At 48.7% G+C, this 242,471-nt stretch overlaps 1 protein-coding gene and 1 long non-coding RNA gene across 5 annotated transcripts; one reads left to right on the top strand and one right to left on the bottom strand.

Annotated features, from left to right (window-relative positions):
- Positions 1-16,632: 16,632 nt before the first annotated feature.
- On the bottom strand, positions 16,633-19,067 carry LOC135185799 (uncharacterized). The gene is made up of 3 exons (XR_010306623.1): positions 18,991-19,067; positions 17,578-17,773; positions 16,633-17,485 (listed from the first exon to the last, which is right to left on the bottom strand). It is a non-coding gene; the product is annotated as an uncharacterized LOC135185799 (long non-coding RNA).
- A 21,876-nt stretch (positions 19,068-40,943) lies between these two features.
- On the top strand, positions 40,944-161,322 carry WNT3A (Wnt family member 3A). 4 transcript variants are annotated; one of them, XM_064162929.1, is made up of 4 exons: positions 40,944-41,108; positions 112,011-112,252; positions 155,704-155,969; positions 160,724-161,322. In XM_064162929.1, the coding sequence occupies exons 1-4, from the start codon at positions 41,038-41,040 to the stop codon at positions 161,201-161,203; spliced, it is 1,059 nt and encodes a 352-aa protein (XP_064018999.1). In that variant the 5' UTR covers positions 40,944-41,037; the 3' UTR covers positions 161,204-161,322. The 4 variants fall into 4 exon arrangements, with proteins under 4 accessions (XP_064018999.1, XP_064019002.1, XP_064019001.1 ...); XM_064162932.1 differs by lacking the exon at positions 40,944-41,108 and adding an exon at positions 42,007-42,046; XM_064162931.1 differs by lacking the exon at positions 40,944-41,108 and adding an exon at positions 42,076-42,136.
- Positions 161,323-242,471: the final 81,149 nt, after the last annotated feature.

Here is a 242,471-nt window from a genome sequence, read left to right as displayed (position 1 = left end):
GCATGGAAAGGCACAGGGATCACACAACTCTGTGCACATGCTCCCAGCCCTGTGCAAGAGTGATGGACTCACTGGTGCAGTGACAGGGAGCACAGAGACTCTGGTGCATGGACAGGGAAAGCAGTTCATGCCCCAGTATCAGCTGTTGGGGCTGGTGCTTGGCAGTAGCATTGTTCCAGGTTGGTCAATGTCACTCTCATCGTCTTCAAGGTAATTTCTGCACCCACTGCCACCCAAGAAAGAAAGGTTTCCCTCCTGAGCATGTGTGTCTGTGCATGATGCTGCTGGATTTCACCATATCCCAGTGGGGATGGAGACAGGAGGACACACAGGTGTTTGGCACTGAACTCTCATCTCAAAAGCCATTTCCAGGGTTTAAGGTGTTTAATTCCGCAGAGCTATACCCAGCAGGTGACAGCTGGGTCCATGATAAGACAAAACCCTTGGGATAATCCTGGTGGGATTGTCTGTGCCCCTGAACTCCATAGCCTGTGGACAAGCAGATTCAGAGGCCACTCAGGAGATGGGTTAATGAGGATGACCTTTTTGTCCTGGAATAGCCTCTGGAGCAACACTGGGAGCTTGGTGAATTTATTCTCACTGCTGCAACCCATGGACTTGGGCTTCTCCACTCTTCCCAACCCTGTGCAAACGTTTTGGGTTCTGCTCATTTTTGGAATACAGGCATGGTGTGGAGAGAAGCTGCTTTAACTTCTAATGTGCAAAACAATGCAGCCCAGTCCCTGGCAGAACTTTCACAGTGTGGATTGTGGAGAAGCACCATGCAAAGCTTTGCACATCCACATGCACACACGTGGGGCTTGGTGACTTCCATTGCAGGTGCCCATGACAAGCCTCTGCATCTCTTGGGGTGCAAGATGAAACATGCTTGGGGAGGTCAGTCCAGCAAATGGCTTCCTCAAATCCACGTGCTTCACCAGGATCTAGGAACATCTCGGTTGCCTCATCCTGATGGTTGGGGTAGGCTCATGTGCCCCTGTGGGTACTGGAAGGTGAGAAGACCCAGAGCATTTCAGGCAATCACAAGCGGGTGGAGGCCAGCAGCAATATTGCATTAAAGCCCCATCTAGAGGCCTTTCATTGAGGAGAGTTTGAGAGACGAGGACCAGCTCTGGCATCGTGTGGGATGCCCTCGTCCTCCCACCCAAGCCATACCAGGTTCAGAAAGGACAAGAAAGCACTGCAGGTGGGAGAGAGGACAAACAAGTTTATGTATGTATCACTGGGAGGCTTTGCCTAAGCATTTCTCTGCTGGAAAGCAGACTGTAAGAGTCATTCTCCATGTGTGTCCCCAAGAAGGTGGTGTGCCCAGCACGTGGAAGCAAACTCCGCTTACGCCAGGCAGCCCCGAGGCAGAGGTCTGGGGCACACAGCCGGGGCTGGGTCATGGAAAGGCAGCAGGACCCTCACCATTACTCATTTCCTCTGTCCCAAGCAAGGTCCCATAGCTGGGGCTATGCTCTGGGGCATGTGTGACTCTTTCCAAAGTGAGACACCAAAAATAGTCACCACTTCTGCTTTCAGCCAGGGAAAAGGGGAAGCCCAGGCAGGCATTGACTCCTCCAGGGCTCTGCTGCCTGAGGAGTCATGTCCGGAGACCTTTGTTTGTCATGCCTTGCACTGGTCCTGGATGAAGCATCCTCCTGGGGCAATTTTGTGACTTTTCAAGTCCTTTGGTAGTCCCCAGAATAACACGAATGCTGAGTGTCTCTTCTACTCGACTGCGCTGGCTTTGGCTGGTGTCCCCATAGCCACCGACAGCAGAGGGCAGTGCCACATAGGCACAGTGTTATGTTGCCCAGTGCGCTGTGGTAACACAGGTGTGTGCTTGGTTTTTAAGTGGCTGTTCCTCAGCAGGGTGTTGTATATCCAAGATGGAGAGGACACACCATAGCCAGAGTGAAGCAGTCAAGTGGCCAAGGAGTTTGGTCTTACAAATGGCAATTCGAAAGGGACACAACCACATTACTGAATCATGGAAAGTGCTGGATTGGAAGGCACCCTCAGAACTCATCTTGTCCAGCATCCCTGCAGTGAGAAGGGACATCTTGAAACACATCAGGCTGCTCAGGGCCCCATCAAGCTTGATCTGGAATGTCTCCAGGGATGGGGCCTCCATCACCTCTCTGGACAACCTATTCCAGTGTTTCCAGCATCTATTGTAAAGAACTTCTGCCTAGTGTTCCCATCAGGGAATGATGCCACTGCCAGCACCATACCATCTTCTGCAGGATCAAAGAGAGATGCCAAGGTGCAATTCTAATGCTAGGCAAGGAGCCCAGAGAGGTTGTCACCAGGCATGCCTCTGCTTTGGCATCTTCCTCCTCACACCAACCCAGTCATTGTGTTTCTGTAGAATCACAGAACCATTTTGGTTGCAAGAGACCTTTAAGAGCACCAGGTCAAACTATTAACCCAGAACTTCCAGGTCACCACTAAACCAGGTGGTACTCAGCACCACATCTACATAGCTTCTAAACACCTCAGGGGATGAAGACTACCCCACTTACATGCAATGTGCTCCTGCCTGCAAAGCAATTGAGGGAGTGACCTGTGAGAATTACAGCAAAGGGTCTGGTAACCTGCAAAGGGTCTTGGCATCCTGCTCCCACTGCCAAGGTGAACTCTGCCTCTCAGTCCCGTGGGTGGCACTGACTCGTGACAGCCAACAATCATTGCTGATGGGACATCCTCAGACAGCACAGGCTGATGTGGCCACTCTGTCAGGTTCTTCCCAAGTACATTAGACCGTGGGGGTTCTAGACAGTGACTTCAGGTTTTCCTTTTCCATGACTCAGGTCTCAAGCAGAGTTCAGTTTACCTGCATTGCTCCAAAGGCTTCCCCCACCCGAGAGAAGCCCTCACCATCATCTTCATTATGGCTCTTTGCAGGAAACACAGCACCTATTTTGCTCTAGATTCACCTTTCCCTAGGATCCCTGTGGCTTGCTTCTCCTGATGCTCTTCTCTGCAGCTCAGAGCCAGGCTTCTGCCCTCCATGCAACTCCTATGAGAGAGGCAAGGACTTTGACCGGCTTACTAAGGTCTCATTGCATGAACCAAATCTCTCCAGGGCAACAAGTCTAGCTCAACGGGGTGACTGAGTCATAGGACTGAGAGAGGCAAGGAAAATACCCATGAGATCATCTCGTTCATCCCTCTTTGCCAGTCCTGCATGGATTCCCCACCAGATACCTGGCACTCTCTCCCAGATCCGAGGAAATCAAGCAAGGCAGCAAGAGGTGGGGACCTCACCAGGCTGGGGCCGGGCTGGGTATCCGAGGCTGTGCCTGGGATAGCTGAGAAGCCTTCAGCTGCTTTTCCTCCTGACAGATCGCCTCCGAGATGAGCCACTCACATTTCCCTTCCTCAGTTTCCTTAATTAGCAGAGGGTCTGGCATTTATCTGCCCTCCGGATACAGGCTGAAATAACAGACAAGGCCCGGGAACGCCGCCTGCCCACGGGACATGGGTTATTCCACCCTCCCAGGGATCACGCCGTGCTAGCCCCGCTTCTGCCACCGCCTTCATTTCCACTTACTCTTTTTCCACCATCACATGGACTTCCAGGGTGTTTCCTCCCTTCCAGTGATCACACGTGGGCTGGAAGCCAGATTCTTGCTTCTTTTCCATCTTGCTTGAACACAGCGAGAGTCACTGTGGGGACAGCTGTGAGCTTCAGGCAATGAGTTGCAGAACCACAGAATCACAGGCTGGTAGAAGTTCTTTACTATAGGAGGATGGTAGAACACTGGAACAGGTTGCTCAGGAAGGTGATGGAAGTCCTAGCCCTGGAGACATTCAAAGTCAGGCTTGATGGGGCTCTAAGAAATCTGATCTACTTACTGCGTGGGAGTTGGACTGATGACCCTTAAAGGTCACTTCCAACTCAGTGCATTCTATGATGCTATGATTCTATGGTGAGGGTTGGAAGGAACCTCTGCAGATCATTTAGGCCAAGGCTCCCTGTTAAAGCAGGGTGACCCAGAGCAGGGGTTGCACAGGAATGCATCCAGATGGGCTTTGAAAGTCTCCAGAGAAAGAGACTCTGCAATCTCTCTGGGCAGCCTTGTCTGGAGCTTCAGCATTCTCACACCTAAGAAGTTTTTACTTACATTCAAGTGGAACCTCCTGGGTTCCAGTTTGTGCCCTTTGACTCTTGTCCTGTCATTGGGCACCACTGGAAAGTGTACAGTGCCTCTTTGTATCAAGTGAGCTTGGGGTGGCTGCAGATGGGGTGCCATGAGGGAGCATTGCACACTGCTGGAGTTGCTTGCAGCTGCAGCCATTGCAAGGAATTCAAGAAGCACTGTAGTACAAACCTCAAACCATGGAAGCTGCTCATGCCCTGTTACATTTGCTCTTGATCTTTGGATTGATGTGCAGTGGCAGCTGCAACACAGCACCTGCCAAAAAAGTTGCAGGAATCCCAAATTAAGGCAGCCCAGTCAAAAGAAGCTCCATAGGTTCCATCATCCACCATAACTCCCATTTATGGGAAGCTTTCTGGACTCCTAGGCCAGGCTGCAAAGTCTCTGTGGTGGTAAAGAATGACACTTTGCAGAGTTCTGCATCCATTCATGAGGTAAAGCTGTGACCAAATTAAGCCCAGGGCCAGGTAGAGCTGCTGATGCACAGGTCCTTGCACCAGGGAGGAGACTAACAGGTAACTCAGTGGGACCCTCTCAAACAGCTTTGATGGGTCTGAAACACATGAAAGCATCATCAGTGGTCCCCCCAAGCCTCAAAGCTTGCTGATATTATTTATGTGTAAGTGTGAAGCATGAAGTTTGCAAACTCTGATTGCTCTCCAGCATTACAAAAATAGGGTTTGTAAAACATCACAGAGAGCCCAGGAAATGCTTCTCTTCAGATCCAAGCATTACTTTCTGACAGCAAAGAACATGTTTTTTCCACTGATGTTCCCAAAAAGCTGACAAAATTATTGTCAAATTACCTCAAACCAGAGATTATTTTTTGCCTCCTGCTTCCATGCTGAGTGGTGGTCTGCCTTTGCAAAGGTTTTGCTTCTTAAGTGCATGAGTACTATCACAATAGTGATAGTAAAGCCAGGACAATCCAGCTGTCCTTTACATGGAAATCACCTTTCCCCCTGGCAACCTCATGGATAATCAGGGGCTTGATAGTCTGTATCAGAATTATTTCTGGTGATTTTTGAAGTACTGGAAGGTGTCCAGAGAAGGGTGACAAAGCTGTGAGGGGCCTGGAGCACAGCCCTGTGAGGAGAGGCTGAGGGAGCTGGAGGTGTGCAGCCTGCAGAAGAGGAGGCTCAGGGCAGACCTCATTGCTGTCTGCAACTACCTGAAGGGAGGCTGTAGCCAGGTGGGGTTGAGCTCTTCTTCCAGGCAAGCAGCAACAGAAGAAGGGGACACAGTCTGAAGTTGTGGCAGGGGAGGTCTAGGCTGGATGTTAGGAGGAAGTTGTTGTCAGAGAGAGTGATTGGCACTGGAATTGGCTGCCCAGGGAGGTGGTGGAGTCGCCATCCCTGGAGGTGTTGAAGCAAAGCCTGGCTGAGGCACTTAGTGCCATGGTCTGGTTGATTGGATAGGGTTGGGTGACAGATTGGCCTGGACGAGCTTGGAGGTCTCTTCCAACCTGGTTGATTCTATGATCCCATGATTCTGGACCACTACAAAAAGGACACTGAGTTACTGGACTGTGTCCAGAGAAGGGCAGTGAATCTCTTGCAAGGTCTGGAGAACAGATCTTGTGAGGAGCAGCTGAGGAAACTGGGGTTGTTTAGCCTGGAGAAAAGGAGGTTGAGGGAAGTACTGCTCTTTACAACTCCCTTAAAGGAAGTTGGACTGAGGTGGGGATTTGTTTGTTCTTCTGAGGGTGAAGTGATTGAATGAGAAGAAATAGCCTCAAATTGCACCAGGGGAGGTTTAGACTGCATATTAGGAACATTTTTTTCTTGAAAGAGTGGTTAGGCATTGGAACAGGCTGCCCAGAGAGGTGGTGGAGTCACCATGCTGGAGGTGTGCAAGAAATGTGTGGATGTGGCACTCAGTAATTGAGGTTCTGCATATGTGGGGGGAGGTAGGCATTAGGGAAGCTGAAAGTCACGCAAGGGTTACTGTGAAGGTAGATACCAGGATGTTGTCTGCAGATCTATAAGGGACATCATTAGCTCTGCTCCTGTAGGACCTCTTGTTTACCTCACTCTTAGGGTGACAGGTGCCCTGGAGTGACTTATTCCTCTATCTTGTAGGTAGGTCACCCACCCTGCCTCTCTATCTTAGGGACTGATGGCAATGACCAGGGATATGCCCAAGTCAAGGGTCTTTGACCTTGAACATATATTAAACTGGTGAACTGAAGGTCAGACATGGTCCCTGAGAGCAGAAAGCAGAGACATGATAATGTGGGGGATAAAAAAAAGGAAGAAGGAGAAGAAAAAGAAAGAAAAAAGGAGAGTGAGGGCTAGATGCTGCATTTCCTACCCGTGTTTCTGTGTGCCTGGCTGCCATCACTGCTGTCCCCTCAGAGACAGGTCCACAGAAACCTCTTTAGATGCCCTACAAATTAATTGCTGGTTGAAGCTGCGTAACAGTTTCTCACCATCTCAGCTGTCTGTGAATGTTGCCCTCCACCATGGGGTTTTCTGAAGTTCTTTTTTTATTATCATTCTTATTAAAAACAAAATCATCTCAGTTACTTGCCACTGTTTCTCTCACTGCTGTTTGGATCTCTCACTGCTGGTAAGTGACAGGTCGTAGGCTTTGCTTTCGGTGGACTGTGTTTGTGCACAAGGATTGCAACAGCATGGAGCCAGGCATGACTGAGGTGGGCTGGTGTGGTCACAAGAAGTGAGGGAAAGTGTAGGGTATGGCTTGGTGGATAGGACTGGGAAGTTCATCCTGGGTCCAGTTTCCTGTCAGCTCCATCAAGAAGACATAAAAGATGTTAGATCAGCTTCTAACAAGGCAAAGAATAAGGACTGGTAATAAGAGTGGCTAAAGAGCAGGCCTTGGCAGTGCCTTCTCTCTGTTTGTTTGTTTGTCTTTTACCTGAATAGTGACTTTGTTTAGGAAATGGAGATTTTTAGAATCATAGAATCAGTCAGGGTTGGAAGAGACCACAGGGAAAAGCCAGTTCCAACCCCCTGCCATGGCCAGGGACACCCTATCCTAGAGCAGGCTGCACACAGCCTCAGCCAGCCTGGACTTAAACACCTCCAGCCATGGGGCCTCAACCACCTCCCTGGGCAACCCAGTCCAGCCTCTCACCACTCTCATGCTCAACAACTTCTGCCTCACATCCACTCTGAACCTCCCCACCTGCAGCTTTGCTCCATTCCCCCCATTCCTGGCATTCCCTGAGAGCCTAAAAAGTCCCTCCCCAGCTCTTTTGTAAGCCCCCTTCAGATCCTGCAAGGCCACAAGGTCACCTGGGAGCCTCCTCTTCTCCAGACTGAACAGCCCCAACTCCTTCAGTCTGTGCTCATAGCAGAGCTGCTGCAGCCCTCTGAGCATCCTCGTGGCCCTACTCTGGACACACTCCAGCATCTCCTCAGCCCTCTTGTAATAGAGAATCCAGAACTGGATGCAGTACTCCAGGTGGCCTCTCAGCAGAGCACAGTAGAGGGGCAGAATCACCTCCCTGCTGGCCATACTTCTGATTCAGCCCAGGCTCTGGTTGGCTTTCTGTGCTGCAAGTGCACACTGCTGGCTCACATTGAACTTCTCATCCAGCAGCACCCCCAAGTCCCTCTCCTCAGGGCTGCTCTCCAGCCACTCACTGCCCAGCCTGCATTTGTGCATGGCATTGCCTTGACCCAGCTGCAGGACTTTGCACTTGGTCTTGTTGAACCTCATGAGGCTGGCTTGTGCCCACCTCTCCAGGAGGGAGAGATTATCATTAATTCCTGCTGAAATTCTGTGAGCTGGAGAAAAGGTGAGAGAAAAATTTCTGAAGGAAAAAGTGAAGGCTCTCAAGGGAGGTCCAAAATGACAACAGATTTCCTTGGCTGTTTCAAAACATGACCTTTTTGTTTGAAACTTACATGCTCTCTTTGAAAACAAAACCCAAAAATCCCTGTGTGCAAAGGAAAAGCAGTAAAGGGAGGAGTGGAAATGCCCTCAGAAGGAAACAAAACCAGCAGCTGAGCTCAAATGGACTGTTACAAGCTGAGCCAACAGGACATTTGCTGTTCTCCAATTTCATTTTTTTTGCTGAAAAGCCTGGAAAATAATAATAATAATAATAAATTAAACCCAAAAAGTACCAAACCAAAGCAAAAATCTCTTTGGTCTTTCCAATCTACCTGAACTTACTTCTGTCACCACAAAAAAAAAAAAACCCCATGGGTTTTTTTTGCCTTCAGCTTGCCTTTGGCTGTCCCTCAAGAGATCCACCTCTCTCTTCCCCCCTCCCCACCGTGCCGGAGCCATGCGGGTTGGCGGAGAAGAGGCGAGAAGGTTGTCCAAAACCGCTCGCCGCCAGTGCTTGGATGGCAGGCTTCTCCTTGGGGACCTGTCCTCCTGTGCTCCTCCGTCCTAGGAGCAGCCACACTTACTTAACCCAGGCGAGCAAAACCGCTGCTCCTCAGGCCCACTACGCCCTGCTCGGAACGCCGCAGCGAGCAGATGACGTTCGGTTGTATTTTAAGCAGCCCTGGGCAGTTTCTCGGAAGCCGTTGACAGTTGCAATGGCTCAAAACGGTGGGGCTATTTCTCAGAGATTTACCAAGGGGGTGATTTCCCTGAGTCCAGCAGCACCACCATCTCCTGGAGCAGTAGGGGGAAGCTAGCAAAGCCATCCCGTTGAAGCCAAGAGATCTGGCAACTCGTCAGCTGCGAAACAGCCAGAAACAAACTGAGCGAAAATATTTTTGTAGTCACAATATCAAGCCCACCCATCAAACATGTGTCGAGTATTTTCCAGCCCTGCTGAAAACTCTCTCTTTGCCTTTATTTTTAGAGGAAGAGTGATTTTGGTCATGTTATTTCACTTTAGTTGGGGGGGGATGTTTCGTGTTAATAAAAGAGGTTTGTTTCGCAATGTTTAGGCTTCTCTTAAAGCTGGGCTGATGACTTAGCGCTCTAACATAAATGTCATTGTCTTGAAGGCTGTCATCTGTCTGGTCTTCAGCCAGGCTGTCTTGGAGCTGGGTGTTCTTACCTGTTAGTACATGAGCAATCTGCCAAGTTTGGGTTCATGAGCCTTCAGTTGGAAGAAGCTTCCCATGAGCAAGTCTCCATTACTACGAGCAAAACAAACCTTTCAAAACAGAACTCAAGCTCAGAAGTCAGGACTGTAGTCATTAGACTGGGCAGTTATGATGCTTCTAGGTGGGGATACAGCAAAACACTGAAACTTTGAGTGTGACCCAGCCCTATCTATTAGGAGATCTCCAGCAGAAGCATCTCTTTAGCTTCAAACTTATTAGAGATAGATAATGGCTGGATTCAAGAATCTTAAAGGTCTTTTCCAACCAAAACAATTCTATGATTCTATCATCCTGTGATTCTAGGTCTGCTGGGCTCCTGAGCCCCCATTACAGATGGAAGATAGATGTCTGTTGTCAGCAAGCTGCCTTTGCACTGGAAAAAGTCTGGCCCCATCCTCTTGCCTCTCACTCTCTAGATACTGATTACCAGTTCAGAAGATCTCCTTTCAGGCTGCTCTTCTCCAATCTAAATGGCTTCAAGTCTCTTAGCCTTTCCTCCTCACAGAGATACCCCAGTCCCTTCAGCACCTTTGTAGCCTCTGCTGGAGTCTCTCTTCTCTGTCTTAACCCAGGGAAGCCCAAAACTGGACCCAGCTATGACCTCACCACAACAGAAGGGAAGGAGAACCTTCCTCACCCTGCTGGCCACACTCTCCTTAACGCATCCCAGGAAACTATCAACCTTTTTGAGTTATTTCCAGTAGCTTCTACCAAGGAGGATGATAGGTAATGAGTATTGGAATCAAAACATAAAAAGGATGGTTGGATTGGGAACACATCTGACAGACAAGGCAAGGATGGTATGCCCAGCAGGAATTCATTAGTAATGATAAGCTAGAAAGGAATGATCAGTTCTGCCTCATGCAAAGTCTGATGGGTGTTCAGCCAGTGCCTTCAGATAAGTCACCTGTGTGCTTTTAGCAGCTCCAGAATTCAGACAGAGCACTTCTGCAACAGGTAGATTCATTGCAGACAAAAGTGAGGTGAAAGAATGAGGGGTTTGATACAAAAGATGGATTCAGGCAAGATTAGTTTCCAAGGTCAACACAACGTGAGTGAAAATATGAGGAGCAGCAGCCTCTGGTACGCGGTCGCTTGCGTGAGAGCCCAAAGGGAGTCATTACATCGCAATATCCGCACAGGTCTGGCAGCAGCAGCACTGGCAAGGTGGACAAGTCGGGGTGCTTTCTGTATGGGACCCATTGTTTAGCAAACCAAAAGGCCTTCCTCTTTGGTTAATGGGTCAGCAAACTCTGTTGCTTTAACAGTTAATCATCTACTTACATTGTTCAACGAGTAAACCCGCGCAGATAGTGCTCCTTACCTATGGTGCATGTGACAGGCTGACTTTCTAGCTGTGAGCAGGGAAAGGGTTTGACACTAGCAGAATGAGAGAGAGGAGAAATGCCAGGTTTGGAGGCTCTGACTTCAGACTGGTAGCAATAACTGGGGCGATGACATAGAAAAACAAGGAGATGTGTGCATGCACGCAGCTCTACGGACACGTGCATGCAACAATGTGTGTGAACAGATAGACACACACACAGAGTTAATTTAACTGCTGAAATCATGAAATCATAGAAGCATGGAAGCATAGCATGGTAGGAATTGAAAGGGACCTCCTGAGATCCTTGAATCCAAGCCTCCTGCCAAAGCAGGACCTCCCAGAGCAGAACATACAATAATACATCTAAATGGGGTTTGAAAGTCTCTAGAGAAGGAGACATCACAATCTCTCTGGGTTGACTGTACCAGGGCTCTGTCACCCTCATAGTAAATAAGTTTTTCCTCATGTTGAGGTGGAACTTCCTATGATCCAGTTTGTGTCTGTTGCCCTTTGTCCTATAACAAGAAAATATTTCAACCACAGACCACTTTTCAGCAGTTAAATTATCTGACATTAAACAAATGGCTGCGAGCTGACATGCAAAACATGATGGTGAAACACTGGCCCAGGTTACCCAGAAAGGTGGTAGGTGACCCATCCCTGGCACCATTCATGGTCAGATTGTTTGGGGCTCTGAGCAATCAACTCTAGTTGAAGATGTCCCTGCTGACTGCATGGGGCTGGACTAGATGACCTTTAAAGGACCCTCCCTGCCCAAAGCATTCTACAATTCTGTGATTCAAAGTTTCTCTTTCCAACAGATTCAAAGTGTTTTGCACAGTTAAATAAAAACCTGTAGAGTTCAAACTTCCATTCCTTGTACAATGTGATTGCTCCTTAACCTCCTGTGAGTCTGTGATTCTAGAAGTCACTTCAAATCCTTTTAAGCAACAAGACAGATCAAGGGCCATCACCAGTCAGGGTTCCAGAATCCCAGTACTGTCTCTTGAACATTAAACAACTGCAGTTTTCTGGACCCCGAACTTGCACATCACACCCCTACACCCTGTGCTGTCTGAATCAATGTAGTAAGGTGGTCAGATCATAGATTATAGAATCAAGCAGGTTGGAAGAGACCTTCAAGATCATCCAGCCCTGGCCAATCAACTAGACCATGGCACCAAGTGCCTCATCCAGTCTTGTCTTGAACACCTCCAGGGACAGCAACTCCACCACCTCCCTGGGCAGCCCACTCCAATGCCAATCACTCTCTCTGACAACAACTTCCTCCTAACATCCAGCCTAGACCTCCCCTGGCACAACTTGAGACTGTGTCCCCTTGTTCTGTTGCTGCTTGCCTGGCAGAAGAGCCCTGCTCACTGGTGTCATTTTGGATGCATCTCCTGCTTGGATGTCTAACATGCACCACTACTTTGAATCTTGGAAACACCTGGATTCATTCAGATGAGAAGTCAAAGCTTGTCAGGGTCAATGCAGGAGACACTGGGTCCAATTTTCTGACTTATTGCATTCAGACTAACAAGCTACATAACTGCTTCTTGACCTAAACATCCGTCTTTATAAGAACTTTATCTGTTTAGGGGTAATAATACTTTCACTCCCATCTCACCTAGTTTGCCAGGAGTTTAATTCCACATCTAGTCTAAACCAAGCATCCAACCCCACTCTCTTTAAGATGGTCACTTCCAGAGCATGACCTGTTCTTTCCCATTTATGAGCTGATGGAAGGAAATTTCTATCACCAATATAGAATCATAGAATTAGTCAGGGTTGGAAGAGACCACAAGGATCATCTAGTTCCATCCCCCCCTGCCATGACCAGGGACACCCTACCCTAGAGCAGGCTGCACAGAGCCTCATCCAGCCTGGCCTTAAACACCTCCAGCCATGCGGCCTCAACCACCTCCCTGGGCAACCCATTCCAGACTCTCACCACTCTCATGCTGAGAACTTCCTCCTCACATCCAGTCTGAATCTCCCCATCTCCATATTTGCTCCATTCCCCCTAGTCATGTCACTCCCTGATAGCCACAAAAGTCCCAGCCCAGCTTTTTTGTAGGGTCCCTTGTGTATCCTCCATATGCTTGAGCGTGTCCAGAGAAGGGCGACGAGGCTGGGGAGAGGCCTTGAGCACAGCCCTATGAGGAGAGGCTGAGGGAGCTGGGATTGGTTAGCCTGGAGAAGAGGAGGCTCAGGGGAGACCTTATTGCTGTCTACAACTACCTGAGGGGTGGTTGTGGCCAGGAGGAGGTTGCTCTCTTCTCTCAGGTGGCCAGCACCAGAACAAGAGGACACAGCCTCAGGCTGTGCCAGGGGAGATTTAGGCTGGAGGTGAGGAGAAAGTTCTTCCCTGAGAGAGTCATTGGACACTGGAATGGGCTGCCCGGGGAGGTGGTGGAGTCGCCGTCCCTGGGGCACTTCAAGGCAAGGTTGGACGTGGCACTTGGTGCCATGGTCTAGCCTTGAGCTCTGTGGTAAAGGGTTGGACTTGATGATCTGTGAGGTCTCTTCCAACCCTGATGATACTGTGTGATACTGTGATATGCTGGGGATATGTCCCTCATAACTACCCTTGATGCATTCCCATTGCTCTGAGTAGGACACAATGACTTGGCTGTTCTGGGTAATGGTTGGCCTTGACTTAGAGGTCTCTTCCAAACAAAGTGTGGCTATGATTTTATGACTTTCCTAACTGCTAAAGCACTCAGCCAGGCAACTCAACACCAGGAAAACCATTAGGTGTAAAAAAAAAAGACACATCTCAGACTATAAGGGCTAACAGACCAGACACAGGACTCCCCACAGAAATCCTGAAGTGCTTGTGACTCAATATGGTCAACATACTTCAAGGCCACTTAGGAACAATGACCTTGACTTCCTGTCATCACCTAGGCTTGTAAGAGGTAACAGGAGAATGGTCTACAAACATTTGGAGTGTTTGTTCCTTCCCGATGGATACTTGCCCCTAGGGAAGCACTTGCAGCCTTCCAGGGCACGGATGGGTAACCTTTGAAGTAAAGGTCCCATTTCCATCTGGAGAGGCAAAACAACACCACAGCCTCACCAGATTTTTTTGTTGTTAAGAAGTGAACACTGTGCCAGGTGATGGATAGAGGTCATGACCACCAGGTTAGACAAGGAGGTCAGAAGTAGACGTTAATTCCTGTCTCCAGGGGCAAAATGTGCTCAGTTGACAAGCAAGGGGAAATAGCACAGTTGAAGTTTTCTCTGCAAGTAGGCTGAGATGAACACACATAGCCTGAGCCACCACAGATCCTTTTGCCCTGGTTTCAGGAATGAGCTCCCCTTGTGCCAGAGGTTCCTGTACTCCTGGAGGGGCTTGTGAACAGTGCCCACAGCCCAGCTTTGGCTGAAATAGCTGACCGTGCTATAACAAAGAAGGGTGAAGGAATGGACCTTCATTTGCCCAGGAGCACAGCCTTCCCACCCTGTAGTCCTGAATTTGACCTGTTCCAGTGCCCTATACTTGTCCAGGTGCAGAAATCCACATGTCCCTGCTAGCAGAAGTCTTGGTCTTTCTGCTGCTTCAAGAAAGGATGCCTCCATCCTTGAAGGACAACTGCCAAGATAAAAAGAGTTCTCAAAAAAGGTCCTGTGAAGGGCAAAGGAAAGAAAAGAGTTGTTTTGTGTAAGGGATACTTGGAGGTGATGGGGTCAGCATATCTACTTGCACTCCTGGGAAAGGGAGGGAACAAATCTCTTGTCTAGAGGGAAGGCAACAAGGGGCTCTGAATGCAGTCACACAGGCTGGAGTTAAACATTAGTGTGACCTGTCTGCAGGCCTGGCTGGCTGCAGCATCAACCAGGCTCAAGTGTGAAGGGGTCACTCAGAAAGCACCAAGCTGGGCTTCCAGCCCCAGGAACCTGAGGACACACAACAAAATGAGCTTGAGCTAAAACTTCCCTGCTCACCAAGGCAAATAATTTAGGTCAACAGAGAGCATTTTGCTCAAGCAAAATAACACCCTCAAGTATCTCCCCAGCATGAAAATATCACCTAAGTAAAGAAAACACAATTCACACTTGCCTGTTTGTCCCCTCTGTTTTGGCTTTGCTCCTCTCCATCCTGTTCAGAATTTCTTAGATTGGCAAAGCCCTTCAGGCTCCTCCAGTCCAATCATTAGTTTCACACTGACAAGTCCTTGACTAACCCAAAGCCCTCAGCACAACATCTCATCACTATGGATCGCTATGGTTGGAAAGCACCACCAGGATCAGCCAGTCCAACCTTCATCCCAGCATCCTTCATCACCAGACCATAGCCTCAAGCACCACAGCCACTCTCCTTTTAAACACCTCCAGGGATGGTGACTCCACCACCTCCCTGGGCAGCCTGTGCCAGTGCCTGACCACCTGCTCAGGAAAGAACTTCCTCCCAACAGCCAACCTAAACCTCCCCTGATGCAACTTGAGGCCATTTCCTCTTGTCCTAGCATTAGTAATTGAGGAGAACAGACCAGCTCCAGCCTCACTGCAGCCTCCTTTTAGGTAGTTGTAGAGGGCAATAAGGTCCCCTCTCAGCCTCCTCTTCTCCAAGCACACCCTCCAGCCTTTGGGATCTTCTCTGCCTGGAGGACAACAGTGATGAGTGGATTGTTCTGTCTTTCAAGCCTTGAATACCAGGCTAGAGTTTTTAACTGGGAATCAACCTGCCTTTGGGCACATCCCTGCCTTTTGTGGTCTGGGTAGATGCAGTTCTGTCTTGGGGCAAGGTAGATGAAATACCCAGGACCTTTTTCCAGTGTGCTCAGTTACAGCTTTCTGAAAGCCACATCTGCCTTGTCCGAGGCACTTAACTCATGAACTGAAGTTCATGTTCATATCCTAACTTATTTTCTGCTGATGAAATCAGCAACATACAGAAGAAATATGCAGCTGAGCCATGCATAGGTCATTTCTGATAGCAATCCTGCCTGCAGATCACTCTGCTGCTTCTTGTAGCCAGTATCCAGTTCCTCCATCTTGCTTTTTCAGAGCTTGTCCCTTATGGATCAAGTGATTTGTGATACTGTGGGACATGGTTTAGCATCACACTTGGCAGAGTTAGATAGTGGTTGGACTCCACGGTCTTAAAGGTCTTTTCCAACCAAAATCAGTCTGTGATTCCACCCTTAGTAAGTTTGCAGATGATATGCAGTTGAGTGATGTGGTCAACAGGCCCAAGGGATGGAATGCATCTAGAGAGGCCTAGGCAAGCATGAGAAGTAGGCTTGCGTGAACACCATGAGGTTCAACAAGACCAAGTGCAAGGTCCTGCACCTGGGTTGGAGTAACCCTCTGATTCTGATCCTCTGCTCCACTCTGCTGTGACCCCACTTACAATGCTGGGGCCAGACATAGACTTGTTGGAGTGGGGTTACAGGATGCCATAGCAATGATGGGAGGGCTGGAACCCCTCTGTTATGAGGGCAGGCTGGGAGAGTTGGGGTAGTTCAGCCTGAAGAGAAGGATCCAGGGAGACCTTGTGGCCTTTCAGTACTCAAAAGGGGGCAATAAGAAAGATGAAGGCAGACATTTTAGCCTGCCCTGTTGTGACAGGACAAGGGCTGATGGGTTAGCAAAGCCTGGATGAGGCACTTAATGCCATGGTCTAGTTGATTGGCTAGGGCTGAGTGCTAGGTTGGACTGGATGATCTTGGAGGTCTCCTCCAACCTGGTTGATTCTATGAAACTAAGAGAGGGAAATTTAGACTAGAAAAAAGGAAGACACTAATTATGATGAGGAGGGTTGGGAGGCACTGTCCCAGATTACTCAGAGAGGTGGTAGATGCCTCATCACTGGAAGCACTCCAGGTCAGGTTGTCTGGAGCTCTGAGCAACCTGCTCTACTTGAAGATGCACCTGCTGAGTGCAGGGAGTTTGGACTAGATGACCCTTAAGGTAGCTTCCAATCCAAAGCATTCTATGCTTCTAAGTGGCTCTTTCCAACAGATCCAAGGTGCTTGCCACACTAATTGCCAGCTAAATAAAAACCTTCAGAGTTTCAGCTTCTCTGACGCTGATTGCTCCTCTCCTCACAGGGCTGCTGTAAAAATAGCCTGGGTGAAGCTATTGACATTGGTTTTCGGTGGTTCCCCTTCTGAATGTTCCTGTAGCAAATGGTTTTATGTTATCACGTCCTCAGTTCTCTACATGAGCTCTGGGGCTGTCAGGTCTGTGACCAAAGGCAAAGCTGGCAGCAACTCAAGGCAGCTCACTTGTACCTAGCTAGGAGATTGCTGGTAGCAGAGCTCACGGCCAAGAAAATGATGCAGAACAAAGTGAAGCATGATTCAACTTATCTCTGGTGGCACAGATATTGTCACAGTGTCCTCCTAGCTCAGATCTCAGGTCATTGGGCAAACATGGACAGCACTGTGGTCAGCATGGCAATCATGAATTTCACATTAGTTCCACACAGGTTCAGAAAGCAGTATGACATGAGAGCTGCTGGTGATGTTCAGAGTTCACCTCAGGCTCCTCCTGTAGCTGATTCCCCAGCACCCACCTCCCCAGCTCTCCTTTCCCCTGTTTCACCTGTTGCTAAACCTCAGTGTGGAAGAGGAAATCAATCTGCTCTTTCCTCTCACCTTGCACAGCTGATGGCGGTAGACCAGAGGGACAAAGCTTGTCCCATGAATGAGGGCACCCCAGGGGATGGAGGGGAATGCACAGGTGCCAGCACACAAGGGCATTTTGGCCCCTGTGAGCATGTTTGTGTGTGGGCATACAAACCACTTCAGGCCTGTAAATCATTGTCAGCATTCACACATATTAGGCCATAGTTCAGGGACTAACCAATGAAGCATCCACTCTCAAACATGCCACCAAAAGCAGTTGCAGCACAACACTCTCAGGAAGCCTCCTCCTACAAGTTCAGGAGAGTTTCAGCTTTGGGGAGCACAAGACACCTTCAGATGCTTCTATGGGTAAGAGGAGATGCAGCTTTGTCACATTCAGAGGACTCACACACAGAAAACGCTGATTTCACCAGCTAAGAAATTATAGAGCCCACCTGTGTCATCTGTCAAGAGGGAACCTACTTGACCCTGATCTTCTTCTTGCAATTTGTGTAGGTATAGCATGGGCAAAGTGCAGTACACCATGGTCCATCAGCTGTATGCCATGGGCCTCCTTCACGTTGTCTGCTACAAGACTTTGTGCTTCTTAAGTGCAGCGTTGATTGTTGATGTGATCTGGACCCAGACAAACTGAAATGTGGATGGAAAACATAAAGATCATCATGGTCAGGTTGAATAAGCCTCTCTTAATCCCCTTCTTAACCTTTTCATCAGCTCAGTTCTTCTTTTTCCTCCATTCCTACATTCTTTCTTCATGCCATCTCCAGTCCAAACAACTGCCTCCCATAGAATCAACCAGGTTGGAAGAGACCTCCAAGATCATCCAGTCCAACCTAGCACCCAGCCCTGTCCAATCAACTGGACCACAGCACTAAGTGACTCATCCAGTCCCATCTTGAACATATCCAGTGAGGGCAACTTCACCACCTCCCTGGGCAGCTCATTCCAATGCCAATCACTTTCTCTGTCAACAACTTCCTCCTAACATCCAGCCTAGACCTCCCCTGCCACAACTTGAGACTCTGTCCCCTTTTTCTGCTGCTACTTGCCTGGCAGAAGAGCCCAACCCCACCTGGCTACAGCCTCCCTTCAGGTAGTTGTAGAGAGCAATGAGGTCTGCCCTGAGCCTCCTCTGCTGCAGGCTGCACACCCCCAGCTCCCTTAGCCTCTCTTCACAGGGCTGTGCTCCAGGCCCCTCACCAGCTTCATCACCCTTTTCTGGACACCTTCTAGTACCTCAACATCTCTCTTGAATTGAGCCCAGAACTGGACACAGTACTCAAGGTGTGGCCTGATCACTGCTGAGTACAGGGGCAGAAGAACCTCCCTGTCTTGAAGCAAAACCACTCTCAATGTTGCAAGGGCTCCTGCAAGTTGTAGCAAAGCCTAGAGTAGGAAAAGACCCTCTGTAAACCTGCTAGCCACGCTTTTCTGGATGGAACCCCAGGATACTCTTGTCCCTCCTAGCCACAAAGGCGCATTGCTGTCCCATGGAGTACTTGCTGAAAGCCCTCACGCATTGTATTTATATATTCATAGTTTGTATTTGTTTTTCTTAGTTTTCCTCTTTCTTTTCTCTTTTTTTCCACCTTACACAGGTGTGGCTGCCCTTTCTCAGCCAGCATAGCAAGCCAGTGAAAGTGTCTAGTTACTACTACAAGCAGAAATAACAACAGTTTGGTCAAGAAAAGGCTGCTTTAATGCAAACACCACAGTCCAAGCTTTTGGGGGCCATCTTTTAATTTTGCTTTCCCCTCATCTCCTTACTTTTTTTCTCCATCCTCTATCTTCCCCCCTATTCCTCCTCGCTTTTCCATCTCTCTTTTCCTCTTCCCCTCCCAATCTACCTCTTTGCTTTCCATCTTCTTCCATTTCAATCTTCCTCCTTCCAGCAGCACCTCTCCTCTTCCATCATACCTGCCCCTTTCCCACCCTACCCCACATTTTCCCCTTTTATCCCCCAGGGCACCTGGGTTCTATTGGAGTCTCCTCCCACCCCAGGTGTGACCACTTTGCCCACTCCCCTATTTAATCGGCCTCAGGGGAGGCAAAGCCTCAAGCTTGCCCAACTGGGCAGAGGGATCCTCCTCTCATCACCACCGGTGAGTCCCCATGGGTGTGCACTGGGTGTTTGGGAGTGGATTCAAAAAGGCCGGGGGGGCCTCGCTGGCCCCCCCGGTGTTAGGGAACCCAAAAACTTCATGATTGCTTTAACATAGCTCACGGGTGTTGGTTTGATCTCCTTCCTTAGGCTGAGCTCCTTTCTGTTGAGCTGTGTCTTTTTGTTTGCTTACAAAAATGCCAGCAATGAATCTGTGAAAACTTTTGAGCAGTGTTGAATGAGCCTGGAGGAAACATCTGCGAATCCATAAGGAGGAAAAGGGAATAGAACTGAAGACTCAGCGAGTCCAACTGTTGGCTACTAAACCACGTGCTGGAATGCCCTGTCTGCGTAGTTTGAGTGGTGCTGTGAAGAGGACCCAAGGATGCAAGCAGAAATCCTTCCCCAAGTGTCTTTGGCCTCATGAAACTACAATGCTAGTACTTAGCTGTGCTATTGGATTGTGCTTGGGTGACTTAAAGAAGTTCTAGGCTAAAACTGAAGCCTGCTGGAATATCCTTTAGTTTTGGGGTTTTTCCTGTTTGTTTAGGGATTCTTTTTATTTGTTTTGTTTTTACCCCTTAGGACCTGAGTGATAATTTCAATGTCCAGACAATGAAACCTACACAAAGTGGTAACTCGCAGGCCAAAACAAGTCACTGCTCTACTCTGTTTAGCTTAGCTGTTTAATCATGTCTGAGAGTAATTAATCAGCAGGAAAAGTCTGCTGTGGGTGTCCTTATTTCTGCCTTTTTGCAGAGAATCACAAAATCAGTTTGGTTGGAAGAGGCATTTAAGGTTATTGATTTCAACCATTGTCTAACTCGACCAAGGCTGACGCTCAACCATGTGCCTCAGCATCACGCATCTGTGACTTTAAACATCTCTAGGCTGTGGGCATTCAAATACCTTCCCTGGGAACCCTGTCCCAGTATTTGGTCTTAACATTGAGGCCTTAATGCAAAAGGGTAGGAAAATGACTTCTGAAGGTGGGATAGAAGAGGAGCTCCTATCTTCTCTCCATTTTGCCTGCTTTCCCAGGTGAGGGAGAACTGGGATATTTTGTTGTTCTGATGGCTCCCCTGCTGGTCCCAGATTTCAGTCTGTTAATCCTGTGATTGGTTGGTAAGCATTTGACCTCTTCCAAGTGGCATGAATCACTAAAATATTAATAGCTGGATTTTCTCTAGACCTAGAAGTTCCAAATCACTGCAATGGAAAGTTCAGGAGGGGAGTGGATGCTTCACCTTTGGCTCTGTTAAGTGTGGAGTCACGGAATGATAGGTGTTGGAGGAGACCTTTGGGGTCATCTAGTTCACCACTCCTGCTAAAGCTGGATCACCCACAGCAGCTTGCCTAGGATAACAGTGTCTAGATGGGTTTGGAATCTGCCTACACAAAGGAGACTCCCCAGTCTTTCTAGGCAATCTGTTCCAGTTTCCCCCTAGAAAGTACTAGAAAAAGATCAGTGCTGTTCTCTGCAGGGTTCCTTGGCTTTAGCTGCCTAGGAAAGTCTCCTCTGATCAATCAGAGCTGTCTTCAGGTAGTTTCCCCACTCTTTGTTGGGAGAACTAGCAGGTTTCCATAGTGAAGCAGTAGAATATTTACTCCTGCCTGTCTGCTAGCTTTTTGCAAAGGGGAAGGAGACTCCAAGCACTGACAGCATTTCTGAAGCATGTGTGTAGGAGTTCTTCATCCCATGGACACCCAGAGACCCTGCTTTGGTGGACCTGAAGGTAGTAAGTGTGGAGATGGCCCCATCTGTTGGTCACAAAACTGAGCAGGAGTGCAGCAGAACAGTGACCATAGTGAAATCACACACTATTGCTCATCTGCCCCTGGATTGCAGCTCTGTTTACTGCTTCTCCCATGATCTCTGTGGGCTTCTGCTGATCTGTATCTGCAAGTGACTGCCACTTGGCTTCATCTGGCTTCAAATAGTCCTTGCCAAGCTTTCTTTTTTCAGGAAAGGGGAAAGAAAACAGTGGTGGTTTCATATATTTACAAGCAAGGAATTCTCTGCATGGTCTGTACTAGTTAGGTAGCTAGAATCATTGTGGTTAGAGACCTTTGAGATCCTAAAGTTTATTCTTTCAGGGAATTGAGCCAAAAGGTGTCCTCAGCGCCTCCTTTTCTCTAGGATGAACAATCCTAGATCACTCAGCACCTCCTCAGACTTGTTCTCTAGCTCCTGTAACAACTTTGCTACCTTTCTCTGCACCTGCTCTATCATCTCAGTGTCCTTCTCGTGGTGAAGGGCCTGCAGCTGAACCTGGCATTCAAGGTGTAGCCTCACCAGTGTTGAGAACAGGGAGATGATCACTTTACTCCTGCTGGCTGCACTATTGCTGATTGAGGAGATGCAAATCTCTGGGACTCAGCCTCTGCTCCACTGGGAGTAAATCTGCCCTCGTGTTCCGTATGAGATGAAAACCTTCAGGGTCCTCCTGAAGGAGTGCATCGCGGAACGACTTCAACAGAAGGTGAGGAGAGTAAGGAGCTGGTATGGGAAGGGATGCACCTGTTCCCACATGCAGCTGCATGGAGGACCAGTGCCATCTCCTGGCAAATTAGATCCCAACCCAACACCAGCAGTCAGGCAGTACACGACCTGTGGATCTCTGGCAGGTCAGTGGCACTTTGGACAGGGTGGTCTCCAGAGGATGCACCCACATCGTTTGTAGGACCACCACACTTAGCCCTGGATTGCAGCTGTGAGCACATGGGGAATAAAGGATTGTTCTTGCCTGGAAGAGCTGGAAACCCACCCCTTGTTCTAGCTCAGGTTTGGGGTTTCTCTCAGGTGATGTGAAGACCAGTAACAGACACTCACTTCAGCTTTCACCATAAAGGATTTAGGGATTAATGGCAGCTTCATACCTATTTTTCTAATCCACTGAGAGTTGAGGATGAAATTTAGGGACTAAGAAGTGGCTTGGGACCATCCTGAACTAATCTCTTGGAAAGGTCAGGATGACTGTCTGAGAAATAGACTCTTTAAAGCATAATACTTTCTAGCAACGGATTCCCCTTGCACTGTAGAAGGCAGCAGCATCAATTACTTTTAATCACTCATTTAATGCTCTGCTAACCAAAACTATTGGATGCTCCTTTGTGGCTCAGCTCTAACTTGAACTAAAGGGACCAGTAGAGGAGCTGAAAAATCAATAGATGCATTAAGCTCCCCAAATTTCCTTCTCCATGAGTTGGACAGATGCTGCTGAGGACATGAGCAGCTAGTTGAGGGTCCCAGAGATGGTAGCTACTAAGAACACTTTGAACTGTGTTCATTCCCAGCCTGCTCAAGAATCAGAATCATTAAATTGTTTGGGTTGGAAGAGACCTTAAATATTACCTAGGTCTTACTCCCCTTGGTCAGGGACAGCTTCCCCTAGACCAGGTTGGTCAAAACCTCATCAAGAAATGCCAAACTAACGGCCAATGAAGTGCCACTTCAAGGTGCAACCCCAAACGAACCTCATGTGTACTCAGACATATTCTAAGGCAGCTTGTGCTGGTTTGAGGATAATTAGAATATTTTACTTAATTTAATTAATGAAGTTAAATCCTTAGTTGTGAGAAGAAAGCAAAACCAGTACCCTATATCACTCATCCTTCTGCCAAGAAATGTAATGAATCAAAATATAGCTAAGACTCACTTCTCAGCTCTCAGTTCTGTTCCTTCTCTCTGACAGGTCTGTGTAGTTGTCTCTGCCTTAAGTCTAACCTGATCTAACCCTTTTCCTCTAGCTGCCTTGTGCTCTTTTTGACATCTCATAGAATCAGGGTTGGAAGGGACCACAAGGATCATCTACTTCCAGCCCCCCTGCCATTGGCAGGGACACCCTACCCTAGATCAGGCTGGCCACAGCCTCATCCAGCCTGGCCTTAAACACTTCCCAGCATGGGGCCTGTGCTACTTTGAAGGCACCTAGAATATTTTGGTGAGAAGAGTTAGATGTCAGGCTGTGAAAAGGAAACAATGGCAATGTCTACTGCACTCATAGGCTTCTTGGGATGTGTAAGAAAAAGAACATTAAATTTAGATAACAGAGATGCTCTCTGGGGCTGCATGAACTTTTCTCTCTAACCTGTCTGTGTGACTAATCATTCTGCTTCCTAACCCTCCAAACTCACCTTAATACACAAGGCAAAGTCTGGGGTAAGGTAGAGGGGTGGGCAGAAGGTGGAAGGGTGGTTGGGAGCCCCTCCTGGGGACTCTGGTTTCTTGGAGGGCTGTTGTGTTTCTGTATTACTTTATGACCTTGTCCATTTCTGTATATAGTTGTAGATTTTTTTGTGCATATCTGCTTCTATCTGGTGCTAAGCTGTAAATATAGCTTCGTTCTCCAATTTTCAGATTGACTGGGTCTAGTCTGGGTGATTTCCCAAAGTGGGGGGGTGGGTAACACCCGAACCATCACAGGGCCTCAACCACCTCTCCTGGGCAACCCATTCCAGTCTCTCGCTGCTCTCATGCTCAACAACTTCCTCCTCACATGCAGGCTGATTCTCCCCACCTCCAGCCTTGCTCCATCCCCTCAGTCCTGGCACTCCCTCAGAGCCTCAAAAGTCCCTCCCCAGCTGTTGTGTAAGCTCCCTTCAGCTACAGAAAGGCCACAAGAAGATCTCCTCGCAGCCTCCTCTTCTGCAGGCTGTTCAGCCTGCAGAAGAGGAGGCCCAGGGCAGAGCTCATTGCTGTCTGCAACTCCCTGAAGGGAGGCTGTAGCCAGGTGGGGTTGTGCTCTTCTGACAGGCAAGCAGCAACAGAACAAGGGGGCACAGTCTCAAGTTGTGCTGGGGGAAGTCTAGGCTGGATGTTAGGAGGAAGTTGTTGTCAGAGAGAGTGATTGGCATTGGAATGGGCTGCCCAGGGAGGTGGTGGAGTCACTGTTCCTGGAGGTGTTGAAGGAAAGCCTGGCTGAGGCACTTAGTGCCATGGTCTGGTTGACTGGCCAGGGATGGGTGCTAGGTTGGCCTGGATGATCTTGGAGGTCTCTTCCAACCTGGTTGATTCCATGATTCTACAAACAGCTGGTCTCAGCTCAGATCTCTCCAGATTTACCACCTGAGATACACGAGGACTGATCTGGCTATTTCTGAAGGGAGGGAAGGAGGGAGGAGGTTTGAGTCAGGAGCCCACTGGGGCCTCTGATTTTTCTCAGAGGGGTATCACAGTATCACCAAGGTTGGAAGAGACCTCATAGATCATCAAGTCCAACCCTTTACCACAGAGCTCAAGGCCAGACCATGGCACCAAGTGCCACGTCCAATCCTGCCTTGAACAGCTCCAGGGACGGCGACTCCACCACCTCCCCGGGCAGCCCATTCCAGTGTCCAATGACTCTCTCAGGGAAGAACTTTCTCCTCACCTCCAGCCTAAATCTCCCCTGGTGTAGCTTGAGGCTGTGTCCTCTTGTTCTGGTGCTGGCCACCTGAGAGAAGAGAGCAACCTCCCCCTGGCCACAACCTCCCCTCAGGCAGTTGCAGACAGCAATAAGGTCACCCCTGAGCCTCCTCTTCTCCAGGGCACTGTGTTCCTGTGCCGCTTTTCACTCGTGTTTAACTGTAAACATTGTGTGTCTAGATCTGCTCGCGAACTGTGCTAAGCTGTAAATAAAGCTTCATTCCTGAACTTCTAGCTGCCTGAGCCTAGCCTGGGTGATTTCGCTGCGGGAGGGGGGTGAGTCCCGCAGCGCCCCACTGCTGCTGCCGGCCCCGCTCAAGCTGCGCAGGCGCTGCCGCTGGGGCGGCGGGGAGCGGAGAGCCGCTGGGCGGTCGCTAGGTGGCAGTGACCCTTTACGGTCGGCGGCTCCGGACAGCTGCGGCACAGAGAAGGGCGGAAAGACATCGGGGCCGGATTCTGAGCGGGAGCTGATATGGGGATATGAAGAAACAGACGATAGCATAGAGTAGAACATTATGATTAAGGATCAGTGCTGGGCCCGGTCCTGTTCAATATCTTTATTGATGATCTGGAGCAGGGCACTGAGTCCAGCATCAGTGAGTTTGCAGGTGACAGCAAGCTAGGAGCAGGTGTGGAGCTGTTGGAAGGTAGGAGAGCCCTGCAGGGGGACCTGGCCAGGCTGGATAGGTGGGCAGAGGCCAATGGGATGAGACTGAACAAGGCCAAGTGCAGGGTTCTGCACTTTGGCCACAACAACCCCAAGCAGCACTACAGGCTGGGGACAGAGTGGCTGAGAGCAGCCAGGCAGAGAGGGATCTGGGGGTGCTGGCAGATAGTAGCTGAAGATGAGGCAGCAGTGTGCCCAGGTGGGCAGCAGAGCCAATGGCATCCTGGGCTGGCTCAGGAGCAGTGTGGCCAGCAGGACAAGGGAGGTTCTTCTGCCCCTGGACTCAGCACTGCTCAGGCCACACCTTGAGTGCTGTGTCCAGTTCTGGGCCCCTCAATTCAAGAGAGATGTTGAGGTGCTGGAAGGTGTCCACAGAAGGGCAACAAAGCTGGTGAGGGGCCTGGAACACAAACCCTGTGAGGAGAGGCTGAGGGAGCTGGGGGTGTGCAGCCTGCAGAAGAGGAGGCTCAGGGCAGAGCTCATTGCTGTCTACAACTACCTGCAGGGAGGCTGTAGCCAGGTGGAGTTGGTGTCTTCTGCCAGGCAAGCAGCAACAGAACAAGGGGACACAGTCTAAAGTTGTGACAGGGAAGGTCTAGGCTGGATGTTAGGAGGAAGTTGTTGTCAGAGAGAGTGATTGGCATTGGAATGGGCTGCCCAGGGAGGTGGTGGAGGCACCGTCCCTGGAGGTGTTCAAGAAAAGCCTGGCTGAGGCACTCGGTGCCATGGTCTGGTTGACTGGATAGGGCTGGGTGCCTAGGGTTGGACTGGATGATCTTGGAGGTCTCTTCCAACCTGGTTGGTTCTATGATTCTATGAAGAAATAGGGGATAGCATAGAATAGATCATTATGACCAAAAGTATATCTACACTGGGAACATAGAAACAAAATAGGTAATCATGAAATCACACAGCAGTGTATGACTAAGAAGGGGAGAAGCTGGTCTGAATCACTAACAAAGGATGCATTCGCAAGTAGCAGTATGCAAGCATTCCAAGGATATCTAAAGAGCAAGGCAAGAGCAAATCCATTGTAATATTAGCTGGGAAAAGAAGAACTGCCCAGAACTTGTCATAAACCTCTCACTAGGAATCCAGGGTAAGGGAAAGCAGAAGGCCATCAAGGACATAGGCTGATAAGGGTATTGCAGACCTGCACGAACACCAAGTTCCAGGCAAGGGGTGAAAAGTACATTGTGATGAGGACCCACAACCTGCCTCTAAGCAGCCACTGCCCACACTTGAAGGACCCCTGCCCACAGTTTCTGAAGGGAACTATGCAGGCACAGAGGACTGATAGGATAACTAACATATGAAGCATGAGCAGGCGGGTTTCAGTGATAAGAAAGTACAGGTGTTTTGTGAACATGGATGGTTTCAGTGTGTAAATGTGGGGTGGCTTACTCCTTTGGGGTATGCATGATTTTGGAAGAAATATCTCCTGTGTATCTTGTGCAATAAACATACCTGCTTTAACTTTAGAATTATTGAGTCCTTTCCATACATCAGAACATTCTGGTGGGTTGCAAGGATGGGGGCTGGCTGGTAGACCACTGAGATAAGCCACGTAGTAGAGCATGGGAGCTCAGTGGTTAAAAGCAGTTTTGGATCCATGTGTCATAGCAAGTCAGAAACAGAGACTTCTTGGTGTCTCTAGTCATGGATAAGACTAGCAGCAGCAACAGCTGCAGGCTGCTATCCACTTGATGCTATAGTGTTGGGTGATCTTCACTTTGCATCAGTTCAGGGTGCAAAGACCCTACCATGCATTTCCATGTGGAGCTCCAGGGGCTCTGACAACAATGGCAGAGGTTGGAAGTGACCTGGAATCATAAAATCATAGAATCAGCCAGGATTGGAAAGGGCCACAAGGATCATCTAGTTCAAACTCCCCTGCCATGGCCAGGGACACCCTACCCTAGAGCAGGCTGCCCACAGCCTCAGACGGCCTGGCCTTAAACACCTCCCTGGGCAAGCCAGTCCAGCCTCTCACCACTCTCATGCTCAACAACTTCCTCCTCACCTCCACTCTGAACCTCCCCATCTCCAGCTTTGCTCTGTTCCCCCCAGTCCTGTCACTCCCTGATATCTGGAAAAATCCTTCCCCAGATTTTGTAAGCCCCCTTCAGATCCTGGAAGGCCACAAGAAGGTCATCTTGCAGCCTTCTCTTCCCCAGACTGCACACTGGCAAAGTCTCTCTGAAGGGCTCTCCTACCCTCCAACAGATCAACACCTAGCTTGGTGTCATCTAGGGCTCTTAGGAGGCAAAGCTCTTCAAGCCCTGTGATTTCCTTGCCACACCATGGAATAAAAAGAAACCAATAAACAACCCCAAACTAACAAACAACAACAAAAAACCAAATCAAACTAAGAAAACAGGAGAACAAAACCAAAACCAAACCACGCACACAAAGAAGGGGGGAAAAAAAAGAGGGGAAAAAAGGGAGATAAAACCTTCAGCAGAGCCCCTGCAGGCTCCAGCCAACTCCAACCCACATTAAGGGAGTTGCTTTACATTCATATTGAAAAGTAGGTGCTTGCCAACTTTAAACTTCTCAAGGTGACTTAAACTTCTTCTAAACTTCTGAGCACTGGCCCAGGGAAAGGATCGTGTTGAGGAATATGTTCATACAGTGCCTGTCACTGGGGGGCTGTTCTGGCTCACCACTGGGATTTGTAAGCAGCTCCTGCAGGACCTGCACTACTTTTGAAGTTTGACTTCCTTGGGAAGCTTGGTTTAGCTGATTATATTTCTTCTCTCTCCTCTTGTTTCCTCTCCTCCAACTTCTGAACTCCTAGGCCCCACCCAGCCCAATTTGGCAGGAAGATAAAAGTTTCAGAGATGTGAGGTTGTATGAAAATAGGTAGAGATAAGGAAGAAAGACCCTGCTAGTGCATTTCCCTCCTTTCCACCTGGGTGGAAAGGGCTGCAATGTGAGCTCAACCTTTATTAAGCACTGGAGAGCCTACATGGGAAGGGAGAAGATACAGCAGACACCAAGCATCATTAGCACCATTTTCTAATGAACTTCTTGCTGGTTAAGTCACTTAATTTCATGATCATAGAATCAAGCAGATTGGAAGAGACCTCCAAGATCATCCAGTCCAACCTAGCACCCAGCCCTGGCCAATCAACTAGACATGGCACTAAGTGCCTCAGCCAGGCTTGGCTTCAACACTTCCAGGGACAGAGACTCCACCACCTCCCTGGGCAGCCCATTCCAATGCCAATCACTCTGTCTGCCAACGACTTCCTCCTGACATCTAGCCTAGACCTGCCCTGGCACAACTTCAGACTGTGTCCCCTTCTTCTGTTGCTGCTTGCCTGACAGCAGAGCCCAACGCCACCTGGCTACAGCCTCCCTTTAGGTAGCTTGGAAACAACCTTTTAAAGCAGTGTGAAGGCTGGAAGGATTTGGGCTTAATTTTGATTCTGCAAAAATGGGGTTGAGAGAGAACCAGAGTGATGCAGCCCTTACATCACTCTACTCTGAATCCTCTGCTAGCAATCCCTCTCTAAGGTGTCTTCTGGATCTGTACAGCCCCCAGCACACATCACTCACCCTGCCTGGGAGGCACAGCCCTTCCTCAAAGCACCCCCATGGACTTAGCAGACCCTTACTAAGACCCTAACAATCTTCACCGTTACTTAGACCAGGGCAAAAAAGGAGCAAAGAACCTGCCTGGTGACATTCTGCTTCAATTTTGACACAGAGAGACTTGGATGCTGGGCAACAAACCATCTGCAGGTGTCACTCCTGCACATGAAGTAAAAGCAGCAGCAGGAAGTCCCAGGCAGGTGGCCACCAGGCAACTACATTAAGACATCATAATTTTGACTAATTTGTAAACAGCCTGAAAGAACATCCTCCCTCCCCAGAAGGGGGAGAAGTGTCTCTTTAAACCCTGGGGATATGACCTCTTGTCCTCTCTGTTTATAAGAAGGAAAGGAAAGGAAAAGGCGGGGGGGGGGTGACGGAAGGAGAAAGGGAGAGAAAGTCAAACTTGCTGCCTTGTTTAAACCTCCCCCCCTCCTACTGTCATCTTTTGTGATGAAAATGGTGAGGGACACTCTCCAGTGCCGGTGGGTTTTCCTCTTTGTCATTCAGTCTTTGCAAGGGAGAGCTCCTTTCTGTTTATTTATCGACTGGAATCCCTTGTCAACACCTCACTTGACTGAGGTTTTAGCACCTTGGTGGGGTTTTGGGGGGGGGCGATCTTTTGTGGGTTTGGTTTTTCCATTGCTTTGGTTTGTTTTGGTGTTTAACTCTCTCAAGCCAAACCCACCTGGTCTTTTTTCCTCTTCTGTGTTCAGGCAGATCTTTTCTTCCCAAGACTTTTGCAGCAGTATATTGTCTGCCAGTGTGAGAACGTCCTACAGCAGAGCACCAGACACCCCTCCATCCAGCCCTTGACACTGCGAGTGGCTTTGGGAGTGCATCAGAGACACCAGAGAATCAACCATGTCGGAAGAGACCTGCAAGATCATCTAGTCCAACCTATCACCCAGCCCTGTCCAATCGACCAAGCCATGGCACTAAGTGCCTCACATCATTGCTTAATTCATTGCTTGACTCTGGCCCAGCTCATTAACCCCCACAAGGTTCTCTTCCTGCATACTGCAGAGGGCTGATACCCAAAACAATGCATCAACATCAGTGATCTCCTTGGGTCCCTTCCAAATCCTAACATCTTGTGATCCTGTGAACTATGAGGCTGGTGGAACACTGGAGTAAGTTGTCCAGGGATGTGGTGGGGGGCCTCATGCCTGGAAGCATTCAAGGTCAGGCTTGACAGCACTCTGGAAACCTGATCTAGTTGGGGGTGTCTCTGTTTACTGCAGGGGTGTTGGCCTAGGTGCCCTTCAAGGATCCCTTCCAACTTGATGCATTCTATGTCCTATCAAACAATCAAATAAGTAAGAAAGTCCTAATATTCTGGGTTCTTAAAGCACATTTACAAGGGCTTGGAGACCTTCACCAGGGCCCTATTGCAGTACTAGACAGTAAGATGAGTGCCAGTCTGGCAGGTCATGGGATGCTATCATGATGGGGTTTGAAAGGGACCTCTGGAGATCACCTAGTCAGAGAATCATAGTATCATAGTATCATCAGGGTTGGAAGAGACCTCACAGATCATCAAGTCCAACCCTTTACCACAGAGCTCAAGGCCAGACCATGGCACCAAGTGCCACATCCAACCTTGCCTTGAAGTGCCCCAGGGACGGCGACTCCACCAAGCGGGTCACCTGATCATAGAAGGAGATCAGGTTAGAAAGGCAGAATCTGCCCTTCCTAAACCCATGCTGGCTGGACCTGAGCCCTTTGCCATCCCTTAGGTGCGCTCTTATCACCCCCAAGATAACAATCAACCAGGTTGGAAAAGACCTCCAAGCTCAGCCAGGCCAACCTAGCACACAGCCCTATCCAGTCAACTAGACCATGGCACCAAGTGCCTCATCCAGTCCCATCTTGAACACCTCCAGGGACAGTGACTCCACCACCTCCCTGGGCAGCCCATTCCAATGCCAATCACTCTCTCTGACAACAACTTCTTCCTAACATCCAGCCTAGACCTCTCCAGCACAACTTGAGACTGTGTCCCCTTGTTCTGTTGCTGCTTGCCTGGCAGCAGAGCCCAACCCCACTTGGCTACAGCCTCCCTTCAGGTAGTTGCAGACAGCAATGAGCTCTGCCCTGAGCCTCCTCTTCTGCAGGCTGCACACCCCCAGCTCCCTCAGCCTCTCCTCATAGGGTTTGTGCTCCCAGGATCACAATGCCCAGGTGGGTTTGGAATCTCTTCGCAACCTCTCTGGGCAGCCTTGGCCAGCGCTTCTGTGCTTTCAAATTTTACCCTGTGTTCCTACTTACTGGTTTTAATGTATCTTAATTAGCTTGTTCTGTGGCTGAGGAGAAGACACTCCAGTCTGGGTAGTTTTTCAGCCCAGTGCTTGTCAGCAGCATTGAATAATCCTTGTTTAAAATGCACATTGATTTGCAAGCGCAAGGCTGAATCCCAACCTTCATCTCCAGCGATGGTATCACTTGGGTTTCAAAGCAGGGTGTTGTGAGTGAACTCACAAAGGGAGACAATTCTGGTTTCCATTTTAATGTTTGTCTTTTGTTTGCACCTGCAGCAGGAGCGTGGCCAGCCCTTTGAAAAGGGATTTAATTTTTGTTGAACTGTTTGTTAGAAGAGGATTAGAATATTTCAGCATCAATGCATTGGTGATTTAATAAATAATTGCTCCTCTTATTGATCTGTCTCACAAACACTTGGGTTTTCCCTTTTGCTTTTATTCTTTAATCCAACATATATTCCACACACACCCCTCCCCCCCCCCAAAAAAATCACTTCTATAAGGAGAAATTGGACAGAGCAGAGCAGATGCTTCAACTCCCTGGAAGGATGTTGTAGTGTGGTGTGGGTCAGTCTCTTCTTCCTAGTATCAGGTGATAGAATGAGAAGATATGGCCTGGAATTGTGCCAGGGGAGCTTTAGTTTGTGCATTGGCCTGGAATTGTGCCATGGGAGCTTTAGGTTGTGCATTAGAAACAATTTCTTCCCTGGAACAGGCTTCCCAGGGCAGTGGTGGAGTCCTCATCCCTGGAGGTGTTTAAAAGGTGTGCAGATGTGGCACAAAGGGAAATGGTTGAGTGTTAACTTGGCAGGGCTGGGTTTGTGTTTGGACTCGATGATCTTTTCCAAACAAAATGATTCTGTAGTTCTATGATTGCAATGGAAGTGAGGCAGAAAACAAGGACTCCCAAAGGACATTTCACTCCACCCACTGAAGGAGCTTTACTTCCAAGGACATGAACTCCTTTTGAATGTGAATTAAATTATCATCCCCATTTTAGATGTTGAGACTTGTCAAGATGGATATCTGCAGAAAAGGATGCAGGATCAACTCCCAGGGGCCAAAATACCAGACCCCAAAATGTTTCTCTCCAAGAAAGCAGGTAACTGTTATGACTCTCTTGAAAGATGTCATTGTCTATGGTTATTAACATCTAAGTCTGCATTGTCCTCTGAGTGGTTAGGTTTGGACCCCTGGAGACTCTCCTCTTCTACTGCTGATTAATAGTTTTTTAAACCTGAATCTGGCCCAGAGCAGTCCCAGATCAGCAAATAAACTCCACACATGTAAGGCTTAGGTTATGTTCACATTTACTGAATTAAATATGAGGAGACTTACACTAAGCAGGTTCTTCAGTTCCTGTTTTATCTTCTCCGTAAATCTGAAGTTCTCAAGGTAGCAGAAAATCAAGGCTGCTCCTTCTGTAGTCAGAGTTAAGCTTGCTTTTGATTGGTCAGTTATTCAAAAATGAATTGGCTTGCTCCAAATCTCCCCCTGTGAGGAAGATCTCAACTTAATCTTCACAGAGTTCATTTGTTAGAGGATGGTCTTCACAAAGTGAATTTGCAACAACTGCTGGTGGAGCCCACCTGGAAAAGGCTTTATTCTCCATCAGCAAATGTAGCCACTGAAAAGAGCACTGATTCCTCTTGCCACACACCCAGGGTGCTGCAAGGAGATCTAGAGTAGATGGTTGGAGGTGAGCAACTCAGTGGGTTTAGGTAGCAGGGACAATGAAAGGGAACATTTGCCTGAACACAGACGTGGCACTGACTTCTTGTCTGTTGCAATCTAATGAAACTGGACATGCAGGTCCAGTTCCTTTCTGTTGTCCTCTGCTGGGAGATTTGGCTGAAGCCCACATTATTGCCGATTGCCAGCTTCACTCTGTCTTTGTACCTGCTCTTCACCAGGGAAAAAGGACAGGGTCAGGGCTGCTGTTGTCCCTACCTATCCTGTGCTACTGAGTGGGTGGATTCCAGGGAGACAGCTTCATGGCAGCACCATCCTAGAGTACTGGTCTCTCCTGAACACACATAGCAGAGGCAAGGGAATAAGTAGCACCCCCAGTTCATCCTCCCACCAGTCCAAAGCAAGACCTTATCATTCTTCTGCCCACCAGGCCTCTCTGATGCTTCTGTGTCCCCACCAGTGGCCTAGAGACAAACTTCTTCCCCTACTTGGACTCTGCCAAGCCTTCTGTGTTGAGAAAAAGGAGGCAGTGTTGAAGCTGCAGCTGCCTCTGCACCAGCTGATTTTTGGTCTCCAGGTTTGTTCTCTTGCTGCACCACTAGGTGGGCCAAAGCTACACCGGTGAGAGTCCTACTGTTTGTGCAAAAGATGGCAAAGCGAGTGCCTGGCTGATCCCTGCTGGCCAGGGGACAGCCAGCTGAGGGACAGGAGATGGAAGGAAGCAACAGGGAGAGCAGCCAGAGAGCCCCAAGTTTCACCTTGAGTCTTACAAGCCCTAGAGTGAGAAGTGTCCTCTCCTAAAGAAATGACTGTCTCAGGGATAGCAACCCAGCTAGGACAAAACCTGTGCCAGGGAAGTGCAAAGTGGCCTGCACAAAATCACATCACAGACTGGCAAAAGCAGGTTCTCTGCCTCCTTTAAACCAAAAGCCATAGCATGAGGACAGGCTACAAGAGTTGGGGCTCTGCAGCCTGGACAAGAGAAAGCTTCCAGGAGACCTTATAGTGGTCTTCCAGTATCTGAAAGGGTCCTACAGAAAGACTGGGGAGGGACTATTGACAAGGGCTTGTAATGATAGGATGAGGAGGAATAGGTTTAAACTGGCAGAGAGGAGATTCAAACTAGATGTTAGGAAAGGGTTGTTTGCAGTGAGGGTGGTGAGACACTGGCACAGGTTGCCCAGGGAGATTTTCAATGCTATGATTCTGTGTGTCTAATCCTTGCTCTCCTCCTGGGGACACAGCAGTACTGAATCTTGGGCTTGCAGCCATCTCTCTTGTGAGCTCCATGATCAGAAGCTAACACCTTTAGATGGAAATATTTTGGTGCAAATCTAGAGGCAGCCAAAACCCCAGCCTGGAAATGGCACAGAGTAACCTGGGCAGGCAGATCACAACCATAGCCAAAGGTGGTTCAGACAGCATTAAATATATGTTGTTCACTTGCAGCTGAGGACAGGTCCTTTCAGCCTAAAGAGCTGAGAAACCCACCTGGAATGTGCTGCTGATTTGCTCAATGCTATCAGTGTCTCTTTAGAGCCCTAGGAGGCAATGACCTGGAGGCATCTCACCTAACTTAAAGTATGTGAAGATTAGGCACCAAGTCTAAACTAGATCAGATCAAAGAGAAAAGCTGCTCCAGAAGCAATTCACCCCACCTACCATAGACTAGTATCTATGATGGGCTGAGCTGCTTAGGTCTCCACAGCACCATTGACCACAGAAGCAGCCAACTGTTATCTAAGCAGGAGTGGTGAAACTCATCCTGTTTGTGTATTGGGCACTGTTTCAAAACACCCTTCTCCATCTCCAGCTCTGCACCACCCTTTCTACAGCAGTGACCTTTCTACAGCAAAACCAGCTGGTCACAGAGATCTGTTTTGTAGAGCTGACACAAATCCAGCAGTAGAATTGATCTTTTCACTTCTTCTGCCACTGAATCACGCCAAGAGCTAACCATTTCCCACCTTCTGTCTTGCTCTCCGCACCTGATGAGGTCCTTATTAACCTACTTTGTCACTATTTGTGCTGCTCATGACTCCCACTGGAGATGTACGGGAGATGTATGGAAGACATGGGTGACAAGGAGCTCAATCTTCAGAGACCTCAAAAGGCATAGGGGCAAAATGAAAGAGGGAAGCAGGATGAAAGAGGGAAGCAGAATGAAAGAGGGAATCAGGACAAAAGAGGGAAGCAGGATGAAAGAGGGAAGCAGAATGAAAGAGGGAAGCAGAATGAAAGAGGGAAGCAGGATGAAAGAGGGAAGCAGAATGACATGCCACATATCAACAGGTTCATGGCAAAACTGACTAGGGGGAGTTCAAATATTAAATGCTCTCTGTCCTCCACCAAAACCAACAAAACCTTCTGGCCCGTGAGAAGTCTTCCCTGGATCTGTGTTTGGTCTCGTTGAGAGTGATCTTCCCATCCTGCACCATGATGAGTCTTCTCCATGTATTGCAGAGGAGGAAAAGGAGAGCAAGAGACATAACACAGACTATTTGAGAAAGGTGACAGGCTGCATTGCACCAGTTTGCTCTTCCAGACTTCCTCCCATTGACCCTGATCTCTTTACATAGACTTCTGTGGGGTGGAAGCACCCTGGACATGCCTTTTTTTGAACCTAAGTGAGCACAGCTGTTCCTTCTTGTGACTGAAGCAGTCATGTTTCTAAATCCAGTTCTATTTACACACTCAAGTGAGCCCTGAAGATGCCAGCTGTGCCATCCACATGAGTAAGCAAGGGAGGACCAGACTGCCATGCCTTCATAAGGCATCCTAAAGCCATGCTCATGAGGCTTGCTTCATCTCCTCCCATCCCCTTTTCCCATGCCAGCTCGATGATGGAAGTAACCCACCTCCTTTCATATTAGGCTTGTGGGGGCTGAGGACCTGGCCCCACAGAAGTGTCAGGGCTGTATTCTACTTTTGGACAGTCCAAATGATGGACCTTCCTCTCCTGGGGAAGTAAGGAACCAAAACTGGTGTAAGGATGGGCACTGTGGAAAATAAGTACAAGGCAGGTTGGATCTTCATCAAGACTGAGGTTTGGTGCCTATCACTGAGGATTTCACTCAAAACTTCTCCCTAAACACTGACAAGCAGTGACAAGAGCAAAGAAGCCAAAGCCATGCTGCTGTCACCCCACTGAGGACCAGATCCTGCCCACTACAAAGCATATGTGCCCATGAAGAAGACAGAATTCAGGGTTTTCATGATGAAGGCTTAAACATATGCTCACAGCAATTGTCTCTGTCCATCTTAATTGGGGCTGGAGAGCACTAACTATGACATTGGGATGCTCCTGCTCTAGCAGGGCAGTTGGACTAGTTGATCTTCAGAGATCCCTTCCAACTCACACCATTCTGGGATCCTGTCTGTCTGAACACATCTCTGGATATCTGGGAGGAGGATGGGAACCAGCAGACCAGCATGGATGAGCCTAGCCAGGTTTTGACATTAAGCTCTGAAACCAACTGCTGGAGAGAAAACACCACAGATTTGGGCAGCCAGGGGCCAGCAGTGCCACATCTATAAAGCCCACAGTAGTCTTTTTACTGCTTTAATGGACTGCAGAATCAGGTCCTTGAAGGGCTTGGGTTGAAAGGTGAGCTTGACAGCAGGCAGCTAATCTCCTCTAGTGTTCCTAGTGATGGGCATGGCTGTTATACATTTTTTTATCACAGAACCATTAAGGCTGGGGAAAAAACCTCAAAGACCAAGTCCAGCCTTTTACTCAATACCTCCATGACCACTAGATCATGTCCCAGAATGCTATAACTACTCATTTGTTGAACACCTCCAGGGACGGTGACTCCACCACCTCTCTGGGCAGCAAGTGTCATTAAAAGCAGTTGGTGGCAGAGAAAGTAGCAAGGCTGCTTGCTGAAGAAATCCACCCGCCCCTGTTGGTGTGTGTGTGTGTGTGTGTGCGTGTGTGTCTCTGTGTGTGTCTATGACAAAGTGGATTAGCTCCATCCTCCCCAAAGAGCAGCTGCAGAGCAAAGAGGAAAAAGGGAGAGTGGCTGAATTTGTACCTCCAGGTAAAGTTGCATGGTGCTTCCTGGTGGGAGAGGCAGAAGCTTTGGGAGAATGTTTAAGTCTCTCCCCAGGGACAAAAGGAAGGGAGATTAGCTCGACCCCTGGAAGGGATGTGTGTCCTTGTCCTTTCCTCCCCCCTCCATCCCTGTCTTGCTGAGACCTTGCCCGGTGTCTGCAGGTCCCTCTGTGAGTGTGTGTGTGTGTGTGTGTGTGTGTGTTCCAGTCTGCAGTGTGAGCAATTTCACTTGAAAAGACAGAGAAATCCCCTCCTTTGAAAGTCTCAGTGTTTGGTTCTTCTCCCAGTAATGCTATAATTGGATGGGATTTTCTCTAATACAGAGGGAAAGTCCTTAAGATGATTTTCCACACACCACCAGCCTCCCCCTTTTCCTCATCCTCCCTTATGCAATAAAACTCCCTTCTCCAACCCCTTTTGCTGCCTTAGGGTGGGGGGGGGGGGGGGGAAAGCTGCTGAAGAAGATGTGTGCGGGGTGGGAGGGTAGGGAGGGGTGGATTTAACACACCAGCGTCGATTTGCTGGGAGAGCCAGAGAGATCATCCCATTCCTCCTCTGGAAGCAAGCAAAGAAGCTGCTCAGCTCAACTCCAGCTCGGCTACAGAGGGCGATTAGATCTCGGAGCACTTGCCAGAGCTCACATTTGCAATCACTTGTCATCCAACCCCTAAAGAAAATAAGCAGGGCCCGACCCCTGCCAAATTCCCAGTGATTTAAATATCCCCGAATGAACTGCATTTCTAGTATAATTTCACTAGAATGAATATATCTCTCCATCTCCCTAAACACAAACATCTCTTTATACCTATGCATATAAAGCTCTCTGTGTGTAAATAGAAATATTCCCTACTCAGGGAAAAAAAAAAAGATATACATATATATATATATATGCAAGGCTTAATGAGAAAGAAAACACATTTTGATTTGAGCTCATGCAAGGTTGCAAGCCTTCCTCCAGCAAAGTCATTAAAAACTCTGCCTCTTCTTTGTTCCCTGTGAGCCACAGAAATTTTCTGATTCACTGATAAAAGAAAGTCAAATAAACAAATCAGATCTCATCCAGCTCCTTCTCTCTCCTTTTTTTATATATATATAAAATAAAAGGCAACAACACCACCAAAAAAAAACAGCAACAGGCAGCAGACATAACCCCAACCCCCCCAGAAACCTAACTAAAGCAGGTAAAAATGACTCATCGTTGTTATTCCAAGGAGAAAACATCTCCCAGTGCCTCCAGCCCCTCGTTTTCACCTCTCCAACCCCCCATTCAAATGACCCAGGGTACAGGCAGAGCCTGTCAGCTGGGGTGACACTTGCTCGCAGACCCAGCAAAGCTCTGAACAATCTGGTCCAGAGGAACAACAAATCTCCCCCACGGACCCCAGCCTCCAGGAGCCACCTCTTGATAATAACCCCCTAACCGTGATGATTTGATTGCGTTTTTTTTCTCTCCTTTCCAACCCCACCAACACCAAAGAAAGCAACAACAAACCCGCAGAGTGCTGGGAACAGCGAGATCTGTCCCTGCTCAGCCACCCCTGAGAGAGGAGAGAAAGTGGTGCACTATAGGAAGAAACACATCAACTAAACAAAAATAATCAATTACTGGCTGCCCTGCGGGGTGGATCTGGTGGATGAAGTGGTTTCAGCAACGTCTTCCTAAAGTCTGGAGCTGGGACTTCTCCAAACGGTGCTGATCTGGATGAGCCTCCTTGAGATTTGCGTGGAAGAAGTTGATTTCTTAGCAAGATGTCTTCAGTGGAGCTCATGGCTGGTTGGACTGGTGGGGAAGGGCTGTGGGTTGGGGGCGAGAGGGGTGTGTGGTTGGGGGCTGTGTGCGTGGCTGGGTGGAAATCCTCTTTTTTTTTCCTCTTTTTTTCCTCTTTTTTTTTTTTTTTTTTTTTTTTTGGGTGGGGGTGGGGGGGAATAAGGTAGGAAAACCTCAAAAAAGAACCAGCTGAAAGTTTCTAGAAACTCAGTTCAAATGCATCCAGAGTGTGGACAGGGGTTTGAAAAGAGGAAGGAATGGAGAGAAGGAGCAAGGAGGGGGAAACATAATTTAAGGGGGAAAAAGCTTTGCTTTTTTTTTTCTTTTGGCTTTTATTTTTCTCCTTCTTTTTTCTCTTCTTTTTATTCACCATTCCCCCCCCTCACTTTTCTTTCTCCCTTTTCCCTCTATTTCCTCCTCCTTTTTCTCTCTTTTTTCTCTTTTTTAATTTTACCTCTCTTTTTTTTTCTTCTCCTTTTTTTCCTATTTTTTCTTTTTCCCTCCTTTTCTTTTCCTACTTTTTATTCTTTTCTTTTCCTATTTTTCCTTCTTTTCTTCTCCTGTTATTTCTCCTTTTCTTCTATTTTTCTTCCTTTTCTTTTCCTATTTTTCATCCTGTTCTATTTTTTTTCTCCTTTTCTTCTCCTATTTTTCATCATTTTTTCTCCTACTGTTTCTCCTTTTTGTATTTTTTCTCCTTTTCTTCTATTTTTCTCCTTTTCTACTTTTTCTCCTTTCCCTACTTTTTTCTCCTTTTCTTTTCCTACTTTTAGTCCTTTTTTTCTCCTACTTTTTCTCCTACTTTTCTTCTATTTTTTCTTCTTTTCTTTCTCTTTTTCTTTTTTCCTATTTTCCCTCCTTTTCTTCTCCTTTTTCTTCTTTTCTTCTCCTATTTTCCTCCTTTTGTTTTCCTATTTTTCCTTCTTTTCTTGTATTTTTTCTCTTTTTCCTATTTTGCTCCTTTTCTTTTCCTACTTTTTCTCCTTTTCTTCTACTTTTCCTCCTTCTCCTATTTCCCCCTTTCCTTCCCCTATTTTTCCTTCTTTTCCTGTATTTTTTCTCCTTTTCTTTTCCTATTTTTCTCCTTTTCTTTTCCTACTTTTCCTCCTTTTCTTCTCCTATTTTCCCCCTTTTCTCCTCCTATTTTTCTCCTTTTCCTATCTTTCCCCCTTTCCTTCTCCTATTTTTCCTTCTTTTCTTGTATTTTTTCTCCTTTTCTTTCCCTATTTTTCTCCTTTTCTTTCCCTATTTTTCTCCTTTTCTTCTCCTATTTTCCCCCTTTTCTTCTCCTATTTCCCCCTTTTCTTCTCCTATTTCCCCCCTTTTCTTCTCCTATTTTCCTCCTTTTCTTCTCCAATTTTTCCTCCCTTTTCCCCCTTTCCTTTTCCCTCTTTTTTTCCCCTCTCTTTTTTTCCTTTTCTCTTCTCTCCCTCCCCTTTTTTTTTTTTTTCTCCCCCCCCACCCCCTTGCATTTTAGCAGCTTCAACCCAGGGAGTGAAATCCGGGCAGGTTGTTATAGCTACCCAAATCCACAGGGGTCCCCCCTGTCTATTTAAACCCCCTAAATCTTCCTTCCCCGTCTTCTTTTTTTTTTTTTTTTTTCCTTTCTCTTTCTCTTTCTTTCTTTTTTTTAACTACATTTTATCCCTTTGGCTTGTGGGCCAACGTGCCCCCTAATGAGTATTAAAACACTATCTCCTTGCAATTAGCTCATTCCTGACTTCGCGCTCCTGATTGACAGAACAAGCCAAAGCATCAGAATTCTCCCTTTGGCAATAAGTGCTGATTGGGTCCTTTTTTAAGAGAGAGCTACTTCAAACTTTTTTTTTTTTTTTCCCTTCTTCTCCTTTTTTTTTTTTTCCTCTCTTTCTTTTTTTTTTTTTTTTTAATATTTGCCTTCAGAGTCTTGGCTGAGAGAAGAGTTTTTTACCTCTCTGTGTTTTTTTGTTGGGTTGTTTTTTTTTTTTTTCCTTGAGAGTAGCAGAGGAAGCAAGAGAGGATTTACCTGGTCCGGGCTTGACTTTTACTTCAGTTGATTTTTCTTCTTCTTCTTGTTATTATTATTATTATTATTATTATTATTATTATTATTATTATTATTATTATTATTTTCTTCTTCTTTCGGATTTAATTTTTATTATTATTATTATTATTGCTTTTTTTTTTTTTAAACCCTTCACCTTATTGCTCCGTTGTTGTTGTTGTTATTATTCCTATTAAACTAATCATCCTGCCTCAGAAGAAAGGAAAGGTTTTTTGGCAACTCTGGTGAGAGAGGAAAAAAAAAAAGGAAAGGAAAGAAAAAAAAAAAAAAAGAAGAAGGAAAGACAACTTTTCATCAATGGCCTCTTTTGGATATTTCCTGTTTCTTTGTGGGTTGAGTCAGGCTCTGTCAAGTTACCCAATCTGGTGGTAAGTTTTATTCTTCTTCTTTTTTTTTTTTTTTTTTCTTTCCTCTCATTTTCATTTATATTTTTTTTTTCCCCTCCTCTATTTTCCCCCGCAACCCCTGTGCTTAAGATGACTTGAAATTCTCCTTTCGTTGCCACTCAGCTAAAGAGGTGGGATTGTTCCAGCGCCAGCAAGTTCTTAGAACCTGCGTTTCACCTCTTTTATTTATGCATTCGCTTTGTTTATTTTGACTGGGTTAGACCTGATCTCTCCTTCTCCTACTGGAAAAGGGAGAGAGCGAAGGAGAGCGATCGGAAAGTTATTTTCTTTTCCTTTTTCTTTGCTTTTTTTTCTCTTTTCTTGTCTTTTTTTTTTTTTTAAGGGCTTTGATCCTCTCCTGTGAAGAACAAAAGGCGCTGCCTGAATTAAAGAGATAATGATACAAGTTGACATGAGCATTTCAAGGTGATTTCGAGCTAGTCAGGTGGAGGGGGGGGGGGGGGGGAAGGATGAAAACTTTTCTCTCCCCCCCCCCCCCTTTTTTTTTCCCCCTTCACTTCAAGGAATATTTCAGGGAAAAGCCTGAAAGGCTTTTCAGGGAAAAGGTTGGTGGTGGGAACTAAGGAAAGAAAGAGAAAGGAGGTGAGAGGAGGATGAACAACCTGGCTTAGTTCTGAGAAGGCACAACTGTGGCCGGGTATGGGTTAGGGGAAGACAGACCCGGCGCTTCGCCCGCGTAATACTCGCGAGAACCTCCGCTTCGCCCCCGGGATAAGGCGCTTGTAGGGGCCTGGGTTGTGTTTTGGGGGTGGCTTATTTTTCCGCACCTTGCACCCTACGCCTTTAAGAGGTTTTGTTGGTTAGGTGTTTTTTTTTTCCCCTTGTCTCTCCCCCACAAAAAGCAAATGGTGCTGGGCAAGGCATGTAACTGCAAGAGCTGCTCTAATTACCCCGCGGAGGTAATTGGGCTCCGGGAAGCGCAGGAGGGCTCCTGGCTCCGCGGGCGACTGGCGTAAGAAGCGCGGAAAGGAGCCGAGCAGCCTTGAGAGGTGCAGGCAGGAGGCAAACGGGGGGGAGCTCCGCGCTTTGCCGCCGGTTGCGCGGGTGCGGAGCTAGCCGGGTAGAGAGCTGTGTGAGTGCGGAGCTACGCGAGAAGTGAATTATACGGATAAGGAGCTGCGCGGATGCGGAGCTACTCGAGTAGGGAGTTGTATGGATGCGGAGCTACCCGAGAAGGGAGTTACGGGGATGCGTAGCTACCTGGGTAAGGAGTTATACGGATGAGGAGCTGCGCGGGTGCGGAGCTACCCGGGTAGGGAGTTGCGTGGATGCGGAGTTGTGCGGATGCGGAGCTACCCAGATAGGGAGTTGTGTGGGTGCGGAGCTGCGCGGGCGAGCTCAGCCCAAACGCCGAGTTCCGCACCCGCGGCAGTGTGAAATAATCCAGAAGCTCCCTTCCCTTCCCACCCCCCAACATTTAATGATAGTTAATTATTTGGAGTTCATTTAATCTCTGCCTTCGCCCCCGCCCGGGTGAGGAGGGGCCGTAGCGGGGTTCAGGTGAGACCTGTGGGCAAAGGCAATCGGGGCTCCGCGGGTGCGGTAGGGCTGAGCGGACGGTGTTGAAGGCAGCAGCCTCGCCAGCTATGTCAGGTATGTCTGAAAAAAAAAGGAGGGAATTCGGTGGGATGGGAGAAAACCCATAAAATGCAAATGTGTTCTCGGGAAGAGAGAGGCGGCGAGAGCACCTGGACGGGAGTCATTAAAAAACGATCTTTTATTCCCAGCCGCCATCTAACTTATAATTAGAAAACCCCGGCTGCATTCCTGATTGGAGAAGGAAACGCATTCCTTTAATGCCAGCAGAAATATTTCCTTGTCACCCACCCAGGGGAGCGGAGAGCAGAGCTGCTCCGCTCTCCGTCCCCATCACCGTCCTCTGCCCTATCCCGCTGCAGTCCTTCCGTTTTCCTGCTCCTGGAGCTGCGGGACCAGCAGCTCCCGCCGATGGGAAAAGGCAGGCAGGGAGGTGGCTGCGGGACCAGCAGCTCCCGCCGATGGGAAAAGGCAGGCAGAGAGGTGGCTGCGGGACAAGCATCTCCCGCCGTTGGGAAAAGGCAGGCAGGGAGGGGGTGAGAGGCAGGCAGAAGGGTTCCTAGTGAGCCAAAGCATCAAGTGTGTGTAGAGAGGCTGCAACAGCGACTTTTGGTGGATTTGGAGGGGTTCTTCCCCTCCTTCCTTTCTCGGCGCTGACCTGCGGTTTTAGACCTTTTTTTGTCGGGCAAACCTCCCCCTCAGGTCATGGAAGTGCAAAGGACGTTTGGATTGGGGTGGGGGTGTCGGAGGAGAGGCTGAATACTGTTACATTGGCTGTTTGAATTGCCCTTCTTCACACCCACCCCATCCCTCTTTCTTTACCCTGCATCAAGGTGGTGGAAGTTGGGGAACAGCCCTGAAGAAGGATGGGTTGGGGGCCTCCTGTGTGCATCCATGCACATCCCATCCTATCCAGCTCCTTTAGCAACTCCATCACACTTCTTCATTTTAGTTTTGTTTTGTTTCTTTTATTTTTTGGTTCCTTGGGTTTGGGGGGGGGGGGTTGTTTGATTGTTTTCTGGTTTGGGGTTGGTTTGGTTGCTTTTCTTGTTTGAAAAGACTCTGGAGAGGCCCAGGAGTTTGGGTGTTGGTTTTTATTAGTCTGATAATACAACCAACTCATTCCACCATCCACAACTCATTCCATCATCATATCTCATCCCACTTCTTTTTAAAGCCTCCCCTGCATCAGCTCAGAGAAACCTGACTGCTCACAGCAGAAAATCCTTCATTTACCATTCCCAGACTGTGTCCCCCTCCCCAAAATTGTTTCTGATTAAAGCTTAAACTCACCCTAAAGCACATAGAGCTGTGGATCCTGCCACTGCTTCCAGCTTCAAGAGGATTTGAGCAAAAGCAGGGAGTGGGAAGCAACATTTGCCTGTAGGTTTTGGTTAATTATTCTCCCAAAGGAAAGGAATTAAGGGGAACAGTGAGTGTGGATTTGTCCAGGGGAGCAACTGGGCATTGTCAGGGGGAGCAAGTGACTGTGTGCTTTTTACTGTTACTTTTACCTCTAAAAGAGTTCCTTATGTGGCCAAGATGTTTAAATTGCTGTTGCTGTCGTGGCATAAAGGCACCTGCTTAAAATCAGGTCATGCAATACTGGGTGGGATCTGCACAGCCCTGGAGAAGTGGCACCCTCTGAAAAAGTTTATCCAAGCAAAAGGAGGAAGATCTCAAGACTGAAGGACCTGGGGATGTTTAGCCTGGAAAAAAACAAAGAGGAGATCTTAGTCATGTTTATAAGTATCTGGAGGGTGGGTGTCAAGAAGAAGGAGCCAAACTCTTTCTTTAGTGTCCTGTGATAGGCAAGGGGCAAAGGGCACAAACCAGAGCACAGGAAGCTCCACCTAAACGTGAGGCAAAACTTCTTTACTGTAAGGGTGCTGGAGCAAGCTGCCCAGAGAGGTGGTGGAGTCTCCTCTGGAGACTTTCAAGACCTGTCTGGATGTGTTCCTGTGTGACCTGCCCCAGGGTGGCCCTGCTTCAACAGAGGGGCTGAACTCTGATTTCAGAGATCTCTTCCAACCCTTACCATTCTCTGATCCTCCCAGGCAGTGATGTTGTTCTGGTCTGCAGTGATCATGAGAGAAAAGCTATGGGAGCTTCTTAAACCCAGAAAATGCTTCAATTGTGCACTTAGAGAGGCATGAAACAGGCTTTAAAAGTAGTGATTGAAAAATAAATTATGGAAGAGGATGCCTGATCTCCCTGGGACCAATGTGACAAGTTTTTAGGGATGTGCTGGTGTGATTTATTGTGGCACAGTACCCCCATGGAACCTTCTCCAGAGGTCCTTCAATCTCTAGAAGCTCCTGGTAGCAGCAGCAGGTTCTTTCACATCCAGGGGCCAGATTGAGAACAAAAATGGGGGGGGGTTGGTTGGTTTGTTTAAAACATTAATGCTGTAAAAAGACTATACTGGATTGAAGGAAGTCTTGGGAAATTCAGAAGCTGTGTTCATGGGTGGGTGAGAATTCTGTGTTACCTGTCCTCTGGGGGGGAGGGAGAGGGGGGTGGCATCACAGCAGCAGCATCACAAATAAAATTCAACCCTTTTTTTTAAGTAAAGCTTGACTTGATCTGAGGACAGACAGAACACAGAAATAATTCAGAAGGGAGAAAGTTTTGCTTCAAGAGACAGGAAAAAAATAATCACATAAATCAACACAGCTTCAGCGTTAGAGTTCTTAACCTTGTGCAGCCTGGGAGCTGATGTGAGGAGAGGTGATCATAGGAGAGGATCTTTAGGCTGAATTAAATGTTTAGGGAGAGCTCTCCAGCATGGGAGAAACCTGCCAGCTGGCATCTTGGTTGTTATTCTTTCTGGGGTGTGAGGCAGCTTGGTGCGTGTTGAGGGATGCAGACACTTAAAGCATGTGCCTGGAGAGCAGCTGGAGTAGGGCATCTCATGGGAGGAGGTAGGTGCTTGGATCTCTTGTGGTAGTATTGCTTTGGGCAGCAGTGTGTGTCCCTTTCTCTGTCCCATTGGTCACAGTGGAGCTTCTGTCTCCTCTGCTGCTCTCTGTGGCACCTGTATACCACATCCTAAGAGGGCTGAGATGAGATCAACCCCATAATGAGCTGGTCAAGGAGACGAGCCATAACCGCTAGTGGCAGAGCGAATAAAGTGTTACTGGAGATGCCAGGAAAGTGGACATGAAGGATGTGTGTCAGGAATGTTTCTATGGCTGTGGCCTGTGTTTGCTCATGTCTTCTTACTGTTTATTCCCTGATAGTGGTCACAAAGGTTTACTCATCCATGTAGCATGAAGGTGGTCAAAGCCCAGGCAGTCCTCCAGTGGCTCCTTTACAACCCATGAGGGTTGGTGGAAGTGATCTGACAGATCTTCCCGTTTCTACTGTCTGCAATTCAGCAACTGTAAGTGCACAGGAGCAGGGTGGGAGGGAGCCTTGCCAACAGAAAGACAAGTAACCTGGTGGCATTAGTCCAGCAATACACAGGTGCAACAGCTGAATCTGTCCCTGTCGGAGTCTGATGGCACCACCTCGATAAAAGCCACACAGGGATGAAGTCTTGGCTTGTGCTCTGGTTTAGATCTCTTCTAGATCCGTTCTGCTCACGCTGGGTGGGACAGTCCCTGATTTACAGTGGGGTAGGCAAATGCCAGGCCAGGTTTTGGATCCCATGAGAAACCTGATTCTTGTTTTATTGGAAATCCTGGAGAACCAAGCTGAGCCTTGGCAGACTTCTCACTTGAGAAAGCAAAGCTCAGGCTTGGCAGAGAGCAACTGTGATAAGTGAGAGATGATCAAGCCTCGCTAGCCAGGAGGGAGGCAGAGCTCTGGAAGGTCACCCAAGGGACAGCATAAGCCATGTGCTGTTGGCACCAGAGCTCCTAGAACAGTCTCTAAAGCTCAGAAATATGACTTGCATCTATCCACTTCTCTCCTTTAGCCAGAGGTGAGGGTTTTGATATTTCCAAGGTGATGACATTCCTCCTCCTTGCTTCTGCTACTGCAGCAGGTTAAAGAGCTGTCATGTTCCTCTGCAGGAGTGGCTACATGTCAGCTCTACGTGGTGCAATCCAGACACATGCAGCCTTGCCCCAAGGCTTGGTGATTGTCTTTATATGCATACACCTAAGTTACAACCATATCTCACATGGTTTTGTTTTGCCAGGCAGTGGATAATCATGGAATGGTGGCTTAGACTTTTCTCAGATACCAATTGATCCACCAGCTGGATTTTTTTCTGGTCACAACATGAGTGATTTGCACCCAAACAACAGTGAGGAGAGAAAGTGACCAACTGGGTCAAGGGGATCTTGTTGTGTAGATGTTAAGTGGTAAGAAACAGCCCTTGCCTGGTCCATGGGTAGGGTGGAGTGTACAATGGCTAAGGCAAATATTTCTCCATCTCTGTTTTCTCATGGTGAAACTGGAGAATCAAACCCAAATGGCATTTATGGAGCTTCTTGCATAGTCCAGGTGTGGAGGAGCTGTTGGTGAGGTTAAATGAGTGGACCAAGATCACACAAAAAGACCAAGGTTGCACAAAAAGCCTCTCTTAGGGCAGGAACATTTTGTAAGGTCTTAGAATCAATCAGGTTGGAAGAGACCTCCAAGCTCATCCACTCCAACCTATCACCCAGCCCTAACCAATCAACTAGACCATGACACTAAGTGCCTCATCCAGGCTTTTGAATGCCTCCAAGGACGGTCTCTCTTGAATTGAGGAGCCCAGAACTGGGCGCAGCACTCAAGGTGTGGCCTGAGCAGTGCTGAGCACAGGGGCAGAAGAGCCTCCCTTGTCCTACTGGCCACACTGCTCCTGATGCAGCCCAGGATGCCATTGGCTTTCCTGGCCACACATCTGGCTCATGTTCAGCTACTATCTACCAGCTGCCCCAGGTCCCTCTCAGCCTGTAGTGCTGCTTGGGGTTGTTGTGGCCAAAGTGCAGAACCCTGCACTTGGCCTTGTTCAATCTCATCCCACTGGCCTCTGCCCATCCATCCAGCCTCTCAAGGTCCCTCTGCAGGGCTCTCCTACCCTCCAACAGATCCACACCTGCTCCTAGCTTGGTGTCATCTGCAAACTTACTGATGCTGGACTCAATCCTCTTGTCCAGATAGAGGTCACAGGAAGAATGCCTTGATTCAAACACGGAGAGGGCTGGGAGTCCTGCAGACAGCACAGTGTGTGCTAAAGAGTGCTCATCCACTCAGATTCTCAGATTTTAGATTCATCCTATTAAACTGTCTTGTTCTGCTGCATATTCACAGATTATTTCTTTTCCTTTCAGTTTTAAGAAGAGTTTATTTTTTACCTGAAAATCACAAACTTGATATTCAAAGCACTGACTGAAAGCTTCAAACAAGCAAACTTTGCCTCACCAGCAAAAAAGTGAATCATTTTCCTCCCCAGGCCTTTCTAGATAGCCCCTGAGGCAAAATATGTCCTCTACAGACATCTGAACACCTCTAAGACTTGTCACCTGAAAACCTTTGAGCACCTACTAACATGACATAACTTTTAACATGTGCCTAGGAAGGGAGAGGATATTTTGTGGTCCTGTCTTACAGGTGGCTAAACAGAGGCAGAAGAACATAAAAGCCCTGCCCTGGACCTTGCAACGAGCCTGCAGCATTGGAACACTTGGTTGTGTCTCTGAAAACCTTTCTGCACAGGCTCAATGTCTTTGGGGGTAACCAAGGGCAGGGTAACAAAGTGCTTTAGAAGCAGGAGATATTAATCAAGTAGGTGGGTCCTGTCTGAGACATTAACCAAATAGGTGGGTCCTGTCTTTCTCTCTGAGCTCCTGTATCACCTAGATGAGCCATTTCAGTTGTGTCCATGGCAGTTCTTCCCCCAGACTCAGTTGTACAGGTAGTCATGCTATAGAGTAGTTGGAACAGGAGGATGGCCAGAAACCTGCTGCTTTCTGCTGGTCAGAAAAGACTTTCTGAGCCTTCCTTCTAGAAAAATCAGGCTGGAGGAGTTCTGACTTCTGCTGAGAGTCTGTGACCTCTCCTAGGAAATGCAAGTCAGGACTTGCTGAAACAAGGGCAAGAGGAAATGGCCTCGAGTTATGTCAGGGGAGGTTTAGGTTAGACCATAGGAAAAACTTCCTATACTGAAAAGGTTCTTAAATGCTGTAACAGGCTGCCCAGGGAGGGGGTTGTGTAACCACCCCTGGATGTATTTAAAAGCCATTTAGGTATGGTGCTCAAGGAGATGGTGTAGTAGTGGCTTTAGCAGACTTAGATGGTGGTTGAAGATCATGATCTTAGAGTTCTTTTCCAACCGTGGTGATTCTGTGAGGAGGAAATGAGGCTGACCCACTGGTGTCTCCATCCCACATCTATGTGATTCCTTTCTTGCTTGCATCCTGCTTCCTGGGATGAGCCAGCTTGACTGCAGCCCTGCAGCCATGCCACTGCTTTTCCAGCCAGGGGCTGTCAGTCCCTGCACCTCTTCCTGTGTCATTAGTGCTAAGCATGGGTGAAAAACACCAGAAGAAGGCTGTTCTGTGCTATACCTCATGAGGAGCAGACAGATTTGCTCTGTATGCATGGGAAAGACCAAGAAAAATCCCATGGGAGAACCATGGGTTGATGGACCCATTTCCTCCTTGGTCGGCATCTGTGCTGTGCTCACGATTCGAATAGCCTCGGCTGCATTTCAAAGGGCTTTATTGGGCATAATGACAGCACTTAATGAGCATTGCACCACCGTGTCACTGAGGGAGTCCTCCAGGCTCTGAGGCACAGATGCTACTCTCCTTTTGGATAGCTGAGCTGTATGCAGTACCATGAACAGTCTCATCCCCAGGGCCTCCTGTGAACAGGGATGGACCTACTCCCACCAAAATCCGTGCTGGAATCTCCTCTTTGGATCAGAACTAGACTCATAGTATTACTCTGGATCTCAATGGAAACTTTGAGGGGTCAAAGAATGCAGCAGGGAAGAGGGGAGGTGGAGCTCAGAGGAAATCTAGAGAACATTGCTGGAAAGTAGAAGGGTTTTCTAACGCTTAAAATAGCCAACTGAGCTGTGCTATTTTGTCTTCTGGTTATGTGGAGCTTGGTTCTCTCTGCCCAGCCAGGTGGTGGCAGGTGCCAGGGTGATGGTTCCAGTTAAAGCCGTTGAAATGCAGTGGAAAGGACGTGGAAATGGCAAGGGGAGAAGTGTTGGCCATGTCTTGTTCCCCTAAGGCTGGATTGGGCACAGCCCCAAGGCTGCAACAAGAGCTGTTCCCACCCTGTCTCACCAAACCTATCTCTGCTTGGGTGACATCACCGAGAGCCAGCTGAAGGTCTGTAAAAGTCAAGACAGATCAGTGAGGCTTAACACTGGAAGGAGATGAACACTCAGGAAGTCTGCAAGGGCAGGAGTCCTTCCATGATGTATCTACCAGTGCTCTGCTGAATCAGGCCCAGGGCTGCTCTTGCAGAAAAGCCTCTCTATTGATGCCAACTGCCTCCATACAGCCTGGGCCACTTATAATGCATTTCCCCCCTTCTCCTTTAAAAGTGACATGGTTTGCTTGCAGTCCTGTTATCATCTTAGCACAACGTGTAAAAATCCATCAGTTCCCTCCAAATTCTGCTGGTGCTTGCAAAAAACAAGGCAAGGGAGGAAGAACCAATACATTAAGTCCCTTGTTCTGAACTCCTAACATAGGGCACTGCTTTCAAAAGCAGCCTGTAAAGCCGGGGGAGAGCCTTCTGCATCACAAAGATGCTGTTTGTCCCTTCTCCTTGTTTGTCACCTGCATATTCACAGTCCCCTTCCCACTTGGATGTTGCTGATCCCTAGAGAGCATTTTGCATTTGTAGAGCCCGGGCCATCAAAGGAGTTCAAGGTGCCTTTGGTGTCCTCCTCACCAGTTTCTCTTCTGGTGTAAATGACAGTCAGTTATGCCTTATTTTGGTGTAGTGATAATTCCTAGCAAGGATGTTGCTCTTTCCCCTCACGGATATTCCTCCACCTTGTTGGTGTGAAATGCTTTTCTCTTACTGCATCTTGCACATTCTCCAGCTTCATCAATAAGGTCACATCATAGCATGTGGTCTGGTTCCTTTCTCACTAGGTGTCCCAGGTGTTGGGGATGGTCATCTCTTCTGAAAGTTCAGAGTGTGTTGAAGGCTTTAGGAGGCTGAAAGTGTGTTTGGGCTCTCTGTAGGCTCAGAATGTGTTGGAGGCTGGAGACTTCACCAGGCGTGGCTGTTACTCAGCAGAGTTCAGATTGTGGGATGGAGCAGTGAGAAAAGGCAGAGCCCATCTCTGCTCTAGGCAAGGCTGTGAAATGAAGCTGAACAGCACTAAGCAGAAGGAACTCCTGTTCCTTCTGCCTCCAAAAGGGTCCACCTTGCCTAATAGAGATATTTCCTAAAGGCAGGAATGAAACTGCTTGAACAGTTGCCAAGCTTACCATTCAGTTTGTCCCTCTGCCCCCAGAAGAACAACAATAGAGCCTATTGCTAGACAGTGTTGTGTGGAATGACAGAGAGCAACTCTAAATCCTTTGCAGACTGAGACACACACTTAAGGGAGCCTTTCCATGATTTTCCTTTTTCGTGTGATCCTAGAGTGAGGAAGTGAACAATCTAAACCATTGCTGGGCAGGAAGGGCCCCGTGCAAAGCCCAGTGAAGACTGGTAGAACTTCCTGGGAGACCCACGCTTCCTTTAGAGTCATAAAACTCCTGTTAATGCTGCCTTTGGGGAGAGGCAGTTTTGAATCCTATCTCTTCTGAAGGGAAAATCTTCTTGCAGCTTTAGCAATCTCCAGTCAAGTTTCCTTTTGAGTTATTGGTGGGAAGTAAGATGCAACTCTTGTGACGTGTATTAGACATTTACTCGCAGGTGAGATGAATCACATCCCAGTTGTGCTGGTTTTCTCACCACTGCCTGCAAGAAGATTCTGGATGACTAGGTCAAAGATATCTTCTTCAGACAGATATGTCTTGCTTCCTTATTTATTTTTTCCCCTTCTTTTGCTTTTAATACCCTCATAAAGGCTGGGACCATCTCAGCATTTGATGATCTACCTAGATATGTAGACTGTTGAAAGAGGATGCTTCCATGTAGTGTGTTGAAAGAGGATGCTTCCATGTATCACAGTATCACCAAGGTTGGAAGAGACCTCACAGATCATCAAGTCCAACCCTTTACCACAGAGCTCAAGGCCAGACCATGGCACCAAGTGCCACGTCCAATCCTGCCTTGAATAGCTCCAGGGATGGCGACTCCACCACCTCCCCGGGCAGCCCATTCCAGTGTCCAATGACTCTCTCAGTGAAGAACTTTCTCCTCACCTCAAGCCTAAATTTCCCCTGGTGTAGCCTGAGGCTGTGTCCTCTTGTTCTGGTGCTGGCCACCTGAGAGAAGAGAGCAACCTCCTCCTGGCTACAGCTTCCCCTCAGGTAGTTGTAGACAGAATCTGACCGATTCTACTGAGCTGCCCCTTTTCAGTGGCTTGCAGGGACTGGTCCATGATACCCTTACCTCATTCTGAACTGAGAGAAAGTGAATTAGCTCTGTTGCTTTTGCTGAAGTGCTCATTTCTCCTCAGGAGCTGTAGAGACACCAGGAGTTAAGCAGCACAGTCTTGGCTGTCTAACTATTGGGCACCTGGAGTTGGCTGGGATGTACCTCACTCATGCAATAATAGGTATAACAGCTTCTATTATCATTCAATCCAGAAATCATCTCATCCATCCTCATGTCCTTCAGGCTGGATTAAGCATACTTAAATCTGAATTCTGAAGAAGGCATGGCTATAAGAGGTAGTCAACAGTGAGTCATTACTAACAAGACTATCAGCTGGATAAGGAAGGAGCTATTGGATCACAACCTTTTTTTTTCCCAACAAGACAGATCATGGATATTAGTGGATTGATTGCAACATCTCTAAGTCAGGACAGAAGACTAAAGGCACAGTGGGAACTAGTTTCTGCCTGAGTGTAAGGTCCAGACAGATGGGGCAAACAACTGAGTTGAAAGAGAACAGATAAGACACATTAGCAGAAGATTGGGAATCAGCCAGGGAAATGCTAATTCAGTGGCCACTGAAATCCTCGGTGCAACTTGCCCCACAGGCATATGGGAAGCCTGTGATAGAAACCAGCACTGGTTCTATCTGTCCTGCTGATGCAATGTGGAGTCTCAGCCTCCTGGTGAACCAAAATTCAAGCTCAGACGTAATCCAAGACGGTGTGTGGTCAGCCCAGCTTTTGAGCAACTCCACTAAAACCCCAAGGAAAGGGTTATGTTCACCAGAAAAGGCTCCAAATTACAGTGCCAAAATGAATTCAAGAGTTACATAGTCCAGCATCTATTTCCAGCCACAGATATGAGTTGTGGTGTCCCCCCCAGCAGTGACACTGCTGGTGGCTCCTGTTGTTTCTGACACAGGTACTTCACAATAGATTGAGAAGCTCCCTCCTGCACAGAAGCTCCAGAAATATGGCACTACAGGTTCATGTTTGGGTTCTTGCATGGAGGAGTACAGCTTTGTCCATCTCTAGTATAAGAAGGGTAGGACAAAAACGCAAGACCTTGACTATGTAATGAGTTGTGGGCTCTGTGGTAAACCAGGGGAACAAAGACAACTCTAGAGCTAGGGTAGATCTAAGGAAGATATGTTTTACAATGAGGGTGGTGAGACACTGGCCCTGGTGACCCAGAGAGGTGGTAGATGTCCCATCCTTGGAAACATTCCAGGTCAGGTTGTTTGGGGCTTTGAGCAACCTGCTCTAAGATGCAGATGTCCTTGCTGACTGCAGGGTGCTTGTACTAGATCATAGAATCAACCAGGTTGGTAGATGACCTTGGAAGTCCCTTTTATCCCAAATCATTCTATGGTTCTGTGATGTGGGACTGCTGTTCTTGTCCCTTCTCTGCCCTTCACGAGCCTAAACTATTAGCCTGGGGACCCAAACAGCTGAGAAGCAGAAAGTTGGAAAACAAAACAACTTCTTACAGTCTCTGGCAAGGACAGGCTGCAGCTGTGCCATTTTAATGGGTGGTATGGGTGGCACTGGGCAGATCCTGAGGTCCAGGAAGAGAAGTTGTGATGCAGTTACCTTTGACTCACCGTTTGAAAAAAAGGCATCAAACCCAACAGTGAGGTGAGGCCAACAGCCAGGGCAGCTGGACACACATGAGTCAGTATGACAGAAACTGTGAGGGAAGAGTTTGAGGTCTGTTGATTCTGTTCTAGAGGCATCCACAATGCTTACGCACCGTGGCCGTGCCGAGCAGGATTCATCATGCTCCACCTCGGAGCTGGACGTCTCATCCCAGGCTGTCATCTAAGCTCCCTTTCCAGGCAGTGAATGAAGGCTGACACTTCCCCTCTGTGATTCATCAGGCCTATCTTTGATGTCAATCTTTGGATGCAATGACTCTCTTTAGCAGCTGATCTCTCTATGCTGGTGCTCAGGAGAACCAAGATGGCTAGTGGAATGCCTGACTGGTGGATGAACAAGGTTGGGTCAAACGCTCTTAAGTCCACCATGCCCAAATGCATGTGTTCATCATAGAATCAGACAGGTTGGAAGACACCTCCAAGCTCATCCAGTCCAACCTAGCACCCAGCCCCATCCAATCAACCAGACCATGGCACTAAGTGCCCCATCCAGGCTTTTCTTGAACACCTCCAGGGATGGCAACTCCACCACCTCCCTGGACAGCCCATTCCAATGGAAAATCTCTCTCCTCCACTCTCTCTGTGAAGAACTTCTTCCTAACATCCAGCCTAGACCTACCCTGGCACAACTTAAGACTGTGTCCCCTTGTTCTATTGCTGGTTACCTGGGAGAAGAGGCCACCCCCCACCTGGCTACAATGCCCTTTCAGGTAGTTGTAGACAGTAATAAGATCACCCCTGAGCCTCCTCTTCTCCAGGCTAAACAGGCCCAGCTCCCTCAACCTCTCCTCATAGGATTTGTGCTCCAGGCCCCTCACCAGCTGTGGATCTTCAGGAATAAAAGGACTTTGCATTTCTGCAGAAGCCTCTTCTTTTTGTTTACCTGTGATGCTGGTACATGACACAAACCTGGTTGAAGGAAAAGTGCTCTTGCAAAAGCACCATTCACCAAAAACATAATCGCTTGGGCAGCTGGCCACAAAAAACAGCCAAGCGCAGGTACCCTGACACAGATCTGCCCTCGAGGCCAATCATGATCCTGAAATCACTGCAACAAGTCACCAACTCCCATTGTCTCCTCCTGAGCTTGAGGTTTTCATGGCTGTGCTGACCTTGCTGATAAAATCTGTGCAGGTTTATTCATACACTTGCATTGTCTGGTCCTCAAATTCCCAGACTGTTTCTCTCGCCATGAATGAGGAAGAGTTTGGCTTAGCTTAAATTTCCTTGATCTTGAAGATGTCAGGAAAGAGGCCTGGGATTCTCTTTGATGCCAGAAGAATATGGTGGCACCAATAAAATAGAAATGTCTCTGCATAGGTTTTGCTGTTAAAACTCTCTGGGTGATGAGTTAGACATGAACTTAGCCTTAGGTGTTACTGTGCTAAGACTTCATCTGTTTTCTCTTAACATTAATAATAGAGACAGCTTGATCAGCTTGGGTGTTTTGTGAGCACAGGAGAAGGCTAGCTGCAGAAATGCACCCACTGGCACCACTGGTGGAGTGGTGTTTGCAGCTCCCACTGACATCTCCCAGAAAAGTCACAGGATCCCAGCATGCTGAGGATTAGAAAGGACTTCTGGGGATCAACCTGTCCAACTCCCCTGCTAAAGCAGGATCACCCACAGCAGCTTGCCCAGGATCACAATGTCCATGCAGGTTTGGAATCTCACCAAAGAAAGACAGCACAACCTCTGTGGGCAGCCTGAGCTCCAGCATCCTTACAACAAAGAAGTTTTTCTTTATGTCCAAGTGGAATCTCATGTATTCCAGTTTGTACCTGTTGCTCGTGTCACTGGGTACCACTGACAAGAGTCTGGCCCCATCATCTTGGTCCCCACCTTTTAGCTCTTGCTGAGCATTGAGAATCTCCTCTCAGGCTGTTCTTCTCCAGTCTAAACAGCTTCAGGTGTCTCAGCCTTTTCTCTTCACAGAGATGCTCCAGCCCCCTCAGCATCTTCATAGCCTCTCCTGGACTCTCTTCAGTAGCTCCCTATCTCTCTTGAGTTGGGGAGCCCAGAACCAGACCCAATACTCCAGCTGTGGCCTCGCTAGGACAGAGTAGAGGGGGAGGAGAACCTTCTTCAACCTGTTGCTCACATTCTTAATGCACCTCAGGAGACCATTGTTCTCCTTGGCCACTGGAGCACAGTGCTGACTCATGGTGAACTTATTGTCCCCTGGCACTCCCAGGTCCTCTTCCACAGAGCTGCTTTCCAGCAGGTTGACCCCTCTGGTGCAGGACATTATCCTGTCCCAGGTGCAAGACTCTACATTTGCCCTTGGTGCACTTCACAAGCTTACCTTTCCCTCAACTCTCCAGCCCAGTTAATGACTACTTTGAGGACTCTTTGGACAAGAGAAGTACCTGTTATGAAATGAGATTATTATGTACATGTGGCTATGTGTATATATGCATATGCATGGACATGTACATGCATATATCCCTCTCCTTAGATGTAACTTCTACTCCAAATACAGGTTGAACTCAAGGACAATCTTCCCTTGACTTTAGTAGACTTTGGAGCAACCTCTTTGTTTCCTGTCTTGGACTCAGAGCTCCTTTAGGTTCTTGACCCTGCAAATTGCTTCATACTTTGGTTCTGAGCCAGGAAAATGCTGCTTAGCCTCATGTTTATCCTAAACATCTGGGCAGTTCTGTTCATTTTCTATGTGCAGGCACCAAGCTGGTGAGGGCTCACCAAGGTTGAGATCAAGCCTGAGAGCAGGGAGCAGCTTTCCTGTGTGTGGCTGATACACAGTGCAGTGCATACGTTATTTTACATGCTATCAGGGACAGGGAGTAATAATGTATGTAAATTATAGGCATATCTCTCAGTCCCATCTCCTATCCCATCACAGGAGAGAGAAATAACCCAGTTAAGGCTTGTATATATCTGACAAGATGCAGCAAAACTTGGCTAGGAGCTGGATGGGGTTTGGAGGCATGCAAAGACAGAAGTGCAGAAGATTTCTGTGTGTCCTAATGGGCTTCAGTGTTTGCAAACCCCATTCATGTACTACCTGTAGTTCAAAAGCTATGGGTGTTAAACTGAGAGCTTCTGCCCTGAGCTCCAGAGGTTTCTGGCTGAATCCCCAGTCTTGGCCAGGGCTCAATCAATGTGAATAATGGATTTGGTAGTTCTGTGGAACAGCATAATCTGTTGGCAAGGGTGTGCTGCTGAGATTTGGGAAACTTGGGGTTGGAAACTCTGCTCCAGATCAAGCAGAGGAAACTTCTGAAGCTCATTTTCTCATCCCCTGGCTTAAAGTGCCCTAACCACTAAGCTGCTGACTCTTGAGTATAGGAGGGACATTGCATCCTCTAACTCCACTTTGGGAATGGCACCTTAGGGGATGGGCACATGAACAAATTACCAGGAGGTAGGTTAGGGTGTGAACTAATAAGATGCCAGTTTTTCTGTGGTAACTGCCCGTGTGAATGCTCCTACCCTGCAATAAATACGAGATGGTTCACGTGTACCAGGGGGGAAGAACGTTCACATGGGTGTTCACACCCTGGTTTGACTCCCAGTAACTTGGGGCTGTGCCTCTAACCTCAATATCCATAAGAATCCATCCTGAAGTGAAGAAAAAAACAAGCCAAGCTCCTCTGTTTAACCCTCCCCTCACCTCCCCACCCCAAACCTGCTCTTTCTACATTTGCAGTTTTAACTGTTTCAGTCCTTTTATGGCTTGCTAGAAATTCATCCCCACACACACACCCCAGACTTGGCACTGGTGAGGCTGCATCTTGGGTACTGCACTCAGTGCTTGGCCCCTCACTCCAACAAGTACATTCAGCTGCTGGTGTGGGTCCAGAGAAGGGCAACCATGTTGATGGAGAGTCTACAGCTCAAGTGTTGTGTGCAGCAGCTAAGGCATGTGAGGTTGTTCAGCCTGAAGAAAAAGGAGGCTGAGAGGAGACCTTCTCACTCCCTGAGAGGAGACTGGAGTGAAGTAGGGGGGTTCTCTTCTCCCAAGAAACAAGGATGAGAGGGAACAGCCTTAAGTTGCACCAGAGGAGGTTTAGGTGGAACACAAGAAGAAACTTCTTCACTGAAAGGGTTCTCAGATGCTGGAACAGACTCCCCAGGGAGGTGGTTGAGTCCCAATCCTTGGAAGTGTTTAAAAGACACAGGGATGTGGTGCTGAGGGACATTGTTTAACGTGTTGGAGAATGGCCAAAGGCCATTTCCCACCAAAACAATTCTAGAAACTCTTTGCTGAGCCTGACCCTACAGTTTTGGCACAGAACAGCTGCAGCTGGAATTCTTGTGGCCAGCTTTAGACAACATAGATAGATGATGTCTACTGACACTTTCCATCTTTGCCTGCCTCATAGAGACCTTCTTGAGCCAGCAGTGTGCACTTGCAGCCCAGGCTCTAGTAATGTAAATTAGCAGACCTGAGCCCTCTAACTCTGTCCCAGAGTGGCCAGAAGCAGCTGCCCCAGATGAAAATGTAAGTAAAAACCCTATCAGGAGAGGCTGAGGGAGCTGGGGGTGTGCAGCCTGCAGAAGAGGAGGCTCAGGGCAGACCTCATTGCTGTCTGCAACTCCCTGAAGGGAGGCTGGAGCCAGGTGGGGTTGGGCTCTGCTGCCAGACAAGCAGCAACAGAAGAAGGGGACACAGTCTCAAATTGTGCCAGGGGAGGTTCAGGCTGGATGTTAGGAGGAAGTTGTTGTCAGAGAGAGTGATTGGCATTGGAATGTGCTGCCCAGGGAGGTGCTGGAGTTGCTTTTGCTGGAGGTGTTGAATCCAAGCCTGTCTGAGGCACTTAATGCCATGGTCTGGTTGATTGGGCAGGGCTGGGTGCTAGGTTGGCCTGGATGATCTTAGAGGTCTCTTCCAACCTGGTTGATTCTACGATACCCTTACAGAGGACGTTGGTGGAAGATGATTTCCTTGCATGCTTTTTATGAGTTTCATGCTGGTTTTCCACAGCCAGAAGTCAGCCCAGAAATAAAAGCTTCAAAATATTACTTTTTTTTTGTTGTTGTTGTCATTAACTGCCACAATCCTGAATATTTATCAGATCTCTGTGAAGCTGCCTTGGAAAATTCTACTGAAAACATCCTCTTGAACTTTCAGTTCTTGGCCTGATTGAGAATCTGTTGTTCACCTTAAAGACTGAGAGGTTCTGCTTCTAGCCCAGGACAAAATACATAACTCACTTTCCAGAGGATGGAAAATGCTCTTTCTGAGGACTTTTTGGCACTTGGAGTAGATCTGCCCTCCCATTCAGCTTTCATTCCTTGATGACAAGCTTTTTCTGTCTCCTCAAACAACTCTTCAAGCTAACATCTCCTTCAGCTTGTTTACGTGCTTCAGCTGGAGGAGTTGTGCTGCTTGCACCAGAGAGGATTTAGGTCTTTTGCCTCTTATCTCCAGGCAATCACCAAGAAAGGTCAAGGACCTGACAAAATACTTCAGGCTTCTCATCAGCCACTCTTAAAATAGGGATAAAAACCTTCCAGGCACCAACTGGCCTCCCCTCAATGACATTGGGTGGGTGTTCAGGCACTCAGCACTACCTTCCAGCTTTAGCTGCCTAAGAAGTAGATGTTTAGGTTGTTTCTAGAGTGGCTGCAGAAAGACAGGCAACTCCAGACAGTGACTCACCACATCCACTGGAAAGATACCCATCTCAGGAAGGATGAATCTCCTTCAGAAGATGCCCATCTTTCTAGAGGGAGGTGAGACATTGTGTGGCTAAAACTGTGGGAATTACACCTAGAGGTCTGTTATGGGAGTGGGGGCTCACCCAAGAAGGTACAGATGCAGCTCCCTGGATGCTTGCAAACTTTATGAGGAAGCTCTGCTTTCCAAACAAAGGTCCCCTCAGCTCAGCTGGTGGAACACTTCCCTCAGGGATGAACTGCATCTTCCCAGCCTAACTTGAAAGGACATGTCTCAAGAGAGCTTCAGCCACGCAGTCTTTGGGATCATCATGAGATCAGGTCTCACCCCACAAGCAAGTCCTGGAGTTTTTTGACTGGAACATTGAATCTGGTTACTGGAACATCTTAAAGCTCTTTCCTGAGGTTCAGATGCTTGGACTCATGCACAACAATGCATGGTCTGATTGCTCAGGACACACCTTGGGTGCTGTGTCCAGTTCTGGGCTACTCAATTCAAGAGAGATGTTGAGGTGCTGGAAGGTGTCCACAGAAGGGCAGCAAGGCTGGGGAGGGGCCTGGAGCACAGCCCTGTGAGGAGAGGCTGAGGGAGCTGGGGGTGTGCAGCCTGCACAAGAGGAGGCTCAGAGGTGACCTCATTGCTGTCCACAACTCCCTGAAGGGAGGATGTAGCCAGGTGGGGTTGGGCTCTTCTGCCAGGCAAGCAGCAACAGAATAAGGGGACACAGTCTCAAGTTGTGCTGCAGGAGGTCTAGGCTGGATGTTGTTAGGAAGTTGTTGTCAGAGAGAGTGATTGGCATTGGAATGGGCTGCCCAGGGAGGTGGTGGAGTTGCCATCCCTGGAGGTGTTGAAGCCAAGGCTGGCTGAGGCACTTAGTGCCATGGTCTGGTTGATTGGCCAGGGCTGGGTGCTAGGTTGGCCTGGCTGAGCTTGGAGGTTTCTTCCAACCTGGTTAATTCTATGGTTCCATGTAGGCTCCTTTTTAAGGGCTTAACTTCCCCAGGAGATTCAGCCCACCTGCCACAGAATCACAGAGTGGTGGGGTTTGGAAGTGACCTCTGGACAACATCTAGTCCATCCTCCCTGCTAAAGCAGGCTCACATAGACACCTATGTGAGGGCAGAGCGACTTGCTCTCCTGAGGCCCTGGCCTCTCTGTAATGAGGACAAAATGGATCTAAGTGCTATCACCAACTAGTTCCCTAACTTTTAAGTGGCTACAAAAGATGGGATGAACTCTGTTCCAGGTGACTACCTTTGATTTTTGCCATCAGCATATGTGAAGTTTCAGTCCTGGTGAACTGAGATGTTTCTGCACATCTGTTGAGGTCCTGCAGGCTTGAGAACATGTTTCAAGCTGGAAAGGGGTGAACTGGTACAGCTCTGTAGCCTGGAGCATGGGGACTGCAGCTGACAAATATCACACCAGGAGTATTACACTGCAGAGATGAAACATGAGGTCATTGTGGCTGAGGAACCTATGGAAGCTGCTTGAACAGTCTCATGGCTTGGGAAGTTTACTAGTACCTACACGTCTCCTCAGAGTTTAATTGTGCTAGTGCTAGAGCAACCCTGACTCCAGGGAAGTTTGTAACCAAGCTGTGAGTCTCTGGAAGGTTCTTTCTTGCTTTGCTTCAACCCTTTACAGTGAGAAAGTCTCTGTTTCCAATCTGATTTCATAAGCATAAACCTCAGTGTTTCATTAGGGTTTTGTGGATGTGTGGTCTCAGATGAGGCAACCTGGAAACAGGGAGTTGTCCTCAGAGCATCCTGAGATCACAGAATCACAGAGACATCCAGGTAGGAAAAGCTCCTCAGGATCACCAAGTCCAACCTAGAACCCTACTCTACAAGATTCACCCTAAACCATAGCCCTAAGCACCACATCCAAACCACCCTTAAACACAGCCAGGGTGGGGGACTCCACCACCTCCCTGGGCAGCTCATTCCAGTGCCTGACCACTCTCTCTGTGAAAAAATTCTTCCTAATGTCCAATCTAAACCTCCTCAGCCTCAGCTTGAGGCCATTCCCCCTTGTTCTGCCTCCAACTACCTGTGAGAAGAGCCCAGCAGCAGCCTCTCTGCAATGTCCCTTCAGGCAGTTGTAGACAGATGTCACTGCAGCTGGTGAGGCTTTGTAGTGCGTGGATCTGCTCACCACCCACCCTTAAAATCCCATTCCTGTTCTTACCATTATGGCCAAAGTGTCAAGGAATTGCTAAGGAAATGCAACGTTTCAGCCTTGCTAGATGTAACCAAAATGAACTACATTGCTCTCTAACTGAAACGTTCACCTACTTTCCTGTAGCTCCATGATATCTGAACACCTTTCCCTTTACCTTCCTCCTCTTTGTGGGAGTTTCACCTAGCTTTTAAGAAACTCATTTGTCAGTAGGGTGCAATCTGCTTGCACCACTTAGGAAATCTCAGAGGGAATGGTGGGAGCAGCAAATTCAGATCTTCAGCACAGCACTGGTCCACATTCCCTGCATTTCCTTGAGATCTCCGTCCCAGAGGTGGCTGAGAACTTCTGCAGTCTGGGATGAATAAGGTTTAGTTGCAAAATATTGTGTGTGGTGGGTTCAGTAAAGCCAGAATTAGCCCTGTTGGACATTTTTGTATGCAGACTTTTAGTTATCCACATCTCAGTGTACTGAGTCTCACCCTGAGAGAGCTCAGCGTTAGGTTTGATGGTTTGATCTGCCTGGAAGTAAAGATCTGCTGGTTCATTTCTGAAGAGGACAATGGCAATCCCACCACATTTCCCCCCCCCACTCATTCCAACAACTTGTACTGGGCTGAAATGGACTTGTGCAGAGCTTTCAGCTGGGATCCTGCAGTTGTGAAGAGGGAGAGACAATTCATGCTTTCTTTTGGTGAGCTTTGCCAGCTGAGGAGTCATCAACTTCACCTTGCTTCAGGTCTAACTCTGAGCTGAATTTGGCTGGTTTGGGTGAACCATCACTGGTCCCCATTTCACGGCTAGCTTGATAAAACCCCTCACATATAATCTAAGTGTCTAGTGGCCTATGTGCCACTGGAGGTGTGGCAAGCAAGTGTTTCTGTATTCTGCCCTGGCCCTGGGCAAGTGAGCAGGACATCAGCCAAGATTGCAGCTGATCATGTCTATCTTTTACTTGGACAGCAGACAACAGAGATGGAAGAGGAGGGAAAAACATGGTCAGTGCCTGTCTTGAAAGGCATCACTTTAGCAGCAAAGTTGTGTTTCTGACTTAGAGATGGATAGACTTTGTGGTACCAATTACTAAAGACCTTTGGTGACCTTTATTTGTTGTTTCCTGACTCAGAAGCAAGCACACTATGCATTTATTTATAGCTTAAGTTATTGGTAAGCTTAGCAGTACTGGTGGGATTGTGAGCTCCAGGAGAGCAATTGGACTTTGTGATCTCAAAGGTTTCTTCCAACCTTTAGAGTTCTGGGATTCTAAATAGATGCATTTTACTGTTCTGGGCCCCTCAGTTCAAGAGAGATGTTGAGGTGCTGGAAGGTGTCCACAGAAGGGCAGCAAGGCTGGGGAGGGGCCTGGAGCACAGCCCTGTGAGGAGAGGCTGAGGGAGCTGGGGGTGTGCAGCCTGCACAAGAGGAGGCTCAGGGCAGACCTCATTGCTGTCTGCAACTACCTGAAGGGAGGCTGTAGCCAGGTGGGGTTGGGCTCTGCTGCCAGGCAACCAGCAACAGAAGAAGGGAACACAGTCTGAAGTTGTGCCAGGGAAGGTCTAAGCTGGATGTGAGGAGGAAGTTGTTGTCAGAAAGAGTGATTGGCATTGGAATGGGCTGCCCAGGGAGGTGGTGGAGTCACCATGCCTGGAGGTGTTGAAGCCAAGCCTGGCTGAGGCACTTAGTGCCATGGTCTGGTTGATTTGCCAGGGCTGGATGCTAGGTTGTCCTGGATGAGCTTGGAGGTCTCTTCCAACCTAGTTGATTCTATGATTCTAAGTAGTTCTTACTGTTTTAAGGTGAAACAAACATCCAGGAATTCAATGGGTGTTTTTTTTGTCATTACCACTGTTAAGCACTTCACAAAGTGGAAGGTTTGGGTGGAACAGGGATTGATACCCACCACGTTGTAGCACCTCCCAGCAGTGAGGGGTATTGGTGTGACCTCTCCCTCTCCTTAAAACAACTTTTTTGTGTCCATTTTTGTACTGCCTGAGGCTTGAGGAGAAATTAGGATCCAGGTCTAAGGGGGTTGCCAGTGTGTGGAAGCTATAGCAAATTAAAATCATGATCAAGTTTCTGCGGTGGCAACAAGTTACCACACATCAGCTGACCCTTGGTACCTGTCTGTGTGCTCACTGCTAGCCTGCAGCAAGGCAGGTAATTAGACTTTGCTTACCCACAATAAAAAGGGGTTAATTTAAATCACATTTCACTTGCCTTTGCTGTAGGCTAGGAATCCACAGAGGCAGGATTGCTGTGGGTCAAGCAGCACGTAGTAATTTGAGCTCCACTGGCTTGACCATGAGATTGAGCCTTAAGTGGAGATTTGAATTTGCTGAGCAATGGTGTCTGTGTGCTGATGCCTTCAGGATGTGCTTTAGGACATCCGTGTCTAGACATCTGCCACAGATGTCTGCTTCGTTGTCAATAATAATTGCTCTCTACAACTGTTTGGAAGGAGGTTGTAGTGAAGATGGGGGTTGGTCTCTTCTCCCTAGTATCAGGTGATAGAACAAGAGGAAATGGCCTGAAGTTGCACCAGGGGAGGTTTAGGCTGGAGATCAGGGAATAATGTCAGGAGCAGTCAGGCTTTGGAACAGGCTCTGCTGGGGGGGTGGAGGATTCACCATCTCGAGGGGAGTTCAAAAAATCTGTGGACATGGCACTTTGGGGCATGGTTTCATGGCCATGGCAGTGCTAGGTTGACAGTTGGACTCCATCAGATGGCACTTTGGGGCATGGTTTCATGGCCATGGCAGTGCTAGGTTGACAGTTGGACTCCATCAGATGGCACTTTGGGGCATGGTTTCATGGCCATGGCAGTGCTAGGTTGACAGTTGGACTCCATCAGATGGCACTTTGGGGCATGGTTTCATGGCCATGGCAGTGTTAGGTTGACAGTTGGACTCCATCAGATGGCACTTTGGGGCATTGCTTAATGGCCATGGCAGTGCTAGGTGGACAGTTGGACTCCATCAGATGGCACTATGAGGCACGGTTTCATGGCCATGGCAGTGCTAGGTTGACAGTTGGACTCCATCAGATGGCACTTTGGGGCATGGTTTCATGGCCATGGCAGTGCTAGGTTGACAGTTGGACTCAATCAAATGGCACTTTGGGGCATGGTGTCATGGCCCTGGCAGTGCTAGGTTGACAGTTGGACTCAATCAGATGGCACTTTGGGGCATGGTGTCATGGCCATGGCAGTGCTGGGTTGACAATTGGACTCAATCAGATGGCACTTTGGGGCATGGTGTCATGGCCATGGCAGTGCTGGGTTGACAATTGGACTCAATCAGATGGCACTATGGGGCATGGTGTCATGGCCATGGCAGTGCCAGGTTGACAGTTGGACTCCATCAGATGGCAGTTTGGGGTATGGTTTAATGACCATGGCAGTGCCAGGTTGACAGTTGGACTCCATCAGATGGCACTTTGGGGCATGGTTTCATGGCCATGGCAGTGCTAGGTTGACAGTTGGACTCCATCAGATGGCAGTTTGGAGCATGGTGTCATGGCCATGGCAGTGCTAGGTTGACAGTTGGACTCCATCAGATGGCACTTTGGGGCATGGTGTCATGGCCATGGCAGTGCCAGGTTGACAGTTGGACTCCATCAGATGGCACTTTGGGGCATGGTTTAATGACCATGGCAGTGCCAGGTTGACAGTTGGACTCAATCAGCTTCCAACTAAAACAATTCTTGTGATGTCCCACGTAGGTAAATCATTAGTGACTGCTCTGCATGTGCTATAGGTGGATAGGATGAGTCAGAGAACTGGAGATTCTCTGCAGCACGTAATTCCTGCCTTCATGTCAGCCCAAACAGTAGAACTGGTCAAATTCCAAGAGAGTTGGGTAACTGAGCCCACAAGAAATGCATGGAGAGGCTGAAAGTTGTCCAAATAATGGCCCAACCAAGCAGGAGTTCCTTTTCAATCAGTGTCTTTCAGCAGCCTCTACAGTGTCTGGTACAGTCCTAAGCAAAGGAGGAGGACTTTGGTTCTATGGAGTGAAATTTCAAACTGAACAGCATTACTCCTCACTGAGAGTTTGGTACCTTTGGCTACACATAGGTGTTTAAAGCCATTTGAGACTTCCCTGGAGCCCCTGTGCAGCTCCAGAAGGATAGAGGTCTCCTGTGGGTCTTGTGTCTTATCTGCATGCCCTGTGTAGGTGTCTCTTAGAATCATAGAATCAGGCAGGGTTGGAAGGAATCACAAGGAGCAGCCAGTCCCAACCCCCCTGCCATGGCCAGGGACACCCTACCCTAGAGCAGGCTGCACACAGCCTCAGCCAGCCTGGCCTTAAACACCTCCAGCCATGGGGCCTCAACCACCTCCCTGGGCAACCCAGTCCAGCCTCTCACCACTCTCCTGCTCAACAACTTCCTCCTCACCTTCACTCTGACTCTCCCCACCTCCAGCTTTACTCCATTCCGCCCAGTCCTGACACTTCCTGACAGCCTCAAAAGTCCCTCCCCAGCTTTTTTGTAGTCCTCTTCAGACACTGGAAGGCCACAATAAAAAAGACAATAAAAAAGACCCTCTCATAGGGTCTTTCATGTGGAAATATTTAGGCAGTTGAATTGGTTCCTGAGCTTCAGACTGAGATCACAGTATCAGAGTATCACAGTATTATCAGGGTTGGAAGAGACCTCACAGATCATCAAGTCCAACCCTTTACCACAGAGCTCAAGGCCAGACCATGGCACCAAGTGCCACGTCCAGTCCTGCCTTGAAGAGCCCCAGGGATGCCCATCAATACCCAGCCACTTTCCAGAGTCCCACTATACTTAGCAGAGATTTAAGTCTCCATACAGTTATGAGCATAGAAGTGTTTAGTTCCATTTAGGATGGTTTATGTCACCTGAGGTACCCACATGCTTCAGAAAGGCAGCCTGGAGCCAGGTGGATATTGTAAAGCACCTAAGATGGTACTCAACCTCTGCTGAAGCAGTTGAATTCCACCCTGAGAATTTAATGTGATAAACTAAAGGGGGAATGATTTCAAGCAGGCACATAAAATTCCTCCCCAAAAGCAGCTGTTTGCAGGCTTGCTTCAGAACATGTTTCCCACCTAAAAGTGGTATTGTATCAAATATTGTTATTTAAATAAGATGCAACATAGAATCATAGAATCAACCAGGTTGGAGATCACCTCCAAGCTCATCCAGTCCAACCTAGCACCCAGCCCTGGCCAGTCAACCAGACCATGGCACTAAGTGCCTCAGCCAGGCTTTGCTTGAACACCTCCAGGGACAGCAACTCCACCACCTCCCTGGGCAGCCCATTCCAATGCCAATCACTCTTTCTGACAACAACTTCCCCCTCACATCCAGCCTAGACCTCCCCTGACACAACTTCACACTGTGTCCCCTTCTTCTGTTGCTGTTTGTCTGGCAGAAGAGCCCAACCCCACCTGGCTACAGCCTCCCTTCAGGGAGCTGCAGACAGCAATGAGCTCTGCCCTGAGCCTCCTCTTCTGCAGGCTGCACACCCCCAGCTCCCTCAGCCTCTCCTCACAGGGCTGTGCTCCAGACCTCTCTCCAGCCTTGCTGCCCTTCTCTGGACACCTTCCAGCACCTCAACATCTTTCTTGAATTGAGGAGCCCAGAACTGGACACAGCACTCAAGGTGTGGCCTGAGCAGTGCTGAGTCCAGAGGCAGAAGAACCTCCCTTGTCCTGCTGGCCACACTGTTCCTGAGCCAGCCCAGGATGCCATTGGCTCTCTTGGCTACCTGGGCACACTGCTGCCTCATCTTCAGCCACTTTCTAGCAGCACCCCCAGGTCCCTCTCTGCCTGGCTGCTCTCAGCCACTCTGTCCCCAGCCTGTAGTGCTGCTTGGGGTTGTTGTGGCCAAAGTGCAGAACCCTGCACTTGGCCTTGTTCAGTCTCATCCCATTGGCCTCTGCCCACCCATCCAGCCTGGCCAGGTCCCTCTGCAGGGCTCTCCTACCCTCCACTGCACATTTATCCTGGGAATGATGGTTGAAAGCTCTCTTAGCCTGACCATGGAACTTTTGACTATAACAGATGTTACTGGGAGCTATTGTTCATGGAGTCAGTGAATTGAAATAGGAGAGAAAAGAAGGAGCCATCTTCCCATGGTTTGGTTTGGTTAGTTTGGAGCTGCTTTAGCCTGTTGAGGGAAGTGGAAGTTTGCTTTGCCAGTGGATGTGTGAGAGGAAGGAACCTGAGTTTTCAGAAACTAGTAGTTGAGCACCAGTCACCAATTCCAAACTGGCCTGAACTACTCTTTATTGTCTGGAATAATGCAGCTTTGCTGATTCAGATCTTTGTCTGATGAGTGGTGGAGAAGAAAATTACAATCTTAGTCTTACCTGGAAGGGTAAGTTGCACTGTTTGGGTTGGACTAGATGAGGGCAAGGAAGCTGGTGAAGGGCCTAGAGAGTAAATACTCTAAGGAGTGACTGAGGGAGCTGGGGATGGTTAGTTTGGAGAAGAGGAGGCTTAGGGCAGAGCTCATTGCTGTCTACAACTACCTGAAGGGAGGCTGTAGCCAGGTGGGGTTGGTCTCTTCCGCCAGGCAAGCAGCAACAGAACAAGGGGACACAGTCTGAAGTTGTGGCAGGGCAGGTCTAGGCTGAAGGGACATTGTGGAGAGGCTGATGCTGGGCTCTTCTCATGAGTAGTTTGAGACACAAAAAGGGGGGATGGCTTCAAGCTGAGAATGAGGAGGTTTAGACTGGACATTAGGAAGAATTTTTTCACAGAGAGAGTGGTCAGGGACCAGAATGAGCTGCCCAGGGAGGTGGTGGAGTCTCCCACCCTGGCTGTGTTTAAGGGTGGTTTGGATGTGATGCTTGGGGATATGGTTTAAGATGAACCTTGTAGAGTAGGGTTGTAGGTTGGACTTGGTGATCCTGAGAGGCTTTGCCAACCTGGCTGTTTCTGTGATCCTGTGATCTTCAGAAGTTCCTTCTAGGGTCTGCCATTCAGTGAGTCTGTGTGTAGCACAGGCCGATCTTGAATGCCTTCCCACAGCAGCTGCACTGAAGTTGAAGACAGCTGTTTCTCTGAACACTCCCCTTCCTCTCTGATAAAAAATGCATCCTCTGCAGATAACTCAATGCAGTTCAGTTGCTGTGGCTCCACGTGCCACCAGCAGGACAACACCTGCACACCTTGAGTGCTGTGTCCAGTTCTGGGCCACTCAATTCAAGAGAGATGTTGAGATGCTGGAAGGTGGCCAGAGAAGGACAACAAAGCTGGTGAGGGGCCTGGAACACAGCCCTGTGAGGAGAGGCTGAGGGAGCTGGGGATGTGCAGCCTGCAGAAGAGGAGGCTCAGGGCAGAGCTCATTGCTGCCTGCAGCTGCCTGAAGGGAGGCTGTAGCCAGGTGGGGATGACCTCTTCTCCCAGGCAACCAACAATAGAACAAGGGGACACAGTCTCAAGCTGTGCTGGGGAAGGTCTAAGCTGGATGATAGGAGGAAGTTCTTCACAGAGAGAGTGATTGGCATTGGAATGGGCTGCCCAGGGAGGTGGTGGAGTCACTGTCCCTGGAGATGTTGAAGCCAAGCCTGTCTGAGGCACTTAGTGCCATGGTCTGGTAGACTGGGCAGGGCTGGGGGATAAGTTGGCCTGGATAATCTTGGAAGCCTCTTCCAACGTGGCTGATTCTGTGAGTCTATGACCTCAACTTAATCTAATGCCAAGAAAGAAGGAGGCTGAAGCCTGTACATCTCCCAGTTGGTGTAGGGTAGGAGCACTCAACATGAACCACAGCAGCAGCTCTGCTCTGCTGGCAGGCAGGAACTTGTCAATTACTTGATCTCATTCATTGTGTGCCAATACTTTGCTTCTCATCACCTTGGTGAGCAAACAGAGGGAGGTAGAGCCCCCAACCTGCCCATTTATGGCAGGTGTTGCCATGCCAACATGCACAACTTCACCTAGATAACATGTGCCCAGGAGAGCTAGGCACAGGCACGCAGCCTTCAGCCCCAGTGGGAGAACTCAAGGTGGTGGAAAAGAGGAACCTGCATGATCCAATGCACTGAGGCCTTGCATTGAGCTGATGTGATGCTATGGCTCCAGAGTGAGTGCACCTGGAGTCGTTTCATCCCGTGCTCACACCAGGAACATGTTGACAAACTGGAGGGTATTCAAAGAGCCAGAGGGCTGGAAGGGCTGATACTGATGAGCACAGATTAGCAAGGACTGATCTGGGCCAAATAATGATATGGTAGTAGCTCTCAAACGTTTGTCAGGTGTATATAGTAGAGGAAAGCAAGGAGGAATCTTTCCACAGGGTACTGATGGGTACAGCCAGGAGAAAGGAAGGAAGGGAGAAAGAGAGAGAGAGAGAGAGAGAGAAAGAGAGGAAGGAAGGAAGGAAGGAAGGAAGGAAGGAAGGAAGGAAGGAAGGAAGGAAGGAAGGAAGGAAGGAAGGAAGGAAGGAAGGAAGGAAGGAAGGAAGGAATGAAGGAAGGCAGGAAGGAAGGAAGGAAGGAAGGAAGGAAGGAAGGAAGGAAGGAAGGAAGGAAGGAAGGGGGATACAATATAGTTATCAGGGAAAGCAACATGTCTGACACTCTAAAATACCAGAGTGTAGAGGAAGGTTCATAAAACTAAGGAAGTTTCATCATGGAAAGCTACCTGATGGAAAAGGACCTAGGAGTGTTGGTTGATGGCAGCTGAATATGAAGCAGCATGTTCCCAGGTGTTCAAGAAGCCAACAACTGAATGGGTGGGCAGAGGCCAATGGGATGAGATTGAACAAGGCCAAGTGCAGGGTTCTACACACTGGCCACAACAACCCCAAGCAGCACTACAGGCTGGGGACTGAGTGGCTGAGAGCAGCCAGGAGGAAAGGGACCTGGGGGTGCTGGTAGAGAGTAGACTGAAGATGAGGCAGCAGTGTGCCCAGGTGGGCAGCAGAGACCAATGGCATCCTGGGCTGGCTCAGGAGCAGTGTGGCCAGCAGGACAAGGGAGGTTCTTCTACCCCTGTGCTCAACTCTGCTCAGGCCACACCTTGAGTATTGTGTCCAATTCTGGGCCCCTCCATTCAAGAGAGATGTTGAGGTGCTGGAAGGTGTCCAGAGAAGGGCAGCAAGGCTGGGGAGGGGCCTGGAGCACAGCCCTGTGAGGAGAGGCTGAGGGAGCTGGGGGTGTGCAGCCTGCAGAAGAGGAGGCTCAGAGGTGACCTCATTGCTGTCCACAACTCCCTGAAGGGAGGCTGTAGCCAGGTGGGGTTGGGCTCTGCTGCCAGGCAAGCAGCAACAGAAGAAGGGGACACAGTCTGAAGTTGTGCTGCAGGGGAGGTCTAGGCTGGATGTTAGTAGGATGTTGTTGTCAGAGAGAGTGATTGGCATTGGAATGGGCTGCCCAGGGAGGTGGTGGAGTTGCCATCCCAGGAGGTGTTGAAGCAAAGCCTGGCTGAGGCACTTAGTGCCATGGTCTGGTTGATTGGCCAGGGCAGGGTGCTAGGTTGGCCTGGATGATCTTGGAGGTCTCTTTCAATCTGCTTGATTCAATGATATGACTGCATGGATTCCTTAGACATTAATCCATCTACTCAGTCTGAGGACTTGGATGTACACTTCTTTATATGTAAAATGAGGACATCCCAAATTTCTGGCCTTGTGGACCAGCTGTAACAAAGTGTATTGACTGCAATAATAGCTCAGATGTGGCAGGCTGAACTGCCTCCTGAACTTTGCTTCCATCAGATTGTGTGAACTGCATAAGTAGGTAAGATTAGACAACTACATTTTTAGAGGGCTCACAGGTGAGAGGAGTCCTACTTGAACTGCAAAAGTGCATTTGCAGTACCTGAGCTGCAGCAGGAGAAGTGTGGTCAGCAGGGCCAGGGAGGTGATTCTTCCCTTCTGCTCTGCTCTGCTGAGACCACACCTGGAGTGCTGCATCCAGTTCTGGAGCCTTTATTACAAGAGGGATGTGGAGATGCTGGAGCATGTCCAGAGAAGGGCCAGGAGGATGCTCAGAGGGCTGCAGCAGCTCTGCTGTGAGCACAGACGGAAAGAGTTGGGGCTGTGCAGTCAGGAGAAGAGAAGGCTGTGAGGTGACCTTCTTGTAGCCTTCCAGGATCTGAAGGGGGGCTACAAAAAAGCTGGGGAGGGACTTTTGAGGCTCTGAGGGAGTGCCAGGACTGAGGCAAATGGAGCAAAGCTGGAGGTGGGAAGGAAGTTGTTGAGCATAAGAGTGTTGAGAGCCTGGAGTAGGTTGCCCAGGGAGGTGGTTGAGGTCCCATTGCTGGAGGTGTTTCAGGCCAGGCTGGCTGAGGCTGTGTGCAGCCTGCTCTAGGGTAGGGTGTCCCTGGCCATGGCAGGGTGCTTGGAACTAGATAATCCTTGCAACCTTGGCTGATTCTATGATTCTACTTGAGAAGGTGCAGGACACATGACAAAATGCAATGATTTGTCAGAGACCCTAAGCCCAGGTCAATGCTTTGCTTTGGCTTTCCATAGGATGAAAGGCAGGAGTGATCTCCTCTGCCAGAGCAGGACCTAGAGATTCCCCTCTTTTGTGCACACCCTTAGTGTGAAATGGGGGATTTCTCAACTTCCCAGTCTCACAGAGTGTGACAGAGCTGTAACTAGGGCAGATGTTACAAGACCCTGGATCCACACTCTTTAAGAGCTCTGCTACTTCTCTCTTTAGCACCCTGCTGACTAGTTGGGCAACCAGCATGCTCACGAAGGCAAAGAGTTGGTGTTGAGGAGGAGGCTCCTCACAGGACACATAAAATAGTGCAAGGAATGCATATACATGGGGTGAAGAGTCAGAGTTTACTGATTGACTTGACAAGCTACAGATAGAAGGGGATGTGTCACTTGCAGACTCATCTTGGTAGTCCTCAGGACTGTGCTGAAGTTCCAGATGCTGTTAGCTGTGGAGTTGCACCAATCATTCTTTGAATACAGAGGCATGAAGCTGATAGGAAGAAGAATCATTCTTTGAATAGAGGCATGAAGCTGATAGGAAGAAGAATCATTCTTTGAATAGAGGCATGAAGCTGATAGGAAGAAGAATCATTCTTTGAATACAGAGGCATGAAGCTGATAGGAAGGAGAATCATTCTTTGAATAGAGGCATGAAGCTGATAGGAAGGAGAATCATTCTTTGAATAGAGGCATGAAGCTGATAGGAAGGAGAATCATTCTTTGAATTCAGAGGCATGAAGCTGATAGGAAGAAGAATCATTCTTTGAATAGAGGCATGAAGCTGATAGGAAGAAGAATCATTCTTTGAATACAGAGGCATGAAGCTGATAGGAAGGAGAATCATTCTTTGAATACAGAGGCATGAAGCTGATAGGAAGGAGAAAGGGGTTTGTCCTCACAGTCGAAGCAGGGTAGGTGTCTTTAGAGACAAATGGGCTGCTAAATGCCTTTAAGGACCCTAGTACTGGTTTTCTGGGAGCCTGGGAGTGCTGCTCTTTGACAGCACCTGAGGATCTGCCTTCCTTCAGCCATGGTAGAGATGACTGCTTTCAACAGCGTTGTCATGTTGCATTATGCACTGCTCCAAAATGCCTTGGGATGAGATTTCCACAGAGAGCTCCAGAGGACAGAGTCTGGATGAATGATGTCTGCAGTGAGTTCCTTCCAGCTGAGACAAGCTTGGGAGCAGCATCTCAGGCTTCCCATCCAGCTGGCAGGCAAAGATACAAAGAGATGCTCCCCATCCCTTCTTCCAGCACTGGCTGGGCTTCGTGGCTCAGCTGCACGTCACACTGAGGACCCTCATGGTCCTTAGGCAGTGAGGTGAGTCAAGAGCAGAGCTGAACTTGTCTTGGCTGGAAGTCACTGTTTGCATATTTTACCATGGCTACTGCAGTGGGATTGATCCCAGGCTGAGCCGTGGCAGGCAGGTTCCTACCTCAGAGAGGCAAATTTGCCTGGTGAATTTGGATGGTCTCCCAGTTGAGGACTTACCCAAGAGAGAGGTTTGGTTTGTTGTTGTGGGTTGGGTTTTTTTTTGCCCTTCATGGTCATGGTGTTGTACTCCAGAATCTAGGGTGTAGCAGAAGCTGAGATGTCAGACAGCTTACTTTTCCCAGAATCAGACAGAATGCCAGCTTGGGAGGGACCCCAGAGGTCCTCTGGTCCAACCTTTCTTTGTGATCCTGTAGATGGAGGTTATTCTTCCCCTGTGCTCAGCACTGCTCAGCCCACACCTTGAGTGCTGTGTCCAGTTCTGGGCTCCTCAATTCAAGAGAGATGTTGAGGTGCTGGAAGGTGTCCAGAGAAGGGTGACAAAGCTGTGAGGGGCCTGGAGCACAGCCCTGTGAGGAGAGGCTGAGGGAGCTGGGGGTGTGCAGCCAGCAGAAGAGGAGGCTCAGAGCAGAGCTCATTGCTGTCTGCAACTCCCTGAAGGGAGGCTGTAGCCAGGTGGGGTTGGGCTCTTCTGCCTGGGAATCAGGCAGAAGAAGGGGACACAGTCTCAAGTTGTGTCAGGGGAGGTCTAGGCTGGATGTGAGGAGGAAGTTGTTGGCAGAGAGAGTGATTGGCACTGGAATGGACTGCCCAGGGAGGTGGTGGAGTTGCTTTTGCTGGAGGTGTTGAAGAAAAGACTGGATGAGGCACTTAGTGCCATGGTCTAGATGACTGGACAGGATGGGGTGCTAGGTTGGCCTGGATGATCTTGGAGGTCTCTTCCAACCTGCTTGATTCTATGATTCTATTAAATGATACATCTCAGCACCCTGCCAAGCTGAGTCTTAAAGCTGACCAGAGTAGAGAAATCCACTACTTTTCTTGTGAGATTATTCTGAGTCTTTGGGTCTGAAATAATCCTTTTGCTCAGGATTGGCCAGTGCATCCAACAGAAATGACCTAATGCCTCTTTCTCACAGCCCAAGGTAAGAGACTGTGTTAGGCACATGTCAGGAATTCTGCCATTCAAGAGCATTCTCCAGATTCCTGGGACATTAAGTAGCCCTGGGAAGTTCCAAGGTTATTCTCAATTCTGCTAGTATCTCAATGACTCCCTCCTCTCTCACCTTATCAGTAAGAGAGTCATAAAGGTAACCTTTGTGATTCTTATCTCCTCACTTTGATCAAATCCCTGGATCTTGATTGAGAGCTGAGTTGATCTTGTCTGCACTGTATGGGTACCCAAGAGCAGCTGGCTGGCAGAAGCTATACGTGGGACTCAGGCTGCAAGAAGATGACCAAGACCCTGCTTTATTTTATCCAAAGCCCTGGGGAAGCTCTGAAGCTCTCTTGCCAGGAAATACTGCCTTTGCTCAAAACAGGTAGAGGTGATCATAGAATCAGAGAATCAGCCAGGCTGGAAGAGACCTCCAAGATCATCCAGGCCAACCTAGCACCCAACCCTGGCCCATCAACGAGACCATGGCACTAAGTGCCTCATCCAGGCTTTGCTTCAACACCTGCAGCAAAAGCAGCTCCACCACCTCCCTGGGCAGCCCATTCCAATGCCAATCACTCTCTCTGACAACAACTTCCTCCTAACATCCAGTCTAGACCTCCCCTGCACATCTTGAGACTGTGTCCCCTTCTTCTGTTGCTGTTTGTCTGGCAGAAGAGCCCAACCCCACCTGGCTACAGCCTCCCTTCAGGTAGTTGTAGACAGCAATGAGCTCTGCCCTGAGCCTCCTCTTCTGCAGGCTGCACACCCCCAGCTCCCTCAGCCTCTCCTCACAGGGCTGTGCTCCAGGCCCCTCCACAGCCTTGCTGCCCTTCTCTGGACACCTTCCAGCACCTCAGCATTTCTCTTGAATGGAGGGGCCCAGAACTGGACACAGCACTCAAGGTGTGGCCTGAGCAGTGCTGAGTCCAGGGGTAGAATAACCTCCCTTGTCCTACTGGCCACACTGCTCCTGAGCCAGCCCAGGATGCCATTGGCTCTGCTGCCCACCTGGGCACACTACTGCCTCATGTTCAGCTCCTATGTACCAGCACCCCCAGGTCCCTTTCTGCATGGCTGCAGAAGTGATGAACATACCATGAAGGGAATACAAAATGCCTTTCATTCACCATTCTTCAGCATTTGAGCTCCTGGGTCAGGTGGGGGCAACCTATTCTGGCCTTGTTTCTCCTGGAACAGTGCATGTGATAGCCATGGCCACCTGAATCCAGGCTTTTTCTTTACTTATCTCTGTAGGAGAGGGGAAAAAAAGAGAGAGAGAGAAGAAGTAGTAGAAAAAGCAACCTGAAGATGGACATTTTCAAAAATGAGGGTTCTTGCAATGACTGCTTCAATGCTTCCTTCTCATGTAACCATTCAAATGAACAGAAACAGAAGCCCACAACTGGGTTTGAAGAGCAGCTAATACAAGAAGATATTAGGAGTATGCAGCTGTGGTTAAGGAATTTTCAAGTGAGTGAGGGCTCAGGACTCTTATTTGCACTGTATTTATGTGATTGGGTAGGTCAATGCCCAGTCAGGACTGCTGTCTTCATCCCTGAGGACCAGAGCTTAGCCAGCCCTGGGCTGCTGCTTCTCTGGGTTGATCTGAGCTTCTGTACTTGTCCTTTGCAGGCTGAATCTGGCCTGCTTCTCATCCTTCAGGGAGATGCTGTAATGGAAAGAACAGGTGAAAACACTGGGCACAGACACCAATGTGCCACCTTAGGACATTCATTTCCCAGCTCAGGCCACTGTAGCTTGCTTCTCTTTGGGCTCCTCCTCAAGCCAGCTTCAACAAGCTGCAGAGACACAGGTTTCTTAGAGGTCTCTTTTTGGATATCATAGAAACATTTAGGGTTGGAAGGGACCACAAGGAGCAGACAGTCCCAACCCCCCTGCCATGCCCAGGGACACCCTACCCTAGAGCAGGCTGCTCACAGCCTCAGCCAGCCTGGCCTCAAACCCCTCCAGCCATGGGGCCTCAACCACCTCCCTGGGCAACCCATTCCAGCCTCTCACCACTCTCCTGCTCAACAACTTCCTCCTCACCTCCACTCTGACTCTCCCCACATCCAGCTTTGCTCCATTCCCCCTAGTCCTGGCACTCCCTCAGAACCTCCAAAGTCCCTCCCCAGCTATTTTGTAGCCCCCTTGAGATCCTGGAAGGCCACAAGAAGGTCACCTGGGAGCCTCCTCTTCTGCAGACTGCACAGCCCCGACTCTTTCAGTCTGTGCTTACAGCAGAGCTGCTGCAGCCCTCTGAGCATCCTCCTGGCCCTGCTCTGGACACACTCCAGCATCTCCACATCCTTCTTGTCATAGGGAATCCAAAACTGGATGCAGTACTCCAGGTGGGGTCTCAACAGAGTGGAGTAGAGGGGCAGAGTCACCTCCCTGGCCCTGCTGGCCACACTTCTCCTTATGCAGCCCAGCCTCTGCTTGGTTTTCTGGGCTGCAAGTGCACACTGCTGGCTCCTGTTGAGCTTCTCATCCAGCATCACCCCCAAGTCCCTCTCCTCAGGGCTACTCTCCAGCCACTCCCTGCCCAGGCTGGATTTGTGTTTGACATTGCCTCAACCCAGCTGCAGGACCTTGCAGTTAGTCTTGTTGAACCTCCTGAGGTTGGCTTGTGCCCCCCTCTGCAGCCTGTCCAGGTCCCTCTGTATGACATCCCTGCCCTCCAGCCTGTCTGCTGCACCACACAGCTTGGTGCCATCAGCAAACTTGCTGAGATTTTTACTCAGCAGAAGACTCTGCACTATGTGGATCAGGCTATGGATTAAGATTTCCATCTGATCCATGTGCATGATGTACTCACTTTTTTTTCCATGGCTTCCAAAATATCCTCATGTAACTTTGCTGGCTTATGAAGAAAGAATCTCTTCAAGTCAACAAATGTTGGATTAAATCCATAAACAGATGATAGTTAGTGTCATGGTCTGGTTGATTGGATAGGGCTGGGTGCTAGGTTGGACTGGATGATGTTGGAGGTCTCTTCCAGCCTGGTTGATTCTATGATGCTATGATAGTGGTTGGTAGAGTGAAGCTGAACACACAATTATTGGAAGTTTTACCTGAAAGTGTTTAATGTGGTCTCTTGGGGGGGGGGGGGGCTTTTTTGGGTTGGTTTGTTTGTTTCTTAAGTTATTTTTTTCCCCATGCTTTTAAATGACTAAGGTCTTAATTTAGAACACATAGAACTTTCTCCAGGGTAGGCTCCAACTTTACAGCACCTAACACTGCAAAACCTGGCCCATGTGTGGGATTACTCACGTTTATGGCATTAAACCTAAGCCTTATGAAAACTGTGGTTCAGCCAAAGCCTTAACCACATGTTTAAGTACCTGGGACATCTTGTCCTCACATACTTGCTTCAGTGCCATTGATCCATAGCTTGGTTGGGACATGGGTTAAGCAGGGAACAAATGTAGCTGACCTAGGAGTGAGAGAAGGAAATTTCCAGCTTCTCACCAGCTGCTTTACTCAGTAAAGTATGATGAAAACGAAAATCCACCAATGGTCAGAAATGGCTTTATTAGAACTACAGAAAATGTGTTTGGTGCTGCTCCAAAGACAGAAAGGAGACAATTTCATGGGTGTAGTGGAGGGGTTCCTACACAGAAATAGAAGTGGAGCCTCCTCCACCAAAACCAGTGTTCATAGCACTGCAGTGACTTGAAGTCTACACACTCCATCATACTTGCTGTTAAACAGCTGATTACACAAGAGTCATGATGGGCACCTTCTACAAGATAATCCACCCAGAGAGCCATCAGTACCTCCTGCCCCTGTGTTCCTGTGGCTGGCATGAGCTTCAGTTTACCACTGCAATGTGGGTCATTGCTAATAATCCATTACCTAAGTGTTAATGGCCTTTAATAGAGTCATAGAACCATAGAGTCAAGCAGGTTGGAAGAGACCTCCAAGATCATCCAGTCCAACCTATCCCCCAGCCCTATCCAGTCAACCAGACCATGGCACTAAGTGCCTCATATGGGTATGGTAACAGTGTTCTCACCTCACAGAGGGGAACTTGAGACAAACCAGATTGCCTGATTTGCCTCAAGTCCACAGGGGATCTTTTGTGCAGTTAGGAATTGAAGCCATAGTCCTTTATGTCTCTGCAACTTTGTCATCTTCTCTTCTAACTAAAGTTAGTCACTGATATAATTGATCCATCTGCATGCTGGAAGGATTTTTATCTCTAATCTAATGTCAGCTCCATTAAGGACAGGTTCATAAATCATTTCATCTTCTTGTTGAAAGTTCTTCATCTCCAACAAGAGAGTTGTGAGGTTTTATTAGTTGGGGAAGTTCCTACCTGTGCTTAATCATAGAATCAGTCAGGGTTGGAAGGGACCACAAGGATCATCTAGTTCCAAGCCCCCTGCCATGGACAGGGACACCCTACCCTAGAGCAGGCTGCACACAGCCTCAGCCAGCCTGGCCTGAAACACCTCCAGCCATGGGGCCTCAACCACCTCCCTGGGCAACCCAGTCCAGCCTCTCACCACTCTCATGCTCAACAACTTCCTCCTCATGGCCAGGCTGAATCTCCTCACCTCCAGCTTTGCTCCATTGCCCCCAGTCCTGGCACCTCCTGAGAGCCTAAGAAGTCCCTCCCCAGCTTTTTTGTAGGCCCCCTTTAGGTACAGAAAGGGCACGAGAATGTATGTAACCTGGTAGCCTCCTCTTCTCCAGACTGAACAGCCCCAACTCTTTCCATCTGACCTCATAGGAGGACCAGGTTGGAAGAGACCTCAAGATCATCCAGACCAACCTAGAGTTCCCACTCTGAAATTATCATTCTTAAGATAAAACAAGGAGGGAAATAAAAAAAAAAAATAAAAAAGGGGGGGGAAAGAAAGGGAAAATCTGCCACAGTTCTGATTGGCAGTGTTTGATGATTAAAACCATGATTCATTCAAAACCAGCCCACGCCTTTCAGTCTGTTCCCAGAGCTCTGGCGCCAACCAAACTCTGGGTACCGAAAAGACATTTCTGTCCTGTCGCAGCAAGCAGCATCGAAATTGCAGCGAGGCAATTCCCTTCCCTCTGCTAGAACAGGCTGTCTTTCACAATGATGACCCAAGCTGGGTAGAGTATCACTTCCAGGAAGAATCTGGGGTGCAGATTCTGATTGGGATGCTGCAGGACAATGGACCGAAAGGGCCACAAGCAAGATGTTTCCAAACGATGTTGCTGATAAATGATTAGATGCTCTAAACAAGAAAAGGTGGTGCTAAAAGGATCAACAGGGAAAGCTTGTGATGAGTGGGAGCAATTTGCTGGTGAGAATCAACATCCTTATTCCTGTAAAGCTGAAGAAGGCTGGTAATTTCAAGGCATAAATCCCTTTGAGGCTTGCCACATCCTAGTTTCAGCCAACGCTGGGATGGGTTAAAAGCAGGAGAGGCAGCATTGTAAAGCCATGATCTTATCCAGCTCTCATCCAACTAGCTATTTATATGGTTGTAGATATTACATCCCATTGTCTAAGGCAGATCTTGGTACTCAGCCCTTTGAAGGCTTGTGGTGAACGTTCCTCTGATCAGAGAATTTTATAGCACTTGGTGATAGGGGACTTCATGGCCTGAAGCCACAGACCATCTTGGGCTTGATTGTGTCAGCTTCCTTACCCAAAACAATAAGGAGGTTGAGTCACTAGTTGGGTGGGAAGCCTCTAAGGAAATCTTAGTGTGATTCTGTATCTTCAGGACCATTATGACCATGGTATCTGAAAGCTGCACCTGGTTGCTCCTTTGTCAGGTCTTGGAACTTGTGTTTGTGCTAGAGCATTTAGAAAGCTACTCAAGGTGGCAGTCCCTAAAATTCCTGTTCTTAGACCTTGGAGGACCTCCTTGGTGCACACTATAGCATCAGAGAGCAAGAAAATCAAAAGTCTATCCCTCTCTGAGTCACCAGAAAGAAGCTTTGGTAATGTTCAAAGTGTGTGTGACTGGCCTCAATGCTGTGCCCCCTCTCTTCATTGACTGTAAAAGGAGGGATGATGTAGCAGCTGTGGGCTGCAGGTGGTGTGGATCAGTCATTCCTGTCACACAACACAAAATCATGGAGTTGTTTTGGTTGGAAAAGACCTTTAAGATCAAGTCTAACTTTGCCAAGTCTGGTGCTAAAACCATGTACCTCAGGATCACATCTCTGCCTCTCTGGAACACCTCCAGGGACAGGGATTCGCCTGACTCATGGAGACAGTTCCAGGATTTGAGAGTCTCTGCTTCATCCAGGCCTTCTCCAGCCTTTCAGTATGTCTGGATGTGCTGTTTCAGTGGTGTCCCCACCAGTGCTGTGTGTTGTCCTCTGCACTCACTCCCCTAGGCAGCCCTGCTGTGCTCAGCATTCACATCACACACATCAGCCCCCAGATCCTTGCATCCTCTTGAAGCCTTGGCACAGCCTATCTCACTTAAGCCAACCTGGCTTGACATCTGGGGCATGAAGGTGGCTTTAGGTGGACACACATTGATGCCTCACTGTGCAGCTGCCCTGTCTGTCTCTTCTCAATTCCTTGGTGCTTCAATGGCTCACAGACATTTTCAGTAGCAATATCATAGGATCAGAGAATGGTTTAGGTTGGAAGGGAGCTCAAAGCTTAGCCAGTTCTAACCTCCTGACACAGGCAGGGACACCTCCCACTAGAACAGGTCACTCAAAACCTCATCCAACCTGGCCTTGAATATCTCCAAGGAGGTTGTGGAGCACAGAATCACCCAACGTGACCAGTTGTAGACAGCAATGAGCTCTGCCCTGAGCCTCCTCTTCTGCAGGCTGCACACCCCCAGCTCCCTCAGCCTCTCCTCACAGGGCTGTGCTCCAGGCCCCTCACCAGCTTTGTTGCCCTTCTCTGGACACCTTCCAGTACCTCAACATCTCTCTTGAAATGAGGAGCCAGAACTGGACACAGCACTCAAGGTGTGCTGAGTACAAGGGAAGAATAATCTCCTTTGTCCTACTGGCCACACTCAAAGGAGAGAAGGAGACTCCAAAGGAGAGTCACTCCAAACCCATCTGGATGCATTCCTGTGCAAACTGCTCTGGGTGAACCTGCTCAGGCTGAGGGGCAAGGGTGGCCTTGCCAGCCTCCAGAGTTCCTCTCCAGCCCCAATCATTCTGTGTTGCTGTGATCTGATGCTGGCTGTCTTGCAGAAGGACACTGAAGAGATGTCAGCTGTGCATCTTTTGCCTCTACCAGTCCTCTGTATCTCCACTTTGAGTTCTTTCTTCCCTCTTTTTCTCTTCCTATTCCAACAAGAATGCTCTACCACCACTTTTATCAGCTGCCTTCAACAATCTCATGTTAAAAATTGCACCCAATTAATCTCCCATTTAACTGTGATTACTCCCACTAATTATATTACAAGCTTTTCACTCTCTGTGGGCTGAGTTTTGTATCATCCTATTCCCATTTGGGCCAGATAACAGATTTACAGTTATCCATTTGCTCTTTAACAGCAGAGTAGACTCCTAACCTATTTGGCATTCTCTCTTTTTCCATCATCACTTGGAGATTTATTGCAAATGTTAACAGCAGTTATCCAGAAATATCCTAGATTCCCTTCATTCTTTATCTCCTTGTTTATCTCCTTATGGCTACTGCATATTCTTAAGGACTCTAGAGGGATGTTTGTGTGTGAATGTGTGTGGATATCTCTAACAAGACAGCAAACAGCTATTTCATGGCCATTCTCATGCTCACAGCATTGCTAGTCGTGAGTATTCAGTGCTGGCTTCAGCTTCTCTTATCACTTATCCACCTTAGCTAGTCCTAATTTGTATTAATTACAAATTAATCCCAGCATGGTGGGCATAGGAAAGGACCTCTGGAGATCATCTGGTCCAACCACCTTGCTAAAGCAGGGTCACTCACAGCAGATTGCAGAGTGGTGGAGGTTGGAAAGGACCTCTGGAGATCATCTGGTCCAACCACCTTGCTAAAGCAAAGTCACTCACAGCAGATTGCACAGGATCACCATGTCCAGGCGGGTTTGGAATCCCTCCACCCCCTCTCTGGGCAGCCTGCTCTTGTGCTCCAATATCCTCAAAGTAAAGTTTTTTCTTGAGCTTAGGGGAAACTTTCTGTGTTGTAGCACTTTGGGAACTATATTCACTTTAAGCTTCTCATGCCACTCTGCCTGGACAGACATTTCTTTTACCCTCTCTGACCTAGATTGCAGGGCAATGCTCATGTGCCACAGTTAAGGACTGGATGAGACACTCAGTGCCATAGTCTGATTGACTGGATGGGGCTGGGTGATCATTGGACAGGATGAGCTTGGAGGTCTCTTCCAATCTGGTTGATTCTATGATAAGATAATGATATTAATCATGGAACCATAAATGTTTGGTTTGGTTTTGCTTGTTTGGTTGTTCTGTTGTTTTTTTTTTCCTAAACACAGGCAAATCTGTGACACTTTTTAACCATTTACCAAAACAAACAGGTCTCAAACTCAAAAAACTAGAAGTTAGAACCCTCCCAGCCCCCCTCACCCAGGCTGTTGTCATTTCTCATCTCACCTTCCAGCTCTTCCCAAGTGTTTATTCATTGCAGTACATTAGCAGTTGCCAGTTCCTAGGAGCACACAGCAAGAGACAGTCCCTGCCCTGGAGCTCTTTGAATCTAATCTAAAGAGACAGGGGTGGGGGGCGGGGGGGGGGGGGGGGGAAAGGTGGGTGAAATGAAGAATTATTAGTATGGCACAATGTTAGCAACTCCTTACCCCAGATCCCTGGCAGCTTTCCAGCTCCCAAAAGGGACAGAACTGCAGCTATGTCTTCTTGAGGTGAGAGCAATGCAGGGGTTTTATGGGGGAAAGCTCTTTATTTACCTCAGAAGAAGCTTTTCCCCCTGCGTTTTTGGGCCAGACTTGGAGCAGAGCAGCAGCAGCAACCGGAGCTGTGTGCAGCTGCTAAAGGCTTTCTCACTGCTCTGCCAGGGAAACAAATGACTACTAAATGCCACGTTTCTGCAGCTGAGAAATCCAAGGGAGCGTTCATTCCCCTTCTCCCTGCCGAGATTTGACATGTGTGGACACAGACAAGGAGTGGGGTTTGCTTAGGCAAGGCACCAGTGCTGACTCCTGCTATTCTGCTAACCGCTCTTCATTCCCTACCTGCTGCTGCCTCTCATCCTACCTCATTCCTGGCCCCTCTTCTCTGTGTTTCATTCCACCCCTTCGTGTCCTGCTTGAGTGCCAACAATGAGCTTTCTACAGCAGGAACAGGCTCCTTGACATCTCCCCATCAAGCTCTTAACACAATGGAAGCCTTAATCTTTGACTCAAGGCATAATAGTAATAATTATTGCTCTTATCATTAAAATAACAGTGATGGAAAGATTTGGAGAAAGCAGGGCAAAAAAACCTGTTGCTAACAGCAAGGGAAGGTTATCCTGATCCTGGAAAGAGCTGTGGATCACCAACTTTTATTCACCAGGTAGCCTTCCTCTTCCAGTGTGGGGTGATACAAGAGGCTGGGAGCTCCAGTTATGCTCCCTGGTGGAGCATGTGCTAGAAGCTGTGTGAATTAGAGTAGTTTGGGTTGGAAGGGACTTTTAAATGTCATCTAGTCCAATTCTTTTGCAGTGAGCAGGGACACAGAGTGATAAACCATTTTGGGTTGGAAAGAACCTTTGAAGGTCTTCTAGTTCAACCTCTCTTCAGTCACTAGGGGCTTCTTCAATTAGAGCAAGTTGCTCAGAGCCCCATCCATTGAATATTAATGGTCAGCAAATTCACCCCCACCCATGGAACATTAATGGTCAGCAAATTCACCCCCATCCATTGAACATTAATGGTCAGCAAATTCACCCCCATCCATTGAACATTAATGGTCAGCAAATTCACCCCCATCCCTGGAATATTAATGGTCAGCAAATTCACCCCCGTCCATGGAACATTAATGGTCAGCAAACTCACCCCCCATCCATGGAACATTAATGCTCAGCAAATTCACCCCCATCCATGGAATATTAATGGTCAGCAAATTCACCCCCGTCCATGGAACATTAATGGGCAACAAACTCACCCTCATCCATGAAACATTAATGGGCAGCAAATTCACCCCCATCCATGGAATATTAATGGTCAGCAAATTCACCCCCATCCATGGAATATTAATGGTCAGCAAATTCACCCCCATCCATGGAACATTAATGGTCAGCAAATTCACCCCCATCCATGGAACATTAATGCTCAGCAAATTCACCCCCATCCATGGAACATTAATGGTCAGCAAATTCACCCCCATCCATGGAACATTAATGCTCAGCAAATTCACCCCCATCCATGGAATATTAATGGTCAGCAAATTCACCCCCATCCCTGGAATATTAATGGTCAGCAAATTCACTCCCATCCATGGAACATTAATGGTCAGCAAATTCACCCCCATCCCTGGAACATTAATGGTCAGCAAATTCACCCCCATCCCTGGAACATTAATGGTCAGCAAATTCACCCCCATCCCTGGAACATTAATGGTCAGCAAATTCACCCCCATCCCTGGAACATTAATGGTCAGCAAATTCACCCCCATCCATGGAACATTAATGGTCAGCAAATTCACCCCCATCCATGGAACATTAATGGTCAGCAAATTCACTCCCATCCCTGGAACATTAATGGTCAGCAAATTCACTAAGAGATGCAAAGGGCTATTTGCCTAGATGCAGGTGCACAGAAAGATGGGGAATGAACTGGAGGCATCTCTCCAGCTTTAGCAGCAAAGAGCAGCCCAGACCTCATGCAGAGAGAGGTCAACGTTTGGCCATTTAGGGGCTATGTAGGACGGGGTTAACAGCCAAGATGGGCATGTAGGGTTTTTTCCCTCTCTCTCTTATTTCTTCTGAGCACAGCAGATAAATAGCTCGGGGTGAAGGGCTGCACATTCTTTATACAGCAAAACGTGCTGTCGGTGGAAGGAGGCGAATCTGTGGCCCCGGGCACCATGTGCAATGTAATGTGTCTCGAGTCCCTTGCACAGGCTTGTTTGAAATATGTGTCAATAACAGCAGCAGCAGCTTGCTGCTTTGAGAGTAAAAGAAGGTTAGCATGCTGGGGAGCCCAGGGGAAAGCAGCATGGGGTGCAGGGAAGGTAGATCCCTGCTCCTCCCGTATGAACCTCCTTAACCAGTGCAAGCCTTTCGCTCTGCCTCACCACCTCTTCAACTGCTGAGGTCACTCTCATTAAACTGAGTAACACCAGCAGGAGCCCTTCCAGGAGGAGTACAGTATAGCTGCTTCTAAACTTATTTTTCAGCAGAAGGAATAAATTCTATTCTGTGGGGAGTGGGTGAAGCTTTAATTGTTATTTTTAGGGAGTTAAGTTAAAGCCAGATTAAAAATTGGAAGGGACTGACTGTTTGCCTGCTTCCTGCAGCTGGGTCGAGGCAATGCCAAGCACAAATCCAGGCTGGGCAGTGAGTGGCTGGAGAGCAGCCCTGAGCAGAGGGACTTGGGGGAGCTGCTGGATGAGAAGCTCAGCATGAGCCATCAGTGTGGACTTGTGTGATAGTTTGGGGGTTACCCCACCTCCCACACTTTGTATTTGCCCCAGCTAACTCAGACGGACCCTGGGAATATAGATGAAGCAATTTATTTACAGCTAGCAGAATTTACAAGCAGCTATTTACAATATATACAGTTATATACAATTATATACAGAAATATACAAAGGATAAACAATACAGGAGCACAACTCCCCTCCCAGAAACCTGAGTCCCCAGGAGGGGCTCTCAAACCACCCCAACACCTCCCCCGGCCCCTCTCAACCTTACCCCAGTTCTCAGGAAGAAGAGAGGTGCAGCCAAGAGGTTAGGGAGCAGGGTTAGTAGGAGCAGGGTTAATGAGATGTGACCAGGTCTGAAGGCAAAGGCAAGAGGGAAGAGACAAAATGGAGAAAAAGTCTTTCTTCTTCCCAGAGTTCTCAGCGAGACTATGAGAGAAGTTGACATCAATTGTTTTTATTTCAGTGCCTGTTATCTAGTTCTGTTACCAAAACATTCTAGCTTGCTTCAAACTAGCACAACTTGCAGCCCAGAAAGCCAAGCAGAGCCTGAACTGCAGCAGCAGAAGTGTGGCCAGCAGGGCCAGGGAGGTGATTCTACCCCTCTGCTGTGCTCTGCTGAGACCCCACCTGGAGTACTGCATCCAGTTCTGGAGCCCTCATTATGAGAAGGATGTGGAGATGCTGGAGCGTGTCCAGAGAAGGGCCAGGAGGATGCTCAGAGGGCTGCAGCAGCTCTGCTGTGAGCACAGACTGAAAGAGTTGGGGCTGTGCAGTCAGGAGAAGAGAAGGCTGAGAGTTGACCTTCTTGTGGCCTTCCAGGATCTGAAGGGGGGCTACAAAAAAGCTGGGGAGGGACTTTTGAGGCTCTCAGGGAGTGCCAGGAGTGGGGCAAATGGAGCAAAGCTGGAGGTGGGGAGAGTCAGAGTGGAGGTGAGGAGGAAGTTGCTGAGCATGAGAGTGGTGAGAGGCTGGAATGGGTTGCCCAGGCAGGTGGTTGAGGCCCCATGGCTGGAGGGGTTTCAGGCCAGGCTGGCTGAGGCTGTGTGCAGCCTGCTCTAGGGCAGGATGTCCCTGGGCATGGCAGGGGGGTTGGCACTGGCTGCTCCTTGTGCTTCCTTCCAACCCTATCTGATTCTATGATTCTACAATACTCTAAACAGAATTCAGGTCTCACAGTTTTCAGTGGAATCAAGACTCACAGTCATAGAATGGCTTCACTTGGAAGTGACCTTAAATATCAACTAGTTCCAACCCTGCTGTCATGGCCAGGGACACCTCCCACTAGACCAGGTTGCTGAAAGCCTCATCCAGCCTGATCTTAAACATTTCCACAGATGAAGCATCCACTATTTCTTTGGGCAACACATTCCAGTGTCTCACTACTCTCATAGTGAAGAACTTCTTGCTAATATCCAACCTAAATCTACCTTACTCTAAGTTAAAACCATTGCCCCTTGTCCTATCACAACATGACCTTACAAGTAGTCTTTCTTCATCTTTTCTGTCAGCTCCTTTCAGGTACTGGAATGCTACTATAAGGTCTTCTTCAAGCTTCTCTTTTCCAGGCTGAACAGATACATGTTCAGCCTGTCCTTGTAGGAGAGATGCTCCATCTCTCTGATCATAGAATCATAGAATCATAGAATCATAGAATCATAGAATCAACCAGGTTGGAAGAGACCTCCAAGATCATCCAGTCCAACCTAGCACCCAGCCCTAACCAGTCAACTAGACCATGGCACTAAGTGCCTCATCCAGGCTTTTCTTGAAGACCCCCAGGGACTGTGCCTCCACCACCTCCCTGGGCATCCCATTCCAATGCCAATCACTCTCTCTGTGAAGAACTTCTTCCTAATATCCAGCCTATACCTACCCTGGCACAACTTGAGAATGTGTCCCCTTGTTCTATTGCTGATTGCCTGTATGGCCTTCTCTGGACAGATCCAAATTAGCACCTGCAAGGCCCACATCTGGAAAGCTATCTTATTTTTGGACAAGTCTCTGGACTGTGGTCTGTGGTTGCCACCACTGCCACAAGTGATTTGCTTTGTCAGCATTGCAGCTCTTACCAGCAAAGATGATTAGCACATCCAAGGGGAAATCTGGTAGATTCCCCATCTCTGGATATCTTTTGAGCAAGACTGTGTACCTTTCTGAAGCTGGTGGTTCTGCAGTGGCCAGTGGTATAGAGGAGACAAGCTAATGGGTGGCCCTGCTTGGAAAGTCCCCATGTTGATGAAGCAGTGAGATCCCAATGCTCTTTAAGATCACAGTATCACAGTATCACAGTATTATCAGGGTTGGAAGAGACCTCACAGATCATCAAGTCCAACCCTTTACCACAGAGCTCAAGGCTAGACCATGGCACCAAGTGCCACGTCCAATCCTGCCTTGAACAGCTCCAGAGATAAATCAAGCAGAATTTCTACACTTCTGTGATTGCCTCTCACCAGTTGAGGAAAGTTAGCTCACAAGGAGACAAGTAAAGAGAATAGTGCTGAGGAAACTGAAATTGTTTACTCTGGAGAAGAGGAGACTGAGGTTGAACATCCTCACTCTCTGCATCTACCTGAAAAGAGCAAGCAGGTGTTGCATCTATCTTAAAAGAAACAGGCAGGTGTTGGTCTCTTCTCCCAGCAATAGGATGAGAGAAAATGGCCTCAAAGCATGCAGGGAGGTTTAGGTTGGATATTAGGAAAGCTTTCTATGATACAGGAGAGTGCAGACATTGAACAGGCTGCCCAGGGAGGTGATGGAGTTGCCATCCAGTGAGGTGTCCAAAAATGTCTAGACATGGCACTTTAAGACATGGTTTAGTGAGCATGGTGGTGTTGGTTCAACAGCTGGACTTGTTGTTCTTAAAGGTCTTTTCCAACCTTAATGATTCCATGAATCTTCAATTCAGAATTTTGTGTCTCAGTGAGAGTCCCCTTGGTCTGACTTGGGCCACAGTAGAAACCAATGGATTTGGATCTCTGCTCCTGTATTTGTTATTCTGCCCATGGAAAGTGTTCCTACACTGCTGCAAATCCCATTCTCATCTCAACAAGACTGTCTGGAGCTCCTCCAGAGCAGGTCTAGAGGGTTTGCATACAGGTGAATACTGTGCTCAGCACTGCTCAGGCCACACCTTGAGTGTTGTGTCCAGTTCTGGGTTCCTCAATTCATGACAGATGCTGAGGTGCTGGAAGGTGTCCAGAGGAGGGTGAAAAAAGCTGGTGAGGGGCCTGGAGCAGAGTCCTGTGAGGAGAGGCTGAGGGAGCTGGAGGTGTGCAGCCTGCAGAAGAGGAGGCTCAGGGCAGACCTCATTGCTGTCTACAACTACCTGAAGGGAGGCTGTAGCCAGGTGGGGTTGGGCACTGCTGCCAGGCAAGCAGCAATAGAACAAGGGGACACAGTCTCAAGTTGTGCCAGGGGAGGTCTAGGCTGGATGTTAGGAGGAAGTTGTTGTCAGAGAGAGTGATTGACATTGGAATGGGCTGCCCAGGGAGGTGGTGGAGTTGCTGTCCCTGGAGGTGTTGAAACAAAGCCTGGATGAGGCACTTGGTGCCATGGTCTAGTTGACTGGATAGGGCTGGGTGCTAGGTTGGACTGGCTGAGCTTGGAGGTCTCTTCCAAGCTGTTGATTCTATGATGTAGAGAATAACCTATGTAGTTCTATCCTCCCTGCCATGGGCAGGGACACCTTTCACTAGACCAGGTTGCTCAAGATTTGTCTATTCTGGCCTTGAACACCTTCAGGGAGGGAGAATCCACAACCTCCTTGGGCAAACTCTTTCAGTGTCACACCAACCTCACTGTATAGAATTTCTTTCTAATATCCAGTCAAAATCTCCATTCTTCCAGCTTAAGCTCTTGCTCCTCATTCTATCATTAATAAATGTATGTAACTACCTGAGGGCTGGGGGTCAGGAGGAGATGGGGACAGGCTCTGCTCACTGCTCCCTGGGATAGGACAAGGAGCAATGGGTGTAAGTTGTAGCACAGGAGGTTCCAGCTCAACACAAGGGGGAACTTCTTTACTGTAAGGGTCCCAGAGCACTGGAACAGGCTGCCCAGAGAGGTTGTGGAGTCTTCTTCTTTGGAAACTTTCAGGGCCTGTCTAGATGTGTTCCTGTGTGCCCTCAGCTAGATTGTATGGTCCTGCTCTGGCAGGGGGATTTGGCTCAGTGATCTCTTTGGGTCCCTTCCAACCCCTGACATCCTGTGAGCCTGTGATCCTTGTAAAGAATCCCTCTCCAGCCTTCTTGTAGTGGCCCTCAGATACTGTAAGGCTGCTATAAGGTCTTCCCATAGCCTTCTCTTTTCCAGGAAGAGCAGCCTCAGCTCCCTCAGCCTTTCCTCACATGGGAGGTGCAGAAGCCCTCTAATCATACCTGTGGCCTTCCTCTGGACCCACCCCAGCAGTTCGATGTCCTTCTTGTGTTGGGGGCACCAGAATTGCATGAAGCATTCCAGGTGGGGACTGAAGAGAGCAGAGTAGAGAGGGACAATCATTTTACTCTTCCCTCTGGTGCCCAAGAAACCTAAATGGGGCTGGTGGCTGCTGCACAGATCCTACAGAAGCTCTTTTGATGTGGCAGCTGGAAGCCAGTTACGATCTTCAACCATAGCTGGGAGGGGGAGAGATGCTCATGCAGAGCCACCCAAACTGTCCCTCTCATGTCTTAAAATATCTCCTCAGGCTTTGGAAGTTTGACCAACCTTGTTCTGAACTTTTGATTTCAAAGTACTGTTGGTATTAGTAGGACAAAATGATGTAAGAAAGAGTTGCTGTTTCTGGTTGATGTTTGAGTGCAGCAGAGCAAAAAAACCTTTAAATCATGCCTCCAAAGATAGGGCCATGTCAACAGGTGTGTCTCTGGGGGGGTACACACTGGAAGAGAAGGGAACAGAAGGCAGAAAACAAGTGATGGTGGCATGGAGTGTAAACATATTCTTGTGTTCATGGTTCAGCTCCAAGGTTTCAGCCTTGCCGTTAAGGAATACTCTGTTCCTCCCCAAAAAAAAGCTTTCTCTCTCCCTCCTACTTGGTTATAAACCAGGTAATGTCCTGCAGATGAAGTGCTTAGAGACTCTGGCATCTTTGTGCTGTCAATCTCCAGGTGTCCCTGCTTTGTGTAAAGCAGCTGGTCCCTTCTCTTTCCTGCTGAATACTTTGGAGGTAACTTGCGAAGCTGTTCCGTTAGTGGAGCACTGTGCTAAATCCAAGCATCGTGCAGGTCCTTCAACAATTGCAGCTGGAACATCTCTCTGACACTTAAGGTGTTGGAAACTGAACTTTCTCTTTCCCAGACAATATGGACAGCTGAAAATGTCTTACTAAAGGAAGCCAGAACCGTGTGTGATTTGTTCAGTAAAATAGTTCTGATTAGCAAAAACATCTCCTTTAGAGTTCTCCTTTTCAGTGCTCTAACAGAATCCTTGGTAGAAGTTGAAAGCACCTCTGGAGATCATAGAGTCCAATCTCCCTGGCAAAGCAGGATTATCTTCTTCTCCCAGGCAACCACCAATACAACAAGGGGACACAGCCTCAAGTTGTGCTGGGTGAGGTCTAGGCTGGATGTTAGGAGGAAGTTGTTGGCAGAGAGAGTGATTGGCATTGGAATGGGCTGCCCAGGGAGGTGCTGGAGTCACCATCCCTGGAGGTGTTGAAGCAAAGCCTGGATGAGACACTTAGTGCCATAGTCTAGTTGATTGTCTAGGGCTGGGTGCTAGGTTGGCCTGGATGATCTTGGAGGTCTCTTCCAGCCTGGTTGATTCTATGATTCTATGATACCTAGGGCAGGTCACACAGCAACACATCCAGATGGGCCTGGAAAGTCTCTAGAGAAGGAGACTCCATAATCTCTCTGAGCAGCCTGCTCAAAGGCTCCATCGTCCTCACAGTGGTTTCTCCTCACTTTGAGGTGTAACCTCCTGTGTAAAAATGACAACCTCAGCAGATGAAGCCCAAATTTGGTGTCCTGTACACCAGAAAACTCTTGTGGGGCTGCTGAGAATTTCAGCACAGTCACATTCAGAATTTACTTTTGATTAGAATAAACTCAAGAGATTCTTCCTGCAGGTTTCTGTCTCTGCTGTGATAGGCATTGCTAGATAAAGCTACAGGCACGGGAAGGATCTAGTAGGATCTAGAAGCATGGGAAAGCCAAAAGCTGGAGAGGAGCAATTTGCCTGATTGCTCCTCCAGCTCTTTGGTGAGGCAAAGCTGCTTCTGTGGTGTGTGAACAGCAAGCTTCCTGCTGCAGGGGTCACAGTATCACAGTATCACCAAGGTTAGAAGAGACCTCATAGATCATCAAGTCCAACCCTTTACCACAGAGCTCAAGGTCAGACCATGGCACCAAGTGCCACGTCCAGTCCTGCCTTGAACAGCTCCAGGGACGGCGACTCCACCACCTCCCCGGGCAGCCCATTCCAGTGCCCAATGACTCTCTCAGGGAAGAACTTTCTCCTCACCTCCAGCCTAAATTTCCCCTGACACAGCCTGAGGCTGTGTCCTCTTGTTCTGGTGCTGGCCACCTGAGAGAAGAGAGCAACCTCCTCCTGGCCACAACCTGGTCACCCAGGCTTTTAAACCTAAACACAATCCACATGAGATCCATGGGTCAAGTTGGAGCCTCCTTCCCACAGCCACCCATTGTCACACTGAGCAGATCTGCTGTGAAACCTAATTATTAACGTTGCATAATCCCCCAGATACATCAGGTCTGCAGGTAAAGGAGGAGAAATCCAAGCTGGAAGGAATCCATCTGCTAAACTGAATGACCCTGCAGCTTCATTATTATGATGATGAAGAGGAGGGCTCGTCTCTGGTTTCTAAAGTAAACACAGGAGGTGTCTTGGCAGAGGAAGGTGCAGCAGAAAGCTGGGATTGCTTTCCCAGATTCTTGGCCGCTTCCCTAGCTGCATGTCAAAGCTGGTATCTTTGCCTAACAGTGATCACCCCTCCACAAGCTGATCACTATCTGGCAGCCTGTCTGCATTTCCCCAGCCACTCTCAGAAAGAAATCATTAAGGCTCAGATGCTGCACAGAGAGGTCTGCAGGTGCTGCCACCCTCTGAGAGTTCTTCTAGAGGTGGTTCCTTGCCCAGAGCACCGAGGGCTATTGATCTTCACCAACCAGAGAAAACAAGCCTGCTGCTAGAGATGCTCTTCACCCAGCATCTCATTCCATCCTCCAAGTCAGAGGTTATGGTTAGGTTCTCCTGCTCCAAGGACAACTCCCTACCAACTTTCTTTCCTCCAGATCCTACCCCTCCTACACACTTCCTCTCTCTCACCTGAACTTCTTCCCTCTTCTTCAGCCTGACCACCACCAACCTGGCGCTGAGTTACACTAAGAAGTTTCCAGGCTAGAAAACAGTTATGTTTTTCTTTCTGAGGAAGATCAAGGTACCACTTAGAAAGTCTTTGAGCCACAGTGCCTGGTGTGCAAACATCAAACTCCAGCCAGTTTAGGGAGGGGAGCCTGCAGAAGGATGTCTGGACCTTCTCTTCGCTGCCACCAATCTCCAGCCAGATTGCAGGAAGCCAGTTTGAGTCTGTTGCTTAGGTATTCCAATGACTGGAAGGTCTTTTCACACAAATCACCTCTTTTTTGGCCAATTCTGGAGACTCTGAGTCTCCAGCACCTGGGATAGGTGGCCTATTGCTTAAGATTCCACAGAAAACTGATAAGAGAAGCCAGCTGCTTGTGAATTGATCCACACTACCTATATGCAGGGCTTCTTGTCTCAAAAACAGGTCACAAACCATTTTGTTGATGTTAGGTCATGGTCATAGATGTAAGAAGTTGCTTAGCTGCATTATGGTTGGAACATCCCTGCCAGTACAGTTCACAGCAGACAGTTGGGGCTGAAAGATAAGCTGAGTTCATCAAACAGGAGGTATCCCTGAAAGCTCAGTGCTGCAAAGCAAGTTAAACCTTTATGTTCTTATGGAACCATAGAATTGTTTCAATTGGAAAAGACTTCTAAGGTCAACAAGCCAAACTGCCAGGCCAACATCACCATGGCCACTCAACCATGTCCCAAGTGCCACATGTACAGGTTTTTTGAGCACCTCTAAGGATGCTGCCTCCATCACCTCCCTGGTTAGCCTGTTCCAATATCTAACCACTCTTGCAGGAAATAATTGTTTCCTAATCTCATACATAAACCTCCCCTGGTGCAGTTTCAGGCCATTTCCTCTCATTCTACCACCTGATACTAAGGAAAACAGACTGACCCTCTGCCTCAATCCAACCTCCTTTTAGAGAGTTGTAGCAAGCAATGAGGGCTCCCTTCAACCTCATCTTCTCCAGGTTAAATAACCCCAGGTCCTTCAGCTGCACCTCACAAGACTTGCTCCCTAAACTCTTCACCAGCCTCGTTGCCCTTCTCTGGACAAACTCCAGCAATACCTTAGAATCATAGAATCAGCCAGGTTGGAAGAGACCTCCAAGATCATCCAGTCCAACCTAGCACCCAGTCCTGTCCAGTCAACCAGACCATGGCACTAAGTGCCTCAGCCAGGCTTTGCTTCAACACCTCCAGGGACAGTGACTCCACCTCCTCCCTGGGCAGCCCATTCCAATGCCAATCACTCTCTCTGGCAGCAGCTTCCTCCTAACATCCAGCCTAGACCTCCCCTGCCACAACTTCAGACTGTGTCCCCTTCTTCTGTTGCTGCTTGCCTGGCAGAAGAGCCCAACCCCAGCTGGCTACAGCCTCCCTTCAGGTAACTGCAGACAGCAATGAGGTCTGCCCTGAGCCTCCTCTTCTGCAGGCTGCACATCCCCAGTTCCCTCAGCCTCTCCTCACAGGGCTCTGCTCCAGGCCCCTCACCAGCCTTGCTGCCCTTCACTGGACACCTTCCAGCACCTCAATATCTCTCTTGACTTGAGGAGCCCAGAACTGGACACAATACTCAAGGTGTGTCCTGAGCAGTGCTGAGTCCAGGGGCAGAATGACCTCCCTTGTCCTGCTGGCCTTCTCTGTGTCAAGTTCATTGCTGCTATTTTTCTTTCTGTTGTGGGAGATGAGCTTTGAGAGACATATTTTCCTCTCCCTCTCAAGGTTTATACAAATGCCAGGACACACACTGGCATTTTTCCTGTACCTCTGAGCAACTCATCAGTCTGTGCCTCCTTAATTTTACTGAGATCTAGCTGAAACATGTCAAGGAGTCATGAGGATTTTTTTCCCATGCAAAGTAGCTTCTTTGAAAAAAAAAAAAAGGAGTGCAGTTGTTCTGTTGCAGCAGAAATTGCTGTTTCATTAAAAAAAAAAAAGTTTTATAAGCAGCAAAAGAGTTTTATATTCAGCTTCTGTCTCATGGCAGTCTTGCAAGAGTTCAGCTCTAAATAAGAGTTGGCTTCCTTTTAGGTTGTGCTGTTCCTCATGGCCTACTTCCATATCACAGAATCATAGAATCAAGCAGGTTGGAAGAGACCTCCAAGATCATCCAGGCCAACCTAGCACCCAGCCCTGCCCAATCAAACAGACCATGGCACTAAGTGCCTCAGCCAGGCTTTGCTTCAGCACCTCCAGGGACAGTGCCTCCACCACCTCCCTGGGCAGCCCATTCCAATGCCAATCACTCTCTCTGACAACAACTTCCTCCTAACATCCAGCCTAGACCTCCTCTACCACAACTTGGATTGGCTGTTAATAGAATCAAGCAGGTTAGAAGAGACCTCCAAGCTCATCCAGTCCAACCTAGCACCCAGCTCTAGACAGTCAACCAGACCAGGGCACTAAGTGCCTCATCCAGTCTTTGCTTCAACACCTCCAGGGACAGTGACTCCACCACCTCCCTGGGGAGGTGTCTCTGTAGATTGTCTATTATCTATATAAGTTGTCTGTTGTCTAGTAAGGGATCATCTTTTGCTGCAACAAAAGAAGGGGCAGGAAAAGTTAAGCAGGTTTCTGACCTGTGCTGCTTTATGATTTGGTGGGTTTGGGTTTTTTTTGGGGGGGTGGGGTTTTAGCTGTTGTTTGGTTTGGTGGTGCTTTTTTTAGGGGGATTGGGAGGTTTTGAGGGTTGTTGGGTTTTTTTTTACTGATTTTATTATTGGTTTAGATTTTGAGGGGGTTGGTATTGGTTGGTTGGTTTTGTTGTTGTGGGTTGATTTGGTTGGATGGGGTTTTTGTTTGGATTTTTGATGGTTTGGGATTTGGTTGGTTGGTTGGATTGGGTTGCTTGGGTTTTTATTTATGGACCTGAAAAGCTTCAATGTATTCTTGGAGTAAAGTTCTTCTCTAACCAACTGTCATGTTTTTTCCCATACTTGTGTGGACCAAGGTCCCTTCCAACCCAAGGCATTCTATGAGTCTTTGGTTCGATAATTCCATGATTCTGTTGCTCTATGAAGAGCCTGATAAATATTCCACTTAGTCCTAAGTCCAGCTTGTGCATCCATAAATGGTCCTCAAAGAGCATGTAAGATGCCTTCATATCTTTCTATGGCTTTGGAACATAGAATCATAGAATCAACCAGGTTGGAAGAGACCTCCAAGATCATCCAGGCCAACCCAGCCCTGGCCAATCAACCAGACCATGGCACTAAGTGCCTCATTCAGTCTCATCTTGAACATCTCCAGAGATGGTGACTCCACCACCTCCCTGGGCAGCCCATTCCAATGCCAATCACTCTCTCCGCCAACAACTTCCTCCTAACATCCAGCCTAGACCTCCCCTGCCACAATTTGAGACTGTGTCCCCTCATTCTATCAATCAATCCTGAAGCACTTCAGAAGGTTTGAAGGAGAGGAGCCTTGTGACATTTCAGACCAAAAGAAGGGGCAGGTTCTGTGATGAATGGGTGATATGAAAGGAAGCACAGCCATAATTTATGGCAAAGTAGTTAAATGGGATTTTGATGGATGGTGCAGTGAGATGAAAAGCTCTTTCAGGTCTGGGATCTTTTTTTTTTTTTGTTGTTGTTAGTTCAGTAGTTCAAATGGAAACAACTTTTTTCCCATGCAATCAAGCATTTGATCAGAAATCCCTTTCCCATAGAAATCAAAATATTCCACTTAGATCTTGAGGTTCTGCGAGTGTGTTAAGATAAACACAAATGATGTTTACAAGCAGTGCAATTGATCAACCCTTCTTGAAACTCTATTTTGACAGAGGTCAGAACAAACTCAACTCAGATCCTGAGCACTTGGCAAATGTGGCAATGTACAGAGACACATAAAAAACAGGATTTCAGGGTAGGATTTTATACATATATATATATCATATGCATACATATATAAGGAGAGAGAGAGAGCAACCTGATCTAGTGGATGGTGTCCCTCTTCAGAAGGGGTTGGGAATAGATGATCTTTAAGGTCCCTTCCAACCCAAACCATTTAATGGTTTTTATGGTGAATAGAATCATAGAATCAACCAGGTTGGAAGAGACCTCCAAGATCATCCAGGCCAACCTAGCACTCAGCCCTAGCCAGTCAACTACATCATGGCACTAAGTGCCTCATCCAGGCTTTGCTTCAACACCTCTATAGATTCATTTTAAAAAGGAAAAAAGGGGGGAAAAAAGTTACCCAAACCTAACTGATGCCTTCAGTGGAGTAGATAAACTGGAGCATCTTTTTTTTTTCTTCCTTAAATGTTCAGGGTTTGGACACAGGGACAAGGAGGAATGACGAATCGCTTCACGCCACTGCAGCTGTGCTCTGGGGTCTTAAAAAGAAAGAAGCAATGCCTGAGGTTGCTCAATGCAAACTGCTAATTTGGTATTGATAGTTAAAAAGCCAAACAGCCAGACAAAAAAAAGGGCACACAGCTGTAACACAAAGTTCCTTACTGGCTGGCAGAATAACAATCCCTAAATGCACGCTCAGGTGAATGTGCGCTCGAGACCCATTAATTACGGAGTTCAATTGAAGCAGAGCCTGATGTGCTTTTCTAAATCAAGCTTCCTGCATTTTCCTTAGCAGTATTTTATGACCAGCATGAAAAGTAACTGTAGGATTCATTAGAGGGAGAAGGGAAAGGGGGGGGAAAAAAATGAGAGAGAGAGCAAAAGGAAGGAAAAACAAAGAGGAGGAAACTTTATGGCTTCGTAAACAGCTGTAAGCAATGTCTCTGGTCGGGTCAGACCGGTCTGAGTTGACAAGGCAGTGTCTCCAATTATATAGCATGCTGTAGCCTGTAAAAATGAAATCAATTTGTTATTTTTCTGGGAGAACATTATAGCGTGAGTTCACACATTTGGTGAGCCTGATGACTCAGTGAAAGCCAAAGGAGGAACTCGCCGACGTGTGCGTATGCGTACAAGTGAGCAAGGGGATGCGTGCGTGAGCGGCGCGGCCGAACGCTCACTCTGGAGGAAAAGGTGAGGGAGAGAAGGAACTTGCTGCATTAGAACAGTGGAAAGTGAAAATCATTATGGGTTTGTTTTTTTTTTCCCAGGGTTACTCAAACACCACCACCACCACCACGGAGCTTTCCATCCGTGGTTCTCATTTCAAAATTGGCTTCGGCACTAAGGAGTTTCAGGATAAAATTCCCCCAAGCACTTAAGCACTTAAGCAATTTAGAAGCCCAAATCCAATCTCTGCAAGGATCTGAGGTCTCAGAGCCCAGTCCTCCAAGGTATTTAGCACTGACATAGCCCAGAACAGACCTCGGTTCAGGGGGATGAGCATTAATGAGATGTTTGGAAACCACAATGTGTACTTTATATTGCTGATCAGTTAAAAAAAGGTTCAGTTTGGAATGCTTTGGCTACTGGGAGGGGCAGGGGGAGAAACTAGGAGGGTTAAGACTAGCCACACTCCTAATTATTATTGAAATTCAGAGTAGGAGTCTAAATGTCTTTAAGTACTGGGGGCATTTTTCATTGCCTAATGTGTTGCCTTCTCCCTTCCCTCCATTCCCTTCATTTAGCATGCTTGACCTAGAAAATCTGCTGCGTTTTCATCTAAACCTTGATTCCAAGGTGCAAGCTATAGAAGCATTACAGTGGGTAGAAAGAGGCAGGTCCTTTTGCAGGCCAATCCTTCGTTGCATCACAAAGGCACATAGAGAAATACTTTCCATTTGTCATGAAAGCCTGGTAGGGGTTAGGCTGGGAGAAGTCAGAAGGAAGGCAGCAAAGGTGTTTACACGAAACTTTAAATTACTCTTCTTTCACTTGCAAGTAACTGTTGTTCCTGGTCCCAGGTAAATTTATCCATCAGCAATATCATTAGATGAGTTCATTATAACCACGAGATTTACAGCACTCATAAACTGCAGTGTAGGTGGCAGATTAAAATGTTAAGGCTTATGCATCTCTAATACCCTGTCCTGAGATCCTGGCAAATCTGATGAGATAAACGGAGCTGGGTGGAGATGTAGCTCAGCAAGGAGACCTCCAAGGAGAAGCCCCAGATGTAGGATGTGGCATGGAAACGATATCAGGGTCACTCTGTCCTGGAGCCAGGTTTGAAAGCGTGGTTTCAGGGGGCTTTCTTCTGCTGGATGGGTTGTTTTTCAGATGACATGTGTAACAGAGGTGTTAATTGCCTCTGGGTAATTAAAGAGTTCCTGAGACTTTTTGCAATGAACCAGGTTGTTAGCACTCATCCTCTCTCCACTTCTCTTCTGTTCTGTAGATCCTAAGGGAAGACAAAGTCAAAGCAACATCTCCTTGTGCTTAGAGTGGAAGGCGCTGAGTGTTGCGGTGTGTCTTAGTTCCTGTGGGAATCCACTGCCCTGGCCAAACCTCAACTCAGATAATTACAGTCTACCTTCTTAGCATCCACACTCCAGTTGCCACGGAGTGTGTTATTTACCAAATCCAGACCCAAACTACCGTTGGCTGTTGCAAACACTCTGCCTTAATCCCTGTCAGAGAAAGATGCCCTCTGTCTCTCAGCAAAGACTTTCCTTGGTATCCCCTTACCAGCCCTCCAGGGTTTTCTGAGATTAAACAAAACCTGGGGGGGAGGAAAGGGTGAAAATCCTGGTCCCTATCTTTAGCTTGTTAAAAACAAGGTGTCTAGTTTATGCTCATCTCTTTTCCACAACCAGTGCTGCCTCCTGGGCATCTCCAGTGATTCAACCCCCCTATCTGAGGCATCTGTCTTAGGATGGGCTGATCTGCCCTCTGGAGATGCTGATCTTGCTCTATGGATTCTAGTAGACAGCTAACTTCACTGAAATGTCTAATGTTCAAGTGGTCAAAGTCGGGTGAGATGAGTCCCACGCTGAGAGATCCTCTGATGAAAGGTGCTAAAGAAATACAATGCTGCATCATCACCACCATCATTATTATTAATGCAGGACAAGGGTGAGGGAATTAAATTATTCATGGGAGAAAAGTTAACCTCCCTGCCTGTGTGTTTGCAGGATTGGACCCAGCTGCACACTTTCTGGGCTGGAAGGGGAAAAAAGAATTTAAATAGGGCTCTTGTCACAGGCTCACAGGATCATAGGCTCACAGAATATGAGGGGTAGGAAGGGACCCAAGGAGATCATCGAGTTCAACTCCCTGCCAGAGCAGGACAATCCTATCTAACACAGATCACAGAGGAACACATCCAGACAGGCCTGGAAAAGCTCCAGAGAAGGAGACTCCACAACCTCTCTGGGCAGCCTGTGCCAGTGCTCTGGGACCCTTGAGTAAAGAAGTTTCCCCTTGTGTTGAGCTGGAACCTCTTTTGCTGCAACTTAACACCCATTGCTCCTTGTCCTATCCCAGGGAGCAGTGAGCAGAGCCTGTCCCATGCTCCTGACCCCCAGCCCTCAGATACTTATAAACATTTATCAAATCCCCTCTCAATCTTCTCTTTTCCAGACTTGTGCTCTACCTCAGGATGGGAAAGGAGATACCTAACAAGAGAAATGGTACAGTCAGGTTGTTCTGGCTTTCCAACAGAGCAAGGGGACACAGTCTTAAGTTGGGCCAAGGGAGGTCTAGGTTGGATGTTAGGAGGAAGCTGTTGGCAGAGAGAGTGATTGGCATTGGAATGGGCTGCCCAGGGAGGTGGTGGAGTCACTGGTCCTGGAGGAGTTTGAAAGAAGTGTGGCCATGGCACTTTGGAACATGATTTATTTGCCATGGTGATCTTAGGTTGATGGTTGGGCTTTATGATCTTAGAGGTCTTTCCTGGATGAGACAATTCTATGACTTTATGTTTTCTAGAGCCAAATACACTACTTCTATGATCCGTGCTAAGGTGGTTTTCAACTTCTCAGCTAACACCCAGATTAAAACACCATTGCTCTTCACATTTAGTAATCACTTGGGTTTAGGATAGTTTCATTGTCATAGGGTAGGATAAGATAGGATAGAGTAGGATAGATAGAATAGAATAGAATGGTTTATGTTGGAAAGGACCTCAACAATCATCCAGTTCCAACTCCTTGCCATAGGCAGGGACACCTCCCACTAGAATAGGTCACTCAAGGCCTCATTCAACCTGGCCTTGAACACCTCCAGGGAGGTTGTGGAGCACAGAAGCACTGAATGTGATTGATTTTTTGATCACATTTGGTGCTTCTGTGCTCCAAAACCTCCCTGGGCAACCTGTGCCAGTGTCTCACCACCCTCACTGCAAACAACCCTTTCCTAACATCTAGTTTGAATCTCCCCTCTGCCAGTTTAAACCTGTTCCCCATTGTCCTGTCATTACAAGACCTTGTCAGTAGTCACTCCCCAGCCTTCCTGTAGGCCCCTTCATAGAATAGAATGATGGAATCATAGAATCAACCAAGTTGGAAGAGAACTCCAAGATCATCCAGCCCAACCTAGCACCCAGCCCTAGCCAGTCAACTAGACCATGGCACTAAGTGCCTCATCCTGTCCGATCTTGAACACTTCCAGGGGTGGCAACTCCATCGTCTCCTTGGCAGCCCATTCCAATGCCAATCACTCTCTCTGCCAACAACTTTCTTCCTAACATCCACCCTAGACCTCCTCTGGCACAACTTCAGATGGTGTCCCCTTCTTCTGTTGCTGCTTGCCTGGGAAAAGAGACTCACACTCTACCTGGCTACAACCTCCCTTCAGGTAGTTGCAGACAGCAATGAGCTCTGCCCTGAGCCTCCTCTTCTGCAGGCTGCACACCCCCAGCTCCCTCAGCCTCTCCTCACAGGGCTGTGCTCCAGGCCCCTCACCAGCCTTGCTGCCCTTTTTTGGACACCTTCCAGCACCTCAACATCTCTCTTGAATTGAGGAACCCAGAACTGGACACAGCACTCAAGGTGAGTCCTGATCAGTGCTGAGTCCAGGGGCAGAAGAAGCTCCCTTGTCCTGCTGGCCACACTGTTCACAGACTGGAAGCCAACAATTTCTACTCAGGAGAGACATTAATTAGCAGAATGAGCTCCTTTCCCATTCACAACAACAGGATTTGGAAAGTTCTATTTCCTTTCTTTCCATTCTAAACTTTCTCCAAGTTCTGTTTTCATTTTCATAGGAAAACAGAAAGAGAAATGCTAGAAAACGTCCCCTTTTTTGTGAAAAAGAATGCATGTGGAGTTCTTGTTTTTCCTGCTTGTTCATCCACCTGACCTCTGGGTTGGAATTTCGAACCTATGGAAAAGATTCATCAAGACTGGAAATGGATGTAGGGTACAGGAGGGTAAAAGCCAACACAATTGGCTCAACTAAGTCTCCTGTGCTGAGTCCCTAGATCTGGGTGAGATGTTCTGGATCATCCTCAGATTCTAGTTGTCCATGTTAGAGGAGCACTACAGTTCTTCAGTCATATGGTTTGTAGGAAATAAATCAGGTCTAGCTTAAAGATCCCAGGCTCACAGGATGTCAGGGGTAGAAAGGGACCCAAAGAGATCATCGAGTCCAAACCCCCTGCCAGAGCAGGACAATGCTATTTGACACAGATCACAGAGGAACACATCCAGACAGGCCTTGAAAGGCTCCAGAGAAGGAAACTCCACAACCTCTCTGGGCAGCCTGTGCCAGTGCTCTGGGACCCTTACAGTAAAGAAATCCCCACTTGTGTTGAGCTGGAACCTCCTGTGCTGCAACTTACACCCATTGCTCCTTGTCCTATCCCAGGGAGCAGTGAGCAGAGCCTGTCCCATGCTCCTGACCCCCAGCCCTCAGATACTTATAAACATTTATCAAATCCCCTCTCAGTCTTCTCTTTTCCAGACTAACAAGTCCCAAGTCTCACAGGCTCTCCTCATCAGGCAATGCTCCTGTCCCCTCATCATCCTCCTAGCCTTCTGCTGGACTCTCTCCAGCAGATCCCTGTCCCTCTTCAACTGGGACTCCCAAAACTGAACACAGTATTCAGAATGGGGTCTCAGCAGGGCAGAGTAGAAGAGGAGAACCTCCCTTGCTCTGCTGGACACACTCCTCCTAATACACCCCAGGATCCCATTGGCCTTCTTGGCCACAAGGGCACATTGCTGTGCCATGGTTAACTTGTTAGCCCCCTGGATCCTCACATGGATCATATTGCATGAGCCTCTTGGATGTTCAGGTGCCATTGACCGTCCATGGTAGTTTCCATTCCCTGTAGCTTTGCAGCCAGCTGGTACCTCAGTTCTCCCCAAAAGTGCTGTCAGGCTTCCTCAGCTGCATGAAGTTCAAACCATTCAACATTAGCATCACATGGGTGATTATGAGAAGGGCACCACAGAGGGCCTGATTCTGATTCTGCATGGTGAAGTAAGGGTTGTCCACTCATTATTTGGAAGCAGCTTCCCTGTGAGTCCATCCAGCTAGCTGAGGAGATGTGAAACAACCCTTGCTGGGTTTCCCTTACAGCTTGATAGAACCTATGAAGACATTTCCAGCCACCTTCTTCATTTCTTTATTTTAGTGTCATAGCACTAAGGCTGTACTCTGAGTGTGCATCCTTTTTCTGTTAGGGAGCTCTGTGCAACTTATCCTTGTGGTTGGGATTCATCTTCCAAGAGCTGAGTATGGCACTGTCATGAGGCAGAGAAAATGAGTGAGAAAAGAAAATAGAGTGCAGGTCTGAACAGATTATGAGAAAGGTTTTGGAGGAGTCATGATATTATCTTGTTAGGGGAGCAGCAAGAAGACCCCTCCTTTGGAAGCAGGTGGACATCCTTTGGCTTCTGCAGGACTGGCTGCCACCTTGCATCCATGGAAGGCAAAGGGAGTAAATCAGTTCTCAATATTAAGTGAGGACTTAAATGATGTCTGGGGCTTATCCTGGGCCCCACTAGACAAGCTGCACTCTTGCTGCAGAACACCAACAAATGCTGGTAGTTCACTTGTGTTGAGGACTCCAGAAGGACATCCGCTGAGGAAGTCCTCAGCCGCACTCGGAGCCAGCAAAAGGCCTCTCCAAGATGAATAGCAAGAGAGCTCCTACAGAGTTCCTGATCAACTGAATTCAGGAGGAAGAAAGCAGGTGCATGTGCAAACATACAGTGAGGTGTCAAGGACATTTGGCAGCCATGCTGAGTAGGTAGGGACCTCGAGCGGGTCAGGAGAGTGATGCCATAGAGCGAGGCAGCGCAGAACTGAAGTCTCCTCTTTTCAGAGAAAGCCATGAGCACATATTTCCTGCATATTTCTTCCTCATCAACTGGCTCTGGTGTCCTTTCCAAGAGATGTAATTTATTAAGAAGGTGGCCAGGTACTTAGTTACAACGGCTCTGCTGAAGGAGCAGATAGATTGAGATAAGGGAAATGAAGAGCTCTCTAGGTGTGTTGGCAAAGAAAAATGCTCACTGAAGGCTGAATTAAACACTTCAGGGCATGCAAAGCTTCAAGATAAGCCAAGAACTTTGGCTGTGGACATACAGAACAGTGTTTTCATAGCTCCTCCTGAGCTAAGGGCAAGAAAAGGCTAATTGGTTTGAAAAGCAGCAGCTCTTTGACCCTTCTTGCTTCAAACCTGAGCAGAACCTGTTCTGGGGAATGAATGTGTTTGCAAAACCGAGTGCCTCATGAATTCTGCAGTGGAAAAGAGAGTGGTATGATGGCATGCAGGAAGTGTTGGTGCTCAAGAAATGGGAAGGTGATGCTTGGCTAGACCACAATAGATGAAACTTGGCTCATTTCTTGACACCGCCTTCTCAAAAATCACCCACGTGCAGAAGGTAGTTTAGAAGCAGATGGCAGGCAAGTGGAAAATGTAAAGGACAGGTTTAACCATTGGCAACAGGGAGGGGGAAATGAATGATGTGAGCTCCTAGAGAGCTGAGTAACATCTGAGAGGAGATTCTGATCTTTATAGGCTTTGACAGAGTTTTCTGAAGGTTTTGGTTGTTGGGTTGTTGCGGTTTCTTGGGGTTAGGAAAGAGTTGGAAGGCTCATAAAGTTCATGGGATCGATAAAAATGAGAGAAAGCTGAAAGGATTTGGTGCTCCTAAAGATAAATGGACTCTTCAGAGAGGCAGGAAGTGTTTGCAACTGGAAGCAAGGTAGAGAGCGGAAGAGAGTGAGCAGATAGATGTTATCGCACTCCAGAGTCTGGGAGTGGGCTAGGAAAAAGACTGTGCTCAGCAGAGGCACTGTTTCTGGAGAGGTGTTTTGAGCTTCCACCCTGGATGCTGAGCTGAAAGTCAAGTGACTGCAGACTCCTCCACGAAATGCCAGATTTGCATTACCCTGTCTCAGTGCCTGATGACGCCTTGAGAACAAGACTCCTGCTGGAGATTGTCTTTTGCAGATTAAACTTCCCAGACTGTAAGATAGATCAAAGCAAGGTGTGACTCTTTCCCTCCTCTATTGGGATGGGAGCAGTGTGAAAAGCAATTAAAAGTATTTCTGCAAGGTTGTATTATTATTATTTTTAAAATCTTAGGTGTTCCTCTCAGTGATGGAGATGAATGGTTGAGGGCACCCAACCTATAAACTCTGCTTCCTGAGACTGCTGTCTTCATTCCACCAACCGAAAACAAACCCAAAACAACCCAGGCATGAGTCTGGTTGTTCACATAAATTAAAGCTTTTGACATTGGAATCCTAAAATTTCATCCAGGTCCTATTGAAATAGCTCCCCCAAAGTCCTCCTGATTTCATGGTGTGATGGATGTAGCCTACGGAGACGACTACTGGGGACAGAGTGGCTAGAGGGCAGCCAGGAAGAAAGGGACCTGGGGGTGCTGGTGGATAGTAGGCTGAAGATGAGGCAGCAGTGTGACCAGGTGGCCAAGAGAGCCAATGGCATCCTGGCCTGGATCAGGAACAGTGTGGGCAGTAGGACAAGGGAGGTTCTTCTGCCCCTGTGCTCAGCACTGCTCAGGCCACACCTTGAGTGCTGTGTCCAGTTCTGGGCTCCTCCATTCAAGAGAGATGTTGAGGTACTGGAAGGTGCCCAGAGAAGGGCAACGAAGCTGGTGAGGGGCCTGGAGCACAGCCCTGTGAGGAGAGGCTGAGGGAGCTGGGGGTGTGCAGCCTGCAGAAGAGGAGGCTCAGGGCAGAGCTCATTGCTGTCTGCAACTCCCTAAAGGGAGGCTGTAGCCAGGTGGGGTTGGGCTCTTCTGCCAGGCAAGCAGTGACAGGAGAAGGGGACACAGTCTCAAGTTGTGCCAGGGGAGGTCTAGGCTGGATGTGAGGAGGAAGTTGTTGTCAGAGAGAGTGATTGGCATTGGAATGGGCTGCCCAGGGAGGTGGTGGAGTCGTCATCCCTGGAGGTATTGAAGCAAAACCTGGCTGAGGCACTTAGTGCCATGGTCTGGTTGATTGTCTAGGGCTGGGTGTTAGGTTGGACTGGATGCTCCTGCAGGTCTCTTCCAACCTGGTTGATTCTATGATACAGCAGGTTGGTTCTATCTCAATGGGCACTTTGTTTCTGGTGGCAACTGAACAGGTCACTTTTGAAAGCTTTGAGGAGGATGCTGGTGACTCTGTTGACATGGGAACAAGCTCTACAGATGTTTACACCCGAGTTAACCTTAGATACTGTGAGTAGCTATCCTGAACTCCTTGTGGAGTGACTGAACTACTCTCTGAAAGCTTACAGAATCACAAGATAGTGAGGAGTTTTAAGGAACTCCTGGAGTTCATCTAGTTCAACCACCTTTGCTAAAGCAGAGTCACCTAGACCAGATTGCACAGGATCATGTGCAGATGGTTTGGAATCTCTTCTAAGAAGGAGGCTCTGAGCAGCCTGTCCCAGTGCTCTGTTATCCCCAAAGGAAAGAAGCTTTTCCTTATGTTCCTATGAGTCAGAGAAACCAAGTTGATGCTCTTCTCTGGAAGCCTCTGTTTCTACCCCTTGTTTGCAAACATAAGGGACTACCTGGCTCCTGAGCATGAAGTCAAGCATCAGTGAGTACCTCCCAGTCCTCAAGGACTTGAATGAGTTGAGATTTGGTCGTGTGGCACCCTAAGACTCCACATTCTGAAGAAGACTACAGGGGCAATGCACTCAACAAGTACTCTGAAGCCTGAAAGTGTTTTAAAAGGTGTCTCCTGTCCAGAAACTGATGCAGTGTTTTGTATGCAAGTTAATAACAGCACAAAAACGTCCACAGTGCAGCCAAAGTGAAAACACCCTTTGGCTTGGCATGGGCCCCATTTCACAGGTGCTTTTCTGCCAGTAGTTATTCCCTGAATTAATCTAAAGCTCAAGAAAACCCACATCAAGCTGCTTAGATAGGGTAAACAAGTTAACTGTGTCCTCTTCTTGGTCTTCTCCTGTGGGTTTCTGCAGGCTCCTGCAGGAACTTGCCTCCTTCTTACAGCTGAGCTTTTTGCATGGGCTTCAACACAGTGCTTAGCTTTCCTGGGTGGGACTCAGCCATGCCAGTTGTTAGGTATCATGGCATGATTCATCTGGACACCTTTACACCACTCACCCAGGCTGCCTTGGTAGTCTAGCCAGTGCAGTGAAGAGAGGCAAGGCCATGAATGATTCACCTCATCCCAGAGCAGACATCTAAACCAGGGCAGATGAATCGTACCCTAGAAGGGCCTGTTTCTCTCCACTGACTGGCTACAAAAGCAGGCTGGGGTGAGGAGATCAGCTGCAGATGTCTCCATTGTAGACATCAGAGGGTGGGTGAGATGAACACAGTTCCTGGTCAGTCTCAGCTGCCTTCCTTCCTCCTGTAATTCAATGGAAAGAGAAGCATTTCTGCAGAGTGGTTCATGCTCTGTGTCTCTCCTTCCTTCCCTGGAGTGGAATGAATTGTCCTCTAAAGTTAAGTGAAATTAATCTTCTCCCAGAAGTCCAGCAGACACTGGAAGAAGCATCTAAGTTCATAGAATCACAGAACCAACCAGGTTGGAAGAGACCTCCAAGATCATCCAGTCCAACCTAGCACCCAGCCCTAGCCAATCAACCAGACCATGGCACTAAGTGCCTCAGCCAGGCTTTTCTTCAGCATCTCCAGGGACAGTGACTCCACCACCTCCCTGGGTAGCCCATTCCAATGCCAATCACTCTCTCTGACAATAACTTCAACTAACTTAACAGTTCATGGACACTGCTTTCAACAGGCTTCCAGAAGTTACACTCATGTTTTGTTGGCTTCTTTTTGGTTTGGGGTTTTTTTGGGGGTTTTTAATTAGGACAAGGGGAAATGGTCTCAGGTTGTACCAGGGAAGGTTTAGATTGGATATTAGGAAAAATAACTTTAATGTAAGAGTGGTCAGACATTGGAACAGGCTGCCCAGGGAAATGGTGGAGTCACCATCCCTGGAGGTGTTCAAAGAAACATAGTTTAATGGTGTTAGGTTGGCAGTTGACATTGATGATCTTAGAGGTCTTCTCCAACCCTCATGATTTTAAGATTCTCTGGTGATGGTCATAGTTGATGATCTTAGAGGTCTTCTCCAACCCTAATGACTGTAAGATTCTATGGTGATGGTTGAAGTTGATGATCTTAGAGGTCTTCTCCAACCCTAATGACTGTAAGATTCTATGGTGATGGTTGAAGTTGATGATCTTAGAGGTCTTCTCCAACCCTAATGACTGTAAGATTCTATGGTGATGGTCATAGTTGATGATCTTAGAGGTCTTCTCCAACTCTAATGACTGTAAGATTCTATGGTGATGGTCATAGTTGATGATCTTAGAGTTTTTCTCCAACCCTAATGATTTTAGGATTCTGTTATTTCCCTCTTCTCACTTAAGGCAAAGCAGTTCAGAGAGTGGTGGTCAGAGCAGGACCTCCATGTCCTTGTGGAAACACAACAGGGTGTAATTTGTCATAATACAACCACAACTTCCATGTTGAAGCTGACATGAAACTGAAGTGAAAACTTACTAACTGAATATCCAGAAGGACACTGGCAGTCATGTTAATAATTTCACAGTATCACAGTATCACAGTATCACCAAGGTTGGAAGAGACTCTTTAAAACATCTCAACCTGATCAGAAAGCCTCAGTATAAAGCTCTGCAAAGCACCTACTTGGATGAAGCAGCTGTGGAAATGCTTTGTTATAAGTGGAATATCTCTCCTACAGCATACTTTAAGGGATGTTAGCAACATGCCAGGCATGGCTTTCAACTTTGTGATCCCAGTAACATCAGTGCTGTTGTTCCCACAGGAGAACAGCCTTGATATTGCATCTCTATTAAGTTATGGACAATTCTTCCCCAGTTTGTATCTGTTCTAACAGGTCTACATTTCCACCCCATCCCTCTGTAACACAGGAAGCTTAATGACTCATAGTTAGTGAGTTTACATAGCACTTAGCTCCAAAGGCTGGGATTTTTATGTTCTCAAGGTCATAGAATCATTGAATAGTTTAGGTGGGAAGGGACCTCAACAATCATCCAGTTCCAACCCCCTGCCATAGGCAGGGACACCTCCCACTAGAAGAGGTAGCTCAAGGTCTCATCCAGCCTGGCCTTGAACACCTCCAGGGAGGTGGTGGAGCACAGAAGCACCCAATGTGATCTCTGATCAGAGATCACATTGGGTGCTTCTGTGCTCCACCACCTCCCTGGGCAACCTGTGCCAGTGTCTCACCACCCTCACTGCAAAGAACCCTTTCCTAACATCTAGTTTCAATCTCCCCTCTGCCAGTTTAAACCCATTCCTCCTCATCCTGTCATTACAAGGTCTTGTCAATAGTCCCTCCCCAGCCTTCCTGTAGCCCCCTTCAGGTACTGCAAGGCCTCTATAAGGTCTCCTCGAAGGTTTCTCTTCCCTGGGCTGAAGAGCCCCAACTCTTGTAGCCTGTCCTCATAGCAGAGCTGCTGCAGTCCTCTGAGCATCTTGGTGGCTTCCTCTGGATTTGCTCCAACAGTTCTATGTCCTTCTTGTGCTGGGGGCTGCAGAACTACACATAATACTCCAGGTGGGGTCTGAGGAGAGGAGAGCAGAGCCAAGGGGCAGAATCCCCTCCCTTGCCCTGCTGCCCACACTGCTCTTGCTGCAGCCCAGCACAGGGTTGCTGTCTGGGCTGCACTCACACTGCAGGCTCCTGTTGAGCTTTTCGTCAGCCCAGACCCCCAGGTCCTGTTCCTCAGGGCTGCTCTCAGCCATTCCCCACCCAGCCTGGAGTTGTGCTTGGGATTGCACTCAGCCAGGTGCAGGACCTCACACTTGGCCTTGTTAAATGTCATGAGGCTGGCCCGGGCACACCTCTGCAGGCCCCTCTGGTCAACATCCCTCATCCCTGCCCTTTAGCAAGTTGACTGTGCCATACAGCTTGGTACCATCTGCAAACTTGCTGAGGTCCAGATTGCTTGAGTCTTTAAGGTCATATTCAAGCCATAGAATTCACCTGGAAAGCTTCAAAGCTATAGAGCACATCACTGAATTCTATGATGCTTCTCAACTTTTGGTGTACTCCTTCCAAGTCTTGGACCATGCTGCCTTCTACTGTTGGTGTTATTACTCTGTGTCACTACAGAAGTGCTTTTCACTGCCTAAGTCCTGGGCTTCTGCAGCTGCTAATTTTCCTGTACAACAAGTAAAGGTGTGTGTAGCCTGAAGCAGCCTCAGAGGGGATCTGATCAATGCAAAGCAAGAGAACAGGGTCAGACTCCTTTCAGTGGTGCCCAGTGACAGGACGAGGGACAGCAGGCACAAACAAAAGATTCCACCTGAATGTGAGCAGAAAATTCTTTGGTATTAGGGTTCTGGAGCCCTGGAGCAGGCTGCCCAGAGAGGTTGAGGAGTCTCCTCTCTGGAGAGATTCCACACCCACTTGGATATTGTGATCCTGGGCAACTTGCTGTAGGTGACACTGATTTAGCAAAAGGATTGAACTGGAAGATCTCCAGAGGTCTTTGCCACCCTCCAACATGCTGGGATTGTGTGATTCTGTCTGATCCTCTGATTGCAGAGGAAGCTAGCTGCACAAGATGAGAATCTTTGGGAACAAAGTGATGGACTAAGGCATTGAGACATGAAGGAAATGGAAGGAGTATGTTAAAGGTACAACTTATTGCCTTGTTGGGCCTGTAGGAACTTCAGGAGAGAGATGCTATTGTTTTGGAGAGGGATGACAGTGGGAGAGGGAAATGCAGGGGAACCAAAGATGTTAATCCTCTGTCCCCATTCTCATGAACCAAGTACAAATCACAGAATCATAGAATCAACCAGGTTGGAAGAGACCTCCAACATCATCCACTGGTCAGGCCACACCTTGAGTGCTGTGTCCAGTTCTGGGCTCCTCAATTCAAGAGAGATGTTGAGGTGCTGGAAGGTGTCCAGAGAAGGGCAACAAAGCTGGTGAGGGGCCTGGAACACAAATCCTATGAGGAGAGGCTGAGGGAGCTCGGGGTGTTTAGCCTGGAGAAGAGAAGGCTCAGGGGTGACCTCATTGCTGTCTATAACTACCTGAAGGGAGGTTGTAAACAGGTGGGGGTTGGGCTCTTCTGCCAGGGAAGCAGCAACAGAAGAAGGGGACACAGTCTCAAGTTGTGCTGGGGGAGGTCTAGGCTGGATGTTAGGAGGAAGTTGTTGGCAGAGAGAGTGATTGGCATTGGAATGGGCTGCCCAGGGAGGTGGTGGAGGCACCATCCCTGGAGGTGTTCAAGATGGGACTGGATGAGGCACTTAGTGCCATGGTCTAGTTGACTGGATAGGGCTGGGTGATATGTAATAGCCATCCTGATAGCATCTCTTTTTTTTTCCCCAGGTCCTTGGCAATTGGTCATCAATATTCCTCCCTGGGAACTCAGCCCATCCTCTGCGGGAGCATCCCAGGACTGGTACCCAAGCAGCTACGCTTCTGTCGGAACTATGTGGAGATCATGCCCAGCGTAGCAGAAGGGGTAAAGATTGGGATCCAGGAATGCCAACACCAGTTTCGAGGGAGAAGGTGGAACTGCACAACTGTCAATGACAGCTTAGCCATCTTTGGGCCTGTGCTAGATAAAGGTGAGTGCAGTGCTACACAGTTTGGTAACAGCCAGCCCTGTGATGGAGCAGCATCAGAGATCTTGAGAAACCCATTGTGAACTCAATTGCTTCTGATAAGGTATCATATTAAATGGGCTGCTGGAGTCAGGAAATGAACTTGATAAGGTTGATATGTGGCACAGGCAGGGAAAATTTTGTTGACCAGGGCATGGTTCAAGCAGTTCAAACCTGTCTTAGGGACAGCAAGTACGTCTGTGCCTCATCAGTGTAAGGTGAGCAGTTACCCACCACCTCCATTATACAGCCAGCATCCAGCCACAGGTAACCACTATTTCTACCTCAACCCCCTGCTGGAATTGTACAGATGACCTAGAGAATTGGGATGCTCTCCATTTGACCGTGCACTGGGGTCATCTCTGACCCTGCTTGGAGCAGAAGCTTGGACTGCAGACCTCCCAGGGTAATTTCCAACACAAATTATCCTATGATCTTGAGTGCCTTAGGAAGAACACGAAGGATTACTGTGTTGTCAGTGGTCAAGCTGGATGTTTGGCTCTCTTTCTAACCCCATGGCATTTCAGGCTGCATTTCCATCTCTCTCAACGATTGTGGAGGGCAAATGATGGGCTGTTGGGATGATTCCTAGGGACTAGACTTAATAGATGACATTAGTTTTGATGCCCTAATGGGATATAATGAAGATGAAAGGTCTGAGGTGATGTTTTCATTGGTTGGAAACATGACAGATTAAGACAAGGTAATGCAGGCAACTAATTCAGGCATGGCACCCACTGATATGAGTGGGAGATCTTAGACATGGTTTGCTCTGAGTTGTTGAATGCAGTGAGATTTAAGCACTTGGATAACTCTAAGGGAGATCTTAGACATGGTTTGCCCTGAGTTGTTGAATGCAGTGAGATTTAAGCACTTGGATAACTCTAAGGGAGATCTTAGATGTGGTTTGCCCTGAGTTGTTGAATGCAGTGAGATTTAAGCACTTGGATAACTCTAAGGGAGATCTTAGACATGGTTTGCCCTGAGTTGTTGAATGCAGTGAGATTTAAGCACTTGGATAACTCTAAGGGAGATCTTAGATGTGGTTTGCCCTGAGTTGTTGAATGCAGTGAGATTTAAGCACTTGGATAACTCTAAGGGAGATCTTAGACATGGTTTGCCCTGAGTTGTTGAATGCAGTGAGATTTAAGCACTTGGATAACTCTAAGGGAGATCTTAGACATGGTTTGCCCTGAGTTGTTGAATGCAGTGAGATTTAAGCACTTGGATAACTCTGAGTACTTGGTGTATGTTATGGTTTCCCTTATAAGTTGGCAGGAGCCTATCTGAATAAAATCAGAGAGTGGTTTGAGTTGGAAGGGACCTTAAAGGGACCTGATAGGCCACTCTGCCATGGGCAGGTACACCTCCCACTAGACCAGATTGCTCAAGGCCCTGTCCAACCCAGCCTTGAACACTTCCAGGGATGAGTTGTCCACAGTTTCCCTGGGCAACCTCTTTCAGTGTCTCCCCACCCTCACTGTAAAGAATTTCTGCCTAATCTCCACTCTAAATCTCCTCTCTTCTAGCCTAAACCCATTACCCATCATCCTGTCACTACAAGCCCTTGCAAATAGTCCCTCCCCATATTATATCATTTTAGCCCCTAAGAACTGAGAGTTGACGTTTTGAAGTCTTTGCCTCATCAAGGACAAATGTAGCCCCTCCAGCTCCCAGATGGTCTTAAATTAGTTGCTCCAAAACTCCTGTAGCTATTATATCCACTGCATGAGGAAAGTGACCCTCACCTCCTTGCTGACCAAAGGAACCCTGATCCTACAAGCTGCCAAACACTCTTATCTCACAGTAACGTCGACACAAAGGGTCAGTCCCTGCTTCAGACTGCAGCTTCCAGTAGCCTGGCTCAGGGAGGGAAAGAAGGCTGGGACGATTTCATAACTGAAGAATGTTGTTCCTTGAGGGAGAATCAAACCACCCTTCAGTTTTGCTTCACCTACAGCAGGAGGGGGGAGAACAAAAAACCAAAACAGCTCAGTTGCATTCTTGTGCGGCAGATCCCCCAGGGTAGGAACATATTTGAGCTCATACCCAGAAAGAGAGAAGGAGAAAAGGAGAGAGAGAGAAAGCAAGCAAATGAAACTCTATTTTGCACCTTGGATTTCAAGTCACCTGAGATCTAAGTGGGGCTTCTCATTTGCATCAGTAAGGACCCCATCCTGCCTCAGCACAAAGTCCCTTTTGCCTGATGTGGCTCTCTGCAGCCCTTGTATTGGGGAAAAGAGTGATTTTAATGCCTTCAGGAGATACTTTCTAGGTCCAGATCTCACTGAGGCTGTCCTACTGTCTGGGTCTCCCCCTGTTTTGGTATCTATTGCTAACTTGAGGCTAGGCTTGAGCTGTGACTCAGTGGTGCCAAACTGTCACCAGACTGAATCATAGAAATGGTCTGGGTTGGAAGGGATCTCCAAAGATCATCTAGTCTGACTGATCCTGTTAGGAGCCATATTCTGAAGTCTCATCTAAAGCCAGACTCTTTTCCAAGTCAAAACATTCTATCATTCCATGTCTTAGCTGCAACTACATTTATGTTGTATTTATTCTAACATTTCCCTATCCAGGACTAACAAATCAGGTATCAAACAGCAATAGTATTCAGGAGCTTGGTGACAAGGGAATGGCCATGTTCAGGGGATCCAGGCCTGCTGGTTTTTGGAAGCATTACTTGACAGACTTGGTCCTATGTCCCTTTAGCTCATCATATGTCACTCTTGGGCAGACAAAGTCATAGAATCATAGAATCAGCCATACGGGAAGAGACCTCCAAGATCATCCAGGCCAACCTAGCACCCAGCCCTGGCCAATAAACCAGACCATGGCACTAAGTCTGGTTTTGAACACCTCCAGGGACAGTGACTGCACCACCTCCCTGGGCAGCCCATTCCAATGCCAATCACTCTCTCTGCCAAAAACTTCCTCCTAACATCCAGCCTAGACCTGCCCTGGCACAACTTAAGGCTGTGTCCCCTTGTTCTATTGCTGCTTGCCTGGCAGAAGAGACCAACCCCAGCTGGCTACAGCCTCCCTTCAGGTAGTTGTAGACAGCAATGAGGTCAGCCCTGAGCCTCCTCTTCTGCAGGCTGCACACCCCCAGCTCCCTCAGCCTCTCCTCATTTTGGTTGGAAGGGATCTCTAAGACTGCCAAGTTCAACCATTAGCCCAGCAATGTCAAGGCACTATTAAAGAGCTATGAAGAGCAGAAATCCCTCATTTCATCCACCTAATGCCTTATTTTGCAAGTTGTTATCTGTGGACTAAATGTTCCCTACTGAAAGGGAACAGAGTCACCTTCCTGGCTATGCTGTGCTACCTACATGGGGAATGATTCAGGCACAAACAGGAGGAGAAATTGTGACAGAGCAGTTGGAAGAGGGTTTTTCTCCTCCATTGTGGCCTTGGAGTCTGAGCAGCTCCACAAAGAACATTCAGATAGGTGAAACTGTTTGATTCATCTTCAAAACAGTAGGAGATAGGTGCCTTGGGTACCCCATTGGAAACTGAGAGAACAGGATGCTTACACAGGAAGAGAAGTGAATCTGACCTCTTTCCCTCCACCCAAACCTAATTATCCATCAGTCACATATAAAAGGCTACAGTTCATGTAATTTCTAGTCTTCTAGAAGTTCAGATCTCAACTCCTGAATAGCAAAAGGAAGCTCTTGCTTGAGCTTTTCTAACAGAGAGACAACTTGTTCTCCTGTGTTTCTTCACCTTTATTGTGGGAGGCAGTGGAGCAGAACAAGGCTCTAGCCACACAGCCTGGAGTGATCACCACAGCTAGTGGCCAAACACTTACCTGGGAGGTTTAGGTGCTTGTAAGGCAGTTGCTGTATCTTTCAGATTCCTAAGGGCAAGGGAAGCCTTTTTAATTGCCTTCAAAAATATGAAAGCTAAAATTTTGGAGGTGGTAGTAGAGGGACATGCCATCACTGACAACAGAAATGAATGCTGCAACCTAAGAGATGTTGTCCATCACAAATATTAGTGCTGTATGTTGGGGCTTGTGTCTTTCACCCTGGTTTTAGCTTTGTTGAGCTGAAGACCTTAGGGGGAAGTTCTTCCCAGAGAGAGTGATTTGCCAGGTTGTGCAGCCTGCAGAAGAGGAGGCTCAGGGCAGACCTCACTGCTCTCTACAACTACCTGAAGGGAGATTTTAGCCAGGTGGGGTTGGGCTCTTCTGCCAGGCAAGCAGCAACAGAACAAGGAGACAGAGTCTCAAGTTGTGGCAGGGGAGGTCTAGGCTGGATGTTAGGAGGAAGTTGTTGTCAGAGAGAGTGATTGGCATTGGAATGGGCTGCCCAGGGAGGTGGTGAAGACACCATTCCTGGAGGTGCTCAGTACAAGACTGGATGAGGCACTTAGTGCCCTGGTCTAGTTGATTGGCCAGGGCTGGGTGCTAGGTTGGACTGGATGATCTTGGAGGTCTCTTCCAATCTGGTTGATTCTATGATTCTAAGATGTCCTTCCCAACTGTAATGATTCCATGATTCTAAGCTGTTCATGATTACATTCTGGCACATTTTGTCATCTCTCAGTGCCACACAAGCTCTCTTTGAATCTCAGAATAGATTGAAAAAGACCTTAAAGATCATCAAGCCAAATCATGAAGCTAACACCTACAAGTCCTTGACTAAACCATGTCAGGCTGCCTAGAGAAGTGCTTGAATTGCCATCCCTGGGTGCATTTTAAAGTCATCTAGACATGGTGCTCCAGGATGTGGTGTAGTGTAGTGTCCCTGGTAGAGTTAGAATCATAGAATCATGGAATCAACCAGGTTGGAAGAGACCTCCAAGATCATCCAGTCCAACCTATTATCCAGCCCTATCCAGTCAACTAGACCATGGCACCGAGTGCCTTATCCAGTCTTTTCTTGAAGACCTCCAGATAATGGTTGGGCTTGATAGTCTTTCCTGCAAGAGTGGTCAGATGTTGGAACAGGCTGCCCAGGGAGGTGGTGGATTCGCCATCCCTGGAGATGCTCAAGAAACCTTCAGGCATGTCACTTTGGGACATAGTTTAATGGTCATGGTGTCCTTACCTTCAGGCATGTCACTTTGGGACATAGTTTAATGGTCATGGTGTCCTTACCTTCAGGCATGTCACTTTGGGACATAGTTTAATGGTCATGGTGTCCTTACCTTCAGGCATGTCACTTTGGGACATAGTTTAATGGTCATGGTGTCCTTAGGGGGAGAATTGGACTCAATCTTAGAGACCTTTTCCAACTGAAACTGCTTCTGTGATTCTATGATCTTAGAAGTCTTTTGAAACCATGGTGTTTCCATGAAAAAAAAAAACACAAACCCAAACTTATTTGGCACTGTCTCTTTAAAGGACTCTCAGCACATGATTAAGTCAAAATCCCTCCCCCCATTCAATAAAAGTAAATTACCTCCAACTATTTAAGCTCTCCCCCCCCAATTCGTTTGAATTTAAAAAGGGAGCCCTTGTCTGTCCTGTTTCTTTCACTCACTCCCACCTCCTTCTGCTAAAGACTGGCTGGGGCTTTAAACCTGCCAGCTGGGCTGAGAAATGGTTAATAGTTATTGTGGAGGAGCAGCTTTTAATGAACTATTGAAGAATGATACATTGATGGAGTAATGGGAGTTTAAGTCACTCTGTAATGAAACAGGTTCTCAGCGCGGCCCCATTGTGGTGTAAATACAGCACGGCGCTCCCACTGTTTGGTCAGGACTAAATAGCAGAGGCCAGAGGGGGGTCAGCTTATGGGGTCTCCTCTTTAGTTAATCAATCTGATTGGATTAGGGTCACTGGGATCCCTAATAATGTCAAAGGTTACGCCAAACTGGATTAAATGCTTTGTAAGGGAGGGCTCCGATTCTTTCAGCTTCGGCCGATGGGGCTTGTTGATTAGAGTTTAACACTCAAGCAACTCTTGGAAGCTCCACCATGCCTTTTTTTTTTATCTTTTTGGGGGGGTGTGGGGGGTGGTTTTTCTGGGGATGCTCAGCGGCATGCGAAGAGGAGCGAGGGATTTGAATGAGCCGGGGCGGGCGAGCGCGCGTCCCGTGGCTTTGTCGAGTGCCTGCTCCCGTCGGATGTGCCCTCTGAGCACATACATCAAATTCCCCACTGGACAAATGAGAGTCTGATGGCTGATGTGGAGGCTTGGAGGCATAGATTCATTCCGGAAGTAATCATTGGCCAGCGCCTCTGCTAAAGGGCAAAGGATGAGAGCCACAAGAAGCAGTGGAGTGATCCACTTTTTGTGCCCTCCCCTCGACCCCCAGCCCAGGTTAACCCTGCTCCCATCCAGCAAAGAGATGTCCTTTTTCACAGTATCACAGTATCATCAGGGTTGGAAGAGACCTCACAGATCATCAAGTCCAACCCTTTACCACAGAGCTCAAGGCTAGACCATGGCACCAAGTGCCACGTCCTACCTTGCCTTGAAGTGCCCCAGGGACGAGACAAGTCCTGTGGAGTGATCCACTTTTTGTGCCCTCCCCTCCACCCCCAGCCCAGGTTAACCCTGCTCCCATCCAGCAAAGAGATGTCCTTTTTGAGACAAGTCCTGTGGAGTGATCCACTTTTTGTGCCCTCCCCTTCACCCCCAGCCCAGGTTAACCCTGCTCCTGCTCAGCAAAGAGATGTCCTTTTCGAGACAGGTCCTGTGGAGTGATCCAATTTTGTGCCCTTCCCTCCACCCCCAGCCCAGGTTAACCCTGCTCCTGCTCAGCAAAGAGATGTCCTTTTTGAGACAAGTCCTGTGGAGTGATCCACTTTTTGTGCCCTCCCCTCCACCCCCAGCCCAGGTTAACCCTGCTCCCATCCAGCAAAGAGATGTCCTTTTCGAGACAGGTCCTGTGGGGTGATCCAATTTTGTGCCCTCCCCTCCACCCCCAGCCCAGGTTAACCCTGCTCCCATCCAGCAAAGAGATGTCCTTTTTGAGACAAGTCCTGTGGAGTGATCCACTTTTTGTGCCCTCCCCTCCACCCCCAGCCCAGGTTAACCCTGCTCCCATCCAGCAAAGAGATGTCCTTTTTGAGACAAGTCCTGTGGAGTGATCCACTTTTTGTGCCCTCCCCTCCACCCCCAGCCCAGGTTAACCCTGCTCCCATCCAGCAAAGAGATGTCCTTTTTGAGACAAGTCCTGTGGAGTGATCCACTTTTTGTGCCCTCCCCTTCACCCCCAGCCCAGGTTAACCCTGCTCCTGCTCAGCAAAGAGATGTCCTTTTCGAGACAGGTCCTGTGGAGTGATCCAATTTTGTGCCCTCCCCTCCACCCCCAGCCCAGGTTAACCCTGCTCCCATCCAGCAAAGAGATGTCCTTTTTGAGACAAGTCCTGTGGAGTGATCCACTTTTTGTGCCCTCCCCTCCACCCCCAGCCCAGGTTAACCCTGCTCCTGCCCAGCAAAGAGATGTCCTTTTTGAGACAAGTCCTGTGGAGTGATCCACTTTTTGTGCCCTCCCCTCCACCCCCAGCCCAGGTTAACCCTGCTCCTGCCCAGCAAAGAGATGTCCTTTTTTGTGCAGTTAGCAGAATGAGCATGGAATGTGGCTGACCTTTGAAGGTCCCTTCCAACTCAATGCATTCAATGATTCTTCTGAGGAGCAGCTAGGGAAACTGAATCATAGAAGCATAGAATCAGTCAGGGTTGGAAGGGACCACAAGGATCAACCACTTCCAACCCCCCTGCCATGCCCAGGGACACCCTACCCTACAGCAGGCTGCACACAGCCTCAGCCAGCCTGGCCTTAAACACCTCCAGCCATGGGGCTTCAACCACCTCCCTGGGCAACCCATTCCAGCCTCTCACCACTCTCATGCTCAACAACTTCCTCCTCACCTCCACTCTGACTCTTCCCACCTCCAGCTTTGCTCCATTCTCCCTAGTCCTGTCACTACCTGATAGCCTAAAAACTGAGGCTGTTTCATCTGGAGATGAGGAGGCTGAGCAGAGGTCTCAGGGCTCTTTACAACTACTTAAAAAGAGGTTGGAATGAGGTGGGGGTTGGTCTCTTCTCCCTAGCATCAGGTGATAGAATGAGAGGAAATTAGCTGGAATTGTGCCAGGGAAGGTTTAGGTGGGATATTAGGGAAAATTTCTTTATAGAAGGAGTGGTCAGACATTGGAACAGGCTGCCCAGGGAGGTGGTGGAGTCACAATCCCTGGAGGTGTTTCAGAAGTGGCACACATGGCACTTTTGGGCCAGGCTTAATGGCCATGGTGATGTTGGGTTGATGGCAGGACTCAAAGACCTTAGAGGTCTTTTTGACCTAATCTAATTCTGTGATTCTGTGAAATACAGAGTATCCAACACCACTTCATTTCTCCATTACTGAACTGGGTACTTGTCTTGCCTTCTAGCACTTTCAACTCAGATCAGGAGGGGATGGGGTGGAGTGGGGTTGAATAGGATGATAAGGTATCTCCTTGTCATCTTATCTAGACCTTGAAGCCTAACCTACTTCCTTCACTCATGATTCCTCTGCAGATGAGACTGTCTTGCAGATATGGCAGAGTGTCCTTCAGAAAATGATACCAAATAACCTCTTTGAAAGCTGCTTGGCAATGGAAAGGGGCAGCAATAGTAGTGTGTTACTGGCAGAGATATGATATCTCTGGGTGCTCAAATGCTTCTTTCCTTCTCACACACTGCATGTTTATAGCCTGTCATGACCATCACATTATTGAAGCAGACTTCATGCATGATGCAGACTGGAGAATTTCACCTCAAGACCTGGGTTTAAACCAAAAACCTGGATTTGACTATCACATCTCTTCCCAAAGGAGAACTTGCCTTGGCGTACCACCAAGAGACAATCCATCTACCTCCTCTTTTAAAAGTCTCCTCATTTCTAATGTGACATGGCTCTGGTGTTGGTAATCAGCCCCTACATGTTAATTTGTTAGATTCAGTATAACTCTTGCACAACAGAGCACTATCAGGAGCAGTGTGGCCAAGAAGGACAAGGGAGGTTATTCTGCCCCTGTACTCAACACTGCTCAGGCCACACCTTGAGTGCTGTCTCCAGTTCTGGGCTCCTCAATTCAAGAGAGATGTTGAGGTGCTGGAAGGTGTCCAGAGAAGGGGAACAAGGCTGGTGAGGGGCCTGGAGCAGAGCCCTGTGAGGAGAGGCTGAGGGAGCTGGGGGTGTGCAGCCTGCAGAAGAGGAGGCTCAGGGCAGGCCTCATTGCTGTCTGCAGCTACCTGAAGGGAGGCTGGAGCCAGGTGGGGTTGGTCTCTGCTGCCAGACAAACAGCAACAGAAGAAGGGGACACAGTCTGAAGTTGTGGCAGGGCAGGTCTAGGCTGGATGTTAGGAGGAAGTTGTTGTCAGAGAGAGTGATTGGCATTGGAATGGGCTGCCCAGGGAGGTGGTGGAGTCACTTTTGCTGGAGGTGTTGAAGCCAAGCCTGGCTGGGGCACTTAGTGCCATGGTCTGGTTGATTGGCCAGGGCTGGGTGCTAGGGTGGACTGGATGATCTTGGAGGTCTCTTCCAACCTGCTTGATTCTATTCCTTTCTACTCTCTGATAATTACATTTTATAGTACGTTAGATTTGAGGCCTGCAGAAGGGCAGTGGATCAGCAAAACTTTGGATCCCTTATGTCAGACAGTGAGACAGCTCAAGGGAGTTCCATTTGAAGCTGGGATCTTTCTTGAGCATGATTCATTGAATCTATTCTAGGCTGTTAGATTAAAAGGTTCACACCTGAAGTTCCTACATCTCTCCATCAACCACTGAGTGACTCCAAGGAGTATGGCTCTTGATGAGAAGCATCCTGCTCCCAAGGACCACATGAATCATAGAATTGTTTTGGTTAGAAAAGCCTCTTAGATCATCAAGTCCACCCATCAATCTAAGACCACCATGGCCATTAAACCAAGTCCCAAAGTGCCATGTCCACACATTTCTTGGACACCTCCTGGGACGGCGACTCCACCACCTTCCTGTGAACCCTATTCCAACGCCAGACCAATGAAGGGGAGAGCAGATATTTGTCTAGCTCGTGAGGGATGTGGAATTCAAGTCACATTCAGGTTTCTAGAGGATGCTGGGCATTGCTGCCAGTGCATCTAGGCTTAGTTTGAACTGGACTCATTGTGTGCCTAGGCTTGTCTTGGACTCTACAGCTTTTGGGTAGAAGTCCCACATCTTGTCTCTCTCAAGAAAGCCATAACATGACTCTGTTCATGGGTTGATCCTTTTGTCCTTGTTAGTACTGTGGATGAGGAGGTTCATCTTGTGTCCAGCAAAATCCATGTGACTTTGTCCCCAGATCTAGTGAGGACAGAAGAAGACTTTCCACTTCAGTTACGATAGCTCGGAGACACAAGTCTCCTCTGCATTATTTCCCTGCTGTGTTGTAACAATATCACTCCACAGGCTCTCTGATAGGCCTGATCTCATCTACCCAAGTTAGATGTCAAAGTCTGAGCTAGTCACCCCAGGCTCCCTTTGTAGTCAGTGGAGAGCAATCGGCATCTCCAGAGAGCAATTCATCTGACCTATCTTAGACACCTATCTCAGGATAACATGAATCATAGCAAGATGTTTATTTCTCTCCATTGACTATAGAGGGAGCCTAGGGCTACAGGATCAGCCTTCCATCTGTACCTCTTAGAGGCCCGGTCTGGGGGGCAAATAGTTCCCACCCACTCATCTTTCTCCTGTTAGAAAGCAGCCCTGACATCCAGCCTGTCTTGGAGAGGCCATTTTACTAATGCAAGGGCATAGCAACAAACAAGATCTTCTGGACCACTGAACACAGGCAATCCCTGCCTATTTCAGGTGTAATAGCCCCTTACAAGGTCTTGCATGATTTCAAATTCATGCTTTTAGCAGACCTCATCACACTTTCCTGATGGCATTCTGGCACCTCAGTTGTCCCTGTGCCAGATGCTTCCCCCCGCTTTCCCCACTCCAGATCAGCCTTCTCCACTCCTGCAATAAAGTAAGGCATGAGCAGAAAGCCACAAGATACTGATCCATCCAGGAGGTTAGTTACATGTAGGAGGTACTCTCTGCTCTCTCATGAAACTCTTCCCAAGAGGATCTGATTTCCAACCACACCCTGTCTACCTCTCTGCTAATGGCAATTTGGGCAGCTGCCCTGGTATCAACAAGGGAGATCTACAAACTCTACCCTGTAACTATGGGGAAGGAAACTGGAAGGATCAGGGTTTGAAGATGTGACTATGCAAGCTCCACTCAGCCATCAAGGTGCATAAATCCTGTAGGCCAGAGCTTTTGCCAGTGCTGCTGAGGAGAAGACTGGCAGGCTTCAGGACGAGGACATCAGTTGTGTTCAGTGTCAGTGTAAACTGAACTTAGAGCTAGGGATTACTGCAGGGGCTGAGACAGTTGGAAGTGCCACCATATGGCTGTCCTGCCTGAGTCCACTTTCCACCCTAGAGGTACAGGGCAGCCCATACTCGTGGCTTTTGGGTGGCTACCTCAAGGCAGGCAGCAGCAGCAGGGGGGAGATGCAGTCTGGGGAGATCTAGGTGAGCTGTAGCCACGTCTCTGGTTTGTAGCCGACAAGGGTACTGGGAGATTAGCAGCTTCCACTGAACCTTGGCAAGGGCTGCAAGCCATAAGATCAGCAAACTGAGAGGCTGAGGAGATGTGCCAACCTGTTAGTCCCTCAGCCTTTGGGAGCAGGAAACCAATAAGGTGGCAGAGAAGCATCTTCTCTTACTGCAGGAGCTGCTGGTAGGACAGGTCACCACCAGAAGGGGACACTTCAGCCTCTTGTGACTTCAGAGGTGTTTAGAGGCAAGCTGGTATTGTAAGATAGTACCCAGAACATTATGGCTGGCATCACATCTGGCTACATTTGCCCTTCCAGCCCCAATGGAGCTGGAGGCTGTGCATGGCCAGGGTTTGATGTGTTCAAGTGGTTTCTGGGTTTCTGAGCAAGAGACCTTGGATCTCATCAGCTCTTCACCTGCAAGCTGATCCTAGGATAAAGATCTGGCTCTTGTGTATATACACAGCTCTCAGGAGAGGAAACAACCTATGTAAACAGCTGTAATCAGCTGCAAACAGCTGTAAACAGCTAACCTCCAGATGCGGGCTGCAAACCCAGGGGAACAGTGAAGGTGATGAGGAAATGACAGCAATCACAGAATCATAAAAGACAGAACAGTTTTGGTTGGAAAGGACCTTTAAGATCCAAAGGGAGAGGGACTTTTTTATAGGAGCCTGTGGTGATAAGAAAGAGGCAATGGTTTGAAGCTAGAGCTGGGTAGATTTAGATTGGACAGCAGGAAGAAGTTCTTCACTCTGAGCGTGGTGAGACACTGGAACAGGCTGCCCACGGAAGCTGTGGATGCCTCATCCCTGGAAGTGTTTAAGACCAGGCTGGATGAGTCTTGGAGCAACCTGGTCTAGTGGGAGGTGTCCCTGCCTCTGTTTATGGCAAAGGAGGTTGGAACTGGATGATCTTTAAGGCCCCTTCCAACTGAAACCATTCTATGAGCCCATGAAATGCCAACCCACCACCACTAAACCCACCCTCTAAACCGTGTCCCATAGTGCCATGTCTACACGTTTTTTGAGTGCTTTCATGGACTGTGACTCCAACAGCTCCCTGCACAGCCTGCTCCAATGCCTGCCTACTCTTACAGTAAAGAAACTGCTCCCAACACCCAATGCCAGCAGCTGGTCCAGTTTGCTTTCCATGCTCCCCCTGCCTCCCCCCCCTGCACCGACCCTCATCTGTCAGCCCCCGACACGGAGATTTTTGTCTGGCAACTAAAACATTTCAGTGGGGTGGGAGGAACTGGGGAGGGGAGAAGGAACAAGGCAACCTGTGGCTACAAAACCAGTGGCGTCTCTCCTGGCGGCGGGAGGCACTGGGAGCTTCTGCCTGGGGCAGCACGCACAATGCGACAGGAGCTGTGGATTTATTTCCTTCCCCCTCCCCTTTCCCCATTCCTCCCCTTTCCCTGCTGGGTTACATTGCATTCCCCAACTGGCTTCGGACTGGTTGCAACAAGGAGCTCCCTCTGCCGCATCCCGAAGTGCCAAGTCCAAGCGTGGGAGCTAGTCCTAGACAAAAGGGAACAGCAGAGGGAGCTGATTAGCATCCCTTTGTCCTGGGAGAATCCCAACCCCAAATGGGCCCTCGGAGCACGACGGGAGGCACAAACACACACACACACATGGACGGCAGCCAGGGAAGGCAGAGCCTTGGTCGCCTTCCTCCAAGCACTGGGGGGGAAGGGGGTTACGGTGGGTTTCATCCCTAAAGCACTGCTATGGGATGCGTCCCGAGATGGGATGCAGCATCCACAGGTCCCACAAGGGTGTTTTACTCTGGTTAAGGATGTAAACATGTGTCTGCTATGTACCAAACAGCCAAAACAGGCAAAGTCTCCTGACAAAGAGTGATCCAAACCCATGAATGTGGCTTTTCTTCCCTGTGGGATGCGTTAGGAGCTGGCAGTGCTGAATAGATGCAGGGATTTTAAGGCCAGAAGGGGCTGTGGGATCATCTCGTTGGATTCCTGTGTAACGAGCAGAGAATTTCCTCCTGTTCCTCCCCAGGCAGATACAACAGGGCAGCAAGAGGGAAAACACGGTCTGTAAAGGCATCCTGCAAGCTTCCTTCTGTGCTGTGGGCTCGCATGGCAGGGAACAAGGCTGTCTCCTGCAGAGGAGAGAGCTGAGCTACTTTGTGGCAGAAGACAGGTCACCGTGTCCCCTGCTAAGGTCTGTTGCAGCACCATGTCTGTGCCCTGATGGCTCAGCTCTTCTATCCCTCACCCACTCGGCCCCATCTTTCAGGGAGCACTTCCTTCAAAGGAAGGACCTGTCATCCAGAAGGTCCATAGGATTAAGAGAGACAAATGTTAGCCACCAAAAGGGTTCAGAAGTCTGCTTAGGACTGTGGTTGGGTTTCTGTTGTGCACGTGAATGCACAGGAATGATTCAGGCACAGCTGACTTCAGCATGAGCAATGGGGACAAAGCAGCAGTAAGAGGAATGCAGGCTTTGGGTTGTTCCAAAGTCTTGGGAGATGCAAAGTCATGTCAGAGAGCCTTATGGGAGGCAGCACTGGGCTGAAGTAGGGACTTCCACCTCTACCGACAGAAAGGGACCTGGGGGTGCTGGGAGAGAGAAGCTGAAGATGAGGCAGCAGTGTGCCCAGGTGGGCAGCAGAGCCAATGGCATCCTGGGCTGGCTCAGGAGCAGTGTGGGCAGCAGGACAAGGGAGGTTCTTCTGCCCCTGTGCTCAGCACTGCTCAGGCCACACTTTGAGTGCTGTGTCCAGTTCTGGGCTCCTCAATTCAAGAGAGATGTTGAGGTGCTGGAAGGTGTCCAGAGAAGGGAGACAAAGCTGGTGAGGGGCCTGGAGCACAGCCCTGTGAGAAGAGGCTGAGGGAGCTGGGGGTGTGCAGCCAGCAGAAGAGGAGGCTCAGGGCAGACAGAACAAGGGGACATAGTCTGAAGTTGTGTCAGAGGAGGTCTAGGCTGGATGTTAGGAGGAAGTTGTTGTCAGAGAGAGTGATTGGCATTGGAATGGGCTGCCCAGGGAGGTGGTAGAGTCACTGTCCCTGGAGGTGTTGAAGCAGAATCAAGCAGATTGGAAGAGACCTCCAAGATCATCCAGGCCAACCTAGCTCCCAGCCCTGGCCAATCAAACAGACCATGGCACTAAGTGCCTCAGCCAGTCTTGCATTGAACACCTCCAGGAACAGTAACTCCACCACCCTCCTGGGCAGCCCATTCCAATGCCAATCACCCTCTGGCAGGAACTTCCTCCTAACATCCAGCCTAGACCTCCCCTGCCACAGTTTGAGGCTGTGTCCCCTTGTTCTATTGATGGTTGCCTGGCAGAAGAGCCCAACCCCACCTGGCTCCAGCCTCCCTTCAGGTAGTTGTAGCCAGCAATGAAGTCACCCCTGAGCCTCCTCTTCTGCAGGCTGCACACCCCCAGCTTCACATTTAACCTGACTTTTGATGTAGACACTTCATAAATGAACTCCACACTGCTCCCACAGCCATAGTCACCATTACAACTCTGGCACAAGCCTCCTACACTAGTGCTGGGCTACAGAACAATACTTATTCAAACTCTGCAGAGGCAGAAAGAAGCAATTTAAAACTATGTGTATCAGCAGTATAGCTTCACTGGAAAAGAGGCTGCAATCACCAGTGTTGCAACCCAGTGAGGTCACTGCACCACTCAGAGCTATTAACTACATGTATTTGCCTATTTTATAGGGTTGACCACTAATGGGGTTGACCAAAAGCTGGAAGTGCATGAGGCTTTTCCAGCCTCCTAGCTGGGTGTTATGGTATCCAGGAGGCATGGGGCTGGCTTTGTAGTCAGTTAAGTCAGGGCTGCACCTTCTTTTGTGAGGTTTGTGCCTTCTGATATTTTAGACTTTGTATTGGTTCCACTGACCCTGCTGAAGAAGGGTGTTCTTAATTCAGACTGGGAAGCCAGTTAGCCTGTCTTAGAATGACAAAAGAGCTAAGCTTGTTACTGATTGGGATCACACAGCTTAGGATAAACCTCAGTGTGGGGTGGGTGGATCTTCTTCACTCTATGAGCCTCAGGTGATGTACATAGAATCATAGAATCAACCAGGTTGGAAGAGACCTCCAAGATCATTCAGCCTAACCTAGCACCCAGCCCTGGCCAATGAACCAGACCATGGCACTAAGTGCCTCAGCCAGGCTTTGCTTCAACACCTCCAGGAACAGCAACTCCACCACCTCCCTGGGCAGCCCATTCCAATGCCAATCACTCTCTCTGCCAGGAACTTCCTCCTAACATCCAGCCTAGACCTCTCCCGGCACAGCTTGAGACTGTGTCCCCTTGTTCTGTTGCTGCTTGCCTGGGAAAAGAGATCAACCCCACCTGGCTACAGTCTCCTTTCAGGTAGTTGTAGACAGCAATGAGCTCTGCCCTGAGCCTCCTCTTGTGCAGGCTGCACCCCCCCCCAGATCCCTCAGCCTCTCCTCAGGGTAGAAGTGTACCAAAAGTACCTTATAGAGGATGATGCTGGATCCTCTGGAGTCGCATGGGAGTTTAGTCTCCACACAGCACAGTGCTGCTGCTAACCAACCACAGACCACAGCTGGAGAAAAGAACCATATACAAAACGTTGGAGAGCCACATGTGATTCAGGCTCTGCTGGGGAGCCACTCCTGCCTTAACAGTGTGAACTTCATCTACTCCCCTAAGCTAAGTACCCAAACATGCCTTGAACTTCAGCTGCTCACCTAAACCAATATACAAACTGCCTTGCCTTGAAAACCATTTTAACCCAACTTAGCCAAGTGAGGTTAACCATCCTGGATGAAGCATGTGTCTTCTTTGTCTGGGGCTTACCAGCTGGGAGCTCTTTATTGCTGGGCTTGATCTCTGAGCAGCTCTGTGGGGATCTGCAGACAGTGGGCATTTTGCTTCTGAAGTTAAACCAGCTTTGAGCTTCACGTGCCAGCATGTTGCACCTGGCATTAAAAGAAGGGCAAACACAGGTCTTTATGTTTTAGGAATCCCTGCAGTGCCTCATCAAAATCCCTCCTCTTTGAATGAGATGACTTCTCCGGGGTGAAGTAGTTGCAGCTCTCTTTTGCTCAGCTCTTCTCTCAACTCCTGAAATCTCTGCAGGCTTCCACCTGCAGAATTAGCAGGTCCCCTAAATTCACACCAGACTTGATGGTGATGCCCATAGCAGCTGTGCTTACCCAGAATAAGAGACCAAACATGCAGTTAAGAGAAAAAGCATGCCAAAATCTTCAGCACAGCCAAGAAACAGAGCAGATGCACATATTCAAGAAGACCAAGAGGACAGTGAGACCTGGAAGCTATTTATGGGTGGAAGATAAGATTTCTTACCAGCATTGGCATTGCTCCAGTGCAGGATCAGATTGGGCAGTGCATGGGTGACTCAGCTTCACCAGCTCAAATGGGCTGACTACCTTCCACACCAGGAGCTCCTGTGGGTGACTCAGCTTCACCAGCTCAAATGGGCTGACTACCTTCCACACCAGGAGCTCCTGTGGGTGACTCAGTTTCACCAGCTCAAATGGGCTGACTGCCTTCCACACCAGGAGCTCCAGCAGCACACACACCACCTGACCTATGGTCGGTCATAGGGGACAATCTCAGCCTGGGAGCCATGGCTGAACTTCTGAAGAGTAATGCTCTGCTCAGGAGGAACAGCGTGGTCTCCAGGAGTCAACCAAGATCCAAACCTCATTTGCTACAGCCCACTGACAGCTCTCCACCCTCCCCAGCTTATATCCATTGTCAGCACATGCAAAGGCTCCAATATCCCATTGCCAGTTGCTTAATCCATTCCTTCCCGCCCCACTGTCAATACAATAATACCCCACTGAGGAGACCCACCCACCAGGAAATCCTCCTTTAACACCCTGCAAAGGAGCAACCAGCTTTATCTCTGCTGCTCTTCTGGAAGACTAAATGAGGGCTCATCTGCTCTAATCCCCTCTTAAGATTTCCAGATGAGGACTGTGTTCTCCTATTAGCATATCGAACAGCTCCTACGTGTGCGCTGCAAGGCTGCTGCTCTGTGGAGGTAAATCACACACCCACTCACACTTCAGCTGCCCTGCTGGCTCACTCAGAAGGCTGAAATGACTGACCCCCAGAAAAATACCTGAATGAAGACTTGGGTTAAGTGGGCTTGGAGAGCTGATCAGTCAGACATTGGAACAGGCTGCCCAGGGACGTGGTGGTCACCATCCCTACAGGCTTTCAATAAATGTGTGGACATAGCACTTGAGGGCTTCTGTTAAGGGCCACAGTGGTCTTCATGGAATCAAGCAGGTTGGAAGAGACCTCCAAGATCAGCCAGGCCAACCTAGCACCCAGCCTTAGACAATCAACCAGACCATGGCACTAAGTGCTCTGTCCAGTCCCATCTTGAGCACCTCCAGAGATGGTGACTCCACCACCTCCCTGGGCAGCCCATTCCAGTGCCAATCACTCTCTCTGACAACAACTTCCTCCTAACATCCAGCCTAGACCTCCCCTGACACAACTTCAGACTCTGTCCCCTTCTTCTATTGCTGGTTGCCTGACAGAAGAGACCAACCCCACCTGGCTACAGCCTCCCTTCAGGGAGTTATAGACAGCAATGAGCTCTGCCCTGAGCCTCCTCTTCTGCAGGCTGCACACCCCCAGCTCCCTCAGCCTCTCCTCACAGGGCTGTGCTCCAGGACCCTCACCAGCTTCGTCGCCCTTCTCTCAACATCTTCCAGTATCTCAACATCTGTCTTGAATTTAGGAGCCCAGAACTGGAGACAGCACTCAAGGTGTGGCCTGAGCAGTGCTGAGTCAAGGGGCACAATAACCTCCCTTGTCCTGCTGCCCACACTGCTCCTGAGCCAGCCCAGGATGCCATTGGCTCTGCTGCCCACCTGGGCACACTGCTGCCTCATCTTCAGCTTCTCCAGTACCCCCAGGTCCCTCTCTGCCTGGCTGCTCTCAGCCACTCTGTCCCCAGCCTGTAGTGCTGCTTGGGGTTGTTGTGGCCAAAGTGTAGAAGCCAGCACTTGACCTTGTTCAATCTCATCCCATTGGCCTCTGCCCACCCATCCAGCCTGTTAAGGTCTCTCTGCAGGGCTCTCCTACCCTCCAACAGCTCCACACCTGCTCCTAGCTTGGTGTCATCTGCAAATTTACTGATGCTGGACTCAATGCCCCAGTCCAGATCATTAACAAAGATATTGAACAGGACATGGTCTTAGGCTGATGGTTGTACTCTATGAACTTAGTGGTCTTTCCAAGCTAAACAATTCTATGACTCCATGATCTTACTGAAGAATCAATCTCATGACTAACTCAACCTCCTGCTCGAGAGTTTGGGGAGTTTTCCTTGCATGTGTTGCACAGCATTTCCATTGGCATGGGTAGCTGTGACTTCTGTGGTTTAAGAAGGAAGCAGCTAATCTAGTGTGAGGCTGGAGAGGAGTCTTGAACACAAGTCCATGAGGAGTGGCTGAGACAGATGTGGTTGTTCCTTCTGGAGAAGAGAAGGCTTAGGGGAGACTTCAGCACTCTCTGCAACTCCCTGAAAACAGGTTACAGTGAGGTGGAGGCCAGCCTCTTCTCCCAGGTGACAAGTGATGAAAGGAACTGCACTCAAGTTGCACCAGAGGAGGTTTAGATTGGACATTATGACCAAAAATCTTCACTGAAAGGGTCATCAGGCACTGGAACAGGCTGTCCAGTGAAGTGGTGGAGTCACCATCCCTGGAGGTGCTCAAGAGATGATTGGATGAGGCACTTAGTGCCATGGTCTAGTTGACTGGATAGGGCTGGGTGCTAGGTTGGCCTGGATGAGCTTGGAGGTCTCTTCCAATCTGGTTGATTCTATGGTTCTAGGTAGATGTCAGGTTATGGCTGGACTCAGTAATCCTAAGGTGCTTTCCAACCAGGTGATTCTGTGTGATAGTCTGAAATTCCTGCAGCTCCTTTCCACACAAACTGTGGTGATGCCTTTCAAGTCTTTCACAAGCAGATGTTGGCCATGGAGCAGCTGAGTTTGGAGAAGAGGAGGCTGAGGGGAGACTTCAGAACTCTCTACAACTCCCTGAAGTCAGGTTACAGCAAGGTGGAGGCCAGCCTCTTCTCCCAGGTGACAAGTGATGAGAGGAACTGCACTCAGGTTGCATTAGGAATTTTGGTTATTGCTGCTCTTGAGGCTTTACTGGTTCATGTTAAAAGTCTGAAGTCTGCTAGGGAGTCTTAGGGAGCACAACTTTTGATGACTTGTGGTAGACAATGGGAGGTTGACAAGAATCCAAAGACCATCAGCAACCCTAACTGGTGTGGCATCCTGATCTGAGCCATGTGAGACTTCTGTGTCCTCACCATTACAGCACCCACCCAGCAGCCCTGTTGTGGAGAGTGATCCTGGGCAGGATTTGGAACAAAGCCACTCAGTTAACTGCAATTGCTGAAGACCAGACTTTCTGATCAGGGTTGTGAATTGAATCTGGATGATGTTAGCACCACTGGTGATTTGGGCTCAGCCTTTCCCCAGGACCCAAACCAAGTTGGTCTTCTTAGGATATACTAATTCAGATGTTTGCTGTGGGGTCTGGGGTCATGGTTTCCATCTAACTCTTTCATTCCTGTAGAACCACAGAATTCTAGAATGGCTGGGTTGAAAGGCACCCTTAAAGATTGCCTTTAAACCCCACTGCCACCAGCAGAGACATCCCCAACTAGATCAGGCTGACCTTAAAGCAGGAAATATCTGCTAATCTTCTACTTGATGTTGTCCACTTAAGAGTCTTCTTAGACCATGTCATATGCAAGCCTAAGAATTTTTACTCCTCCCAGCTAACTTGGAAGAAACATCTACTTGGAGGAATGGATGTTCAAGCCCATAACTGTCAGGAAGTTTGTTGTGCCAGCACAAATCCCAATTCCCTTTGCCACGCTCAGTCCTGCAAGCCTTTTGCTGGCAAGTCTGGAACTGCACTGAAGATGTGAGCCATTTGCATGATTAAAGGTTGCAGGACCAAAGTGATTAGACAGATTCAGCAAATTCTCCAATCAGAGCATTAGCACAGATCCACTAGGTAAGGGCATGGCTCTTGCTGTGTATCAGAGTCATGGAATCAACCAGGTTGGAAGAGGCCTGCAAGATCATCCAGTCCAACCTAGCACCCAGCCCTGTCCAATCAACCAGACCATGGCACTAAGTGCCTCATCCAGGCTTTTCTTGAACATCAGCAGATCAAGGGAGGTTCTCCTCCCATTCTACTCTACCCTGCTGAGATCTCATCTTGAATACTGTGTTCAGTTTTGGACTCCCCAGTTGAAGAGGAACAGGGATCTGCTGGAGAGAGTCCAGTGGAGAGCTATGAGGATGATGAAGGGACTGGAGGGCATGGCTGATGAGGAGAGGCTGAGGGACCTGGGGCTGCTTAGTCTGGAGAAGAGAAGATTGAAAGGGGATTTAGTAAGTGTTTACAAATATCTCAGGGCTGGCCAGGAAGGGGGGGGACAGGCTCTGCTCACTGCTGCCTGGGATAGGACAAGGAGCAATGGGTGTAAGCTGCACACAGGAGGTTCCAGCTCAACACAAGGGGGAACTTCTTTACTGGAAGGGTCCCAGAGCCCTGGCGTAGGCTGCCCAGAGAGGTTGTGGAGTCTCCTTCTCTGGAGCCTTTCCAAGGCCTGCCTGGATGTGTTCCTCTGTGATCTGTGTTAGATAGGATTGTCCTGCTCTGACAAGGATGATCTCCTTGGGTCCCTTCCCACCCCTAACATCCTGTGATCCTGTCATCCTGTGACATCCAGAGATGTGACTCCACCACCACCCTGGGCAGCCCATTCCAATACCAATCACTCTCTCTGCCAACAACTTCCTCCTAACATCCAGCCTAGACCTCCCCTAGCACAACTTGAGACCGTGTGCCCTTGTTCCAGCTTCTCCTCAGAGTAACTTCCACTGGTTTCCACCAAGAGCTGGAAGTTCTCAGCTTCTCTTAGGGTTGATCTCTGCACCTGCAGAGCGAATTCCTGCAAATAATGTTGTGGTTTTGGTGGCTTTTTCTTTCTAATATCCAAACCTGCTGCTTTGATTAGAGATGGAGTGTTGGGGGGTGGGGGGGGTAGGGGAGGAGGTGAATCCGACAGTGTTTTCTGGCATTTAATCCCTAATTGAAATATTCCCTCTGGGTATTTCAGAGGAGGAGGTGTAGGGGGGGGGGAATATTAAATTGGCCCAGATATTTTTTTTTTATGAATAAGACTTTAATTAAATTTTTACATATTAAAGGTACCTCAGTGGAAATAGTTAGACAAATAGCATGAGTGTTAGTCACGGGATGAATCAGTCGAAGGCTGCGGACGTAACAACCGCCTCTCCCTTCTAGGGGCTCATGTGAGATGCTGAAAGGCAAAAGAAATTAGCATGAGAGATGGAAGCGAGGGAGAAGGGGGGGGGGGGGGGGGGGACCAAGGAGAGGAAAAAAAAGCCAGGAGAGAAAAAAAAAAGCAAGGAGAGAGGAAAAAAAAGCAGGAGAAAGGCGAGGTGCCCAGAGGGATTAATAAGGAAAGGAGTCCCTCGCTTACGCAGGTATAAGTCATGGAGTCAAGGGACCTGAGCTCTGTTCCCAGCTCTGCCAGCCATCTGCTACACACACAGCTTCACAGTGTCATTTTGGTTTGCTCTCTTCCACCCCTTGCTTTGGTTTGGAGTGGTTAATTTGATGAGTTTTCCACTGTGTCCGCTTCAATCACAGCCAGGGGACTTGGGGCTTGGCTTTAGGAGGAGAGGGGTAACGGTAAGGGCAGTGAAGCACGAGGATAAGACTGCCTGGGGAAGGGGTGGGAGCTCCAACCTGGGAGGTTTGGAGAACAGGTTAGACAGACATCTGTCAGGGGTAGTTTAGGCAGAAGGGATGCTGCCTTTGGGCGGAAGGGAGCGAGGTCCAAGTCTGACATTAAGATTTGAAAGTCTTCTGAACCTGTCAGCACACCTAGATATCAATTGCATGCAAATTAACAGAGAGTGAGATGTCTTGTTAGAAAAATCAGCCTTTTCTGTTAAAAAGGTACTCCTATTCCCAGGGAAGAGGTCAAGTCACCATCCCTGGAGGCACTCAGGAAGTGTATGGACATGGCACTTTGAGTCATGGTTTAACAGCCGCAGTGGTCTTAGGTTGAAGGTTGGACTCGGTGACCTTGGCAGTCTCTTCCAACCCAAAATGTCCTGTGATTCTATGAGCCCACACAAGATACTGCCCTAATTACAGTGGCTTTGATTTTGTGGCATTTCCACTCACCTGGAAGATGGCTGTTCTGATTTACACCAGGACAAGGGGCCCCTTTCAACCTAAACCATTCTATGACAATCAGGTCCCATCTTGTCCTGCTGATGGCCAAAACATCTATTTTGTACTTTACCTGATTTATTCACTAACTGATTTTCAAAGACATTTCCTAAGGGTTCATGGTTGTTCTTTTTTTCCTTTCCCATTCCTGCATGTCACATAATCTTCTCTTCCCACTCATTACATAGGGCAGCAGCAGTGATGCCACCAAGGGAGCTTACATTTAAACAGCAAGAGAGGAATCTTTAGCAGCTCTGATCCCAAGAGAACACAAGATGCGTAGCTTTGATTTCTTTTGCTGTAAGATAGGCAGGGATGAAAGCAATGTGCACTGTCAGTAAGCCCTTAAGGTATCAGGTTCCTCCAGCAGTTTGGCAAATGCTTTCCACTCCCACTGAAGTCACCAGAGACAGTGTAGGCAGAACAGGTCATCACCCTTCCTACTCCAAAGTTAATGTGCTGGACACATTACAAGAGGGATGTGCAGATGCTGGAGCGTGTCCAGAGAAGGGCTACGAGGATGCTCAGAGGGCTGCAGCAGCTCTGCTGTGAGCACAGACTGAAAGAGTTGGGGCTGTGCAGGCTGGAGAAGAGGAGGCTGTGAGGTGACCTTCTTGTGGCCTTCCAGGATCTGAAGAGGGCTTACGAAAAGGCTGGGGAGGGACTATTTAGGGAGCAAAGCTGGAGGTGGGGAGGTTCAGAGTGGAGGTGAGGAGGAAGTTGTTGAGCATGAGAGTGGTGAGAGGCTGGAATGGGTTGCCCAGGGAGGTGGTTGAGGCCCCATGGCTGGAGGTGTTTGAGGCCAGGCTGGCTGAGGCTGTGGCCATCCTGCTCTAGGGTAGGGTGTCCCTGGGCATGGCAGGGGGATTGGCACTGGCTGATCCTTGTGGTCCCTTCCAACCCTAAGTGATTCCATGATTCTATGACACCCCATCCCTGGGAACATTCCAGTTCAGGTTGTCTGGGGCTGATGGAGTGCTGGACCAGGCTGTCCACAGAGGTGGTGGAGTCTCTGTTTTAAATGTGGAGTCAGTTAAAAGCCACCTGGATGCTATCCTGTGCAACCTGCTCTAGGTGACCCTGCTCTGACAGAGGGGTTGGCCTAGATGATCTCCAGAGTTCAGCCCCAACCCCTGTCATTCTGTGATGCTGTGGTTCTATGTTCCCCCATTGCTTTGCCAGCTGGCTGTATCCTCAAATGTTTGAGACTAGAAAGCAGGAGGCTAATAATTGCTCTTCACTTCATAGGTGGGCAGCTGGGGCAGAGGCAAGGCAGGTAAGCTTGTCCAAAGCCATGCTGATTAAGAACTGAATTCCTTCTCCCTTAGGAACCACAGATCCAGCCTCCAAACCATGCTTCCTCTCTTGAGCTATTAATAAAAAGTGGGGTTTGTGCTTTGAGAGCTGAATAAAACTTCTCTGCCTCCCCAGCTGGGTGAAACTGAAACCCACAGAAAAATGAGGTTACCAAAGCCTGCTGCAGGGGGATGAGCAGCTCCCTGCAGCTCCCCCAGCATCCCAAACCCCCTCCCTTCTCCAAATTGAACCTGCAAAGCAATAAAAAAACTTCTGCAAGCCAAAAAAAAATTGCTTAATTGCCTCAAATTGATTCCATGGTTTTATTAAGATATTTTCCCAGCTCCATTATGGTTAATTATTTGTATTACAGTAGACTCAGAGGCCCCAAGCAGAGATCAGGGCCCCATTGTGCTAAGCACTGTTAGAAGCGCATAATAAAATCATTCCTTGCCCCAGTCAGCTTAGAGTTACTTGGGGACCTGCAGTAGAAACACACCACAGCTCCTGTGAACACCTTTTAGGAGAGGCTAAAGTGGGGTTTGAAAGCCAAAAAGGGTCCCTGGTGAAAACTCAGGTGGATTTCAGTGTGTAGGCTCCCTCAGCCCTGTGGTGGCTGAGCTGCAGTGGGAGAAAATCGAGGGGGAATACAGACACACAACCAACAGAAGAACCTCCAGCTTGGCCCAAGGCTCCACAGAATCGTGTTGGTTGCATTGGTTATGTTTGTTAACATTACCAAGCCCATCCATTAACCCAGCCTAGGTCACCATTAAATTGTCATTCAGCACCACATCTACACAGCTTTCAACCCCTTCAGGGATGGAGACTCCCACACTGCCCTGAGGAGTCTGATCCAGGACTTGACAACCCTTTGGGGGAGTTTTTGACCTAAACCTCTACTGGTGCAAATTGAGTCTGTTTCCTCTTGCTCTGTCTCAAAGATAAGATGTCCTATCAGCATTGCTCTGTCAGTGGGATAGGACAAGATGGGGACAGGGGGAAATAGAGGAAGGTGATGAAAACAAAACTGATTCCTGTGTTACTTTCCCTTTCACCTTTCCTTTGTGCTTGGAAGCTCAGCTGCAGGATGTTCATGAGGGAGCTTGTTTTCCCAGGGATTTCCAGTCTCACTTTGCAGGACCAAGGACTTCCCCTCCTTAGGTAAACATTGGGATGAGCACCCAGCTGTCAGCTGGCCTTAGGAGATGACACAGCTGCTACTGCTGCCTCCTTCTGCTTCCCAGCCTGGGCAAGGCAATGCAGTGAAAACGCGAAAGGTGAACCCTACACTTCTCTTCTCCCTCCTCCCACCCCATGCCACAGCCAAATGTCTGCAGTAGCATCTTGCCCATGTGTGAGAGACCTTCCTTATGGAGGGGTCAGCACTGGGGGAGCTTTTCACAGTATCACCAAGGTTGGAAGAGACCTCACAGATCATCAAGTCCAACCTTTTACCACAGAGCTCAAGGCTAGACCATGGCACCAAGTGCCACGTCCAGTCCTGCCTTGAACAGCTCCAGGGACGGCGACTCCACCACCTCCCCGGGCAGCCCATTCCAGTGTCCAATGACTCTCTCAGGGAAGAACTTTCTCCTCACCTCCAGCCTAAATTTCCCCTGGCGCAGCCTGAGGCTGTGTCCTCTTGTTCTGGTGCTGGCCACCTGAGAGAAGAGAGCAACCTCCTCCTGGCCACAACCTCCCCTCAGGTAGTTGTAGACAGCAATGAGGTCACCCCTGAGCCTCCTCTTCTCCAGGCTAACCAATCCCAGCTCCCTCAGCCTCTCCTCGTAGGGCTGTGTTCAAGGCCTCTCCCCAGCCTCGTCGCCCTTCTCTGGACACGCTCAAGCACCTCAGGATAGCAAGGAGAGCTCTGAGACCTCGAAACCTTACTGGAGGTGCTGCTCGGTGCTGGGAGCATGACAGGCTTAGGATGCTGATTCAGCTGAAGATACCTCTGAGCTCCGGGCAACCTTTTGGAGGTGCTCAGGAGGTGCCTTGCAGAGAGATCACACACCTCTTCATTGCCCAGCTCTGTCCTGAGCCTTCCCAAGAGTCGAGAGGATGTGAAAGGCAGCGAACTGCAGCCCAAATCCAGGGGAAAATCCGATTGTTTCCAAACACTAAACTCAGACCTCAAGCGGAGCAGCAACCTCTGGAGATAAGGCAGCGCCTGTGTCTGTGTGTGCGTGTGCGTAAAATGGCCTTGCAGAGCCCCCCCAGCTTTAGAAGGGCCTTTGAAAAAGAGCTGGGTGGTGATTCAAAATCCAGGTTATGACCTGTGACCCCTGGATGAGAAATTGTTGCCACTTAGGATGTGTTAGGAGGTCCATCCTTTTCATCAGCTGCGTGTTTCTCCTTGCTGCGGGAGGCAATCACACCGGTATATCATTAACTCGCAGAAAAGGAGGCTGTAAAAGAAGTTGATGGGGGACCTTAGCCCACACCCTGCTGGGGTCTGCTCCAAGCACAATATCCCAGCGACCATGAGATTAAGCTAAAGAGAAAAGTGAAAATGCTTTTCACGATTCACACGCCCTTTAGATTGTTTTATTAAACCATTTGAATAGGGATTTCCCTTTCGGCCGACAACGGGGCCCGGCCAATGCATAGTTCTAGGTTGCTATGACTTAGTTGGTGCTGGCTAATCACAAGTGAGGGCAAATTTCATATAAAATATCTGGGGCCATTGTCAACCTAATGCGGCGTGACAGTGGCAGCACAAAGGGGGATTCATTCACCCCAGCAGGTAATAAGGACGATTTGCCATACCAACCAGGCAGTCTCGAGGGGGGCTGTCAAATGCGATCAGAGCAGCGAAATGGAGCCTCGCATTCCATTCTCAGGTGGGCGAAGGCAATCCTTTTGTTTGCCCATGTTGCTTCTGATAACAGAATACAATTATTTTATTCCCCCCATCCCACCCTTCCCTGTATCCTACTGACCACTGGAGCTGCTTTCCACAGCGCTGTTGGGTGCTCGCCTCTCCTACTGCTATCTCTATCTCTACTCCTACTTCTACTTCTACTTCTATATTTCTGTTTCTATTTCTATGTTTTTCTGTTTCTATTTCTATATTTCTATTTCTCTTTCTGTATTTCTCTTTCTACATTTCAATTTCTGTATTTCTCTTTCTATATTTCAATTTCTATATTTCTCACTCTATATTTCAATTTCTATATTTCTCTTTCTATATTTCAATTTCTATTTCTATATTTCTTTCATATTTCTATTTCTATATTTCTATGTCTATTTCTATATTTCTATTTCTCTTTCTGTATTTCTCTTTCTATATTTCAATTTCTATAATTCTATTTCTATATTTCAATTTCTATTTCTATATTTCTATGTCTATATTTCTATGTCTATTTCTATATTTCTATTTCTCTTTCTGTATTTCTCTTTCTATATTTCAATTTCTGTATTTCTATTTCTATATTTCTATGTCTATTTCTATATTTGTATTTCTCTTTATTTCAATTTCTATATTTCTCTTTCTATATTTCTCTTTCTATATTTCAATTTCTATATTTCTCTTTCTATATTTCAATTTCTATTTCTATATTTCTCTTTCCATATTTCTATTTCTATATTTCTATTTCTCTTTCTGTATTTCTCTTTCTATATTTCAGTTTCTGTATTTCTACTTCTATATTTCTATGTCTATTTCTATATTTGTATTTCTCTTTCTTTATTTCAATTTCTATATTTCTATGTCTATTTCTATATTTCTATTTCTCTTTCTGTATTTCTCTTTCTATATTTCAATTTCTGTATTTCTATTTCCATATTTCTATGTCTATTTCTATATTTGTATTTCTCTTTCTTTATTTCAATTTCTATATTTCTCTTTCTATATTTCAATTTCTATATTTCTCTTTCTATATTTCAATTTCTATTTCTATATTTCTATGTCTATTTCTATATTTCTGTTTCTCTTTCTGTATTTCTCTTTCTATATTTCAATTTCTGTATTTCTATTTCTATATTTCTATGTCTATTTCTATATTTGTATTTATCTTTATTTCAATTTCTATATTTCTCTTTCTATATTTCAATTTCTATTTCTATATTTCTCTTTCCATATTTCTATTTCTATATTTCTGTCTATTTCTATATTTCTATTTCTCTTTCTGTATTTCTCTTTCTATATTTCTATTTCTGTATTTCTGTTTCTATTTCTATATTTCTATTTCATAGAATCATAGACTCATAGAATCAAGCAGGTTGGAAGAGACCTCCAAGCTCAGCCAGGCCAACCTAGCACCCAGCCCTATCCAGTCAACCAGACCATGGCACTAAGTGCCTCATCCAGGCTTTGTTTGAACACCTCCAGGGACAATGACTCCACCACCTCCCTGGGCAGCCCATTCCAATGGCAAATCACTCTCTCTGTGAAGAACTTCCTATTTCTATATTTCTATTTCTATATTTCTGGTTTTATTTCCATATTTCTATTTCTATAATTCTATTTCTGTATTTCAATTTCTATATTTCTATTTCTGCATTTCAATTTCTATATTTCTATTTCTGTATTTCAATTTCTATATTTCTATTTCTATTTCTGTATTTCAATTTCTATATTTCTGTATTTCAATTTCTATATTTCTATTTCTATTTCTATTTCTGCATTTCAATTTCTATATTTCTATTTCTGCATTTCAATTTCTATATTTCTATTTCTGTATTTCAATTTCTATATTTCTATTTCTATTTCTATTTCTGTATTTCAATTTCTATATTTCTATTTCTGCATTTCAATTTCTATATTTCTATTTCTATTTCTGTATTTCAATTTCTATATTTCTATTTCTGCATTTCAATTTCTATATTTCTATTTCTATTTCTGTATTTCAATTTCTATATTTCTATTTCTATTTCTATTTCTGCATTTCAATTTCTATATTTCTATTTCTGCATTTCAATTTCTATATTTCTATTTCTATTTCTGTATTTCAATTTCTATATTTCTATTTCTGTATTTCAATTTCTATATTTCTATTTCTGCATTTCAATTTCTATATTTCTATTTCTATTTCTATTTCTATTTCTGTATTTCATTTTCTATATTTCTATTTCTGCATTTCAATTTCTATATTTCTATTTCTGTATTTCAATTTCTATATTTCTATTTCTGTTTTTTCCTCTCCTGTTTCTCTTTCTGTTTTGTTTTGTTTTCCAGAAAGGGCCCTTGATGATTCTTTAACCTGGAACACCCTCCTGAGAATTTCACCCCAGTCCTTCTCCTCCTTCCCCTTCCATTAAGGACTTGGTCCTGCCACAATGAGCATGTTGTATCTCTGCTAATAACCCCCAATTGGCACACAGCTTCCTTTTGTCTGGAGCCTAACCAAGGACAACGTGTGGTTGAGGGAGATGAGGGGTTGGGGCAATCTGGGGTGATTTGAAGGGCTGAGAGGATGCTGCTGTTTCAGAACTTGACATATTCAGAAGAAGGCTTTTACAGGCTGGTGGGAGTGGAGAGATCAGGCTCCCAGGGTGTTTCACACATGACCAACAGAAGGACAGATGAAGCATGCTTGCATTAAGCAGGGCTGGCAGGGAGACATGGTAATGATTAGATAGACAGAGAGATAGGGTGATGGAGAAAGAGATAGAGGGATGTTTGCTTTGCAGGTATTAGATCTGGGTTACTGATACCAGACCATGCTGCCGATTTGCCTATATTGGGGGTCTGGTTACCTGGGATCACCTGGGGTTATTTTGACAGTAGCTAATTAGCCAGAGCATTCCAGCCCTCAGCCCACCCTCAGCTCACATGAGGGTTTGGAGGGTGGCAAGGAGCACCAAGCCTGCTGCCAGCACCACTCATGAGGCTCCCAAGCAGCTCCAGTGTCTGACAATCTGGATCTACCTGTTTCAAGTAGAGCCTGAAAGGTTTGGAAGCTCGAGCAGCACGCTGGAGGTTGGAGTTTTATTGTGCTGGGTGCAGTGATAACCATAAGCAACCAGGAGGGGTAAAACAAATAAATTCAAGGGAAAAAAAATCATTCAGATGTTTCAGGGGAACTTGGCCTAGAGGATTTTACAAGCTGTGCTAATCCAACCTCCTTCAATCCAACATTCTCTCTTATCTGTATCACCTTCATGTTCCCTGGCAGGAGGAACTGCCCACTTAATAATTTCCCTCCGATGATCTGAATCATGGCTAATCTGATCAAATGTCTTTTTTAGGGCCTTTCATCTTCCCAGGGATGTGTTGACACTAGCACACTGGTTCAGAGGAAACAAGAACTCAATCAGAACTCCTTTCAAAACACAGATGGGACCCAAACCTAACCTTTCCTTTAAGATATGCAAAAGTGTGGTTAGCTTCTTGTTATTATGCCTGGCATTTGCATAAGTCTTTGCATTTAGGGGGCTGATTTTTAAAAGGATAAAGAAGTCAAACAAACCCTGGAGCTGGATTTTGGTGAGAAACCGTGCAGAATCAGCTGGGCATAGAGTTGGCACAGCTGCCTGTGAAGAAGGGCATAGGCTGTGGCATCATGCAGAGCCCAGCATGGATCTGCAGGGCAGCTCCTGGCTGGCATCGCTTACTGCAGCGTGGGTGCTCCAAAGCTGTGTTGCTCCCACTGCTGTGTTTGCTCTTGGAGCCAGCTTCACCCCATTTCAGAGTTAGGTTTGACAGTCTTGCTGATCTGCAGTCCCTGAGGACTGCTGTAGAGCAGGCTTCTCCAAACTTGGACAGAAACCCCACATAGGAAATGCTGCTAAAAACTAGGGGATCTGAAACAAATCTCCACACCAGACAAGGAGAGCAGGACATCTGCATTCCACTGGCATGGTTCCAAATCATACAGATCAGTCTGTACATCTGTATCAAGACTCTATCTGTAGTCTTGCAAACAGACCTTGGAGGAATGGTCTTAGTGATCCTTCTGCACCTGAGGGATTCCAGGAAATCATTTAGGATCTGCTCTTGTCCAAAGAATCATAGAATCAACCAGGTTGGAAGAGACCTCCAAGCTCAGCCAGGCCAACCTAGCACTCAGCCCTGGCCAATCAACCAGACCATGGCACTAAGTGCCTCAGCCAGTCCCATCTTGAACACCTCCAGGGATGGCAACTCCACCACCTCCCTGGGCAGCCCATTCCAATGCCAATCACTCTCTCTGACAACAACTTCCTCCTAACATCCAGTCTAGACCTCCTCTGGCACAACTTGAGACTGTGTCCCCTTGTTCTGTTGCTGCTTGCCTGGCAGAAAAGCCCAACCCCACCTGGCTACAGCCTCCCTTCAGGGAGTTGCAGACAGCAATGAGCTCTGCCCTGAGTCTCTTCTTCTGCAGGCTGCACACCCCCAGCTCCCTCAGCCTCTCCTTACAGAATCACTTGAAATCTCTTCTGGACAAGATTGGAGGTCTAAGTAGATCTGGAAGTGTTTTCTCTGTGCAGCACAGAGCTGCTCTAGAAAGTCTTGGGACTGGTAGCAAGAGCTATAATGGCTGTAAGCCTGAATGAGGTGCTGGTTAGAAAGCAGCATTGTCCTCACAGCTCAGAACAAAAGCAGCTTGAGGTTGTGATGGGAAGACTCATAGAAGAACAGTGATCCAAGCACAAGCATCACTCCTAGGTTAATAAGTTAACATAATACATTACTGGGTGAGGAGAAATGTCCTTCTTTTTGCCTCTTCTCTGGAATATTGTAGGCTGAAAGGATTCTCAAAGCTCAGGCTATCAAATCATAGAGCCATCAAGTTGGAAGGACCTCAGTGATTGTGTGGTCCAAAATTTCTGGGTGAAATCATCACAGGCTCAAAGGATGTTAGGAGTTGGAAAGGAGCCAAGGAGATCATCGAGTCCAACCCCCCTGACAGAGCAGGACCACACAATCTAGAACAGATCACACAGGAACACATCCAGACAGGCCTTGAAATTCTTGAAAAGAGGAGACTCCACAAGCTCTCTGGGCAGCCTGTGCCAGTGCTCTGGGACCCTTACTGTAAAGAAGTTCCCCCTTGTGTTGAGCTGGAACCTCCTGTGCTGAACTTACACCCATTGCTCCTTGTCCTATCCCAGGGAACAGGGAGCAGAGCCTGTCCCCCAACTCCTGACCAGCCCTCAAATATTTATAAACATTGATTAAATCCCCTCCCAGTCTTTCCTTCTCCAGACTAAGCAGCCCCAGGTCCCTCAGCCTCTCCTCATCAGCCATGCCCTCCAGTCCCCTCATCATCCTTGTAGCATTCTGCTGGACCCTCTCCAGCAGATCCCTGTCCCTCTTCAACTGAGGAGTCCAAAACTGAATGCAGTAGTCAAGATAAGGTCTCAGCAGGGCAGAATAGAGGGGCAGGAGAACCTCCCTTGATCTGCTGGACACACTCTTCTTAATATGCCTCAAGATCCCATTGACCTTCTTGGCCACAAAGGCACATTGCTGTGCCATGGTTAACTTTTTAGCCACCAGGACTCCCAGCTGCCTCTCCGCAGGGCTGCTCTCCATGGTTTAGAGTGTCCAACAGTGAGCACTTCACCACTTTGCTGGGGAGACTTATTCCAAATGATGATTGTTCACATTGTGAAGATTTTTGTTCTCATATCCAAGTGCAAGTTGAGTTTTATTGCCTCCATCCTGTATGGACAGCATGCCAAATCTGTGGTGCCAGTGAGCAGACATCACCATCTCAACAAACCTCTGAGTAGCTTTTAAGGACTTTTTGATTTAGGATCTCTTTAGCATTTTTTGATTTAGGCTTTGTATGAATTTGTGTTGAGTTTTGCAGATGGGAAACTGAGGCAGAGTGTCACAGTCACTTGTGTCCAGAAAAGGACTCAGTGCAACATTTCTAGCTCACTGAGTAAGGCAGGCACCAGGCACTGACCTCCCTACAGCATCCAGAGTCTTCTGACTACTGACAAAGACTCCCTGACTGATGCTGGTGTGGTTGAGCAGCAAATCAGGGTGGTGGTCCTTAGCTGCTTGGTGTTTAGACTTCAGAGTGTCACCAAGTGAAAAATGAAAGCTTTAAAGAAGCTCAGGATCTCTTTCTAAAGCTTTGACTTTGGAAGGCATTTTCCAACACACCCAGGATGAACACAACATGTGCTGTCCAGCTGGGGAATGGGATTTGTGGAAGGAAGCCTGACCTGTCCTATCATTTTATAATCCTTGTGTTGACCATATCCAAGGCCCAAACTTGCACTTCTTCATCTTTCCTAATGGGCAGAAGATGCATCTTGGACACCAAACAGCAAGCATAGCACAAAGATCCCCTTTTAAGGGATCACTGGGTAGCTCACTGGGTAAGGCAGGCACCAGGCTCGTACCTCCCTACAGCATCCAGAGTCTTCTGACTACTGACAAAGACTTCCTGAGTGATGCTGGTGTGGTTGAGCAGCAAATCAGGGTGGTGGTCCTTGGCTGCTTGGTGTTTAGACTTCAGAGTGGCACCAAGTAAAAAATGAATTCAGGATCTCTTTCTAAAGCTTTGACTTTGGAAGGCATTTTCCAACACACCCAGGATGAATACAACATGTGCTGTCCAGCTGGGGGATGGGATTTGTGGAACAAAGCCTGACCTGTCCTATTCTTTTATAGTCCTTTTGTTGACCATATCCAAGGCCCAAACTTGCACTTCTTCATCTTTCCTAATGGGCAGACACTGCATCTTGGACACCAAACAGCAAGCATGGTACAAGGATCCCCTTTTAAGGGACGAAAGGGTAATTGAAGAGCCTTCAGTTCCGGATCAGGAGACCTACAGGTTGAGGCTGGTGAGGATGGGTCAAAGGAAATATGAATGCTGAAAACAGGAGCCTTTCCTGACAGGAGCTGAAGGGAGCTTGAGGCTGAGCCAGATGGCTTATGTAAAACCTTTGCTAGTTTATCTGAGATGGGATCCTCTATTGCTGCACAGAGAGGAATGTGGTGAGACTGAAGCTTGCCTGCCTCCGAGGCTGTGGGAGCCAATATTTTGTTTCCAACGTTCCCAGTATTTTCCCCACAAGCAATGTCAGGCTCACAGCAGTGATGACACCACTGTGATCTTCCTCCTCTGTGCTGGGAACAACACTTGTTCCCCTCCAGCGCTTGGGCACTGTCTCTGCAGTGTGGATGGATCTGTCAGTTGGCTTGTGCCAAGGAGTTCCCCGTTCCCTGTCTTCACCTGGTGCTGTGCCAGTATTTAATAGTTCTGATTGGAAAACTATTTCCTCCTCTGTGATCATCTAAAAAGCACCAAGTGCTTTTTAAACATTTATTTGCCTACCCTTTTTCCTCCTTTCCCTGGGGAGGAATATGTTCTGGGCTCTGGGTTGTGGCCCTTTGCTTCTTGTAAGCACAGAGTCATGGAATGGTTTCAGTTGGAAGGGACCTTTAAAGTTCATCTGGTCCAACCCCACTGCACTCAGCACAGACCTCTGCACCCAGAGCAGGTTGTTCAAAGCCCCAAACAATCTGACCTGGAATGGTTCCAGCAGTGAGGCTTCTACCACTTCTCTGGCCGACCTGGGACAGGGTCTCACCACCCTCACTGTTAAGAATTTCTTCCTTCTGTCTAGTCCAAATGTCCCTCTTTTAGAATCATAGAATCATAGAATCAACCAGGTTGGAAGAGACCTCCAAGATCATCCAGTCCAACCTATCACCCAGCCCTAGCCAGTCAACCAGACCATGGCACTAAGTGCCTCATCCAGTCTTTTCTTGAAGACCCCCAGGGGTCTTTAGTTTAAGACTGTCACAACAGGCCCTGCTAAAAAGTCTGTCCTCATCTTCCCTGTAGACCCCATTAGTGCAAAGAGCTCTGTCAGCTGGAGGACATCATCCCCATGTCCTAAACCCTGAGTTCTTGGTTCTAAGGGATCTGTGCTGAGGCCAGGTGGGGCTGAGGGACAGGAATATCATCCTCTGGTATCTGGGACAAGCAAGGCTCTTCTGCTGCAGGCAGCCTCCTGCACACAGGTTCCAGGGCCAGCAGGCAATGCTGTTCAGAGTGGTGTAAGCCAGCGCTGATGTCTGCATATGTTTGTGCAGCTCCTGTGAGCTCTGACTCATCGGTCCCGCTGGATTTCACTTCTGCTACTCACAACATAGCTGTGCCTGCAAGGCTGCCAGTGTGATCTTAAAGAAGCCCACTCCTGCTGGGGGCCACTATCTCCTTAACAACTGATGAGACTTGGGCTCAAGTTAGCTCTGAGAGGTACCCATCAGAGTGGAGTTTTTCCTCCAGCTTGGGATTCAGTGTAGTTGCAAGTAAGGAGCAGGCATTAACTCTTACATCATGAGTGCTACAGCTCTTGCATCCATGGTGAGGAGAATTTGGTGTTATTCTTTTCTACCACCCTCCTTTTCCATCCAAAGCGAGGCAATGTGACCTTCATTCAGGTCCTTCCTGTTAAGCTTTGACCATGGAGGTGTTTATGGGTGACCTTCCCCACAAGAAAATAGCAGAGTTCTCCACCCACATCTAGATGTGATGTTTTTTAGCTTGATGGATTCGAGGAGGAATCCAGAGTGTGCTGGTAGCAGCTGGATAATCCTGTTTATAGTGCAACTGAAAAGAGAATTCATCTCATCTGAGTCAGAGATTGGGTTTCCAAAGCTCACTCCACAAACTCCTCACCACCTTCCTCCTTTGGACAATGCCTTCCTCCCTGTGATGTCTAACCTGCAAGACCACACTAATGAGGGGGAAATTGAGTTGTTACTGCAGGCCCCCAGTGTAAGAGGCAGGGCTGTTCCCTAGTTTTGCCCCAGTTTTATTTCCAGTTACTGGATTCTTGGAGTTTATTTAGTTGGGTTTTTCCCCTCTGTTAAAAATCCAGAGTCAATGCAGTGTCAACTCTTGCGCAGATCCTAACATGACAGCTGTGGGTTTGTATCCCCCCCAGCCAAGGAGGGAACTGCAGCCCTTTCTCACACTCCCTGGGTATGTGCCCTACCAGGCAAATCTTGCAAAGACTTTCCATCTTCCACCTCTTAGAGATGGATGTCTGAGTGTCTGAAGTAGCTGAGAGTTGGACTCAATGATCTCTTTGGGACCCTTCCAACTCCTGACATCCTGTGATCCTGTAAAGCAGGATCCATCTCTGCTTCTTGGCCATCTGTTCTCCAGCTGCTGATGCCTGCTTCCTTTCTTTCAAGATGTACAGCCCAGAACCACATCAAGCAAGATTATCTTCTATTTTCCTTCCTCTCCTTTCCTCTCCTCTCCTCTCCTCTCCTCTCCTCTCCTCTCCTCTCCTCTCCTCTCCTCTCCTCTCCTCTCCTCTCCTCTCCTCTCCTCTCCTCTCCTCTCCTCTCCTCTCCTCTCCTCTCCTCTCCTCGCCTCGCCTCGCCTCGCCTCTCCTCTCCTCGCCTCTCCTCTCCTCTCCTCTCCTCTCCTCTCCTCTCCTCTCCTCTCCTCTCCTCTCCTCTCCTCTCCTCTCCTCTCCTCTCCTCTCCTCTCCTCTCCTCTCCTCTCCTCTCCTCTCCTCTCCTCTCCTCTCCTCTCCTCTCCTCTCCTCTCCTCTCCTCTCCTCTCCTCTCCTCTCCTCTCCTCTCCTCTCCTCTCCTCTCCTCTCCTCTCCTCTCCTCTCCTCTCCTCTCCTCTCCTCTCCCTCCCTCCCTTCCTTCCTTCCTTCCTTCCTTCCTTCCTTCCTTCCTTCCTTCCTTCCTTCCTTCCTTCCTTCCTTCCTTCCCTCCCTCCCTCCCTCTTTCCTTTCTCCTGTTGCCACCAAACCACTGTGTGCAGGGAAGAAGGAAAGACTTAGGGTGTCAAGGGTGTGCATAACTGTTGTACCAAGGTGGTAAAAGGCTTTTGAAGACAAAAACAAACCATTATGTTCATCCCTCTGCATCCTCCCACATATCTGGGATATCTGCTTGACCTGAGGTCAATCATTTAGTCCTTCAGAGAGAGAGTCACTGTCTGGGCAGAAGAACACAGGAGAACAGGTTTCATATATTAGTCACTTGAGATATTTATGTGCTTATTCATTTGCCTTCCTCATCCAACAACTTGATGACCCTCTATTAAGCTTCAACACCTTCTGCCTACATTCTGAAGACATCACTGAATGGAATATTGTTGGCTCCTGGGAAGATAAGCAAGACTGTGCTCAAGTATAGAGATGAGGAGATAGGAGCAGAGACTGACAAAAGGATTTGCCCAAAGTCCTATAAGACAAAAAAAAGCCCTGCAAAAAAAAGGAAACCAGATGTTAGGTCACTCATCCTCAGGCCTCTTAATTCCCATAATGATATGGCTTCAATCATGATTCTTTGCATCCCAAGATATATCTGCTGCTGAGACAGGGTAGTCAGAGGTGTTCTGCAGAGTTCTTAGCCTCGAAGGCCAGACTTAGGAAACCATCTTAGAGTGGTGAGACACTGGAACAGGGTGTCCAGAGAAGCTGTGGGTGCTTCATGTCTGGAAGTGTGTAAGACCAGGCTGGATGAGGCTTGGAGTAATCTGATCTAACAGGAGGTGTCCCTGCCCATGGCAGCAACTTGGAACTAGATGATATTTCATGACAGAGACTTGGAACTAGATGATATTTAAGGTCCCTTCCAACTCAAACTGTTTTATGATTCTATGAATTTCAAGAACTAGATAATGACTTGGAGAGTTCTGTATGAGAAGGCAGCTACAAAGCATCCCTGAAGGCCCTCTCTTAAGTCTCAGCACCCTTCTAGTGATAACAACTCCCCCCAAAAAAGGGGTCCAAACCAGGGTACACCTTGAATTGTCAATCATCCAAGTCTCTAAGCCCTTCAGGGAAGCTCAGGAGCTGGCAGGCATTACCCAAGCTGAGGGCTGAGCTTTGGTGACCTTGTGCCACACAAAAGCAAAGTGGTTAAAATGCTCTCAAGTCAACATCCCCATGAGGCATTAGTCCCTATTAACCTTCTCCTGCCAGATGACTTTCCAGAAGCTCTCAGCAAGTCGTAAGGAGCTGCTTGTCTCCTGCTACCAGAACCACCCAGAGAGGAATGAGTCTGCCTGACAAATGCACTCCACTTTCCTGTTATCTGTGCTGGGTCTCCTGCATTTTTATATGGCACCTTAATAACCCCTCATTTCCATTACAAGTGCATGCTTTCCTTCTGCTTATCTCTACCTCTATCCACTCCTTCTCCATTCCTGCAGCCACACTGCCTCCGGCTACAACCTGGGGAAGCTCTTCAGAGCTCAGCAGGGTCAGGTCAGAGAAATACAGAATTGTTTCTGTTAGAAAATACCTCTAATGTCATTGAGTTCAATCATCACCACCACCACACCCTCTCAGCCATGTCCCAGAGTGCCATGGCCACAGGTTTCTTGAACACCTACTGAAGCGGTGACTCCAGCACCTCCCTGGGCAGCCTGTTCCAATTCCTGGGCACCACCTCAGTAAAGCTTTATTTTTCCTTAGAATCATAGAATCAAGCAGGTTGGAAGAGACCTCCAAGCTCATCCAGTCCAACCTAGCACCCAGCCCTATCCAATCAACCAGACCATGGCACTAAGTGCCTCATCCAGTCTTTTCTTGAAGACCCCCAGGGACAGTGCCTCTACCACCTCCCTGGGCAGCCCATTCCAATGCCAATCACTCTCTCTGTGAAGAACTTCTTCCTAACATCCAGCCTATACCTACCCTGGCACAACTTGAGACTGTGTCCCCTTGTTCTATTGCTGGTTGCCTGGGAGAAGAGGCCACCCCCCACCTGGCTACAATGTCCCTTCAGGTAGTTGTAGACAGTAATAAGATCACCCCTGAGCCTCCTCTTCTCCAGGCTAAACAGGCCCAGCTCCCTCCCTGGCACAATTTCACACCACTTCCCCTCCTTAGTGATCCAAGGACAGTCCTACAAGTTGGAAGGTGACAGGAAGTGATTCACTCGATGGCTCTTCTCCATCTGCGTCAATATTGAACTCAGTGCGTGGAGTTAGAGGTAGGGAGACGTAAACCCAGTGCCCTAAATCCGTGAAGTCATTAGAAGAGAGTGGTTGCAACTTTCTCAAGAGACAACCTCCTAACCTCAGTGCCCCCGGGCCAGATCTCAGCTTCTTTGCTCTGCCTGCCTACATTCCCCAGGTAGTTACCATCAGATGCGATGCTGTTTGCTTCCTGTTGTGTGCTGTTAAGTGGTGGCTGCATTTCAAAAGCAGGGGAGTGATTATGGCATCTCTGGGCTGTAAAAGGCATTGGGAAGAGGAGAGCTGAGTAGAGTTGGTTCGTCTTAAGGTAAATCCTATCGAACCCCTCCTGCAGCTGTAGGCGTTCAGTCAGGGCTAGTGACAGTGGAGAGCTTAGGTAAGGGAACTGGGATTTGGGATTCACTATCTACAACAAAGCTGTACTCCTGTAATTTCTTGTTCAGCTGTGGTCACGCTGTGGTCAGTCACAGAATCATAGCATGATGGGGGTTGGAAGGGAGATCATTTAGTCCAACCCCCAGCTAAAGCAGGGGCATCCGCAGCAGATTGCCCAGGATCACAGTGCCCATGCAGGTTCAGAGAATAAGACTACACAAGCTCTCTGAGCAGCCTGGGCCAGGGCTCCAGCATCCTCACATCAAAGAACTTTCTACTCATGACCAGAGAGAACCTCTTGTGATGCAGTTTGTGCCCAGTGGCCTTTGTCCTGTCACTGGGCACCAATGAAAACTGACTGGCTCCATCCTCTTGCCCCTCAACTCTTTAGCTCTTCGTGAGCATCAATCAGATCTCTTCTCAGGCTGATCCTCTCCAGCCTCAGGTTTCTCAGCCCTTCCTCATTACACAGTTGCTCTGGTCCCTTTGGCATCTTTGTTGCCTGACAGACTCTCTCTAGTAGCCCAGAACTGGACACAGTTCTCCAGGTCTGTTTTACGGGGTCAAATACAGAGGAAGGATAACCTTTATCAACCTGCTGGTCACACTCTTCTTCATGAGCTCCAGTCCTACCCAGTGCAGAAATCCTGCAGTCTGACCTGAAGCTCCTGAGGCTTGGTGAGCTCTGCAGCTGTATGCACAGAAGAATAGCTGTATTCTGAGCTAGCAGGTCCTGCTGAAGCCCAACTGAGGTCTTTAACTCATAAACTCCTAAGACAAGGCCACACCTCCCCTGTCAATGCAGGAGAAGGTTTTGTGCACAACCATGTCTATAGATGCCTTCTTTCCAGAAAGGAGAAGTGCTGTCCTGGACCTTGTTCTAACCACCAAGTGGCCAGTGGGGAATTTAAATCTCAAAGGCAGCTTTGTGTGCAGTGACTATGAACTGCTGGGGTTTAAGATCTTTAGGGTAGTGAGGAGAGTGCTGGACTTCTGGAGAGCAGACTTTGGCCAGAATAATGGTTTTAAACTGAAAGAGGGGAGATTTAGATGAGATGTTAGGGATAAATTCTTTACAGTGAGAGAGGAGAGAGACTGGAACAGGTTGCCCAGAGAATCATGGATGCCACATTGCTGGATGCATCCAAGGCTAGGTTGAGTGGGGCTTTGATCAGCCTGCATGACAGAAGATATCCCATTGGAACCAGATGATCTTTAAAGTCCCTTCCAACCCAAACCAGTCTATCATTCTGTGAGGTTTCAAGATAAGTAAGGCCACAGGAGGAGGTGAAAGGTGTGTCAGCTGTTTTCTGGTCATTTTACTCTCTACTCTCTGCCATTTGTCCCATCAGGTCATCTGACTGGCTTTTGCAAGAAGCATTGCCTTTCACAGACCTCAGAATTGGTCATCTGTGTCCTTGGAGACATCAGAGAATCAAGTAGGTTGGAAGAGACCTCCAAGCTCATCCAGTCCAACCTAGCACCCAGCCCTAGCCAATCAACCAGACCATGGTACTAAGTGTCCCATCCAGGCTTGTCTTGAACACCTCCAGGGACGGTCTCTCCACCACCTCCCTGAGCAGCCCATTCCAATGCCAATCACTCTCTCTGACAACAACTTCCTCCTCACATCCAGCCTAGACCTCCCCTGCCACAACTTGAGACTGTGTCCCTTTCTTCTATTGCTGTTCCTAAAAGCTCTCCACCTCTAAGATTTGGGGCTCAGGCAAGTGCAAGAAGACAAATGAACCATCGTGTTAAATGGGACTCCTCTGTTCACACTCAGAAGCTGAGCTTTCACATAGCTCAGGAACAACATAGTCACCACTTTCAGGAAGCTGGGATCATCCAGGCTGGACAGATGCTGACCAAGGGTTTTTCAAGATCACTTTGTGGAGCTGAGGGTTTCTACATTTTCCTTTTTCAGTTCTAGCCTTCGGTGGTGCCTTACTAACCTCACAATGCGCCTTGACAACACGCTCCAGGACATTGCTCATGCCTTCTGCTTGTAAGTTCATGCACATCATTTGATTTGCATGTTGTGTTTGGTAGGCTTCCCAAAACCAAGTGGTGCTGCACAAGGTCTTGCTTAAGCCTTGAATTCAGACAGGACTGCTCTGCAAGTGTGCAATTTTGATTTCTCCCCGAGAACATGTTGGCTTTTTTGCTTGGCATATGAAACTCTCTTTGCGTTAGTAAAGCCTGGAAGCACCTAGAAGGTAAAGATGGAGCCAAAACGCCCAGGGAAATCTCAGATCAGCAAAATGCAGTGCAGAGAAGGTTTGAGTGGTTTTGAGTAGGCACCTTGTCAGCTGATGAAAAGCTCAGTAGAAGCTGCATCTACTGAAAACCTGGCGTTCTGCCTTCACGGATCCATTCACATTTCAGTGCTGTCCTAGCCTAACTAGCTGAAAGGTGGCAGAAACAACAGCAAGCTTTCTGGGCCAACTATCTATAGGTATGGGTGAGCTCACCTGGGGAATGGCATAGGAGGTTAAGGAAGGCCAGTTCTCAGTTGTGTCCTCTTGGAATTGCCTCAGGGGTTGAAGAACAGCCTCGCTGATGATAAAAATGCCATTTTGATGAAGCCAAAAACCATTGCAGTGGTGTCTTTTGAGAGGTGCTGTTGAAATCCAGGGTCATTTCTAGCGAGTGAAGAAACATAACAAGACCAAAACTCAGAGGGGGAAGAAAATGAAATTTGACTTTATTCCTCACTTGTAAAGCAGTTTGAAACGTTTGGGGTTTGGCACAATGTAGAAAAAACATCTAGGGTAGTGCTGAGATGCTCTTCTCCACCCAGCTCTAGCTAGGAATCAATGTTATGAGGGAAGGTCTACAAGGAGTCTGAGGCTCCTAGTCCCTAGCCATGACATCTTTTGGTTGATCCCACCCACCACCCTGAGGCAATTGACAGAAACTCTCTTCCAGGGGGCTTACTTAAACAAGTGAGCAAAACCTTGGATAGAAGCAACATGTCATGTATTGTACATTGTCTCTAAGTGAGCCAGATAGCCTAGGAAGGAGAAGATGGCCTCAGGAAGGAGTGTGAGGACAGTGCTTAAGTTACACAGTGAGGACTGGGGAGCATCTGGCTGTCCTGGAATTTTTCTACCATCAGCAGTTCTCCCAGTCCAAGGGGAAGAAGATGCTTTACCTGCTGCTGGTCCCACCACTAAGGGTGGAGGCTGCCATTACATGTGGACCTGCATTTTCCACACTGTGGGAATATAGCCCAGATTCCTTGCATCAGAAGCCAAGAGTGGAGCTCAGGGTATGGCTATGTGGTGCATTGCCTGCAACACACCATATGGTGCATTCTACATGTTCCCTGCAACGCAGCTTTGCAGTGCTTTTTGGTTTGCCATGGCCCTATCCTAAGACCTTAGGATGACCTTAGTCAAAACCTTTTGGCTGACCTCAGTGGCCTAGAATCAAGCCTGGTCCTGTCTACACAGAAGCTTATTTCATAGTAAATGAAAATGTCTTTGGAGCAGATCCAAACTGGACCACAGGGAAGAGAAGAGTTTCCTGGCCTTCTCAAGCCCTGTGAGGAGAGGCTGAGGGAGCTGGGGGTGTGCAGCCTGCAGAAGAGGAGGCTCAGGGCAGACCTCATTGCTGTCTGCAACTACCTGAAGGGAGGCTGTAGCCAGGTGGGGTTGGGCTCTTCTGCCAGGCAAGCAGCAACAGAAGAAGGGGACACAGTCTCAAGTTGTACCAGGGGAGGTCTAGGCTGGATGTTAGGAGGAAGTTCCTGGCAGAGAGAGTGATTGGCATTGGAATGGGCTGCCCAGGGAGGTGGTGGAGTCGCCATCCCTGGAGGTGTTGAAGCCAAGCCTGGCTGAGGCACTCAGTGCCATGATCTGGTTGATTGGCCAGGGCTGGGTGCTAGGTTGGCCTGGCTGAGCTTGGAGCTCTCTTCCAACCTGCTCAGTTCTATGATTCTATGATTCTGCCACACCCTCAAGAGAAGGTGTTCACGAGGCTGATCAAAGCCATGCTGGGTCCCTTCACTGGCCACTACTTATTGGTTGCTTTCTTTCACAGCTACCAGGGAGTCAGCCTTTGTCCACGCCATCGCCTCGGCCGGAGTGGCTTTCGCGGTGACCAGGTCCTGCGCTGAAGGCTCGGCCACCATCTGCGGCTGTGACACGCGCCACAAGGGCTCTCCTGGGGAGGGCTGGAAGTGGGGGGGCTGCAGCGAGGACGTGGAGTTCGGGAGCATGGTGTCTCGGGAGTTCGCAGATGCTCGAGAGAACAGACCAGATGCTCGATCGGCCATGAACAGGCACAACAACGAAGCTGGAAGGACTGTAAGGACATTTCATTTCCCCTTGCTTGGTCTCTCTTCCGTCTTTTCTTACCTGCAGTAATGGGCAGTGGGAGGCAACTGAGGGGAATGATCAGACATAAATAAGGGCAAAAGACCTGCCCTACGGTAGCTCTCATCAGGAAGATGATCAATGGATGTCACTGGTGAAAGCCAGAAGTAAATCCATCCACTCGGTTGCAGATGTTTACATCTGTCGTGGGCAGCTTGGCATCACAAAATGATGAGACCTGCCCTACGGTAGCTCTTATCAGGAAGATGATCAATGGATGTCACTGGTGAAAGCCAGAAGTAAATCCATCCACTCACTTGCAGATGTTTACATCCGTTGTGGGCAGTTTGGCATCACAAAATGATGAGACCTGCCCTACAGTAGCTCTCATCAGGAAGATGATCAATGGATGTCACTGGTGAAAGCCAGAAGTAAATCCATCCACTCAGTTGCAGATGTTTACATCTGTTGTGGGCAGTTTGGCATCACAAAATGATGAGACTTGCCCTACGGTAGCTCTTATCAGGAAGATGATCAATGGATGTCACTGGTGAAAGCCAGAAGTAAATCCATCCACTCAGTTGCAGATGTTTACCTTGAAGTCAGTTGTCCAGACTTTCTGTAGAGAACGGATCAAGACAGACAGGACTAGGATGGGGTTTCATCCCAGCTTAACTGAGACTGGGATGAGCTCAGTTAGTGATGTTCTAACTGTGCCTGTTCCCCTCCACTGGCTGTAGGCAGGTGAGCAGTACAGTCAGAGATGTCTGAACTGTGATCATCTGACATGAGGAGAGATGGACCAAGAGAGGGTTCAGCTCTGTAAGCAAATGCATTTTCATATAAGCTGTGATGTCCTGAAGTCTCCAGCCTGACCTTTGACTGAGGAAGGTTGTGTGTCTCCACCAGGTTCTTTGCCACCTCAGGATCAATGCCTTAGACACACCTTGAGCTTACAAGCAGCTTCAGATGCATGTGTTGAGGCAACTGAATTCTGGTTCGAGTGAAGCTGTCTGTTCCTTTGGGTTCATCACTCTGCTCTCTAGGCTTGAGGGTAGGGAGTAGGAGAGCATTTTCTACCACCTCTCTTCTCAACACTTTCCATTTTCCATGGATTCCTTAGAGAAAGTAAGAGGGAATGTGAGTCTTGTGTCTCCCTGCTCCAAAACCAGCTAACCTGTTTTCACTTCTAACAGTCATGGAGCAAAATATATCAGAGACCAGAAAGCACAAAATCTTAACCCTTGGCACAGTGACTGATTTGGACATAACTGAATCTCTTCTGTAAGGTGGAATCATAGAATCATAGAATCAAGCCAGGTTGGAAGAGACCTCCAAGATCATCCAGTCCAACCTAGCACCCAGCCCTATCCAGTCAACCAGACCATGGCACTAAGTGCCTCATCCAGGCTTTTCCTGAGCACCTGCAGGAATGGTGACTCCACCACCTCCCTGGGCAGCCCATTCCAATGCCAATCACTCTCTCTGACAACTTCCTCCTAACATCCAGCCTAGACCTCCCTGGCACAGCTTTAGATTGTGTCCCCTTGTTCTATTGCTGGTTAGCTGAGAGAAGAGATCGACCCTTACCTGGCTACAGCCTCCCTTCAGGTAGTTGCAGACAGCAACGAGGTCACCCCTGAGCCTCCTCTTCTGCAGGCTGCACACCCCCAGCTCTCTCAGCCTCTCCTCACAGGGCTATTCCTAACATTATGCCTAGATCTCCCCTGGCACAACATGAGACCGTGTCCCCTTCTTCTGTTGCTCCTTGCCTGAGAGACTCACTCTCCAAACTCCTCACCACAAAGCAGATGTCACACCATTGCTTGCACTCCTACTGTTTTCCATTCTCACCACTCCAGCACTCAAGGCATAGCTCTTCCAGACCTCCATACTCAAGTGTTTCCAGCTAAACCTGAGCCATAGGCAGCGTTTCATATGAGTTCCCATAGGAACTCAAACCCTTCCACTCTGCCAGAAGCTTTGATTAAGTTCAGCATGATTACATGAACCAAACATCTTTGTGGTTCTCCCTCATTGCTAATTACAACCTGCTTTGCGGCGGGTGATACTCGGTAAATAACCCAGGAAAGCACCTGGTGAACATCAAGGTGCTGATTCATGGCATATCTTTTGGACTCAGGCTGGCACTAGTCTGGTCATGTACCCAGAAATTTGCTGATCACTCTGAAAACAAAGATTATCAAGGTAGTTGCATAAGGCTGTTTCCCACCTCCAAATACTGGAGGGCAACAGCTTTAGAAAGCTCCGGACTAAAGTCGAGAGAGGTAAAAACAAATCACAGACCTCTGGGATCGATAATCACCTTCCCATTTATTCCAAGGTAGTGGGTTATGGTGAAGTCTGAGCTTCTAAAAGCTGAAAGTTGGGCTACTATTTATTTTTAACTCTGAAATGGTTTATGGTGAAGTCTGAGCTTCTAAAAGCTGAAAGTTGGGCTACTATTTATTTTTAACTCTGAAATGGTTTATGGTGAAGTCTGAGCTTCTAAAAGCTGAAAGTTGGGCTACTATTTATTTTTAACTCTGAAATGGTTTATGGTGAAGTCTGAGCTTCTAAAAGCTGAAAGTTGGGCTACTATTTATTTTTAACTCTGAAATGGTTTATGGTGAAGTCTGAGCTTCTAAAAGCTGAAAGTTGGGCTACTATTTATTTTTAACTCTGAAATGGTTTATGGTGAAGTCTGAGCTTCTAAAAGCTGAAAGTTGGGCTACTATTTATTTTTAACTCTGAAATGGTTTATGGTGAAGTCTGAGCTTCTAAAAGCTGAAAGTTGGGCTACTATTTATTTTTAACTCTGAAATGGTTTATGGTGAAGTCTGAGCTTCTAAAAGCTGAAAGTTGGGCTACTATTTATTTTTAACTCTGAAATGGTTTTAGGAAGATCATAAATCTGTCCTAAAAGTGAAAATTCTTTGTTTGCCACTACTCAAAGGGTGACTACAGCAAATAGAGGGTCATAGAATCATGGAATCATAGAATGGTTTAGATTGGAAGGGACCTCAAGGATCAGCCAGTTCCAACCCCCTGCCATAGGCAGGGACACCTCCTTCTGGAGGCTGGGGAGGGACTATGGACAAGGTCTTGTAATGACAGGACAAGGGGGAATGGGTTTAAACTGCAAGAGGGGAGATTGAAACTAGATGTTAGGAAGAAGCTCTTTGCAGTGAGGATGGTGAGACACTGGCACAGGTTGCCCAGGGAGGTCGTGGAGCACAGAATCACCCAATGTGATCAGAGATCACATTGGGTGATTCTGTGCTCCACGACCTCCCTGGAGGTGTTCAAAGCCAGGCAGCATGAGACCTTGAGCAACCTGTTCTAGTGGGAGGTGTCCCTGCCCATGGCAGGGGGGTGGAACTGGCTGATCCTTGATTTCCCTTCCAACCTGAACCATTCTATGATTCTGTTTCTTTAATTATATCTAATTAACAAAGACATCATTTCAGTAGGTTTGTGTGCTCCTTATTTCTCTGCCTAGATTGTGTTCTTGCTTGACAGCATTGCAGTATTTACAAGTGAACATTGATAAGGTAGATATCAGTGAGAAGGGAAATCTCTTCAACCCTTAGTGGAAACACTCAGTAGGGGCTTGAAGTCAGTGTAGGAAACAGAGATAGCTGCTATGAAAACAAGAAAGTTTCAGAGGTTTTATATGCCTTAGACCCAGCACCTCTGTGCAGGGCATTGACTGGAGGTGGTTTTTCCTCACAAGTGTAGAAATGCACCTATGGAAACAGCAGAATTCTTTTGGAAGCCCTGGCTGAGGAGCAAAATTAAACATGGGTTTCGATTGCAGGCTTGCCCACCAAGCTAGGAGCAGGTGTTGATCTGTTGGAAGGTAGGAGAGCCCTGCAGAGAGACCTGGCCAGGTTGGATGGGTGGGCAGAGGCCAATGGGATGAGATTTAACAAGGCCAAGTGCAGGGTTCTGTACTTTGGCCACAACAACCCCAAGTAGCACTACATGCTGGGGACAGAGTGGCTGAAAGCAGACAGACAGAGAGGGACCTGGGGGTGCTGTTGGATAGTAGGCTGAAGATGAGACAGCAGTGTGCCCAGGTGAGCAGCAGAGCCAATGGCATCCTGGGCTGCATCAGGAACAGTGTGGCCAGTAGGACAAGGGAGGTTATTCTTACCCTGTACTCAGCACTGCTCAGGCCACACCTTGAGTGCTGTGTCCAGTTCTGGGCCCCTCAATTCAAGAGAGATGTTGAGGTGCTGGAAGGTGTTTGGAGAAGGGCAGCAAGGCTAGTGAGGGGCCTGGAGCACAGCCCTGTGAGGAGAGGCTGAGGGAGCTGGGGGTGTGCAGCCTGCAGAAGAGGAGGCTCAGGGCAGAGCTCATTGCTGTCTGCAACTCCCTGAAGGGAGGCTGTAGCCAGGTGGGGCTGGGCTCTTCTGTCAGACAACCAGCAATAGAAGAAGGGGACACAGTCTCAAGTTGTGCCAGAGGAAGTATAGGCTGGTTGTTAGGAGGAAGTTGTTGTCAGAGAGAGTGATTGGCATTGGAATGGGCTGCCCAGGGAGGTGGTGAAGGCACCGTCCCTGGAGGTGTTGAAGAAAAGCCTGGCTGAGGCACTTAGTGCCATGGTCTGGTTGATTGGCCAGGGCTGGGTGCTAGGTTGGCCTGGATGATCTTGGAGGTCTCTTCCAACCTGGCTGATTCTATGATTCTATGATCCTAATACCTTCCTTCTTCTTTGTCCTTCCTCTTGTCTTTTTCAGTCTATCATTGAACTGATGCATCTCAAGTGCAAGTGCCACGGCCTGTCGGGCAGCTGCGAAGTGAAGACCTGCTGGTGGTCTCAGCCAGACTTCAGGGTCATCGGCGACTACCTCAAGGACAAGTACGACAGCGCTTCTGAAATGGTGGTGGAGAAGCACCGCGAGTCGCGCGGCTGGGTGGAGACCCTCAGGCCCAAATACAACTTCTTCAAGGCTCCAACTGAGAAGGACCTGGTTTACTACGAGAACTCGCCAAACTTTTGCGAGCCCAACCCTGAGACAGGTTCCTTCGGGACCCGAGACAGGATCTGCAACGTCACTTCCCACGGGATCGACGGCTGCGACCTGCTGTGCTGCGGCCGCGGGCACAACACGAGGACTGAGAAGCGGAAGGAGAAGTGCCACTGCATCTTCCACTGGTGCTGCTACGTGCGCTGCCAGGAGTGCATACGAGTCTACGACGTCCACACGTGCAAATAAAGCATGGCAAACGCCTTTGCTGGGCTCCCAGGGGAGACACCCATCCCAGCCTACTTCCTCCGAGGGTGCAGACATGAGAGAAGTCTACTTTTTGGATATTAAAACAATAAAAACTCTTTTTTTTTGGGGGGGGGGGAGGGGAGGGGAAAGAAAGAAAGAAAGAAAGAAAGAAAGAAAGAAAGAAAGAAAGAAAGAAAGAAAGAAAGAAAGAAAGAAAGAAAGAAAGAAAGAAAGAAAGAAAGAAAGAAAGAAAGAAAGAAAGAAAGAAAGAAAGAAAGAGAAAGAAAGCAAGAAAGAAAGAAAGCAAGAAAGAGAAAAAAAGAAAGAAAGAAAGCAAGAAAGAAAGAAAGCAAGAAAGCAAGAAAGCAAGAAAGAAAGAAAGCAAGAAAGAAAGAAAAAGAAAGCAAGAAAGCAAGAAAGCAAGAAAGCAAGAAAGCAAGAAAGCAAGCAAGCAAGAAAGAAAGAAAGAAAGAAAGAAAGAAAGAAAGAAAGAAAGAAAGACAAACAAAAAAAGGCCAAAACTGGTTGGCTAGAATAGGTCTAATGACTTCTGGGCTGTGCTGAGGGACATCTGGCATTCACACAAGGCAGGAGACAGCGTTTTTCCAAGCTGCCAACCGCACAGAGTTGGAAAGAAGAGCAGCAGCAAGAGCATGGATTTGCTCTGCTCTCCCCCACCTGAAGTGACTCGTGTGATTAAGTGCTCTTTGAAAGACTTGCATCTCCCTACGTATCTCCCTTTCCCTCAGCCAGGCAGAGGTTGTGTTGGACGGCAGCACTAAAGCTTCCTGACATCTATCTATGAACCCGAATGGCCTGATTCTGTGTATGTTATCACAGGCTCACAGGATGTTAGGGGTTGGAAGGGACCCAAGGAGATCATCCAGTCCAACCCCCCTGCCAGAGCAGGACCACACCATCTAGCACAGATCACAGAGGAACACATCCAGACAGGCCTTGAAAGGCTCCAGAGAAGGAGACTCCACAACCTCTCTGGGCAGCCTGTGCCAGTGCTCTGGGACCCTTACAGTAAAGACATTCCCCCTTGTGTTGAGGTGGACCCTCTTTTGCTGCAACAAACATCATGAGCAACAACACCACCAGCAAAAGAAATAAAAACAGATAAATAAATTATTCTTTTATGGGGAAAAACCCAAAACCCAATGAGGTGAATACTGCTTTGTTTCACCCTGGAACCAGAGAAGCCTACAAATCCAGAACAGACTACTCTCTACAGTGGGCAGTCTCTTTGAGTGAACCTTCTGAGTAGCTTCTGACCGATTCGACATAGGATTCAGTGACTCCTGTAGAGAGGGAGAAGGAGAAGGAGGGAAAGAGGGAGAATGGTTGATGGTTTCTTGCAAATGCCCTATGGGCACACAGGTGGTGTTCACATTGTGGCAAAGCTCAGTGCCTGGTATGTGAAGCGAAGAGGATTTGGTCTGTGCATTGAGAAGGAGACAGTTCCATGTTGCTCCAGCTGTGGCCTAGTACATGGCTCAGCCAGTGAGTCTTCCTTGGAAACATGTGGTGCAGAGAGAGTCCTCCAGGGCTGGACACTCGTTGCTGAGCATAGGACATCCAACTCCTCAGCATCCCACCTTGCTCTTGCAGAGGAGGAAAGGGAAAGTGTTTACCTCTCCCATCTCCTTAGAGAAAGTCATCAGCAACAGAAGAAAGTGCACTTAGTCCATCTGCTGTCTGCATCTCATGTACCCTCTGGGCACTTAGCAAAAGCCTTAGACCACAAGTCTGTGGGGAAGATGACTGAAGGCCTCCTCGTCACCCATTCACTCACATGGTGGTGAAGCAACCTGCTCGTCACTCCCCCCAGCCTGCAACCATTTCAGAGCGTGCCGAGTTTCATTCCACATCTCATTTCTGCAGCCATCTGTAGAGGAGGCACAGGTTTCAATGCACAAAAGCCAGACTCTGAACCCGAATTTAGGCAAGTTTGGACACAGAGGCAAATCTCAGTTTTGGAGAGCTGGTCCATCTCTGCTCTTCCCCCCTGACTTCTTGTTTTCAGATGCTGCTCTACTGATTCCAGATCAGGATTGCTGGTTTACAGAAACAGCTCTCACCTCCTCCATGGACATCAAGGCTTACTTCAGCCATGTGGGCATCAGGTGTGAGCTTCAGACCATCATCTTGGTGTTTGCAACACTGCTTGAGTTACTCGTGTTAGATACCGGTATAAATGAGTGATGACTCAACTATGGACCTCAGATGCACCTGTCCTTTGTCCCCCTTGCCCTCCTCATATGTTTGGGTTCCTATCTGGGGAAAACAACAGTGGGTTGGCATTTTTTCTTTCTCTTCAGCACAGGAAAGGAAATGGGACATCTAACTCCCAGTGTCCCAGAAGAGGAGATTTTGGTGGCAATATAATCATGAGTGTTGGCTAGTTCAAACCTGGATGTTTGTATGGAGAAATCTGAGTGCTCTTCTCTCCCTGCATGTCAGCTTACTCCTGGGAACCAAAGGAGGGAGTATGCAGAGGAGGCAGGGAATAAACAGAGCTTAATCCCATCAGAGAGAAAGCAGGAGGAAATGATGCCTCCAAGGGTTGACTCTGAGTCATGGCGTCTCCTGGGACTACTCCTAGGCTGGTGCAGTTTATGCATCACCCACATGTCTCTGGGCTATGCCCAAGGACATGAGCAAGCTCTGCTTATTGATGGAAGCACTTCTACCAATGCTTTGCAAAGAGAAGCTGCAACGAAAATGAGAGCAGAGACATAGAAAAGAGGGAAAGAGAGAGGAAGAGATCAAGAGAGACAAAGGCAAAACTGGAGAGTAAACCAATACCGATCAATCGTATGTGCACATGCAAACGTTGCACCCAAGGGATGGTCACACAGCAACTGGGAGAGAGCAAGAGGTCACTGAAAACTGGGGGGAAGATAATGGAGGTGTGACTGATCTTGTAATGCAGTCTGGGGGGGGTGGAAAAGGAAAAACTGATCCTCACAGCAAACACAGGAGCAAGCCACTGCAGGGGGAAGTGGCCCCAGTAACCAAGAGCCAACCACAAGCTGTCAAGAAAGGAAAGGCTGAAGAAAACCACAGATGTGGTGGAAGATATTGATGAATTGGAAAAGATGGGACAAGGCAAGACATAAGATATGGGTTGAAATCCTTCATAGCATGCAGCACTTGCTGTCACAGTGAGGGCTGTGAGACATGTCCCACCAGATACTTCTGTCAGTGATTGGTGCCCAAGCAGCAAAATTGTCAATCATTGCATGTCAGGATCCCTCTCAGTCCATTGACTTCAGCAGAGTCACACCAGAAACTCACCTTAATATTTTTAAGCAAGGTGGTTTCAAACTGCTTCTTTCATACTGTATCAGTGAAGAAATGGGTTGAAGGATTTGGCTTCCATGCATGGGAGCTGGACTGACCTCAGCTCATCCACAGCAGGTCAACATTCACCATTTCTGCTTCTGCTTCAGATCCTAGTCCAACATCACTATCAGGTGAAGCTCTTTGGGAAGCATGGTGGGGGTGGAAAAACAAGTTAGGCATTTGCTGAGCAATTGCCTCTTAAGGTGAACAGATTTTGACTGCAGCAGTAGAATTTGTTGCCTCTGACCATGGCATCTACACTAAGCTATTTATCTAGTTCTCTGCTAGGCCCAGTGGCAAGAAACAAACAAGTCCAGAAGGTGATTCATTATAGCTTAGGATGATATCTAAGTTATGTTTGGTAAATTGCCCTCTGGGCATGCCTCTGTCTTCCCTCTGGCTTTAGCTGATGAGCTCATACAAGATGATGGTGAGCTCTTAGATGGGTACATTCTGGTGATGTGAAGTCTACCATGAGTCAAGGAGGTGAAGATGCAATCTGATCATCAGCTGAGATGCGCTGGAAGTTGTATTCCTTCCTTCAAAGCTGGGGTCAGGCTTGAAACAGCTCAGTGGTTTAGGACTTCCACTCCATTCAAGGGATTTTGAACAAAGCCTATGCATATTTGTTTGGGTTTATCATGTAATCAGTTATCCACCACGATGATGTGTGTAAGGGGTTGAGTAGCTGCTACTAAAGTCACTGAAATATGTCTGTGTGGATTCTGTTGATCACCACAAGTGTATCTGAGGATCCTAGCCCTGGATCTGTCTCTACCCATCCATGAGGAGGGAAGAGAAAGACCCTGCTAGAGATCTAGGAGCATGCTGAATGCATGGATTAGACCTGTGTCTGACCCCTTGACTTTGGAGAAGGGACTTGGGCCACCACTGTGGCCCACATGAATCCAGGAAGGGTCTTTGGAAAACTAATGTCCCACTGCACTGCCTGCACCAGATGTTCCAAGGCAGAACTGCCACTCTACAAAAGACCGAGTCAGTGGTGGGTGAGGTCTCATCTCTGCCTACACATCACCATGTCTACATTGGCCCACATTTAGGAGATGGTCTAAATACATCCCAGATCTTTTCTCTGCCTCATGTTCTCCCAGCCTGTGAAAATAGTCTTCCTTACCATTAAGTCTTAGGGTTCAACTCAATACTGCAAGCATCTGGTGACATTTTAGGTGCCCTGCCACATCCTGTTGGGATCCAGGTGTTGCTTCAGTGATGTGGGATTGCCAAATTTCAGACCTGGGAAGATAAGTCACAGATTTTAGGGTGTACAAAATGACACAAGATGAACTCTGTGTGGGCAACTGAATTGTTCACCTGCTTTCCATCAAAACTTTCCTTTCATCTCAGCTGAGCTGGGTCAGGCAGCCAAAAGGAAAAGGACATCTCCCATAAATTGGAGATGGCCAACTCAACCTCCATGACCCATGGTGCTCTTCCCTCCAGCCTTCACCTCTGGTAAGGTTTGTCCTCAGGCAGATGGTTTGTACTGGGTATGTGTCTGGCAGTAGCAGGGAAGAGGGAGACGTTACCATCCCAGCAGGCGACACAGATGTAACAAACCCAAACACAATCCCATCCTCCTGCATGCTGCTATCCAACCTTTCCTTTAGCTGGACAGGTGGGCCATCAGTTCCACATCCAACCTCATTAAAGACAGTGGAATTACCTGTGAGGGCTGAATTTGGCCTCATCTCTTTTCTTTCTATGAAAGAAATGCAAAGTTTAGGAGCTTTGGGTATGGGTTTTTTGGGGGGCTTATTGGTTTGGGTTTTTTCCCCTTGCTTTGGTTTACTTTTAGAATCTGAGGACTTCTCTTTCTCTGAGAAACTAACAAACAAAATATGGAGGGGGAAATGCAAGACATTTTCTGTTCCTTGACCCCTGTCAGCACTGAGGGTCTTCTCCAAAGCATTTTGAAACCTTTCATTCCTTACAAGGGGCTTCTTGTGCAGAACTAAAGCAGTCAGGATTTAATTTGGGGAGAGAACTGTAGAGGCAACCACACCACAATGTGCAAGATGGTACAGGAATCTCCCACTCAGCACCAACAGCACCAGCCCTGCAGATAGAAGCATCATAGTGAACCTTGTAGGGCTTCTATATTAGCAACCCTCAGAGAGCTTCTTGGTCTGGAATATTTTTGATGTTCTCAGTGCATTCAGATCTGTTACCACAAGGATGTCCATGAATATATGCATCACAGATCTTCATGGCCCCATCCTTAAATTCGAATACAGGAGAAACTCTGTGAGCTTTGGGTCACTTTTTTTTTTTAGCTTCCAAGAGAGGTTTCAGTTCTGAAAGTCTGAGATTTGTTCAGGGTTACAGCAGGAGCACTCTGCAGGAGCTAAGTGTTGAGAATCCAGTCTCAGGTTTTGAACTGTGGAAACCATTCCAGGCTCCTCTTGATGCCTTAATGATATTGTTCTGGGAGGACAAAACAGGGCCATGAGAAGGCACCAAATCAAAGTGCCATTGTACCTAGTTAAATGGGTTGACCACAGGAAAATTACTCCTGGGTCTTCCAGAGACCTGCTCCAGAGCTGAGGCTGCTGCCGAGAAGGCAACGCTCTGATGTCAGGGGTGTAGGAAATGAGTGGGATGCTCACTTGGATCTGTCAGGTTTGTGCCCAAGCAGCTGCTTGGACAAGAAGCTGGAGAGACAACATTAGACAGTGGGAGTGAAGGTGGGCAGGGTAGGATGAGGTCCCATCTCTTTATCATAGCTGTATGGCTCCTAATTAGAATCACAGAATAGAATCATAGAATCAGTCAGGGTTGGTAGGGACCACAAGAATCATCCCCAAGCTAAATCTTGGCTGTTGTAGGAGGGACTTCTTCATGTGGGAGAGTCTCTTTCTAGATTTCCCTTCTCTCACTGGGCACAGCAGCAGTGAGATCTCTCTTGCTTTTTGCCTGATTGTTTTCTTCATGGCTTCACTCCATGCTCCTGCTTCCTGCCCAACAAAAGCTACTGATCCACAGTTCATCATTTCTCATCAAGGGGACAGGATCCCCCTGCTCAGGGCCTCCAAGAGTGCAGATACTTCCAGTTAGTGGGATCATGGAAGCTCTGGTGGCCTCCATTCTGAAGAAAGGGATGTTAGTCTCCATTCCTGACCCTTCCAGCATCTTCAGGAACAAATCATTCTACTCCCACTGTGCTGCAGTTTCCAGAGGTATCTGCTGCATCTCTGCCAAGCTGGGGGAGATTTCATCAAGCACAAACAACAGGCTTGTACTTAACTCCCAGGCAGTGGTAGCTGGGGTAGAATTCTGAATGCAAAAGGAGATGCTGGAATCCAGGTACCTCCATGTGAGCTGGGTGCTAAACCCACACCAGCCAAATTATGGGTTCCACTTGCCTAAACATAGCATCTGTGCTTGAACTGAGATGTGGAAGACAGGTGTCTAAAACCATTTGGATGCTCCAGGGTACCTCACTGACTCTAGTAGCTATCGTTGAAGAGTCTGGGGTTCCCTTAAGGCCCATGGTGTACCTGCTTGATCCACACAGGTGCTTCAGAAGCCCCAGGCCACCTTAGATGGCAGTAGATGCCTGTGAATGGGCAACTCAGTTGAGCTCCTTAGTCAACTTGCAGTAGAGGCTAGAGAACAATTCTGCTGTCTCAATCTGTGCCCACTGTAGGTCAAGCTGAATGACCCTCTGGACTCCACTGCCTGCTGACCAGACCATCAGATATGGGTGTTTAGTTGTTTGAGACACTTGTTTGTGGACATCCACAAGTGTGTGTCTTAATCTATGAGCTGCATCCCACTACAGATGCCTGACTCATGTCTCTAGAGGCTGTAGGACAGAGCATGACTTGGTCCCCTCCACTGTCTTTCAGTCCTTGCTTTTCTTACACATGTTCTGTGGACCAAGAGAGGTCTTGGGCAGTCCTACATGGAAGTGGAGAGTGAGGGAACTGTGAGGAGATGCTTTCCTTGTTTTCCTTTCTTTTCCAAGATTCTTCTTCTTATTTATTAGTATTTATTTATTTCTCATTGTTCATTCCACTCCACCACACATCTGCTACAGACATAGGCTGAGCATCCCCCAGGTTTCTGAGGGAAGGCATCATTTCACCAGAGCTCCTTCCCAACATGCATTTGCTATCTGCTGTTTCCACTCAGAAAGCATAGGAGGCCTGAGTCTTTTCAAGGCAAACTCCCAAACCTTCCAAAATCCTCCTGTGTGTGATGAAATTGTCCCCACTGGTCTGCATTTGACCAGCAGCCAAAACAACCTCTGCTTGCTCCGCTGCCCACCTGCCCCTTACTGACTGACTGCCCCTCAGCCTTACTCCTTTCAGTCTCAGTGGAGATCCACTTGATCTATCTCTTGTGGCATTGCTTCCTGTCACTCTCAGGACAGAACCTGCCCAAACAAGACCTGTCATAGCTTTGGCCTATCTGACAAGCCCACCAGCGGTGTGGAAGAGATAAAACACAGACCCATAGCACCCCAGGGCATTCCCCCCGTGGTACAAAACATGCTTGTCCGGCAGTCAAGGACAAGTAGCTTCTTGTGGGTGGGTTGGTTGGTTGGGGTTTTTCTTTTCACTGTTGCTTTCTTTCCCTTCCCACAGACTGTCTGCCTGATTACATCACCTTCCTCAAAGCTACATCACTGTCTGTAACCCTTCCCCAAGCCTGCCCCTGCCCTCAACCCCACCCCACCACCCCTTTGTACAGTTTGCATGTATGATACAACCTGAAATTCCAAAGCTATTGTACAAAGTAGGATTGTTCCCTGCTTTATTTCCCCTTGGGATTGTTTTTTTTTTCCTCTTCCTTCCCTTCCCTCCTCAGTATTTTGTTAAGTCTGACAATTATTATTTTTTTGTTTTGTTTAATGATTATTTATTTCCTGAATAAATGTATATATTAGCAAGAGTATATATTTGCAGAAATAACTCCTTTTGGGACAGTGTTGTTGCTCTGCTGCTGTGCTTGTGACCTCATTGGCTTGGACCCTTGTTTTCTACTGACGGCGCCCTAGCGATGGTCTCGTCACTGGTTGTTGGTGGGTTTGGGTTTTGTTACCAGTTAAGTTTGATAGATATGTTCACTTTATAATGAAAATTAAAACAAAACAACAACAAAAAAAAAAAGGCATTGATTTTAACCTGTGTTTGGGTCTTTTTCCCACCCTCCCCCATCCACTTCGTATCATGATGATGAGCCAAGAGCTGGCAGAGCGCCTCTGCTATGAAGATGGTTGTTCATAGAATCATAGAATCATAGAATCAATCAGGTTGGAAGAGACCTCCAAGATCATCCAGGCCAACCTAGCACCCAGCCCTATCCAATCAACCAGACCATGGCACTAAGTGCCTCAGCCAGGCTTTGCTTCAACACCTCCAGGCACAGCGACTCCACCACCTCCCTGGGCAGCCCATTCCAATGCCAATCACTCTCTCTGACAACAACTTCCTCCTAACATCCAGCCTAGACCTCCCCTGCCACAACTTCAGACTGTGTCCCCTTGTTCTATTGCTGGTTGCCTGGCAGAAGAGACCAACCCCACCTGGCTACAGCCTCCCTTCAGGTAGTTGTAGACAGCAATGAGCTCTGCCCTGAGCCTCCTCTTCTGCAGGCTGCACACCCCCAGCTCCCTCAGCCTCTCCTCACAGTTTTTGTGCTCCAGGCCCCTCACCAGCTTTGTTGCCCTTCTCTGGACACCTTCCAGCACCTCAACATCTCTCTTGAATTAAGGAGCCTAGAACTGGACACAGCACTCAAGGTGTGGCCTGAGCAGTGCTGAGTCCAGGGGAAGAATAACCTCCCTTGTCCTGCTGGCCACACTGCTCCTGAGCCAGCCCAGGATGCCATTGGCTCTCCTGGCCACCTGGGCACTCTGCTGCCTCATCTTCAGCCTACTATCTATCAGTACCCCCAGGTCCCTTTCCTCCTGGCTGCTTTCCAGCCACTCTGTCCCCAGCCTGTAGCACTGCTTGGGGTTGTTGTGGCCAAAGTGCAGAACCCTGCACTTGGCCTTGTTCAATCTCATCCCATTGGCCTCTGCCCACCCATGCAGCCTGTCCAGGTCCCTCTGCAGGGCTGGAGAAGAGAAGACTCTTAGGGAACTTTGAAGCTGCGTTCCAATGCCTGAAGGTATCGTACAGGAAGGCTGGAGAGGGACTTTTCATCAGGGTGTGTAGTGACAGGACAAGTGGGAATCACACAATCATTGAATCAATCAGGTTGGAAGAGACCTCCAAGCTCATCCAGTCCAACCTAGCAATGTCTGCCCAGATCTGAACTGGTAGGATGAGTCCTTGGAAGTGTTCAAGCAAAGCCTGGCTGAGGCACTTAGTGCTATGGTCTAGTTGATTGGATAGGGCTGGGGGATAGGTTGGACTGGATGAGCTTGGAGGTCTCTTCCAACCTGCTTGATTCTGTGATTCTATGATCCTGGGCAAGTTGGAGGCAAGCACTGTAATGTGATGTCCCAGACAGAATATCCTCCCTGCAACCACACATCCACACCTTGCTTTGAGTGACACAGGTCAAACACCACAGAGAGCTTTCAGCATTCCAGACTCAGCATATTTTCCAGAAATAAATGATAAACATTCTTATTAAAGAGCACTTGAGATAAGTGTATTTGTCAAGCTGTGCTGCCTGCTCTACCAGGTTTAGCAAGAGTCTTTTTACTTGGCTGGAACAAGACAAACTCAGAAAAGTGTGGACACCTCAGTCACTCTTACCTTAGAGATCCTATTAACCCCTTTTATGAGCTAGAGAGGAAAATCTGCTGCTGAGAACTCATTGCTGCCCCATCACCTGGATTTTTTATGGATGGGGAAGTGTAGAAGACCTCTCCTTTGTAGGACAGACCTTTTTCCCTCCATGAGTTGGCAGCTCAGCCCAATCATATCCACATTCTGCCCAGGCAATGGGCTTTGCTCACGACAGCCTAGCCTGGTGGCTAAAGAAGTCACCTAGAAATCACCTGAAACTCTTCCACTATCAAGTGGAAGCTATTTGATATGCAGAAGGCTCTAACCTCCTTCCCAATCACAATTCAGCCATCTGATAGGCACAGCAATCCTGCTGCAAACAGGTAATTAGGCAGCTAACTTCCTTGTAATCAGCAGAGCTGAGAGCTCCATGCTGCTTTGAGGAACAGTGCAATGAACTTGGCCAAAGGTTTGAATCCCAGCAAAAAAATCACTGCTCCTAAACAAAACCAGGGCCAGATTCACACACCACGATGGTGGGAGCACCATGTCAGCTCTCCTGACCACTTTCCCAGTTGCTTACTCAGAGCAGTTTTGGGTTGTGCCAGCTCCATAGCACAAGTGCAAATTGATCTGTGCATGCAAAGTTGAGCCAAATACTTCTGAGAGCCCCCAGAGCCCTTGTGTGACAGGCTGGTGGAAACAAAGCACCCATAGACAGACAGATCTGCCTGTGAGCAAGGCATCCAGAGCCTCACAAGTGTGCAGACCTGCCACACAGGCTTCACTGATTACAGGGAGCTGGGATTCGGCTCACAGGTTCAAACAGACAAATGGAGATGCCCACAGAACCACAAAGAGGCATATGGATGTCCTCTGGGCATTTTGATCTGGAGTATTCTGTCTGTCCTCCAGGCGCTGTTTGAGAACCTCCACAGCTTTCATGTAGGTCTGTGCTATGTTAGGCAGCTCCTAGAATCATCAAATCATAGAATGTTTGGGTTGGAAGGGACATGTAAAGGTCATCTCCTCCAACCACCTCACAGTCAGCAGGGACATCGTCAACTACAGCAGGTTGCTCAGAGATCCAAACAGCTTAACCTGAAATGGATCCAGGGATGGGGCATCTACCACCACTCTGAGCAACCTGGGCCAGTGTTTCACCAGCCTTAGCATCAAAAATGTCTTTCTTCTCTCTAGACTAAATCTCCCTCTTGTAGTTTAAAACCATCATCCCTTGTCCTGTCAAAACAGATCCTGCTAAAACAACTGTCCTCATCTTACAGTCTCACTTTATGTACTAAAAAACCACCAGAAGGTCTCCCTGGAGCCTTCTCTTCTCCAGGCTGAACTACTCCAACTCTCCTTTCTTCATAGGAGAGGTGTTTCAGCCCTTGGGAAGATGTCTCAGATAAACCAAGACACATCACAAAGCCATAGACACTAGTCAAGACAACTGAACCCAATTTAACTGGCTTTGAGGTCTGACTTTCAGCTTCCCATTATTGTTAATGAAGTCTAATGAGGGATTCACTTCACCATGAGGTCTGAGTGATGCCTTAGATCCCTTAAGGCATCTGCAGTATCATGCAGGCTTGGTACATACAATGCTACAGACCCTTTAGGAGATCCACATCTTTCTGGCATCAACCATATCATACAGGCTTGGTACATACAATGCTACAGACCCTTTAGGAGATCCACATCTTTCTGGCATCAGCCATATCATACAGGCTTGGTACATACAATGCTACAGACCCTTTAGGAGATCCACATCTTTCTGGCATCAGCCATATCATGCAGGCTTAGTACATACAATGCTACAGACCCTTTAGGAGATCCACATCTTTCTGGCATCAGCCATATCATACAGGCTTGGTACATACAATGCTACAGACCCTTTAGGAGATCCACATCTTTCTGGCATCAGCCATATCATACAGGCTTGGTACATACAATGCTACAGACCCTTTAGGAGATCCACATCTTTCTGGCATCAGCCATATCATACAGGCTTGGTACATACAATGCTACAGACCCTTTAGGAGATCCACATCTTTCTGGCATCAGCCATATCATGCAGGCTTGGTACATACAATGCTACAGACCCTTTAGGGGATCCATGTCTTTCTGGATTGCCAGGGAAATATCCAGAAGAATGACACAACAATACCACAGAGCAGAGAATCAGAGAATTGCTTCACTCAGAAAAGCCCTCTAAGACCACTGAGTTCAACCATCAACCCAACACCTCCATGGCCATTAAGCTATGTCCACAAGTGCCCTGACCACACAACTCTTGAACACCTCCAGGGATGGTAACTCCACCACCACCCTGGGCAGCCTGTTCCAGTGTCTGACTACTTCTTCAGGAAAGAATTTTTTTCCCCAATAGCCAGTCTAAAGCTTCCTGGGTGGGTACAACTTGAGACCACTTCCTCTCATTCTGTCACTTGACACTAGGTGAGCAGACCAACACCCACCTCACTACAACCTCCCTTCTGGGAGTTTTACAGAGCCTCAGCCTCCTTTTCAGCAGACTGAATGACCCCAGATCCTTCAGCCACTCCTTATGAGATTTTTATTCTCTAGGCTCTTCACCAGTTTCATTGTCCTTCCCTGGACATGCTCCAGCCCCTCAATGTCCTTCTTAGAATCATAGAATCATACAATCAAGCAGGTTGGAAGAGACCTCCAAGATCATCCAGGCCAACCTGGCACCCAGCTCTAGCCAATCCATGGCACAGAGAGCCTCATCCAGCCCCATCTTGGACACCTCCAGGGATGGTGACTCCACCACCTCCCTGGGCAGCCCATTCCAATGCCAATCACTCTCTCTGCCAACAACTTTCTCCTAACATCCAGCCTAGACCTCCCCTGGCACAATGTGACATTGTGTCTCCTTGTTCTGTTGCTGGTTGCCTGGGAGAAGAAATCAACCCCCACCTAGCTACAGCCTCCCCTCAGGTAGCTGTAGAGAGCAATGAGGTCTTGTAGTGACTGGCCCAAAACTGAACCCAGGATTCAAGGTGCAGCCTCACCAGTCACAAACCCTATGAGGAGAGGCTGAGGGAGCTGGGGGTGTGCAGCCTGCAGAAGAGGAGGCTCAGGGCAGAGCTCATTGCTTTCTGCAACTACCTGAAGGGAGGCTGTAGCCAGGTGGGGTTGGGCTCTGCTGCCAGGCAAGCAGCAACAGAGCAAGAGGACACAGTCTCAAGCTGTGCCAGGGGAGGTCTAGGCTGGATGTGAGGAGGAAGTTGTTGGCAGAGAGAGTGATTGGCATTGGAATGGGCTGCCCAGGGAGGTAGTGGAGTTGACATCCCTGGAGGTGTTGAAGCCAAGCCTGGCTGAGGCACTTAGTGCCATGGTCTGGTTGATTGGCCAGGGCTGGGTGCTAGGTTGGCCTGGATGAGCTTGGAGGTCTCTTCCAACCTGCTTGATTGTATGATTCTATGATTCAGTGCTCAGTACAGGGGGTCAATCACTTCCCTACTCCTGCTGGCCACACTATTGCTGCTACAAGCCAGGATGGTACTGGACACTTGTGTCTAGGCAAGCACACTGCAAATTCCATATCCCATTGGTTGTCCTGGGACCTTGGCTCCCTGAGCACATGCAGGCAGCACACTGCCTACCGCTGCCTAAATTTCACTGTCTTCAGCTGCAAGTTGGATCCCGCTCGAGCAATCAATTCAAGAGAACATCCTTTGAAGCTGTGAAAACCAGCTGAAAGCAATCCTTAACCAACAGCCTACCAGCCCAGAAAGAAATAAGCCGTGACCCAGCTTCATTTGAAAGCTTTGCCATCTCATTGCTACCCAGCCTGGCTTTGGAATTTGCTTACTGATCTCTTTTATTTGCAGGTGTGGATTTATCCCTTCCCCCTTCCCCCATCACACAGTCATTTGGAGGCACAGAGCCAGATTTGCATTCCACAGGGCTACAATCCGGTCTGGGATTTGCCTGCGAGTGTCAACAGGTGAAGTGTTAACTAATGAACTTGGTGGTAGTGTTAAGGTGAGGTCAGCTCAGTCGCTCTGCAAGATGGTTTTGTGCAAGGACTGCAAGGTTACAATAGGCTTTGCCAGCCTTCTGAACCAGATGTCCACTCTGGATTTGACCTTTTGGAATGTTGTTCCACTCTCCCTGGTTCTTGAGCACCCCAACACCCTAAAGCTCGTAGGAGAGAAGGTACAGCAAGGTTGTGTTGTCACCCCAAGCACCTGAGCTCTGAGAAATAGCATGGCTTAATGATATTTTCCCCTGGGATATGTGAGGCCAGAGTCCTTCTCAGTTCTGTAACATCAGTGGCAAGATGTAGCAGGGGAGATTAAGGTTGGCTATTATGAACAATTTCTTTACTTAAAGAGTGGTCAGGCATTGAAACAGGCTGCACATGGAGATGGTGGAGTCAGAATCACAGAGAGTGACCTCTGGAGACCATTGAGAGAGATCTCATCTTGAATACTGCCTTCAGTTTTGGGCTCCCCAGTTGAAGAGGGACAGGGAGAGGATCCAGTGGAGAGCTACAAGGATGATGAGGGGACTGGAGGGCTGCCTTTTGAGGAAAGGCTGAGGGACCTGGGACTGCTTAGTCTGGAGAAGAGAAGACTGAGAGGGGATTTGATAAATGTTTGTAAATATCTGAGGGCTGGGGGTCAGGAGGGGGGGGACAGGCTCTGCTCACTGCTCCCTGGGATAGGACAAGGAGCAATGGGTGTAAGTTGCAGTACAGGAGGTTCTGCCTCAACACAAGGGGGAACTTCTTTACTGTAAGGGTCACAGAGTACTGGAACAAGCTCCCAGGGGAGGTTGTGGAGTTTCTTTCCCTGGACACTTTCAAGGCCTGTCTGGATGTGTTCCTCTGTGACCTGTGCTAGATTGTGTGGTCCTGCTCTGGCAGGGGGCTTGGACTCAATGACCCCCTTGGGTCCCTTCCAACCCCTAACATCTGTGAGTGCAACCCCTCCTGTCACAGTAGCTTCACCCAGGGCAGCCCACACAGAAACACACATGTTTTGAAAGAGTCCAGAGAAGGAGATTCCAGGGTTAAAAAACATGTAGACATGGCACTTTGGAACATGCTTTAATGGCCATGGTGGTGGTAGGTCAGCAGTGGGACTTGATAACCTCAGAGGTCTTTTCCAACCAAAGCGACTCTGTGATCCTATGTGGGAAACAGCAGCAGCAATGGTGGTTGGGTGCCAACTTCTAGTGAGAATTTCTTTCATGCATCCAAAGAGAGCCTTGAACCTGTTTTTTCTGTCCTAATCAATGCTGTTGGGTATGCAGGCAGTGTCTTTCATCCTGGAAATATCAAGGCCTTTATGCAAAGTGGGATAGCTTCAGTGAGAAAAGTATCTCACAAGCAAGGACAGCTTGGCAGCATATGGAAATCCAAGTGCAAGCCTCCCATCCCTATCAGACAGAGGTTTGAAGCCTCAGCCAATATCCCAGCTGAGTCACCAGCCATTCTTGAGTGACTGATAGCTCCAGTCTAGTCTTGAGCAACCTCACTGCAATTTTGGTTTCAACAAACTGCTGCTTTTCAGAGGAGAAAGCTGCCTCTGGAATGGCTGCTCCCTCTGTTCCTCATACCAATCCCTTACAAGCCATGTACCTGAATTCCAAGAGCTCTCAAATACAAAGAAGTCATTTGGGTTCCACCCTCTCTTTAGACTCCGAGCTCACAACAGAGACTCTCAGAGTAGCCTTGGGCTAGTCACTGTGAACAAAGATGGGTGAGTTCTTCGACAAAGACTTATCCCTTTTGCATGTAGACTCTGGTGAGACACAACTCCTTCAAACGCCTAGCAGATGGTTTTATCATCCACATTTATCTTCCTAGACCAGAACAGCAGTCTGGACTTCGAAGGAGAGATTTATCTCAGGCAGGCTTTCTGCAGTGTCCATTGGGACAGCAGAATCTTTGAATCATAGAATGGTTTGGGCTGGAAGGGACTTCCAAAGGTCACAAGATATTAGGGGTTGGAAGGGACCCAACTTCCCCTTGGTATATCCATGCTGACTACTCCTAATAACCTTATTCTCCTCCAAGTACCTTGAGATGCCCTCCAGAAGGAGCCACTCCATCATTTTTCCAGGGATGGAGGTGAGGCTGACTGCTCTGTAGTTCCCTGGAACCTCTTTCTTGCCCTTTTTGAAGACTGGTTGTGCTAGTCTGAAGCTAGCTAGAGTGTTTTGGTGAGAAGGATTAGATATCTATGAGTCTCTTCCAACCTTGGTGATACTGTGATACTGTGAGACTGTAGCTGTGCTGATGTCTACTTCACTCATAGGCTTGCTGAGAGATATAAGAAAGATAATTCAAACATAGATAAAGAAGTAGTTCTTCTGGTTGGGAGCTCTGAGCTGCACTTCTCTCTAGCCTCTCTGCTGTCTCTCTGATTAATCCACTTTGCTTCCTAACCCCCTGGCCAAAACTCCATTCTTCCTTGGACTGGGGTAAGGTTGAGAGGGGTGGGAGAAGGTGTAGGGGAGTTGGGAGCCCCTCCTGGGGACTCAGGTTTCTGGGAGGGCTGTTGTGTCTCTGTGTTACCTTTTACCTTGTCTATTTCTGTCTATAACTGTATCTACTGTAACTATCTGCTTGGATATTCTGCTAAGCTGTAAATATAAGCTTCATTCAAAAGATTTCCAGAGCTGGCTGAGTCTAGTCTGGGTGATTTCCAAAGTGTAGGGAGGCAGGGAACACCCAAACCATCACACTGGTCATCTAGTGCAACCTCCCTGCAGTGAGCAGGGGCATGTGCCATTAGAGTGGATTGCCCAGAGCCCTGTTGAGCCTGATCTTGGGGGTTTCCAAGGATGGAGCTTCAGCTACCTCCTTTTTCTAGCATTAGAATCATAGAATCATAGAATCAACCAGGTTGGAAGAGACCTCCAAGATCATCTAGTCCAACCTATCACCCAGCCCTATCCAGTCAACCAGACCATGGCACTAAGTGCCTCAGCCAGGCTTTTCTTGAAGACCCCCAGGGACGGTGCCTCCACCACCTCCCTGGGCAGCCCATTCCAATGGGAAATACCTAGTGGTAAGGAACTTCCTCCTAACATCCAACCTAAACCTACTCTTTCTTAATTTAAAATCATTGTTCCTCATCCTATCACTACAGGCCCTTTGTAAACAGTCCCTTTCCAGCCTTCTTGTAGCCCCCCTTTAGGTACTGGAAAGCTGCTGTAGGGTCTCTCGATGAAGTGAGGAGGGCAGGACAGATAAAGAGTCCTGAAGGGGGTAAGGGAAGGACTTTGGCTGATATTAACAGCTAAATCAATAATCACACTCATTACTGTTTCACCCATGCAGTGAGAACACCATCCCCCAAGGATGGCAGTTACCCAGAAGGAGTTTGGCACACGGAGGGTTGGCAAGGAACTAACCTCTAGACTTGTTAATGAATGACAGCTGAGTGGTCCTCAAGAGCTCTGAGTAAGTTCCCCAGGTGCTCTTACAGGCTAGGAGGGAGTGCTCCACACACCTCACCTTAGCAGCAGATGTTCCTGTGGTGAAGAGGAAGGTTACACATTAAAAGGCAACAGCCTCTCCAAATTCATATGGAGCAAAACACAAGGAAGAGGTTGGCTGCACAAGCTTCAGTTGCTCTGTCTTTAATGTGGTGGTTTGATATCTGAGGAGCACAGTTCTAGGTGTCAGTGTCATGGGGATAGTCTCAGTCATTATTCTTCCCCCCACTTATTCCCCTCTCAGTTATTCTGCCCCTGGACTCAGCACTGCTCAGGCCACACCTTGACTGCTGTGTCCAGCTCTGGGCTCCTCAGTTCAAGAGAGATGTTGAGGTGCTGGAAGGTGTCCAGAGAAGGGCAGCAAGGCTGGGGAGGGGCCTGGAGCACAGCCCTGTGAGGAGAGGCTGAGACCTGGTCCTGTCTACACAGAAGCATATTGTGTAGTAAAAGAACATGTCTTTGGAGTAGATCCAAACTGGACCACAGGGAAGAGGAGAGTTTCCTGGCCTTCACAAGCCCTGTGAGGAGAGTCTGAGGGAGCTGGGGGGGTGCAGCCTGCAGAAGAGGAGGCTCAGGGCAGACTTCACTGCTGGCTACAACTACCTGCAAGGAGGCTGTAGCCAGGTGGGGTTGGGCTCTCCTGCCAGGCACCCAGCACCAGAACAAGGAGACACAGCCTCAAGTTGTGTCAGGGGAACTGTAGGCTGGATGTTAGGAGGAAGTTTTTGGCAGAGAGAGTGATTGGCATTGGAATGGGCTGCCCAGGGAGGTGGTGGAGTCGCCATCCCTGGAGGTGCTCAAGCCAAGCCTGGCTGAGGCACTTAGTGCCATGGTCTGGTTGATTGGCCAGGGCTGGGTGCTAGGTTGGCCTGGATGAGCTTGGAGGTCTCTTCCAACCTGCTTGATTCTATGATTCTATGATTCTATGATACATAACCATATTCCTTGTTTCTGATGGTATCTCTGGTGCTCATCATAGCTGAAGACCACCCTAGGGGATAGGTTATCTGCAAGTACAGAAGAAGGTGGTGGGCCCTGTCCTAAAGAACTTCAAGTGACCCATTCCTACTTAACCCTGTTTACACCCAGCATTGATGCTGAGAACTAAACCCAACTCCTTGCCCTTGCTGCAGGCTGCCCAAGCCACACTGCCTGTAGCCACAACAACCATGCTCAAGGAGGCCACAAAGTTGTCCATGTCAAGCAGATGTCTTGCAAATCATCTGAAAGCAAAAATGACATCAGGTCAGTAGCAGCCTCTGGTTTGACCAGAGAAAAGGAATGTCCACCTTTAAGACCATTTATCAGACATGACATGTTAAGGAAATTACTTTTTGGCTCTCATGGCTTGGAATTAGTACAAGCCCACAGAAGAAAGCTACAGTTCTGCTAGCTGACCAAGCATGTGGTTGTACCCTGCTGGCAGAAAGAGGATGGGAACTGCTCTGTAAGCAGAGGCTGTGGGGTGCAAGCTGGCACAATCAGCAAAAGAAATCCTTGGGGCAGCCAGACCTGGAGAGGCAAAAAGGGTTGAAAGGTGAACACAGAGCAAATATCCACCCTTTCTCCCAGCATTGGAAGTAGAAGATATCCACTGTAGTTAGCAGGCTGTAAGCAACACAAAGGAGTGTTTCTTCTGGTGGGACAGAGGTTGGCAGGAGAAATCTCTGCCACAGGGAGCTGCAAGTATTGAAATCTACCTGAATTTAAAGATTAACCAGACAAAAAGGACTGAGGAAAAATGTACAAGGGAGGGGAAGGCTTCACACTCAAAGACAGAACTCCCCCATCAGAAATCCCAGCCAGGGGTTGCTGGGAGTTGGGCATGTGCCAGTGGAGCTATCACCCTTTGCTTGTCCTGTTTAGCCTGGAGAAGAAGAGGCTCAGGGGTGACCTCATTGCTGTCTACAGCTACCTGAAGGGAGGCTGTAGCCAGGTGGGGGGTGGCCTCTTCTCCCAGGCAACCAGCAATAGAACAAGGGGACACAGTCTCAAGTTGTGCTGGGGAAAGCATAGGCTGGGTGTTAGGAGGAAGTTGTTGGCAGAGAAGGTGATTGGCATTGGAATGGGCTGCCCAGGGAGGTGGTGGAGTCACCGTCCCTGGAGGTGTTCAAGATGGGACTGGATGAGGCACTTAGTGCCATGGTCTGGTTGACTGGCTAGGGCTGGGTGCTAGGTTGGACTGGATGAGCTTGGAGGTCTCTTCCAACCTGCTTGATTCTATCATTCTGTGATTCTTCTGCTCTGCCCCAGGCACCTACTCTTGGCCTCTGTCAGAAACAGCAGACAGGGCAAACACTACCTGCTGTGTGATCCAGCACAGCTGCAATGGAAATGCCCACAAAACAAACCTGGGAGAGACTAAGGCTGCTTCTGCACCTCAAGGAGGCACAAAAGGGACTTATTCTTTCAGTCTGGCTAAAAAACTTGAAGGCAGTGGTCACCCCACCTTAACTTCTTAAAGTTTAAAAGCAAGGCAAATCTTTCCAGCCAAGAGACAGAATGGGACGTGTCCAGCAAGTGATTTGCATCACCTACCTTGGATGTCTGTTTTAAGAGATGAATCTTACCCTAAGGGTGACTGACTCTCTTCTGCCTCGACTGCAAAGCAAGCCTGGGCTGACTAACTTGGACCTGAGCATCTAACTTTTAGAGGTGTAAATCAAGGCTGATGAAACCCTCTCGACCTCAAAAGCCTCACCTCAAATTTGCAGGAACCTCATCTGTGAGGTAAAACATAGGAAAAGTACCCAAAAGATTCTTAAACACTGAAGAAAATGCACAAACAATTCAAAACTGGTTCATAGAGGCTAATTTCATTTTGACACCAACATTTGCCAGCTCCTGGCCCAACAATAGTTCATAGAATCACAGAATCACAGAATCAGTCAGGGTTGGAATGGACCACAAGGAGCAGCCAGTTCCAACTCCCTGCCATGCCCAGGGACACCCTACCCTAGAGCAGGCTGCACACAGCCTCAGCCAGCCTGGCCTCAAACACCTCCACAAATGGGGCCTCAACCACCTCCCTGGGCAACCCATTCCAGCCTCTCACCACTCTCATGCTCAACAACTTCCTCCTCACCTCCACTCTGAATCTCCCCACCTCCAGCTTTGCTCCATTCCCTCCAGTCCTGGCACTCCCTGACAGCCTCAAAGATCCCTCCCCAGCTTTTTTGTAAGCCCCCCTTGAGATCCTGGAAGGCCACAAGAAGGTCACCTGGGAGCCTCCTCTTCCTCAGCCTGCACAGCCCCAACTCTTTCAGTCTGTGCTCACAGCAGAGCTGCTGCAGCCCTCTGAGCATCCTCCTGGCCCTACTCTGGACACACTCCAGCATCTCCACATCCCTCTTGTCCCAGGGGCTCCAGAACTGGATGCAGTACTCCAGGTGGGGTCTCAGCAGAGCACAACAGAGGGGGAGAATCACCTCCCTGGCCCTGCTGGCCACACTTCTGATGCAGCCCAGGCTCTGCTTGGCTTTCTGGGCTGCAAGTGCACACTGCTGGCTCAGGTTGAGCTTCTCATCCAGCAGCACCCCCAAGTCCCTCTGCTCAGGGCTGCTCTCCAGCCACTCACTGCCCAGCCTGGATTTGTGCTTGGGATTGCCTCGAGGCAGATGCAGGACCTTCTTCCTGAGAAGCCTACAATGCTTTCCATAAGAAGGTTAAGCTCTTGATAATTGCAGGAGAGGAAATCTTGATAATTGCAGGAGAGAAAAAGTGAAAGCCACTTCTAACTAAGAAGAAACTCATAGCTGAGGACACCAAATCAAATTCAATTTCTGATTTAAAAATGGCCTTAATGTCTGACCAGAGCACTAAAATATATCCTTAATGGGAATAATCTGAACAGACTCTATTCAACTGCTGAAGGAGCACAAAAGGTTTCAGTTGAGTCAGCTGGATTTTGACTCTGTGGTTAGAAGGAATGTAGGTAGCTCTCCCTCCTCTTGCTAAGCCTTCCTTAGCAAGGAGTCTTTCACCAGCCATGGTGAGTGGACACCTCTTTCAGATCCAGAATCTAAGGTCTGTTGTCTCTTCATTTCCACAGCAGAAGGCATTCATGTCAAGTTCAGGAGCTGGTTGTAAACCTGAATTGAGAGGGTGACTCTGAAGAGTAAATCCAAGGGACTGTGACTCTGCAAGTGCCCCAAACTCAACTCCTGCCTATGTCTTTTAAAGAACATCATGGATGTACTGTGGGAAAAGAGAGAAAATGCTTTGGGGCATTTCATTCCTAACCTGCTGAGATTGACTACTAAGGAGAAGAAAATGATCAGTCCCATTGGGAAGCAAAGTTAGTTCCCAGTCTGTTGAGGACAGGTGGAATTGCACTTATTTATTCCAGATGCATCATTTCCTATGATCAGAAAACTGCACTTTCCCCTTTTGTTTGGAATAGTCAAAAATGCCAGGCTGACACAATGCTCTCTAACTGCAAAGGTCTCCAAATAAAGGGGAGAGAAAAGTTGCTTTAGACTCAGGATCATTTTAGCACAGGGTCTCTGAAGGATGAGAAGCTAAAGAACCAGCAGAAATAACTCATGCTGGAAACAAGTCCTCTGTAGGCTTCTTTGCCATGCTCTAAATCCATGGTTGGATATTCTTCTTTGGCTGCTCCTCTCCACATTAGACACTCTCTGTTTTGAAACCCCTTCACTAAGAGTCAACTTTTCCATACAGCTTCTCTCACCTCCTAAGTGACCTTCTTAGTACTGATCTTTTGGCAGTGCTGTCATGATATAATCATGGGCAGACAAAAACCTTTGGTTTACAATGCTCCAAAGAGTGATTATTCCAGTCTCATTATTCCAGTCTCCTCAACCCAAGGAGATGCCCCTTCATTCACTTCTGAAGCAGAGTATCTCCCTAGAGAGGGCTCTAGGTCAACATGCTCTAGTTGAGGATGTCCTTGCTTAGTGCAGAGGCAGTTGGACTAGATCACGGAATCATGGAATCATAGAATCGTGTAGTCATTGAATCATAGAATCAACCAGGTTGGAAGAGACCTCCAAGCTCATCCAGTCCAACCTAGCACCCAGCCCTGCCCAACCAACCAGACCATGGCACTAAGTGCCTCAGCCAGGCTTGGCTTGAACATCTCCAGGGGTGGCAACTCCACCACCTCCCTGGGCAGCCCATTCCAATGCCAATCACTCTCTCTGCCAACAACTTCCTCCTAACATCCAGCCTAGGACCTCCCCTGGCACAACTTGAGACTGTGTCCCCTCCTTCTGTTGCTGCTTGCCTGGCAGAAGAGCCCAACCCCACCTGGCTACAGCCTCCCTTCAGGTAGCTGCAGACAGCAATGAGCTCTGCCCTGAGCCTCCTCTTCTGCAGGCCAAACAATCTCAGCTCCCTCAGCCTCTCCTCACAGTGCTGTGCTCCAAGCCTCTCGCCAGCTTTGTCACCCTTCCCTGCACACCATGCCCTGCAGAGCTCCCTTCCAGCCCAGCCCACTCTGTGATTCTATGAAAGCCAACTCCAGACAGCCGACGTTTAATGGAGACAAGAGTTAGCAAGTGCAGAGGAGCATTGCTCCATGACTTCTGTCTTCCTTGCTCCCCAGGGCAGCACGGAGGGACACCTGGCGGCTGCAGGCTCCTCTGCAGGCAGACGCATCCTCCCCGGACGTGTCCCGGCTGGGGCGGTGCTCGCAGGAAGAATGTGGACCGTCGGAGGCACTCTGCCCTTCGGATCACTTGGAGCACCAGCACGCACCTTCCCAGCTCCCCTTTCAACAGCAAATCTGCCATCTGCTCGCTGGGGCAAGAAGGAAACCCTGCCAAAAATGTGTCTGACAAGACAAACAGTTCTCTTCTTGATGCCTCAGACGCTGGCGTTCAGTGGAAGCTGCTGAGAGAGCTGAAAGGAACTGGGTGTAACTCACCTCTCTTCTCTGCTGGGACAATGGTAGGAGGTCAGGGTGTTAGAAGAGGGGCAAGTCTAGGTCTGCACATCTGTATGAGCAGCTTCCTGCAAGCAGCAGATTCAATTCGTTTTGCTCTAAAAATACTCTCCCCTGCCATCTGAACTCAATGCCCTGTGGAAGGCACATGAGCGGTTGCATGAGCATTGTCCTGGTAGAAGACAGCAGCCAGCAGGGGCATATTGTCCCCTGCATTGCAATGCCACAGCCCCAAGTCTTCAGCTATTATGTTCAAATACAGCTGAAGGTCACAATTATATTGTCTCCATTGTGCTAGGGGCTACACCAACACAAAAAGGCTCAAACCTCACAGGCACATTGCACAGCCTCAGTGCAGCGAAACTACTCTGTGTAGCTGGTGCTAAGTAGTCCTCCTGCCAGGATGGGCTCAGAAAAATTCTCTCTCTTTTTTTCATTCTAATTATGGCACAAACCAAAGGTTGCTGACTGTGTGCATGGACAGTGTGCTGGTTTGAGGCTAATTTTTACTGGGAGAAATTAAATCATAGAATGATAGACTCAACCAGGTTGGAAGAGACCTCCAAGATCACCCAGTCTGACCTATCACCCAACCCTAGTCAGTCATCTAGACCATGGCACTAAGTGCCTCATCCAGCTCTGGGAAGAAAATAAACCAAACATGTGCCCTACATCACTCATTCTTCTGCTGAGAAGTGCAACTAGTCAAAATATAGATGGGAGAGGCACTTCACACACACACTGCTCAGCTCTCTCTTTGGGCTGTGCCTTCTTTCTGGCAGTCTGGTCTCTGGCTGACTCTGCCTTTAACTATCTAATCCACCTAACCTCCTGTCTTTTTCGACATCTCTCCTCAGATCATAGAATCAAGCAGGTTGGAAGAGACCTCCAAGATCATCCAGGCCAACCTAGCACCCAGCCCTGGCCAATCAACCAGACCATGGCACTAAGTGCCTCAGCCAGGCTTTGCTTCAACACCTCCAGGGATGGTGACTCCACCACCTGCCTGGGCAGCCCATTCCAATGCCAATCACTCTCTCTGTGAAGATCCCCAGATTTAGCACATGAGATATACGTGGGTTGATCTGTTTCTTTCTGAAGGGAGGGAAAAGAGAGAGGGGGAAAGGAGTTTGTGTCAGGAGCCCTCCTGGGGCCTCTGTTTCTGGGAGGGATATTGTGTTTCTGTGTTACTTTTGACTTGTATATGACTGTATATGTGTATATATGTGCCTGTCTGTTGTGCTAAGCTGTAAATACAGCTTCATTCCTTAATTTCCAGCTGTCTGAGCCTAGTCTGGGTGATTTCCTTAAGTGTGAGAGAGTAGGTAACACCCAAACCATCACAGACTCTGTGGCTCATGGCTGCTTAAAATAGGCAGGAAGGATAAATAACAGAATCACAGAATCATATGCCCCCTCCCTGGGGGTGTTCAAGGCCAGGTTGGACAGGGCCCCAAGTGACCTGCTGTGCTGGAAGGTGTCCCTGCCCATGGCAGAAGGGTTGGAACTGGGTGATCTTAAAGGTCCCTTCCAACCCAAACCATTCTCTGATTCTGTGATAGAACCTTAGAATGGCTTGGGTTGGAAGAGAGCTTCAAAGGTTATCTAGTCCAACCTTTGCAGTGAGCAGGGACATCTTCAACTAGAATAATTACTTAATGGATAACTTTTTTAGTGGAAGACTAAAAATATCTCATTGAGGGGTTGCAGAGAAACAGGGAATGCAAACAAAATCTTATGAATTCCAGTCCTGGCTTCAAGCCCATATTTTTCTTCCCAGCCCTCTCTCCTTTCAGCTCAGAGACCATCTGAAGGGTGATGATCAATCAGGTCTTGATTTCTCCTTTTCTAAACAAAACACTGGCAAAAAAAATCAGCTTTTCTCCCACCAGGCTTCCTAAGAGGTTCTTCTGTACCTGTCAGCAAAGGTTCAGGTGGGGCAAAGGGTTGGTTAATCCCTGCCATCTTCCGAAGCAAAAACTGCCCAAAGAGGAGCTTTTAAACCAGCAGCTGGAAAATAATCCTACAGAGCCACTGTCAATAATTCCTCCTAATCCTTCACTGTGTGACCAGTGTGGAAACCTTCTCAAGATCTTAAGACCTGAGGTATTGCTGGAGAGGACACACCTTCACCTGCTGTTTATCTCTCTCTCTCCAGACTCCAAACCTGAAGAGTCACCAGCATGTTCTAGAATTGTCTGCTGATGGGATGAAGGAAAAGACAAGAAAAAATGATCAAAACACAGAAACACAGAGTCACAGGACTCCTTAGGTTGGAAAAGACCTTCAAGCTCCTCGAGTCCAATCACTACTTTCACACTGACAAGTCCTTGACTAAACCAAATCCCTCAGCGCAACATCTCATTGCTATGAATCGCTATGGTTGGCAAGGACCACCAGGATCAGCCAGTCCAACCTTCATCCCAGCAGCCTTCATCACTAGATTAATCATTAGATTAATCACTAAAACAACTTTCATCTCCACTCTTGTCCCACATTACAACTTCTGAACTTCTGAAGTGCAGAGCTGGTTGACTATCACTGTCTCTGATTTGCTTTGCTCCTCTTTATTGGACAAGCCTTTTAGATCAGAACTTCAGTCAGGCTTAGGAGGCCAAAGGTGACCCCACAATGGTGCTGTCCAGGAAGGTCACTCAGTTCCCTGTCATTTTCCACCTGTATTTCTTTGGCTACTGATTCAATACCCATTAAAAAAACACAAACACCTAAGTCAATCCTGTTTCAGGCAAATTGGAGCATTTCCTCATGCCAAGACCAAGTTGGTTTCTCCAACTAACTGTAGTCCAAACTCATGAGAGCAGCTGAAAGTCTTTCCTGCCAGTGATGTCTCCCAGTGGTGCCATTTGGTTCTGGTTATTGAGCACACAGAAATGGGGCTGAGGTTCAATAGGAAAGTTGCATGTTTTGAGCTCCATGTCTCCAACCACTGTTCACCAAAGCAGAGGACAGCAGGTGCCAAGGTAATTAACCTCCACTGCCCTTCCAGCTTCATGACCACAGCACAGAAGCACCTCATAGTCTTTCACATAACATCTTTGGATCCATGTTTCTCTGATGGAGCAAAGGATGCTTGGTTTTATTTGACAGTTGAGAAACAGAAGCACAAAGAAAGCAAAACAGCAGTCATTTCACCTGGCTTTGGACTTCTCAAATTCAGCTGTCAAAACTCTTGCTGCCCTCCAGAGAGACAGATGAGCATGTATCCCTCCCAGTGTCCAGTTCTGGGCCCTTCAATTCAAGAGAGATGTTGGGGCACTGGAAGGTGTCCAGAGAAGGGCAACAAAGCTGGGGAGGGGTCTGGAGCAGAGCCCTGTGAGGAGAGGCTGAGGGAGCTGGGGGTGTGCAGCTTGCAGAAGAGGAGGCTCAGGGCAGACCTCATTGCTGTCTGCAACTCCCTAAAGGGAGGCTGTAGCCAGGTGGGGTTGCTCTTATCTGCCAGGCAAGCAGCAACAGAACAAGGGGACACAGTCTCAAGTTGTGACAGGGGAGGTCTAGGCTGGATGTTAGGAGGAAGTTGTTGTCAGAGAGAGTGATTGGCATTGGAATGGGCTGCCCAGGGAGGTGGTGGAGTTGCCACCCCTGGAGATGTTCAAGCCAAGCCTGGCTGAGGCACTTAGTGCCATGATCTGGTTGACTGGCCAGGGCTGGGTGCTAGGTTGGACTGGATGAGCTTGGAGGTCTCTTCCAAGCTGCTCAACTCTATGATTCTATAGATGATTCTATGATTACTGTGCTCTTGACACGGATGCAATAAATAAGCTTCTAGACAACTAAATCTCTCCAATTAGCTGTGGAAAGGTGAAAGACCAGCTTGGATTAGACATTAATTTTGTTGATAGATAATAAGAGATGTGTCCCACATCAAATTGCTTCCTCAGTGTTGCACTTGCATCACAGAGATTGGATGCCTTCATTTCAGAGACCACTCTTTCAAGCTAACCTCTGTAAGGTGTTTTTGCAACAAGGAAAAAAAGCTTTGATCCGTGTATTGAGTAGGGAATTGATCTTGCCACACACTGACCTTGCAGCCCATGCCCTCCAGAGCTCTCCATTGTTATCCTTAGGAGCTGCCTTTGACATATGGCCAACCTGTACCAGTGACTGTAGCTGGAAAAGGCCCCTGAGGTTCATTCTGAGCATAGCTTGATGAGATAAGGCTCAGTCTACGTCACAGCTCAGGGGCTGAAAACCATTTACCACCACAGGGCACAATCTAATCTACCTGTTTCATTTGTCTGATCTCTCCTAATTTTGACTCATCTAGATGAGAAGAAGATCTTGCATACCCAGAAGCTCATCTCTCTGCTCAAGCTGTATCAGTTGACCTAATAAAAGCTATTGCCCCTCCCCACAAACTCTCTGTGGCCTGTATCCACTGTAGCACTGATTTTTCCTTGCATTTATAGACCATTTTCACCACAAAACCAAGAGCCTGACCAGTTTCCTCAGCAATACATGGCAAGAGGAGAATATTTTCACTCTATCCTGTCCCCCAAAAGCTGCTTGGAGTTCTCATTTTTCATCAAAGTGGCAGAAACTATGCAGGCATCTCTCCTCTGGGGTAGCTGGCATAGAGGTGCTGTGGTCTCGTGGCTTTCTGATGGAGTCTGAACACCATTTGTTGTTTTATCATTCACCCACTGGTCATACATGTGCCATAAACCATCCACCATGGACAGGATGAATGCTTCTGCAGGGTCACCACTGAGAAACAGAGCTCAGATGGAGCCAAGGGCCACCTGATCCACTTAAACACAGACTAAATCCACCACGGAATAGGCAGGTGGTGGGAGCTGAGCCACACTGCTTGGCAAAAAGCAATGGTGTGGGCAAATTCATGAGAAGGTGGCAACTTCTAAGAAGCCCAGATGCTCAACCAAACTCAGCTGCAAAGATTGTGCCTCCAGGTGACCTGCTGACGTAGAATCATAGAATGGTTTAGGTTGGAAGGGACCTCAAGGATCATCCAGCTCCAACCCCCCACTGTAGGCAGGGACACCTCCCACTAGAGCAGGTTGTTCAAGGCCTCATCCAACCTGGCCTTAAACAGCTCCAGGGAGGAAGCAGCCACAACCTCCCTGGGCAACCTGTGCCAGAGTCTCACCACCCTCACTGCAAAGAGCTTCTTCCTAACATCCAGCCTAAATCTGTCACTTTAAACCCGTTACTCCTCATCCTGTCATTACAAGACCTTGTCAGTAGTCCCTCCCCAGCCTTCCTGTAGCCTTCTTCAGATACTGGAAGGCCACTTCAAGGTCTCCTGGAAGCCTTCTCTTCTCCTGACTGAAGAGCCCCAACTCTCATAGCCTGTCCTCATAGCAGAGCTGCTGCAGCCCTCTGAGCATCTTGGTGGCCTCCTCTGGACTTGCTCCAACAGTTCCGTGTCCCTCTTTTTGTTGGGGGCTCCATAACTGTACACAGGACTCCAGGTGGAGTCTGATGAGAGCACAGTAAAGGGGCAGAATCCCCTCCCTTGCTCTGCTGCCCACACTGCTCTTGCTGCAGCCCAGGACAGGGTTGCACTAAAAAAACCACCACCTCCCTGGGCAGCCCATTCCAATGCCAATCACTCTCTCTGACAACAACTTCCTCCTAACATCCAGCCTAGACCTGCCCTGGCACAACTTGAGACTGTGTCCCCTTCTTCTGTTGCTGCTTGCCTGGCAGAAGAGCCCAACCCCACCTGGCTACAGCCTCCCTTCAGGTAGTTGCAGATAGCAATGAGCTCTGCCCTGAGCCTCCTCTTCTGCAGGCTGCACACCCCCAGCTCCCTCAGCCTCTCCTCACAGGGCTGTGCTCCAGGCCCCTCACCCAGCCTTGCTGCCCTTCTCTGGACATCTTCCAGCACCTCAACATCTCTCTTCAATTGAGAAGCTCAGACCTGGAGACAGCACTCAAGGGATGGCCTGATCAGTGTCTCATCACCACTGCTGCAAACATTTGGACTTGATGATCTCACAGGTCTTTTTCCAACCAAAATGACTGGATGCCATGAGCATGGCATGAGTGTGGCTGTGTCACTCCTGCCCCTCCTTCTGCCAGGTATCTCTGAGTGCTGCCATGGGCTGCTCTACCCACAGGTGCTTTCGCTGCAAAACAACAACTGCTTCCCTAAACAGGGTAACTCATCGGGAATAAAATCTTCTTTCCTCTGGACTAGTGACACCACAGAAAGCTAATTCTAAAATAGCTATTCTGGTCACATTTGCCACGAAGACAAGTCCTAGGGAGATGTAAAACTGGCACCACAGACCTTAGCTTCGCATCCCCTGTAGCGAGTTTCTCAAAGAATGCCTATTGTCTCGCTCGCTTCTGACTGAGAGATGATAAAACCAAGGAGAAAGGAAAAGCTCTGCTGTGTGGAGAAGACTGCCTGTTGCATGGGAAATCTGGGCTCTTTTTCTGGCAAACCTATTTTAATTACCTCCTTTTCTTTACAGGACCATTTCACGTCGCACGCCACAGCTGCCCGTGCCAAGCAGCCCAGCCTCTCGAGTCACTTCCCTGCTGAAATGATCAGGTCTGTTTTAAAAAGCATAGTTATCTTCAAAACACTTCCTGCTGGATTCAGTGCATGTCTTTCCTGATTTCTGCCTCTTAAAATCCAGGGGAAAGGTTTTCTTTCCTTTAATTCAACTTATCACCTGGCTGCGGATGGGAGCACTGAAAGGACCATCTAGGAGAGCTTTGCAGTGTAGATCTTTACCTCTTCATGGTCTAAATTGCCATAAGCAAGGAAAAAAATCAGCCAGCAGGTCATGATAATTTGACATTGCACAGGAAGATCTACTCAAAAGATTTCACAAGTGACTTATTCACAATCATATTTGTTCATTCTGGTGTTGATGAGGCACCTTTTGCACTTAACTTGTAGTGAGCCCTGCAAACAAACCTCTGCAAGTCTTTGGCTGTCTTTGAAACAAGTCTTTGAATGAAGCTATGAAGCTTTTACTAAATTTATATAGAGCCTTTATTTCACTATCCAGGATTAATTCTGGGCTGGCCACTAAGTCTGGCAAACTCACAGGATGGACTCCTCAGCATTCCCAAAAGAAAGTCATGTCAGTGTCTCACCACCCTCACTGCAAAGAGCTTCTTCCTGACATCTACTTTGAATCTCCTTTCTGCCAGTTTAAACCCATTACTCCTCGTCCTGTCATTACAAGACCTTGGCAATAGTCCCTTCCCAGCAATAAGGTCACCCCTGAGCCTCCTCTTCTCCAGGCTAACCAATCCCAGCTCCCTCAGCCTCTCCTCGTAGGGCTGTGCTCAAGGCCTCTCCCCAGCCTCATTGCCCTTCTCTGGACACGCTCAAGCATCTCAATGTCCCTCCTAAACTGGGGGGCCCAGAACTGAACACAGCACTCAAGGTGTGGTCTAACCAGTGCAGAGTACAGGGGCAGAATGACCTCCCTGCTCCTGCTGGCCACACCATTGCTGATGCAGGCCAGGATGCCACTGGCTCTCTTGGCCACCTGGGCACACTGCTGGCTCATGTTCAGGTGGGTATCAATCAGCACCCCCAGATCCCTCTCTGTCTGGCTGCTCTCAGCCACTCCGACCCCAGCCTGTATCTCTGCATGGGGTTGTTGTGGCCAAAGTGCAGCACCCTGCACTTGGAGCTATTGAACGCCATCCCATTGGACTCCATGTCCTTCTTGTGTTGGGGACTCCAGAACTGCACACAGCTCTTCAGGTGGGGTCTGAGGAGAGCAAAAGAGCAGAATCCCCTCCCTTCCCTGCTGGCCACACTGCTCTTGCTGCAGCCCAGCACAGGGTTGCTGTCTGGGCTGCACTCACACTGCCGGCACATTGCCATTATATTTCTTGTACCCAGAATGTTCCTTGTGCAAGGGAGTAGCTCTGTCAAGTCCAGTAGGAAGCTTCCACGAGGAAGAATGAGCTGTGGCAAGACAGCCAGAAAAAGGCCTGACCCTCCAGTTCATCTGCAGGCAGGGACCTCTCGTTTTTAAACTGCCCCTAAAGCGATGTGCGCACCACCGGCAGCCACCACCCACCCCTTTAACAAACTGAACTGTGAAATTGGATCCTTCCCATTTAGCCTGGATTTGCCTTTGATGCAGTTCCAGAGCTTAGGTTGTTCTTATTTGCCTTTAATTTCTAATCCAGGCATATAGCCAAGTTTAGGACACATTGTCTCCTGTATTACAATCTCTTCAGCGCCAGCTCTAGCAGTCGTAGGAGCCTACTACTGCTGGAGAACAGTTCTAACAGAGAGGACCAAAAGTCCCCTGGACCCCAAAACTTGTTTCCAAGTGCAAAAGAGGACAATTAGAGATGGGCACAAGAAATAGGACACTTGGAGAAGGATCTCTTCTCCTCCTGTATTACAATCTCTCCAGCGCCGGCTCTAGCAGTTGTATGAGCCTACTACTGCTGGAGAACAGTTCTAACACAGAGGACCAAAAGTCCCCTGGACCCCAAAACTCGTTTCCAAGTGCAAAAGAGGACAATTAGAGATGAGCACAAGAAATAGGACACTTGGAGAAGGATCTCTTCTCCTCCTGATCCTCCTCATCTGATCTTTACAACAAGGGCAATGAAATACTGAAATGGTCTGCCCAGAGAAGTGGTAGAGGCCCCAGCACTGGAGACATTCAAAGTGAGGCTTGATGTGGCTCTGAGCATCCTGATGTAGTTGGGGGTGTTTCTGCTGATTGCAGCACTGTTGCACTAGATGGCCTTAACATTTCCTCCCAACACAGGGCATCCTATGATCTCCAAGCTTGTGAAGAAGGCTATTATCAGAACGAGATATGTGCTCAAAAAGGTTTTGCCCCACAAAACACCATTGTGTCAGTCAGTGGCTCTGGCCAGTCTGATCTAGGGTAGGGTGTCCCTGCCCAAGGCAAGGGGGTTGGAACTACATGATCCTTGAGGTCCCTTCCAACCCTCACTGATTCTATGAGTCTATGATCTTTGCATAAACTGCAGCAGTACAGGCTGGGAGGTGACTGCTGGAGAGCAGCCCCAAGGAGAGGGACCTGGGGGTCCTGGTGGATAACATCCATGACACAACAATGTGACCTTGTGGCCAAGAAGGCCAATGGGATCTTGGGGTATATTAAAAAGAGTGTGTCCATCAGATCAAGGGAGGTTCTCCTCCCATTCTACTCTGCCCTGCTGAGACCTCATCTTGAATACTGCCTTCAGTTTTGGACTCCCCAGTTGAAGAGGGACAGGGATCTGCTGGAGAGGGTCCAGTAGAGGGCTATGAGGATAGTTAGGGGACTGGAGGGCATGGCTGATGAGGAGAGGCTGTGAGACTTGGGACTTTTTAGTCTGGAGAAGATAAGACTTAGAGGGGATTTGATAAATGTTTGTAAACATCTGAGGGCTGGGGGTCAGGAAGGAGGGGACAGGCTCTGCTCACTGCTCCTTGGGACAGGACAAGGAGCAATAGGTGTAAGTTGCAGCAAAAGAGGTTCCAGCTCAACACAAGGGGGAACTTCTTTACTGTAAGGGTTCCAGAGCACTGGCACAGGCTGCCCAGAGAGGTTGTGGAGTCTCCTTCTCTGGAGCCTTTCAAGGCCTGTCTGGATGTGTTCCTGTGTGATCTGTGCTAGATTGTGTGATCCTGCTCTGGCAGGGGGGTTGGACTGGATGATCTCCTTGGGTCCCTTCCAACCCCTCATATCCTGTGAGCCTGTGATCCTATGAATCCCATCCAGGTGTTCTCCCTTCATCCTGACCTCAGATGTACCAAAAGGGGTTGCTGAGGAGAGGGTGGGGAGTGAGGATCACAGTAGTGAAAATCACAGGTCACCCAATAGACTGTGTAGGATGCTCCCTCCTGGCTATCAACTGGAGGTGACAGTTCTGCATGATGGCCAAAACTAAGCAAAGAAGATGCAGGACCCCAGCCACTCACTCACAGTAATGGAGATGAGGCTTGGCTAACTAGGAAGATGGGTGTAAGGCCATGAATCACTGTCTGTGGGATCTCTAGGATGGGGTAAGGCTAGTTCCCAGAAGGAAGTATCATTTTCATCTACCTTAAAAGATGCATGGATGTTTTTACCCTTGAAAAAGGCCAGGAGCAACATTACAAGAAGGTGGTGAAGTGTTTTTCTGGGACACTGCACCATGATCTCAGAAGGAAAGCATGACAACACACTGTCCTTCCCCAAAGCACGTAGCCAAAGAGGAGATGTGGTAGGGTGGGATGGGGACTAAACATCTTGCCCAAAGGAAGGGAATCAACAGCTTCTCTGCATCTGGCTCATCACAAGACATTTTAGTGTCTTGGGCTGCAGTGTAAGATCCACCTACACTGGAAATGACTCACCTGTGAGATCCCTCACCACTAGCAACCTCACATCCTCCGTTCTTCTCACACCGTCGCTGGTGATTCAAGAAAGCAGGGGTGGACTTGTCCTCTTGAGGAGTGCCAGGAGAACACCAAAAGTCCTTAGGCACCTCCCTCCAAAGCCAGCATTATGCCAGGAATAGAGAGAAACAACTCTATCCCCGGGAGTGCACATCAACAAAAAAAGACTCAACTCAAGAAAATGCCCAAATAATGCAACTCCTCCCTCCTCCCAGCTGGCAAGGCAGCCCTGGATACTCCTGCCTCTCCCCCGGTTTAAAACATCTCAGGCTTCCTGACTGAACTTGGCTGAGGTCTTAAAACATGAATAAGCTTCCCCCTGTCTGAAAGCCAACTGGCAGAGGCGTCTTGGATGGGCTCCTCCATTTGTTGTGGAACAGAAATGGCTGGTCCAGTCGTCCTTGTTAAGCGGCGCGCTGCTGGTCGGGAAATAAAGACAGAAGGTCTGTTTGTAAGACTGAACACACAATCCCTTCCAGCCTCAAAGACCCTGAGGAGGCAGAAAATCTACCCTATTCACCAAGATGACCTAGTTCTGTTGTCAATAGGTTAGAGTGGAGCAAAGTTGAGGGAGAATATCCTGATTAAAGGGATCTCCCACAATGGGGCAGTGAGCACCCTTTTGTCCCTGAATTTTCACCCCCGTACCCTCACACTGGGCTCACCATCAATGTTAGAGCTGGGCAGGTTACAGGCTCGTCTGCTTTACCTCTGCCTAGTTCTGCTGGCATCAGCAGGGGCAGATTGAGCTCTGTCACACCATCCCTCCTGCCAGATGGTTGTTGTGGAGGGGCTTGATTGGAGAATTTGTATCGTTTGGGGTTTTAACCCTTCTCCTTCTTCCCCATTCCTGAGGAAGCCTCGACAAGGTGGCAGCGGCTTCGCCTTCCCCACACAAAGAAGCTACAGACACAGGTTTATACTCCCCCTGCAAAGGTGGGATGCAGCCAAGGTCCTCACACCCAGCTGCTCTGCAACCTGGAAAGGCCTGGAGTTGAGTTGGGTTTGATGGCGTGGGGTTTTTTCCCCCCCCATCACCAAGACAGTGCACACGCAGTGGAGAAAGAGCCAAGCAAAGAGAGGGCTCACAAGTGGAAAGCTACCAAATGAAACAGGAGGAGGGGAACTAAATTCCTTGTCTATAGCTACACTAAATAAAAAGGGAGGGGGGGGGAGAAAGAGTGATTAAATCCCTTGTCTATATCTACACTAAATAAAATGGGGAGAAGAGTGGTTAAATTCCTTGTCTATGTCTACCCTAAATAAAAATAGGAGAAGAGTGATTAAATCCCTTGGCTATATCTACATTAAATAGGGGAGGAGAGTGATTAAATCCCTTGTCTATACCTACACTAAATAGGGGAGGAGAGTGATTAAATCCCTTGTCTATATCTACACTAAATAGGGGAGGAGAGTGATTAAATCCCTTGTCTATATCTACACTAAATAGGGGAGGAGAGTGTTTAAATTGCTTGTCTATATCTTCACTAAATAAAAAGGAGAGAAGAGTGGTTAGGGGAGAAGAGTGGTTAAATCCCTTGTCTATGTCTACCCCAAATAAAAAGGAAAGGGATTAAATCCCTTGTCTATATCTACACTAAATAAAAGGGGGAGGAGAGTGATTAAATGCCTTGTTTCTACCTACACTAAATAAAAAGGGAAGAAGAATGATTAAATCCTTAATAGACATATAGACATTGTCTATGTCTACCCTGATGGATTGAGTATGGATGGATGGACAGACAGGCAGACCTTTTTCTTCTTCAATGACATCACCATGTCCCAATTAAATACTCTCCTAAATCTGAAATGCAGAGGCAGCTAAAACCCATAACACATTCTCCAGCCAGTCCACTGAACGACATACTAATGATTTCTTAACTTCGACCAAGTGCTGGAGACAGAAGCTCAAAGGAAAACGTTTCCCTTTCCTCTTCCCCTTTTCTGGTGCTAAGTGTTAATAAAGGATTTGATCACCCATTTTACATCCTGTTTAGAGAAAAAAGAAGGGGCTTTCCTGATAACAGATGCCCCTCTGGCCAACTGGCAAGGAAAATAGGAATGTATGAGGGATATAAATGGATTTCAGGGGACGGCCAAGAGAAAGAGGGCGAAGGGGAGAGAGAGAAAGAGAGGGAGGGAGGAAGAGGAGAAGGGGGAAGGAAAAAAAAAATAAGAAAGAAAAGAACCTGAAAGGATTAGAAATTAAAAAGAAGGTATTTTGTGCTGAGCTAAATATTATTTTGTTTCCATTGAAAGGGTTAAGAAAACAAAGACAGAGTTGACAATTTCTCCCGACTGGAAGCTGGGAATGGCCCATGGTGGCACAATGCTATTATTCTTGCTTGGGCCCATTCTCATTGGATTTTCCACAAAATCTTTAATAATTTGATTCTTTTCAGCCTCAGCAGCCAGCTGAGCTCTTTAAGAAACAGTAACAAAAACCCAGAGAAAAACCCACTACTGAGAGGGGAGCTTTGGCGGAGAGCTGAGCTGAAGCCGATTAGTTTGGGCTGAATAGAGCCAGCCGGGTCCTCCAGCTCCTGCTCAGCCTGGAGTCCTCTGTCTCATTCATCCCAGCACAATATCACCACCAGAGCCCGAGCCTAGACACTAAATTACACTATTATAAAACTAGATTGATACACAAACTTTCCCTCCCAGGCTGAGGAGGGGACTTTTTCAACATTGTTGTGTTGGGGGGTGGAGGATTTTGTGTTGGGATTTTTATTTGGGGGGGGAGTTGTCTATTCAGGCAGTTTGAAGTACAGCCCATTCAGATCCAGATATCAATTCTTAATGGTGCCACACACACTAGCTCCAAACACGGGGGGATACAGTCCCCTGGGTTACCCCCAGGGAGGGGGGAAGGGCTGTAGGGAGGGAGGGTTGGAGGCTCTCAGCAGAGAGGTTTTTTGTTGGGGTTATCTCCCCGAAGACCCAGCGGGATGGGAGGCTTTCAGGGGCTGGGGGAGGCTCGCATTGTCTCCAGGAATTCATGTCAGAGCAGTTGTGGGTCTCCAGCGTTCAGTGGGAAATGCAGAGGTATGACCCTCCTCTGAGCATCCCTGAGCATCACTCCTCTCACAGAATCACCAAACTGCTTTGCACCACCAGCCCCACTTGGGCAACAAATGCACTTTCTGTGTGTGTTTACATTTCTAAGGGTCTGTTCCAGGAGGAGGGAAGAGGAGAAAATAAACATCCTGCAGTCCCTCCTCTTTCATTTTGAAAAGCCAGTCTGAATTTGGCCAAACAGGGGCTGGGCTCTTCTCCCAGTCTCAAGTTGTGCCAGGGGAGGTCTAGGCTGGATGTGAGGATGAAGTTGTTGGCAGAGAGAGTGATTGGCATTGGAATGGGCTGCCCAGGGAGGTGGTGGAGTCACCATTCCTGGAGGTGTTGAAGCAAAGCCTGGATGAGGTATTTAGTGCCATGATCTGGTTGATTGGACAGGGCTGGGTGCTAGGTTGGACTGGATGATCTTGGAGGTCTCTTCCAGGCTGACTGATTCTATGATTCTAAATACCACTGCAAAGTTCCCTGAGAGACAGTCTGTAAGGTTGGCTCTGGGTGCAGGTGCACAGGGCATCATTTAACCATGCCAAACCACACTGGCTCACGGTGGCAAAGTCAGATAAGGTCACACAGCCCTTTCCTGCCCAGGGACAAGCCTTCCTATAGATGCTTTTTTATTCTTCTGGAAAAAATAGAATCATAGAATCAACCAGGTCGGAAGAGACCTCCAAGATCATCCAGTCCAACCTAGCACCCAGCCCTGGCCAATTGACTACACCATGGCATTAAGTGCTTCATCCATTCTTTTCCTGAACACTCCCAGGGATGGTGACTCCACTACTTCCCTGGGCTACAGCTTCCCTTCAGGTAGTTGCAGGCAGCAATGAGCTCTGCCCTGAGCCTCCTCTTCTGCAGGCTGCACACCCCCAGCTCCCTCAGCCTCTCCTCACAGGGCTGTGCTCCAGGCCTCTCACCAGCTTTGTTGCCCTTCTCTGGACACCTTCCAGCACCTCAACATCTCTCTTGAATTGAGGAGCCCAGAACTGGACACAGCACTCAAGCTGTGGCCTGAGCAGTGCTGCATACAGGGGCAGAAGAACCTCCCTTGTCCTGCTGGCCACACTGCTCCTGAGCCAGGCCAGGATGCCATTGGCTCTCTTAGCCACCTGGGCACACTGCAAATCCAACAGCCAGGGTCTGATCTCTGCATTTTAAGGCAGGGTCTTGAATGTTAACTAATTCTGATATTCCCCAAGACCAATGACACAGATGTCTGTGGAGTAATGAGATATTTCCTTTCTATTGCATGGGTTTTGGACACAGTACAGCTGCAAATTTCTTCTTGCAATCAGACATCCCCCATGCTCCAGCAGCTCCCTGATATCAAGACAACACATTGGGTGTTTCTGTGCTCCACAACCTCCCTGGGCAGCCTGTGCCAGTGTCTCACCACCCTCACTGCAAACAACCCTTTCCTGACATCTAGTTTCAGTCTCCCCTCTGCCAGTTGAAACCCATTGCCCCTTGTCCTGCCATTACAAAATTAGGGTTAATTACTAAAAGCTCCTACTTCACACCCCTATGTCCTCAAACATGAGCAATTTTAAGCCCTCAGAGGTCCAAGCAGACCTTCAGATGCTTTCACTGCTCCTCTAAATCACTTTACTTCTTTTTTGTCTTTTTTTTTCCTTCCTTTTTCTGTTTTTTCCTCTTTTTTTTTTAATCTTTTTGTTGTTGTTGTCCTTTTATGACATCCCAGCAGCATCCTGCAGCAAGGAGCTCCCCAGATGGGACACTGCCCAATGGCTGTGCCTCACTTGGGTTTGGTGCCTCGCTTTCCCTCTGACAGGAATCCAGGTGATCCATCCTGGGCAGGAATGCTTGTCATACCAGAGCTGTGCTATTCCTTCCCAGCATGGACAGATGCTTTCCCCAAACTCCATTTATGGAGCTGCAGCACTGCAGCAAGCCAGGTCATGCTCAGCATGAAAGCCCCCACAGACTCTTTAGTCTCCAGGAGGCTGGAGAAGTTGAGCAATGGGTAGAATCAGGTCTTGGGAGTGTTGAGTGGTGCTATCCAGCAGGCAATGAGACCCCTAGATCAAGCCCACCTGAGGTCCCAGGCTGCTCCTTCTCACCACCACCCCCACACATCTATGACCAAGCCCACCTGAGGTCTCAGACTGCTCCTTCTCACCACCACTCCCACACATCTATGACCAAGCCCATCTGAGCTCCCAGACTGCTTCTTCACACCACCACCCCCACACTTCCATGACCAAGCCCATCTGAGCTCCCAGACTGCTTCTTCACACCACCACCCCCACACTTCCATGACCAAGCCCACCTGAGCTCCCAGACTGCTTCTTCACACCACCACCCCCACACATCCATGATTTCTTTTCCTTTTGCTGCATTTTTCCAGCATCTCCTGACGTGTTTTTTCTTGCATTCCATTTATCAAGGAAGGCTGCCCTGATGAGCAGCAAATCATTATTAATTCCTCAGGTATTTGCTCTAATACAATTAACCCCCTGCACCCCACCCCTCAGGCTCCACTTCCCAAAGCACATTTCTCTTCCCATCCATACCCCCACAGTGGGGACCCAAACCCAGCCCATGGACCAAAAACAGTGTGAGAGAGGGATCTGCTGCTCTCCAGGTAGGTGTTGGAAAAGGTTCCTTCATCTTCATCTAGGGCTAGGAGGATGATGAGGGGAGTGGAGGGCATGGCTGAGGAGGAGAGGCTGAGGGACCTGGGACTTTGTAGTCTGGAAAAGTGAAGACTTAGAGGGGATTTGATAAATGTTTATAAGTATCTGAAGGCTGCCAGGAGTGGGGGGACAGGCTCTGCTCACTGCTCCCTGGGATAGGACAAGGAGCAATGGATGAAAGCTGCAGCAAAAGAGGTTCTGCCTTAACACAAGGGGAACTTCTTTACTGTAAGGGTCCCAGAGCCCTGGCACAGGCTGCCCAGAGAGGTTGTGGAGTCTCCTTCTCTGGAGCCTTTCAAGGCCTGTCTGGATGTGTTCCTCTGTGATCTGTGTTAGATAGGATTGCCCTGCTCTGGCAGGGAGGTTGGACTCGATGATCTCCTTGGGTCCCTTCCAGCCCCTGACATCCTGCGTGACCCTGTGAGTGATCTCTGCTGGTTATGGAGGTTTAGAGACCTTGTTAAGAGCTCATCCTCGTTTTCCTGAGGTTTTCAAGTGACAGATTCCCCAGCTTCATGCCCACAACAGGAAACATCTAGGCCATTTGAAAGTTCTTCCAGTCCAAACAGCTGAGGGAAGCCAAGGGTAGGAACAAAACACCTATTTTTCTAGGGAAGCCAATGCAGTTAGAGAAGGAGCTCTTGTCTAAGCCCAGAGCATCCCCTTGCTATCTCAAGACCTTCCTTATTCAGGTCTGAAAGACTCTCCTTTAGAGTTCCCTGACCATAGGATGGCTTTACAACTCTTCACCACTCTTGGACTGCCTATAAACTGTAAGGTTTGAGGCTTTCTGCAGGAAATCTCTTCCTGGGAGAACATCTTGATGGGAGCTTTCTGAGCACCACAAAGGGATATTTTTTCACCCTGCCAAGCCCTGCAAGGGTTTTCTCAGCCCCTTGCTTCACCAGGGCAAGGAGTGTGGATGATGCTGGCAAGGAGGGAAAACAAAAGGCAGAATCAGATCCATGGCAGGACCCTAATGCTCTGGTTTTGCTGCTCTGGGTGCTTGACTGGTGACTCAGGAGCTACAAGACAAATCAGGGGCCCTCTAGTTCAATCCTCAGTGATTCAAGAGTTAACCCATGGCAGGAGGGGGAATTCCAGCTGCTGGCCCCCAGCTCTGCTGCAAGACAAGTTGTCTGTTGTCAGTTCAACATCTCTGAAGCTCATCATACAGCGTTTCTTGAGCATGGCCAGCAGGGCCAGGGAGGGGATTCTCTCTCTCTGCTCTGCTCTGCTGAGACCCCACCTGGAGTACTGCATCCAGCTCTGGAGCCCCTATTACAAGAGGGATGTGGAGATGCTGGAGTGTGTCCAGAGCAGGGCCAGGAGGATGCTCAGAGGGCTGCAGCAGCTCTGCTGTGAGCACAGACTTGAAAGGGTTGGGGCTGTGCAGTCTAGAGAGAGGAGGCTCCCAGGTGACCTTCTTGTGGCCTCCCAAGATCTGAAAGAGGCCTACAAAAAAGCTGGGGAGGGACTTTTTAGGCTGTCAGGGAGTGCCAGGACTGGAGGGAATGGAGCAAAGCTGGAGGTGGGGAGAGTCAGACTGGAGGTGAGGAGGAAGTTGTTGAGCATGAGAGTGGTGAGAGGCTGGACTGGGTTGCCCAGGGAGGTGGTTGAGGCCCCATTTGTGGAGGTGTTTGAGGCCAGGCTGGCTGAGGCTGTGTGCAGCCTGCTCTAGGGTAGGGTGTCCCTGGGCATGGCAGGGGGGTTGGAACTGGCTGCTCCTTGTGCTCCCTTCCAACCCTGCCTGATTCTCTGACTCTGAGATGCATCTTGGGATACTAAAATAAGGGTTTTTTTGATGGGAGAAGATCTTTAAGACCATCAAGCTCAGCTGCATCACTGCAAACCAAAGGCAAATGAGGATTTTCATCCCCCACCAGCTGCAATATGTCTAATGGGGGAGCCTGCCCCAATCCTGAGTCTCATCCACCACAGCAAAAGGTGGAGAAAGTCCCTGTGAGGACCTGGAAAGACCAAAACGATGTGGGACTGCCACTTCTTCAGCAGTGTGGATTTGCTCCAGCATCCCAGAGGAAAAAGGACTGCATGTTGACTTTTAACACCACCTGGGAGGGGAGGGGGAAGGAAGCAGAGAAAGAAACCCAGAGAAGGAGGAGTAAAATGAGAGGTTTACAACCTGCCTTGAAAAGGCCTTTAAAAAAAGGGAGGGGAGTGACATTCTCGACTCTCCTCACACCTATTAGCCTAGGAAATGGTGCCTGGTCTCCGCTGAGACCCGACTGAGACCAAAGGCAAGTCGACCTGTTAGCAGGTACTTGAGAGAGGAGCTGCTGGCTGGATTGGGCTGGAGGCGTGAGAAGACCCCCATTCAGGTCTCCTAATGACCATATAAAAGGGCTGGAGATGGCTCTGAGGGCAATCAGCTCCCTCCCAAGCATCCCCAGCACAAAACCCCACAGCCATAACGCTGCAGTCCCCTGGCCGAGCGGAGCAGCCGCTGCGCGCAGCGTTCCTGCATATCTATACGGCCCCAGCGCTGCGGTGGGGGCTGTCGGAGCTGTTTTCCCAAGCCTGGGGATGTGTCACACTCCAGGTCGGATAATTTGGCCCCTTTGATGTTGGTGAGCACCGCAACATCTCCCAGGGGTTGTTTGGGCAGCAGCTGGCTGTGGCATCCCAGATGTATGTCCCGAGATAAAGCAAAGCCAGATTGATGCCTTTGGTAGCAAAATTGCTCTTGCTTTCCTCTAGACAGGCTCTGGTGATTCTTATAATGAAAACAAGAACCTGTCAACATGACTTTCCTCCAGCAGTCTTCTGTTTTTTCACCCTATGTCCTGGTCCTCTAAAGCTTTGCAAGGCTGAAATGATTTAACTGGTGGTTTGGGTTTGTTTTTGTAGGAGAAAGGAAACTCTGCCTGTGGCAGTCAGAGGGAACTGGAACTGATTCACTGCAGTATCTGCAAAGGAACAAGTATAGAACCATAGAATCAGCCAGGGTTGGAAGGGAGCACAAGGATCATCTAGTTCCAACCCCCCCCAGTCTAGTTCCTCTTCAAGATCTTTATTGATGATCTGGACCAGAGGATTGAGTCCAGTATCAGTAAGTTTGCAGATGACACCAAGCTAGGAGCAGGTGTGGATCTGTTGGAAGGTAGGAGAGCCCTGCAGAGGGACCTGGACAGGCTGAATGGGTGGGCAGAGGCCAATGGGATGAGATTGAACAAGGCCAAGTGCAGGGTTCTGCACTGTGCCCACAACAACCCCAAGCAGCACTACAGGCTGGGGACAGAGTGGCTGAGAGCAGCCAGGCAGAGAGGGATCTGGGGGTACTGGCAGAGAGTAGCTGAAGATGAGGCAGCAGTGCCCAGGTGGGCAGCAGAGCCAATGGCAACCTGGCCAGGATCAGGAACAGTGTGGGCAGCAGGACAAGGGAGGTTCTTCTGCCCCTGGACTCAGCACTGCGCAAGCCACACCTTGAGTGCTGTGTCCAGTTCTGAGCTCCTCAATTCAAGAGAGATGTTGAGGTGCTGGAAGGTGTCCAGAGAAGGGCAGCAAGGCTGGGGAGGGGCCTGGAGCACAGCCCTGTGAGGAGAGACTGAGGGAGCTGGGGGTGTGCAGCCTGCAGAAGAGGAGGCTCAAGGCAGAGCTCATTGCTGTCTGCAGCTACCTGAAGGGAGGCTGTAGCCAGGTGGGGTTGGGCTCTTCTCCCAGAAGTAAAAGAGCTTGTCACAGGTGAGTTCTGGATGGAAACAGGCAGGTGACTGTCACACAGGTGGCTTTTCTGAAGGGGACAAGCCTGGAGTAACTGCCAAGTGTCTGGGAGTGGCTGTATCAACTGAATACTGAGTTCAGTTTTGGGCTCCCCAGTTGAAGAGGGACAGGGATCTGCTGGAGAGAGTCCAGAGCAGGGCTATGAGGGTGATTAGGAGACTGGAGACACAGCCTCAGGCTGTGCCAGGGGAAATTTAGGCTGGAGGTGAGGAGAAAGTTCTTCCCTGAGAGAGTCATTGGACACTGGAATGGGCTGCCCGGGGAGGTGGTGGAGTCGCCGTCCCTGGAGCTGTTCAAGGCAGGACTGGACGTGGCACTTGGTGCCATGGTCTGCCCTTGAGCTCTGTGGTAAAGGGTTGGACTTGATGATCTGTGAGGTCTCTTCCAACCCTGATGATACTGTGATACTGTGATACAGACAACCAGCAACAGAAGGAGGGGACACAGCCTCAAGCTGTGCCGGGGGAAGTATAGGCTGGATGTCAGGAGGAAGTTCTTGCTGGCTGGGCCTGATCCCTTGGCTATCACGTAGGTGCTGTGTGATGGCACTCAAGATGACCTGTTCCATCACCTTGCCTGGCACTGAGGTCAGGCTGACAGCTCTGTAGTTTTCTGGTTCCTCCTTTTGACCCTTCTTGTGGAAGGCTCCCACGTGTTTACCTGTCCTTTCCCCTTCCACAGTCACTTCAGGTCTGGTGCACCATTCATCTGCACAGCCAGGTCCTTTAACTTCCACCTCCTCTGGTCTTGTTTCTATTGATTTGCTGCATGTAAGACTTTCTTCTCAAGTCCCAACCTGCCAACTGCAGGAGCTTTGGACAAGATGATCTTTAAAGGTCCCCTCCAATCCAAACCATTCTGTGATTATTAGGAAAATGAAAGGGTGGGGGAGGGGAAAAGTCCAAAGACAAAAGGAACCATAAATGAAACAGAGCAGTTCATCTCTCCAGTCATAACATGCAGGAAGCATTCATTGAAGCTCTTATTTCAAAAGGAATAGATGTTGCTTTCTAAGTCATTCCTACCTTGCTCCACGACAGCCTCAGCAATTGCTTAAGCAACAGCAGGTGAAATTGTGGATTTTCCCTGTGATAAATCACTTCTGCTTTCCTGGCTGTCTAAATAATGTTGCCTTCCCCAAAAACACACACACAGAGACACTGAAGGCTCTGGAGCTGTGGCAAGCTCTTTGCAAGGGGAATGCTGTCTTCAAGCAGTGACCAAGTGAGGTAGCTTCTCGCTGGCTCTAAGGCCCTGCACCTCCTTTCCATCCTCCCTCTCCGAGCTTTATGGCTTCACCTACTTGCCCTCATTCAACCTTTCCAAGCTGAGGAAGCAATACAAGCTTCAATTTTGAAAGGCAAAACACCATCTGAGGGTAAGTGACTCACCCAAGGTCATCCAAGAAATCTGTAGCATGAGAACCTGATTGAGCCACAGACACTGCCCCAACCTCACTGCCATCCTGCAGTTAAATGCTTTGTGTTCAGTGGTTTGAAGCATTAATTGTTGGATGACAATTCAAGCCCTTGTTGAAGGACCTAGCAAAGATCTCTCACAATGCAGCCGCAGACTGGTTGGGGTTGGAAGGGACCTCTGGAGATCCAATCCCCTGATAAAGCAGAGTGAACCACAGCAAGTTGCCCAGGGTCATAGAATCATAGAGTCAGAGAATCAGGCAGGGTTGGAAGGGACCACAAGGAGCAGCCAGTTCCAACCCCCCTGCCATGCCCAGGGACACCCTACCCTAGAGCAGGCTGCACACAGCCTCAGCCAGCCTGGCCTGAAGCACCTCCAGCCATGGGGCCTCAACCACCTCCCTGGGCAACCCATTCCAGCCTCTCACCACTCTCATGCTCAACAACTTCCTCCTCACCTCCACTCTGACTCTCCCCACCTCCAGCTTTGCTCCATTCCCCCCAGTCCTGGCACCTCCTGAGAGCCTAAAATGTCCCTCCCCAGCTTTTTTGTAGGCACTCTTCAGATCCTGGAAGGCCACAAGAAGGTCACCTGGGAGCCTCCTCTTCTCCAGCCTGCACAGCCCCAACTCTTTCAGTCTGTGCTCACAGCAGAGCTGCTGCAGCCCTCTGAGCATCCTCCTGGCCCTGCTCTGTTCACTCTCCAGCATCTCCATATCCCTCTTGTAATGGGGGCTCCAGAACTGGATGCAGTGCTCCAGGTATGGGTCTCAGCAGAGTACAGTAGAGGGAGAAAATCCCCTCCCTGGCCCTGCTGGCCACACTTCTGCTGCTGCAGCCCAGGCTCTGCTTGGCTTTCTGGGCTGCAAGTGCACACTGCTGGCTCCTGTTGAGCTTCTCCTCCAGCAGCACCCCCAAGTCTCTCTCCTCAGGGCTGCTCTCCAGCCACTCCCTGCCCAGCCTGCATTTGTGCTTGGCATTGCCTCAACCCAGCTGCAGGACCTTGCACTTGGTCTTGTTGAACCTCCTGAGATTGGCCTGTGCCCATGAGGTGCCTATCCAGGTGCCTCTGGATGGATCCCTACCCTCCAGCCTGGCTGCTGCACCACACAGCTTGGTGCCATCAGCAAACTTGCTGAGGCTGCACTCAGTGCCTCTGTCCATGGCAGCCACAAAGATGCTGAACAAGACTGGTCCCAGGATTGATCCCTGAGGGACTCCACTTGTCACTGGCCTCCACTGGGACATGGAGCCATTGACAGCCACTCTTTGGGTGTGGCCATCAAGCCAGCTCTTTATCCATCTGGTGGTCCACCTATCAAACCCATGTGTCACCAGCTTGGAGACCAGGACATGGTGTGGGACAGCATCCAAGGCCTTGCTCAGGCCCAGGTCAATGACATCAGCTGCTCAGGCCCCTCTCTCTCTCTCTCTCTCTCCCTCTCTCTCTCTCTTTTTTTTCCAGTAGCTAATGACTAAATTTGAAGACCATGAGGAATACACATGGAAGCCCAAACCAACAGTCTGAAAGACAATTTCCTTTAGTCTTCCAGATGTAAAACCAGCCTTCTTGTTTCTCAGGGGCAGTCAGACTCACAGCTCCAGAAAACTTGGGCTGGGCAGCAGCAACCAATGCCAACATCCCTCCTGGAACCACCCTTAGCTTAGTGGTGGACTTGGCAGTGCTGTGTTAACAGTTGGACACAGTGATCATGAAACTCTGTTCCTAAAGCTGATTCTGTGACTCTCCCTCCTTAATGACATCTCAAACCTGTTTAGAAGTTGGACATTCATGCTGTCCAACAAGCCTTTCCCAAGCTGCTAGAGGGAAGCAGATGGCCTGAAGCACCCTCCTAGAGCAACTCTGCCTTATTTCTGCCTTCAACTAATGCATGTTTTCATCTCCCTCTGCTTGTTTTGGGACAATTGCCTGGCAGATTGAAGAGCCCTTGGGCAGTCAGCAGTGAAGACACCTTTTAACACCCTCCTTTGGAAAATCAGCAGGTGCTTCCCCAGGGAAAATGGTAAAAGCCCTTTCAGCAGATAGAAGGGAGGAAAGAGGAAGTGGGTTAGAATCACAGAATCAACCAGGTTGGAAGATACCTCCAAGATCATCCAGTCCAACCTAGCACCCAGCCCTGGCCAATCAACCAGACCATGGCACTAAGTGCCTCAGCCAGGCTTGGCTTCAACACCTCCAGGGATGGTGACTCCACCACCTCCCTGGGCAGCCCATTCCAGTGCCAATCACTCTCTCTGACAACAACTTCCTCCTAACATCCAGCCTAGACCTGCCCTGGCACAGCTTGAGACTGTGTCCCCTTGTTCTGTTGCTGCTTGCCTGGCAGATAAGAGCAACCCCACCTGGCTACAACCTCCCTTCAGGGAGTTGCAGCCAGCAATGAGCTCTGCCCTGAGCCTCATCTTTTGCAGGCTGCACACCCCCAGCTCCCTCAGCCTCTCCTCACAGGGCTGTGCTCCAGACCCCTCACCAGCTTTGTTGCTCTTCTCTGGACACCTTCCAGCACCTCAACATCTCTCTTGAATTGAGGAGCCCAGAACTGGACACAGTTGGGAAATGAAACTGTCACCTCCACAGCTGATGCTCACAATGCTGATATCACTGCCTGACTTTGCAAGCTATGGGGTACCAGGCTCTGATGGAGGGTCCCAATGAGTGTGTCCTTCCTTCCTCAGCCCAGCCAAATGAAACCCCTCAAGCTTCTTCCTTCAGCTATCATTCCTAGGCACAGACTCTCATTTCTGAGCCTTTAAAACCACTTAGTAATGGGCTTCACCTTTTCTGTTTCGCAGCTGTTGTTTATTGCTCATCAAACAGTTCTGCAAACTACTGGCACAAAAGCCAGTTGGTGGATCTTGTGCAGGGTAAGGGGGGGAAAAAGTCTTCTGCCCCTAAATAAATAAGGAAGGAAGTGTAAAAGACAAGCCTTTCTCAAAGTGATGGCTTGCAGCTAAGCATTTTCAGTCACCTCTACTGACCAGACAGGTTATTCAGAGTACTTCCAGCCCTGGAGATGACATTTGACATGACACTTACATGAGATGTATCATTTAGGTCACTGTGCTAAAGCACAGGACATTTTCACCCTTCCTCCTCCTTCTCCTCCTCCTCCTTCTCCTCCACATCCTTCTTTTCCTCCTCCTCCTCCCCCTTCTCCCCCTCCTTCCCTTCTCTAAGGCCCTCAGGGAATCTAAAAGTTCAGGGTCTTTAAAGCTGAATTCTCAGCACAAGAGTTCAGCACCTTTCAACCTTTCCAGACCTATTACAGGAAGAGAACCAAGTGGAAGGAGTGTGGAGGGCAGGAGGGAGGGTCAGGGGTGGTTTCAAGGCAGGTTATTTACAGGTTTGGAAGCTGAAAGGAGGCTTTTTGCATTGGTTGGACAGGAGATAAAAGTCATTAGATTGGTTCATCTCCAGGGTGAGTGGCAGAGCATAGGCTCCTTCTGAAAGCTTTCTAAATGCACCTTTAATTCTGCTATAATCCCTGCACAATTAAGAGATAAAGTCATCAGAGCAGGCTGTGTCATCACAGGATACCAATGGGCTGGTTCAAAACGAAAACCAAAGAGCTCAGGGGAGAAAAAGCAGAGCAACCTCTCCAGTCATGACCAACTGATTCACTCTTTTCAGCTGTTCCCAGGGTTAGGTGGTGCAATTTGGCTGCTCTGTCCCAGAATGGTAGTTTGGGATGGGGAGGTGCTAGCTGAGTCTCAAACGAATCCATGTGCTTGCAGAGGGATCTGGCCAGGCTGCATGGGTGGGCAGAGGCGAAGGGGATGAGACTGAACAAGGCCAAGTGCAGGGTTCTACACTTTGGCCACAACAACCCCAAGCAGCACTACAGGCTGGGGACAGAGTGGCTGGAAAGCAGCCAGGAGGAAAGGGACCTGGGGGTGCTGGTGGATAGTAAGCTGAAGATGAGGCAGCAGTGTGCCCAGGTGGGCAGCAGAGCCAATGGCATCCTGGGCTGGCTCAGGAGCAGTGTGGGCAGCAGGACAAGGGAGGTTCTTCTGCCCCTGTACTCAGCACTGCTCAGGCCACACCTTGAGTGCTGTGTCCAGTTCTGGGCTTCTCAATTCAAGAGAGATGTTGAGGTGCTGGAAGGTGTCCAGAGAAGGGCAGCAAGGCTGGGGAGGGGCCTGGAGCACAGCCTTGTGAGGAGAGGCTGAGGGAGCTGGGGGTGTGCAGCCTGCAGAAGAGGAGGCTCAGGGCAGACCTCATTGCTGTCTACAACTACCTGAAGGGAGGCTGTAGCCAGGTGGGGTTTGGCTCTTCTGCCAGGCAAGCAGCAACAGAATAAGGGGACACAGTGTGAAGTTGTGCTGGAGGAGGTCTAGGCTGGATGTTAGGAGGAAGTTGTTGTCAGAGAGAGTGATTGGCATTGGAATGGGCTGCCCAGGGAGGTGGTGGAGTCACTGTCCCTGGAGGTGTTCAAGAAAAGCCTGGATGGGGCACTTAGTGCCATGGTCTGGTTGATTGGATAGGGCTGGGTGCTAGGTTGGCCTGGATGATCTTGGAGGTCTCTTCCAACCTGCTTGATTCTATGAGTCTATGATTCTATGATTCTACTGGAATCTACAACAGCCTGGACACTTGACCTTGTTGAATCTTATCCCAATCTCATAGTGGTCACTACCTCTCACATCTCAGATTTCATGTCTGGTTTTGATGCCCTGAGACCGTGGCTGGTTTTGCTCCATGAGCTCCTTCAGCACTGCTCATTCCAGCCTTGCTTTCCAAAGCCCGCTCGGACCCTTGGGAGGACTTTTGCTGCAAATAGCAGAACTGGAAGAGAAACACAAAACCAACGAGGTACACTGAAGTATTTCTCTCCCAGCCCCTTCACCCCACCTTGTCCCAACCCATCTGCTGACTATAAAAGAGCATCCATAATCTAATTAATCTAACCATTGCCTGTCGCAGCTGGAAGGCAATTTGGAAAGACTATCGCCTTGTGTTTTACTTCATCTCCAAAGTTAATCTCCTCAAAGCAAAGGGACTTCCCACTCCCTCCAGCCCCCACAACCCTTCTTCTTTCTTTTTAACCAGTTGCTGGTGGATGGGCCTCAGCATCTGGATTTAAGAATGTGCAAGAATGAGGTGTGTCCCCCTCCTCTCCAGAGGTACAAAGGAAGACTTCTGAGACGAGACTGAGCTCAGCTGGCACTTCTGTCATCACAGGAGGATGCCAGAAGGAGTTGCAGCTCCTCTGCCTCACTCTGCAGTGGACCAATTACCCTCTCTCTTCCATCATCCAGGCTTTTGCTCTGTCTTTTTTCCTCTCCCTCTCAATTTTTCCCCCCCTTTTTTTTTTCTTGTGTGTGTGTTTGGTCTTTATTTTGGGGGGGGGGGGGGGGATGGGAGTAAGATTAAAAGATCTCACTTGCTTGGAGAGAAGAAAGAGCCTCCAGTCCATCTCCACCTTGTCAATTACAAACAAGGGGCTAGGGAGGGTCGTACACTGTTATTGACTTAAGCACTTTGGAAAGGTCATCTCCAAGGTCTGAACCTTCCCTTTCCCATTCCAAGCTCACCTGGCCCCATTAAGGAGGAATTTCTGGTCCATCCTGTATTTCATTTTGGGCCCACTGGCACTTCTGAGGAGTAATAGACAAGGTGGAGAGGGAGGAGGTGGGATGAGGGGCACAGAGAGGAAAATGAAGACAGGTGAGGGGAAAGAGAAGTCATTGAGAGACTTCAAAGTAGAACAAAGACCCATCCAGATGTGAATAATTGCTAGGTCAGCACGTTAATCACAGGCAAGGGCTACACTGAAGCCATCTCTGGTCGCTTCACAGGGGCAAGAAGGGGAGGGGAGGATGGAGAAGAAGAGATAGAAACAAGGCTTTGATACAGCAAAGAATAAGCCTGAGAAATATGTTTTCCAGGTGATTATGTGAATAATGAGCCAACCTCTGTTTCATTAAGGGCACACCGAGCCTGTAATTTCAGGTGAGCTGCAGCTCCGAGGACAGCGATGGAGGCACCAACCTCATGCACGCCCTCTGCTCACTTCCACATACCTGCAGCCCAACAAAAGCTTCATCTCACCACCTGACGGAGGATTTCCTGCCCTGGCCACCACAGTATCTAGGCTTTCAGATCTTAGCATGGTGGGAGGGAATGCCTGGGCTTTTGTTCTCCTGTCTTTGAGGTGAATTATGTCTCCAGCAGCCTCTAGCCAAGGGTTGAGAAGATGCTGCCTCATCATCTTTGCCTCTGTGGGTTACTTTTTTGCTCTCTTCCCCAGTCCCCTGTTCTTGTGCCACAACACCAGCTGTGTTTATCTTGATAACCTCTTTCTTCTAAATAAGGCCACAGTAAGCAGAGGCAAAACACCTTCCCACGTGGCTTTCTGCTGTGTAAATAAACACCCAGCATCTAAATGGCTGGAGGGGATGCGCTGGGGCTGACGTCTGCATCTTCACTTCATATAAAGAAAGTTTCAGCTTGCAGAGTTATCACAGGCCAGGAGCTGCTGCCTCTTCTTTCCTATCTTCATTTTGAATTGATTGGTCTTTGAATGTATTATGTTAGCACAGTGTCTGCTCCCCCACTGCCTTGCAGAATGAGATGACACAACTCATCTGGGACCTGCGCTGTGCTCCGCAGACGTGGGAGTTTGGGGGGGTTTGGGTTTGGTAGGGTTGTGATCTTCTTGCTTCTCAGTGAGAATCCTGCACGGGGTACATGCTGGTAAGGATAGGGGAGGCAAGAAGTGGCCTCTGCCTCTGGAGGAGATGGAACTCTTCTTTGCAGCAGGATCCCAGGTGGCCAAGAGAGCCAATGGCATCCTGGCCTGGCTCAGCAGCAGTGTGGCCAGCAGGACAAGGGAGGTTCTTCTACCCCTGGACTCAGCACTGCTCAGGACACACCTTGAGTGCTGTGTCCAGTTCTGAGCTCCTCAATTCAAGAGAGATGTTGAGGTGCTGGAAGGTGTCCAGAGAAGGGCAACAAGGCTGATGAGGGGCCTGGAGCAGAGCCCTGTGAAGAGAGGCAGAGGGAGCTGGGGGTGTGCAGCCTGCAGCAGAGGAGGCTCAGGGCAGAGCTCATTGCTGTTTGCAGCTCCCTGAAGGGAGGCTGTAGCCAGGTGGGGTTGCTCTTATCTGCCAGGCAAGCAGCAATAGAAGAAGGGGACACAGTCTCAAGTTGTGGCAGGGCAGGTCTAGGCTGGATGTTAGGAGGAAGTTGTTGCCAGAGAGAGTGATTGGCATTGGAATGGGCTGCCCAGGGAGGTGGTGGAGTGGCTGTGCCTGGAGGTGTTGAAGCCAAGCCTGGCTGGGGCACTTAGTGCCATGGTCTGGTTGATTGGCCAGGGCTGGGTGCTAGGTTGGACTGGATGAGCTTGGAGGTCTCTTCTAACCTGGTTGATTCTATGATTCTATCTCTGTCCAGGCTGCCTCCTACAACCTTCTGCAGATGAAAGAGTATCCCCTTTTGGTTGTGAATTACTTCTCTTCACCCTCCCCGTCAATCCCGTTCCTCTCATCACCTCCAGATCCCGTGCCAGGATCTACCATTGTCACTTTTGGGAAGACTGGACATAATCACTCCCCTCTGAGACCCTTCTCATAAGCTTGCTGCTCCAGCTGGGACATTGGCACAAGATGTCACAGAGAAAAGTAAAATGAAGTTCCCTGCTTTATCAGATGGATTCCCTACATGCACCTAAATATTTAGGTGCTGCAGCATGGCCAAAGAAGGGCAACTAAGCTGGTGAAGGATTTAGAACACAAGTCTGATGAAGAGTGGATGAGGGAATAGGAGTTCAGACCAGGGAAAAGGAGGCTGAGGTTCTCCTTCTGGCTCACTACAACTCCCTGAATGAAGATTGTAGCAAGGTGGGGATTGGTTTCTTCTCCCAAGGAACAAGTGATAGGATGAAAGGAAATGGCCTCAAGTTGCATTAGGAGAGGTTCAAGTTGGACATCAGGAAAAAAATGTTCCACTGAAAAGGTTGTCAGCCTCTGGAACAGGCTCCCCAGAGAGATGGTTGAATTCCCAACCCTCCAGGGATTTCAAAGCCATGTAGATATGGTGCTGAGGGACACGGTTTAGTGGTGACCTGGCAGTGATAACTCAGAGATTTCATTGCCCTTCTTGTGTTGGGGGCTCCAGAGCTGGATGCAGCCCTCCAGGTGGGGCCTCACAAGAGCAGAGTAAAGGGGCAGAACCACCTCATGCTGGTCACACATCTTTTGATGCAGCCTAGGATATGGTTGGGTTTTTTTGGGCTGCCAGCTCTTGTATTTGTATCCAAGAGCCTGTAGGCTTTCCACAGGACATGGAATACAATGCCTGTGCAGGTACACAGCCCCAGCTTATGGCATACTTAAACGCTGGAAGCATGGGAGGCCTCCAATTACAAGAGGATAAGATCTCAAGTCTCAGTGTGAGGGAGCTTTGCAAGAACACTGCAGGTCCTACCTGACTCTAATCTCTAAGGAGAGTCAGGAGGCTGTGCTGTCAGGCAGTGCACAGTAGTGAGGCAGGGACACCATGAACAGAGTCCTGGAGAGGTTTCCATGCCATGCTCTCCTCACACCAGTTTTCTTGTCTCCTTTGCAATGAGTCTCTTGCTCCCAGCTACCAGAACCTGGAGAAGGTTCATTTCTTCCCCATCCATCCCACTGCTGGATTAATTGCAAAGAGTGCTTCTTCATCAGAAGCTCCACTGAATTCAATAAGCTCTCCTCTGCAGCTGAGCCTGAAGAGATGGTGCTGTGCCAGTCATGGCTTAGAGGTGCTATTTGACTTTGGCACTGCCACTGCCTTCATAAACACCTACTTGGCCTCCGCCTCATAAACATCTCATAAACAACTCCTTGGCTTGGTGTAGGTCTCAAAATTAGTGTTTATAGCCATGCAGAGAGCAAGCTGTTTGCATAAGTAATCCTGATCCAAATCTTGCTTTCTCAGCCAAAAAAGAGAGAGGGGGGAAAAAAAGGTTATTGCTTAGCTGCCTCTACTGATCTGCACATGCAAGAGGGGCATGGGTACCACCAGACCACAGAAGGCATAACCCAAGGGAGAATGCTCTGCTTACACCAACCAGACTCTGGTTTCTTAAGGAACAGCTTTCATTTGCTAGGACCAGGACAATCTGTGGATTCCAGGTACTTGGGAATAACATAATTATTCTGAACAAGTTTGGTCTTCAAGCTAGCACAAGCCAGCTGAGTGCAGGCAGCAGGGATGGGATTCGTCTCAGCTCACCTCAGGTGTGAGCTACTCACACAAGAATCCTCTCAAGGTCAACAGGGAGAAAGAAGCAGCACTAGAGAGAAGTTTATCTGATTTGGTTTTAGATGGTTATGCCTGGGTAGATAAATCCTAACCAAAGCCTATGAGGAGAGGCTGAGGGAACTGGGGGTGTGCAGCCTGCACAAGAGGAGGCTCAGGGCAGAGCTCATTGCTGGCTACAACTACCTGAAAGGAGGCTGTAGCCAGGTGGGGTTGGGCTCTTCTGCCAGGCAAGCAGCAACAGAAGAAGAGGACACAGTCTCAAGTTGTGGCAGGGCAGGTCTAGGCTGGATGTGAGGAGGAAATTGTTGTCAGAGAGAGTGATTGGCATTGGAATGGGCTGCCCAGGGAGGTGGTGGAGTCACTGTCCCTGGAGATGTCCAAGCCAAGCCTGGCTGAGGCACTTAGTGCCATGGTCTGGTTGATTGGCCAGGGATGGGTGCTAGGTTGGACTGGACGATTTGGAGGTCTCTTCCAACCTGCTTGATTCTGTGATTCTATGACCAAAGAACATCCCTTGGCCATACAGAAGTGCAAAGGTGATACTCTTGCCCTAAAGCAAGCCCAGCGGAGACTTCATTTCATTCAGATTGTTTCATTCCACTAAGATGTTGCTGCAATCCAAAGACTTTTAAATGCCAACATCAGCATGACCTTACAGCTTCCATTCACCTGCCATTCCCAGGCCTTTTAGTGGTGGTACCTTTGCCCATCACCTGTTTGCCTGGTTGTGTCCCAACTTCTTGCACATCCATGGGCATATTTTGAAATGCAGGCAAACATACACACACCAAACCCAACTTAGAGCCTTAGAATGGTTTGGGTTGGGAGAGACCTTGGAGATCATCCAGTTCCAACCTCCTGCCATGGGCAGGGACCCCTCCCACTAGCCTGGGCTGCTCTAGGCCTCATTCAACCTGGCCTTCAACACCTCCCTGGACAACCTTTCTCTTTGTAGGAAAGGTATTGGTTTAAATATGATTTTTCCCCCCCCCTCTGGTGTATAAATTGATGTTTGGATGAAGAACAGTCATGGAATATTCTTTTGAATCAGGTATTTGATGTCTCTAGATGTGTACAACCTTATGGCTTCCATCTCACCTGCTTAAGTTCTCCATCAGATGTATCCACTTGTGCAGTCAGTCAGGGCAGCCTGCTAGAGCAGCTTGGAAAGTCAAAGTTGCTTTTGCCTGGCTCAGAAAGAAAATAAACCCTTGCAAGCTGCCAACATCTGCTCTCATCTTGCTGCTTCTGGAAGTGCTGAGGGGAGTGGGGGAAAGGCAGCAAGAAGGTGAGGGTGTGATGGAAGAGCAATCGAGCTGCTGGATCCCAGGCACAAAAGGAGATCATGGTCTAGTTGATTGGACAGGGCTGGGTGCTAGGTTGGACTGGATGAGCTTGGAGGTCTCTTCCAACCTGGATGATTCAATATAATATTTCTCTGCAGTATTCCTGGTTTGGAGGTTTCAGAAGGTTTACAGAGGTGAGCACCAGAAAGGGCAATCAGACATGAAACTGAAAGGCAATGTCACCACTCTCTCCCATATTGCTCTTTCAAGGAGTTGGCTTAGAGAAGCCTGAAAGAAATGAAAGCTTTGACTGGATGCAAAGATGCCACCCATGGAGAGAAGAGCAAATTAGGGTCACAGTATCACAGTATCACCAAGGTTGGAGGAGACCTCACAGATCATCAAGTCCAACCCTTTACCACAGAGCTCAAGGCCAGACCATGGCACCAAGTGCCACGTCCAATCCTGCCTTGAACAGCTCCAGTGACGGCGACTCCACCACCTCCCCGGGCAGCCCATTCCAGTGTCCAATGACTCTCTCAGGGAAGAACTTTCTCCTCACCTCCAGCCTAAATTTCCCCTGGCGTAGCTTGAGGCTGTATCAAGTGTCCTGCCATGAGACCAAAACAAACCCAGCCACCCTATTGCTACTTTCAATGCAAGAGCTGCTCATCAACTCCAGTGGTTTGCCCTGAGCATGGAGGTTATAGCATAGTAGCCTTCTGTGGCTCCTACTCCTCTCAGGAGGGGCTACTGTGGTTGGCATCTTACAAAACACTGCAGGTGGGACACAGAAGATTCAGTTCCACTTCCCACCCATCAGGAGAAACTACAGCTAAAGAGAGGGAGAGTTGACTTGCAACAAACAGTCAAGGTAAGAAAGTGTTTCAACCCAACTTCTGTGTTGGGTTATTTGTTCTTGTTCTATAGGAACAGCAAGGAAAAGCTCAGGAAGGTAATGAAATGGAACTGTGGGTGGGTGGGTTTGTGTTCTTCTTGGAGCTCTAAAGATCTGTAGAGGCACAGGCAATCCTTCTTGAAGGAACTCTGAGAAATTTGCTCCAAGTTTCTGCCCTGAGCAAAACAGGAGGGTAGATTTAGATTGGACATCAGGAAGAATCATAGGATCATAGGATCAACCAGGTTGGAAGAGACCTCCAAGATCATCCAGTCCAACCTACCATCCAGCCCTGGCCAGTCAACTAGACCATGGCACTAAGTGCCTCAGACAGGCTTTGCTTGAACACCTCCAGGGACAGTGACTCCACCACCTCCCTGGGCAGCCCATTCCAATGCCAATCACTGTCTCTGAGAAGAATTTCCTCCTGTAATCCAGCCTAGACCTTCCCTGGCACATGCCTTTGGATACACCACAGCATCCAGCAGTCTCACTAATGAGGGGTCTCTGATACTTGTGTCATGGCTGCCAATAGTTTTGGCTATTGTACATACTTTGAAGGGCTCTAAAATCATAGAATCATAAAATCAAGCAGGTTGGAAGAGACCTCCAAGCTCAGCCAGTCCAACCTAGCACCCAGCCCTAGCCAGTCAACCAGACCATGGCACTAAGTGCCTCAGCCAGGCTTTGCTTCATCACCTCCAGGGATGGCAACTCCACCACCTCCCTGTGCAGCCCATTCCAATGCCAATCACTCTCTCTGCCAACAACTTCCTCCTAACATCCAGCCTAGACCTCCTTTGGCACAACTTGAGACTGTGTCCCCTTCTTCTGTTGCTGCTTGTCTGGCAGAAGAGACCAACCCCACCTGGATACAGCCTCTCTTCAAAACTTCATTTGGGGCAAACTAATCTCATTTTAGGCAAATGAATCTGACCCCACTCTCTGTGGGCAGTGGAAAAGAGTCCCAACTTTGAGGGATGCAGGGATTCATCCTCTAAAGGTCTTTACTAACCATGGAGGCAGCCTGAAAAGGTGAAACCCCTACTTTTCAAGGGGCTAAAGTTAGGGCAACTGCTTTCCACCTTTCTAAGACATCCACCTTTCAAAGTTATCCACCTTCAGGAGTGGCAGCTGATTAGATTAACCACAAGCTCTTCTTCTTGCTTCTGCTGTAAACTTGCTTTGGGGTGTCTGCAAGCCCCTTCATGCTCCTCTTCCCCAGAGGGCAATAACACTTCCTTTGTTGTCTTCTGTGCCTCTTTGGATCGGGAGTTCTTCGGGGCAGGGACTCTGCTGTTGTGCAGGTCTGTAGAGCTCCTCGCACCGCAGGACTCGGATCATGGTTGAGCCTCTAACTCAAAGAGTCAATAATAACAATATGCATTAGGTGTTAAGTAGGGGAATTAAGCTTCTGTGTAAGTGCCATGCACGGTGTAATGACATCCTCGTGCTCAGTGCAACTGGATCCTTCCATTATTAAAGCAGCAGGCAAGTTAATGTTTGATCTGTGGGGCTAATTCTAGCATTTGGAGACATCAAAAAGCTGCTTGGCTTTTGCTTTTTGCTCTCTCTCTCTCTCTCTCTCCTATTTTTTTCCTTGGCAAATGCACATGTTCTAAGCAAATCTGAAATTACCAGGTTCACAAGTTGAGTTTCATGCAGAGCAATGTTGACTTTGATGCCAGAGAACCTGGCTCCGTTCCATTTACAGTAAATGAGGAAGAAAATTGATTTGCAGCAGCAGGAGGGGTGTCAAACCTTTATTGCTGCTCAGGACATGTATGCACTGCTAACCAGGAAGATAATTAACCTAAATTAACCTCCTGCCTTAAGATGAGTCATAGTTGGGGGGGGGGGGGGGAGGTGGGAAGCGCAGGAGGAGAGGGTGTAGGGAGGAGGAGTGTAGTGCTGTAGTGCTGCATGGACATGTCCTCTGCATTTCCAAGCTACAATGATGGGCCCATAGAGCAACTGATTAGATTGAAATGGAAGCTCTGGATGGGCATTTTTACCTCATGAAGAAGAGGAGGGGGAGAAGAGGAAGCTCGAGGGTGACCTCATTGCTGTCCACAAATGCCTGAAGGGAGGCTGCAGCCAGGTGGAGTTGGTCTCTTCTGCCAGGCAACCAGTAACAGAACAAGGGGACACAGCCTGAAGTTGTGGCAGGGGAGGTCTAGGCTGGATGTTAGGAGGAAGTTGTTGGCAGAGAGAGTGATTGGCATTGGAATGGGCTGCCCAGGGAGGTGGTGGAGTCACCATCTCTGGAGGTGTTCAAGCAAAGCCTGGATGGGACACTTAGTGCCATGGTCTGGTTGATTGGACAGGGCTGGGTGCTAGGTTGGACTGGATGAGCTTGGAGGTCTCTTCCAACCTGCTTGATTCTATGATTCTATGATGGAAAGGGAAATTAGACACTGGAATGGACTGCCCAGGGAAGTGGTGGAGTCATTGTCCCTGGAGATGTTGAAGGAAGGCTTGGATGTGGCACTCAGTGCCAGGGTCTGGTTGACGTGGTGGTGTTAGGCTGAACTGGATGATCTCAGAGGTCTATTGCAGCCTCAATAAATCTGTGATTCTAAATTAAATCAGAGCTGGACTGTGAACTGCTTCAGTTGTGCCTGTAAAGTGAGCTCAGCCAGAAGAAAGCCATCTTCCATAAGGATGAAAAGCTGTTGATTGCTGCTCGAGAAGGGGTTTGATGCTCTGGTTAACCATCTGTGTGAACTGTATTTTGCATGCAAAGGTTATCCATCATTTGGGTAATGCCAGAGAAGAGCTGAGCACTACTGCTTTGCAATTAGAATCATAGAATCAGAATCATTTGGTTTGGAAGAGCCTTTTAAGATCATGAAGTCCAAGCATCAACTGCCAGGTCACCACTGAACTGTCTTTTACCATCACACATACATTTGTTTTCAACACCTCCAGGGATGGGCACTCCACCACTGCAGTGGGCAGACAACACTTGACAACCCTTTTGGTGGAGAAATTCTTCCTAATGTCTAACCTAAACCTCCTGTGGTGCAACCTGAAGCCATTTCATGCAGATCTGGTACACAGGGATATGGTTTAGTGGTGACCTCCAAGTGCTGGCTTAACAGCTGGACTTCATCTTAGAGGTCCTTTCCAACGTAAGCAACTCTACAATTCAGTGTTCTTATGATTTCAAAGAGACAAATTCCATTCCAACTGCACAAAGGCTGAGAGAGGGACAGGCAAAGCTGATCTAAGAGCCTTCTGCTCAACCTGGTTCTCATAGTTGCAGCACAGGAGGTTCTGCCTCAACACAAGGGGGAACTTCTTTACTGGAAGGGTCCCAGAGCACTGGCACAGGCTGCCCAGAGAGGTTATGGAGTCTCCTTCTCTGGAGACTCTCAAGGCCTGTCTGGATGTGTTCCTCTGTGACCTGTGCTAGATTGTGTGGTCCTGCTCTGGCAGGGGGCTTGGACTCAATGATCTCCTTGGGTCCCTTCCAACCCCTGACATCCTGTGAGCCTGTGATCAATTTGGAGTCAAACACAGCTTTGCCTTTATCTGCAAACAAGATGGGTTTGACATTTTTTTTGGTTCTCTGAACAATTTGGGAAGGCAGTGAAGCAAAAAGAGCAGTTGCCTGCACCACCCTCCACCTGTCCAGCACAAACACCAACCACTGAGAAATCTGATGTTGAAGCAAAACCATTCTGCACCAGGCTCTGTCTACTCAGACAGATGCATCCACATATGCTGCTGCCAGCAGGCCACTACCTGTGGTTTTAAATCATCTAAGCCAACCTTTCCTTGTCTCTGTCATCTAAGCCAACCTTTCCTTGTCTCTGTTTAAGCACATTGGCCACTTTCAGCTAAAGCCACCAAGAGATCAGCAGTCCTCTGAATGCAAGTCCCTGGTGGACTTGTGCAGGATCCACAAGCAATGTGCTGCATGCACTTTCTGAGCTGCAAACCAGGTCCCCCTCCTCCAAAGACAAACAGGATTCCTTTTGAAGTCTGAATGTCTGTTCCTGGGCCAATAAAGTCCTTCAGTTTCTCAGCAAGGAGGTAAAGGTGGTGAAAGGTGTTAGCAAGCATCTCCTTGTGAAGTGCAATTAGCAGCTGGGTGAAGGGGGAAGGTGTTGGCAGGGCAAGGGGAGGCAATGGCTGTCTCACCTCACTTAGCATGGGCCAGATGGGCCAGGCATAAGCCCCAACACCAGGGCTGGAGACAATCTGGTGAGCCAGTCTCAGGCCACTGAAGCCCTAAATGGAGGCAGGAGGGTTTTTTTTACACCATATCTCATCCTTCTGGTGACACTTGAAGAGAGTCAGGCAACAGCCACGGAACAGGATCTGCATGCAGAGACTTCAACAGGGCAGATGTTTGGTTTGCCTTAGAAAATGGAGCCATGACCATCTTCTGCAGCCTCCTGAGCTGTTTGACAGGAGACATCTCACCTAATCTCCTTCCTAGCTAGGATCTGTCATAGCAAGCAAGACCTGTAGTTTTAGGGGCTTCTTGGCTCTTCTATTATCTCTAAATGATGTAGCTATGGAAGGAAAAAAAAATCCTACTCCAGAAATGGTGTGGATGGGTTTATAGATAGAGGGGAAAAGCATGGCTGCTGGGAGAAAAAGGGACAAGCAAACGGTGCTACACTAAGCATAGTCCAGGCAATTTCTCCAGGCAGTCACATTTCACTGAAAAGAAGAGGGAAGGACTATAGGAGAGAATCATGACACTTAGTAATGCTTTTTCAGGTGTCTAATCCTCTAAAAGCTATCCCCACAGAGCTCTTACTGGAGATGAGGGTGGTTGTGGCAGAGACATGGTGATAGACTCTAGCAAATATATCCTTTTGGTACTGTCATAGAATCATGGAGTCAGAATCAAGCAGGTTGGAAGAGACCTCCAAGATCATCCAGGCCAACCTAGCACCCAGCCCTGGCCAATCAACCAGACCATGGCACTAAGTGCCTCATCAAGTCCCATGTTGAACACCTCCAGGAACGGGGACTTCACCACCTCCCTGGGCAGCCCATTCTCTGGAAGGTGTCCAGAGAAGGGAAACAAAGCTGGTGAGGGGTCTGGAGCACAGCCCTGTGAGGAGAGGCTGAGGGAGCTGGGGGTGTGCAGCCTGCAGAAGAGGAGGCTCAGGGCAGAGCTCATTGCTGTCTGCAACTACCCGAAGGGAGGCTGTAGCCAGGTGGGGTTGGGCTCTGCTGCCAGGCAAGCAGCAACAGAAGAAGGGAACAAAGTCTCAAGTTGTGGCAGGGGAGGTCTAGGCTGGATATTAGGAGGAAGTTCCTGGCAGAGAGAGTGATTGGCATTGGAATGGGCTGCCCAGGGAGGTGGTGGAGTTGCCATCCTTGGAGGTGTTCAAGCAAAGCCTGGATGAGGCACTTAGTGCCATGGTCTGGTTGACTGGCTAGGGCTGGGTGCTAGGTTGGACTGGATGAGCTTGGAGGTCTCTTCCAATCTGGTTGGTTTTATGATTCTATGGCCTCACTGGAGCAGAGTAGAGGGGGAAGAGAACCTCCCTTGTCTTGCTGGCCACACTCCTCTCAATGTACCCCAGGAGGCCATTGGCCTTCTCTGCCACAAGGGCACATTGCTGGCTCCTGGGCAACTTGCTGTCCACAAGCACTCCCAGGTCCTTCTCCCTGGAGCTGCTTTCCAGCAGGCCAACCCCTCACCTGTACTGGAGTATGTGTCTGTTTTCAGGCCTCACGTGGACCTGCCATGCCAGAGAGCTGGGGTTTGCACATCTGCTTTTATCAACAGAGGGTTGGCTTGTGCAAACACATCCAGTCTATGGGCAAGGTGAATCCTTTTCCATATGAAGCCACTAGAAGAGAGCAGAATAGGTTTGAGGACTGGCCAGCAGCCAGTGAGGTTTGCAAAACAGTGGAATCTAATAAAAATAATTGAAATATTTAAAGGCAGTTGCTTCACTTTAGAAAGAAGCACCTGCAGTGATTACCCAAAACAGTTGCAGGTGGAAAAAGGGCTGAGCTCCTGGCTGGAATTAATAACATTTTAGCTCAGAGGGCAAATTAGGCATAGTAATTGTGAAGAATCACTGGAGCTACTTCAATAATGGGATGACTCTGATAATGAAGGATGATTCCTTGAGCTCCCCTTCAGTGTGTTACCCTGCAAAGCCAAGGCTTGGGTGAATTAAAAACCTCACATCAAGGCCAAAGGTGTTCTCTGCAGCCAGGCACCATCCACCAAGGATCATTTACCTGCTTCAGCCTGTCAATGCCTTGAGAAAATAGAGGCTAATTCACTGAAAACCCCTGCAGCAAATCTCTCAGCTGATACAGCTCAGCCCATTTCCACTGACTCCAGCAGGCAGCTGCCATTTCACCCCAGCTGAGCATCTGGCCTTTTGGGATGCTGATTCATCACCTTCTAATGTCTGGATGGAGCTCAGAGCTCTAAGGGGTAGCTTCAAAGCATGGCATAAAAAGAGGAGAAATGCAGAAGGGAAGGGTAATATATGCCCCCAACTCAAGAAGGACATGGAGCTGTTAGAGTGAGTCCAGAGGAGGGCCAGGAAGGTGCTCAGAGGGCTGCAGCAGCTCTGCTCTGAGGATAAGCTACAAGAGTTGGGGCTCTTCAGCCTGGAGAAGAGAAAGCTTCAAGGAGACCTTATAGTGGCCTTCCAGTATCTGAAGTGGACCTACAGGAAGGCTGAGGAGGGACTATTGACAAGGTCTTGTAATGGCAGGATGTGGGGGAATGGGTTTAAACTGGCAGAGGGGAGATTCAAACTAGATGTCAGGAAAGGGTTGTTTGCAGTGAGGGTGGTGAGACACTGGCACAGGTTGCCCAGGGAGGTTGTGGAGCACAGAAGCACCCAATGTGATCAGAGATCACATTGGGTGCTTCTGTGCTCCACAACCTCCCTGGAGGTGTTCAAGGACAGGTTGGATGAGGTCTTGAGTGCCCTATTCTAGTGGGAGGTGTCCCTGCCTATGGCAATGAGTTGGAACTGGATCACAGTATCACGGTATCACAGTATCCTTGAGGTCCCTTCCAATCCAACCCATTCTATGAAGGAAGAAAGTCCTCCATGTTTCACCATAAGGCATCAGGTTTGCAACTCGATTGCTCCCAGCTGCATCAAGCTTAGGAGGTCAGGTCCAGAGTTCTTCACCTAAACTCCAGCCTCTTGGATCCATTTAGGGCCTCCCTATGCTTAGTGAGAAGACCCAAGCAAGCCAAGTAATTTAGAGACCCTTCCTCCTTTCCTCATCCCTGGAGAAACACTGAATGAACTTTGTTTTGGAACTGAATGCTCTTTAACACAAGATGTGCTGTGATCCTGTGCTCCACAGCCTCCCTGGAGGTGTTCAAGGCCAGGTTGGTTGAAGCCTTGAGCAACCTGTTCTAGTGGGATGTGTCCCTGCCTATGGCAGGGGGTTGATACTGGATGATCCTTGAGATCCCTTCCAACCTAAACCATTCTAAGATTCTATGTCCACATAGAGAGAGTCTCCAGCTTCAGTATCAGCCTGTGGCCAAGCAAAGCTGGACCAAATGACCTTAAATGGTCCCTTCCAACCCAAAGCATTCTATGACTCTTTGCTATCACAAGCAGAAGCACATGTTCTCTGTAAGCACACACCTCAGTCCTGCTCTCTTAGGCTCCCAGGAGGGTATATCTTCAAAGCCCACTCATTTCCATGGAGAGACACTATTACATGAAATTCAGACCAAGCTCTATAGACAACTATTTCAAGAGGTGGCAAGTAGGAGAAGTGATCCTCTGATAGTGCTTCACGTGGGTACCATTTGGTTTCTTGGCACTGAAGAATGAAGGCATTGGGACACAGAAAATGTTAAGCCTGGTTTGGGTCATCTAGGTGTCAAATAGCTTAGAAAATGAGTTATGGAAGAGGGCAGTCAGCTGTTGCTCAGTGTCTTGCTAGATGTGAAAACATATGAGGAATGTCCTGGAGAAAAATGAGGCTCATCAAGGATGCTGATTCTAAAACCCACTGGCAGTATTGCTCCAGGCCCCTCACCAGCTTCATTGCCCTTCTCTGGACACCTTCCAGCACCTCAACATCTCTCTTGAATTGAGGAGCCCAGAACTGGACGCAGCACTCAAGCTGTGGCCTGAGCAGTGCTGAGCACAGGGGCAGAATAACCTCCCTTGTCCTGCTGCCCACACTGCTCCTGAGCCAGCCCAGGATGCCATTGGCTCTCTTGGCCACCTGGGCACACTGCTGCCTCATCTTCAGCTACTCTCTACCAGCACTCCCAGCTCCCTTTCTGCCTGGCTGCTCTCAGCCACTCTGGCCCCAGCCTGTAGTGCTGCTTGGGGTTGTTGTGGCCAAAGTGCAGAACCCTGCACTTGGCCTTGTTCAGTCTCATCCCATTGGCCTCTGCCCACCCATCCAGCCTGGCAAGGTCTTTCTGCAGGGCTCTCCTACCCTCCAACAGCTCCACAGCTGCTCCTAGCTTGGTGTCACCTGCAAACTTACTGATGCTGGACTCAATCTCCTGGTCCAGATCATCAACAAAGATGTTGAACAGGACTGTGCCCAGCACTCATCCCTGGGGTACACCAATAGCAACTACCACCACTAGTGAAGATTTCCCTGGAGCCTTCTGTTCCCCAGGCTCAACAACCCCAACTCCCTCAGCCTTTCCTCACAAGGAAGGCATTACAACCTCTCATCCCACGATCCAAGAGCCAAAAGATAAAGCTCCTCTATTGGATTGCATCCATGTGACTAAATGTGGTGGGAGTCTGTCCACTAACTTCCTGCAGCTGCCTTTATGGTCAGCATGGATCTCACCAGCAAAGCCTGTGGAGCTACAGGATGAATTCCCTCCATCCTAAAGCTGTGGAACCTGCTCTAGCTGAACCTGCTCTGGTGGGGATGTTGGATTTGATGATCTCCAGAGGTCCCTATCAAGCACTCTCATTCTGTGATTCTGTGGCTCACTAGATCAGACAGGGCTAGAAATAAAACCTGCTCTTTCACCCTGGAGCAGAACCCATTTACTAATTAGTGAGATAAATTCAATAAATGAAGGCCATCCTCTTGTTCTCAAAAAGATCTTTTGGCTTGGTCTTTAACTCTTGCCCCTGGAACCACTGGGGGAGAACTTCTGTCTTGTATAATTCCAGGGATCAGACCTCAGATTATTTGTGGTGTTACCAACCAGTGTTTATTGTCTTGTTCTTGAATCTTGAAGCTCAGAGTCTGCCAATTCCCCTAAAAGTGCAAGCATGTGCTGCTGAGGTTGCAAAGATCAGCTGAAGACAAGTCCCCTATGAGGTTTGTTTGGCACACTCATGCTCTAAGGTTCTGAAAGTGAGAGGAGAGATGGGCCCAGCTCTGGTGGGAAATTATGTTATCTGGCTGCTCTCCCTCATGATAGGACACAGCACTACAGCAGCCTCTTGGCTGCTTGGGCTCCTCAAGTGGGCTCCTCAATTCAAGAGAGATGTTGAGGTGCTGGAAGGTGTCCAGAGAAGGGCAAAGAAGCTGGTGAGGGGCCTGGAGCACAGCCCTGTGAGGAGAGGCTGAGGGAGCTGGGGGTGTGCAGCCTGCAGAAGAGGAGGCTCAGGGCAGAGCTCATTGCTGCCTACAACTCCCTGAAGGGAGGCTGTAGCCAGGTGGGGCTGCTCTTATCTGCCAGGCAAGCAGCAACAGAAGAAGGGGACACAGTCTCAAGTTGTGGCAAGGGAGGTCTAGGCTGGATGTTAGGAGGAAGTTGTTGTCAGAGAGAGTGATTGGCATTGGAATGGGCTGCCCAGGGAGGTGGTGGAGTCATCATCCCTGGAGGTGTTGAAGCAAAGCCTGGATGGGACACTTAGTGCCATGGTCTGGTTGATTGGCCAGGGCTGGGTGCTAGGTTGGCCTGGATGAGCTTGGAGGTCTCTTCCACCCTGGCTGATGCTATGAGTCTAAGATTCTGTTCTCAGGAGACACTTGCCTAATTGCACAGAGTCAGCAAGTCGAGGCTTTTGGAGGAGCGCTGGATAACATCTCACACCTCACTGCCTCTCGCCATGCACAACCATGCCTAGTCCCCTCCAAAGCCTACTGAAGCCTGCTTGCTTCTGCAGCACCAAGGGCTGTTGGACCAGGTTCACAAACCTGAGCTCCATTAAGAGAAAACACTCCAAACATCAGCCTTCTCCCCACACTTACACCTCGTTTGCATTTTAAACACCAGTAAGTGGCTGCCCAAGGGAACAGAGAATCAGACCCATCAGTGTGGGGATATTTCAGCAACCCAGACCCCAGGAATTTTGGAAGTTGAGCAGCATTAAGGATTATTAATGCACAGTGAAAAAAAGCTGGAGAGTTACACAGCATTGTTAAAGAATCATTTAGTTATTACTAAGTGAGTCAGAGAGGGCAGGTAGGGGAGCTTGTGGAACTGATCCGCTGAGCAACCATAGACTCTCCTAGACAAGGAGGTCACTCCATGGCAAAGTCTCTAATTAAACCATAGCCCAAGGATGAGTCTCACAGCATTCAGCAAGTGCCCTCTGCTGGACTCAACTCCTGGCTGAGATCACACCTTCTCCATCCATTCCAGCACCTGAGAGGGACCCACAAGAAAGCTGGGAAGTACTTTTTACAGAGGCTTGTTGTTCAAGGCAAGGTTGGACGTGGCACTTGGTGCCATGGTCTAGCCTTGAGCTCTGTGGTAAAGGGTTGGACTTGATGATCTGTGAGGTCTCTTCCAACCCTGATGATACTGTGATACTATGATAGGAGAAGAAGGAATGGATTGAAGCTCGAGGTGCATGATAGAAAAAAATCCCTTACAAGAAGAGTGGTGAGACACCAGGACAAGTTGCCAAGGGAGGTCATGGCTGCCTCCTCCCTGGAGGTGTTCAAGGCCAGGTTGGATGAGGCCTTGAGCAACCTGGGCTGGTGGGAGGTGTCCCTGCCCATGGCAGGGGGGTTGGAGTTAGATGTTCTTCAAGGTTGCTTCCAACCTAAACCATTCTATGATTCTTAGTACCACTTAATGCCATGGTCTGGTTGATTGGTCAGGGCTGGGTGCTAGGTTGGACTGGATGAGCTTGGAGGTCTCTTCCAACCTGCCTGACTCTATGATTCTATGAATCCAACCAGCAAACTTCTTCCCTGCAAGGTTGGGTGCACCAGGGCACCCCCTCCAGCATGACTTCCAGCCCACTGCCCTTCACACCAGTCACCTCCCATTAGGTTTCTCTGTAAGAGTGATTATTCAGGGGAAAAAAAAAAACCTATTAAGTTACACTCCATGTCACCAGAGCTTGGTTAGACTTGAAATGTGGGCACAGCTCCAGAGAGTTCATTGCCCTTTCCTATCCCATTCCCACCAGCTCACCTTGGGGACTGGGAAATGTCCATCTGCACCAGTTAGCTCACGCTGACTAAAGCAGGTGGGGCATGTACAGTGAGGAGATATGATGTGAGAGAAATGAGTGCAATTAAAGAGCACAGCTTTCAACACCCAGCTCCCAGGGCCTCATTTAGCTAATTAAGCAAGACATGTACATTCCCCCAAGGTAGGCAGCAGTGCCAGTGCCCTCAAGAGCACTGCCGAGGTCAGATTTGCTGCTGACCATTCAGAATCGTGCATGCTGACCATTCAGAATTCAGAATCATGGATTCATGGACTTACAGAATGGTTTGGTTTGAAATAAAGCTCATCCAGTCCACTTCTGTGCTGTCAGCAAGAACATCTGCCACATGAGCAGGTTGCTCAAGAGTCCCAAGCAACCTGACCTGGAATGCTCCCAGGGATCAGGCATCTACCACCTCTCTGGGTAACCTGGGACAGGGACTCATCACCTTCATGGTAAAAAATGTCTTCCTTCTCTCTAGTCTACCTCTCACTTCTGTGGTTTAAACCTGTCATCATGTGTCCTGTCATAACAGACCCTGCTCAAAGGTCTGGCCCCAGTTTTCTCCTCACCCCTTGAAGCACTGAAAGGCCACCAGAAGGTTTCCTTGGAGTCTTCTCTCCCCCTGGCTAAATAAGCCCAACTCTCTCAACCTTGTCCTCACAGCTTCCAGCCCTCACAGCATTGCTGTGGCCTCTTCTGGTCCCTCTCCAACAGGTCCATGTCTCTGCTGTGCTGAGGACTCCATGCAGAGTCTCAGCAGAGCAAAAGGGCAGAGTTCTCTCCCTCCACCAGCTGCCCATGCTGCTGGGGACCAGCCCAGCACACAGCTGCCTCTGGGCAGTGAGTGCAGTCTACCAGCTCATGTCCAGCTTTTCACCCACCAGTATCTGAAAGTCTTTCTCCTCAGAGCTGCTCTCCAAGCCTCCATCCCTTAGCCTGCATCAACACTGGGGAACTGCCACAATAGCTTGCTTAGAGAGCACTGAGGTTATCCAGCTGGAGAGTCTATGAACCAAGGTGCTCCCTCAGATGCTGTAAGGACATGTTATTGATCAGGCCCAAACCTATGAGGACAGGCTACAAGAGTTGGGACTCTTCAGCCTGGAGAAGAGAAGGATTCAATGAGACCTTATAGTGGCCTCCCAGTATCTGAAGGGGGCTACAGGAAGGCTGGGGAGGGACTATTGACACAGCCTTGTCATGACAGGATGAGGGGGAATGGGTTTAAACTGGCAGAGAGGAGATTCAAGCTAGATGTTAGGAAAGGGTTGTTTGCAGTGAGGGTGGTGAGACACTGGCACAGGTTGCCCAGGGAGGTGGTGGAGCACAGAAGCACCCAATGTGATCAGAGATCACATTGGGTGCTTCTGTGCTCCACAACCTCCCTGAAGGTGTTCAAGGCCAGATTGGATGAGGCCTTGAGTGCCCTGTTCTAGTGGGAGGTGACCCTGCCTATGGCAGAGGGTTGGAACTGGATGATCTTTGAGGTCACTTCCAACCTAAACCATTCCATGATCCTACAATACCTACTTGAATATCTTCTCTTCCCCACATTTCTCCCTTAGAATCACAGAATCAACCAGGTTGGAAGAGACCTCCAAGATCATCCAGTCCAACCTATCCCCCAGCCCTATCCAGTCAGCCAGACCATGGCACCAAGTGCCTCATCCAGTCTCTTCTTGAAGACCTCCAGGGACGGTGCCTCCACCACCTCCCTGGGCAGCCTTCCCCCTATGTTATAGATTCCTAGACCCCCAACAGGTCATCAGGAGCTACAAATGTGCTGTTGGCCACCACCAAGTGCCCCATGGTGAGATGCTTGCAGTGCTTTTTGCTCCACTCACTTTTTCCATCCCTCTCACCTGTTTTGGCTGCCAGGCACTCAAGGGCAGGAACCGTCTCTCGTTAGGTCAACATGTAGGACCTAGCACAGCAAGGCCTCTAGGCATGCTTATAATGCAAACAGAGAGATTAGATCAAGTCTGGCCTCTCTCTCAATGCTGTAGGCAGCAGAAGAGTGGAGTGTTTGCCTCTTATCTGGAGTCTTGGGGGATTGGCCCAACATATTGACATAAACTGCTGCCAATGGCGGTTTACGCTAAGAAAAATGGGTGATAAAATGTGTTGGCTCAGGAGCAAGATCAGAGTCCTGGTAAGGAGTCCCACTGAGGAGTCAGTGACCTCCCACAGAGAGGAAGGGTCTCTTCCAACCTGGTTGATTCTATGATTCTATGATTCTATGATCCAAGACAGTTAGAGCTTTGCAACCTTAAATGAAGTGGGTGCCTGGGCAGGAGTGTGTAACTCAGCGAGGCTTCCAGCCAAAGAGCCTGAGAGCACCAAGGAGATGTCCACAGCAGGCCTGGGGACCTGCAGACACCTGCAGAGCTGCTCAGAGATGCATGTAAAACAGTTTTTGACAACCTTGTGGGAAATCAAAAAGTTCAAGGGAGAAAAGTCATGTGTCAAGGTAATCTCAGCTGAAAAGCTGCATTTTCAGATTAAGAAATGTCATCAGAACATGGGAGAGCAAGAAATGCTCAGACACCCATGTGCAGGCTGTCTCCAGGGGTGCTGGGTGCCAGGGCTCCTGCTGCAGTCTGCAGCGTGGTGCCTCATGCATGAGGAGAGGCTGAGGGAGCTGGGGGTGTGCAGCCTGCAGAAGAGGAGGCTCAGGGCAGAGCTCATTGCTGTCTGCAACTACCTGAAGGGAGGCTGTAGCCAGGTGGGGTTGGGCTCTTCTGCCAGGCAAGCAGCAACAGAAGGGGACACAGTCTCAAGTTGTGGCAGGGGAAGTCTAGGCTGGATGTCAGGAGGAAGTTGTTGGCAGAGAGAGTGATTGGCATTGGAATGGGCTGCCCAGGGAGGTGGTGGAGTCCCCATCCCTGGAGGTGTTCAAGCAAAGCCTGGATGGGACACTTAGTGCCATGACTGGCCAGGGCTGGGTGCTAAGGTTGGACTGGTCACAAAGGACACTGAGCTCTCACAGGCTCTTGTGCCATGCCTGTCAGTCCTGTTCAGGGGCCCACAGTCCCACATGCCACCATGCATCCACGATCTGAGCAACTCAGGTGAGCTTTTCAGCAGCAGGTTGCAGAGATGCCAGTGCAGCTCACCCACAGGTTTGGTTGGCCAGACGACTCTGTAGGCTCCAGTAACTGGATCTGTGTGGATTAGCAGGAAATCTCAGCCACCAGCTTAGATGGTGTAGACAGCTAAATGTCTGCTGACCTGAGTCTGGTGCTGAAGCCTTCAAGAAAATATATTTTAACTAATAAGGGATTTTTGAAGTGTAGCCAGAACTGCAAATGTTGCTTTGCAGCTACTGTTTGTTAGTTTTAAGAGAGGAGATTAACCATAGAAATTGTAGGCTCATAGAAAACTTCAGCTTGGAAGGGACTTCAGATTTCTCCTCTAAACTCCTCCCCAAAGCAAGACCAGCTTTGAGGTCAGCCCAAATTGCTTCAGCTACAAAATCACAACATCTTAACTACAAGATTACAGAACAAGGTCCAGTGCTAAGGTTTGCCTGCCAAGATCTCTGGCAAATACTCCTCCAGGTGGAAGGGGGAGCTGACAACAGCAACATCAGATAACCATTTATAACCACAATGACAACTGTCTGCTGGTGAGAGACATGAAAATGAAAGACTCAAGAAACCTTCATAACCACACAAGAAGGTAGAGCAGGCCAGAAGCTGGTGTGAGCTAATGACCACCAGATTGCCACAAAGACAACCATGTCCTCAAGCACCTTGCAGCTCTCTAAGGCAGATGGGTTGCATGCATGTGGCTGGAGTGAGGCAGGGTGAGCCACACACCACAGAAAGAATCAGAGAATCAGAGAATCATAGAATCAAGCAGGTTGGAAGAGACCTCCAAGATCATCCAGACCAACCTAGCACCCAGCCCTGGACAAGCAACCAGACCATGGCACTAAGTGCCTCAGCCAGGCTTTGCTGCAACATCTTCAGGGACGGTGACTCCACCACCTCCCTGGGCAGCCCATTCCAATGCCAATCACTCTCTCTGACAACAACTTCCTCCTCACATCCAGCCTAGACCTCCCCTGCCACAACTTGAGACTGTGTCCCCTTCTTCTATTGCTGCTTGCCTGGCAGATAAGAGCAACCCCACCTGGTTACAGCCTCCCTTCAGGGAGTTGTAGACAGCAATGAGCTCTGCCCTGAGCCTCCTCTTCTGCAGGCTGCACACCCCCAGCTCCCTCAGCCTCTCCTCACAGGGCTCTGCTCCAGGCCCCTCACCAGCTTCCTTGCCCTTCTCTGGACACCTTCCAGCACCTCAACATCTCTCTTGAATTGAGGAGCCCAGAACTGGACACAGCACTCAAGGTGTGGCCTGAGCAGTGCTGAGCACAGGGGCAGAAGAACCTCCCTTGTCCTGCTGGCCACACTGCTCCTGATCCTGGCCAGGTTGCCATTGGCTCTGCTGCCCCCCTGGGCACACTGCTGCCTCATCTTCAGCTACTCTCTACCAGCACCCCCAGGTCCCTTTCTTCCTGGCTGCTCTCAGCCACTCTGTCCCCAGCCTGTAGCACTGCTTGGGGTTGTTGTGGCCAAAGTGTAGACCTTTTAACACTTCTGTTAAAGTGTAGACCTCGAACACTTCTGAAAATGAAGGATAGTAACTTTGCAGGTCATGTCTTGCATTCCAGGGAGAGGAATTCCTTATGGGCCTTGTCTTACAACAAAGAAGGAGCAGATCCAAATGGCCAAACAGCAGTAGCTTCAACAGCAGAGAGTCAATATGTGAACTATTCAAGAGTGGTTCTACTTACTGATGTAAAACCTACAACCCTTATCAACGAGGAGAGGAGACCTTAACTTGCTTTTCTTCAAGACAGATGAAGGAGGAAAGCAAAAGCAGGTATTTAAGATAAGGAATAAAACAAGTGAGTCGTTGTAGTGGAATAAACCCAGTGTAAAGCATGGAGAAAGAAAGACATTTTTGTCCTACCTCGAGCTCAGGAGTGGAGAGAATCAATAAGGGAAATAAAGGACATGAAGAAACATTTCTAGTCAGCAGAGTGGAGGTTGAAGAGAAGGCAACAAGCAACAAAAGAAACCCTGACGAGAGCATTAATTTGTTAGCCCAGGGGGCTGGTGGAACCATGGATAATAACCAAGCAAAAGCTCTGCCTGCCCAATAAATATTTGAGTTCTGCAGCTTGAGAAAAAGCTGCACAAGCTACTTCTACCACACACTGCTGATGATCACACTTAGGGCTCTAACCAGAAGCGAGGGAGATGGTAATCAGCATCTCCCACAGCTAGCCATTAAGAAATCTGCAGATTCAGATCGTTTACATCCAGGAGCTTTGGAGGAGTTGGCCAAGGAAGGGATTGGAGCCTACTCAAAAGTCTTTGAACCCCAGGGGAAGTTCGAGAGGGCCAGAAGAAAATGAGTGTATTAGGAGGAGTGTGTCCAGCAGATCAAGGGAGGTTCTCCTGCCCCTCTGCTCTGCCCTGCTGAGATCCCATCTTGAATACTGCCTTCAGTTTTGGGTACCTCAGTTGAAGAGGGACAGGGGTCTGCTGGAGAGGGTCCAGCAGAGAGGTACAAGGATGATGAGGGGACAGGAGGGCATGGCTGATGAGGAGAGGCTGAGGGACCTGGGGCTGCTTAGTCTGGAGAAGAGAAGACTGAGAGGGAATTTAATAGATGTTTATAAACACCTGAGGGCTGGGGGGCAGGAGTGGGGGGACAGGCTCTGCTCACTGCTCCCTGGGATAGGACAAGGAGCAATGGGTGTAAGTTGCAGCAAAAGAGGTTCCAGCTCAACACAAGGGGGAACTTCTTTACTGGAAGGGTCCCAGAGCACTGGCACAGGCTGCCCAGAGAGGTTGTGAGGTCTCCTTCTCTGGAGCCTTTCAAGGCCTGTCTGGATGTGTTCCTCTGTGATCTGTGCTAGATAGGATTGTCCTGCTCTGACAGGGGGTTGGACTTGATCTCTTTGGGTCCCTTCCCACCCCTAACATCCTGTGAGCCTGTGAACTTCTTTACTGTAAGGGTCACAGTGCACTGGCGCAGGGTCCCCAGAGAGGTTGTGAAGTCTCCTTCTCTGGAGCCTTCCAAGGTCTGTCTGGATGTGTTCCTCTGTGATCTGTGTTAGATTGTGTGGTCCTGCTCTGGCAGGGGTTTGGACTGGATGATCTCCTTGGGTCCCTTCCAACCCCTGACATCCTGTGAGCCTGTACCGCTGTGCCAGTGTTTTAAAAGAGGACAGCATGGGTTCTAGACTGCTAGCCTGTCACTAATCCCAGGAGAGGGGGGGGAAGGAATAAAAGGGCATAGCTCCTATGAGATTTGTTTATTATGGAATCAAAGGAAGGTAATATAATTGCTGCCAATCATCTTGGGTTTATGAAAAAATAGATCTTGTCAAATTAATTTGATGCATTCTCTGATAAGAGCAGAAGCGTGGTTAATAAGGGGAAGAGTGCTGATGTAATTTCACTTAGATTTTCCTCAAGGCAACTGCCTGGGTGCTGCATGATATTTTGATTAAGAACCTGGAGTACCAAACATGGCACACATTAAAGGGATTAAAAACCAGCTAACGTAGGTCTCGGAGCGTAACTCCAAACAAGGGATCATGGCCAGATGGGTGTGTTCCCTCTCAGGTCCCACGGGGAACTCTTCTTCAAGAGCTATTTTCACACTGTCTTTAAGGCCTGGTGCAGAAAAGAAAGCAATCAATCAGTTTGCTGGTGACAACATTAAGGGCATATAACGCGGGCTGAGGTCAGTAGCAAAGGGTTCACTTGTGGAGGTGGATGCAGGTAGGGAGCCAGCAGATGGGAGCCAGCAGGACAAGGGAGGTTATTCTGCCCCTGTGCTCAGCACTGCTCAGGCAAGACCTTGAGTGCTGTGAGCAGTTCTGGGCTCCTCAATTCAAGAGAGATGTTGAGGTGCTGGAAGGTGTCCAGAGAAGGGCAAAGAAGCTGGTGAGGGGCCTGGAGCACAGCCCTGTGAGGAGAGGCTGAGGGAGCTGGGGGTGTGCAGCCTGCAGAAGAGGAGGCTCAGGGCAGACCTCATTGCTGTCTGCAGCTACCTGAAGTGAGGCTGTAGCCAGGTGGGGTTGGTCTCTGCTGCCAGGCAAGCAGCAGTAGAACAAGGGGACACAGTGTGAAGTTGTGTCAGGGGAGGTCTAGGCTGGATGTTAGGAGGAAGTTGTTGGCAGAGAGAGTGATTGGCATTGGAATGGGCTGCCCAGGGAGGTGGTGGAGTCACTGTCCCTGGAGGTGTTCAAGAAAAGCCTGGCTGAGGCACTTAGTGCCATGGTCTGGTTGATTGGCCAGGGCTGGGTGCTGGGTTGAACTGGATGAGCTTGGAGGTTTCTTCCAACCTGGTCAATTCTATGATTCTATGTAGTAGGCTGATCCCCAGCAGCAAGGACAGCAGGTGGAGGGAAGGAATTCTGCCCCTCTGCTGAGAGCTCACATGCAGTGCTGGGACCACCTCTGGAGTCCTCAACACAGCAGAGACATGCACCTGTTGGAGAGAGGCCAGAGATGGTCAGTGCAATGCTGGGATGGCTGGAAGCTCTCATCTCCAAGGCCAGGCTGAATGAGGCTAACTCAGTCTGGGGAAGAGAAAGCTCCAAGGAGACCTTCTGGTAGCCTTTCAGTGCTTCAGGGGCAATCAGAAAGCTGAGGACAGACTCTTGATTAGAGCCTGTTGTGACAGGACAGGGGGTGATGGTTCAAACTGAAAGAGGGAGATTTAGACTGGAGAAAGGGAAGAAACTTCCTACCATGAGAGTAATGTAGCAGTGGTCTGGGTTGGCCAGAGAGGTGGGAGATGCCCCGAAACATTCCAGGTCAGGTTGTTTGGGGGGCTTGAGCAGCCTGCTGCCATTGCAGATGTCTGTGCTGACTAGATGACCTTTGCATGACTCTTCCAACCCAAACCATTCCAGAATTCTGACTGTCAATGTAAAGGCAGATGTGCAGACTGTGAGGCCCTCCTGGGAAGCAGCAAGGCATCACCACAGGCAATCCAGCCTGCTTCCAATTGGAGTTGATTACCCAAAGATCTAGCACTCCTGGATGCTGGAAAGGAGCAGATGTTGAATTTATGGGGTGTCTTCACTACCCCACACTCAAGGTGGCTGGCTGTGTGAGCCAGCTGATTCCACTGCAGGCAGAGGAGTCCACTCTGGCCTTGAACACCTCCAGGGAGGGGGCATCCACAACCTCCTTAAGACCAGGCTGGATGAGGCTTTGAGCAACCTGGTCTAGTGGGAGATGTCACTGCCCGTGGCAGGGGGACTTGTACCATTAAGGGGACTAGATGGTCTTTAAGGTCCCCTCCCAATCAAGCCATTCTCTGATTGTACAATTCACACCACACAGATGTGAAAAGGAAGGATAAATGTTTCATCTAAACTGATTTTCTGGCTGAAGCAGGGATATTGCAATGCTCTTGCTCCTGTGTCGAGGGCAGAAGGTTCCTGGCATAGACTTCTGCAAACCCCACTTGGAACTACCCTAGGAGATCCTGCCTTGGCAGGGAGGTTGGACTCAATGATCTCTGGAGGTCCCTTCCAACCTCTAAGGTTCTGTGATGATGTGATTCATCCATCTTTTTTAACACAGGAGGCCTGGGAGAGTGATCTCAGTCCTTCCCTCCAGCCATTTACACTCTGTCCTTAATGTGAGGCAGAGGATGGGGAGGAAGCCTGTCCTCTGAGGACCATGGAAGCATCATTACATGAGTCACTCTGGGTCCAACCCACAGCCAACGTCATATGGGAATTCACCCTCAGCTGCCTGGAGAATCACACCTGTGGAGACCACAGTTCTGAGGAGCCCTCTCATCCCTTCTGCCAGGGGAGGGTTCTCTTTGTATGCCTTCTGTTTGCTTTCCTCCTCTCGTCTGTACACACATGCACATCCACTCGCTCCAGAGCACCTCTCCACTTCCACAGGACACAGCAACCTTCCATCCAGCCAACATCACCAAGGGCAGATTTGGTCATGTACCTCTGCAGAGAACCAGGCCTCCACCCACCTGCCTTCCCCTTTCAACTGCCACCATTGCTCATCTTGTTTTTTTTAGGCTCCTGTAGCAGTTAGAGCAGCCTCAACTCCACCTCTTCAACAGTAACTGGATTAAGGGATATTTTTCCACCACTGCTGCATAGTTCCAGAACCTTCTCTGTTTTATACCTAACATGTAAATGCCCAGAAGCTCCACAGGAATTCAAATTCAGGGATAAACCCACACAAGTCTACAAGAGGGGAGGTCACTGGAGCAGGTGATGCTCCCCACGCTTCTGTGCACCATCTTGACCTTTTGCCCATGGAGTATTTCTTCTCTGCAGTTTGCTTGTGGAGGACCTAGCAGAGTTGGGCCTTTTCTCTGGTCAGGATCTGAATTCATTCATGGATTTATCAACATGAGAGAATCATAGAATCAAGCAGGTTGGAAGAGACCTCCAAGATCATCCAGTCCAACCTAGCACCCAGCCCTGTCCAGTCAACCAGACCATGGCACTAAGTGCTGCAGCCAGGCTTTGTTTGAACACCTCCAGGGATGGCAACTCCACCACCTCCCTGGGCATGACCCCACACAACAGGTACAACCAGTTCATGAAGTGGTGAGGAGCCCCAAAGGTAAGTGTCCTGGGACAAGAGGCTGAGGAGTGGTGGCTGCTCCCTCAGCAAGCCCTGGTGCTCACTGAGGGGTAGCTAATGAAATCTGCTCAGCAAAGGTTTTTATAGAGGGATTTATCATGCAGATATCATGCAGAATAATCAGCCCCTCAGCCAACACCATCATCTCTCCACATGTCAGAGCAGTGCAGGGATTGTTCCAGGGAGAAGTTGGGGAACGGAAGATTAGAGCCAAGCCCAGCTCACAGCCGTGGAGTGAGAAGCCACAGTGGGCTTGGTGAAGCCAATTCCACCGCAGAGGTGCCTATAAACCAGTCACAAACCAAACAGAGCAGAAAGCAGAGCTTACACTCTGTGGTTGCTACCACCCACTGCTGTGAGGATCACAGCCTCCTGGGATTCACACAGCACGGACTCGTGCTCCCACTGCCAGTGCCAGCAGTGCCAGCAGTGCCAGGGTGGGATTCTGTTCCTTAGGTTTGCTGATGCTACTTCTGGTGGTGCAGGCAGCAGCCTCTACTACTCTTGCTCCTTCAGGGTCAGGACCCAGGCCCACTGTAGCTCTTTTTCTCCTCGTAGTGGACAAGTTCACCACGAGCCAGCAATGTGTCCTCATGGTCAAAAAGGCCAACTGTATTATGAGGGTGCATTAAGAAGGTGTGGCCAGCAGGTCAAGGGAGGTTCTTACTCCCTCCCCTCTGCCCTAGTGAGGCCACAGCTGGAGGACTGAGTCCAGTTCAAGACAGGCAGTGCATCACTGGAGAGAGTCCAAGAGAGGATGCTGAGGGGACTGGAGCACCTCTATGAGGAGGAAAGGCTGAGAGACTTGCAGCTGTTTAGCCTGGAGAAGAGCAGCCTGAAAGGGAATCTTCTCAGTGCTCAGCAAGAGATAAAGGGTAGGAGGGAAGAGGATGAGGCCAGTCAGTTTGCACCAGTGCCCAGTGACAGGACAAGGTGTAGTGGGCACAGACTGGAACCTAGGAGGTTTCACTTGAACTTGAGAATCTTCTTTGCTGTGAGGGTGCTGGAGCCCTGGCCCAGGCTGCCCAGAAAGGCTGTGTAGTCTGCTTCTCTGGAGAAGTTCCAAACCCATCTTGTGCAATCCACTCTGAGTGACCCAGATTGAGCAGAGGGGTTGGACTGGATGACCTCCAGAGGTCCCTTTCAGCTCCCACCCTGTTGAGATTCTGTGAGGGGTCCTGTTTTAATCAAGAAGTGCCATTCTCCAGAGTTGCTCATCTCTATCTATTGACTCTAGAAAGAACTAAAGGAGCAGCTTAAGCTACCTGCCTCCCTATTGACAGCACCAGACCTGTCCTGCCCACTGCAGCTAACACAACATCATCACTATGGCTGTGGGCTGCAGTTTACTGCGGTCACAAAAGGAATTAGGTGGGAAACAGAGCCAGGAAGGACTGTAATTATATAACCAATGTTAACAAATGGATGTGGAGAGTTCAGATAAAGGCTCATTTTCCCAAACCATCTACTTACTCAGCACCCTGAGCTCTGTTTCCAGAGGTGATGAGGCTTACACTGCAATTAGAGTCAGGGAAGTGCTTCTGATGGACCATCAGTTTCTGCTCAGGAGTCTTTGGAAACTTCCATCCCAAATTCATCAGGGCAAGAAATACTACAAAAAAAGGAATTGGGTTTTTTTTTGTCCCTGATGTTTAAATTCTTGCAAAGGCACCACCCTCCTTGGGAGGAAGCATACAGCATTCTCATCCTTGGCCCTAAAGAGATGTGTTTTCAATCACTGAATCATTTTGCTTGGAAGAGACCTTTAAGGTCATCAAGTCCAAGTAGCACCACAGAATCAGTCAGGGTTGGAAGGGACCACAAGGAAGAGTTCCAATAGAAGAAGCCATATCCCTTGTAAGGCATTAAATGTCTTTACTAAACATGGTGATGGCTTCAAAAGAGGCAAAAGTTTGTGGAGTCATTAATTGTTGGCAACTGAGTCTTGCAAACAACTGCTGAGGCCTGGGGAGCCAAGGGGGGTGGAGAAAGGCAAGGTGAGCTCACCATGTTGTTGTCTAGAAGGTCTTCAGCTCAGTCCAAGACCCAACAGACAGCATCAGGCAATGGCTGGTGAGAAGAACCAGGGATGGAAGAGCAGCTTTAAGATGGGATGTCATGGCCACACCCCACCAGAAGGTTAGCACCTTGCAAAGGACAAATGCCACACCATCACAGAGAGCAATTTTGTTCCTTCAGACCCAAACCAGCTGCTGAGGGAGGGCTTGGGGGCCGGGGGGGGGATGTGTTTCACAACACCTGCAGCCTGGTTGTGCTAAAGGCAGAACCTGTTTCTCTACAGCTGTTGCCCAGCAGAGTTTCTCCCTTCTGGTACCATTCTGCTGGGCCACTCTGGGCCAACATCTCTGCTGCCCTCCCAGCTGACAACCCTTTGAAGAGGCTGAGCCCTGGCTTTACCTCTGGGATTTTTCTAATGAGCTCTTAAACCTTCTATCAATGACACATTCCATCAGTGGATCTAAGGCACCTACATAAAATTGACATAAGGCAAGGCCTTTTAATTATCCAATTATTTTGTTTCAAGAAGCAGCTGGTAAAAAAGTCAAAGGACTTAGTGTTCTTCTTTCGTCTCTCTTGACATGAAATCAAGGATCAAAGCACCTTAATTTTTGCCCTCTGATTTTTCTTTCCTTGATTTAATCATGCCTGTTATGAGTTCAGTGGCCTTCCTGCCCCTTCTCTTATTTAGCAGTGATTAGGGAGTGGGGAAGCTGCAAAGCCTTGGAGCTTTGCTGTCATGAGGTGAAGCCCCCATGGTGCTGACTGTGTGCAAAGTAAGGCATCACCCCATCTCCAAAACAGGTTTCAGGCTCAGGAGTGAGACAGGGAAAATCTGCTGATGGGGAACTAACATAGAGCTGAAGAGTTGCATGAGAAGTGTTTAGGAGGCACAAGTGCAGGTCACATTTCATAGAGTCATAGAATGGTTTAATTTGAACACTAACAGGGATTCGCCAGACCCATGGAGACTGTTCCAGGATTTGAGAGTCTCTGCTTCATCCAGGCCTTCTCCAGCCTTTCAGTATGTTGGCCACAACAACCCCATGCAGAGATACAGGCTGGGGTCGGAGTGGCTGGAGAGCAGCCAGACAGAGAGGGATCTGGGGGTGCTGATTGATACCCACCTGAACATGAGCCAGCAGTGTGCCCAGGTGGCCAAGAGAGCCAGTGGCATCCTGGCCTGCATCAGCAATGGTGTGGCCAGCAGGAGCAGGGAGCTCATTCTGCCCCTGTACTCTGCACTGGTTAGACCACACCTTGAGTGCTGTGTTCAGTTCTGGGCCCCCCAGTTTAGGAGGGACATTGAGATGCTTGAGTGTGTCCAGAGAAGGGCAACGAGGCTGGGGAGAGGCCTTGAGCACAGCCCTACGAGGAGAGGCTGAGGGAGCTGGGATTGGTTAGCCTGGAGAAGAGGAGGCTCAGGGCAGACCTCATTGCTGTCTACAACTACCTGAGGGGTGGTTGTGGCCAGGAGGAGGTTGCTCTCTTCTCTCAGGTGGCCAGCACCAGAATGAGAGGACACAGCCTCAGGCTGTGCCAGGGGAGATTTAGGCTGGAGGTGAGGAGAAAGTTCTTCCCTGAGAGAGTCATTGGACACTGGAATGGGCTGCCCGGGGAGGTGGTGGAGTCGCCGTCCCTGGAGCTGTTCAAGGCAGGACTGGACGTGGCACTTGGTGCCATGGTCTGGCCTTGAGCTCTGTGGTAAAGGGTTGGACTTGATGATCTGTGAGGTCTCTTCCAACCTTGGTGATACTGTGATACTGTGATACTGTGATACTGTGATGTGCTGTTTCAATGGTGTCCCCACCAGTGCTGTGTGTTGTCCTCTGCACTCACTCCCCTAGGCAGCCCTGCTGTGCTCAGCATTCACATCACACACATCAGCCCCCAGATCCTTGCATCCTCTTGAAGCCTTGGCACAGCCTATCTCACTTAAGCCAACCTGGCTTGACATCTGGGGCATGAAGGTGGCTTTAGGTGGACACATACTGATGCCTCACTGTGCAGCTGCCCTGTCTGTCTCTTCTCAATTCCTTGGTGCTTCAATGGCTCACAGACATTTTC

The sequence above is a fragment of the Pogoniulus pusillus genome, chromosome 23, assembly GCF_015220805.1.
Source record: "Pogoniulus pusillus isolate bPogPus1 chromosome 23, bPogPus1.pri, whole genome shotgun sequence".
NCBI classification, from domain to species: domain Eukaryota; kingdom Metazoa; phylum Chordata; class Aves; order Piciformes; family Lybiidae; genus Pogoniulus; species Pogoniulus pusillus.
Note: the sequence above shows the minus strand (reverse complement) of the source record. Positions and strands in the feature narration are given on the sequence as shown.

Coding starts and splice junctions, on each gene's coding strand:
- WNT3A (XM_064162929.1), top strand. CDS start 41,038: ATGGCCTCTTTTGGATATTTCCTGTTTCTTTGTGGGTTGAGTCAGGCT. Junction 41,109..112,010: donor TCAAGTTACCCAATCTGGTG/GTAAGTTTTATT, acceptor TTTTTTCCCCAG/GTCCTTGGCAATTGGTCATC. Junction 112,253..155,703: donor TGGGCCTGTGCTAGATAAAG/GTGAGTGCAGTG, acceptor TTTCTTTCACAG/CTACCAGGGAGTCAGCCTTT.